We start from the raw sequence: 288358 nt of genomic DNA on the forward strand, positions 1-288358 counted from the left end.
GTCCTGGTTTTTCTAGACACAATGCGCTGAAAAAGCATATATTTCTGTTGCATCTACAATGTCTTGAAGAAACATGGCATATGCGATACTGATTAACTATCACCAACAACATTTACAAAATCGCAACTGGCTTTTATCTACAATTCTACTTCCTTCTTCAACACCAGAGCATTGAACTGAATATGAATTACCCAGCTTCTGGGGAAATGAGTACTCTGGATTTTCCTTGATTATTCAACTACTTGTACTTAACAGAACATGGTACTGTGAAGTAAAGTACTGATAAAAAATTATCAAATACCATAATATACCATATAGCACTATCAAATTTGTGATTCTACTGTTTATAAAAATACTGTAATCAAAATTTTTAAATACTGTTACTAAATTGTGACCAGCACAAGCTTGAACAAAAAAGGTTGCTCCAAGAATACAAATAAAGAATACAAATATCACATCAGACACAACAATCTACAGTATAAGAACACTGGGATTAAGAGCCCTATTATTAAAACTTTGAGAGGGACATGGGAAAGAAAGACCTTATATACATGACATTTTTGAAGCACATACCAGAGCCAGAAAATGTGTGGCTTTTCATTATCACAACTAATTGCACTTGCAATAAGGAATGCAGGCTAATCAGATCTAATGATCATTTGCATCCTTAAAATGGGGGATTTTTGCACACCTTCATCCTCTCAGTTTTAATGAAGTGGCCCTAAAAGTACATTGGTGGCAAAAAAAATTATCAGTTATCCAGAATCTCCATCATCAACAGCCAGTAACTCCAACTTCATGTAGACACTTGGTTAGTCAAAGATTGTACTAGTCTGAAGCTCTGTTCAATCCCTGTAACAGCTGATCAAAGGGAAGTCAAAGATTGTACTATAATGAAGCTCTGTTCTGTATCTGTAGCATCTGAAAATAACTGACCCACTCCTTGATCCCCATCAGTCCAACATATTTTCTGTTTTACTCTTGCCAGCTAATGATGACTTAATGCAACTTATGGGATATTTTTGTGGTCAGATATAGCTTTGATTAATCACTTCTGTACCAGACCTCTTTCCATAATTGAGTAAAGTCATCAAGAAGCAGCAAGAATAAACCAACTTATGACAACTTGATTCAATGAGTTAATCCTCTCATCACAACTGATGCACTTGGGTGTTTCAGTCACATTAACACAAGAAGATTTTGATCAACTGATAGACAGCATTGCAGTCAATAGTTTAAACACAGCCTATCCTGGGTAACCTTTTCCTTGCTGTTGTTACACCAAAGAATTACTTAGGCTAACACTGGACTGATCTGTTTAGCTGAGTGAAATCTTAGCAGTCAAAGAATTGAAATAATCGAGGAGTGGGAGAGATGGAAACTGTAGCATCTGAAAATAATTAGCCCACTTCTCTGGAATACAGAATGTCTTCATTATATACAGTATTATCGTTTGCCATTCTGATTTGCTATGAAGTCCACAGCTATTTATGGAAAAATACCCATTGAAATTTTGGTGCTATCTGTACAACCAATTTGTCAGTTTCCACCAGTTCAAAGTCTTGGTTGTACAGATAGAGTCTTGATAACTTGGAACACATCCCAAGCATATAACCGTTAATGTGGATATACAGTAATGGGAATGTATGAGTAATATCTGCAGCATCTGAACCTACCCCTTTCAAAACAATAGAAAAGTGGGAAAGTTGCAGCCAGATCAACTTTATTGGTAACAATGGAGCTTAAACAGGCAATTTTTCTATTAATCAACTTTGGGTTTACTAGCAAAAAAGAATATAAAATAGATAATTTATAACCAGAATCTTCTGAAAATAACTAATCCAAGTGACCCACTCCTTTAAAAAGTAAATCCTCACTTTTTTTTTTCCCTCCCCCCATATAACTGGTACTGTACTATACACTCAGGGAAATTAGTAAATCTGCTTTATACAATGCACAAGATTTTTACAAGGCAATCTCTTTTACTTCCTGCATAATTAACTCCAAAAACAGGACATTAAAAAAATACAACATGAAATGAGGGTTTACTGTAATGAGAAGGTGGGAGACGGTGATAACATATGATGATGATGACAACTATGGCAACTCCAAGAACCCCCCAGTCATATATTTAGCACTGAAACATCTCAACTTTTTACACTATCATTATGTATTTTATTCGGACACGTTAACTGAACTGAGAAAAATTCCAGCAGCCAGATGGAAAAAAAATATCCATGATTAACCCTTAGTAGCTATGGATACAATAGATATATTATTCTGGCAAACAAAAGCAGGTTTTTATCTGCAAGGAGTATATCTAGCGGCTGGTTTAGGTATTTCAAACTGTCATCTTCTTTTCAGTTTATTCTTGTTAGTCCCAGACAATCTTATTCAACCTGGGATGGTTGATAAAGTAGGGTGTTGATGAAGCCGTATCTACCTTGCCAATTCAATTAAGCTGAACAAAAGTTTGGAAAGAGCAAAAACAAAACATATGCATCACTACAGTCAGAAGGTTATGAAGAGAGGCAGATATAAAAACTGTCCAAGAAGATACTACACAGACAATACTCACAGCTCTGGGAATTGTCTGCTGTACAGTATACTACTAGCTTGGGTACATTTGCCATTGATTTTCTTCCCTCTTTTATCTTCGATTAGCTCTTCAACATACTCATTTACTTCTTTCTACATTTTTGCTTCATCAACTAGTATGAATTCACCTCAATATTTCACTCATCTCACTTGACTCCTTTCCAAAGCTATGGATCACCTATCAAGCTTAATTCACCTAAATATTTAACTCATTTCCATAGTTTCGGCTTTGGCTTACTAACCTAAATTCACCTAAATACTGTATTTCACTCATCTCATTTACTCTTTTCCATAGTTTTGGCTCACCTACCACGCTTTCATCTACATCCTTCGCCCACTCTCTCACTCCTTTTTACAGCTTTGGTTAACCTATCAATCTTAAATTACCTACAGACTTCACTTGTCTCATTTAAACATGTTCAAACCTTTGATTCCCCTATCAGATTTAATTCCTTTATTTATTCTCATGCTTTTGGCTCAACTACTAATCTAACTCCTCAACACATTTCACTCACCTCATTTACTCCTTTCCACAGCTTTCGCTCACCTACTAGCCCTAATCTACGTACAAATGCTGTATTTACGTACCGTACTTCACCCCAAACTCCAGGCTCAGTAACTTATGTATATTTACAGTAAGTCCTCAGTTAAAGTTCTGGATGTGCATAGCAAAAAAGCTATTTCAATTTTTTGAAAATGTCTTAAAATGTCTTTAAGTGAAAAATACTTCTGCTTCATCACTGAGGAGTTCGATGCACACACAAAAAACATTAATTCCTGACTTCAGCTTTATGACGAGTAATGGTCAACTTATAAGTGAAGAAAAAGAGTAAATTACATCCACAAAACAATTCTATGCAGTCACAAGCAACTTTAAGTAAAGAAAAGAAATTAATTCATCCATAACATTATACCTGAAATACAGTACCTTTAAGTGAAGCACCTTTAAATGAGGACAATCTGTATATACCTTTCTTTGTGGGAGTTGACAGGCACAACATGGACCCCCCTCCCTAAACTAAACAAGAAGAATGCTGAGGTAGACAAAGGTGCATGGAGGGTAAAAGGGCTGTACCATATGCACTGAATACAAATAAATATAGAGTTGATCCACAGGTATACATGGCGAGTGATGAGAAGGGTGGGTGGTGAACTGAATGAAAGGAAGGCAATGATTGATTATGTGTGTGTCGATGAAAGGATGCGAAGATGTGTAATGGATGCAAGAGTTTATAGAAGTTGGGGAAGTGGACTTTCTGACCACTACTTGGTGGTGGCCAGAATTAGGATCCAAGTAAGATGGAGGAATAGAAGAAGGGAAAGACGAAAGGAAGGAGTAGTTGCAAGGAGAGTGGAAAGGTTTCAAGAGGATGAGGAAAAGGCAGAGTATAAGAGAGAAGTGGAGGAACGATTGGGCAAATATGAATTGGAGCAGATGGGAGACGTGGAAGGTGTGTGTAGAATATTTACAGAAGAAATATGTGCAGCATGTGATGTGGTGTGTGGAAGGAAGAGAAGACAGAGGGGGGTGCAAGGAACAGCGTTGTGGACTGAAGAGGTGAAACAGGCTGTGGCACAAAAGAAGAAAGCATACAATGAATGGATGAGAAATAGGGGCGTGGAAGAAGTTGAGAGGCGGAAGAAAGAGTTATATGTAGAAAGAAAGAGAGGTGTGAAAACATTAGTAAGAGAGAGTAAGAAGAGAGTGGATGAGGAATTTGGAAGGAATTTGAGTGTAAAGTGGAGGGACTGTAAGAAAATGTTCTGGAGAGAGGTGAAAAGAGTAAGACAGGGTGGAAGTGAAGTTAGCAGGGAAGTGAAAGATAAAAATGGTAGATTACTAGTGGAGAAGGGAGAAAAAGTGAGCAGATGGAGAGAACACTTTAAGGAATTGTTGAACGTAGATGGAAGTAATGCGAGTATAAGTGGCTGGGGAATGGCTGGGAGAAGGAGGGAGGTGAGAAGACAGGAAGAAATCAGTAGGATAGAAGCAGAGGATGCAATGAAGAAAGTTAAATCGGGGAAAGCCCCAGGAATTGATGGAGTGTGTGGTGAAATGCTGAAGCATGGGGGAGAGATAGTAGTAGAATGGATGTGGAAGATGTGCAGATTGGCCTGGGAGGAAGGTAGAGTCCCGGAGGATTGGAAGTCAGGTATAATTATTCGTTTTTACAAAGGAAAAGGGGAAAAAGAAGTGTGTGGTAATCATAGGGGCATTTGTCTTCTTAGTATAATAGGAGAAGTGTATGGCAGGATACTTATTGACAGAGTTAGAGAAAGAACAGAGAAATTAGTTGGAGAAGAACAGGGAGGCTTTAGGAAGGGAAGAGGTTGTGTAGATCAGATATTCATTCTTAGATCTTTAGTGGAAAAGTTTCTAGAGAAGGGAAAGAAGTTGTATGCGGCTTTCATGGATTTGGAGAAAGCATATGACAGGGTGGATAGACAAGGATTGTGGAAAGTGTTAAGAATATATGGAGTAGATGGGAAGTTGCCGAATGCTGTGAAGAGTATGTACGATGGTGCGAAGGCTGCAGTGCGTGTGGATGGTGAACTAAGTGAATTTTTCTCTTTGAAAGTTGGGTTGAAACAGGGATGTGCCATGTCTCCATGGTTGTTCAATCTGAACATGGATGGGGTAATAAAAGAGGTACAAGGTAGGGTAGTGGATGTTGGAGTGGTCCTGGTGAGAGAGGATAGTGTTTGGAAACTCCCTGTCCTGTTGTTTGCAGATGATACTGTGTTGTTGAGTGAAGACGAAGGGGAGCTGCAAGGCTTGGTGGATGAGTTTGAGAGAGTGTGTAAGAAACGGAATCTAAAGGTGAATGTAGGGAAGAGTAAAGTGATGGTCTTTGAGAGAGGTGAAGTCAGTGAATGTACAGTGAGGTTGGATGGTGAGGAATTGGAAAATGTGAGTACGTTTAAGTACTTGGGTAGTGTGATGAGTAAGGATGGAGGTTTGGAGGGAGAAGTGCTTGAAAGGGTACAGCAGGGAAGAAAGGTTGCTGGTTCTTTGAAAGCAGTGATAAGAAACAGGGAAGTGAGCATGGAAGTGAAAAAGTTACTACATGACAGTATTGTGATACCAACTCTAACGTATGGAAGTGAAGCTTGGACGATGTTGGAAGGACACAAGTCAAGAGTGAGAGCAGTGGAAATGAGTTATTTAAGAGGAGCCTGTGGAGTCACATGGAGAGACAGGCTAACGAATGAGGATATAAAGAAGTGTTGTGGTGTTGATGTGGATATGATAGGAAGCGTTATGAGGAACACACTGAGGTGGTTTGGCCATGTGGAGAGGATGGAGGGTGAAAGACTGACGAAGAGAGTGTATGTGAGTGAGGTGGAGGGGGGAAGAGGGAGGGGGAGGCCGAGGATGAGATGGAGGGATGGGGTGGAGAGGTATATGAGAGAGGGGGGTGTGAGTTGGGAGCAGGGCAGTGAAATGGCGGGGGACAGGGCGACTTGGAGGCGATTTGTTTGTGGCCACCCCAAACGGGATTGAGGCGTCTGGCAATAGATAGATAGACAGATAGAGTACATCACATTAGCATGACACAAGATAAGCCTCCAGCTCAATGAACATACAGCAAACAGGGGAGATGCAAATAATATACAGCAATTATTAATTATTTAGACTACATATAATTATATAGTCTGATGAAAATTATACAGTATTGTATCTACCTTAATAACCAGAGTTTACATTATCTTTAGTCAGGTGAATAATTTACTAAACAGTATTTTAAAAACTTGACCACACTGTCTCAGGTTACTTCACAGTTGGAACCTCAATAAAAATTATGATGAAATATGGTACAAGCATAAATAACACTTTAGCCAACAAGTTGCACTTCATGAGAAGGATAATTTTTTCAAATGAGATTTTCATTAAACAGTGCAGTACACATTACTATTTCATCTGCTGTAATTAGTAACAATAGTGCAAAATTTCTTACAGGCAATGATTCCAGTTCATAACACTTCTGCACCATGTAAACAGATTTGACTAATATAGTATTATAGTGGTCAATCAAGCAAGAACTGTACTATAAAATGATGCTAAATAAAATACAAAAAGCAAATGATACATATAAACTATAATAATAACACTCCACTGCTTCAACATTTCAACTTGCACTGGGTGATGGCTAAACGTCAGGCATGCACATCACACAAAAGCTCTGACACAGACACAGAGGATTATGAGCACTGGGGTCATGATGGGTATGATGTTTTGTGTTACTACACAGTGATCATACAAATTAAAGAAGCTGTACTGGACTTCAACACACAAAGACTCACAATAAGCTAAGCCACAATACCCCACCTGAATCATTGTCAATAGTTAAAGTGTTTCAAAAAACATACTACTGCAGGTGTGATCAGTAATTTTTCTTTTGGTTGTATAATATGAAGGATAGACAAGTCAGCTAAACGAAGACATTAAAGGCAACACACAGGTGCAACCTGAGGGAAATATTACTCTGCAGTTATCATTGCATGTACCTTCAGCAATGACAGTAAAAATCCATTAATCCAGACACTGATAATCCAAAAATCCTGACAATCTGATTTTATGAAGAAGGTTGACAAAAACTCCAAAAGTAAAAAAAAATCAAAATTTAAAAATTCAAACTGGGTGCCAAATGCATCAAAGTGCAGAGCGGTCTGGTCATGGTAGTTTCATGTAACGAAGCTTCTGTATACTTTGATAACTGGTACATTCGTTGAACAAAATAATCATTACAATGGGGCTGAGGTGATCAATTTCCATATCTTGTGAAACGAATTCTACAAGAAACGCGCGCATGCTGTCAGGCAGGCTGATATCTGTGACCAGCTGAAGTGCATGAGCAACCAGGCAGATAAATCCACTGATGGTTTCAGGACAGTTCGATGTCAAGTCAATTCGCCGTCACAACAATAACTAGACAAATCACTGTCAGGACAATTCGGACCCTGGACGATTCCTCGTCATTCTATAAACATACTTATTATTGATTAAATGATACTTTAATAACTAATTTTCAGGGGAATCTACCAAAGTCCATGTTCATTCATTAGCACAGGCTTTGGATATCATTTATAAGTTGCACTTTTAGACAATAATTAACTTGCTTCTACCTCACTGTAGTTGACTTTGAATTATATTCTAGCGTCACTCATAGCTGACTTCATTAATTTCCATTGCCACTACAACATCCTGGGCATAATTCAAAATGACTTTGAAGAGGTACAAGTATTCAAAAACTAGTGTACTTACTAAATAAACTGATATGTAAATAAACAATGGGGAATTATCCTGACAGGGAATTGTCCATATTTTGACAGCAAACTGTGCTTTTATATTACATGCATATTATTATTAACCCTGGACTTACTCTCTCTCATTGGATCTACCTGCCTACAACTGCTGTTTTCAACACAACGCATTACTGGTGAGTTAAACAACCCATAACATCTCTTAATTTACCAATTACAGTTCGTGTCTTCAGTAATATATTAAGTAAAAAATTTGTGTAATACGTAATGTTAATCCGAATGATCTGATAATCCAAATGATTCGCAGTCCACTGCCATTCGGATTAATGGACTTTTACTGTACATCAACAACATTCAACTGAATATTGTGCCAATTCTTCAGTAAGCAATAAGCACATATACAGGATATCTTTTTAAAGGAGATCTAGTGATATACATAAAGAGAAAATCTATACAAATATCCACAAGCCTCATCATGAAAGACTGATTCAGCACAATCAGCACTGGAAACAACTGGATTAGAAATGTTCATTGTTGCAAACCAGGATCCAAGATTATATCAGGCCACCTCCTAGTGGACAGGTGATAGAGTATTTGAGAGAACTCCTGACTGAAAGGACCCAAGACAGAACTCAGGCTAGAGCAGAGAACAGTTTGGGGATGTGAATATCATTAAAAGTCTTAACTGATCTTCCACAAAACTCACCAGTGTCATAACCTCCCCACCACCACCATGAAAGTAGCCCTGAATAAGGCAGCCCTTGCCTACTGCCAATATGGACAGAGGATATTTACACTGAAGCCATGTGAAAGCGTATGGCACCATCTGTTACTTGTAGGACTACTGAGATTCAGGAAATGGACTGTTTGGTCTAGGCCAAAAGTTGGGGAGGGGGGGGGGGGAATCCATCTAGATCCAACAAAATGCAGATGAAAATTAACTGGCACTAGTATAATAACCTTGCATCATGATTTGCAACACAACTTCATCAGGACTGAGTTGTGGGTAATCTTCAAGGCAGGGTGAGGAGTATCACACTACTTTCAGATTCAGATGATTTCAATAGAAGGAGGGACATAAACTCTGCCAGGTGCTGCATCAAATCTTCTTAAATGTATCACCGTTTACTGGTCCTCAAAGCCTAAGTTCAGGAAATCTACATTCATTATGCAAGTGCAATTAGGATTTATTTATACTCTATTTATGCTGGAATCCTCCATCAAAAGTCTAAAGGGTAGTCTATAGAATCAGGATCACCAAAAATCTTGTGCAGTGTGATAACACCTGTAGCAATGCATGTGATCACATAAAAGTGCTCTCTGGTATTCAGGTACTGTTCAAGTTTACTGGTTTTACTGCTGCTATTTATCTGGCAACAAACAGTTTTGATCAAGGGTAATATAAAAGGAAGACAATCTCAATCTCATTTTTATGATTAATTCAATATCTTAAAAATATCCCATATTCATTCACTTTTCACTTTATACCATAATCCATCAAATTCTATCTTAAAATAAAACATTCTGACCTCAATTCTAAGATCAACTGCAAGGGCACAATATATCCTCCAACATCCAATACATACATACATATATATATATATATATATATATATATATATATATATATATATATGAATAAATAGCAGTATTGCAAAATACCTGAGTTTAAAGTTGAATTTTGGTTAGCAGCTAAACTGCATTCTGCAGACGAATATTAATTAACTTTTCCTTATAACTCCAAGACGCAAAGGAGGGTGCTACAGTAACTCAAACCATCTTCCTACATGACTCACAGCCACAGGAGGAGGTGCTTTTACTTTGCATTACAATATTTTTTACCCAGTAATGCTAGTCACCTGCCTCAAAAAGTATGCATATTTCTCTTTTTAACATCATTTCTCATGGGAGAGGATTACAAGTCTTGTATGGCATACTGTCATCAGAGTTACCATAATACTGAAGAATTTAATATAAGTTCGTAATACCTACTAATCCTTGACTATTTTCTTAACTTCCAACACACTTAGCAATACAGTGAAAGTCCTCATATCTACCATGCTTTGAATAAGTTGCAGGGAGTGCTAAATAACAAAATGTATCCAGTACATTTACTTACTGTTGTTAAGGTTTCTTATTCCCAGAGTTTATGGTCAAATTACCATGAAATTACATCTAATGGAATAATAATAATTATAATAATAATAATAATAATAATAATAATAATATAATAACAATAATAATAATAGGTGGTAGGTGGGGGCACTCACCAACTCACTCGATGTAGTGCTTTGGGTGTCTGACTTTTCCTCTCTTCCTTCCTTCCTCTTCTTGTCTTTCTTTCCTTCATTCTTTCCTCTTCCTTCTCCCTATGAGTGACTCTACACTGAGTGACAAGCCAAATGGTTTCCTGTACACCAGGAAACCATTTACTACACTGGGTGTTAACCTTATAGTCAAATTATGGCAAGTGGTGGTTTAGTGGGTAATTATGACACTCCAATTGGATTGAGCCTGTGTAGGTTTATATCCAAGGAGTGGTTGGGGTTTATTGCTCACATAATGCCACTCAGAGATGAGTGAGGCTGGTCACTCTCATCTTAAATGTCAGGACCAACCTGCCTAGCCCTGGGCTCCTACGCTCCTCCTGGGGGCAACATAGTATTGGATGATGGATGCATGGATGGATGGGTGATAAAAATAATAATAATAATTTGTGGTAGATGGGGGCACTCACCACCCACTCATTTGATGTAGTGCTGCTCTCAGGTTTCTGCTCTTTCCTCTCCTCCATCCTTCTTTCCGTCCATTCCCTTCTGACTTCCTTTCCTTCATGCTTTCCTCGTCTTTCTACCTACGAGTGACTTTACACTCCCTCTTCCATTTTTCTTGCCTTCACTCTTTCCTCTTCATTCTGTCTGTGGGTACCTGTACACCGAGTGACAAGCCAAATGATTTCCTGGTGTACAGGAAACCATTTACCACACTGGGCGGTAACCATATAATCAAATTTTCGCGCCTGGTGGTTTAGTGGGTAATTATGGCACTCCAATCAGACTGAGCCAGTGAAGGTTTATATCCAAGGGATGGTTGGGGTTTATTGTTCACGAAATGCCACTCAGGGATGAGTGAAGCTTGTCACTCTCATCTTAAATGTCAGGACCATCTTGCCTAGCCCCAGGCTCCTACGCTCCTCATGGGACAATGTAGGATTGGATGATGGATGGATGGATGGATGAATAATAATAATAATAATAATAATAAATATTAATAATAATAATAATAATAATGTAATAATAATGTAAAAAAAAAAATTGAGCAAGAAAAGCAATCTAGCCAGAAGTAAGATACAAGGATTTTCAGTGTGCTTGTACAGTATACCAAATTAGATTAGCATCTTTAGGGAGAACTGTTACAAAAGCCTGCATTTATTCATATAATAGATTTACTTTATATTCATACATTTTTAACCTATACAATGGTTGCTATTATCAGCTAATTCACTGACTATGTCTGATACAAGACTTCAAGACAAAGTATATCCCTCATGACCAACTATTGCTGGGCAAGAAGTGGTGCTTCATGTCACTGGATTTTTGCCATTAATACAAAGAACTTCAGCATTAATACACCTTTTCCTGATTCCAATACTTTCATGTATCTATATGATACTTCACAGCTTAATACATTACAAGCCAGGTCACAGTGGGAAGCATGATCACCACTACAGCAGTACAGTCATAGCAAACAGATCCTTAAAAATCCACTAAATAAGTTTTCATCTCTTTAGTATGGCTACTTCCACACAATTTTATTCAGGGTGGGAAGGCTCTCTTCAACTGTCATATTAGAAACAAATATTATTAATCCCTTCACTACATGAGGTCTCCCCAAAGTGAATAAAGCTGTTGGCAGTAGCTGATTGAATAAAAAGAAATTTATTCAAGTATCAAAGGGACTATACTGGAATAAGGGTGCCAACTCATTCCTTTACTGTTCAGATAAAACCAATAATTATGTCTGTCCCCTTATGTCTTCTCCCACCATCTCAGTGTTAACACATCCACACTCTTACTCTACGTTTGGCAATGTTTTACCTTAAAGAGAGAATGGGCTAATAACTAGTTCCAGTTTTGTCTGCTTGGAGTTACCAATTATTTCTTTCAAAGTTACACTGGCATTACAAGTAGATGGAGGAATTATTGACTATGACTGTACAACAGAGAGCAGCTGCAAATGACAAATCTGCACTCATGTCTTCAAACAGCACACTTCTGTATGTGTGCCTGTGTTAAGAGATCTCACACAATCGCTGTCATTTTCATTAAATGTGAGTAAACAAAGTTTCACATGCTATGAGTTACACAAACAGGTACTTATTGGGTCCTTCTAAACAAAAAATTACATCATCATCATCATCATCATCATCCAGACCTCCTTTCCCACCCTATGGCAGGGTGAGGAGTAGCAACGTCCAGACACCCCAGATCTGACCAATCCAATGGACCATGCTTCCATTCACTCATCATTCGAGCCCCCGGAATCCTGGCTCCATCAGATACACCAAAAACATTCACCACGTTCTGTAGCTTCACATAAACGTATCCAATAGAGTCAATCTGGATGCTGCCATGTTAAAAAAAAGGGGTGCCAAATCCATGATCATGCACTTCTCACAACATTCATCCAACCAGCTTGATCTCTTGTCAGTTCCCTAGCCTCACCAACTTCCAAACCTCTCTTCCTCACACACTCATCCACCATATCTTTCCACCTTCAGCTTGGCCTACCTCACCTCCTCCCTCCTCCAAATTCACTCAGCTATACCTTTTTCACCATCCTAATGCTATCCATTCTCTCCATGACCATACCATCTCAGTACACTCTCTTCAATTCTGGTGTCCATCGACTTCCTCAATCCACACCTTTCATGAATTACATTATTTCGTATCCTGTCCACCCTCTGTACTCCACATACATTCCTCAGCAGACCCATCTCCACTGCTCTTACTCTTGATTTTTCATTTTCGTGCCACACCATAGTGTCACATCCATATGTTAAAGTTGGCACTAACACTCCCTCATGTAAGCCATATGCAGTTGCAACACTCAAGCCTCTGTTTCTTATCAAGGCTTTCATTGCACCAGCTACTTTTCTTTCTTGTGTCACTCTACTTTCCATTTCTTTTGCACATTTTCCTCTCTCATCTGTCACTGTGCCCAGGTATTTGAACTCACTCTCACCAATTCCAGTCTCTCTCCATTCACTGGAACATCGCACTGGGAGTCACCTTCTCTCTCAATAACCATCACTTTACTTTTTTCTACATTACTCTCAAGGCACGACGCTCACAGACATCAGCAAAACTCTGCACAAGCCTACCAAGTTCTTCTCTGGTATTTGCAAGTAGTATTGCATCATCAGCATACAACAAATTTGGGATATTCCATCCATCACCATTCATTACCAATGCCATCCCCCTCTTCATCACTTGTGTTTTTACTTCTCTCATAACCCCTTCCATAAATATATTGAACAACCATGGGGACATCACACAACTCTGTTGCATGCTCACACCGATCATGAACCATTCACTTAGATGCCCATTAACCCTTACACATGCTTCACTACCATCATAAAAACTTCTGACGGCACCTAGCAGCTTACCATCTACACCATACATATGCAAAACTTTCCACAATCCTACTCTGTCAACTTTGTTGTATGCTTTTTCCAGATCCATGAATGCCATAAACACCTTATTGTCCTTCTCACAACCCTTCTCTGCTCTCTGTCTTACTGCAAATATTTGATCCACACATCCACTGCCACTCCTAAAGCCACCCTGCTCATCACTCACTAGGACTTCTGATCTCTCTCGTACTTTCTCCATAATAATTCTTCCATACACCTTCCCTACTACACTCAGTAAACTTATGCCACGACAACTCTTGCACTCACTTCTCTCATCTTTATTTTTGTACAGGGGGTACAATCACAGCCTTTTTCCACTCTGCTGACACAGTTTCACTCATCCATGCCTTCTTACATGCCTCCAACAAGCACTTCATTCCACTCACTCCATTACACTTAAGCATCTCTGCATACACCTCATCAACCCCAGCTGCTTTCCCATTTTTCAGCCGCTTCACAGCACTCTTCACCTGTGCGAGTGTCACATCTCCTGGCACTGCATTCCTTCTCTGCTCACCCCCCAAACCAGTCATGTTTACAGCCACGTGCTCTCTCTGTTCCCATTCATCAGGCTTTCAAGATATTTTTTCCATCTGGTCCTTACTTCATCCCCATGGGTTAATAATCTACCACATACATCCTTCACACCATCACATTTCTTTCCGCTTTCACTTCTACATTTCCGTACCTCTTTCCAGAATAACTTCCTATTTCCAACGTAATTTGCATTCATTTTTCTTCCTAGATCATCATTTACCTCCTTCTTTTTCCTCTTCACTAGTTTCTTTATGTGTTTCTTGCTCTCATTATATTCAGTTCTTATTTCAACTGAACCTCTGTCCTGTAACCACTTTAACCATTTCTTCCTCTTTTCCTCCACTGCTCTCTTAACCTCATCATTCCACCATGCTGTACCTTTCTTCTTTGTTGTTACTCTTGCCACACCAAACACCGCTTTAGCATTCTAACTAAGCAATCCCTATATGCATTCCACAGGCTGTCCAGATCCATTTCATTCCAATTCACTGATTCTAACTCCTCCCCTACTTTGGTCCTGTGTTCATCTACCATTTCTTTGATCCTCACCTTCTCAATTTCAATCTTTCGCCCTGACTGCTCCTTTCTCTCCTAATCCACCTCACTCCTCTCAGCTTAATCTTGTATACCACAATCATGTGATCTGACAGACCTCCACATCGTCCTCTCACGGCCCTCATATCAGCAACCATTTTCAGCATCGACCTCTCTATGAGCACATTATCAATCAGGCTTCTTTCAACATGATCCCCGTTTCCTCTATACCATGTATATTTATGTGCATCTTTGTGTTTGAAATGAGTTGCAAATGCACAACCTCCTCTCCTGACACAAAAAATTATAGTACATGCAACAAAATGCTACTATGAAAATTATAACATCCCAGTGTTTCCTGTACAGTAATTATCAAATCACTAACATATGACTACTGTGACTCTGATAGGTATATCTTAACTATCTATAATTTAATACTATGTTGTGAGAGTATCACCTGTCATAATTAATGTAACATAAATGTAAAAATATGTAATTCCATTGTCATTTGAAGATACTGAAGCAGTTTTGTAATTAGCATAATAACTTTCTCCTTAGCAAATATGACCAGAACTAACACCACTTTATTTACAAATAAACATTGTTGGCAAAGAGTCTGCAAATGAAAAAAATAATTTCAGGTATCTGCAAGCAGCCTCATGCACTAACAATTAGATGACAATGAGTAATGACCAACACATTAATTAAAGAACTACAAAAAAGAATTGCATGAACATGCTCTTTTATGAAAATGCAGTAGCCAGTGAGATACTTCATAAACCTTATTTCACTCTTATCTTTGGTTTCAAATACTACAAAAATAATTATCACGAGTATCGAAATCACCAACTGATAACACACTCAGTATCCAAGAATACCTGCAGCAATGAATCATACTAAAAATATTTTAAAAACAAAAATTAAATTTCCAAAATTAAAAATATAGATTAGATCCCAGGTTACAGAGCACAACCACTAAAGAAACCTTTTCCCAGTTTAACACATCTCTTCAGGCATTAATAAAACTTTACCCCAACAACAAGTATGAAAAAAGAAAAAGTGATGCAGGACTTCTCTCCTTGTATGGCAGACACCTGTACAGCTAGCTGCTTACTAACCAAACCTAAGAGCATCAGTTCCATATAACATCACTCATGACGAGCCCTTGGTCATCACAGTGGGAAACTAAAGTCGCAAATAAGCTGGCCTCCTTCCTACTAGCAGTACACAATGAACAATATTCTTGTCAGCTTGGAAGGATTTCTAGTACAGTACCACTTCTTTAGCAATTTATTTTGCATACATCTAACTGCCTTCTTGCATCTTCATGGTATGTGTTTTGAATACTCAAACAATTAATCATTATCATCATCATCCTGACTTCATTTCCCACCTAACAATGGAGTAATAAATTATATAAATTATTAAATTACATAAATAAATTAATTACATAAATTATTGATATGGAAAAAATAACCTGGTAGGAAAAGATGTTACGGAATCTCTTTATCTGACAAGAATAAGGGCCTACAACTTTAACTCTGGCTAGAACAAAATGTTGTCAGCTTGGTTGTAACTCTTACTGCAGTATCCTAAGTGACTTTTGGAGATTATGCAACACCTCCACAGAGGTTTTATTTTACACATTACAATCAATTATCTCCTGCATGTCACTGATAAAAATGTCACTATTAAAATAATATAAATAACATATGGGAATGATAAGATTTAACACACACACACAAAAAACAACTTTCCTCAGGAAGAAGTGATACCGTACAAAGCCTCCCATGCCATTCCAAGTACAGCCCTGAATGTCTGCGACTGACTGTGGTCAGTTCAGAAGAGGTCTCTATTCAGTCAACTGAATGTGGGTGCTGTCCTTTTTAGTTTCTTGTTGCTACTTCCAACCCTTTTATTACACTTCGTAAAGGCCTCCTGTACTGAAGGAGCTTGAAAAGTCTGTTGTAAGCTGAATAAAACCTTTACAAGATGGCATGAATGAAATGAAAAATATATCCCTATGTTCAATGGGTTAATTGAAAAGAAAATGGTAAAAGCCAGTCCCATATTATCACATGTAAAACACATCTGTGGCCTGGCTACCACAGCACTGAACATTACCCAGTAGGTGACAAGCCTATGCCCCTAGTGAGATTACTGCCCAGTTTAAATCAGTAAAACTCTTTTTTTCTTTCTTTTTCTTTTTTTTTTTTTTTTGCCATCTTCAGACAAGACTTCAGCTTTAAGGAGACTTTCCGAAATGAAAGGGTAAGATATAACATTCATTAACCCCATCATAACTAAAGGTTCTTCTTTAGTAAAACTGTTTGTGGTTGCAAGAATATATTACAAAAATCATCACTGTAGCTAAGCGGTTAAAATATTATGACAAGAGATCTGCTCACGTGTACAAAACTGCTGACGTAATATGGAAGGTACATACTGGGAAGTATATGGAAGAGATTATATATCAACAATTAACAGAAGCAAAAACACAAGTCTTTAAATACTGCAATAACAATAAAAAATTACTGCTTGAATGTACAGTATAATTTATATATACTTAAAATCATATCTGAACCTCAACAATACTCATAATATGCCATTTCAGTGCTAAATCTACCAAAAAATGTGGTATGGAGAAATAATGGAAATATTAATAAACCTATTTATTCTGTCATGCATTTGTCATTGTTTTCATCTCTGGGCACACTTTACCCAAATATGTAATATCTGATTATCTGATCATACATTATGAAATGTATATCAGACTTTGATCACACAATAACCATCTACATCCCTGTAAAGATATAAGACCATATATTAACAGTTCCCACCTCTCCCTTCAGGATATACAGTAGAGGAATATTTTTGTGCAAAATAATATATTGTACACCTATTTCACACAACCTCATATTCTAAATAACCATGAATCAAAAAATAGTTACTCTATTCCATGAAAGATCACATAGTGATGAAAACAGCCAGGGTTCATCATCTTCCTAATAATGGCACACACAATATTCAACATGGGACAATACATCAGTTTGTCACGGCATGTAATCCATAGTTTTGATGAACTCTATTGCTGCACAAAACTGTGTCCACCAGTACTGATCCTCCCCCTTGAGCCGCTTCTCAAAAAAGAGATTCACATACTGCACAGTTGACAGCAATGCTGGTGGATTAGCCTGTGTAAAAAAAAAAATATATATATACAGTATATATATATATATATATATATATATATATATATATATATATATATATGTACATAAAAATATATATCTATATCTATATCTATCTATCTATATTCATTCAGTCATTGCCAGACGCCATATATCCCTAACGGGGTGGCCAAGGGCTTAGAGTTAATTGTTTTACAGGGAGGGGCACTAATCCTCCACCAACCCCACTTGACACGTGGGGATGCCAACAGCATCTGGTGTTCCCAGGCGGTCACCCATCCAAGTATATACTGTATATATATATATATATACAGTCAGGTTGCTTATGCCGCGGACTTCCACGCCGCAGTTTTCTATGACATGGCAAGGTGCCAGAACCAAAAAAAACGAACCACACGCATAAAATACTTTTGGCGCGGTGGCGAGGCAAGGTTTGAAACACCTGGGCAAATTCCCCTGGCGATCGGCACGCTCCCGTTTGTAAACAAAGAAGGTGGCGACCACTTCGTCTCCATACTACAACTGCTCCAACTGTGGACTTTTTTCTCTCTTATGAAGAGGTTAAACTTCACCAAATTCATTGTGTTAAGTAATGAAACATTAAAGATTCTTTGGGTATAGTGACTAGTTTATAGGTTTGTTCATAAAACCGCTATGAACGAGTTAGTGACAAAACACCTATCTCTGAGCTAAAATGAAGTATAATGCCTCCCATCATCATCATCACGTATATAAAAATGATTATTAATGTGTTAAATGTGAGTTTTGTTGACACCTGAGCATACAAACTTTATCAAATAAACTTCTTCAATCAGTGCTTAACCAGGCAGCCTCTGCCATCTTTAATGTTTTGGTCAGTCAGCTGATCAGCTGGGTAAGAGAGTAAGCTCTACCTTTGGGGGCTACTTTGATATAAGCTAATCTGCCATCTTATTCCCTGGGAGGTACTACCATGAGTGAAAAGTGGCTAAAAGCTTGGTAACTAGCCACACAATCACTACTCTTAAACAAGAAACATTCAATCAAAAGTACAGGGATTTGGTGATCTTCCTTCAGACTGACCGTACAGAGAGTTAAAGTCCAAGCTGAGACTCTCAGGTTGTTACAAATCTTATTAAATATTTCAAATATCCTTTGTCCAAACAGCTTCCAGCAACTGTTAGGAAGTAACTGGCTGGTTTTGGCAATTGATTTAGCTTCCAAGTCCATAGAAAACATCAGCCGTACCACGGCCAACCCCAATATGAGGATTCCCTCAAAAACAATCGAGACTCATGGCTCATACAAGAGCTCCCTCAAATAAGAGCTCATTCTTGTTATGAGGAATATATTTATTTTACATATACAGTATGATATGGAATGTAACCACTGTTATTGTAATTTTGATGTTAGGTGACAGCAATTAATTTGTAACCTATTTAAGATGTTCAACATATAGTGAAGAAGACTGAAGCTGCCAAGTTCATGATACTGTCCCAAACTTATTACATGATAATTTCTGGCAGCCCTATCTTCATTCTGCAGTGTGGCTTTATGTTATACAAACACTTAATTAATTAATTAATTAATGTTTTCATTTGATATGCAAGAAAATTTTGAAGTATGTTTCCTTAGCCCATGGCGTCCGGGTGTCATTTATAGATGACCGCCTGGAGACGTCTGGGTAGCATGTACACATGTTCTAGTGTTCTGTGGCATTGTTTGAATACTTCACTGGTAACTACCACCACAGGCAAACACCGGCAACCCTGCTGCACACATCCCAGTCATGTTCCAGTTACCTGTGTACCTCCGACATGGATAGCCCTACGCAAAAAGTTTTCCCTGTATCTGGTGAGATGGTCAGCCACCCTGCATCAAGGTCGTTGCCATAGTGACCGCACTTCACTGGTCACACCACCACACACTCACACGACACTTATCAAAGTCTACACGGAAATGGTGTTTGTGGTTGACTGCGGAATTCTGAAAGTGTTTTTTTACTGTGGAGGGCTAATAAAAGCCTTACTTGTGCCACGCATATGGACACAGCCACAAAAAAACATGAAAAGTTACCCCACTTCCAACTGTCCAACTGTGGACTTTTTTCTCTCTTATGAAGAGGTTAAACTTCACCAAATTCATTGTGTTAAGTAATGAAACATTAAAGATTCTTTGGGTATAGTGACTAGTTTATAGGTTTGTTCATAAAACCGCTATGAACGAGTTAGTGACAAAACACCTATCTCTGAGCTAAAATGAAGTATAATGCCTCCCATCATCATCATCACGTATATAAAAATGATTATTAATGTGTTAAATGTGAGTTTTGTTGACACCTGAGCATACAAACTTTATCAAATAAACTTCTTCAATCAGTGCTTAACCAGGCAGCCTCTGCCATCTTTAATGTTTTGGTCAGTCAGCTGATCAGCTGGGTAAGAGAGTAAGCTCTACCTTTGGGGGCTACTTTGATATAAGCTAATCTGCCATCTTATTCCCTGGGAGGTACTACCATGAGTGAAAAGTGGCTAAAAGCTTGGTAACTAGCCACACAATCACTACTCTTAAACAAGAAACATTCAATCAAAAGTAGAGGGATTTGGTGATCTTCCTTCAGACTGACCGTACAGAGAGTTAAAGTCCAAGCTGAGACTCTCAGGTTGTTACAAATCTTATTAAATATTTCAAATATCCTTTGTCCAAACAGCTTCCAGCAACTGTTAGGAAGTAACTGGCTGGTTTTGGCAATTGATTTAGCTTCCAAGTCCATAGAAAACATCAGCCGTACCACGGCCAACCCCAATATGAGGATTCCCTCTAAAACAATCGAGACTCATGGCTCATACAAGAGCTCCCTCAAATAAGAGCTCATTCTTGTTATGAGGAATATATTTATTTTACATATACAGTATGATATGGAATGTAACCACTGTTATTGTAATTTTGATGTTAGGTGACAGCAATTAATTTGTAACCTATTTAAGATGTTCAACATATAGTGAAGAAGACTGAAGCTGCCAAGTTCATGATACTGTCCCAAACTTATTACATGATAATTTCTGGCAGCCCTATCTTCATTCTGCAGTGTGGCTTTATGTTATACAAACACTTAATTAATTAATTAATTAATGTTTTCATTTGATATGCAAGAAAATTTTGAAGTATGTTTCCTTAGCCCATGGCGTCCGGGTGTCATTTATAGATGACCGCCTGGAGACGTCTGGGTAGCATGTACACATGTTCTAGTGTTCTGTGGCATTGTTTGAATACTTCACTGGTAACTACCACCACAGGCAAACACCGGCAACCCTGCTGCACACATCCCAGTCATGTTCCAGTTACCTGTGTACCTCCGACATGGATAGCCCTACGCAAAAAGTTTTCCCTGTATCTGGTGAGATGGTCAGCCACCCTGCATCAAGGTCGTTGCCATAGTGACCGCACTTCACTGGTCACACCACCACACACTCACACGACACTTATCAAAGTCTACACGGAAATGGTGTTTGTGGTTGACTGCGGAATTCTGAAAGTGTTTTTTTACTGTGGAGGGCTAATAAAAGCCTTACTTGTGCCACGCATATGGACACAGCCACAAAAAAACATGAAAAGTTACCCCACTTCCAAGGGCTCCCTCTCTGACTCTAAGCACTACCAGGACAGTCTGAAGCCATCAGCTTGAAGTCAAAGGATTGATGAGTATTATGGCACTCAGTTTTTTATTTTTGGCTATGTATTAGCCGAGATATGGGAAAAAAAAAAAAAAAAAAAAAAAAAAAAAAAAAAAAAGGTGATTTTTCAGAAATTCCCGGCTGTGGGAAGGGTCGATGGAAGTAAACGCCAGTTGCCATGGGTTAGAGCTCAAGATTCAGTGGAGACTTAAAAGATGACACACCATACACATTTAGCTTTAAAAAGTGTCACTGATATTGGGAATACTGTACCCTGAATCCTTGATTAGTGTTCTGGTATTCATTACCCATTGTATAATGGCCACCTACTGACCTGATTTAGAAAATATTTAATGTTCATGAGCTTACAACTCCCAGTTATAAAAGATCCCCCCCCCTTCCCCCACTCCTTGGAGGGCCACCACTATCAAAGGTGATGACTCCATCCAAACACACTGACTTATTTTGTACACTGGATTAGATTTTTATATTTGCTGGTTTACCAAAGATGGAAGACCTGGGCCAGTAAAGGTATGAGTTCAAAATTAATGTTAGGTAAGTGTTGTGTTGCTGTACATTATGTTATGTCTGACACTTGTGCAGGATTTTGTGTAGGTTTAGGTAGTTACCATATTACTTTTAATGCAGGTGCTATGCTACTCTAAGTGTGTAATGAGTATATTATTACTTGATATTTATTTGGTGGGAGGTTGACATAAGTCACCCCAGAGTAAACCTCTATGGTTACTTAACCCCATACAGTACAACCCTTGTTCTATCAACCCTGACATCTGAAAAATTACTAAGTTGCTTTTATTTAAGCTAACCCTCTATGGACACTGGAGATTGCCTGTATGTATGTAGTGTAGCAGCTGACTTGCACATGCTTTGCTAGCTCAGTCCTAAGTCTCTTAATTATACAATATAGCTAGTAATTGGGTCTCATTACACTATGTTTGTTTGCTATGCAATAAATCGCTACAACGACGAGCATAATGTTACACCCATTTTCGGAACAATGATGGCAAATTGTTCATGAATTCACTAGAATGATGCCTCCAAGTGAGTTGATTGGGCCAAGATGGCCACCCAGCGTTTAAATATCTTGTGATTATCTGCCTCATTCTATTTTGTGCATGAAAGGTGACTGAAACACCACTGCTATCACCAAATAACAGTGCAAGTGCATAACAAATGGTGAATTGTGTGATATTAGGTGAAGTGATAACTTTTTTGTGTGTGAAACACTGAAATCTGTGACTTGGAAATCATGTTTCCTGTGCATATAAAGCTCTTAGTCAGCTAATAACAGTGCCTCCAGTCAGATGATTGAGTCAAGATGGCTGCTCCATGTTTACATTCGTTGTGATTGTCAGCCTTTTGTTCCATTTTATGCATCAAAGGCCACTGAAACACCACTGCTTTTGCCAACTGACAGTGCAAGTGCACAACAAAGAGTGCAGTGTGCAATATTAAGTGACATGATAACTCTGTATGTGAAATACTGCAACCTGTGATTTGGAAACTGTGTTTGGCAAGGATGTTACTCCTAGTGGAAGATGTGGTGCTACTGAGGGGTGCTGAGGGTAAGTCTAAAAGTGAAAGGTTTTTTAGATTTTAGGTTTTGTGGTCAAAGGCACCCTCCCTACCCACTGAACCCATGTTGTAGTTACCTTATTTTATGATAAAACGTTATATGATGGGTTTTCACCAGACAATTCCCATCGTACAGCAAATCGTGACTTTTTTTATGCAAGGAAGAAGGAACCAAAGGCTGAGCTCACAAAACAGTTCCTTTAAAAAAAAAAAAAAAAAAAAAAAACGAACGAGAGCCAAATTCAAGATCCGTTCATTTTGAGATGACTGGACACACTGCATTTGAAAGACTGGATATCATAGGAAATACAGACAGAGGGAGGCAGTTCCAGAGATGACCTGTTGCATAAATGAAGGACTGGCAGTAACGGTTAACTCTTGCATTAAAGAGTTGGACAGAAAAGGGATGAGAGTTTGTTGCTTGACGGGTGCTACGCACTCGTCGTAGAGGTGAAGGGATGCAAGCAGACAGTTCAGAGGAGCAGTGACCATTGAAATATTGATAAAAAAGAGATAAAGAGGCAACAGTGCAGCAAAGAGACAGAGGTTGAGGGAAGCCAGTACGAGGAGGAGAGTTGATGAGACGAAATGCCTTTGACTCCACCCTATTGAGAAGAGCTGTATGTGGGGAGCCTCCCCACACATGAGAGTTGTACTCTAAACAGGGACGAATAAAACTGTACTAAGTTATAAAAAAAAAACTTCAGGGATCGTGCTGCCGATTGCCTATTGCACTTTGCAATAAAAAATAATTTTAGGCAAAAGTTTTTAGAGAATTTGTGACATTTTACAAGTTAACGATGAAACCAGCCGAAGTACACTAATAGCACCCATACCCATACTGCTCAGCTGTGTGAACTAATCAGAGCGTGTGTCATAAGAATACTGTTGATCCAGCCAACCAGAGCAAAGATAACACTTGCACGAGAGACTGCATGGAATCCAGTGATGGCGAGGCACCTCCCACTGCCTTCCTACCACACCATGCCATGGGAAACACCAGATTCTGATGAAAAAGCATCTGGAAAGCAAAACATATTAGACCAATCCTTTCGGCTGCAAAAGGATGCCGCAAGTGACAGGGAAACAGGTCCTGTGTCAGAGGCGAGTACAGCAACTGAGAATGTTGACAAATTTGACTCTGACATCAAGAACTCGGAAAAAATGGCAACTGTTGTTGATATTGTTGCCGATTCTCAAACCGAATCTGACAAAATGACTAAGGATCTGTGCATGTAGAAAACAGCCTTGCCAGTTCCACCGAGACTTCAGGCCTACACCAGCTCAACAGACATCTGGGAAGCAAAACAACCAAAAACACAGGCGTCAATTCCTGAACTTTTGGTGCTACAATCATCCTTAGAGCCAGTATAATGCAAAAATATGTGTGATGCTTTATTGAGTGTCAGGACATCAGTGTATCTGTGCAATATGATACAGAATGAAAAACAAGAACTGAAAATAGAAAGAGTAGTTTCTATCTATCTATCTACTGCCAGACGCCTTAATCCCATAAGGGGTGACCACAAACAAATTGCCTCCATGTCACCCTGTCTCCTGCCATTTCACTGCCCTGCTCCCAGCTCACACCCCCCTCTCTCATATACCTATCCATTCCATCCCTCCATCTCATCCTTGGCCTCCCCCTCTCTCTTCCCCCCCTAAACCTCACTCACATACACTTTCCTTGTCAGTCTCTCAATCTCCATCCTCTACACATGGCCAAACCACCTCAGTGTGTTTCTCCTAACGCTTCTATCACATCCACATCCACACCACAATGCTCTTTCACTTCATCATTTGTCAGTCTGTCTCTCCATATGACTCCACAGGCTTCTCTCAAATAACTCATTTCCACTGCACTCACTCTTGACTTCTGTCCCTTCAACAAGGTCCAAGCTTCACTTCCACACATTAGAGTTGGTATCACAATACTGTCATGTAACAACTTTTTCACTTCCATGCTCACTTCCCTGTTTCTTATCACTGTTTTCAAGGAACTAGCAGCCTTTCTTCCTCGCTGCACTCTTTCAAGCACTTCACCCTCCAAACGTCCATCCTTACTCATCACACTACCCAAGTACTTAAACGCACTCACATTTTCCACTTCCTCCTCATCCAACCTCACTGTACATTCACTGACTTCATTTCTCTCGAAGCCCATAACTTTACTCTTCCCTACATTCACCTTTAGATTCCATTTCTTAAACACAATCCCAAACTCATCCACCAAGCCTTGTAGTTCCATTCTGTCTTCACTTAACAACACAGTATCCATCCATCATCCAATCCTACGTTGCCCCATGAGGAGCGTAGGAGCCCGGGGCTAGGCAGTTGGTCCTGACATTTAAGATGAGAGTGACCAACCTCACTCATCCCTGAATGGCATTATGTGAGCAATAAACCCCAACCACCCCTTGGATATAAACCTTCACCGGCTCAATCCGATTGGAGCACAATAATTACCCACTAAACCACCAGGCGCCAAAATTTGGTTATATGGTTACCACCCAGCATAGTAAATAGTTTCCTGCTGTACAGGAAACCATTTGGCTTGTCACTCAGTGTAGAGTTACCCATAGGCAGAAGGAAGAGGAAAGAATGAAGAAATGAAAGACAGAAGAAGGAGTGTAAAGTCACCCATAGGCAGAAGGACAAGGAAAGAATGAAGGAAGGAATGATCCAAGAAGATGGAAGAAGATACAAGAAGAGCAGCACTACACTGAGTGAGTGGATGGTTAGTGCCCCCACCTACCACAACATCATCTGCAAAAAACAGTACAGGGAGTTTCCACACACTGCCCTCTCTCACTAGGGCTGTTCCAACATCCACTGCCCTACCTTGTATCTTTTATAACCCCATCCATATACAGACTGAACAACCATGGAGACATAACACGTCCCTGTTTCAATCAAACAGTCAAATAGAAAAATTAACTCAGTTCACCATCCACATGCACTGCAGCCTTAACACCCTAATAAATACTCCCCATGGCATTCAACAACTTGCCATCTATTCCATATTTTCTTAATACAGACATACCTCAACTTACGAGCATTCAAGATCTGAGCATTTCAAAGATGCGAACATGAAAAAAATAATTAACATTTCACAAGCACGAACGTAACCACACAAAACTAATTTAGCTCATAGTGACCCGCTGCAACCGCTTTTGAATGTGGCAGGTGACAGTAGTTGCAAGGCAGGTTGTTAGGCAGCAGTGTCGGTGCTAGGGGGCTAGCCCGCCATCTTCTGTTTTTGTTTTGTTCATGTGGAGGAGAGAGGATTGCTGCTCATTGTGTTTTTAGTACTTTCACTCCATTTACAAGATTTTTCCCAAGGATGGAAACGATATTAGACGAACCACAGCATTCAACCTCCTGTGCTGAGCCTTCAACTTCCTATGCTGAGCCTTCAACCTCCTTTGCTGAGCCTTCAGCCACATCCATTTAGCCTGCTTCTCCCGAAAATCCCGACTTGCACACTGGACTCTCCTCATCTGCATCTTCCAACTAACTCCACTCCTCCACCTGCCTCCTCTCACTTCCTGCAAGTCCTGCTATGTCTGCCCTTAGGCGAGCTACAATAATGTTTATAAAATAACTCTGTTATCGCTTATGTCCAACGTATATTTACAGCTAGCAAAACTAAATGAAATGCTTGCCACATCCACATCTTCAAAGGTGGCAAACATTCCATTATCTTTTGTCAGTAGTAAACAGGCACCAGACAATAGCAGGAACAGAGATGTGTCTTATACTGTATGTTTTTCTTGTGTATTTCGTGTGTTAATTTATGCATTTATATTTCATAATACAATACAGTAATCAACGTACTATCTGGACGCCCACTTTCCGGACACCCCACTTACCGAACATTGTGGGTCTGGACCTTTGGAACCCAAAAATGGCCAAAAAAAAAAATTAAAAATCCCCCAAAATCTGAATTTTTCCCCACCCATAATTTGAAATTGCCGCATGGCACCGAACAGCTGTTTACACCACGGCCCCTTCACCCCTTCCTTCCTCCCCTCTCCCTCCTCTCCTGTCAGGGTTGCCATTTGGTATTTTTCATTACCAAATGTGGGCCAATTTGGTAATGAAAAATTCGTTTGGTAATGAATCAGAATAATGCATTACCAAACGGATATTTCACATGTATGAGGATACACAGGATGGAGATGGTGGATTGTTTGCATACTCTGATTAATCTGCTAGCCTACGTAGTGTGAAAATAAACATGCTGTTAATTATAAGAAGAGTGATTACATATATTTCAACTTGTACAGTATATATAATTAGTGAAGAATAAATGCTAGCTTTACGAATTTGGTAATGAAAAGTTAAATTTGATAATGAAAACTGAGGAGCTTGGTAATGTGGCCGAGTTGCGATCCGGCAACCCTGCTTCCACCTCACCAACAGTTACTGCCTAACTTCGATCGCGAGTAGATGCTTATCGCAATGGATGCCACACGTGCTCATTTTTTGTGAATAAACTGCAATACCTCACCACTAGACCACACGGGAATTTACAGTCTTGTGCAATGTTAAGAAATTAGAATTTAGAGTGCAAAGGATTAAGTGTGGAGTGCAAACTGGCAGTTGAAACTGGCGTGATGCAATTAACAGAATGTGCAGTGTGAAACGATTATAACTCACAGTGCAAAGAATTACTGTAAGTGCAGCACAACACTGGATTACTGTATGTTCTTCAAGAGCATTTTCACCACTGCCAAAGCCTTAGAGAAGGCAGCCACAGACATGCTGTAAGTACCCTGGCTGAGGTACAGTCACTTCTAATTCCTCATTCTTTGGTTCCTTTTCATTTATTTCATGCTTTATGTCCATTATTGGTGTGAATAGGGTCTTAAATAGGTTTAAATAGGTGCTATGCATGTCCGGTAGGGAGTTAGTTAGGTGGCTTTCAAAGTTAGGCTGGGTTAGGGTCCTTAAGTGCAAGTCCAGGAGGCTGGGGCCAACTATTTGGACAGGACCACTTTCCGGACATGCCTTTGGGTCTATTACGTCGGATGGTAGAGGGATTACTGTACAAACTGCTTAAGAATATTTAAAACCCTACCGACAGATCAGTGAAGAGTACACTGTTTTTTATGTTGTATATGTAGTACTGTAAGGGATTTTCGTAATGCGAACAAAATCATCTTGCGAACGGCCTCTTGAAACCAATTATGTTCGTAAATTGAGGTATTTCTATACTTTCCACAATCCTTGTCTATCCACCCTATCATATGCTTTCTCCAAATCCATGAAGGCTACATACAACTTCTTTCCCTTCTCTAGAAACTTTTCCACTGAAGATCTAAGAATGAATATCTGATCTACACAACCTTTTCCCCTCCTACAACCTCCCTGTTCTTCTCCAACTAATTCCTCTGTTATTTCCCTAACTCTGTCAATAAGTATCCCACCATATACATTTCCTATTACACTGGGAAGACAAATGCCCCAGTGGTCAACACATACTTCTTTTTCCCCTATTCCTTTGTGCAGGGGAATGATTATACCTGATTTCCAATCCTCTGGGACTCCACCTTCCTCCCAGGCCAATTTGCACATCTTCCACATCCATCTTACCACTATTTCTCCCCCATGCTTCGGCATTTCACCACACACTTCATCAATTCCTGGGGCTTTCCCCATTTTAACATTCTTCGTTGCTTCCACAACTTCCATCCTACTGATTTCTTCCTCTCTTCTCACATCCCTCCTCCTCCCAGCCATTCCCCAGCCACTTATACTCACATTACTTTCAATTCTCAAAGTTCAACAATTCCTTAAAGTGTTCTCTCCATCTGCTCACTTTTTCTCCCTTCTCCACTAGTAATCCACCATTTCTATCTTTCACTCCCCAACTAACTTCTTTGGCACCCTGTCTAACTCTCTTTACCTCTTTCCAGAACATTTTCTTACATTCCCTCCACTTTACATTCAAATTCCTTCCAAATTCCTCATCCACTCTCTACTTTCTCTTACTAATCTTTTCACCTGTCTCTTCCTCTCTACATATAACTCTCTCTTCCGTCTCTCAACTTCTTCCATGCTCCTGTTTTTCATCCACTCACTAAATGCTTTCTTTCTTTGTGTCACAGCCTCTCTCACCTCTTCACTCCACCATGCTGTTCCCTGCACCCCCTTTCGTCTTCTTTTCACCCCACATGTCACGAGTCGGCTAGTGACATTGGCTTTTGTGGGAAACCACGAACTCAAGTGGAATCCCAGTTTATCATTCAGTAACCGCTCATTCGGTTGGGAGCCTTGTCAAATCAATTTTTCGGTGTCATAAGTGATCGTCCTTGTGTGAGACATTAGCGCTTCCGCTGAGCGATTTGTTTTGGGCGCGTTTCGCTCGCTCGACCATTAAAAAAATGCGGCCTTGCGCTCCTTTTTTCCCACGAGTTTACTCAGTCCAGTGTCTGTTGTGACGGAGAGAGGTTCTGTGCTCCAGCAGTGTGAGAGATGAGAGGTCAGCTAGCACCCAGACTCCACTAGACTACAGTTCTCCAGACTCCCACCCTTCGTTGGTGATACACAGCATTCATTGACCAGTATTTCTTTTCGTTTTCCTAGACTTAAGAGTTTAGTTAAGGTGTTTTTCCTAGGCGTGAGAATTTAGCTCTTGAGTGAGTGAGTGAGTGCGATCTCATTAATTTGATTTTGAAATGTAACGTTAAATTTATTTTGTAACCAATAAATTTAACAGTTCTTTTTCTTGAGCTTAATGTAATGTAAACTCTTGTTTCATTTCTCCGCAAATAAGCTTATTTCTCTTATAGCTCCTAGCTTGCATAAACGTTTACCATTCATAACTGGTACTTAGGCCAGTCTTGTGTATTAAGCTTAAAATCCGTTGTGCCTCCTAGGAGTTAAGCATCAGCAAGAACCTGATACTGTTATTAGTATTAGTTATTTATTGTCAGGGGTGAAGTAACTTTCTCCAGAGGCTAACAGTACTAATAAACAGCAATTGATTAATTAGTCTCTGCTGTGTACTGTTGAGAAAGTTTATAAATTCTCGTTCTTAGAGAATCGTGCGAAGCAAGCCAGCGTAAAGTAATTGTTGCTTGATTTAGTAAGACAATCATTGTCCCTGCTCTTCAATATTATTGAACATTATCATTTAAATAATTTTGCATTTATTTTAAAAACCCCATGACAATTGGCGACCTCATTCCAGGATATTAACTCCTAGCTCTAAAGCTATTCACGAGATAATACTCACTCGTTCATGTTTAGGTATTTATCATTAAAGTTTATAGGCACAAGTTTACTGGTGTTTACCATTAATTTAGCAAGTGAATTTTTGCTTTATTAATCCATAGAGTACTTAACTCTAGTACTTTATTTTTGGTAACGCCAGACGATTTTATTCGCTCCTGGGTAGCCGCCGTACCCATTGTGTTAATTATTGAGTCTTCTCAGTTATTTGCATTTTTGCTTTATTCTTTTCCAGTTAACTAGATAAGACTAGTCACCACTAACTTGTGTCTGTATTCTTTACTTGTGTTATTAGCATTCGTTTGCGAAGCAGTCAGTACTCAGTTTCGGTTTGCTTAGTAAATTAGCGCCATGGCTGCCAGTGTCTATGTACAGGAAGCTAAAGAAATGGGCCTCACTGACCCAGAAAAAATACAAACCTACGTTCTCTCACGGTTTAATTATGAGCAGGAACGTGAGAAAGATGCTCATGATGAGTGTAGAATCCAGCGCCAACACGAGCGAGAACAGCGTGAATACGAGCAAGAACAGTGCGAACACGAGCGAAAACAGCGCGAACTCGACTTAGAACACGAGCGGGAACAACGTGAATATGAACGTGCCGAACGTGAGGCACGAGAAAAACATGAACTTGAAGTGCTGAAGCTCAAGCGAGATTCCTTGGCTTCAGACACATCCGGTGCAGTTGGTCCAAGCTCCACGAGCGTTCTCCCTGCACATGTCCCAGCGACCCCATGCATCAAGCTTCCTTCATACAAGGAAAGCGAGCGAATCGAGCCGTACATAGCTCGTTTTGAGGACATGGCAGACATGTATCAACTGGATGAGGCAGCCAAGCGGATCCAATTTCTTAGTTTATTTGAGGGCCCTGCCCTCGATATTCTCCACAGAATTCGTGGAGACAATCTCACATATGAGATGATGAAAGCTGCACTCATTAAGGCGTATGGTCTCACAGTAGACGACGCCAAAGTTCAGTTCATGCGAGCTCGTCTCCAAGACAAGGAGACAGCTGTTCAGTTCCTCGATCGTCTCACTGCTTACTTAAATGAGTGGATGGAGAAAGATGAAACTCCTTCCACGCGTGAGGGGATAACTGACCTTATGCTGCGTACACAGCTAGAGAGGTCGTGGCCTGCTGAGCTCATAGCACAGCTTAAGATCTGCCAGGTGAAAGATGCCAGCCAAATGGTAGAAAAGGCTGATGCATTCTTTACTGCATACGGGTATCAAACTCGTAAGCAAAACACCTGGAACAGCAGAAAAGATACTGCCAAGTCTGGGAAGCCGTCTCAGACTGAACCCCAGCAACAAGGCCATTCTCAGAATAATGGCCAAGGTCCAAAACCGCAGTGGAAGGACCAGGGGCAAAACACTCAGAAACCTGAGTGGAAGAGGTACAACAAGTACCCTAACCAGCAGCAATATCAGCCACGCAACCGACCTTCGGGACAAACTTTTTCACCACCAGCTCAAAAGAGGCAGGAAGCGAACGCAGCCTTCATTCCTCAGCAGCAGCACGGTGGTCACGTCCCTACCAGTATGGGCACTCCCCCACAGTTCACTAGTCCCACAGTGACAGTGAACCCCCCTCCACAGATGGCCAATGTTCCATCTTCACAGGCAGTGAGTACGACCCCTCAAGTATATAATTCTCAAGGCACAATGTTTGCTGCATCAATTCAGCAGCCTCATGAGTGGCTAGCTGCTTCCTCCACAGGCCCTCCCGCAGGTGACAGTACCTTCCTTGTTCAGCCAGGGTTTGTGGGAGGCATTCCTGTGAAGGTCCTGAGAGATAATGGTTCCTCAGGTTGCTCTGTCAAGCAGAGTCTAGTTCGGCCTGAGCAGTATACAGGTCGACAGATCCATGCAAACCTTGTTGATGGATCAGTGAGATTGGTCCCTGATGCATGTATCCAGGTGGTATCTCCATTTTATACTGGTACGACACTTGCAGTTGTCATGCCAGAACCCTTATTTGACCTTATTATAGGCAACATTTGCGGTGTCAAGGATAGTTGCACCGAACATGACGCTACTCAGACTTCGGCTGCTGCGGTAACACGAGCCATGACTGAGGCTCCAGACTGTGTCACCCCAGTGATCACTGAATCGCCGCAAGATCTGATGTGTAGCCAACTTGTTGTACAAGAACAACATTCTGACCCGACACTTGCTGCCGTGCGGAACAAACAAAAGGGTCGAGTGATTAAGTATTCACGGGGAGGTCAAGCTAAGTTCCTTCGCAAACAAGGACGGCTCTACCGTGAGTCACGAACACCCAAGGGCGAGGTTCGACTGCAGTTTGTCGTTCCCGCCAAGTACCGCCTAGCAGTGTTACAATGGGGTCATTGTTCAGCCTCAGGAGGTCGCATGGGCAGAAGGAAGACCCAGAGCCGGATCCGAGCTGACTTTTTCTGGCCAGGGATGGGACGAAACATAGATAGTTTTGTCCGTTCCTGCAGTATGTGTCAAAGTAACACCACTAATCAAGGATATGTCCTTCCTGTGCCGTTCGTAACCACACCTGTAATCTCTGAGTCAGTTGAGAGACAGGGTAGTGGTGAAGTGGGTGCAGACCTGACGTCTCGCCCATTGGCCCCACAGGACACAGTATGTCCAGGGCCTGTACATACACGTGTTCCGTAGTTTAAGGGGGAAGTTCAAGAGAGAACTCCACAGAGGTGACTCGAGGCTATGGAAGCCCGAGTTTGCACACGGATTCTCAGCTCCCCGATATTAATATAAGTACTGTAGGTTAAGGGGGATGAGAGAACTCCACAGAGGCGACTCAAGGCTACGGAAGCCCGAGTTTGCACAAGGATTCTCAGCTCCCCGATATTAACATAAGTACTGTAGGTTAAGGCACAGGTTGAGGACCCGTGTGCAGTTCGAGGCTACGGAAGCCCGAGTTTGCACAAGGATTCTCAACTTGTCGACACTAATCGTGTGCTGTAATTAATGGCGACCTCGAATGTACGAAGCTTAGGCTGTCACTCGTATTTTTCAGCCAGAGCGTACTTTTCGTAGCATGTACTGATTGCTAGGCAGAGAGAGTAATTGTAACTTAATAAGAGTTTTTGTCTCACTGACACTTTTGATGCTCCACCTTAATTGATTTTGCAGGTACAGCAATGGGTGTAGCAGTTTTGCTGTGCGGGCCAGCTGATCGTTTGCCGCACGCTGACGCCTCTTCTCCTCTGCCTTCGTCGTCGTCACATGTAAAATGACATACCATGTCATTTTACATGTAGGTACAGTTACACTACAACTGTCACACCTACACCGTGTATTACATACACCACGCTACACAACAATTAGTTGTCAGTGAAAATGTAGCGAACTTTTCGCTCAGTTTGACCTGAGTACAGGATTTTCACCGTCGTCACGGAGTTTTTTCCCTCAAGCTTGCTTCTATTAACGTAAATACGAGGTTTTTACGCTCATTGGCGAGTGATTTTCTCCTGTAGCAGGATAGCACACACACCACAGTGTGAATCTTGTGTGACTGAGTTAGGATGTGTACATATATGTGTGTATATATATATATATATATATATATATATATATACACACAAATTTTTTCCCATAAGGAAAAAATTCATTTTGTAGGGGCGTAATGTCACGAGTCGGCTAGTAACATTGGCTTTTGTGGGAAACCACGAACTCAAGTGGAATCCCAGTTTATTGTTCAGTAACCGCTCATTCGGTTGGGAACCTTGTCAAATCAATTTTTCCGTGTCATAAGTGATCGTCCTTGTGTGAGACATTAGCGCTTCCGATGAGCGATTTGTCTTGGGCGCGTTTCGCTCGCTCGACCGTTAAAAAAATGCGGCCTAGCGCTCCTTTTTTCCCACGAGTTTACTCAGTCCAGTGTCTGTTGTGACGGAGAGAGGTTCTGTGCTCCAGCAGTGTGAGAGATGAGAGGTCAGCTAGCACCCAGACTCCACTAGACTACAGTTCTCCAGACTCCCACCCTTCATTGGTGATACACAGCATTCATTGACCAGTATTTCTTTTCGTTTTCCTAGACTTAAGAGTTTAGTTAAGGTGTTTTTCCTAGGCATAAGAATTTAGCTCTTGAGTGAGTGAGTGAGTGCAATCTCATTAATTTGATTTTGAAATGTAACGTTAAATTTATTTTGTAACCAATAAATTTAACAGTTCTTTATCTTGAGCTTAATGTAATGTAAACTCTTGTTTCATTTCTCCGCAAATAAGCTTATTTCTCTTATAGCTCCTAGCTTGCATAAACGTTTGCCATTCATAACTGGTACTTAGGCCAGTCTTGTGTATTAAGCTTAAAATCCGTTGTGCCTGCCTCCTAGGAGTTAAGCATCAGCAAGAACCTGATACTGTTATTAGTATTAGTTATTTATTGTCAGGGGTGAAGTAACTTTCTCCAGAGGCTAACAGTACTAATAAACAGCAATTGATTAATTAGTCTCTGCTGTGTACCGTTGAGAAAGTTTATAAATTCTCGTTCTTAGAGAATTGTGCGAAGCAAGCCAGCGTAAAGTAATCGTTGCTTGATTCAGTAAGACAATCATTGTCCCTGCTCTTCAATATTATTGAACATTATCATTTAAATAGTTTTGCATTTATTTTAAAAACCCCGTGACACCACACACCACCTCACATGCTGCACATATTTCTTCTGTGAATATCTTGCACACACCTTCCACGTCCCTCATCTGCTCCAATCCATATTTACCCAATCACTTCTCCACTTCCCTCTTATATTCTGCCTTTTTTCCAACCTCTTGTAACCTTTCCACCCTCCTTGTATGCACTACTTCCTCCTGTCCTTCCCTTCTACTATTTCTCCATATTATTTGGACCTTGATTCTGACCATCACCAAGTGGTGGTCAGAAAGTCCACTCCCCCAACCTCTATATACTCTTGCATCCATTACACTCCCTTTCATCCTGTCATCTACACACACATAATCAATCACCACCTTCCGTTCATTCAGCTCACCTCCCACCCTTCTCATCACTCACCACGTATACCTATGGATCATTTTGTGCCTGAAGAGGGTATTGGCTATCACCAACCCCCTCCTGGCACAAATGTCCAATAAAGCACTGCCATTCTCATCCATCTCTGCAGCCACACACCCCCTCACCAACTACTCCATCCACCTTCACATTCCCTACTTTTCTATTCATATCTCCAATCAACAACACTCTCTCATTCCTTTCAAACTTTTCCATGCATGCTTCCATATTTGTCCAGAACTCTTCTCTCACTCTACTAGAACGATGTTGCGTTGGCACATACATGCACACAACTGCCCACATTTGTAGTCCAACTTTCAATCTTACCCACACATTCCTTGAGCCAAGTGATCCATACTCTTTTATATTTTCCTTCTGTTACAACAGTACAAACTTTCTTGCTCACCTACACCTCTGTGCTCCTAATTTCACTTTTATTTTCCTTTCCTCACTATTAAAATAATACAACAAATATTGCACGTTGTTACATAAAATAGTTGGAAATAAAAAAAACTGGTTCATCGTTCAGGTATGGAATCTTTTGAAAAAATTGGCTACACTTTTTGTGAGGCCAGGGCTAACCCTGAAACTTGACATATCCATCTGCAATGCTGACTGCAGATTTACCCAATATCATTTCATGACAAACTAGCCTTAATCAGTATGGTGCTAAAGGTATATCCTATACTGGGCAGAAAGGGGGCTCTAAAAACAAAAGCCAGTCTCGCCAACTCCTTACCTCTGGCTGGAAACTCTCTGACCGAGAATCGCCAGTTCATTTTTCCAGAGTATGAAAGTTTTAGTTCTGATGTACGGTAATAAGTACTGTATATTTTTCTTAGTCTCTCCATTCTAAGGAGTCTCTTCTGCATTACAAAATCATCAGTCAGTGACCAAAAGTAAACACTCAAGCCACAAGTCCTGAAGAAGTTAAGAAAGACTTTTCCTAAACTCTTTGGTCTAAGGGGTTCCTATCAACAGAATCATTCGACATAAGTCACTATAAAAAAAAAAGGTTATCATTGTACTGAAACAATTCATGAACATATTTTCTAATTCCTTCGGTCCAAGGGAGCTATCTGAATCTGATTGCAGTCAACTCACAATAGTCGGGAAAAAGTGCTAATGAATTTTTAACACCTGCGTAACCATCAGTGCAATGACAAAACAATCTTTACATTGTATTGTGCACACTGGGCAAATTGCAGATGCAGGCAATAGATCTGCATCATATTTATACTAACTGTTGCTGTTCTCACCCCAAAACATCTGAACATGAACCAAGTGCTGCTGGCTATCGCTGCCCCTCTGTTGTCCACTATCACAGAGGTGAGGGATATTTGTATTGGCACCACTAGATGAAGGAATCCCTCTCCAGCACTACATTTACATATATCTAAGTTATCTTAGTAAGAGAAACTTTTGAAAAAAAAAAAAAAAAAGTTGATGAGTTCTTTCATCTGCCATCCTGTGAGACACCAAAACCTTCTTACTGTTGCCCTAAAATCTTTAACATCATCTGATAATACTGTACACAAACCATCACTAACCTTGATAAGCACATAGACCAGGACGGGCATGAAGTCATCAGCAGCGGGGACGGACTGTCTGTGTGCAAGTGAGAGGAGGTTCATGATCGTCTGAGAGGCACGCACCACACACTGCAACTTGTCCCCTGGGGTCTTGTATGCGCTGATGCACACTACCTCTGCTTGCGCACTTGGCCATGGGCACTCATACTGGTACAACTGTGGCAAGGGCAATTAGTACAAAGGAAATACAAGGGAGAGCAAACAGCAACAGACCTAACTGCCTTTTCAAGGCTGTTTGTTTTGGAGCGGAAGTTGTCTGCTGTTGTGTGGTTTCTTTCTCAAGTTCGGTCTGTTTCTTCTTCTAACCAACACTAGTAAAACAGTACACCAGTGAGAAAGAAACAGGAATGACTGAGTGTGAGCAAAATCACACTTTTTTTTCCCTTTGTGCTGCTGATTCCTCAATAAACTACTGTACAGAAAAACTGCCTATTAAAATTTCAATGTTACCTGCAAAGCTGATTTGCTGGACTACCCTACTTTACAGTATCCAATGTATGGAAAATATTGATGCATATTTTGCTGGCACCTGGAAATTTAGTGGGTAATTACTGCGCTCCAATCAGATGGAGCCGGTGAAGGTTTATATCCAAGGGGTGGTTGGGATTGATTGATTGCTCATGTAATGCCACCCAGGGATGAGTGAGGCTGGAAACTCTCATGTTAAATGTCAGGACCAACTGCCTAGCCCCAGGCTCATATGCTCCTCTTGGGGCAATGTAGGATTGGATGATGGATGGATGGATGGATATTCTGAACACAGGGCCAACATACTGTGTAATGGGGACCTACTGTATAAATAAAAGTAGGCAATTCTGTAACAGAATCTCCAGTTCAGGCTCCCATGAGGTAACAAACTACAGGAAATGATGAAGTACAGCATACTCAACAATCACAGGGTTCATCTGTGGTACCCCCCCACCCCCCCCCAAAAAAAAGGGGGAGGGAGGAGAGGCTCTAAACTACATAACACAGTATATCAATAACAAATCATCATTCCATGGATGGCATTCTTACCACTACTACATTCATTTCTATATACTGAATGCTTGTGTCCTAAACTGAGCTTCTCTACTCACACATTATTTTTCCATCACTTCATAAGTTGAGCTTTGGCCTATCCAAACTATCATGTTCACTAAGTTCTATGTATCATTACAACTTTATGATGCTTTTAACTGTTGCAAATAATGTGTTGTTACACAGAATAAAGATCTTGTGTCTGGAAAATCACAGTACAGTAATTGCATATTAACCCCTTAACTGCAGGGCATCACTTTCGTGATGCTTGGGAGCAAGGAATCATACCAGGGGGCGTCACTTTTGTGATTCTGTGTTATTTTGAATTCGCCCGGGCTTTCAAGTGGTGGCTTGTATCATCTATCAGTACTATCAGTGTCCAGCTATACTCAGTTCTGCTAATGTCATCTATACTCCCATCCACTGTTGACAATTTAGCCATTTTTCCCCCTGTCCTTGACTCCCCTCCATTACCCTTTCATGCACTTCATCCCCAGAAGTTCCATCCTTACTCATCACACTACCCAAGTACTTGAACGCACTCACATTCTCCATATCCTCACCATCTAAACTCATTGAGCCTTCTGTGACTTCAATCCTCTCAAACACCATAACTTTACTCTTGTTTACATTAACTTTCAGATTCCTCTTCTTACACACTGTCCCAATTCATTCACCAAACCTTGCAACTCCCATTCATCTTCACTCAACAATACTGTATCATCAGCAAACAGCAACATCGGAATCTTCCACATCTCCCCCTCACTCATTAGAGCCACCCCAACACCCACTGCCCTACCTTGCACCTCCTTTACAACCCCATCCATGAAACATCCATGGAGACATCACACATCCCTGTTTCACTCCCACATTTAGATCAAAGAACTCACTCAGCTCAGCATCCACTCGCACCATATACTCTGTATACATTATGGTTATTTCTGCATCTTCTTATGCAGTACAACAAAAGGAAAAAGATGCACAATTTTTTACGAGTCTCGGCCGCATATTTGCTTCGCCATCTTTTTCTTTGATCGGTCAGTGTAAATACACTTTTTATGATAGGATGCTGGTTGTGGTGTTATTTTAAAGCTGAATAGTTGTACTTTACTGCAGTATGTTCAAAAAATGGAAAACAAAAAAATAAAAATAAAAAGCAAAAATGACGAGTTGAAGTTAGGCAAAAATCAAAAACTTTATACCCTGCCACAGAAAAATACCTGTACTGTATTTAGAAAAAAATAAATAAATAAATAATAGATATATAAATCTAGTTTAAACCATGCAAAACTACAAAACAACTGCCTGCCAGGCACAGAGCAAGCATTCTATGACATCATGCTCAAGTCTCTTTGTTATGACACGTAAATGCAATTTATGGTGAATATTTACAAAATTATCTTTAAATGACGCATAAATGCGTCATCGGAATCTGTGAGGTTGGATTTGAAATTATGCGAAAACATTTCATAAAAATCTATCTATCTATCTATTGCCAGATGCCTTAATCCCGTATGGGGTGGCCACAAACAAACTGTCTCCACATCACCCTGTCCCCCGCCATTTCACTGCCCTGCTCCCAACTCACACCCCCCTCACTCATATACATCTCCATTCCATCCCTCCATCTCATCCTCGGCCTCCCCCTCCCTCTCCCCCCCTCCAGCTCACTCACATACTCTCCTCATCAGTTTCTCACCCTCCATCCTCTCCACATGGCCAAACCACCTCAGTGTGTTTCTCCTAATGCTTACTATCATATCCACATCCAGACCACAATGCTCCTTTATATCTTCATTTGTCAACCTGTCTCTCCGTGTAACTCCACAGGCTCCTCTTAAATAACTCATTTCCACTGCTCTCACTCTTGACTTGTGTCCTTCCAACAACGTCCAAGCTTCACATCCATACGTTAGAGTTGGTATCACAATACTGTCATGTAGTAACTTTTTCACTTCCATGCTCACTTCCCTGTTTCTTATCACTGCTTTAGGGAAGTCATAAGAATCTCAATGGGTTACAGTTACCACTGTACTCATATCCTCTGATGTACCTGAATCAACATTTAATAACTCTCCTAACTCTACTAGGATCACTACAAATATTCCTACTCATTTCCATTATGAACTATCCCTCATCTAAATAAAGACAGAAAATGGAGGTGAGAACATAACCTCCATCCATCATTAGTGGTTTACCTTAGGTATCCTGAGATCCTTGTGGTTTGGTGTGATGACTGCAGCCAGCTTCTTCATGTGTTCATGAAGAACCCTGCAACACAAGATAATTTTCACATTGTCATTATTCCAAACAACCACTAATTACACTACCAGCATACAGTGAACTCTAAATTATCCGGCATATGGCAGCCAAATAGGTGTCAGATGATGGCAAACTGGCAGAAATTGATATACAACAATACCCTCCCTAAATCCCCCAAAGGAAGTCTAATCCCCTATAAAACCTTATACAGTAACTGTACTGTATAACTATTCAAACATGGATAAACACCCTTGAATATTACAATAAACATGATAAAATGTCCGTGTACTGTACTGCGCTGTATAATGTAAAGTACACAAACTATACACCGATACCTGGAGGCAAAGTTAGGCAAGGCAAGGTAGGTTAGCAAGGCAGACAAAAAAAGGACAAGAAGACCTAACCAAGCTTGAGGAGAGACAGAATGGCGGGCAAAGGCATGAGTGAATGAAATAAAACAAAATATGTCAGGGGGAATAAACTCATCAAAGAGTAGCAAAATTTCTTGATACACTAAATCCCATGGGGTTAGTGGCAGTTATGGCCAAGTATTGAACAAACTTCGCCACTGCATCCTTGAGCTCCACTGCCCACACCATGACACCACTGCTCAGTGGTGGCAGGAGAGGCAGCACCCATCCACTCACTTGATGTAGTGCCATCTACTTCTTCTTTCATGTCAATCATTTTTTTTCTGTGCCTGCCATCTTCTCTTTCTAACATCCTTCCTCTCACTACTTATTACTCTTCTTCCCATTTCAGGTGACTACACCGAGTGACAAGCCAAGTGGTTTCCTGTAACTCAGAAACCAATTTCAACATTGGATAGTGACCATATGGTTAAAAAATGGGGTGATTTGGAGCCTACTATGGTGCTCATGTTAACTGGGTGGAGATGCAAATGCGGTGTCCACTCAGGAACCAAACCTACACACTAATCCCTATGCCTCACTGCAGCGTGTCACTGTCAGCTGCATGGGAATATCGGTTTACTGCATAAGACGGCACTCCTGGGGTGGTTGCTTGCTTGCAGTTGATGGGTCTGCTCAATCAGACAACCTGAGATAGCACAACAAAAACAATGACTGCACTATTGCTGTCAGTAACACTTTAACAATGCCTGGTTTAAATCCTGGTGCTTGAGTCTGGCTATTACTTCCCATTCAAAATATCAGGATGTCTGTCTATATTCAGTTCCATACTGCAAGATTTGTTCTTGAGCCTTCTTGATGTCCTGCAGGGTCCTATGAGGGACACCAAAAAACTCAACTGCCCGATTCACTGTCCGTCCCTCGTCCAGTTTCCCAATAATCTCCCACTTCTTTTCAAGAGATAAGACCCTCCTGGGGCACTTGGCAGGTGGGGGTGCCATAATGACATATGCCAGCACAAGGCATGAGACCAGCATGGCATGTAGAAAGACAGGGATGATGAAAAACACACCAAACTCCATTGTAAACACTGCTGCCACGTGGCATAACAATACCGAAGAGAGAAAGTGCATAGCAGCAGTCTTGGGGGAATGGGGGAGAGGGGGGAACCAACAATTTTGGGATGCAATACTTGAGGAAAGAGTATGAAATGTACTGAGGATGTGGGATATACATACAGTACATGTACTGTATTTAATACTGAACATGGGAAGAAAACAAAAGACAGGAACATACAGGTAATATCAGAAATAAACACGCCAAATTTGGCAACACCAATAGCAGTGTTTTGGTGACGAGTTTCACTGCAATGCTTTCATGGAGAGACACAGCACTGCATTGTTTTGGTGGTGGGATTCCTGACGGTTTGTGAAGATTTCAATCTGGGGGCTTTCCACGGAATTTTTAAAATTCAGCAACATTTGCTGTGACGGATACATACAGTATGTATCTTGTTTATAGATATACATATACATACATATACAGTATATATATATATATATATATATAATCTATACATTAAATCCTTGTTTTTCACGCCGCGGATGTTCGGCCAAAACTGCGCGAAACGTCGAAATGTGAAGTTAAGAATCAATGGGAAAAATAAAGGAGCATTCTGGTGGGACATGTACCTACTCAATCATAAAGTACTATAACACCAAACTGGCCCTACCAAAAATTTAATGCAGAGTGTTTACTAGTGCTAAAACAGTAGAACACAATACACATGTACCTGAAAAGACATTAAATCTGTTATAAAGAGCTGCAACACCAAAAATCCTTACCAGAAATAAAGTGAAGGCTGACTTGAGTGGCAGGTGAAGGTGTGTTGAGGGTAGATGGGCTAGTTACTAGGTGACATGGGCCTCTCTGGGGAAGCCCCATCACTTATGCCAAAGCCCTCAAAGTTGAACTCAGGCTCCAGCACCTCCACTTCCTCTCTGTCCACTTCTCCTCCTTCATCCACCCCTGCTGGCACGTCCAAGTCTTGCAGAATAGCAGCCACATTCTGTCTCTCGTGAATATATCATGTGATCCGGGCTTGTCTCTGCTCCTTTATGTTTCTGTTGTAGACGGCCATCACTTGAGACTTCAGATCATTCAAGGTCGACAAGATATTGATGGCCTCAGGCATAGTCCTGGTGTATGCACCGAAGGAGGTTGCCATGTCGGTTATGGTGGACAGGGTGGTTGCAAGATGGCCGCCAACAAATGAGCATCGGTATGCATCGTCGGCTGCCGGCTGGGGGCATCGAAATGTACGGAAATTCGCAAATTGTGAGACAACTCGAAAACTTTTTTCTTGCACGAAAAATGAGGCGTCGAAGTAAAATGCATCGAAATAAGACGAGTTACTGTATATATATATATATATATATATATATAGTGCACCCTCACACAATGCAAGTTTAAGGGCGGTAGAAACCCTTGCATTCTACGATTTCGCATTGTATACACCAAAGAACTTATGGGAAAAATGGTATATGGTGGACAGCCCACCCAGAGCTTGGTCTTTGGGTCCCCTTCCAGCCTAACTACCCTGCTAATACTTTGTCTAATAGTACTTCTAGTTGGACCAACAAATAAAACAACAAACAGAACACCATGTACCTTTATTTAAGTGACTTCTGGGCTTGTTAAAAAGGGAGGGGGTGGGTACCCGACGCTCTACTCTTGCCCTGCAGGGCGGGGCGCCCCATTGTCACTCTCACTGTCACTTCTGAGGTCCCCTGATGGTGCCATAAAGCCTTCAAAGTCAACAGCTAAGACCATGATGAACAGGTGGGTACTACTATGATGCTAAAACGGACCGCAGGATGCAAGGTACAACGTGTGTTCTCGCTGCAATATGTAGAAGTTTTTGTTTACCCAAGAAAGTCAGTTGATGGCATGCAGATAGCTGGCCAGCCACCAGCCATTTTGAATTTGGCTCATTTTCAGTCACCTGCCTTCGTGTGACTTGCTTGCATTGTCCAGCCCAACCCTTGTAGTAATGGCAGGAAGTCCATTTTTTGCATGGTCATACAGCTGATTCGCACGTTGGGAAGTCTGATTCACAGAGTTCGTATTCGATAAAAATAAGCATTTTCTGGACTGACCTCACATTGTAAGTACCGTACTTTGCATCGTGTGAGTTCGCATTGTGTGGGGGTGCACTGTGCATATATATATATACAGTATATATATATATATATATATATATATATATATATATACTGTATATACAGTGGGCTCGCACAGTGTGCGTCACCACAGTGCGCGATTCGCCTTGTGCACAAGTGACCAAAAATCATAACCAAAAACCCTTTAATGCGCGAGTTTACCGCACAGAACGCGAGGCAGAGGCAAGGAGTGGCTCAAAAATGCCATTTTCTACTAGTGCGCGACCACCCCTCACAGAGCGCGTCACGTGTCAAGGTGGTGAAATAGCAGAACCATCGACATCGTCTGCTCCTGATCCTGTTGAGGATGAAGAGGATGCAATGTCAGAAGTGTCAGCATTGGACTTTGAAGGGTTTATGGCCGAAGTGAGTGACTTGGATACTCCTGGGGAAGGTGATCAAGAGGAGTCTGCGGAGGGAAGTGTTGGTGCGATGGGAGGTGCGGTGGGGAGTGCGGCGCTGTAAGTGTTGCTGCGCCTCGGAACCCCTGTTATTTAAGGTCATTAGGCCTGTTGTCTACTGTTGTTAAGGTGACTACCCATATTTTTGTTATTGTAGCTACAGCTTTAGTACAATGTCTGAAACATACGACCTTTATTATGTCTCTAAGGGCCAAAAAATGTCCAAGTATGAGGGGGTACCACCCATAGGTAATTATTCCCATAAGATTATGTATTCCTAGTACGCGAATTCCCAGTGCGCGAGCTCGTGCACCACCCAATCTCTCGCGCACTATGCGAGCCCATATATATATATATATATATATATACAGTAAAACCTCACTATAACGGACTAATTGTGGCCCAAACCATTCTGAAAAATGCAAAAATTCCGATAAAAGCAACATCTGGACTTCCCCCTGCTAAGCCGGACTTTTACCGATATATCAGACTTTAGTCCGGATCACATGAACGGTTTTTAAACTGTTTTGACTACCATTGTGGTACTGTACTGTGTTATAACTTCACTATCTTAATCAAATGGTATAATATATATAATACTGTAATAATGTACTGTACACTGAAAAACATGTCTTTTATTTACATTATTGCAGTGAACACAGCTTAAGTGGTCAGGCAGTCCGGAAGATTATGGCTTTATAGGACTTTTTCCGATATACAGGAATTTAGTCCAGTAGCTCCTCGAGTCCGATAAAAGCGAATTCCGGTCTACTGAAGTCCGTTATATCGAGGTTTTACTGTATATGGATGTAAGACTATTGTGTGGCATGAAAATGAAAAGTCAATAATGATGGCAATGGAGATGGGACTGCTGAGGAATGTATGTGGAGTACAGAAAGTGGATGGGATACGGAATCCTATACTGTGATTCGTGAAAGATGCAGAGTGAGGAAGTCTGTGGACACCAGAATCAAAAGGAGTGTACTGAGATGATATGGTTATGAGGAGAGAATGGATAACAACAGAGTGGTGAAAAATGTATACCTGAGTGAATTTTGAAGGAAAGTGGAGGTAAGGTAGGCCAAGAAGAAGGTGGCTGGATATGGGGGATGAGTGTGTGAGGAAAAGAGAGATATGGAAGTCAGTGAGGCTAGGTGACTGACAAGAGAATGAGCTGGCTGGATGAATGCTGTGAGAAGAATTGTACGATCAGGGATTTGGCACCCTTTTTTAATGTGACAGGATTTGGATTGACTCTATCAGATACGTTTATGTGAACAGTCAGAATGTGGGGAAAGCTTTTGGTGTAGCAGATAGAGCCAGGATTCCGAGGGCTTGGGTGGTGAGTGAGTTGAAGCCTGGCCCATTGGAGTGGGAAAACCTGGGCTGGCTGGACACTGCTGCTCCTCACAGGGGTGGGAGAGCTTGCAGGGGGAAAAGTTTCATCACTTTCTCAAGGCATCTCATTTTTTCCCGTAAGTTATTTACTCCTATGCATTAACTGCAAATATTGTGCTTGAACCATTTCTCATTCATGTACCATTATGGATATGGAACGCTGAATTGGCTACGCAAATAGTGACTTACCTCACCACAAAATCAAACACACTTTCTACTATCTTCAGTCTTATGCATGGTTTTATATGAGAAAATTTTTCATGCCAGAACACAGCCTTCACTTAAGCCTTCAGCGATGACTGAAGACTTACATAAATATACAGTACAGTACTATATTATGGCTACTGTCAAATGATATAAAATGTAATTGCATAGGGAAATCTGAGGACAATGATATTAATCAAATGCGGAGGGAGGTAAAAGAGGTTTTGCATGAGAGTGCTAAGGTTACTCTTAATAAAAAGGGAAAAGTGAGAAGGAAAAAGTAGGTGTCAGATGAAACATGGAATGCAATTCAGAAAAGGAAAGAGGCGAAGTTAAGAAGTGAAGAACAACATGTTGATGGCCAGGCAGCTGAAGTACTCAGAGCAATGTATTGGAGTTTATGTTCTGAAGTAAAAAGACTCGTTAGAAGTGATAAGAGGAGGCTATATGATGAAAAGGCAAAAGAGACAGAAATTAGGTAAAAATGACGGTCAGAGCATAAAAGCAGCGTATCAGGCCACAAAGGAGTTAACTGGGACTGAAAAGAGAAGGAAAGAAATACCTGTATAAGACAGAAATGGTAACTTGTTGACTAAAGATCTGGATATAAAAGAAAGGTGGAAAGAGCATTTTGAATCTGTTCTAAATAGAACAACCCCTGCTGATGAGAACATTTTGCCAGATGAGAGTGATTTGCAGAGAGAAACAGGGGATATAACCTTGGAAGAGGTAGCAAAATCTATAAAGGAATTAAAGAATTTTAAGGCCCCAAGAGAGGATGGAATATTTCCTGAAATGCTTAAAGTGGAAAATGATGAGTTGATGAATGCGCATTTGAAACTTTTTAATGTGGCTTGGGATAATGGTGAAATTCCAGAAGAGTGGAAAAATTGAGTGATTATAAAAATACCAAAAAAGGGAGATTTAAGAGTGTGTGGAAATTGGAGGGGGATAACTTTGACACCTGTAGTTGCAAAAGTCTTTTCCAAAATCTTGTTGAACAGAACAGAGCCAGTAATAGATAAAATTTTAAGAGAAGAACAAGCGGGATTTAGAAAGGGTCGAGGTTGTAATGATCAGATTTTTATTGTAAGGCACCTAATGCAACAAACTAATGAGACGAAAATGCCACTTAGTATGTGTTTTGTGGATTCTGAAAAGGCGTTTGAAAGTGTTTCACGTGGAACTACGTTGAAAATTATGAGATTCTATGGTATACCAGAAAAGTTAGTAAATACTATTAGAAGCCTGCATGAAGGTACTTTTTGTAAAGTAATGGTGGGTGGTTCTTTGAGTGATTCATTTGAAATTAGGTCAGGAGTGATTCAGGGAGGAGTTCTTTCACCTTTGCTGTTTGTTTTGGCTAGGGATTATGTTATGAGAAAGGTTGTAAGGAGAACATGTGCAGGAATTAACTGAAAAGAAAATAAGAGACATGGATTCAAACTATGCTGAAGATATTGTACTGATTTGTGGAAGTATTTATGAGATGCAGAGGGTACTCGATTGTCTGGTGGAGGAAGGAGAAAAAGTGGGATTGGTAATAAACTATGGAAAGACTGAAATTATTAATATCAATGTGGAGAACCAAATCGATTGTGTAATTGGGAATAAACTATGGAAAGACTGAAATTATTAATATGAACGTGGAGAACCAAATCGATTGTGTAATTGGGAATAATGTGGTGAAGAATGTAGAAAATTTTAAAAATCTGGGAACAACTGTATCATCTAAAGGATCATTAAACAATGAAATTGAGGAGAGGATTAGACAGGCTTGGTGAGCTGTTGGAATGTTGAAATCTGTTTGGAATACAGTGAGTCTTTGATATACGAAAAGGATAGGGACCAAAAAAAAACTTTCGTAATTCGAAATTTCATATATCGGAACGATTTTCCCCTTTGAAATATACATATAAATGGGGGAATGCGTCCCAGGACCACCTTGGACCCCCCACCTAAACTTTACCCCCCCCCCCATTTTGAAGTATGCAATACCCGTATACAATTGTAGAGAAGGAGGTGGCCATATTCTTGTACATCTCCTTTTTCTTTGTCACAGTCCCAACGGTGGAAGCTGCAAAGCCTAAAGCACGCCCAATCTCTGAGACTCCCTGCCCCTTCCTCATCTATATACCTAGGCTGCTTCCCCCAAGGAAAGGGAGGTAGCCGAGACAGGACGACACACTCCTCATTTACTCATCCATTCAAACACATTCATTCGCATCTTAGCCCCAAAGGGGAGAACGGACAGATCCTCACCGCACCACACCGCACAAGGGTCAACTGCGCAATGCAATCATGGGGTCTTATAATTTCCAATTTCCTTTCCAGAGTTAGAGTACGGTGCTGCTGCTTCTTTGCATTGGGCTCCTCCGATGATGGAGATGATGCAGGGCGCTTGGGAGGCATGGCGAAACAATACGAAAAGGTGAAGAGGAGCGTAAATATCCTCACGTACAGCGAAGCTGCGAAGAGAGGAGGGACGTGGGCTCAACTGGGAATACGTGAAAATTTGTTTACCAGAGAGGGGTTAGTTCATTTTCTCTCAACAGGCGAGTGCGGCACTGTGCACCACACCCATTTTGAATTTTTCATACAGTATTCCATTAACCCCTTCATAGTGCTGGCCTTGTACAACACTTTACTGTTTCAGTGTCAGTGACGTTGAGTTAAGGCGTCCTATAAAAAACTGTGAACAATTATGGGAAGAGAACGACGGTCACTGGTGTGTTTACACGACTCTACCAGCCCAAGCAGTCAAGCATTCTCTTCACTCCAGATGTATTCGACGATGTTTACATGCTTATGTTACATGTGCCCTAATTTTGAATAAGTTTCTTTCAGCAAGAAAACATAATTTACCACCTTCAAAATGGTTAGGAAAAATATAGAAGACAAACTAGAGGAATATGAACTGAATTGGTAAGGTCTTTAGGCTGTATGCTTACACAAAAGATTATGGGTTTTACAATTTTAAGAGATGATATGAAACAAAAATGCTTGCCAATCAGAAAAAAAATTACTCTTCGTCCCACATGTTCTCGTAGGTTAGAATTCAGATCCACATTCTTCGTTCGGTATCACTTTTCCCGATGTATTTCGGACCGACTGAGTACAGTTATTTCTGCTCCTTAAAGTTAGTGTACATTTACTGCTCATTCTTTTGTTCGTTCTTAGGAGTATGTGTGAAAGAGAGAGGACTGATACAAACAATAATGTATTCCATTATCGCTTTCATAGCTGCTGGGCTTGAACAACTCCTTACTGTATGGGTGTCAGTGATGTTGAGTTAGGGTGAGCTATAAAAAACTGTGAGCAATTATGGGAAGGGAATGAAGGTCACTGGTGTGTTAACACGACCCTACTCTACCACCCCATGCAGTCAGGCATTCACAGTTCACTTCATCCCAGATGTTTTCACCGATGTTTGCATGCTAATGTAACACGCATCCTAATTTTATTCCTTCTTACACAAATCATAGCAAATAACAGGATAGGTTTAGTGGAAAAAAAAAAAAAAAAAAGCCAGGTGTGCCAGACGAGTCTTTTCACACATGTAAGAAAAAGAAATTGATTTTAGAACTTTGAAAAAAATGGTCCCAAGGCTGACCACGGGAGCATGCAAATTTCTGAACCCACAGCCACTGAGGGGGCTAAATATACACTTTATTTAAAACAGTAAATGTACCTTATCAAATCAGTTCTTCCTGGTCTGTTATATTTTTCAGATTATTTCTGGGTTAGTAAATACAATAAACGTTTCTTGTTAAATCTGTTTCCCCATCATTTTTAGCTGTTCTGGTGTGACAATTCTTGTTTATTTCGTTAACATAATGGCGGAAAGGACTGTTCTTCCCTAAGTGTTTAACTAAACCTGGCCTAACTGAGCTTATATGTACTTAATAATAATACCTAACCTCCAGTTGGGAAACTGGGAAACGATATCCACCTTTGAGCATGTTGAGTTTCTTCCACCGCGCTGGAAATGAGCTTAGGGGAAAGTGACGATAATAACAGGGAGGAGATTTGTCAGCAAGAAAAAGTAATTTGCCAAAATGAAAGTTGTCAGAAAATTACAGAAACAAGCTGGAGGATTATCAACTGAATTGGTAAGGTCTTTCTGCTGCTTCAAGTGTAAAATGAAAGACAAGCATCTTCCCAAAGTGGAAAAATCGAACCATTTGAAACACGCACTAGTAGAAACAGGATTTTCACTGCATTTCACCTAGTGTAAATTTTCTTCAGACGGAACCGGGAAGACAGTTGTGTCTTTCATTGTACATTTACCGGTAAACAAATCAATCTAACAGTACTTGTGTTTTGTTTCCCCTGGATTAATCGTGATTTCAGACTATTCACACACCTCTTCACACCATACAGTCTGGATAATCAGGCTATCTCTGTATTTCCTTTCGTATCGATTTTCGTATCATTGAGACATTTTCGTACTGTGGAATTTGTCCTATATTCATCGCTTTCGTACCAGCGAAAATTCATACTTCGGGTTTTCATATTTCGAAGACTCACTGTAATAATATGCTTTCGGTAAATACTAAAGTAAAAATTTACAAGTCCATGGTTAGACCAATTTTAATTTATGAGCATGAGTCATGGTACAGTACAATTGCAACAGATCAGAAAGCACTGGGATTAGAGAATAAAATACTGAGAAGGATTCTTGCGGTAAAGTGACAAGACAGAGTTACAAATGAAAGAGTTAGGGATATTACAAGAGTGAAACCAGCTGATGAATATGTGAGACTGTCTCGCTGGAAATGGCTGGGGCACATATATAGAGAAGAAGGCAGTTTAATACAGGATGAGCCAGAGTGGACCGCTAGAGGCAGAGGTAGGGCGAGGGAAACCTGGTTGAGGACAATGAAAAGAGAAGCAGGAGAGGAGAGTTGATGGGACCTGAAGGAGATAGCAAGAGAAAAATACTGGTGAAGTTCACCGAGGCCCTATGCATCCCGTGGGGTGCCACAGGAAATGATTGATTGATTGATAGGGAAATCTCTCACTGTCCAAGGATTAATCAAAACAGATGGAAATCTTTGACAACAGGAGGTTTCCCTGTGGTGTGTCAAATCATCTGGTATTAGCCAGTATTATTGTTGCTGTGGTCCTAGGCTTTTCTGGAAGTGAACCTGGTTATATCAGTACTATCATAAGATGATGTCCCTCACAAGCAATTTAAGCCAGAGTAAAGAGATATATAAGTAGTCACCTATTGCTTAGGGTTTAAGGTGATTTTTGCTAACAAGATACACTACCTAGTAAATCAGATAATACAATCGTAAGTGACTTGTACAGTAAAAGTGAGTGAAATGCAGGAGGACTGCTGCACTTCAGAGAGTGAACTCTCAAGTCTATTCCCACAACTGGACAACATATATGTAAATTCATACATATATAAATAGAAATACAAATGAATAAACATTTATTTATTAATTTATATTAGTAAATAAAAAAGAGTTGGCAGAATACTCACTGGTCTCTGGACACATCTCCGTCACCATTAGGATACAAGGCATGAATGTAAGTGTGAGACATGACCCCTCGCTCTAGTGCTAACTGAGCAGCCACCAGCTGTTCATTTGTGCTACCTGTAGAACAAAGGAAACAGTACTGGTATTAGTATATGGCTCCATCAGTCAGATACCTTAACAACATTCCCACTGCATTCCAACAAAATCATAAGAAAACCTTTTGACCACATTGTATTGCATTTATTAATCCATGGATTGTGAGCCACAGCTCAAGCTGTGCTAACCTTCCAGTGGCTGTGCATCACCACTACCTACTCCACCCCTACGCAAACTTATGCATAGCGCTACGCTAAGACAGCAAGAAAGAGATCTTCCTTATTCTTCACCAGATGAAGCCTTGGATGTTTATCTTCAAGTTCATAATAAATAAAAACTAAAAAAAAAAAAATTTTCTTCATTTTTTCACTACAGCCCTATGCAAACTTATGCATGGCATTACGCAAAAGAGAGAGAGAGAGATTTTTTTTTTTTTTCACCAGATGATGCCCTGGATGTTTATCTTCAAGTTTATAATGAAAACTTTTTTTTTTTTTTTTTTTTAACACAATGGGGTAGGATAACAAAAGGTAACTGTGCAATCCATAGGTTAAAATCATTACCAACACCCATCCATCATCCAATCCTATGTTGCCCCATGAGGAGCAAAAGAGCTTGGGGCCAGGCAAGTTGGTCCTGACGTTTAAGATGATAGTGACCAGCCTCACTCATCCCTGAGTGGTATTACATGAGCAATAAACCCTAACCACCTCTTGGATATAAACCTGCACATGCTCAAACTGATTGGAGCACCTTAATTACCCACTAAACCACCACTTGCCATAATTTGACTATATGGTTACCACCCAGCATAGCAAATGGTTTCCTGGTGTACAGGAAACCATTTGGCTTGTCACTCAGTGTAGAGACATCCATAGGCAGAGGGAAAAGGAAAGAGTGAAGGGAAGAAAGACAGAAGGGGAAGTATAAAGTCACCTGTAGGCAAAGGGAAGTAGAAAGAATGAAGGAAAGAAAGACAGAAGAGAAATGAAGGAAGAGAGGAAAGGGTAGACACCCAAAGCAGCAATACATCGAGTGAGTGGATGGTGAATGCCCCCACCTACCACCATTATACAGAGTATACAACAAGTTAATGGGAAACTCTCTCTCTCTATTTATCTACTTACTTATCCACACAGGATCTCGCTCCAAATCAGCATAGAGCTGTGAAAGGAAGCTTTCTACAAGTTGGACCTTCTCATCAGGAGCTGTGAGCTGCATGAAGTCATGGGTAAAGCGGCTCAAAGTCTGTTCCCGCCGCTCAAGGAACAATCGCACACACTCCCCAACAATGGAGGACATCACTACCAAAGTGTCTGCATTTATTCTTGCTAACAGCCTGAAAGATTGGAATGTCATTATCATCATCATTGTCCTTAACAATAAAGGACACCAATACCAAGGAGTCAAAATTTGCTGCATTCTTAACATTAGCTGAAGGAATGGAACTTATCAGCATCACTACCATTCCTCTGTCTCAAGCCAAGCAGTCTCCTGGGTAACAGGAAATTACCTGGCTTGTCACTCACCGTAATAACACAATGCTGTACTACACTGAGTGAGTAGATTGTAAGTGTCCCCATCTACAACCATACAGTATTAGCATTATAAAATTCATATAACCTGAATACTGCATTTACTAAGACAAAAGGCACTTAGCGCTGAAGGGGCAGTCACCAAAATTAAGAGCTGAGATAATGAGGTCAGTAATGTCTCAGCTTTATTTAATTGTTGTAATTGACAATATTGGCTTGTTTTCAACATATGGGATATAAAAATGTTTCTCCAGATCTTCACATACTGAATGAAAAAATAAGAGTTCAGAAAATTCTGCTGAGTCATCTATTTTCCAAACAGCCTGCAGTTTCACCTGTCAGTCAGTAATATCATACATACCACTACATAATTTTGTTTTTCCATAAGGTAGTACTAAATCTATCTATCTATCTATTGCCAGATGCCTTATTCCCGTAAAGGGTGACCATAAACAAATCATCTCCATGTCGCCCTGTCCCCCGCCATTTCACTGCCCCGCTCCCAGCTCACACCCCCCTCTCTCCACTCCGTCCCTCCATCTCATCCTTGCCTCCCCCTTCCTCTTTCCCTCTCCACCTCACTCACATACACTCTCCTCATCAGTCTCTCACTCTCCATCCTCTCCACATGGCCAAACCACCTCAATATCCTTCTCCTAATGCTTCCTATCACATCCACATCCACGCCACAATGCTCCTTCACTTCCTCATTTGTCAGTCTGTCTTTCCATGTGACTCAACATGCTCCTCTCAAATAACTCATTTCCACTGCTCTCACTCTTTACTTCTGTCCCTCCAGCATGCCCCAGGGTTCACTTCCATACGTTAGCAGTGGTATCACAATACTGTCATGTAGTAACTTTTTCACTTCCATGCCCACTTCCCTGTTTCTTATCACTGTTTTCAAAGAACCAGCAACCTTTCTTCCTTGCTGTACCCTTTCAAGCACTTCACCCTCCAATCTTCCATCCTTACTCATCACACTTCCCAAGTACTTAAACATACTCACATCTTCCATTTCCTCCTCATCCAACCTCACTGTACATTCACTGATTTCACTTCTCTCGAAGACCATAACTCTACTCCTCCCTACATTCACCTTTAGATTCCGTTTCTTACACACTCTCCCAAACTCATCCACCAAGCCTTGCAGCTCCCCTTCGTCTTCACTTAACAACACAGTATCATCTGCAAACAACAGTACAAAGAGTTTCCAAACACTGCCCTCTCTCAGTAGGGCCATTCCAACATCCACTACTTTACCTTGTATCTATTTTATAAACCCCATCCATGTACAAATGGAACAACCATGGAGATATAACACATCCCTGTTTCAATCCAACTGTCAAATAGAAAAATTTACTCAGTTCACTGTCCACATGCACCACAGCCTCATCACCCTCATACATACTCTTCACGGCATTCAGCAACTTCCCATCTACTCCAAATATTCTTAATTCTTTCCACAATCCTTGTCTATCTACCCTGTCATATGCTTTCTCCAAATCCATGAAGGTTGCATACAATTTCTTTCTCATCTCTAGAAACGTTTCCATTAAAGATCTACGAATGAATATCTGATCTACACAACCTCTTCCCTTCCTAGAACATCCCTGATCTTCTCCAACTAATTCCTCTGTTATTTCCCTAACTCTGTCAATAAATATCCTACCATATACTTTTCCTACTACACTATGAAGACAAATGTCCCTGTGATCATCACATACTTCTTTTCCTCCTTTTCCTTTGTACATGGGAATAATTATACCTGACATCCAATTTTCCGGGATTCTACCTTCCTCCCAGGCCAATCTGCACATCTTCCACATCCATTCTACTACTATCTCTCCCCCATACTTCAGCATTTCACCACACACTCCTATTCCTGGGGCTTTCCCCATTTTAACTTTCCTCACTGCTTCCACAACTTCCATCCTACTGATTTCTTCCTCTCTTCTCACATTCCTCATCTCCTAGCCATTCCCCAGCCACTTACACTTGCATTACTTTCATTCTCTATATTCAACAATTCCTTAAAGTGTTCTCTCCATCTGCTCATTTTTTCTCCCTTCTCCACTAGTAATCTACCATTTTTATCTTTCACTCCCCAACTAACTTCTTTGGCACCCTGTCTAACTCTCTTTACCTCACTTTAGAACATTTTCTTACATTCCCTCCACTTTACACTCAAATTCCTTCCAAATTCCTCATTCACTCTCTTCTTACTCTCTCCTACTAATCTTTTCACCTCTCTCTTCCTTTGTACATATAGCTCTCTCTCCTGTCTCTCAATTTCTTCCACACCCCTGTTTCTCATCCACTCACTATATACTTTCTTCTTTTGTGCCACAACCTCTCTCTTCATTCCACCATGCTGTTCCCTGCACTCCCTTTCGCCTTCTCTTCACCCCACCTCTCATGGTGCCAGATTTCTTCTGTGAATATCTTGCACATACCTTCCATGTCCCCCATCTGCTCCAATCCATGTTTACCCAATCGCTCCTCCACTTCCCAAGTGAAGTACCAGTTAATACTAAATACCACTTAGGTACCAAATACCTAAGAAAAAATATAGCCATTATCAGAAGAAAGCAATTAAATATTTTATCCTATTTATCTGAATTTAATATACTGTACTGTAATGTTATTTTTTTATTATTACCGGTATTAATTTAATTTAATGGATGGTTGCTTCTGTCTTTACCACTTATACCATTCAACAATGACCATAATTCAGTTCTACTAAACTGGCACCTTCATCCCTTCAATACCGTACTAAAAGCCTTAAATGACAAGACTCACTTTTCAAGGTGTGCTATGGTAGTGAGCAATCCCTGTCTACTCCGGACAAGGTAGGCAACATAAGGTGATCTGCTACGGTAGTCATCTGTTAAGCTTCTGACCAGTTGCTCTCTTCCCTGTAATGGATTTATTTTCTGCATTATTTAAACTTGTATGCATGATCTTTTGTCCACATACTGAATTTATCACAGCCACTTTTTTTTTTGAGAAACTGCTGAAAGAGAGAGGATATACAGCAGACCCTCATTATTCGATGGATTGGTATGCAATAAATCACTTATACGAAGATGAAAATGTTAGGACCTTTTTTCGATGTAGTAAAACAGATTCTCACTTACATGATGAAGAAAATCTCGTACAACCCCTCACTTGTTGATACACGATCATTACTTTAGGTTATTTTAGTGCCCTCCTGGATGTGTAAGATTTCATGTTTGTTCCAAGATGGCATTTGTACTCATCGTTATCGAGTGTGTTAGTGTCAGTGATTGAACAATGGTGTGACATCAGAGTTAATGAACTTCATGCTGCATGCAAAGTACAGTGATGTGAAATAACTATCAGTTTAGGTGAGTTGAAAACTTGTTTTTAACCTTATTTTTGGAAGTAAGCAGAGAGTGATGTGCAGTGGGGTGAAATCATAGCCAGTTCAAGTGAGCTGGAAACTTGTATTTAGACTTTTAGGTGGCTGATCCTTATCCAAAAACATACACCACTAAACATAAATAACTCAATATACAATAAGTCATTATGCAACAAACTTTTTCAAAAGCACCCTCGCTGTAAAACATGGGTATACTGTACACAGAAAGGCTAACTTACATGATACCATATCTCTCTCTTTCTCTCTCTCTTCTACAGTGAGGAATGATACTATACACATTCTGACTACCTGTTATTATACCATGTATCTCTCTCTTCTACCATAATGCCAGAAAATCAACATCCACTCCATTACCTGAGCATCAAAGAGGTGGACGCAGCGGAGGGTCTCATGAAGCTGAGCTACTAAGGAACGGTCATGGAGATTGGTCGCTTCAGCAAGTTGACACCTCAGCCATGTCAACACATCACCCTCTAGGCTGTTGCCACTGTAAGACATTTACCAGTAATATTCTGTACATGAACCTGTATATTTATTGTACAACAGTTGAGTTCATTAAAGTAATTAACCAAATGTTAGCTGCTTTACAAGAACTGAAGAAAATGTGATTGACATTCTAATGTTAAGTAAAAAGATGGGCCCTTAACAAGTACCGGTACATTTACCGTTGAACAGAAGTCTAAATATTAACACCTCACCTATGTGCGAGGAAGCCAAGAAAGTCTAAACATCCTCTGTTTAGCTGGATACTTCAAGTCCACCCAGTGCCTACCCTAAAATATGTTAATAAATGGGAAATGAGGTAGTACAGTCCTACCTCAAACTGAATACCACACAATGTACACTGAATCTGTCAACATTACATAAATACATTTTCAAAGGCAGTGTTTCATTCTTCAATGGGTCAGCTTTTTTTACATGATGGCTACTTTCCAAGCTGTAACATCTCCTGCAGCACTCTGGTTGAGTCTTGTTCATGAAGAGGTCCTCCCTTCCACAGTCAGGCCTATACAGTGCTTCAACCAGTCGCCCTCGTGTGTTTTCTCCACACGTTTACCATCTCAGCTGAGCTGTATGCATCATCTCACTAACACTCACTATCCCAAGTGCCATTTTAAATCTGCATATATTGTTTCCTTCCTCTGTGCGGCATTACACAACCAGATCACCAGTTTCATTTCAGTGCACTCAAACTTGTCCACATTTCTTTGGTTTACAGCCTTTGCTTCACTGTCACAGAACATTACACTTGAAACTTCTTATATGTACAGAAAGTTCACTGTCAGCTGAAACAATGGCTCTTTAAACTTGTTCTTAAGATCTTTAGTTCTCACAACTCAGCCTACTTGTGTACTGCCCTCCATGTTAATTATATCCTCTAAGTATCACATCTCATCAATACACTCAAAAGCTACATCCCTCCCCTCTGGTAACATTCCCAAGTCCTGGCTAAAGGACACAAAACCACTCTTGCATATGGCACTCTCATAAATGGTTATATCTTTACAATCATATCTTTTACAACACATCTCTTAAGTATCTAATCTTTACAAACAAAACAATACAGACAACCAATCTCTTTCTTGCATTTGACACAAACACATTGGCCATTCTCCAACAACAAGCCTATCCATCCAACTCAACATTAACCTTCATCTTTTCCCAGTTTACTCTCAAACCCCTCCACTTTCTAAATTTCTCCACAACTCCTTTGCTGCTGTCAGTCTGAACCAAACTATCTGAGTACATTTTTTTTTTTTTTTAACAGAACATAGGAACAAAAGCAAATGAATAAAAAAATAATCCATACACCAGATTACTGGTGCCCTCCATTCATTAAAAAATCTGTAACTGTTGGACTTGAACTGCTGTAGGTTGAAGTTTGGGGGGAAACAACTCCAGGGAAGCAAGTTCCAGAGAGATGCAGTTTGGGGAATAAAAGAATTCTGATAGACAGAAGTTCTACAATAAGGCCATGTGACATTCTAGTTATGAGCACTACCAGATGCCTGGGACAGTACGACAGAAGGCACAGAGAGGTGGTACAATGGATGCAACTTCATCTGAGCATTTGCCATAAAAGTATCTGTAAAATAATGCAAGGGAGGCAACATTCCTTCTTACTTGTAAGGGAAGTAGTTTACTTGTAATAGCAGGGTTAATAATAATTCCAGCAGCTTTGTTCTGAATTTTGTCTAGTTGTTTTGGTGCAACCTCTCCATATCCATTCCATATGGGTGAGCAATATTCTAGCTGAAAGCACACATGACTCTTATAAAATATAGCTACAGTAACTACTCGTTAGTGAAGAAGTTATGGACTCTGAACAATAATCCAAGTTTCTTTGATGCGGTTTTAGCAAGTGATCTGACATGAAATGTCCAGCTGAGGGAACTGTTGAGTGAAACACTGAAAATTTCAATATTTCTGGAGATGGGAATAATAGTAGCACTGAGGGTAATATACGAATCTGGCAATATCTGTCTATTAGTAAATTGTATATACAGTATTTGGTTTTACCAGCATTAAATGAGACAAGGTTATTTTGTCCCCATTCAGTGATCTTAGATAAGTCTTGATTTACGGAGACGGCTGCACTGAGTTGAGAGTCAGAGATATTAAACTTTGTGAATGGGTGTCTGAGTGTGAATGAACTTTGAAGTGTTCAGTCATCTGCATATGAATGGATGGGATTCTGGGTGACAGATAGAGATTATTAATATGAACTAGGAATAGGGTTGGTGCCTGAAATGATCCTTGTGATACGCCGATGTTAACTGAGTGGAAATTAGAATATACATCATCTACTTTTATTTTTCTGTCGCTGAGATATGAGGAAAGCAGAGGAACAAAAGACGTTAGTCCATAGCAAGAGAGTTTGAATAGCAAGGAATGGTGCCACACACTGTTGAAAGCTTTAGAAATATCAAGGGCTACTACATGAGTTTCTCCATGTTGGTCAATTGACTAATGGATGGTATGAGTCAGGAGACTGAGCATATCAACGGTGGATCTTTCATGGCAAAAACCATCCTGTCTATCACTAATTACGTTGTTGGATTCAAGGTGTTTAACTATGTGCTTATTAATTACAATTTCAAATACTTAACCAAAGAGAAGATGGGATGGCCATTGGTCTGTAATCAGAGGGGTCAGAGGAACTTCCTTTCTTTGGAACTGGATGGATATTGGCTTCTTTCCATGAATCAGGGAATGAAGAAGTACATATGCATGGTCTGAATTATTGGGCTAGAACAAAGGCAAGTTCTGGGGAGCACTTTTTATAACAACTGGAGGAATTCCATCTGGGCATGGAGCTTTGTTGTTTGGTAAACTGTCTAGGATGGATTTTACGTATTTAGTCTGTATTTTAAGTGGAACAATTGCAGAAGAGTCAAGTTCTATACTCAGTTTTTTTTTATCGAGGCAAAGATGCACTTGACAGGTTGGTGATGATTGGCTGAATGCAACATTACTTCATAATTGTTTTACTCGTTACATTATCAATTGACAACATATACCTGTATCTGAGGGGGAAATTTGGGTTAGTAAATGATATTCAAACATGTTGCATTCAGCCAATCATCATCAACCTATCAAGTGAATTTTTGCCTCAATAAAAAACACTGAGTATCTGGTTGACATCCTCTAAGGTAGAATTTCTGGCAAATGTACTGGCAAGGATATTCGCTTTACCACGCGGGTCATTTGTAATGTTACCGTCTGAAGATATTAGTGGGGGAATGGGTGATGACTTGTTAAAGTTATTACTGAAAGAATTGAGAGTTGATGAATACTCTATTGTCATTATGATTGTTAATTAGTTTTGATGCTTGGTTTTGAAGAAAGTTTGATTTAGTGAGATTTTTTGCTGCTTTTGCATGGTTTCTAGCAATTTTAAATTGACAGAGTGATTCAAATGTTTCTGATTCTAAGTAAGAGTTACATGCTATATGTATATACTGTACATATTCAACTCCCATGACAACCCATATCTGAAACTTCATAACATTACTTCAAGCTCCAAGAAAAACAAGGGAGTTCAAGACAGATACCTGATGCATATCTGCCTTTAATGTTATCTTTTCAATCTCTACACCATCAATTCTTACATGTTCTTGAACCACCATACTCATTTATTAACGTACGTGCCTGCCACTCTACCAATCTCAATTTTCTCAACGTCAATTGTACAACTTCAGAGGGCACCACATCATATCCCAAACCCACAAAATTCTCCACAGTTATATGATCACAAAATACTAGATATTACTAAACACTCACTCTGCTCCGGCAGGGGATCCAAACTCTGGCAATGATGGAGACATGGAGAAATCTGCAATGCTTAACACAAGGCGCAACTTTCTCTTCGCATCAGCAAAGGCATAACTCAGCTCTACATTGTTGGGGTCGATGTACAGGCGCTCATCTTCTTCAGTCTTCGGCATTTCACTGATTTGGCTGCCAAGTCACACATACACATAAGACATTAATTTATGCATTAATAATATACGAGTATATATATATATATATAGTATCTATCTATCTATCTATTGCCAGGTCCCCTAATCCCGTACGGGGTGGCCATTTGACTTTGAGTTATTTGTTTTACGGGGAGGGGCACTAACCCTCCACCAATCCACTTGTTGACACGTAGGGAGCACGTATGGGTTGGTTATATAATATACATATATAAATATATACAATACCATCACGTCCAACACGGTAATACTGTCATGCACGGGTCCCGTGTTGGACCAAAAACATGTTCGACAAACAACAGAGCTCATGGGGAAAAATGAATTATGTCAGCAACCCTAGGAAAAGTCACCCTACATACCTACCATATACCTATACATATATTGGTACTACTGTAATTATAATAAATGGTACTGTGCTACGAATGATAACTAACCTTTTAGGCTCGCCTCCATAAGCCTTCACTGCCGCCAGAATCTTGTCTTGGTTTTTTATTATGGTCCTCATGCTGGCTTCAATCACGTTGTAGGCCTTGGCGATGTCCACATTCCTCTCCTCTTTCTTCTTCCTCTTGATGATTTCTAGCTTGGTGGCCTGAGGGAGGTGCTGCCGCTTCTTTGGGTTCTCAGAAGGCTTCCTAGGCATCGTAAGCAGGGTAAAATGCAGTAGCAAGGGCAGAAAATGCAGTAAGAAAAAAGCACCGTCCAATGTGAATTATGCTACTGAGTGGCGCTGTGACAGGAGAAATTTAAACAAAACCACGTGAGAGCAGAAGCGTTTTTAATTGGGCGACATCATGATCACGTCACGATAGCAGGCTGGGGAGGCTACTTGATTGGAAGTTTTGATTGGCTGTCAGCGTCAAGGGAACGTCCAGTACGACCGTGTTGGACCAGGGATGATCGTGCTGGAGGCGAACTCTGCGGATTTTGCCTACTTCTTGGAGTTTCGTCTGTGTTATGCTAACGCACCTGTGTTACAGTAATTAAACTGTATTAAATCATACTAATTTTTTGCTATCTGTGCTGGACGCAAATCGTGCTGGACAAATGCGTGTTGGACGTGAGGGTACTGTGTATATATATACAGTCGGCGCAATGGAAGTCTGGACCCTCTAATTCGCACCATATATTTGGTAGGGTCCAAGAAATATTGTAGGAAAATTTGGTGGATTTTTTTCTGGTGGCTTCTAGCAACTTTATAGGCTTACCACCAAATGCTGAGATTATGAGCTCAGTGCCTGCCTGACTTTGGATGGGAAAGCACGTCAAATTTTCTTGTCCTGCCTGGCACTTGTTAATTTCAAAGCTCTCGTTTTCACACCCTCCTCTGCCTTAGTGAATCATTGGAGATGGGTCCCAAGCCATTAACTGATGTAGAAAAAGCCCGAATTTTAACTATGAGAGAGGAAAATATAAAAATTAAGGATATTTGTATTTGAAATGGGTGAGGAAAATCTACCGTTATGGCACTCCTCGCTCCTGCCCGCCACCTGCCAAAAAACACAATTCCCCAACATAAAGACAGGCTAGGACCTAAAAGGAAGACATCACCAACTACAGACAGGTTATTGAAGCAAGCTGTGATAAAAGATCCATGTTTGACTGCTAGACAGCTGAAAGATATGTTCCCAGAATTGCTGAAAGATGTGTCTGAAAGAACCATACAGCATCGACTTCAGAAAGACTTCAAGATCCCCAGCCGTACTGCTGCACTGAAGCCTCTCCTTAATTTTTACATTTTCCTCTCTCATAGTTAAAATTCGGGCTTTTCCTACATCAGTTAGTGGCTTCGGACCCAACTCCAATGATTCACTAAGGCAGAGGAGGGTGTGAAAACGAGAGCTTTGAAATTAACAAGGGCCAGGCAGGACAAGAAAATCTGACGTGCTCTCCCACCCAAAGTCAGGCAGGCACTGAGCTAATAATCTCACAGCATGTGGTGGTAAGCCTGTAAAGTTGCTAGAAGCCACCAGAAAAAAATCCACTGACTACAGGAATTTTCCTACAATATTTCTTGGACCCTACCAAATATATGGTGCGAATTAGAGGGTCCAGACTTCCATTGTGCCGGCTGTATATATATATATATATATATATATATATATATATATATATATACTGAATATACATGCTGTAAGAGATGCTAACCTAAGCCTAACACCTGTAAATCACTCACTAAAACCGACAAAAAAAATTTGAAAATCATCAAATATATGTCTGGAAAAAATAAAGCTTAGTAAACTGTACCCCAAAATGACAATGTTCACCCTAACTTAAACACACAATTTGTCTTAAATATTATCAAAATTGGTAAAAAAAAAAAAATCAAAACCCATCGTTAAACCGAGGTCTGCCCATCGTTAGGTGGGGTATGGTGGTATTTTTACCCCCATCGTTAAGGGGTATCGTATATCAAGATATTGTATACCTGTACGTACACACACACACACACACACACACATATATATATATATATATATATATATATGAAGCCTTTGTGGTACAGTGGTAAGTGTGTGTTTTCGTACACTGAAGAATGAAGGTTCATGCCCCACCAGGGTAATAAACTTTGGGAGTGTTCTTCTGGCCACATACTACTTTGGCGGACACAAGGGGTGCTGTGGTTGAACCAGTGTCGCATACAATAAAATATGCTTGCACCCAGTTGGCTCGCGCGGGGCGAATACACTTGGTTCACAGACTACACACACATCCAAAGCCACTCCAACACTACCATTAAACATACATGCACTTCTCACCATACATAAAATCTCTACCAGACAGCCTAAGCCACTAGGTAGAGATACATTGGCTGTATTGTCCCCACTTCGGTCGGGATAGGCCGGTCCTGCAGTGGATATCCAAACGGCTAATGAGATGAGATATGATATATATACAGTATACAGTATTTATATACAGTAACTACTCGTTTTTGCAGCTTGGATGTTCCGCCAAAACCTCACGAATGGTGAAACATCAAATTGTGAAGTTAAGAATCAATGGGAAAAATAAAGGAGCATTCCGGTGGGACATGTACCTACCCTATCAGAAAGTACTATAACACCAAACAGGCCCTACCCAAAATTAAATGAAGAGTGTTTGGTAGTGCTAAAACAGCATAACACAATAAACATGTGCTTGAGAAGACATTTCAAACTGTTATAAAGAGCTGCAACACCAAAAATCCTTACCAGAAATAAAGTGAAGACTGGCTTGAGTGCCAAGTGAAGGTATGTTAAGAGTGGGTGGACTAGTTCCCGATGTCACTAACCAAGGAAAAGTTGCCACTTTTCACCAGATTATTTAATTTTCGACATCAAAGTAGGTCAATTAAACCCTGGTCATTTTATGTGCCCTCTTTGTCACTAAAAGGAAGGAAGAAATTATAACAACATTATTTTACTCACTGATACATGGAAGAGAGGCTGTAATATAGTCAAATAGAATAAAAAATTGGTGGGCTGAGTCTACCATCTCTGTACTCGGTCACTTATTATTCTTTCCTTCCTTAAATATCGATAAGCTTTATTTTACATCCATTTCAGGTATTTGTCCATCAAAGCAAAAATAAATAGTGTTACGAGAAACATGTAATGATTCTTTGTTAAAAAATAGTAGCACGACACAGCTGAAGATCATACGTTACAATCACAAACAATAACAAACTTGCATGTGTCTACTGCCCAGTTGGACCTGCTGTGTATTCACGACACGGCTGAAGATCGTATATTACGATCATAAACAACAACAAACCCACGTGTGTCTACTGTCCCACTGGACCTGCTGTATAAAGATCATGGAAAACTATTGCACAGAAAAATGGACAGTGCCTAGACTGAGCATCGGTATGCATCATCTGCTGAGTGTCAGCTGCTAGCTGGGAGCATTGAATTGTGGGGATATTAGCGAATTGTCAGACAACTCGGAAACTTTTTTTCTTGTGCAAAAAACGAGGCGTCGAAGTAAAATGCGTCCACACACGAGGACTTACTGTATGTAAATTTTGTATATATGTATATATATATATATATATATATATATATACAGTATATATATATATATATATATATATATATACAGTAGGCGCGAATGAAAGTGTCACCACCACTTTCATTCGCGCAATTTCACAACCCCCGCAAGTTCACATGATACCCAGCTGATCGTACGTCTGGCAACAGTGTCCGGACAATGACAACCCACAACTCAGGCAAGACCAGCTCAGTGCCCTCCTTGCCTCTGTAAGGGTTATACGTACATGCATGAGAGGGCCGAGTTGGACCACGTTTCAGCCTGCATTGCTGGCCTTTCCTGCCCGCCCACATACCCACTATGCCTGCCGAGCCTAATTTGACACCTGCACAGATATCAGTGGTGTGTGCACTTCATAAGGAGGACAAAACAACGAAGGAGTTCGCTCAAAACGTTGGGATATCAGTTAGGACTGCCCAACGTTGGGTGAAGAAAATCAGGGAGGGTGTTGCTAGCTAGCAACCCTCGCACAAGCCACGGCCTGGGAAGAAGCGAAAAGTGTCTGATCGTACCCTGCATGTTTTGAAGCGGGAGCTGGAGGCCAATCCCACCCTTACCGCCCGTGAACTGAAGGTTCGGAATCCCAGATTCTTATCAGGAGTGGCCATACGAACTATTCAGGATAATGTACACAAGAGACTGGGTTTCAGGCGTTGCTGCGTGCTGCCTAAACTGAGGGTAACTAAGCTCCATCGTCATAACAGGGTTAAATTTGCTCTGAAACACAAAGGTTGGACTCTTAACCAGTGGAGAAAAGTATTGTGGAGTGATGAGTCAACCATTTTTGTAACTGACAACCAGTGCAAGTATGTGTATAGGCCGGGGCAGTGATCCTCTGGACCCAAGGTACATGTGGCACATCATCAAGCACCCTGACTCTGTGATGGTTTGGGGAACATTTTCTTACCATGGGATGGGAGAACTTGTGTTCTTGCCTAAGAATACGCAAATGAACCAAGCAAATTATTTGGAGCTGCTGTGTGATAAGCTACCAGGGTGCATGAGAAAGTGTAAGGCCAATATTTTCATGCAGGATGGTGCGCCATGTCATAGTACTAAGTCAGTTGTGCAGTGGTTGAATAATTGCTTAGTGCCTTATTTTAATCCGTGGCCTGGAAATAGCCCAGATCTCAATCCTATTGAGAACATTTGGTCCAAAATTAAGAGTGAACTGCGTGACTGTGACACATTGTCCGTGCCCAAGCTTCAGGACGCCATTAGGAAGATTTGGAACAATATTGACCCAAGATTCATCCATAGAGTTGTGGACTCGATGCCGAGGAGACTACTTAAGGTTCACAAGAGCCGAGGCTACCCAATAAAGTACTAAAAAATAGGAGAGTATTCACTTTTTTATTGTTTCCTCATACTTTTGTATTTACAGGCATGACGCAACAGGTGGAGGCGGGGCAGTGACATTTTCATTCGCGCATACTGTATATGCAGTATACAGTAATCCCTCCACTATCCGACGTAACAGAGCCAAAGGCATGTCTGGATAGTGGACCCATCCAGATAGTGGGCCCCTGCCTCCTGGACTGGTACTTATGGACCCTAACCCAGCCTAACATTGAAAGCCACCTAAATAGCTCCCTACCGGACATGAATAGCACCTATTTAAACCTATTTAAGACCCTATTCACACCAATAATGGACATAAAGCATGATATAAATGAAAAGGGACCAAAGAATGAGGATTTAGAAGTGACTGTACCTCAGCCAGGGTACTTACAGCACATTTGTGGCCGCCTTTTGCAAGGTTTTGGCAGTGGTGAAAATGTTCTTGAAGCATGTACAGTAATCCAGTGTTGTGCTGGACTTACAGTAATTCTTTGCACTGTAAGTTATAACTGTTTAACACTACACATTGTTAATTGCATCAGGCCAGTTTCAACCGCCAGGTTTGCACTCCACAGTTAATCCTTTGCACTCTAAATTCTAATTTCTTAATACTGCACATCACTGTAAATTCCCGTGTGGTCTAGTGGCGAGGTATTGCAGTTTATTCACTGTTTATTCACAAAAAAATGAGCACGTGTGGCTTCCATTACGATATGCTACCACTCGTGATCGAAGTTAGGCAATAACTGTTTGGGTGTTGGTGAGGGGGAAACAGAGTTGCCAGACTGCAATGGCCACATTACCAAAGTCCTCAGTTTCATTACAAAATCTAACTCTTCATTACCAAATTCATAAAGCTAACATTTATTCTTCACTAATTATATATACAAGTGGAAATACATGTAATCACTCTTATAATTAACAGTATGATGATTATTTTCATGCTATGTACGTTAGCAGATTAATCAGAGAAAGCAAACAATCCACCATCTCCATCCTGTGTATCCTCATACATGTGAAAAATCCGTTTGGTAATGCATTACTCTGATTCATTACCAAACAAATATTTCATGACCAAATTGGCCCACATTTACCAAATTGCAACCCTGATGGAGGGGGAGGGGGCAGGAAGGAAGGGGTGAGGGTCCGTGGTGTAACAGCTGTTCGGCGCCACGCAGCAATTTCAAATTATGGGTGGGAAAAAACTTGGATTTTGGGGGGATTTTTTTTCTTTTTTGGCCATTTTTGGGTTCCAAAGGTCCAGGCCCACAATATCTGGTAAGTGGGGATGTCCGGAAAGTGGGCGTCCGGTAAGTACAGGGATTACTGTGGATATATATATATACGGTATATATATATATATATATATATATATATATATATATATATATATATACGGTATATATATATATATATATATATATATATATATATATATATATATATATATATATATACACACAGAGTAGGCTCGCACAGTGCGTGAGAGATTGGGCAGTCCATGACCTCGCGCACTGGGAATTTGCGTACCGGGAATACATAATCTTATGGGAATAATTACATATGGGCGGTACCCCCTCATACCAGGACATTTTTTGGCCCTTAGAGACATAATAAAGGTTATATTTTTCAGACATTGTACTAAAGCTATAACTACAATAACAAAAATATGGGTAGTCACCTTAACAACAGTAGATAACAGGCCTGATGACCTTAAATAACAGGGGTTCTGAGGCGCGGCAACACTTACAGCGCCGCACTCCCCACCGCACCAACACTTCCCTCCACAGACTCCTCTTGAGCACCTTCCCCAGGAGTATCCAAGTCACTCACTTTGGCCATAAACCCTTCAAAGTCCAATGCTGACACTTCTGACATTGCATCCTCTTCATCCTCAACAGGAACAGGAGCAGATGATGTCGCTGGTTCCGCAATTTCACCACCTTGAGCCCGCTGTGTCTAGCTTGTTATGAGCGTCTGTCTTCTCCTGTTTATTTCTTCCCTGTGCCTGTCTGTGTAGAAACGGAAGAGTTTGTCAATACCAACCAGAAGTTCCTCTATTCTTAGGTTGCTCACTTCCTGTTCCTTCACCTCTTCCTTGAGCTTATCCACGGCAGCAAGGATCTTGCTAATGTTTGACATATACAGCTCAGTCCTGCCTTCCATCACGCTAGGCTGCTCAACTTGACTCTGCCTGGCGTCGGGCTCTGCGTCAGCCTCGTCTATCCGTTGCAACACTTCCTCGGGAGGCTGTTCCTCAGTAGCAGTGTGCACTTCTTGTATGTCCGCCAATGTAACGTCCTCGAAACCTGGTACAGCTTGTGCTGCTGTCAATGTTGTTGCCTCAGCCTCAGCCAGTGGTTGAATGGCCATCTCCTGGGTCGTGCATAAGTGAGGCACAAGCATTTGCCACGCATGGTTCACCGTTGCAGGTGTAATCTGGTGCCAGGCTTATAGGAGAAATTCAACTGTGTCCTTCACCGTAAAATTACGCCAAAATGCCTCAACAGTCATGGCATCTGTGACAGATCGGGATACAGGTGCTGGTGGAGATGGAACGGGAGCAGATGCCTCATCAAGGTCTTTGTCGTGATCTTGTAGGGCATGATGCTCCTCTTGTGTGTCGGTCTTCCTGCGTAGGTAGTCGTACACTTGCTTATGGTAGAAGTGCTTCACAGTGGCGATTAGTTCTTGATCAAGTGGCTGCACTAGTGACATCGTGCAGGGCGGCAGAAGCACGACACGACAATCCTTATGCAGATCTTCAAGGTATGGAGGGTGACTTGGTGCATTATCAAGCACAAGGAGCATCTTAAATGGAATGCCCAGTTCCCAACACTTGGCCCTGGCATCAGGGACACACTGCCTTGTTAATCAGTCTGCCATAATGTTTCCGGTCATCCAACCATTTGCGGACTTGTACCAATACACGCCACTTGCATCCATGTTCATGAGGTTTTTGTAGCACCTTGGGTGTGAAGCTGTGTGTACAACAACTGGCCTCATCTTGTGGCTCCCAGACAGGTTTACAGTGAACATTACCGTCATCTTACATTTCTGGAGCTTGCGACCAGGGGCTTGTTTCTGTCTTTTAGCGATGTAAGTTGATTTGGGCATGGCCTTGTAATATAACGACGTTTCATCAATGTTATAGATCTGGTCCTTGGTGTACTGTCCCTCTTCAATAATTGCTCTAAATATCGCAGGATAGTCTCTCGCGGCCAGCTTGTCGGCAGAGGCACGTTCACCAGACACTTTCACGTAACGGAGTTCCTTGCGCTTGAGAAAACGGTCCAGCCATCCAACCGATGCCCTGAAAGGTTTTTCCACTTTTAACCTGCGAGATGCTGCCTTGTAAAAGAGCTGGGCTTGGTTCCGAATAAATCTTCCATTCAGTGGAACACCTTCCTTTTCCTTCTTCATTATGAAGGTGGCAAGATAGCGCTCCATTAGTATCATAGCACGATTTCCCACCCGCGAACGGCCGTCTAGGTCAGAGGCACCATACGTCTTCACTAAAGCCTTTATGGCTTCACAGTTCTTCCACACAGTTCACACTGTAGATTCAGCCAGTCCCAGGGCTCTCCCGATGGCAGTGTTTCCTTGACCCTCCTCCTTCATTTTAATGATCTTTAACTTGGTGGCATGCATCAGAAGTTTCTTAACTCTTGGGGTTGGAGCCATGGTGTGGCGAAGCAAAGGCAAGGATGGAGGAGCACAAAAAACACCACATGTTGTACACGACAGGTTAGCTGTAGAGAGCAGATCCACACAGTGCACGAGCCAGGACTGTAATGGCGCGCCCGCTCCCTTGTACCCCAAGCTGCGCAGTAGAATGCCCGGGAATTTCTGCACATCAACATGACGACACGTGATGCGCTGTGTGAGGGGTGGTCGCGCACTAATAGAAAATGGCATTTTTGAGCCACTCCTTGCCTCTGCCTTGCGTTCTGTGCGATAAACTCGCGCATTCAAGGGTTTTTGGTTATGATTTTTGGTCACTCACGAACAATGCAAATCGCGCACTGTGATGACGCACACTGTGCGAACCTATTGTATATATATATATATATATATATATATAGTAACCTCTCAAATAATGCGAGGGTTAGGTTCCTGGAGAGGTCGCGTTAGTTAAAAACACGTTAGTTAAACATAATTTTCCCATAAGAAACAATGGTAATATTGGGGGTTACGTTCCTGGACTCTGGGAAAGTCTACCCATTTGGGGAGTTATGCTACTCTAAACTTAAAAGCAACAATATTAATTTGAAAGAAAATCCACGTAAAAAACAAACACAGTATATTTGGGGAGAAATACTGTAAACAACATTTCAGCCCTGACTGGGCCAAAGCGCTGTTTAATCTCCCCAAATACATATACTGTTTTTGTTTCTTACGTGGATTTTCTTTCAATTCTGCTTCATTCATGACATTGTGAAAGTTCCTCAACATTATTAATGCATTAGTAAGTCATAAAAACACTACAGTAAAAGCAACATCTTCATTACATTAAGTAGGTCACAAACAATAACAACACACAGCCTCATTTCATCTATGCATCACTCGTCGTCTGCTGCTGTCCCTCCTCACCCCGCTCCCCCACCTCCCGCCGCTCCCCACCCTAAATTTGTTGTCCCTCCTCAATCTGCTGTCCTTCCTCTTCCTCTTCCTCTTCCTCTGACTCCAGTGCTACTGGTGATGAAGATAACTCCCTTAAGTTTTCTGTCTTCTTCATAAAGAACTGCTCTATATTGGTTTGAGTGGTTTTCTTCTTTCTGTTCTGCAGCATCAAGCTGTAACAATTTAGATGTGCCATCACTTTCCTGGCCAAATTTTGTCCGAAAGTGAGCCAAATTGCTCAGAATGAGGCCAAACGTCATTATCGAATATTATAGTTCGAATAAAACCAGTTTAAGCAACAGGCAAATCAAAAATTGTATTTATGGATAAACTGCCACACATGGTCTATCAGCTCGGGACAGTCCAAGGCGCGCATGGCTAATTTGAAACCATCATGTACATGTAAAGCCGCGTTAACTCGAGAAACCCTTGTTAGTTAAACATATCTCCTTAAATATTTGCTCCTGTTAAAACAAGAACGCGTTCTTTAAACTCACGTTAGTTGAGAGGTTACTATATATATATATATATATATATATATATATATATATATATATATACCTACGCTACTCATGGTGCAATGTAGGATTAGATGATGGATATATATATATATATATATATATATATATATATATATACTGTATATATATATATATATATAAAAACATAAAAGATATATATATATATATATATATATATATACACACACACACACTATATATATATATATATATATATATATATATACACACATTACGTATATATATATATATATATATATATATATATATATATATATATATATATATATAATGGTATCAGAGGTAGACTGCAAGATAATGTTGATTTTATGTGTGCGGCGTGCCGGGGTAAGCAGGTGAAGATTGTCAGACGTGAAAGGATTGAACTTGCTGGTGAATCTCTTGAGTGTGTGGAAGAGTTTTGTTATTTGGGAGACATGTTGTGTGCTGGAGGTGGGGCTGGAGCTAGCTCTGTGGCTAGGGTGAGAAGTGGTTGGAAGAAGTTCAGGGAGCTCTTGCCTCTCCTGACATTGAGAGGGCTCTCCCTACGTGCTAAGGGGTCTTTGTATGCAGCATGTGTTAGGAGTGTAATCCTGTATGGCAGTGAGACCTGGGCAGTGAAGAAGGAAGATATTCGCCGGCTCAGACGTACAGAAATGACAATGATTAGGTGGATGTGCAGTGCGTCCCTGCGTCCAAGGCCTGGAGGGGCTGGGTTTCCAATGGAAGAGTTGAGAGGTAGGATGGGACTGGAGTGTATTGGTGTTGTGATGAGGAGAGGTAGATTGAGGTGGTTTGGACATGTGGAGAAGATGGGGGATGATAATTGGGTGAGGAAGGTGAGAAGTGTTAATATTGGGGGTGGGGTTATGAGGGGTAGACCGAGAAAGACATGGGATGAGGTCATTAAGTGTGACCTTAGGGTTAAGGGACTGAACAGGGAGGCTGCAATGGATCGTGCAGTGTGGAGAGCCGCCATTAGGTGACCAAGGTCGACACATGCAAGCATGTTGGAGCCTTTAAAAACGAAACGAAACGAAAAAAATGTACATATATAAGGTGCTACACTTTAAGGAATTGTTGAACATACAGGATGGAAGTAATGCGAGTATAAGTGGCTGGGGAATGGCTGGGAGAAGGAGGGAGGTGAGAAGACAGGACGAAATCAGTAGGATAGAAGTTGTGGAAGCAATGAAGAGTGTTAAATTGGGGAAAGCCCCAGGAATTGATGGAGTGTGTGGTGAAATGCTGATGCATGGGGAAGAGATAGTAGTAGAATGGATGTGGAAGATGTGTATATTGGCCTGGGAGGAAGGTAGAGTCCCAGAGGATTGGAAGTCAGGTATAATTATTCCCTTGTACAAAGAGAAAGGGGAAAAAGAAGTGTGTGGTAATCATAGGGGCATTTGTCTTCTTAGTATAACAGGAAAAATGTATGGTAGGATACTTATTGACAGAGTTAGAGAAAGAACAGAGGAATTAGTTGGAGAAGAACAGGGAGGCTTTAGGAAGGGAAGAGGTTGTGTAGATCAGATATTCATTCTTAGATCTTTAATGGAAAAGTTTCTAGAGAAAGGAAAGAAGTTGTATGCGGCTTTCATGGATTTGGAGAAAGCATATGACAGGGTGGATAGACAAGGATTGTGGAAAGTGTTAAGAATATATGGAGTAGATGGGAAGTTCTTGAATGTGTGAAGAGTATGTATGATGGTGCGAAGGCTGCAGTGCGTGTGGATGGTGAACTAAGTGAATTTTTCTCTTTGAAAGTTGGGTTGAAACAGGGATGTGTCATGTCTCCATGGTTGCTCAATCTGTCCATGGATGAGGTAATAAAAGAGGTACAAGGTAGGGTAGTGGATGTTGGAGTGGCCCTGGTGAGAGAGGATAGTGTTTGGAAACTCCCTGTACTGTTGTTTGCAGATGATACTGTGTTGTTGAATGAAGATGAAGGGGAGCTGCAAGGTTTGGTGGATGAGTTTGGGAGAGTGTGTAAGAAACGGAATCTAAAGGTGAATGTCGGGAAGAGTAAAGTGATGGTCTTTGAGAGAGGTGAAGTCAGTGAATGTACAGCGAGGTTGGATGGTGAGGAATTGGAAAATGTGAGTACGTTTAAGTACTTGGGTAGTGTGATGAGTAAGGATGGAGGTTTGGAGGATGAAGTGCTTGAAAGGGTACAGCAGGGAAGAAAGGCTGCTCGTTCTTTGAAAGCAGTGATAAGAAACAGGGAAGTGAGCATGGAAGTGAAAAAGTTACTACATGACAGTATTGTGATACCAACTCTAACGTATGGAAGTGAAGCTTGGACGCTGTTGGAAGGACACAAGTCAAGAGTGAGAGCAGTGGAAATGAGTTATTTAAGAGAAGCCTGTGGAGTCACATGGAGAGACAGGCTGATGAATGAGGATATAAAGGAGCGTTGTGGTGTGGATGTGGATGTGATAGGATGCATTATGAGGAACACACTGAGGTGGTTTGGCCATGTGGAGAGGATGGAGGGTGAAAGACTGACGAAGAGAGTGTATGTGAGTGACGTGGAGGGGGGAAGAGGGAGGGGGAGGCCGAGGATGAGATGGAGGGATGGGGTGGAGAGGTATATGAGAGAGGGGGGTGTGAGTTGGGAGCAGGGGAGTGAAATGGCGGGGGACAGGGCGACGTGGAGGCGATTTGTTTGTGGCCACCCCAAACGGGATTGAGGCTTCTGGCAATTGTTAGACAGATAGATACCCAAAAGTTCCACTAATTTGAACAGAGGGAGCCAACCATTTGCAGTTTAGCCTTTTGCCACTAGGATGAGTTAGCAGCACCCCTTGTGCATCAGTGTGGCCCCAGCCGCGTCTGTGAGCAGATGTGTTTTGTGCTACGCATACTATTGTAACATGGTATGCAGGTGGTTTGGCGGTTTTGCAATGGCAGACCTCACAGAACAAAGAACCTGCATCAAGTTTTGCTTCAAGAACAACCTGACGGCTGCAGAAACTCACCGGTTGCTTCAGCAAGCCTTTGGTGACAATGCCATCTCCAAAAGCAGAGCATTTTTCTGGTAGAAGTGGTTCAAAGAAGGACGAACATCTGTCGAAGACGATGACCGTTCTGGACGACCGTCAACGGCAACAATACCAAAAAACGTAGGAAATTTTCGCCGGGCTATCCTTGAAGATCATACACGAACTATCCATGATGTTTGTGATATTGTTGGACTGTCGTAAGGGAGCGTGCAACGCATTCTGTGGGACAAGGGAGCGTGCAACGCATTCTGTGGGACATGTTGTGCATGAGACGCATCGCTGAAAAATTTGTTAAGACTGCTGAGTGACGAGCAGAAGGCACATCGCGTTGCAGTTTATAGGGAGCTCAAGAATCAGGTCAGAGATGATGCTACCTTCATCTCCAAGGTCATAACTGGTGATGAATCATGGGTTTATGGTTATGACCCGAAGATAAAGCAGCAGCCATCACAATGGAAGTCTCCCAATTCACTGAGGCCAAAAAAAAAAGAGCGTCATGTTCGCAACAATGTCAAGTCGATGTTGATCATTTTCTTCAATATCCAAGGGATTGTTCACACGGAATTCGTCCCACCCAGTCAATATTCAGCGGAATTTTATTGTGAAGTTTTGCAGTGTCTGAGGGTGAACATCCACTGCAAAAGTCCAGAACAGTGGAAGAACAAGGACATACATCAATTGCTGTCTGGCAGTTCCTGCTTTCCACTAACACGGTAGTCATTCCCCACCCACCCTATTCGCTTGACCTTGCCCCCTGCGACATCTTCCTGTTTCCCAAGCTGAAATTATGACTGAAAGGGTGTCGATTTGACTCGATTGAGGAGATCCAGACAGAATCACAGGAGGTGCTCAAGACCATCAAGTCTGAAGCCTTCCAGGGATGCATGGCCTCATGGAAAAAATTCTGGGACCACTGTATACATGCCCAAAGGGACTACCTCGAAGGTGACAGTGAGAACTAGGAGGTAAGATAACTTATTTTCCGACAATATTCAAATTACTGAAACTATCGGGTAGCACCTTGTATATGTATGTATGTATGTGTGTATATATATATATATATATATATATATATATATATATATATCGTTTCGTTTTTAAAGGCTCCAACATGCTTGCATGTGTCGGCCTTGGTCACCTAATGGCGGCTCTCCACGCTGCACGATCCATTGCAGCCTCCCTGTTCAGTCCCTTAACCCTAAGGTCACACTTAATGACCTCGTCCCATGTCTTTCTTGGTCTACCCCTCATAACCCCACCCCCAATATTAACACTTCTCACCTTCCTCACCCAATTATCATCCCCCATCTTCTCCACATGTCCAAACCACCTCAATCTACCTCTCCTCATCACAACACCAATACACTCCAGTCCCATCCTACCTCTCAACTCTTCCATTGGAAACCCAGCCCCTCCAGGCCTTGGACGCAGGGACGCACTGCACATCCACCTAATCATTGTCATTTCTGTACGTCTGAGCCGGCGAATATCTTCCTCCTTCACTGCCCAGGTCTCACTGCCATACAGCATTACACTCCTAACACATGCTGCATACAAAGACCCCTTAGCACGTAGGGAGAGCCCTCTCAATGTCAGGAGAGGCAAGAGCTCCCTGAACTTCTTCCAAACACTTCTCACCCTATCCACTAGCTCCAGCCCCACCTCCAGCACACAACATGTCTCCCAAATAACAAAACTCTTCCACACACTCAAGAGATTCACCAGCAAGTTCAATCCTTTCACGTCTGACAATCTCCACCTGCTCACCCCGGCACGCTGTACACATAAAATCAGCATTATCTCGCAGTCTACCTCTGATACCACTACATCTCTTATGCACCCATTTATCACACACACCACACAAGATGGAATTACTTCCCACGCCCTTGTGGCAAACTGCACATGGCCACTCTCCCTCGTCTTTGACAGTACCGCCACCAACCCTAGATATCATCACTTTTGTTTTATCTGCATTTACCCTTAAACCCTTTTGCCCCATACCATCTCTCCACTTCCTAAACCTTTCCTCCGCCTCCCTTTCATTCTCTGCAATCAACACCAAATCATCAGCATACAACAACTCCCACGGGAGTCCGTTTCTAAAGTCATGTGAAAGGGCTTCAAGTATCATGATAAACAACATGGGACTCAAGACTGACCCCTGATGCACACCAACATTCACGGAAAACTCATCACTCAAATCTCCATTCACTCTCACCTGGGTGTGAGCACCCACATACATGGCCATAACCACCCTAACCAGCCACTCCTCCAAGCCAAGCTTTCTCACTGCCCACTTCACCACCTCTCTAGGGACTCTGTCAAAGGCCTTTTCCAAATCAACAAAAACAAAATAAAGATCCCTTCTCCTACCAATATATTTTTCCTGAAGCTGCGAACAATGAATATGGCATCAGTGGTCCCCCTACCTGGCATGAACCCAAACTGCATCTCATCAATATTCACTCTTTCTCTAATCATACCTTCTAAAACTCTCTCCATTACCTTCATTATCTGATCTAAAAGCTTTATACCTCTATAATTTCCTCTTTCCAGGGCATCACCCTTCCCTTTATACACATTTACAATTACACTCTTCAGCCAATCATCTGGGACAACACACTCATAAATAATCCTATTTATCAGGTCAGTGACTAAACTCACCCCTATATCGCCTGAGGCCTTCAACATTTCGGCAGTCAACCCCAACAAACCTGCTGCCTTCCCCACCCTCATCCTGCCTATTGCCTCACTCACAGTAGCAGTATCAATCAAAGGCCAAGGGCCAGACACTGGATCTGCTGGCTCCAAACCTTCCCTGTCCCAGTCAAACTCCTCATTCAACAACCGGTTATAATACTCTCTCCATGCATCTTTAATATCCTAACTGTTCACCACTACCCTTCCTTCATCATTCTTCACACACTGCTCACCTATGATATCCCGATTATCCCTCTTCACCTGACCTGCCACCCTAAATATATTTTTCCTTTCCCCATGATTTAGATTATCAAGTAATTGTCTCTGTGACTCAGACTTTGCCCTGTATACCTCTCTTCCAGCCCTACGCTTGGCAGCCAAATATTCCTCTTTGCTACCACCCTTCTTCCATTCCCGGAAAAGCCTTCTTTTCTCCTTAATTGCAGCTTCTACACCCTCATCCCACCACCAAGTTACTTTATGTCTTGGTGGTCCTCTTGTCCAGCCGCATGTTACATCAGTAACTCTCAAGAAATTGTTCTTCAGGGCTCTGTACTGTTCATTAACGCCTCTGTCTACAGCTCCCTGTTCAGCCACCTCTCTCCTCAACTCGCTATAGAAGGCATCCCTTACTACTTGGTTTTTCAGCTTCCATATTTTCCTCCTAGGTACATAAGTCCTCTTTTTCATCACTTGTTCCTTAAGCACCATATCGCAAATCAATAGTTTGTGCTGCTGCACACACTCCTCACTTCCTATAACTTTAACATCCCTCACTAACCTCCTATCGGCCCTCCTAACCAGAAAATATATATAGTATATATAGTATATATATATATATATATATATATATATATATATATATATATATATATATACATATATATATATATATATATACATATATATATATATATATATATATATATATATATATATATATATATACATATATATTTATATATATATACATATATATACATATATATATATATATATATATATATATATATATATATATATATATATGCAGTACCCTTGCATCCAACACAGTAATACTGTCATGCACGGGTCCCGTGTTGGACCAAAAACGTGTTCGACAAACAACAGAGCTTAAGGGGAAAAATTAATTATGTCAGCAACCCTAGGAAAACTCACCCTAAATACCTACCATATACCTATACATATATTGGTACTACTGTAATTATAATAAATGGTACTGTATTATGAATGATAACTAACCGTTTAGGATAGTGTTGGTGGGCTTGCTGAGAATGGAAGGTGGTATCAGAGGCTGTAGGTAGTCCTACTGGGTCCCCGGAGAATGGCTGCTGGCGTCACTACCGGGTAATGGCTGCTGCTCCCCCTCAACTTCCCTCATGAATCCTTCAAAATTCCTCTCCCCTTTCTTCTTCCTCTCAATGATTTCTAGTTTGGTGGCCTGAGGGAGATGCCACCACTTCATGGGGTTCCTTGAAGGATTCCTAGGCATCGTGAGCAGGGTAAAAGGCAGTAGCATGGGCAGAAAATGCAGCGAGAAAAAAGCACCGTCCAATGCAAATTATGTGACTGAGTGACGCTGTGACGGAAGAAATTTAAACAAAACATCACGTGGGAGCAGAAGCCTTTTTAAGTGGGCGACATCATGATCACGTCACAATAGCGGGTGGGGGAGGCTACTTGATGGGAAGTTTTGATTGGCTGTCAGCGTCGCGGGAACATCCAGTATGACCGTGTTGGTCCGGGGGTGATCGTGCTAGAGGCGAACTCTGCGAATTTCGCCCACTTCTCGGAGCTCCGTCCGTGTTATGCTAATGCACCCATGATGTAGTATTTAAATTGTATTAAATCGGACTAATTTTTTGCTCTCCGTGCTGGACACGAATCGTGCTGGACAAACGCGTGTTGGACGTGAGGGTACTGTACATATATATACAGTATATATATAAATCTATCCATCCATCATCCAATCGTACGTTGCCCCATGAGAAGCCTAGGAGCCCGGGGCTAGGCAGTTGGTCCTGACATTTAAGATAAGAGAGACCAGCCTCACTCTTCCCTGAGTGGCATTACATGAGCAATAAACCCCAACCACCCCTTAGATATAAACCTTCACCGGCTCAATCCGATTGGAGCACAATAATTACCCACCAAACCACCAGGTGCCAAAATTTGGTTATATGGTTACCACCCAGCATAGTAAATGGTTTCCTGGTGTACAGGAAACCACCTGGTGTACAGGAAACCATTTGGCTTGTCACTCAGTGTAGAGTCACCCACGGGCAGAAGGAAGAGGAAAGAATGAAGGAATGAAAGACAGAAGAGGGAGTGTAAAGTCACCCGCAGGCAGAAAGACGAGGAAACAATGAAGGAAAGAAAGACAGAAGAAGATGGAAGGAAAGAAGGATGGAGGAGAGGACAGGGCAGACACCCGAGAGTAGCACTACATTGAGTGAGTGGATGGTAGGTGCCCCCACCTACCACAAATATATATATATATATATATATATATATATATAGTAATCCCTCCACTATCCGATGTAATAGAGCTGAAGGCATGTCCGGAAAGTGGTCCCATCCGGATAGTGGGCCCTAGCCTACTGGACTTGTACTTATGGACCCTAACCTACCCTGACTCAGAAAAACACCTATACAACTCCCAACTGGACATGAATAGCACCTATTTAAGATCCAATTCACACCAATGAGGGACATACAAGAATGAAATAAATGCAAAAGAACCAGAGAATGAGGTTTTAGAGGTGAGTATATACAATATTAAACATTCTGGGTACTTACAACAAGTCCCTGGCTCCTGGACTGGTACTTAGGACCCTAACCTAGCCTAACTCAGAAAAACACCTCCCTACTGGACATGCATAGCACCTATGACCCAATTCACACCAAGAAGGGACATAAAAGAGTGAAATGAGGTTTGAGGGGTAAGTATGGAAAATACAGTACAGTATGAAACATTCTGGGTACTTACAACAAGTCCCTTGCCTTCTTGATGAATAACCCTCCTCCTCTCAGGTTCTGACAGTAAAAGGGAGTACCTGAAGCACCTGCAGTACACTGTACATGAAGTCTTGCACTGAACTTAGTCATTTGCAATCAGAAATCCATTTTCTAAACACTACACACTCTAGTCTAATTTGCGCTCCATTGTACCTTAATGAAATCAGTGTTGCACTCTTCACTTAAGTCTTTGCACTCAGAATTCTAATTTCTTAACACTGCCCACTGTTTTTTTCACTGCAAAACGCTGCAAAATTCCCGTGTGGTCTAGTGGCGAGTTCTTGCTGTTTATTCACTGTCAGAGTCTGACAGTAGCTGATGCAGGTGGCCTAGGGATGCGTCGCTGGGATGTGGTGATGGACTACCCACTGCAGACGACTCTGAAGAGAGGCGCAAACTCACGTCCAGTGGCGACTCCACCGTGCCTGATGTGCTGGGCTGTGGCTCGGAGGATGAGGGTCTGTCTTGGGGAGGCAATGGTGTGGAGCCAGGGCTGGGCACAGCAGGGGTCATGGGTCTGAAAAAGCTGTCAATGGTTGATTGACACAAGGAACGATGATTTTGACGTGAAAGCGCGCACTTCCTCCACAAGTCCCAAGGACCCCATCTCCCTGTCGCAGTCTGGGTGTTCCAGGATGTCAAGAACAAACTCTATGTGTTCCCGGAGTGAGCTCAGCTTGGGGATGGATGGAGTAATGTCACGTTGAGAGGAGTCCGCATCATCGTCGCCGTCCTCGTCAGAATCGTCAAGTTGGGTACTGACACCTGCAACTGAAGATGCGATCTCGATATCAGACATGGTCTGCTACCCAGGATCGCCCTCGTCGTCATCCAACCACTCAAGCATTTCGTCCACATCAACATCGTCGCCATGCACACGTAGACGTGCATGGAAATTGTCCACGTCAAAACCTAGGAAATCATGCACCACATCTGTTCCAAGAAGCAGACGAGACCAACCATTTTCTAGAGTCTTGACAGGTCGTCATCCAACCACTTACGCACTTCGTCCAAATCAACATCGTCGCCATGCACACGTAAACGTGCATGGAAATCGTCCACGTCAAAACCTAGGAAATCATGCACCACATCTGTTCCAAGAAGCAGACGAGACCAACCATTTTCTAGAGTCTTGACAGGGACTTCCTTCCATGCACTGGCCCGGTTGTAGACTGTAGACGATGTTGTAGCGGCGAAGGTTTTCCAAAGTCCGCTGGCCCCGCGTGTCCCGTCCCTCCCTGCGCTCGTCCTCGTCCTTGAGAACAACCATCTACTCGTCCAGGAACTTCCATCAGTACAGCCTCTTCGTTGCCACAATCACTCCTTGGTCCATTGGTTGGATGAGAGCAGTCGTATTAGGTGGCATAAACATGCACTTAATGCGCCCATTCTCAGCCACCAAGTCCTTGTTGCTCGGGTGGGCAGGTGCATTATCCAAGAGAAGGAGGGCCTTTACCTGGTTGCATGGGATTCCCAGTGTCTTCGTCTGGTAATGGATGACCTCCTTGACAAAATGGCAGTGGAATTAGTCTTTGAAGTTCTGGGCAGTGAACCATGCCTTCACAGAATGGTGCCAAATGACAGGAGGGACATCCATCACCCCACGAAGACACCGAGGCTGCTTTGCACGGGCAACAATAACGGGCTTGAGCTGGTGCATGCTGTTAGCATTGGCACAACACAAAGCAGATATCCGTTGCTTGCAGAGCTTGCAGCCAGGCACAGGCTTCTCCATCTCCTCGGCTAGAATGTTCGTTGGCAAAGAGCGACAGAATAAACCAGTTTCGTCAGCGTTGTGGACTTGACCGAGAGTGAGGCCCTCCCTGTCGATCAAGCCCTTCACCTTGTGCCGAAACTCCTCTACTCCATCCTCGTTGGCGTCCAAAGTTTCGCCATGAGACTTACAGTTGGTAAGGCCATGTCGTAAGTTGAACGCGAAGAGCCAACCCCGGATGTCTTGAAGTCTGGAGCGTCGTGAAGCCTTGCGAACTTCTCAGCAGCAGCCTTCAGCTCCGTGCCACACACCAGCACACCAGCAGCACGTTGCCGTCGATACCAAATCAACGTGGAGCGGTCGACTTCAGAATACCAGGGAGTAAACACCATCTTCCTCTCCTTGTTGCGTTTGTTCTTTGACGAGAAGTCAGCCATGTACTGCATGAGTTTGTCACGGGATCTCTTGATATCAAACAAAGTAGATCAGGCCAGGTTGAATTCACGGAGAATGTATGAGGTTGACCATCCCACGTCCACCTTGTCCAATATCTCCCTCTTCTTCTCCAGAGTCAAAACCACTCTCTTCCTCTTCTCAGGCAGCGGGGCCATCATCACACACATGAAGAAGTGGCAGGAGAGCAGCAGGAAAGCCTGCAGAAGGTAGGGCACCACCACAAAAGGGAGCACGTGGGCGGCCATGATGACGAGCGTGCACTCACAACAAGAGACGTGCGGTAAGTGAGGAGGATGCAGGGGTGCTCTAGTGGATTGCGGCGAAACTGCGCACCAAAACACAGCTGGTCTGCGCCGCGGGTGCCGAGTTCAAATTCTGGGGGGAAAAAAGTCGGATTTTAAAAAAAATTTTTGTGCTTTTTGGGCAATTTTGGAAATATTGAATCCCGGGACCAAAATATCCGGTAAGTTGGGTGTCCGGAAAGTGGGCGTCCGGAAAGTGGGCGTCCGGATAGTACAGGAATTACTATATATATATATATATATATATATATATATATATATATATATATATATATATAAATACAGTAATCCCTCATTCATCAGGACAACACAGAGCCAAAGGCATGTCCGGGTACTGGCAACATCTGGAAAATGAACACTACTGTATTCCCGTTCCATACCCAGACTATCTATACCCACCTCCAACCTATACCTAACCTATCTGTACAGTTCCGATGCTTAACCCCTTAACCGCAGGGCGTCACTTTCATGACGCCGGGAGCAAGAGGTCATACCAAGGGGTGTCACTTTTGTGATTCTGTGTTATTTTGAATTCGCCCGGGCTTTCAAGTGGTGGCTTGTATCATCTATCAGTACTATCAGTGTCCAGCTATACTCAGTTCTGCTAATGTCATCTGCACTCCCATCCACTGTTGACAATTTAGCCATTTTTCCCCCTGTCCTTGACTCCCCTCCTTACCTCCCCTCCATTACCCTTTCCTCCCGCCTGCACAGCTGCGCTACGCTACACAAATCCTGGATGGATTTTTCCACTCATTTTATCCACTGAAATGTGCCCTATGCCCTATTCTTATACACAATAATATAAAAAGGAAAGAGAAAAGGTAATTGATACTGCCATATGTCTGGAATGGGATAATTATCACCTGGCAACACCCCACGTTCACACGCTCGCTAATTTTCCCTTTTTATTTTCTTTGAATAATGCCATATGACATATTCTCGTAACGAAAATATGTATAAGAAAGGAAGGGAGAAGCCTAAGTGATATTTACATTCACCTGGAACTACCTAATTTAATATATATTGTCTAGATTTCCTGCCAATCATTTCATAGCATATAAATTAGCAGCTGTCACTACGTTGACATTGTCAACCCTTCCCTGCCCCTAGGCCACATCATTCAGTTTACTTTCATCTTTCAAGGCGAAACCACGTCCGATACGTGCCTGTCCTTTGCCTCCTGCAAAGGGCCCTGCGACCTCTACCCCTACTAAACCTTGTGTGGGAAGGGGTAAAAGGCTAAGTGACTCTGCTGTGGAACATAAACTGGCTAATTTATCAATGATAATGATGGACAGTGACTAGTCTTTCTGGTGACTCTAAAGACAGTGCATGTGGAAATGTAAATAATGTGTAAAGAGCAAATGAAAGTAATGAATGTAAATATAACTGAACAGTGGAAAATAGTTTTAGAAGTTACTGCAAGTGACAGTGCATACCATGGTGTAGATAAAATAGAAATGTAAATAATGTAAATAAAATAGAGAATGTAAATAGAAATGTAAATAGCTAGTAATATAAGACTACGAGTATAAATACTTGGAGTAATGAAAGTGAAAGTGAAAGCTTTGCTCTTGCGTGTAAAAATACTTGGAGTAATGAAAGTGAAAGTGAAAACTTCGCTCTCTACGCTAGTTTACTGAACAAGAAAGTGAATGCCTGAAGTGAAAATAAACTACTAGTACTGAAAGAAACGTATGGATAAATATTGTATATATAAATAAGAGTACTAAAGTACTAGGAATGAAAAGTGTGAGTGTGTTTATGAATAATAAATGACAGCTCCGCCTCAGAATACCATCAGGGAACGAGCATGGATGGAAAGCTCGTATGCGCTCGTAATTAACGTTGCTTTCACGGTGGTTTTTTTTTTTTTTTTTTTTTTTGAATGTGGATTCCAAACTACTTGAATTCATAGAACAGTGTTTGTAGTTATAATATCAGGCAGTGGTAACCATATTACGTGGTATCGGGAAGTGGATGTGGAGACTTTGTTACCCAACTTCAGAAGTCTCCAAAAGTCCTACGGTAGTCGATGAAGGCTCAACAAGCATCCCAGGAGAAAGCTGAAGGTATGTGCCATAGGCTTATTCAATTATAATATTTTTGGACTAATAACTGATGTTTTTTGGCAAATATTTTTTAAAGGTCAGTCGGAGCGCGATTATCCTCGTGGGACACACATGGCACACTCCCGACATCCCCGCGGTTAAGGGGTTAATAGGAATATCCAAAGTAATGCTAAACACCAAGAAAACCATGAAAACAAAAACTGAAAACCAAAAAACACCTGACCTATACTGTACACAACCATATGTACAGTACCCCTCCTAATTTTGTCACTGTTTCCAGGCCAATCTTCCATATTTAGACATTAAAAGACACATAGTAATATCCAAAGTAATGCTAAACACCATGAGAATTATGAAAAAAAAAAACACTGGAAACCAAAAAAACAACTGATCCATACACAACTATATGTACGGTACCCCTCCTAATTATGGCAGTTTTCCGGTCATTCTGCCATACTGAGACATCACAACACAAACAGGACTATCCATATTAATGCTAGACATAAAAAATGCTTGAATAAAGAATCCACACAAAAAAATGATGACGGTTTGAAAATCTGTTGTCTATGATGAGTGATTGCTCCCAGGGCTCAAAAAAAAAAAAAATTCCACAGCCAAATATGCCACCAGAAATTGGTTATATTGGTACAACGGTATCTTCGCTGATCTTTATACTATAAGATGAGCTAATAAAAACACATAAAACTGACAAGTAAAAGTACAGAAACATAATAAGAATAAAGTGTCCAGGAGTAAAAACTTACCTTCATACAAGAGAATAAAATGTCCAGGAGCAAAACTTACCTTCATACAAGAGAATAAAGTGTCCAGGAGTAACACTTACCTTCATACAAGAGAATAAAGTGTCCAGGAGTAAAACTTACCTTCATACAAGAGAATAAAGTGTCCAGGAGTAAAACTTACCTTCATACAAGAGAATAAAGTGTCCAGGAGTAAAACTTACTTTCATACAAGAGAATAAAGTGTCCAGGAGTAAAACTTACCTTCATACAAGAGAATACAGTGTCCAGGAGTAAAACTTACCTTCATACAAGAGAATAAAGTGTCCAGGAGTAAAACTTACCTTCATACAAGAGAATAAAGTGTCCAGGAGTAAAACTTATCTTCACACAAGTTCCCACCATCCTAGTGCAAAATTTTGCCAGCACCTTCCAAAAGTTACGCACATGTCTAGATGTAAAATTTCATGAGCATTTTTGTGATCACTTCGGAATTTCAATACGACCAATGGTAGTAGAATAAATAGCAAAAAACTCTGAAAACTCAAGAGTCAGTGTAATCACCACGGAGGAGGGTAGGGACTGAGGGAGTGAGGGAGGGGAAGCTGGAAGTGTATGGAGGAGGGACAGGAGGGGAGGAGAAGCGAGGCTGTGGGCAGGATTCTCCCTCTTCTGTCAACAGGCGGACGGGCACTTTTACCGTACATTTACTCATGGCTTGCAGTCTGTTAGACACCGAAAGGCCATGCAGAAACACAGCTCATCGTGACCGGGGGAATTTCAACGTTCGGTAGACAGGCAGACGGCCACTGTCGCTGACCACGTACTTGTGGATTGTGGTCTGTGTTCAGTGGAGGTGGTGGGTGGGAAAGGCTTAGCACCATGGCCACGTGATACTGGACATTCGGTTAGGGAAAGAATACAGACATTTTTACCCTGCTTGTGAGTTAGAGTCATATTAATTGGATGCTGGAGGTTCGCTGGGAGTGATAGGACGAACACGCAACTTTGACTATTAAGTACAAGGGCGGACAGACATTTTAGCTCTGGTTGTGGGTTATGGACAACTTCCCACTCACAACTCGAGCCCAGCGGCCATGTTACCAAATGTATGCTGGCCAGCCAAAGTTACTAGGGACTTTCACATTCAAATAATAGCAAGTAAATTCGGAGAATTTTATATATATACACCCATCCCCATGCTATCACGCGTTCTGCTATCGTCGTCTACTGCCATCACGCACCCCCCAAAAGCTGTCATCCTCATGCTAACACACACCTGAATATGTTATCGCACAAACAAAACCTGGGTGCATTGGTGGATTTGAATCCCCCATGCTGTGCGACACGCCGCAGCTGATTGGTGCTATGTCATCGACCATCCTTGCTCTGTGATTGGCCCACTTTCCCACCAGTTCAGTCAAGTACACATCCCTGCATGGATAGCAGTGAAAGTGGTGTGCTGTAGACCACAAACTTTTTTTTGTGAGAACAATAGCCGACAAACCCAGCAAGTAATCCCAGACCATTGTTCAGTGTAAAGCAGCGGGACTTTCAAGAGAGGTGAAGAAGAGAAAGAACCTTACATATGCTCAAAAACTAGAGATTTGCAAGTTGACTGATGGTGGTGAGACAAAAAGAAGCGCTGAAAAGAAATCTGAAGTGAATGAGTTGACAGTGCGAGGCATTTATATGAACAAGGAACATATCGAGAAACACAAGAGCCTTGCCTCCTCTGTACTGTAGCTGCCTCTGATGCTAAGAGAAGTGCTAACCAGCTGCTGCTCAAGACAGAACAGCTATTAACCCGATATTTGGAGAGACAGGCAAAATGAAATTTGGCTGTTGACACGAAAGAAACCATGAAGACAGTGAAGGAAATTTACCATGGAGTTGCTGCCAAGGCAAGTGCTGAAAATCCACCAGTGTTTTTAGTTTCTAAAGGGTGGGTAGACAGATTTATGGCCATGCACAAAGTGAAAAGCATGATGATATCAGGGGAGGCTGCTAGTGGTAATAAATCAGCCATCCATGTGTACCCAGAAACGCTCAAAAAGATTATAGAATCAGGCCAATATACTCCAGATCAGATATTTAATATAGATGAAACAAACCTCTACTGGAAAATTATGCCTCAGTGCACATTTATCACAACCAAGTCTGCTAAAATCCGTGGGAGGAAGGCTATTAAGGAACAGTTCACTGTACTTTTTGCCACGAATGCATCGGGAGTATGCAGATTAAAGCCCACAGTTGTCCACTGAGCAAAGATGCCCAGGCCCTACGCAGGTTATAATATGAAGAAACTGAATGTGCACTGGCTGACCTCGAAGAAAGGTTATATGTCTGCTAAGTTATCCCTTGACTGGTTTAAGGAGTGCTTTGTGGAGGACGTGGAAACTTTTTGTAAGGAGAACAACATCCGCTTTCACATTCTCTTCCTCTTGGATAATGCCCCAGGCTATTCACCCCTCTTATGATCTGAAAATCTTATTGTGAAAGTGGAGTTCTTGTCGCCCAACACAACCTCACTCATTCAGCCCCTTGACCAGGAGGCTATTTCTGTGGTTAAGGCAGCGTATTCTCGTCATCAGTTCAGGATGATGCGTCAAGCCACCAAGGACACCACTCTCATACAACATTTGGTGGACAGTGAAATGAAGGCGATGAAGAACAGGCAAAAGCGGACACAGACTCTGAGCAGCAAGTCTTGAAATACTGGAACAACTTTAATATAAAACAGGCGGTTGATCTGATGGTGGATTGTTGGAATAACATCACCCCAGCAACAACCCATCATGCATGGCACAACATTTTAGGTGGGCTACCTGAGGACAGATTGGTGCGGGTGCCTGGCAAGCCACAGTCAGTTGATGCCAAGATAAAGGCAGCGGCAGAGGAAGCAAGGGGAATTGTTGGCCGTGGTTTTGAGGACACAATGGGAGACGAAATAAGAGAAATGTTACGACCAGAACCAGTTTCTGCACAAGATATTCTGCAAGAGGATGCTGAGGATAACCCAGGAGAAGAAGACGAGGGTGACAAAGTTAAGGATGGACTGAGCATAAATGATATCAAGTGTCTCATTGAGCTGGGTGGCCGCATATGACACATTCTTGAGCAAGATACCAAAATTAACAGTGAAACTTGCATATCCCACATCAATATGGCTCTATCAGGTTATGAGGATAAGTACCATGCACACATTAATGCCTTACGTCAGTGACAGATCACGGACTATTTTCGCCAACACCCTCAGCCACAGCCGAATGCTGAACCTCTCCCACAGCCAGACCCTGAAAATCACCCTCAGCCACACCAAGATCCTCAACCTGGTCCTTCAATACAACCGGAGCCACAGCCAGGGACCTCTTCACAATTTGAGGGCTTTGACTACGATGCCTTCTTGGATGATCTAGACCAACGGAGGCAGAATATTTTGCTATGCGAGGGGCAGGTAGGTGAGACGTCTGGTGGCCATTAACCCACCCACAAGCCTCGGAACCCTTCAAACCACTCAAGTCTCCATTCATCCTCATAAAGGTAACTGGGATGGCATTGTATGTTGACTATTTATTGTTTATAATGATGTGGATGTTATGTATTATCATGTTGGAGCAGTGTTTGTAAGAAAATATATGCAAAGAGAGGTATACAGGCAAGTCTTGGTTAACGAGCAATCACTTAACGAGAATTTGCTAATACAAGGTCTTGAAATTTGCACCATCGCCTGTTTAACAAGCAGGTAAAATCCCACCAATTCCCAACATATGAAAATCAAGATGACATTCACGCTGCAGCTGTTCATTTTCTAATGCTGTTTTTTGTATTTCATGTGTATTAATCCTTTATTCCTGTTTAAAACTGTCTGTCACAGGTGTTCGTGGTCAGTGGAGGTTACTTGGCTGGTTGTTCACCCCATCCCTATTTTACCTATAAATTATGTTATTCTGTTTTTTTTTTTTTTTTTTATTTTTTTTATTTCAGGTGTATTACTCTTTTGTATTAACCCATTATTCCTGCTTAAAATCATCAGAAAGTCAGATCTGGTGGTTTGGGGGGAGGTTGCTCAGAGGCCTTGCTCCCTAACCCTATATTTCCCACAAGTCCTTCATTTCGTTTAACGAGAATTTGGCTAACGAGCAAAATCCATGCTCGCAATTAGCTCGTAAGATTAGGACATGCCTGTAATAGGCGAAAAATGTATGTAGACTGGCCACCCAATAACCAATTAGAATCATTCCCATTGATTCTTCAATTCAGCTATCACGCATTTCTGCTATCTAGCACAATTGCGTAAGCAATTAGGCATGATAGCAGGGGGATGGGTGTATATGTACTGTGTACAGTAATCCCTTTAAGACCTGGACCGGACCTTTTAGGCTCGGGTCCTTGGACACCAAAAATGGACAAAAACATAAAAATGAAAAAAAAAATCCGATGTGTTCATCCTTACTTTAAATTTGCCGCACAGTGACAAACAGCTGTGTTTTGGCACGTAGTACAGTGCCCCTGCATCGTCCCCTCCCCAGTTCCTGCCTACCTACTGTCGTGACTGCACACTCATCACCATGGCTGCGCCACGTGCTCATTTTTGTGAATAAAGTGAATAAACTGCAATACCTCACCACTAGACCACTTGGGAATTTACAGTATTGTGCAGTGTTAAGAAATTAGAATCCAGAATGCAAAAGGATTAAGTGCAAAGTGCAACACTGGCATGTTGCAAGTAAGAACAGAAAGTGCAGTGTTATTATAATTCATACTGCAAACGCTTAAGTGCAGCACAATTCTGGACTACTGTACATGCTTCAAGTGCACCTTCACCACTGTCAGAGCCTTTGATGAGGCAGGTTAATCTTTGTGATGGCCTCAGATGTGTCATAAGTACCCTGTACACTGCTAAATATTTTCCATACTCACTTCTAATTTCTCATTCTCTGCTTCCTTTACATTTATTTCATGGTTTCTGTCCCTTATTTGTGTGCACAGTGTCTTAAACAGGTGCAGTGCATGTCCAGTAGGGAGTTATTTAGGCAGCTTTCAAAGTTAGGTTGGGATGGGGTCTATATGTAACTGTCCAGGGGCATTTCTCCCAAGTCCTGGACAAAACCAAGCCCCGGACATGACTTTGGCTCTATTACATCGGATCTTGGAGAGATTACTGCATACTGTATATACTGTATGCATATGTATATATACAGTATATATGTATATGTATATATACAGTATATATATATATATATATATATATATATATATATATATATATATATACAGTGATCCCTCAATTGTCCGGATGCTCATTATCCAGACATGTTCAGTATCTGGATGCTGGACCCTGGTTCTACTAAACCATTTTCTGAATTTACTTGCTATTATCCGGACATAAAAGTGCCCGAGAACTCCAGCCAGCCAGCAGACATGTCCAAATATTCGGCATCGTGGCTGCTGGGCTTGAGCTGTGAACGGGAAGTAGTCCGTAACTCAGAACCAGAGCTAAAATGTCTGTCTGCCCCTGTACTGAATGGTCAAAGTCACGTGCTCGTCCAATCACTCCCAGTGAACCTCCAGCACCCAAGCAATATGAATGTAATCCGCAAGCGGTATTAAAACGTCCGTACGCATCCTCACCCATGTCTAGTATCGCGCAGCTACCTGGCTAGCTCTTTCCTCGCTGCCACCACGTGTGTAACAGACCACAAGCCATGAGTACACGTATGGTGACAGCGCCCGTCCGCCTCTCCATCGAACGTCGAAAGTTGCACGACTACAAGGCTAAGTCTTGCCCAACCGCCACCACCACTGAACAGAGACCACAAGTCACAAGCACATGTTCGGTGACAGTGCCCGTCCGCCTCTCTACTGAAGGTCGAAAATTGCACGGCCAACGGGAGGCACTCGTACCACACACACACACACACACACACACACACACACACACACACACAAAGAGAGAGAGAGAGAGAGAGAGATTCCTTACCATGCTGAGTACAATATCAGTAAAGTAATTTCTGTGCCAGTGCACACGATAGTACTGTACTGTACACAGCACAGTACTGTATATGTGTATGTACAGTACAATACTGTACAATACACTTCCACTCGGTATGAGTATTCATTTAAATACCACACTCAGCCACTTTCAACAAGCAGCCCTATCGGGACAGGTTAGGTTTGGTCAGGTCACGTAAAGTTAACCTATGCAATACTGCCTGGGAAACACACTAAGCATATCTTCAAGAAAATCTTATGGTTATTTTTGAAAGGATGAGGCAAACGTGGTTCCTGACTAAGGGGTACAGGTGGCCACCTAGCGTGTAACACAGACCACGAGCCATGAGTATGTGTTCGGTGACAGCACCCATCCACCTCCCCATTGAAGGTCGAAAATTGTGTGGCCACCAGGAGACACACACAAACTATACAGAGAGAGAGAGAGAGATTCCTTCTCATGTTATGATTACAATGAAAGTATCAGTACAATAATTACAGAGTCCCTAGAGAGGTGGTGAAGTGGGCAATGAGAAAGCTTGGCTTGGAGGAGTGGCTGGTTAGGGTGGTTATGGCCATGTATGTGGGTGCTCACACCCAGGTGAGAGTGAATGGAGATTTGAGTGATGAGTTTTCCGTGAATGTTGGTGTGCATCAGGGGTCAGTCTTGAGTCCCATGTTGTTTATCATGGTACTTGAAGCCCTTTCACGTGACTTTAGAAACGGACTCCCGTGGGAGTTGTTGTATGCTGATGATTTGGTGTTGATTGCAGAGAATGAAAGGGAGGCGGAGGAAAGGTTTAGGAAGTGGAGAGATGGTATGGGGCAAAAGGGTTTAAGGGTAAATGCAGATAAAACAAAAGTGATGATATCTAGGGTTGGTGGCGGTACTGTCAAAGACGAGGGAGAGTGGCCATGTGCAGTTTGCCACAAGGGCGTGGGAAGTAATTCCATCTTGTGCAGTGTGTGTGATAAATGGGTGCATAAGAGATGTAGTGGTATCAGAGGTAGACTGCGAGATAATGCTGATTTTATGTGTACGGCGTGCCGGGGTGAGCAGGTGGAGATCGTCAGACGTGAAAGAATTGAACTTGCTGGTGAATCTCTTGAGTGTGTGGAAGAGTTTTGTTATTTGGGAGACATGTTGTGTGCTGGAGGTGGGGCTGGAGCTAGCTCTGTGGCTAGGGTGAGAAGTGGTTGGAAGAAGTTCAGGGAGCTCTTGCCTCTCCTGACATTGAGGGGGCTCTCCCTACGTGCTAAGGGGTCTTTGTATGCAGCGTGTGTTAGGAGTGTAATGCTGTATGGCAGTGAGACCTGGGCAGTGAAGGAGGAAGACATTCGCCGGCTCAGACGTACAGAAATGACAATGATTAGGTGGATGTGCAGTGCGTCCCTGCGTCCAAGGCCTGGAGGGGCTGGGTTTACAATGGAAGAGTTGAGAGGTAGGATGGGACTGGAGTGTATTGGTGTTGTGATGAGGAGAGGTAGATTGAGGTGGTTTGGACATGTGGAGAGGATGGGGGATGATAGTTGGGTGAGGAAGGTGAGAAGTGTTAATATTGGGGGTGGGGTTATGAGGGGTAGACCGAGAAAGACATGGGACGAGGTCATTAAGTGTGACCTTAGGGTTAAGGGACTGAACAGGGAGGCTGCAATGGATCGTGCAGCATGGAGAGCCGCCATTAGGTGACCAAGGCCGACACATGCAAGCATGTTGGAGCCTTTAAAAATGAAAACGGAAACGAAATGTATATGATAGTACAGTACTGTATGTATGTATAGTACAGTGCCTTCGCACAGTCAACGTATTCAGAGTAAACGATTCGCCTAGTGAACAAGCAGAGGGTAATCAAGTCCACAAAACCATAACCAGTGAGTTGAACCCTAGGTGAATGAAACTGGGGTAAAAAGTAGGCCATAACCACCATCTCTCATACTGAACGACCCCCCCCCCCCCGTAGATGCCACACAAGAGGCAAGATCTGAGCAACCCACTGAGCAGAAACCAATGGAGGATGAAAATTTGCCTATGTTGATGATCAGTAAAATTCTAGCGGCAGTGGACATTCTGAGAGAAGAGGTCAAGGCAAATGAAACCAACTACCATAGGACACTGGAAGTGCTCAGTGGAGCAGAAACCACTTTTTGTTATTACAATGAAAGGCACAATATGGAAGCCAACATTAGAAAACAAATGCTCATCACATGCTACTACCGAATTCAAGAACAACTGGAGCCAGTTGCCTCCACAGCGTCCGCTACACTTCCAGGGGAAGACGATGATGATGTGATGTCAGTGGTGTCATCTTTGGACTTTGAAGGCTTTATAGCAGAGGCAAATGGGACAGAGGCACAAGGGAAAATGGTTCAGTCAGGTTATGAGGGCGAGACTGGTGACGGGAATGATGGAATGGAAGGTGGTGTGGCAGGGACACCCTAAGTGTATCTCCCCGTCTAGGAAACACCTGCATTCAAGTGAATCAAGACTGCCATCTGCTTCATTTAATGTATATAACCATGTGTTTTATATTTTTATATATCTATCAATCTATTGCCAGACGCCTCAATCCTGTTTGGGGTGGCCACAAACAAATCGACTCCAAGTCGCCTTGTCCCCCGCCATTTCACTACCCTGCTCCCAACTCACACCCCCTTCTCTCATATACCTCTCCACCCCATCCCTCCATCTCATCTTCAGCCTCCCCCCCCCTCTTCCCCCCTCCACCTCACTCACATACACTCTCTTCGTCAGTCTTTCACCCTCCATCCTCTCCACATGGCCAAACCACCTCAGTGTGTTCCTCATAACGCTCCCTATCACATCCACATCAACACCACAACGTTCCTTTATATCCTCATTCGTCAGCCTATCTCTCCATGTGACTCCACAGGCTCCTCTTAAATAACTCATTTCCACTGCTCTCACTCTTGACTTGTGTCCTTCCAACAACGTACAAGCTTCACTTCCATACGTTAGAGTTGGTATCACAATACTGTCATGTAGTAACTTTTTCACTTCCATGCTCACTTCCCTGTTTCTTATCACTGCTTTCAAAGAACCAGCAACCTTTCTTCCCTGCTGTACCCTTTCAAGCACTTCACCCTCCAAACCTCCATCCTTACTCATCACACTACCCAAGTATTTAAACGTACTCACATTTTCCAATTCCTCACCATCCAACCTCGCTGTACATTCACTGACTTCACCTCTCTCAAAGACCATTACTTTACTCTTCCCTACATTGACCTTCAGATTCCGTTTCTTACACACTCTCCCAAACTCATCCACCAAGCCTTGCAGCTCCCCTTCGTCTTCACTCAACAACACAGTATCATCTGCAAACAACAGTACAGGGAGTTTCCAAACACTATCCTCTCTCACCAGGGCCACTCCAACATCCACTACCCTACCTTGTACCTCTTTTATTACCCCATCCATGTACAGATTGAACAACCATGGAGACATGACACATCCCTGTTTCAACCCAACTTTCAAAGAGAAAAATTCGCTTAGTTCACCATCCACACGCAGTGCAGCCTTCGCACCATCGTACATACTCTTCATGGCATTCAACAACTTCCCATCTACTCCATATATTCTTAACACTTTCCACAATCCTTGTCTATCCACCCTGTCATATGCTTTCTCCAAATCCATGAAAGCCGCATACAACTTCTTTCCCTTCTCTAGAAACTTTTCCACTAAAGATCTAAGAATGAATATCTGATCTACACAACCTCTTCCCTTCCTAAAGCCTCCCTGTTCTTCTCCAACTAATTTCTCTGTTCTTTCTCTAACTCTGTCAATAAGTATCCTACCATACACTTTTCCTGTTATACTAAGAAGACAAATGCCCCTATGATTACCACACACTTCTTTTTCCCCTTTTCCTTTGTACAAGGGAATAATTATACCTGACTTCCAATCCTCTGGGACTCTACCTTCCTCCCAGGCTAATCTGCACATCTTCCACATCCATTCTACTACTATCTCTCCCCCATGCTTCAGCATTTCACCACACACTCCATCAATTCCTGGGGCTTTCCCCGATTTAACTTTCTTCATTGCTTCCACAACTTCTATCCTACTGATTTCTTCCTGTCTTCTCACCCCCCTCCTTCTCCCAGCCATTCCCCAGCCACTTATACTCGCATTACTTCCATCCTCTACGTTCAACAATTCCTTAAAGTGTTCTCTCCATCTGCTCACTTTTTCTCCCTTCTCCACTAGTAATCTACCACTTTTATCTTTCACTCCCCTGCTAACTTCACTTCCACCCTGTCTTACTCTTTTCACCTCTTTCCAGAACATTTTCTTAGTCCCTCCACTTTACACTCAAATTCCTACCAAATTCCTCATCCACTCTCTTCTTACTCTCTCTTACTAATCTTTTCACCTCTCTCTTTCTTTCTACATATAACTCTCTCTTCTGCCTCTCAACTTCTTCCACGCCCCTATTTCTCATCCATTCATTGTATGCTTTCTTCTTTTGTGCCACAGCCTGTTTCACCTCTTCAGTCCACCACGCTGTTCCTTGCACACCCCTCCGTCGTCTCTTCCTTCCACACACCACATCACATGCTGCACATATTTCTTCTGTAAATATGATACACACACCTTCCACGTCTCCCATCTGCTCCAATTCATATTTGCACAATCGTTCCTCCACTTCTCTCTTATACTCTGCCTTTTTCTCATCCTCTTGTAACCTTTCCACTCTCCTTGCAACTACTCCTTCCTCTCGTCTTTCCCTTCTTCTATTTCTCCATTCTAATTGGACCTTGATTCTGGCCACCACCAAGTAGTGGTCAGAAAGTCCACTCCCCCAACCTCTATAAACTCTTGCATCCATTACACATCTTCGCATCCTTTCATCCACACACACATAATCAATAATTGCCTTCCTTTCATTCAATTCACCACCCACCCTTCTCATCACTCGCCATATATACCTGTGGATCATTTTATGCCTGAAGAAGGTATTGGCTACCACCAACCCCCTCCCAGCACAAATGTCCACTAACGTACTCCCATTCTCATCTATCTCAGCAGGCACACCCCACTCACCAACTATTCCATCCACCTTCGCATTCCCAACTTTACCATTCATATCACCAATCAAAAACACTCTCTCATTCCTTCCAAACTTTTCCATGCACACTTCTACATTTGTCCAGAACTCTTCTCTCACTCTTCTAGCACGATCTTGTGTTGGCGCATACACACACACAATCGCTCACATTTGTATTCCAACTTTCAACTTTACCCACACAATCCTTGACCCAACTGATCCATACTGTCTTATGCTCTTCTTCCATCTTTTACTCACAACTATACATACTCCTTCCTTCGCCCTCTCATTCTCACCTACTCCTGCACATATACCCCATCCATACTCCCATTCTCTCACACTTCCTCCTCTCCATTTTGTTTCAGTTATTCCACATACATCCACTTTCGCACCCTCAAGCACCTGGACAATCTCTCTCTCTTTCACCTCATCATTCGCTCCTCTTACATTCCATGTACTCATTACCAAGTCCTTTGTCCGGTCCTGGGTCGTCATCGTTTGGTCAGTCCTTGTCCGAGGCTTCTTGTTTGTTTTTTTAGTTAGTTGTCTTCCGGGGAGGGGCACTAACCCTCTGCCAACCCTTTTAGTCGCCTTTTACGACAAGCAGGGATACTGGGGGAGTATTCTTGAAAACCCCCCCTACCCCCAGGGGGTATATGTTTGAAATGTGCGATTTAGTACATCTCCATGGCTCAAAACGTGGACTTTGAGGGAGCGGTGCCACCCATATGCTATTTTTCCCATAAGATAGTTTGTTCACAGTGAACAAATTCAGAGTGAACGAGCTCTTCTGCCGCCCATCAACTCATTTACTGTGAGAGGGCACTGTACAATACTGTACTGTACAATACACTTCTATTTGGTATAGGTATTTGTTTCAATATCACAGTCAGCCACCTTAGCCAAGCAGCCCTATTGGGACAGGTTAGGTCAGGTAACATTAGGTAAAGATAACCTATGTAATTTTGCCTGGGAAACACATTGAGCAAATCTTTAAGAAAATTCTATGGTTATTTTTTAATGGAGGAGGCGAGCGTTGTTCCTGGCTGAGGGGTACCAGTGGCCACCACGCATGTAACACGGCCACCACGCATGTAACACAGACCACAAGCCACGAGTAACTGTAAGGTAAAACCACCCGTCTGCCTCCACACTGAATGGTGGGAGTTCCCTGGCCTCCGAGATTAGTGCCGAAACCCCCCATCACGTGTGTCTGTCCACTTCCCTACCGAATGGTCAGAGTCGCCTGGCAGGCTGCATTAGTCATACACTGCCTGAGGTGGTGGTCTACTGGTCATCCGCTGTTGCCATCACATACTAACCCTTGCCTGGGCAAAACAGAAGTGGACCTTCTGCGTGTTACTTCCTCTGTGCTCGAAAACAACCGTTGGGTGCAACATGACAGCACAGAACTGTATTGCTTGCCGGCAAACAGAAGCCCACACCTCAGTTCCTGCCTTTCTGCCCCTTGTGAGTGGTTCTGCTTGCAACGATGGCTGTGACTGCGGTTACATTTGTTGTGGTTCCCTACCTTCTTCAGGTTGTGGCCCTGCTCTGCTGTGTTCTTGTGTGTCTAGTGATGGCTCCTCCACCACCTGAGAAGCGGAATAGGATGGTTCTGAGTCTGGAGAAGTGTGAGATACTGGGCAAGGTTGATGCGGACTGGACCACAGGATGCATTCTTCGCAAATATGATCTAGCCCATTCAACATTGTATGAAATCAAGAAGTCATGCAACATGCTTACACACTACGGACAGGACTCTGCCAAAAGCACACCCGAAGGTAATGGCCCAGGTCTGGTATGCCATTATCGACCAGTCGACATTGATGTGGTTTCGTCAGCAACGCAATGCCAGGGTACTAGGGTGTGGGACCAAGGTGAAGGCTGCTGCTGAGAAGTTTGCATGCCTGCACAAAGTGCAGGACTTCAAGGTGTCCGAGGGATGGCTTTTTCACTTCAAGCTCTGCCATGGACTTACTGGCCATAAGGCACATGGTGAGGCCTTGGATGTGTCAGCAGAGGAAGTAGACCTCCATCGCCAGAAAGTGCAGTGCCTGATCAAGGACTAGGGCCTTGCCCTTGGTCAAGTCTATAATGCTGACGAAACTGGTCTGCTCTATAGCTCCTTGCCCACCAACACCCTGGCTGAGGAAAGGGAGAAGTTTGTGCCTGGTCAGAAGTTGTCCAAACAGAGTGTTTCTGTTTTGTGCTGTGCCAGTGCTATTGGGACGCACTGCCTCAAACCTGTTGTTGTTGGGCGTGCAAAACAACCACATTGTCTCCGTGGGTTGATGGATAACTTGCCTGTTGTGAGGAACCATTCTGCGAAGGCCTGGTTCACCACTAAGATTGTCAGAGATTGGTTCCACAGACTTTTCATCAAGGAGGTTATCTCTTATCAAATAGAGGTCCTTGGAATTGCTTGCGACCAGGTGAAGGCACTCCTGCTCCTGGACAATGCTCCCAAGCATCCGTCTGAGAAGGATTTGACTGCTTTTGACTGGTGGATTTGGTGCATGTTTCTGCCACCTAATACGACTGCTCTGATGCAACCGACAGACCAAAGCGTTATCGTGGCTGCTAAGAGACTGTATCACTGGAGGTCCCTGAATGAGGTGACAGTGGTGCTGGAGGGCGAGGATGCCGTCGAGGACACACGCGGGCAGCAGACCTTGCAGAATCTTCAGTGTTATGACCTGAAGTCTGCCGTGTTCAACTGGGCGATTGCATGGATGGAAGTCTCCGTCAAAACCCTTGAAAGCAGTTGGTCTCATCTGCAGGGAATCGATGCCAAGCACGACTTCAAGGGGTTTGACGTGGATGATTCCCACAGTCCCCTTAGACAAGCAGGAGAGCAGGTGGATGTCGATGACGTGCGGGATTGGTTGAACGACGATCCTGTACCAGACCATGTCTGATGAGGAGATCGCTACTGCTGCCTCTGCGAGCATGGAAGAGGCCAGCGGGACTGACGAGGATGAGGATGAGGACCCTGACACGCAGCCCTCCACAACTCCTTCAGTTCCTCGTCTTAGTTGTCCTCTGTGGTTATCTCGAGGGGGTGCTGGAGTATGCTGAGCACCAACACTGTGACAGGGAGTTGGTGCCACTCCACCTGGCAATGGAGCTGCAGGCAGTTCAGGACACTGTCATCCTCCGGCAGAATCGTCAGTCCTATCGTCAGACCAGGATCGACTCATTCTTCAAGCCTGCGACCTCCATGAGTGCCAGCCCATTCTCACCACCACCACCACTACCAGCTAGTTTCCCGTCTTCACCTTCGGACTCGAAACTAAGCACGTCAACAGACAATGAGTTTCCACTGGACAAAAGTTTGCACATGTCTTTGAAGTCTCCTGAGGTGGGTAGGCCACCATCACCCCACTGCACATCACCAGTCATCGCCCAGCTCCAGCAGGTTGAGGCTGATGATGGGGAGTTTATTGAACTCTGCTAGGTGCTACTGTTTGCCACTAGACCACATAGGACAACTCTACACCTGCTGGAGGTGGCGGGTTACAAAGGCCGGCAGCGGTGCACTGGGAGGTACACCCACCGCAAATTGACTTAGGACCTACACACAGAATTGCTATGGGTGAGTTGTCTGTCTCTGCTTTGTGTTTCCACCTCTACCAAGTGAATTTTGGGGGCAAAAAGTAACTGGCAACTCCTCTGGTGTTGGCAGGAGGTGGTGAAACACTCAGCATGTCAATGCTTGCCCAGAAGCGAGAGTGGAAGTATATGTTCCCGTTGCTCCGAGCTTGCACTTTCCTTTTTTTCGTATGCATTACTGTTTGCCCTGTTATTTTCCTAAAGCTGATTGACATGTCTGGAAAGTACTGCTCAAGGGATGAGATTGTCCGTATCATTTCATGCAAGCAGGATAATGTCCCTATCAATACGATTTGTGAACATACTGGAAGCGCAAAGTCGACTGTCATGAAGATTCTTGCTGCAGTGCATGGCCTGCAACCTGATGTCGTACCAGAGCACAAGCATGGCAGTGGAAAGATAAGGACGACTTCCAGAGTTACAGATATGCTTCTGAAGAGGGAAGTAATCAAGAATCCTCGACTGACAGCAGCAGAATTGAAGAGAATACATCCCCAGCTGTTACAAGACGTCTCAATTCGAACTATCCGACACCACTTGCAGAAGGAGCTGGGTTTGCCAAGATGCACCACAGCGAAGAAACTGCTTCTCACTGACCGCATGAAGAAGCAGAGCATTCAGTTTGCTAAGAAGTATGCACACTGGACACTGGATGAGTGGTGAAAAGTTATGTTTTCCAATGAAAGCACATTTCAAGTGCTCCAGGTGCATTCTGCCAAGGTTTGTCGCCCTGCCTCCCGTAGTCGATATGACCCTGCTTACATGGTGCTGACTATTAAGTAACCACAATCAGTACTGGTATGTGGATGTTTCTCAGGTGAAATGGGAAGGGGAGGCCTCTACTTTCTTCCTAAGAACTTGATGATCAATGGTGGCCGGTATATTCAAGATCTGAAAGATCATTGTTAAACTTTTTTTTCTATTCATGGGTGCAACTATTTCACACATGATTCAGCTCCATGTCACAAGTCAAGAAAGGTGACAAAATGGCTTCAGGATAATCGGATTGAGGTCCTTGACCGGCCTGGCAACAGTCCAGATCTAAATCCGATAGAAAACTGCTGGGCAAAGATGAAGAAAATCATGGCAGAGAAGAAGACACCCAGTCTGGACAACCTCAAGACTGAACAGACAAATGTTTGGTGCAAAGAAATGTCCTTAGATTACTTTAGAGATCCAAGTGATTCCATGCCAAAATGCATCCAACTGGTCCGAAAAACAGGGGAAACATGATTTCATGTTAAGGAATAGCATTTCATGAACAAACATTGTGATATACTATGATTTCTGTGTTTTTTAATACCTTGTGGGGGGGAGGTCCTAAGTCAATTTGCGGTAGCTGTAAGTACCCCAACCGAATGTTTTTCGGCAGGTAGCTTTAGGTTTCTTTCATAGTTTCTTTGGTGCTAAAATTTACTTAGGATATTCCTGTGTGTGTTTTGAGGTCACAATGTGGCAGAATGACCCAAAAACAGTGACAAAAATAGGAGAGGTCCTGCACATACAGTAGCGATTAGGTAGGGTGTTTTTTGGTCATCATTGTTTTTTTTGCATAGTTTTCTTGGTGTTGAAAATTATTTTGCATTATCTTATATGTGTTTTGAGGTCACAGTACGGAAGAATGACCTGAAAATTGTGCCAAAAATAGGAAGAGTACTGTACATACAGTAGTGTTTAGGCAAGGTGTTTTTTGGTTTTTAGTGTTTTTTTTTTTTGCATGGTTTTCTTGATGTTCAAAATTATTTAGGATATTCCTATGTATGTTCTGAGGTCAAAATATGCCAGAGTTACCTGAAAACACTACCAAAATAAGGAGGGGTACTGTACATACAGTAGTGTATAGATGGGGTGTTTTATTTTGGAGGGGAAATTTTTCAGTGCTGTGAAGAGTATGTACGAAGGAGCTAGGGCTAGAGTGCGAGTGGATGGTAAGCTGAGTGAGTTCTTTGATCTCAATGTGGGACTGAAACAGGGTTGTGTGATGTCTCCATGGCTGTTTAATATATACATGGATGGGGTTGTAAAGGAGGTGCAAGGTAGGGCAGTGGATGTAGGGGTGGCTCTAATGAATGAGGGTGAGAATTTGGAAGATTCCGGTGTTGCTGTTTGCTGATGATACAGTATTGTTGAGTGAAGATGAATGGGAGTTGCAAGGTTTGGTGAATTAATTTGGGACAGTGTGTAGGAAGAGGAATATGAAAGTTAATGTAAACAAAAGTAAAGTTATTGTGTTTAAGAGGAATGAAGTCACAGAATGTACAGTGAGGTTGGATGGTGAGGAAATGGAGAAAGTGAGTGCATTCATGTACTTGGGTAGTGTGATGAGTAAGGATGGAACGTTGGGGGATGAAGTGCGTGAAAGGGTACAGCAGGGAAGAAAGGTTGTTGGTTCACTGAAAGCAGTGATAAGAATAGGGAGGTGAGTATGGAAGTTAAGAAGTAACTGCATGATAGTATTGTAATCCCTACCCTGACGTATGGAAGCGAGGCGTGGACCTTGCAAGAGGGGAACAAGTCAAGAGTGAGAGCAGTGGAAATGAGATACCTGAGAGGAGCATGTGGAGTGACATAGAGGGGCAGGTTGACGAATGAAGAAGTGAAGGAATGTTGTGGGGTGGATGTGGATGTGGTTGAGAAGATTAAGAGAAATACACTGAGGTGGTTTGGACATGTGGAGAGAATGCAGAATGAAAGACTGACTAAGAGGGTGTATGTAGGTGAGGTGGAGGGAGGGAGAGGGAGGGGAAGATCGAGGATGAGGTGGAGGGATGGAGTTGAGAGGTATATAAGGGAGGGTAGTCAAATGGTGGGTGACACAGCGACTTGGAGGCGTTTTGTCTGCGACCACCCTTTGTGGGATTAGGGCGTCGGGCTATAGATAGATAGATAGTTTTTTTTTTTTTTTTTTTTTTTTTTTTCAGTTGTTTTCCTGCATGGTTTTCTTGGTGTTTACTATTACTTTTGATATGCCTATGTGTGTTTTGATGTCTAAATATGCCTGAATGACTGGAAAACACTGCCAAATTAAGCACAGGTACTGTACAAATAAGTTAGGTATATATTTTCCTCAAAGCTTTTATATACCAGATGCTATAGCTCTGCATATAGCTGATATACTGTACAACATTGTCATTACACCTAACAACTTAGAAATTTTCCTCCTTCAGAGAATGATGACCTTTTACTTATTTTTTTTTTAAATCTCCAAATGATTTTATTCAGCTTCAGAGTTTTAAAACTGAATGGTTAGATACGCCATTCATTATCCCTTCATTATGAAAGGCCTATCCAAAGCTGAATAAAACTGTCTGGAGAAAGAAAGTATCAACCAAAAGAATGCTGGGCATCATCTGATTCAAACAGTTACCCTGTTTAATACAGGGGAATCTTTTTATTCTATTCTGGCTCATCAAAGAATGATGATTATACACTTGTCAGTCAAAGTGCTGATGGAGATCAATTATTTCTTCTTCATTTTTGGTTTGTCTTTGCTATCTTGAACCAATTTCAGCAAGCCTATGAAAGCCCTGTCATGCTGAAAGGGTAAATGTAGGTTACAGGTAATCCCTCCCAAATGAAAAGTCCTCCCCTGCCTGCATGATTATGTCTAAGGCAAGAATAAAATACAAATGACCTGATGTCCTCCAGCTGAAAAAATTAAAATGCTGTAAAGAGAACATGGTGAAATTTATGTAATGTATAAACCTCTGGTTGTAACTACTGTATATACTGAGAATATCATCACATTAGGTGAGGTGAGGTGGTAAATTCAAAGTTTCCCCCTGTCTACCCACAAAATCAGCCCCTTCAATAACAGATTTTTTTATAACAGTTTTGCAACCACTTAATGATTTTGATGAATTCAGGGCTCATCTGTCATACTGAAATGGTTAGGGGAAATCTCTATCAACCCCTTCAGCACACCAGCTTGCATTTTATTCCTATTACTATATTGCCACATGCGGTGGTGATCTGAAAGGTTCTTACTACAATAGCAACTAATATATGTAGCTACATACAGTTCGATACTTACAGAGTACTTTCTTGGTTTGGCAGCATACTACTATCTGGTTCTGAAGTGTCCACTTCAGGCTTTTTTCTGTATTTTGCAAGAATATCATCGCTTGACTCTTCAATGGTTGGAGGCCGGTTTTCTTCTGAGAGTGCCCGTCTGATACTAACATCCTGGCTATTCAATCCCACACGCATATACATTGCATCATCACCTGAGCGACTTCCTGGAAGCTTGCGTCTACCCTTAAATCCTGGTAACTTGAAATTCTTGAAAAAGCCCCGCTTATGCTTTGCATCCCCATCCAATGTATCCCTGTCACCTCGCTCAGCAGTTTTATCAAAGCTGATACTCTTTGGAATGGCTCCAGTGGCAGCCATGCTGGAGGGAAGAGCATTGGGTTCTGGAGTATCAACAGAATCTGTAGTTGGACCAGAGCTGGCATTAGATGCAGATCTTAACTTCCCTGATCCCCCCACAACATCTGATCCAGAACTGCTGGATGAGGCTAAACTTGTGGTACTAAGATGGAGACTGCTGTCTTCACCAGAGCCCCGGTCACTGGAAACAAGCTTGTGATGGGCTGCCACAACTGCATGCCCACTCTCTCCACTGCTTCCTAGATCCATCAGACCACTATTCCTTCCACTATCACCAATAAATGTGTTGAGCAAGAGATGCTGATCACCTGACACAATCCCATTATTTGGAAGAGTTGACAGATTTAGACTTAATCGACCAAGAGACTGTGTTGCTGATGCTATTTCCTGTTCTGCTTGTGAGATTTCTTCCTCTCTCTCCCTGTCTGACTCTACTCTGTCCATGATGCACTCATTTTCGTCAGTTTGGCGAATCGGCTGAAATTCAACTCTGGGTGGTGTGGCTGGTCTACCTATTCTACTATGCAGCACTGGGATGGGCTTGAGAATTCCACTGGGGATATTGCTGCTGGAGTCTGAGCTAAGGGGTACAGGCATCATTGGCATGGGTTTCAGTATCCCCCCACTACTGCCTCCCCCAACAGCACCATCCACAGGAGAACGTGAACCTTGAGCCCTTGGGGTCACATTTTCTTCCTGGTGAGGTTCTGGCCGCAACAAATCACTGCCAGTTAATTCTACCTCCACCTCCGATCGTCCCGTATCATCTGAACGGGCCACACTCTGAGCATCGTCAGTGTCAAACTCAGTCATCCTTTCAGAATCAGAGGCTAAAACATCCGTGCTCCATGCCTCAGAGGCAGTTTCAAAGGTCTCACCAGTTGCATCTCCACTCAAATAATCACCCTGCATCCTGTCCAACTCAGCCAGGTGTCGATTGAGCAACTGGTCATGAAACTGGTCTCCTCGGTCTGCTCTGTCTGCTGCTTCGATTGTTTCTGAATCACTGGCCAAGACATCAGTACTCCAGGTGTCAGACACCAAGGATATGGTCTCATCACCACCAATCAATGGCTTAATCTCAAACCTGCCAAATTTTTCCTCAATATCAGCTCTAGCAGGCTTGGGAACAGTAACAGGAACATTTGGAGGTGCAGGCTGGTTCTCTTCTCCACTCCTGAGCCCTGGTTCTTCACCTTCAGTCACCTGAGAGGAAGGTGTGTCACGCCCAGACACATTAGGAGTTCCTCGCCCAGATACATTTGCTGACACCATGTCTGACAAGTTGTCAGGTTGGTCCTCCTGAAATGAATGAATATCTTAATGCACTGACATAATGCATGTGTGAAATATTAATAACGCTGTAAAAATAATTATAATAATGATAATAATAATCCATCCATCCATCATCCAATCCTACGTTGCCCCATGAGGAGCGTAGGAGCCCGGGGCTAGGCAGTTGGTCCTGACATTTAAGATGAGAGTGACCAACCTCACTCATCCCTGAGTGGCATTATGTGAGCAATAAACCCCAACCACCCCTTGGATATAAACCTTCACCAGCTCAATCCGACTGGAGCACAGTAATTACCCACCAAATCACCAGGCGCCAAAATTTGGTTATATGGTTACCACCCAGCGTAGTAAATAGTTTTCTGGTGTACAGGAAACCATTTGGCTTGTCACTCAGTGTAGAGTCACCCATAGGCAGAAGAAAGAGGAAAGAATGAAGGAATAAAAGACAGAAGAGGGAGTGTAAAGTCACCCGTAGGCAGAAGGACGAGGAAATAATGAAGGAAAGAATACATATCGTAATAATAATAATAATAATGTGAATGAGGTGTAAAACTAAAAACAAATAAAAAATAACAACAATAATATACATGTATCATCATCACCATCATCAACTAATACTGTGCTGCTCCATGAGGAGCGTAGGAGCCTAGGGCTTGGCAAGTTGGTCCTGACATTTAAGATAACAGTGACCAGCCTCACTCATCCCTGAGTGACATTATATGAACAATAAGCCCCAACCACCCCTTGGATATAAACCTGCACAGGCTCAATCCAACTGTAGTGCCTTAATTACCCACTAAACCACCACCTGCCTTAATTTGGTTACATGGTTACCTCCCAGTATAGTAATGGTTTCCTGGTGTACAGGAAACATTGGCAAAGCTTGTCAAACAGTGTACTGTCACCCACAGGCAGAAGGACGTGGAAAGAAAGAAGGGAAAAAAGACAGAAAGAGGGAGTGTAGAGTCACCTGTAGGCACAAGGAAGAGGAAAGAATGAAGGAAAGAAAGACAGAAAAGTACAGAAGGATAGAAGGAAGGAAGAAAGGAAAAGGCAGTCATCCGAGAGCAGCACTATATCGGGTGAGTGGATGGTGAGTGCCCCCACCTAACACCAGACATATATACATCATCCAATCCAATTCTGTGTTTCCCCATATGTGTAGGAGCCAGGGGTCAGGCAAGTTGGTCCTGAAAATTAAGATGAGAGTGACCAGTGTCACCCATCCCTGACTGGCATTACGTGAGCAGTAAACCCCAACCACCCCTTCAATATAAACTGAAATGGGTTCAATCCAGCTGGAGTGCCATAAATACCCACTAAACTACCAGGTGCCATAGTTTGGTTATATGGTTATCACCCACCATAGTAAAAGGTTTTCAGGTGTACAGGAAACCATTTGGCTTGTCACTCAATGTTGAGTCACCTGTAGACAGAAAGATGAGGAAAGAAAGATGGAAAGAAGAACATAAGAGGAAGCAAAGAAGGAAAGAAGGAAGGAAGAGAAGCAAGGGCAGCCACCCACGAGCTGCACTACATCGAGTGAGTGGATGATGAGCGCCTCCACCTGCCACTATAATAATAATAAAACTAATAATAACAACAATAACCAACATCATCATCATTATCATCATCACCATTATCCAATCCCTTTTCCTACTTGCATGGGGTGGGAGGATTCAACAAACAGGAAAAGTGATGCACAAAAGTACAAAAGCTATCTTCAACTGTCAGACATCTATCTACACATCATTCAAGCCTTCAAAGTTCTTGGTTCCATGCAAATGCTGAACAATCCACATAAAACTGTGCTTCACAATGCCCATAACGTGCACCTCTGTACATACTTCATTTATCCACCTGTCTTCAGCCAATTCTTTTGTTTCAACTTCCACATCTAGTTCACCCATACATTCATGTCCATTACCCATCTACAGTTTTCTCCGCTTTCATACCTCCTCCTGCCCATATACTCACACTTATGCAGTATAACTTTTTCAGTACACTGTTTGCATCCATTCTCTCCATGTGACTGCTAATGATCCCAGCTACATTCATATTGAGTACCCATGGGGATATCACACACACACTTGCACACTGATAATGAACCACCCACTATGGTATTATGGTGCCCTAGATAAATTATGTGAAAACTGTTAATGTCAATGCAGAAAAAAATCAATGGTGCACTTGTGCTGAGTCTCCTGTCTCTGAATACTCCTGTATGTATGAAGAACATACTAGAACCATAGCAACTATGTATGTATATGATAAGGTTGCAAATTAAAATACTGAATGTATTTTACTTAGAGACAAACAGAAGATCACTTACATTTAACCCTACCAGGCAAAATCATATTTGTCTAGTGTACAAAGGAAAAGGGGAAAAAGAAGTGTGTGGTAATCATAGGGGCATTTGTCTTAGTATAATAGGAAAAGTGTATGGTAGGATACTTATTGACAGAGTTAGAGAAAGAACAGAGAAATTAGTTGGAGAAGAACAGGGAGGCTTTAGGAAGGGAAGAGGTTGTGTAGATCAGATATTCATTCTCAGATCTTTAGTGGAAAAGTTTCTAGAGAAGGGAAAGAAGTTGTATGCAGCTTTCATGGATTTGGAGAAAGCATATGACAGGGTGGATAGACAAGGATTGTGGAAAGTGTTAAGAATATATGGAGTAGATGGGAAGTTGTTGAATGCTGTGAAGAGTATGTACGATGGTGCGAAGGCTGCAGTGCGTGTGGATGGTGAACTAAGTGAATTTTTCTCTTTGAAGGTTGGGTTGAAACAGGGATGTGTCATGTCTCCATGGCTGTTCAATCTGTACATGGATGGGGTAATAAAAGAGGTACAAGGTAGGGTAGTGGATGTTGGAGTGGCCCTGGTGAGAGAGGATAGTGTCTGGAAACTCCCTGTACTGTTGTTTGCAGATGATACTGTGTTGTTGAGTGAAGACGAAGGGGAGCTGCAAGGCTTGGTGGATGAGTTTAAGAGAGTTTGTAAGAAACAGAATCTAAAGGTGAATGTAGGGAAGAGTAAAGTGATGGTCTTTGAGAGAGGTGAAGTCAGTGAATGTACAGCGAGGTTGGATGGTGAGGAATTGGAAAATGTGAGTACGTTTAAGTACTTGGGTAGTGTGATGAGTAAGGATGGAGGTTTGGAGGGTGAAGTGCTTGAAAGGGTACAGCAGGGAAGAAAGGTTGCTGGTTCCTTGAAAGCAGTGATAAGAAACAGGGAAGTGAGCATGGAAGTGAAAAAGTTACTACATGACAGTATTGTGATACCAACTCTAACGTACGGAAGTGAAGCTTGGACGTTGCTGGAAGGACACAAGTCAAGAGTGAGAGCAGTGGAAATGAGTTATTTAAGAGGAGCCTGTGGAGTCACATGGAGAGACAGGCTGACGAATGAGGATATAAAGAAGCGTTGTGGTGTTGATGTGGATGTGATAGGAAGCGTTATGAGGAACACACTGAGGTGGTTTGGCCATGAGGAGAGGATGGAGGGTGAAAGACTGACGAAGAGAGTGTATGTGAGTGAGGTGGAGGGGGAAAGAGGGAGGGGGAGGCCGAGGATGAGATGGAGGGATGGGGTAGAGAGGTATATGAGAGAGGAGGGTGTGAGTTGGGAGCAGGGGAGTGAAATGGCAGGGGACAGGGCGACTTGGAGGCGATTTGTTTGTGGCCACCCCAAACGGGATTGAGGTGTCTGGCAATAGATAGATAGATAGACAATAATCTACAAAGACAAAAAATTACACTACAAATTGCATCAGAGAGATGACGGGATTTGAAGGCCACACTCACAGTACACAGTTCAGATCTCAAACTTGTTTAATTACACAGTGTTCTCATTACAGATCATTAAGTTTTCAACAGATCAAAAATCATTCTTAAAAGTCTGCAAACAATGCATATCACATCCTTAATACTACATGAAAATTTGACACAAAATGCATCAAAATCCCATAAGGGGTTTAATTTTTATTTTGTATACTTGTATTCTATACTGTATCATGGTACCTGTTCAACATCATCCAGACTGGAGGCAACACTATGATTGCTGGCAGCTTCACTTATTGCCTCCAGGTTGTCAGAGGTATTGCCAATGGATCCCTCATCATGGGAGAGAGAGAACCTAGTTCGTTTCTCAGTGGTTGCTTCACCCCCTCCACCATCACCTTCCTCTTCAACATTCATACGTACACGAGATGTTGGCTTGCTTGCCTATATGCAGACAATAACAGAGAAATATAATGCCAAAGTTTTGCATATTTTACATCAAATGCACATAAAGTTCTCATACTGAATATTAAGAACAAATAAAAATTTTGCATATTAACCCCTACACCGCGGCGATGTTTTTGCGCTCCTTGCATATCCCGTGAGGATATTCATGCTCCAACTGACTTTTTAAAAATATTTGCCAAAAATCAGTTATTACTCCTAGCATATTATAATTAAATGTGCATATGGCACATACCTTCAGCTTTCTCCTGGGATGTTTGTTGAGCCTTCATCGAGTACTGTAGGACTTGTGAAGACTTCTGAATTTGGGTAACGAATTCTCCACTTTACACTTCCCGACACCCCGTAATATGATTACCACAGCCTGATATTATCACTAGAAACACTATTCTATGATTTTCAAGTAGTTTGGAATAAAAAAAAAAAAAAAAAAAAAAAAAAAAAAAACCGTGAAAGCAATGAAAATTATAAGCGCATACGAGCTTCCCACTTGCGCTCGTTCCCCGGCGGTATTCTGTCATTTATTATTCATAAACACACTCACACTTTATATTCCTATTACTTTATTACACTTATATATATATATATATATATATATACATACAGTATTTATCCATAAGTTTCCTTCAGTAATAGTAGTTTATTTTCACTCCAGGCATTAACTTTCTCGTTCAGTAAACTAGTGTATAGAGCAAAGCTTTGACTGTCATTACTCCAAGTATTTGTACTCATATTCTTATATTAGTAATTATTTACACTTCCAGCAAATAAGGGCTCCTTTCCCTTGGAGCCAGGATGAACTTGGGACACTGAAGCACTCGTAGCTTATCATCATTTCCTCCACTGGCTCATCACACGATTCACCAGAAAGATTGTAGTCACTGTCCATCATTATCGTGGATAAATTAGCCAGTTCACGCTCCACAGCAGTCATTTCGTCCTTTACCCCTTCCCACACGAGGTTTAGTAGGGATGGAGGTCACAGGGCCCTCTAGAAGCGGCGGAAATGGAGGGGTGCGAGTGCTACAAGCTTTCATCTCAAGAAACAACACTGAACTAAATGACGAGGCGGATATGGGGCCGCCAAGGGTTGACAACGTCAGCGAGGTGACAGCTGCTAATTTATATGCTGTGAAATGATTGGCAGGAAATTAGGTAGTTCCAGGTGAATGTAAATATCACTTAGGCTTCTCCCTTCCTTCCTTATGTATATTTTTATTACGAGAATAGATTATATGGCATATTTCAAGGGGGAATTACCAGGGAAAATTAGTGAACAAGTGCATGTGGGGTGCTGCTAGGTGATAATTAGCCAACTCCAGGTGTATGGTACTATCAGTTACTTTATTATTTTTTTTTTTTTTTGTATATATTATTTTGTATAAGAATAAGGCATAGGGCTTATTTCAATGGATGAAATCAGTGGAAAATTCACGGGGAAGATTTGCTTAACGCAGCGCGGCCGGGCAGGCGAGAGGATAGGGTAACGGAGGGGAGGTAGGGTGGGGAGTCAAGAATGGGGATAAATGGCTAAATAGTCAAGAATGGATGGGAGTACAGATGACATTACCAGTGCTGACTATTGTTGGACACTGGCAGTACTGATAGATGAAAACAACACAGAATCGCAAAAGTGACGCCCCGCAGTATGATCCACTGTGCCCGAGCGTCACAAAAGTGACGCCCCGCGGTTAAGGGGTTAAATATCAAGTGAATATTCACTATCATGTACAAATAAAGTTTTGCATAATCAATATTAAGTACAAATAAAGTTTTGAATAATCAACATCACGTACAAATAAAGCTCTGCAAAATCAATTTCAAGTAGAAACAAAGCTTTGCATAATATCAAGTAGAAATAAAGTGCTGCAGAATCAAGTACAAATAAAGTACATTACAAAAATCTTGCATCGAGGAATCTAACAATATTAAAACTGTTAAAAAACTGAATTATTCCCTCTGGTATTTATTACAGTACTCACCTGGACGGTAGATAAAACTTGTTCCTCAGACATCAGTCCTGGGCACTCAGGGGGTCCAGAGGTGGTTAGTGAAATCACCAGGACTGTATCATAGTCAAGGGGTGGAGGTGAACTGTCTCCATCCTCTGTGCTGCTACTCTGCCCTGGAAGCTGTGAGGAGCCCCCAGTACCCGACTCCTGGAGTGACCCTACTGAATCTGAGTCACCACTACCTTCACTCTGGCTCTTGGCAGTTTTGATTCTATGTGAAAGGGGGCAAAGGTATGGACACATATATTATCATCATTGTCTGACATTTATGTGGAGAGGATGGAGGATGACAACTGGATGCAGAAAGTGAGAAAGTGAACGACCGGGGTAGGATTGCAAGAAGCGGACCAAAAAAGACATGGGACGAGGTCAGAGAGAGACCTCAAGGATAGGGGACTGAATAGGGAGGCTGCTGGAGATCAAGCAACATGAAGAGCTGCCATTAGGTGACCTGGGCTGATGCATGCATGTCTGAGGCAGAGGGTGAATTGGTAGAGAGGCGGCCTGCAGTCCACAGGGACCCAGGTTTGAATCCCAGCTGGGGCAGGGAACAGTTTATGGATTCGAATTTCATGAAAAGCAGACTTTTCTGATCTACAATATGACCCGCCAACATGTTGTACAAGTACCTCCTGCAATATCAGTTCATCAGTCCTGTATGAGACAGCCTTAGCATGTATTCAATATGGATGGTGAAGGTTGGCACTGAAGTGGTGACATATGGAGGTGTAGGAGGACTACTGGGCCCCAAGGAGGACTACTGGGCCTAGGAGATAGGCCCTGAAGCCTTTGTCCAGAGTTGGACATGCAAAAAAACACACAGTATGAGTCATTTTCAATATCAAACTTTCCTTGTTTCACATTTGCTAACCATACCCCTACATAAAGAAAGGTCATTGAGGGTTTAATCCATCAACTAAATTCTCCAGGTAATGCTCAACTACTGGTCAAATAACAAAAAAATGCACAGAAAACACAGCAAGAATTCTACTAGAAATGAGTACGTATGAATGTCTTAGTTAATAACAGGGATGTATAAGTTTATTTGCTGATACCATAAGTAATACTGGTAATCATAATGAAATATCCCATATTGATGCCTCTGAGATGGAGAAGCCCAAGGACAGGCTATCACAGTCCAAAGCTGTTAAGGATAAGAAGTGACCTGAGCCCTTAATAACATTATATGACTGAAAGACCTCCCATGACTCTGAGATACGGGAGTATATGGATGCTGAAAAACCAAAATACATAATCACTATCCTAATCAACTTTCCTGCATTTGCATGGGGTGAGGAGATCTGAGAACAGTTACCATATCAGACTGGCAGCCCATAAAACATGAATGGAGAGGATGTCTTGGGCACTGTTTCCCCTCCTCTCAAGCCACAGATGGTACAATGCTGTTTGTACCTTTAGTGTTGGCTGGCGAGTTCAATACATCCCTATGCTCGTATTAAGAGTTGAGATACACATTTCCAATCTCCTGGCCCTTTTAGCTACCTGCTTCAACACACAGGGAATTATGAATGTGGAATTCTTTTCCCATTACCCCTAATAATGCAATTTAAAAAAATCAATTAGAATATTCCTGCATCAATTACCACCTCTCAGATGACACATGACTTAATGACAAAGGTCATGCTGAACAAGAGGTGCATTACCTGTTGCTCTTGACCCTCCCCAGCAGGTTCTTCTTGGATGTGTTAGGTGTGGAAGGGGCAGGGGTGGAGGTGGGAGCGGGTGAGAAGTTTGAAGGCTTAAGGCGTCCTATGGCTGCCTCCAGGTCCTTACGCATCACATCATCCTCGGGCAGTTCAATAAGCACCTACAATACATTTTATATTATCTATACCTGCACACATATATACAACATAATGAGTTCATACAGTAAGTAGAGAGGACTGAGTGTAGCAGACAGGAGTGATTTTTTTTTTTTTTTTTTTTTTTTTTTTTTTTTTGTACAATTAATCAGTATCACTGCTCCACTTAGAGCATGAAATATTAAATCATGATATGTGTTCCAACTTCATCAATAATATTCATCATCTATCTATCTACCTACTGACAGATGTCTTAATTCGTAAGGGATGGCCACAAACAACCTTCAAGTCGGCCTGTCCCCCGCCATTTCACCGCCCTGCTCCTAGCTCACACTCCCTCTCTCATACACCTCTCCACTCCATCCTTCCATCTTATCCTCAGCCTCCCTCTCCCTCTCCCCCCTTCCACCTCATTCACACACACTCTCCTCATTAGTCTCTTGATCTCCATCCTCTCTACATGGCCAAACCACCTCATTGTGTTTCTCCTAATGTTTCTTATCACACCCACATCCACACCACAATGCTCCTTCACTTCCTATTTGTCAGTCTGTCTCTCCATGTGACTCCACATGTTCCTCTTAAATAACTCATTTCCACTGCTCTCACTCTTGATTTGCGTCCCTCCAACAAGGTCCAAGCTTCACTTCCATACGTTAGGGTTGGTATCACAATAAGGTCATGCAGTAACTTTTTCATTTCCATGCTCACTTCCCTGCTTCTTATCAATGCTTTCAAAGAACCAGCAACTTTTCTTCCTTGTTGTACCCTTTCAAGCACTTCACCCTCTAAACTTCCATCCTTACTCATCAGACTATCCTCATACTCAAAAGCACTCACATTTTCAATTTCCTTCTCATCCAAACTCACTGTACATTCACTGACTTCATTTCTCTGAAAGACCATAACTTTCCTCTTCCCTACATTCACCTTTAGATTCTATATCTTACAAATAGATTAGATTAGATTCTATTTCTTTGTGAGGAGTAGACTGTAGCACCAGTCGAGCAGGGCAGTACTCCCAAGGTGGATGGAAAGCTGATGATAGGGAGAGCTAGAGCTCTCGTTTCATCAGCCCTCGGGACTAAGTCCTGACCATCCCCCTTTGCTGAACTTTTTCGGTGTCTCAGTAACACAGAGAGTAGGCCAGCATGCTCTCCAATACAAGTTTCTCTAACTATCAACACCAAACTACATGCACAGTACACACTACACTTCCATTCCCAAAATTAAAAAATCATGGCAGCATTACATGTGGCCTCTGATTCCCGGGGGGGAGGGACCATAAATGCCCCCACCTTCCGCCCCTCTCCCGGTGACAACTCGAGCTGCCTGGAACCAATGTCTGACTCTCTTCTTCTTCATTTCTGCAACATTTGCGGCCATTTCTCTAACTTTTGCTATGTTGAGCACAACCTCTCCTCCTCTAAACCTCACCTTCTTTTTGTAACTGAGACTCAGCTGTCTGAGGCAACAAACAGCAAACCCTTTTCTGTATCCTCCTACTTTCTCTATACTCATTTCAAAGCCAAAGGTGGATGTTGCGTATATGTACGCATCGACCTATCTTGTTCTCGTGTTCATGTACACGATTCTTCTGAATTCTCTGCACTCTGGCTTCAGCTTTCCTGTCTGACTAAATATATCTGCACTGCTTACTTATCTCCTAATTCTACTGACTATCAAAAATTCTTTGACTACCTTTCTTCTACGATGGAACACATTCTATCCATTTCTCCTTTCTCTGAAATCTCCATTCTAGGAGATTTCAATGTTCACCACCACCTCTGGCTCTCCTCTCCTTTCAATGATCCACCTGGTGAACTAGCCTACACCTTTTCTATCCTTAATGACCTAGAGTAGCTTGTACAGCACCCTACCTGCATCCCTGACCGCCTTGGAAAGAGCTCCAACATACTTGACCTCTTCCTTACTACTAATCCTTCTGCTTACACTGTTAATCTTTTCTCTCCGTTGGGCTCCTCCGATCACAACCTTATCACCTTAACCTCTCCTATCACTCCAGTACGGCCTGTGGACCCTCCAAAGAAATGTCGTCTGTGGCACTTTGGAGCTGCGGATTGGGAGGCCCTCAGACAGTACAGTAACCCCTCCAATATCCGGATCAATAGAGCCATAGGCAGGTCCGGATAGTGGTCCTGTCCGGATATTGGGCCCCAGCTTATGGACTAGTACTTATGGACCCTAACTCTGAAAAACACCTATACAACTCCCTCTGGACATGCATTGCACCTATTTAAGACCCAAATCACACCAATAAGGGACATAAAAGACTAAAATAAATGCAAAAGAACCATAAAATGAGGTTTTAGAGGTGAGTTTATACAATATTAAACATTCTGGGTACTTACAAGTCCCTTGGTCTTGGACTGGTTTGAACCGCCAGTTTGCAGTCCACAGTTAATCCTCTGCACTCTAAATTCTAATTTCTTAACACTGCACACCACTGTAAATTCCTGTGTGTTCTAGTGGCAAGGTATTGCAGTTTATTCACTGTTTATTCACAAAAAACAAGCACCTGTGGCTTGCACTGTTATGAGTATCTGCTCTCCATCAGAGTTAAGTTGTGACTGTTGATGTTGGTGGGGTAACAGAGTTGCCAGATCGCAACAGCCACATTACCAATCTCCTCAACTTTCATTGTCAAATATAACTTTTCATTACCAAATTCGTAAAGCTAGCATATATTCTTCACTAATTATATATACAAGTGGAAATACATGTAATCACTCTCCTTATAACTAACACCATGTTGATTATTTTCACACTATGTAGGGTAGCAGATTAATCAGAGAGAGCAAACAATCCACCATCTCCATCCTGTGTATCCTCATACATGTGAAAAATCCATTTGGTAATGCATTATTCTAATGCATTACCAAACGAATTTTTCATTACCAAATTGGCCCACACTTGGTAATGAAAAATACCAAATGGCAACCTGACAGGGGAGGGGGGAGGGGGAGGAAGGAAGGGGTGAAGGGACCATGGTGTAACAGCTGTTTGGCGCCAGGCGGGAATTTCAAATTATGGGAGGGAAAAAAGGCAGATTTTTTTCGAATTTTTTGCAGTTTTTGGCCCATTTTGGGAATGTTGGATCCCAGGAGGATTATGTCCGGTTAGTGGGGATGTTCGGATATTGGGCGTTCGGATATTAGAGGGATTACTGTACTTCTTTGATTTTCCCTGGAATGATTATTGCTTCTATGGCTGAGAGTCATCTGAGTGTGCCTTGCGCATTACGGACGTTATTCTCTCGGGCATGGAAGCATACATTCCTTTCCCATATCCTCTGACTAATGCAAGAAAGCCTTGGTTTACTCACGTTTGTTCTAATGCTGTCCGCAACAAGGAGAGGGCCTTTAAAAGATACCGGAACCAACCCACCCCTGAATCACATCTTTTATATGTTTCTGCCCGGAATCGTGCCAAGTCTGTTCTTCGCTCTGCTAAAAATAATTTCATCCGTACTAAATGCTCTCAACTCTCCAACTTGAATTCTTCCCGCTCCTTCTGGCACCTTGCCAAAAACCTTTCTAACAACTTTATCTCATCATCCTTCCCTCCTTTTTTCTACTCTGATGGCTCTGTAGCTATTTCTTCTACTAATAAAGCAGATCTCTTCGCTCAAACTTTCTCCTCCAATTCCACCTTAGACAATTCCGGTGCTGTTCCTCCATCACTTACCCCCACTGACTTCCTCAAGGCTGACATTAAAATTTCTTCAGCTGATGTATTTTCTGCCATCACTGGCTTCAATACTAATAAGGCATATGGGCCTGATGAAGTCTCTCCTGTCGTTCTCAAGAACTGTGCTTCTGTGCTTGCACCCTGCCTTGGCAAGCTCTATCGCCTTTGTCTATCAACTTGTACCTTTCCTTCTTGCTGGAAATTTGCTCTCATTCAGCCAGTCCCAAAGAAGGGTGACCATTTCCAGCCCTCTAACTATCGTCCAATTGCTTTAACATCCTGTATCTCAAAAGTTTTCGAGTCAATTCTTAATCTATCTATATATATATACCTAGGCTGCTTCCCCCAAGGCAAGGGAGGTAGCCGAGACAGGACAACACACTTCCCATTTACTCATCCATTCAAACACATTCATTCGCATCTTAGCCCCAAAGGGGAGAAGGGACAGATCCTCACTGCACCACACCGCACAAGGGTCAACTGTGCAGTGCAATCAGTGACATCCGCAGCAGGGCCCAAAAGCAGAGCTGGTTTACCCCTGCCACATCATAATAGATCCATCCCCTTACCCATACCTGACCTGACTACCTGATCAGACCAAATGCGGGAAAATATCTCCTCAGGGCTGCGTCATCATTTATCCAATCACAATTTCTCTCCATTTATTTCTGTCACACACAGCCACTCTTCCTTCCTCAACAGACATCCCTCTCACATCCAGAGCTCTCTTCACACTGTCCATCCATCCTATTTGTGGTCTCCCTCTCAGCCTTACACCTCTGACATCAAATCTAGTTATCTTTTTCACTAATCGCTCATTATCCATTCTCTCCATATGCCCAAACTGTCGCAACACCCTCTGCTCAACTCTATCAGCCATCTCCCGAACAACTCCAGTTCTCCTTCGCACTTTGTCATTTCGCACTCGATCCATACATGCCACTCCACACATACTCCTCAGACACCTCATCCCCATTACATTCAAACTTTTCCTCTCTGCTACACCCATATTCCGTGTTTCAGCCCCGTAAAATGCAATCGGTACCACAACACCCTCATACAGCCTTCTCTTTACATCCATTCTAAGCAAACGACATCTAAACACCTTTTTCATTCCTCCCAGCACTTTTCCTACTTCATTCATTCTAAACTTCACTTCTGCATCTACTTTTCCATCAACAGCAACATGTGACCCTAAATATTTAAAACACTCTACCTCCTCAAGCAACTAACCATTCAAAACTATATTCATCCCCCTACCATCTATCAACCTCGCACACTTCATCACTTTACTCTTATTCTCATTTACTTTCAATTTCCTCCTTTCACACACTCTTCCAAACTCCTCTACCAACTGTCTCAATCTCTCCTCTGAATCAGCCACCAGTGCAGTATCATCTGCAAACAGCAGCTGCTTCAGATTCCACTCTCCACCATCAACATTCACCAGACTCAGACCTCCACCTAAAACTCTTGCATTCACCTCCCTTACAACACTATCCATATAAATATTAAACAACCAAGGCGACATCACACATCCCTGTCGCAGCCCCACTCTCACAGGAAACTAATCACTCACAGCATTTCCCACTCTTACACATGCTCTGCTATTTACATAAAAACTCTTCACCCCTTTTAGTAACCTACCATCAAGTCCATATAATCTTAAAACAGTCCACAAAGCATCCCTATCAATTCTATCATGCGCTATCTCTAAATCCATGAATGCCCAAAACACATCCTTGCCTTTCGTAAAATACTTTTCACACACTTGACTCACAGCAAACACCTGATCCATGCATCTTCTCCCTCTCCTAAAGCCACACTGCTCTGTAACCTCTCTAACTCTCATAATTAACATCTTTCCTGTCACAACCTTCTTTCTGATAGTCAGATAGGTTCCGTCAGGGACGCTCCACTGGCGAACTTCTCACCTACATTTCAGACTCCTGGTCATCCTCCTTTCAGGACTTTAGCAAAAGCTTCGCCCTTGCACTTGACATCTCTAAGGCTTTCGATCGAGTCTGGCATAAGTCTTTAATTTCCAAACTGCCCTCTTACGGTTTCTATCCTTCTATCTGTGCCTTCATCTATAGCTTCCTTTCTGGTCATCCTATAGCCGCTGTTGTAGACGGCCATCGTTCTTCTAGATCTATCAACAGTGGTGTTCCTCAGGGCTCTGTCCTATCATCAACTCTCTTCCTTTTATCCATCAAAGACCTTCTAAGCTGTATATCTAATCCTATCCACTCTTATGTTGATGACTCCACCCTTCACCTTTCCATTCGGTTCCTGCAACGTCCATCTCAGCAGTTACTTCAATAAACAAGGGATGAGGCTATGGCACACCTAATGTCTGACTTGGCTTGTATTTCTGACTGGGGTAAAAATAATCTGGTTGTTTTTAATGCATCAAAGACTCAGTTTTTACACCTATAAACCTGACAAAATCTTCCACAGGTATACCCACTAATGTTTAGTATTATTCAGCTTAACCCTGCATCATCCTTGAACATGCTTGGGGTTTCATTTACTTGGGACTTATCTTGGAAAGATCATATTGCATCTCTTGTAAAATCTGCTTCCAAGAGATTAGGTGTGCTAAGCCAACTCCATTCCCTCTTTACCCCTGCACAATTGTTGACTCTATACAGGGGTATTATCTGCCCCTGTGTGGAGTATAACTCTCATGTGTGGGGAGGCTCCCAACATACAGCTCTCCTCAATAGGGTGGAGTCAGAGGCTTTTCGTCTCATTAATTCTCCTCCTCTTACTGAGTCCCTTCAACCTCTGTCTCTTCGTTGCACTGTTGCATCTTTATCTCTTTCCTATCGCTACTTCAATGGTCACTGTTCTTCTTAACTGTCTGCATGCATTCCTCCACCTCTACAACAGGCGCGTAGCACCCGTCTAGCAGAAAACTCTCATTCCTTTTCTGTCCAACTCTCTAATGCAAGAGTCCCATTACTTCCAGTCCTTCATTTAAGCAACAGGTCAACTCTGGAACTGTCTCCCTCTGTCTGTATTTCCTACCTCCTATGATCTCAAAATGATCAGATCTTGAATTTGGCTCTCTCTTATATTTTTGTTTTTCTCTTGGATGGAACAACAACTGCTGGCTCGCGGCCTTTGGTTCCTTCATCCTCACATAAAAAAAAAAACCTCTCCCAAACTCATTCACCAAGCCTTGCAGCTCCCCTTCATCTTCACTTAACAATGCAATATCATCTGCAAACAACACTACAGGGAGTTTCCACACACTGTCCTCTCTCACTAGGGCCACTCCAACATTCACTGCCCTACCTTGTATCTCCATAACCCCATCCATATACAGAGTGAACAACCATGGATACCTGATACATCCCTGCTTCAATCCAACTTTCAAATAAAAGAATTCACTCAGCTCGCTGTCCACACGCACTGCTGCCTCAGCACCCTTATACACGCTCTTAACGGCATTCAACAACTTCACATTTACTTCATATATTCTTAATACTTTCCACAGTCCTTCTCTATCTACCCTGTCATATGTTTTCACCAAATCCATGAAGGCCACATACAACTTCTTTCCCTTCTCTACAAACTATTCCTCTAAAGGCCTAAGAATGAATATCTGATCTACACAACCTCTTCCCTTCCTAAAACCTCCCTGTTCTTCTCCATCTGATTTCTCTGTTATTTCCCTTTGTCAATAAATATCCTACCATATACTTCTCCTATTACATTAAGAAGACAAATGCCCCTAAGATTCACAAGCACTTCTTTTTCCCATTTTCTTTTGTCTATCTATTGCCAAATGCCTTAATCCCATAAGGGGTGGCCACAAACAAATTGCCTCCATGTCGTCCTCTCCCCTGCCATTTCACTGCCCTGCTCCCAGCTCACACCCCCCTCTCTCATATACCTCTCCACTCCATCCCTCCATCTCATCCTTGGTCTCCCCCTCCCTCTCCCCCCCCTCCACTTCACTCACATACACTCTCCTCATCAGTCGCTCACTCCCCATCCTCTCCACATGCCCAAAGCACCTCAATGTCCTTCTCCTAACACTTCCCATCACATCCACATCCACACCACAACGCTTCTTCACTTCCTCATTTGTCAGTCTGTCTCTCCATGTGACTCCACATGCTCCTCTCAAATAACTCATTTCCACTGCTCTCACTTGTGACTTGTGTCCCTCCAACAACGTCCAAGCTTCACTTCCATACATTAGAGTTGGTATCACAATTCTGTCATGTACTAACTTGTTCACTTCCATGCCCACTTCCCTGTTTCTTATCACTGCTTTCAAGGAACCAGCACCCTGTCTTCCTTGTTGTACCCTTTCAAGCACGTCACCCTCCAAACTTCCATCCTTACTCTTCACACTACCCAAATACTTAAATGCACTCACATTTTCCATTTCCTCCTCATCCAACCTCACTGTACATTCACTAACTTCACGTCTCTCGAAGACCATAATTTTACTCTTCCCTACATTCACATTTAGATTCCGTTTCTTACATACTCTCCCAAACTCATCCACCAAACCTTGCAGCTCCCCTTCGTCTTCACTTAACAACACAGTATCATCTGCAAACAACAGTACAGGGAGTTTCCAAACACTGTCCTCTCTCATTAGAGCCACTCCAACATCCACTGCCCTATCTTGTATCTCTTTTATAACCCCATCTATATACATATTGAACAACCATGGGGACATGACACATCCTTGTCTCAATCCAACCTTCAAACAGAAAAATTCACTCAGTTCACTATCCACATGCATTGCAGCCTTAGCACCCTCATACATACTCTTCACAGGATTCAACAACTTCCTATCAACTCCATATATTCTTACTTTCCACAATCCTTGTCTATCCACCCTGTCATATGCTTTCTCCAAATCCATGAAAGCCGCATACAACTTCTCTCTAGAAACTATTCCACTAAAGATCTAAGAATGAATATCTGACATACTGATCCTAAAACCTCCCTGTTCTTCTCCAACTAATTTCTGTTATTTCCCTAACTCTGTCAATAAGTATCCTACCATATACTTTTTCTATTACACTATGAAGACAAATGCCCCTATGATTACCACACACTTCTTTTTCTCCTTTTCCTTTGTACAAGGGAATAATTGTACCTGACTTCCAATCCTCCAGGACTCTACCTTCCTTCCAGGCCAATCTGCACATCTTCCAGATCCATTCTACTACTATCTCTCCCCCATGCTTCAGTATTTCATCACATACTCCATCAATTCCTGGGGCTTCCCACATTTTGACTTACTTCCATCCTACTGATTTCTTCCTCTCTTCTCCCCTCCCTCCTTCTCCCAGCCATTCCCCAGCCACTTATACTCGCATTACTTTCATTCTCTATGTTCAACAATTCCTTAAAGTGTTCTCTCCATCTGCTCACTTTTTCTCCCTTCTCTACTATGGTGGTACCATTCTTAAGTGGCAGTTTGGGTGGGGCACGAACCTCTGTACAGTGTTGCCACATGTTCCATACACGCTATGTGAACGGCTCTGATATATGTAAAAGGCATCACAATAAGATAAACACATAAGAATATAATGGTAACGTGTATTATAATATATGAAAGAACAGTAAACTTTTTATGCGTAAAATATTTATACGGCAAAACAGAAACGTGGCATAAATATTTTACAGTGTTGCTTAAAAAAAAGTAGTCACTTTTATTGGCTGTTACCGTATTTCTGGGGTTGGTAATAATGTCACAATTATGATTATAAGATACTGTGCAGGAATATAAGTAAAAATATGTCAATTTCTTAGTAAACAAAAAATAATACATTAAACCCTCGTGAGCGGCAACATTCACACACACCCAGTCCCACCTGGCCAGAGTTTCCTCTATCCTAGGCCTGTCTGGGAACATCTCTTAAAAAAAAGACGCGCCAAGACTTTTACCTCCTGGGTGGTGTGGAAATAAAGTCAAATTTACAATGTGTAAGTTATAACGTAAAAGAAAATAACCAAAATGTATCCTAAAATACCACAGACAAGAGAGAGAGAGAGAGAGAGAAAGAGAGAGAGGGGGGGGGGGAAGGCAGACCAGGGGCAGTGTTGAGTGCAGCTGAGTGAGAGATGGAGGAAGGGAGGGAACGAAGGAGGGAGAGAGTGATTGAATGAAAACAAATCATGGCACCACAATAGTGAGGTCATCTGGCACCATATGTAAAACAATAATATTTTTAAATATAATTAGATATAATAAAAACAAAATAAAGAAATGAAAGCACAAGTTTATGTCACTCATAAAAGAAACAAAATTCCCAAGGGTGATGCACATCTCCCCCCAGGAGAGAGAGAGAGAGAGAAAGGCAGGCCAGAGGCAGTGTTGAGTGCATTGTCAAGCTGAGGGAAAGATGAAGGGAGGGAAGGAAGGAGGGCGAGAATGATTCAATGAAAACAAATCAAGGCGCCACAACACCAAAGTCATCTGGCGCCATATGTAAAACAATAATATAATAAAAAACAAAATAAAGAAATGAAAGCACAAGTTTATAAGACATAAAAGAAACAAAATTCCCTAGGGTGATGCACATCTCCCCCCAGGAGAGAGAGAGAGAGAGAGAGAGAGGCATCGCGTGTATGGAAAACGTGGCAACACTGTACAGAGGTTTGTGCCCCACCCAAACCGCCAGTTAAGAATGGTACCACCATAGTAGTCAACCATTTATATCTTTCACTCCCCGACTAACTTCACTGCCACCCTGTCTGACTCTCTTTAACTCTTTCCAGAACATTTTCTTACATTCCCTCCACTTGACACTCAAATTCCTTCCAAATTCCTCAACCACTCTCTTCTTACTCTCTCTTACTAATCTTTTCACCTCTCTCTTCCTCTCTACATACAACTCTCTCTTCTGTCTCTCAACTTCTTCCACGCCCCTGTTTCTCATCCACTCATTATATGCATTCTTCTTTTGTGTTACAGCTTGTCTCACCTCTTCATTCCACCATGCTGTTCCCTGCACTCCCTTTCATCTTCTCTTCATCCCACACACCACCTCACATGCTGCACATATTTCTTCTCTGAATATCTTGCACACACCTTTCACGTCCCTCATCTGCTCCAATCTATATCTACGCAATCGCTCCTCCACTTCCATCTTATATTCTACCTCTTTCTCATCCTCTTGTAACCTTTTCACTCTCCTTGCATATACTACTTCCTCCTGTCCTTCCCTTCTTCTATTTCTCCATTTCAGTTGTACCTTGATGGCAGTCAGAAATTCCACCCCCCCAACCTTTATACGCTCTTGCAACCATTACACACCTTCACATCCTTTCATCCACACACACATAATCGATCATTGCCTTCTGTTCATTGATTCAGTTCACCACCCACCCTTCTCAACACTCGCCACGTATACCTATGTATCATTTTGTGTCTGAAAAGGGTATTGGCTATCTCCAACCCCCTTCCGGCACAAATGCCCACTAAAGCACTGCCATTCTCATCAATCTCAGCAGGCACACCCCACTCACCAACTACTCCATCCACCTCCACATTCCCTACTTTACCATTCATAACGCCAATCAAAAACACTCTCTCATTTCTTTCAAACTTTTCCATGCACACTTCCACATTTGACCAGAACTCTTCTCTCACTCTGCTTGTACGATCTTGTGTTGGTGCATACACACAAACAATCGCCCACATTTGCAATTCAACTTTCAATCTTACCCACACAATCCTTGATCCAACTGATCCACACTCTCTTATATTCTCCTTCCATCTGTTACTCACCCAATACACACTCCTTCTTTTGCCATCTCACTATCACCTACTCCCGCACATGTACCCCATCCACACTCCCATTCTCTCGCACTCTCACCTCTCCATTTCGTTTCAGTTAATCCACATACATCCACTTTCACACCCTCAAGCACCTGGACAATCTCTCTCTCTCTTTCACCTCATCATTTGCACCCCTTACAATCCAAGTCGCCATCTGCATTGTGTCTTTTGTTCGGTCATTAGTCATCACCTTCTGGTCAGTCCTGGTCCGAGGCTTCTTGTTCATATTTTTAGTCAGTTGTTCTCCGGGGAGAGGCACTAACCCTCTGCCAAACCACTTGTTGTCACATTGGGAACACGTGTTGGTTGGTTATAAGGTTGCCATCCAGCATTGTAAATGCTCCCGGTTTACAGGAAATAATTTGGCTTGCCACTCAATGTATATCTACCCTAAAAACAGAGCACCACTACACTAGGGTGGATGGTGAGCACCCCCACCTACCACCCCTTTTCCTCTGTACAGGGAAATAATTAAAACCTGAATTCCAATCCTCCGGGACTCTACCTTCCTCCCAGGCCAATCTGCACATCTTCCACATCCATTCTACTATTATCTCTCCCCCATGCTTCAGCATTTCACCACACACTCTATCAATTCCTGGGGCTTTTCCAATTTTGACTTTCTTCTTTGCTTCCACAACTTCCATCCTACTGATTTCTTCCTCTCTTTTCACTTCCCTTCTTCTTCCAGCCATTCCCCAGCCATTTATACTCACATTACTTTTATTCTCTATGTTCAACAATACCTTAAAGTATTATCTTCATCTGGTCACTTTTTCTCCCTTCTCCACTAGTAATCTACAGTTTTTATCTTTCACTCCCCGACTAACTTCTTTAACATCACTGAGAACTCTTTTTCCCACCTATGGATGAGATGAGGTAGGGTCCATACAGAGAGGAAAGACAAAGCTTAGGAGGGGTTACTTAAACTGGAAAGATTAAATAGACAGTACAGAGGCCCTTCAATTCCAGAAAGCTCTCCTAAGCTAAATAAAATCATGTGGTAGCACACACACACACACACACACACACACACACACACACACAAATCGGTGCTTAAATGTTTCACTAATTTTGCTCTCACTTCTGACTTTTCTGACAAGTCATACCAATATGTCACCACTATACATTAATGTGGTAGATGGGGGCACTCACCATCCACTCACTCAATGTAATGCTGCTCTTGGGTGACTGACCTTTCCTCCCTTTCTTCCACTTTTATCTTTCCTTCCTTCATTCTTTCCCCTTCCTTCTGTCTACAGGTGACTCTACACTTAGTGACATGCCATATGGTTTCCTGTACAGTACACCAAGAAACGATTTTCTATGCTGGGTGGTAAACCATACAACTAAATTATGGCGACTGGTGGTTTAGTTGGTAATTAAGGCTCTCCAATCAGATTGAGCCTGAGCAGATTTATATCCAAGGGATGATTGGGGTTTATTGTTCACGTAATGCCACTCAGGGATGTGTGACGCTGGTCACTCCCACCTTAAAATGTCAGGACCAAATTACCTAGCCCTGGGCTTCAACGCTTCTCTTGGGGCAACACACGATTTGATAATGATAATGACGATTAACACATCTTAATGCAGTCTTCCTGCAGTTTCAGTATTCCTTATATAGTATACTATATGCAAACAGACACACAATTATGCAGTCACACAAGTACTCATGGACACATGCACCATTTGGCAAACGGTATTAAAAAATGTAGAGTAATTACAGCCCAGTACTCTATTACAATTGTCATCTGTATTATAGGTGTGGTATGATCACTAAGGTGACTTACCGTGTGGAGAAAAGTGAGGAAAGCATGGAGGCGTGGCTCTGGAATAAGGCATGAGGCACGAACAAGGGTGCTGAGAGGGTTGTTGAGGCAGGAAGATCCAGGTGGAGGGGCCTCTGTCCCTCCACCTTCAAGGATGCCCTCAACCACACTTGATATCACCTGACAAAACACAACATACAATAAAACCTTACTTAATTAACAACTTAATTAAACTTTTGCAATTGGTCTATAATCTAACTTCAACTTTGCCATCATCATAGCCTGATCTCTCAGTTATAAAAGGTGTGGGCAGGGTCTCAAAACAGGAAAGGAAATACATAAAATGGTAATGATAAAGGGGCCATACATCCATTCACTACCATTTAAGTCTTAAAAATTAGCAGAATCATCAAATACACATGCCTCTTCAACTAGTGATTTCACATACAGTATTAATAAGTCACTCTCACATAGCTTCTGCAGGGAAAACACAGTAGACAAATTAATAAAAGCATATGACTGCTGCCATGTTTGTCTCCAAACATACTCTTTCCACTCTTTTCTATCTTTAACTGATTCTTTTCTTTCATAAACTTCTAAATCTTGACATAATAACACTTCCGCTTTCCGTATCAGATCATCATCTTGGCCATCCATACTTCCTCCTTCCCTCAAACTTACTCACATACAAGCCTACCTCTTTCCACCATACTGGTATTGTCCATTCTCTTTATTTGACCATACCATCCCATCCAAGAACAATGTCCTGAACCTAAACTTTCTCCATGCTTTTCAACAATTTCTATAATAATTTCCTACTTCAGTCCAAATATACATACAGTACAGTGAAAGCTTGATTATCCGTGTTTGGAATATCCAGATTTCGGCATATCCGGGTCATGACCAAATGGTACAGTGGTACGGCAAAACATAAAATTATCCATATGATTGCTCCCATTTAAACATTGAGCATCTAATTGTTAGCAATCGAGCCAAGACATGAAAGGCGACACTCTGAAGGTATTGTTTACTGCTAGCTCTATGGACAGTGTTGCCAAAGAGTACGTTTCAAAAGTGCTAAGCTCAACTTTAAAACACACTAAACAATAATGCTACACTTCTACACCCATATCAGTCAGGAAATTCGTCTCCTAAACGGATTTGTCTGTTAAACTTAATCATCATCATCATCTGGACCTCCTTTCCCACCCTAGGGCAAGGTGAGGAGTAGCAATGTCCAGACACCCCAAATCTGCCCAATCCAATGGGCCATGCTTCCATTCACTCATCATTCAAGCCCCCGGAATCCTTGCTCGATCGGATACGCCAAAAACATTCACCATGTTATGTAGCTTCATATGAACCTATCCCATAAAGTCAATCCGGACGCTGCCACGTTAAAAAGGGGTGCCAAATCCCTGATCATGCACTTCTCACAACATTCATCCAGCCAGTTCGATCTCTTGTCAGTTCCCAAGACTCACCGACTTCCAAACCTCTCTTCCTCACACACTCATCCACCATATCTCTCCACCTTCTCCTTGGCCTAGCTCGCCTCTTCCCTTCTTCAAGTTCGCTCAGATATACCTTTTTCACCACTCTATTGTTATCCATTCTCTCCACATGACCATACCATCTCAGTACACTCTCTTCAATTCTGGTGTCCACCGATTTCCCCACTCCACACCTTTCTCTAATCACATTATTTCGTATTCTATCCACCCTCCGTACTCCACATACATTCCTCAGCAGTCCCATCTCCACTGCTCTTACTCCTGACTTTTCATTTTCATGCCACACCATAGTCTCACATCCATATGTTAAAGTTGGCACTAACACTCCCTCACGTAAGCCTCGTCCAGCTGCAACACTCAAGCCTCTGTTTCTTATCAAGGCCTTCATTGCACCAGCTACTTTTCTTCCTTGTGTTGCTACTTTTAACTTCTTTTGCACATTCTCCTCTCTTTTCTCTCACTGTACCCAAATATTTGAACTCTCTCACCAATTCCAGTCTCTCTTAATTCACTATAACATCGCACTGGGAGTCACCTTCTCTCTCAATAACCATCACCTTACTCTCTTCTACATTTACTCTCAAAGTACAACACTCACAGACATCAGCAAAACTCTGCAGTAGCCTACCAAGCTCTTGTCTGGTACTTGCAAGCAGTACTGCATCATCAGCATACAACAAATTTGAGATGTTCCATCCATCACCATTCATCATCGACGCCATCCTTCTCACCATTACTCGTGTTTTTACTTCTCTCATCACCCCATCCATATACAGTATATATTGAACAACCTTGGGGACATCACACAACCTTGTCGCATGCCCACACCGATCGTGAACAATTCACTTAGATGCCCATTAACTCTTACACAATGCCTCACTACCATCATAAAAACTCTTGATGGCACCTAGCAGCTTATCATCTACATTGTACAAACGCAAAACTTTCCACAATCCTTCTCTGTCCACTTTGTCGTATGCTTTTTCCAGATCCATGAATGCCATAAACACCTTATGGTCCTTCTCACAAGCCTTCTCTGCTATCTGTCTAACTGCAAATATATGATCAATACATCCTCTGCCACTCATAAAGCCACCCTGTTCATCACTCACTAGGACTTCTGATATATCTCTTACTTTCTCTACAATAATTCTTCCATATACTTTCCCTACCACACTCAATAAACTTATGCCACGATAATTCTTGCACTCACTTCGCTCACCTTTATTTTTGTACAGGGGTACAATCACAGCCTTTCTCCACTCTGCTGGCACAGTTTCACTAATCCATGCCTTCTTACATATCTCCAACAAGCACTTCATTCCACTCTCTCCACTACACTTAATCATCACTGCATACACCTCATCAACCCCAGTTGCTTTTCCATTTTCAGCTGCTTCACAGCACTACTCACCTGTGCGAGTTTCATGTCTCCTGGCACTGCATTCCTTCTCTGCACACCCCCAGAAACAATCATGTTTACAGCTACTCTGCTCACTCTATTCCCATTCATCAGGCTTTCAAAATATTCTTTAGATCTGGTCCTTACTTCACCCCCATGGGTTAATAATCAACCACCTACATCCTCCACACCATCATATTTCTTTCTGCTATTGCTTCTACATCTCTGGACATCTTTCCATAATAACTTCCTGTTTTCAGAGTTGTTTCCATTCATTTTTCTTCCTAGAAAAATGAATGCAAACTACTCTGAAAACATGCAAGTGATGAGAAGGGTGGAGAATGAAAGGAAGGCAATGATTGATTGTGTGTGTGGATGAAAGGATGCGAAGATGTGTGTAATGGATGCAAGAGCATATAGAGGTTGGGGGAGTGGACTTTCTGACCACCACTTGGTGATGGTCAGAATCAAGGTCCAAGTAAAATGGAGAAATAGAAGAAGGGAAGGACGGGAGGAAGGAGTAGGTAAGGAGAGTGGAAAGGTTACAAGAGGATGAGAAAAAGGCAGACTATAAGAGAGATGTGGAGGAACGGTTGAGTAAATATGAATTGGAGCAGATGGGGGACGTGGAAGGTGTGTGCAAGATATTCAGAGAAGAAATATGTGCAGCATGTGAGGTGGTGTGTGGGGTGATGAGAAGACGAAAGGGGGTGTAAGGAACAGCATGGTGGAATGAAGAGGTGAGACAGGCTGTGGCACAAAAGAAAAAAACATATTATGAATGGATGAGAAATAGGGGTGTGGAAGGAGTTGAGAGATGGAAGAGAGAGCTATAAACAGAGAGGAAGAGAAAGGTGAAAAGATTGGTAAGAGAGTAAGAAGAGAGTGGATGATGAATTTGGAAGGAATTTGAGTGTCAAGTGGATAGAATGTAAGAAAATGTTCTGGAAAGAGGTAAAGAGAGTCAGACAGCGTGGCAATGAAGTTAGTAGGGAAGAGAAAGATAAAAATGGTAGATTACTATGAGTAGAGGAGAAGGGAGAAAAAGTGAGCAGATGGAGAGAACACTTTAAGGAAATGTTGAACATAGAGAATGAAAGTAATGCGAGCATAAGTGGCTGGAGAACGGCTGGGAGAAGGAGGGAGGTGTGAAGACAGGAAGGAATCAGTAGGATGGAAGTTGTGGAAGCAATGAAGAAAGTCAAAATGAAGAAGGCCCCAGGAATTGATGGCGTGTGTGGTGAAATTCTGAAGCATGGGGGAGAGACAGCAGTAGAATGGATGTGGAAGATGTGTAGATTGGCCTGGGAGGAAGGTAAAGTCCCAGAGGACTGGAAGTCAGGTAAAATTATTCCCTTGTACAAAGGGAAAGAGGAAAAAGAAATGTGTGATAATCATAGGGGCATCTGTCTACGTAGTGTAATAGGAAATGTATATTGTAGGATACTTATTGACAGAGTTAGGAAAATAACAGAGGAATTAGTTGGGGAAGAACAGGGAGATTTTAGGAAGGGAAGAGGCTGTGTAGATCAGATATTCATTCTCAGATCTTTAGTGGAAACGTTTCTAGAGAAGGGAAAGAAGTTGTATGCAGCCTTCATGGATTTGGAGAAAGCATATGACAGGGTGGATAGACAAGGATTGTGGAAAATACTAAGAATATATGGAGTAGATGGGACGTTGCTGAATGCTGTGAAGAGTATGTATGAGGGTGCTATGGCTGCGGTGTGTGTGGACAGTGAACTGAGTGAGATTTTCTACCTGAAGGTTGCGTTGAAACAGTGACATGTCATGTCTCCATAGTTGTTTAATCTGTATATGAATGGGGTTATAAAAGAGATACAAGGTAGGGTAGTGGATGTTGGAGTGGCCCTAATGAAAGAGAACAGTGTTTGGAAACTCCCTGTACTGTTCTTTGCAGGTGATATTGCGTTGTTAAGTGAAGACGAAGGGGAGCTGCAAGGCTTGGTGGATGAGTTTGGGAGAGTATGTAAGAAATGGAATCTAAAGGTGAATGTAGGGAAGAGTAAAGTGATGGTCTTCGAGAGAGGTGAAGTCAGCGAATGTACAGTGAGGTTGGATGAGGAGGAAATGGAAAATGTGAGTAAGTTTAAGTACTTGGGTAATGTGATGAGTAAGGATGGAAGTTTGGAGGGTGAAGTGCTTGAAAAGGTACAACAAGGAAGAAAGGTTGCTGGTTTCTTGAAGGCGGTGATAAGAAACAGGGAAGTGAGCATGGAAGTTAAAAAGTTATTACATGACAGTGTTGTGATACCAGCTCTAATGTTTGGAAGTGAAGCTTGGACGTTGTTGGAGGGACACAAGTCACGAGTGAGAGCAGTGGAAATGAGTTATTTGAGAGAAGCCTGTGGAGTTACATGGAGAGACAGACTGACAAGTGAAGAAGTGAAAAAGCATTGTGGTGCAGATGTGGATGTGATAGGAAGCATTAGGAGAAACACACTGAGGTGGTTTGGCCATGTGGAGAGGATGGAGAGTGAGAGACTGATGAGGAGTGTATGTGAGTGAGGTGGAGGGGAAGAGAGGGAGGGGAAGGCCAAGGATGAGATGGAGGGATGGAGTGGAGGTATATGAGAGAGGGGGGTGTGAACAGGGAGCAGGGCAGTGAAATGGCGGGGGACAGGGTGACGTGGAGGCGATTTGTTTGTGGCCACCCCATATAAGATTAAGGTGTCTGACAGTAGATAGATAGATAGATAGACAGATCATCATTTATCTCCTTCTTTTTCCTCTTCATTAGCCTCTTTATGTGCTTCTTGCTCTCAACATATTCAGTTCTTATTTCAACTGAACCACTGTCCTATAACCACTTTCGCCACTTATTCCTCTTTTCCTCCACAGCTCTCTTAACCTCTTCATTCCACCATGCCGTACCTTTCTTCTTTGTTGTTAGTCTTGCCACGCCACACACCGCTTCAGCATTCCTAACTAAGCAAACCCTATATGCATTCCACAGGCTGTCCAGATTCATTTCATTCCAATTCACTGATTCTAACTCCTCCTCTACTCTGGCCCTGTAATCATCTGCAACTTCTTTGATCCTCAGCTTCTCAACTTTCAGTCTTTCTCCCTGACTGCTCCTCTCCCTCCTGATCCACCTCACTCCTCTCAGATTGATCTTGCATAGCACAATCATATGATCTGACAGACCTCCACATTGTCCTCTCACCACCCTCTTATCAGCAACCATTCCCATCACTGACCTCTCTACAATCAATCAAGCGTCTTTCAACACGATCCCCGTTCTCTCTATACCATGTATATTTATTTTTTATTTATTTATTTTTTTTGTGAGGAAGAAGGAACCAAGGGCCACGAGCTGGAAAAACTGCCCCTTCCAAGAGAAAAACAAAATACAAGAGAGAGCCAAATTCAAGATCCGATCATTTGTGTTTGAAATACAAGTAACAAATCCAGAACTTCCTCTCCTGACACATATCCTTTAGTCGCTTCCCATTATCATTTTCTCCTGGTACTCCTTAACAACCCATTATGTCATCCTCAGGACCAGTGCCTACTCTTCCATTCATATTCCTCATAACGATCATTTTATAGCTCCTGGGCATTTCTCCCAATACTTCATCCAGCTCATCCCAAAACCTGTCTTTCTCTCTCTCACTCCTGTCCTCACAGGTGCATACACTACAATCACTGCCACTTTCACTTTCTCAAACTTGAACTTAACATTACATACATCTCAAGCTGATACATTTCTAGTCTCTCATTCCACTCTACCACACCTCGCTCATCAGCAATGCAACTCCTTCCTTGCACCTTTCTCACCCATTCATGCCCAATCTTACACATTTCACATCCTCCCACTCCTCCACTTCACACCCATTTATCTTCGTTTCACACAATGCCATCACGGCATATCCTGCACTCTTGAACACATTCACCACTTCCACCCTCTTGTTCTCCTCCTTGACACCTCTCAAATTGCACATGGCCATGCAAATCTGCCCATTTGGTTGGGGCCCTGGGCAGGCATTGGGCCCTCCGAGGCTCTCTGAAACAACTTTTTTTTTTTTTTTTTTTTAATACAAGAAAGAAGGGACCAAAGGCCAGGGGCTGGCAAACCATTCCTTCCAAGAAAAAAAACAAAAACAATACAAAAGACAGCCAAATTCAAGATGCATTCATTTTGAGATGCCTGGACACACTGCATTTGAAAGAGTGGAGATCATAGGAAGCAGGAAATACAAACAGAGGGAGACAGTTCCAGAGTTGACCTGTTGCATAAATGAAGGACTGGGAGTAACGGATAACTCTTGCATTAAAGAGTTGGACAGAAAAGGGATGAGAGATTGTTGCTAGATGGGTGATGGAGGGATGCAAACAGACAGTTCAGAGGAGCAGTGACCATTGAAGCAGCGACAGAAAAGACATAAAGATGCAACAGTGCAGCGAAGAGACAGAGGTTGGAGGAAGCCAGTAAGAGAAGGAGAGTTGATGAGATGAAAGGCCTTTGACTCCACCCTACTGAGAAGAGCTGTATGTGGAAAGCCTCCCCACACGAGAGTTGTACTCTAAACAGAGGCAAATAAATCCCGTGTATAAAGTCAACAACTGGTGCAGGGGTAAAGAAGGTATGGAGTTGGCTTAGGACACCCAATCTCTTGGAAGATTTTTCAAGATATGCAATATGATCTTTCCAAGATAAGCTCCAAGTGCATGAAACCCCAAGAATGTTCAAGGATGATGCAGGATTAAGCTGGATATTATGAAGTGATTTTGGATAGGGGAATCTAGGGGACACTTAACCCTGTCAGAAACCCCAGTTATATTAGTACCACCTAGTGTAGTAAATGGTTTCCTGGGCACAGGAAACCATTTGCATACATGAGTATCCGTAAGGAAGTAGCAATATCTTTTGCTTTTAGGCAAAGAGAACGGCAGAATATGACATCACAGTTACAACGGAATATTCGCAACCCTTGGTAGCACTGCAGTTTGGTAGCTGGTGTGTCAGGCCAAAACAAATGCCATAAGGCAGTTGTTTTGAAAAATAATTTTCTTTGGGATTTCATTCTCCAAAGATACAGCATGAAACAATACAGGTACCAGTACATTTGAAATTAGAGTGCTATTGTTTGTAAAGAAATAAACTTAAGAGCAGCACAGCAAGTATCCAATGAAACACTGTGGTAAGGTAGATGAAAGTCCAGCAACCTCATGTTCATGTTAGGCTAGGCCTAGACCTAGATGTTTTCCAAACTTTCTCTTGAAAACTAGGGTGCATGTTATGCACCAGAGCACACTATACACTGGGAAATACGGTAGATGATGATAATGATGATGATGTGAAGAAAGTCTCAAATTCATATACTAATGTGAGGACTAATGAAATGAAGTCTTCTTGCATCCTCTGTTCTATAACAAGGGTTCTCTTCATTAAGCCAATCTGTTCCCCCCTGCTTTTTCACACAGACTTATTCTGAGCACTGTACAGGCATACCAAAATTTTCTGTAAAATCAGGTCTCTCTCTCTCCACACATTACTTTATTCTTGTAAAAGCAGTTGCACCCCTTTATTAGTCAGTCATTTGCTTGAATGTTTACTTCTCCAAAAGAGAGCAAACAAAAGTAAAGGATATAATAATCACAATAATCATTCATTTTGTGGTAGGTGGGGGCACTCACCATCCACTCACTCGATGTAGTGCTACTCTCAGGTGTCTGCCCTTTCCTCTCCATCCTTCTTTCCTTCCATTCTCTTCTGTCTTTCTTTCCTTCCATTCTCTTCTGTCTTTCTTTCCTTCATTCTTTCCTTGTCCTTCTGCCTATGGGTAACTTTACACTCCCTATTCTGTCTTTCTTTCCTTCATTCTTTCCTCTTCCTTCAGCCTGTGGGTGACTCTACACTGTGTGACAAGCCAAATGGTTTCCTGTACACCAGGAAACCATTTACTACGCTGGGTGGTAACCATATAACCAGATTTTGGCGCCTGGTGGTTTTAGTGGGTAGTTATTGCGCTCCAACCGGATTGAGCCGGTGAAGGTTTATATCCAAGGGATGGTTGGGGTTGATTGCTCATGTAACACCACTCAGGGATGAGTGAGGCTGGTCACTCTCATCTTAAATGTCGGGACCAACTGCCTAGCCCTGGGCTCCTATGCTTCTCATGGGGCAATGTAGGATTGGATGATGGATGGATGGATGGTCATTCATTCACTTTTCATTCATTCATCATTCAATCCTACGAAGCCCCATGAGAAGCATAGGAGCCCGGAGCTAGACAAGTTGGTCCTGGATGAAAGTGACCAGCCTCACTCATCCCTGAGTGGCAGTACATGAGCAATAAACCCCAGCCATCCCTTGGATATAAACCTACACAGGCTCAATCTGATTGGAGCGCTGTAATTACCCACTAGACCACCAGCCACCAAAATTAGGTTATATGGTTACCACCCAGCATAGTAAATGGTTTCCTGGTGTACAGGCAGAAGGAAGAGGAAAGAATGAAGGAAAAAAAAACAGAAGAGGGAGTGTAAAGTCACCCGTAGGCCGAAGGACGAGGAAAGAATGAAGGAAAGAAAGACAGAAGAGGATGGAAGGAAAGATGGGTGGAGGAGAGGAAAGGGTAGACACCCAAGAGCTGTACTACATCGAGTGAGTGGATGGTAAGCGCCCCCACCTATCACATTACAGTATTACAATAAAGAAGCATAAATGGATGTGGGCAGGTCACATCCTTTGCAGAACAGATGAAAAATAGACAACCAGGGTAAATTAGACCAGATATGGAGTGGGAGGACACAGCAGAAAGATGACGAGATGGCGAGATAAGATTCAGATTTGCTTGGACTGAACGGAACAGGCTAATGGCCAACCAGTTAGAGTGGAGAAACATGGAGGAGACCAACATCCAGTAGAAGACAGACTCAGGCTGATGATGATGACTGAAGTCTCTCTTCATTGTGCCATGACAATCATCAATTTACTATTCCCTACATTAAGACCTCCTTACACTTAGGCAATCACAAAACTCTAAACCAATCAGCAAGATCCTCTCCAGCAGTAGCATGCAGCATATCAATATCTTCATCCCCCACCACCTTCAGTCTCATTCCCATAATAATAAAAAATCATCATCTCTCAAACATGATGCATGAACTAATCAAGAGTATGCCCAATGAAATGGGCTACACACTTATTCACTAACCATTCAAGCCTCTTGTTTTTATTTCATCCGTAACCACAACCATAAACATACTGAAAAACCATAGGGACATCACTCAGCCTTGTATCACTCCAACACATTAGTTTCACACAATCAAATGTACATCTACCTTTACATGTTCAACTTTCTGCAGCACTCAGGTTTCCCTCACACATCATACATACGTACCAACTTTTCATACTTTTTCCTCTTCACCTTTTCATATCATCATAATCCAGACCTCCTTTCTCACCCTAATGGTGGAATGAGGTACGACCCAGAGAGCCAGAAAATACCGAACAGAATGAGATACTAACCAAAGTCTACCCAACTGCAGGAGCCACACTCCCAGTCACTTATTTTTCAAGCTCCCAGGTTCATGGCTCCAACTGATAGAGCAAAAAAAACATTCTGCACACAGCTTTCTCCTCACCTATCTGACAGAGACAATCTGATGACCGCAAAGTTAAAATAGGGTGCTAAACCCTGGTCATCATTTTTTTTTTAAATCAGCAATACTTCAACAGATTAAAATAATTTCAAAGAATAACAACAGTGCTGGAATTCCAAGGGGGGGAGGGGAGTGCTTTAGCCTCACCTCCTTATCGAAGTGTGAGTAGAGATCTGACTGGCGTGGGTCGGGCGACTCCCATCTGCTCATTGCCAGTGCCTGGAGAATCTGAGCAACCTGAACAAAGAATACAGTTATTGAATTCAAGCCCACAGAAAAGTTACAACTGCAAGATCTAAAAATACGACAGATACTGAAGCTGCTTGTCTTCAATATATTTTAGCCATTTATATAACAATTTAAATTCCTTCAGCCTGATGATGTCCATTATTTTAAAATTAATCTAGTTAACTTCAGATGATTTTTTTCAACTTAGTGAAAAAAATCAGGTTATGAATGGGTTAATGACAACAACAAATTATTTCTCTACAGTTAACAAAATAGTATGAAGGTACAAAATAAAGAAAAAAAAAAGGGAAAGATTAAACGAAAAATGTTTACGATAATGCTTACACAGAAGACATACAGAATTATACTGTATACACAAGTTGTTTGGCATGTTGATGATGAACATGACAGCAGTGAGAATAAAGGAATTTGATGAAGATGATGAATGATGATGATGATGAACAAGATATGAAAGCAATGGTGGTTGTGTATAAGGGAAAATCATAAACAACATATCTCTAGGAGTACTAAGCAGTTAGACCACTAAAGTATACAAGGATCCAACAGAGAAAGTAAAATAATATCTAATTTAATACACTTTCACTTAATCTGCTTTTCATTATGAAGCTGTTAATCAGCACAGAAGCTATTCACATAACACCCCATGGTTCATTATCCATCACCATCATTCTGACTTCTTTCTCCCAACTAAGGATGGGATGAGGCAGAATCCAGAAAGCAGAGAGAGAAAACAAGATAGAGGTAGAACTAAATGGCAGCATGCCCGTTGAGCTAGGCCACACAGTCATTCACTTACTATTCAAGCCCCTGGAGTCCTGACTCCATCTCAAAAGCATGATCATCTGCTTGAGACTGGGGAACTGACAAAGGATCATCCTGGTTCGGTAAATTTTGTACAGGGTAGTGTATGACCAGGGTCTTGCACTCCCTTTTAATCTGACAGTTGTTGGACTGTCTCTACTGGATAAGTAAATGTGAGGTTACATGTGGAATATGTGTACCTACCAGGAGAAGCCAAGATTCCAAGGGCTTGAATGGTGAATGACCACATGTGTGGCCCATTTCACTGGGCATGCTATTGAGTAGTTATCCTACTATCATATTCTTTCCCTTTTCTGACTTTCTGTACCCAACCTCACCTCACCTACATGTGGGAAATAAGACAGGATGACAACAACAACAATGATGACAATGATGCTGATAATGATGATGGTGATGATGATGTGTTTTTCTTAATACATGCACTTCATATTACCTATCAGTGTCAATTCATTGATTATCAAGTTAAAAAAGGGGTGCCAAATCCTGTTATATTCCCCTCTATACCTGGTTCAACCCACCAACTCAGTGCCCTGTCAGTCCCTTAGCCTTACAATGTCTCGCTTTCTTACACACCCATTTACTATATCTGTTCACCTTCTTGATCTATCATGCTCCGTCCCAACTTCTAACACTGACATTTACCTTTTTTACCACCCTTACATCCACTCTCGCCATATGGCCATACCATCTAATTGCCAAAGACCTGCTTAAAAAAGGTCTGTTGTTTATCTGTGAAATACAGAAAAAAATCTGACTTTACAATCATAGGAAAGTAACTTCTGGTGAATGTTCTGCATGTTGTATCATCCACTCACAATGTAGTGCTGCCTACTTCTTTTTTCAAATTTATCAATCTATTTCTCTGTCTGCCCTCCTCTCTTCCTATTTCTACCTTTCCTGTCTGTTTCTTTTTATTACCTTTCTTTCAACTTCTGGTGGCTGCACACCAAGTGACAAGCCCATTGAAGACATTCTTTGTTTGTAAACAAGTCATGCATTTGACAGTGTGCAGTTCCCAGGTTGGCAAAACGTTGGTCGCATGATGGAAGGTTCAGTGCGTGAAGTGGTATTGCACATGGCTTACTCTACAATTAGTGATATCTTCCTGAAGGGAAAAGAAAGGTGTACAGCTTATTGTAGATCAACAGAGAGACTGCTGAATAATATGCATTTTAAAAATTTCCCATTTGTACAGTTATTTCTACACCACATGAAAACAGCTTATGTTATGACTGTGATGGTGTTTACCTGGCACTAGAAGTTCATTATCTTCATCCTTACGACTGTGATGAGTGTCCACAGCAAAACTTTACCAAGTACTATAAACTGTCAAACAATTTTCACTAGTTACAGAGATCGGTTTATCATCCATCATAAAGGCCTCTGCAAAGACTGTCATTCATGGATGCATTATGGTAATAAAACCAAAGTTAAATGATCACTGTTAAAAGATTGACTGGAATGGAAGTGATACTGCCTTCGCATTATGCACAGAACTTGTTATATCTGAGGCATTACTTCAGAATGAAGCAAAAAGGTGGTGGTTTGTATCTGTATGTGTACAGCAAAGCCCCAGATTTCACGACTAATTGGTTCCGTGAAAGGTACTGTGAACCATGAAACCACTAAACTTGGGCACTGATCCTATGGGAACTTGGATAATTGGTTCTGGGTACCATGTTAACTCCTTCTAAAACACATTTACGCAATGTAAAATTTACTGATCACTCCTAAAATGAAACTAGTATTAATACAAAGTATTGTACATAATAGGCAAAGAAACTTATTTGGAAGGCTGGAGTGAGGTGCTTAATGGATGGGATGGGGATGTAATTTCCGAGGCAGGTGGTGAGGCTATCACGCTGTGCATCTTCCTCATGCTTCTCACAGCTGACTCAGGAATTTTAACCCTTAATCACCGGGTGTCGGTTAGAACTGTCATGAAATAGGTGGCCAGGTGGCACCAGGTGTTGGTCGGAATCGCACTAGTTTTTGCACCACAGTTTGAAGTGACCACCACTTTATCTCAACAATAAAAGCTAGGGGGGTACTCCTGCCAGACAAGCCAACCATACCCTAGTCATCTCTGTGACTCTGCCAGGTGTAGAACAATCTTTTCTTAACCGTTCGCATGCAATTTTGTTCCTGCATCAGATGGACTTTTGCCTCATCCACCCCTGCTAAGCCTCTTTCCAAGGCTAATAGGAGAGGACTCATTGATAGTGCCATAGGGCATACCTTGGACACCACTGTGTCAAGTTTATCTAGTAATGGAGAAGTTATCATGTCAACAGCAAAGCCACAGTCAGGGCCACGGGCAGACGCATGAACACATCCTGTTCTCGCGGCAAAAATGAGTCCTCTTCCTCACGTCATTACTCATCGTCGCAATGGCCTACAGACCTGAGGATACTTTCATTCACAAGACGAGTTGTTGAGTAACATCATCATCATCATCATCATCATCATCTGGACCTACTTTCCCACCCTAGGGCAGGGTGAGGAGTAGCAATGTCCAGACACATGGTCTTTAATTTGTTCCCTAACTACTACAGTTTTCGAGATATTAAGGTTTGAAAACTGGCAAGTTTTGGGAAAATTCCCACAGTGAGTGAACAATGGTGCTATAAATAGCCCGATGTGAAGGTGTTGAACATTTTATACATTTCAGAATTCTTAGCACCTTGCTCCATCTGCACCACAATTTTGCTCTTCAAATCATTGTCATACACACACTTAACACAGCAAGGTGGTCATGTTTCACTTTCCCTTTACCTTTCTAACTTGGTGGTTCCGACCTTTTCCCGTCACTTCTCTCACCCCCAGGATCACCTCCCAAACCTCCAAAGCAGCAGAAGCCATAGCATGAGAGCAAAACCAGGAACAGAAGCAGCAAGGCACAGAGAAGGAAAGACACTGGGAGCAGGTTTAAATACACAGTGCATGGAGCACAGCAGGTCTGCGACAATAGTGGCAAACAATTGTCGATCACTTTCCGTCCGCGTGATTCATTTATGTTTTCTCGCAACGAACAGAGGGGTTCGTGCCCAGAGTTTGGGAATATTTGTAGGTGACCGCTAACCATGGAACCGCGAATGAAGTGTCGCTAAACTTGGGACTTTACTGTACAGTATTTCTATGCACAAGATAAATGATGAGTCAATACAAATACAACAGGACAAACATGAAGCACTTGGAACAAAATGTAGGCCATCAAATGTTACCATCAGATGCAAATACTAAACAACTGTAGGCCTATCTAGAACAGGATATCTAAGTAATGCAGACTAACAACCTAATCTAGCCACAAACTTAATTTTGACCAGTAGAAATGTCATTCTACACACCAATTTCTCATAAGCTGCAACAGCACCCAACTCAGACCCTTTCATCCAGTGTTAGTCCTGCAGTATCTAGCAGTATATTTTAGGCTGGTGTGTTAAAGAGTTTATGGCTGCTCACCCTTTCATTTCATCTTCCTCTCTCCCCATGATCAAGCAATAAGGGGTAGCCAACCATGTGAGTAAACTTGGCTCAAGTTATGTAAAAAACTCAACTCAATGGGTATTATTATCAGGAATAACTATTAATCATGGTGCTGTGGTCACTGACTGGGCATGGTGGAGAACACCCTGCAGTGGCAAATACCACTCAATTCAATTACAGTATACATGTGCTACATCTCAGCTATTATTAATTATCACTAGAGGATGTGTTACAGGCTAAGAGAAAAGATGCTTGAAAAAGTGAGATGGATCTTTAACTTAGAAAAAAAAAAAAAAAAAAAAAAAAAAAAAAAAAAGAACAGGAGAAAAGGCCAACTTCCCACAGTCCTTGGCAAACAATACTGTACGTAACTCAGCCGATTTGGCATAAGTAAAGAGAAAACTGCTTCATTGACTACAAGCTAACTAAACCCCCATTCACACATACACGGTACACGCTACGGATGATGCTGGTAAGGCCTACCAGGGTCTTCCCTGGTCTTCTGTAAGTCCATCGGGAGAGGTACCGGGAACATCTGTAGCCATCTGTGATCATCCATCGTCAACCATAGAAATGTCTAACATTTGATATTTTTTACAGTGAGCTATGGTAAATTTTCTAACGCAGGACCACTGTAGGCCACAGTTGTTAACCGTAGGCCACCGTAGGTCTTCCAGGACCATCCGCCATCATTACAGGTGGGCCTCCACATTCGCAGATTCAACTTTCACGGGTCTTGCAGATTCACGGATTGCCCCTCTGTGGAGCCAAGATTCCATTCGTGGCTGCAAAGTGTAGCAGTGTGGACAATCATGGGTCATTTTGCACCAAACCAGGCCCACACCAAACCACTGCGCTCCCGCGCTCCTCTGTCTGTCCCTCAATCTGTCCTGCCACTGTCACAGTCACTTTGCTGCCTCTACGCTGCCACGCCAGATCTCCCATGGTTTTGTTATTGTGCCCAATAATTGTCCTATCACGTGTTCAAAGGTAACAAGTGCACTGCTGTGCTATTAGGTGAGTGAATTAGCGTCCAGACCGTGCAATTTACTTGTGATAACTTTGTCCCACATGTGTCATGTTCATCATCATCATCATCACAAGTCGTCAGAGTTCATCCACCAAAACTTCAGGGACAGTGGTGAGTTAACTCTGAATATAATGGGTATGGTTGTAAGATGGGGTAAATATGTAGCTGATGACTTGCCCATACTCATGTAGATGTAAGCGAGACGCACTCAGTCGCAGGAGTCTATGGAAGTCACAAGGTACATATTTACCCTAACTTAGTATGGCCATACCCAATCAAAACTTATTTGTTTTTAAACTTTTTTTATACAGTTGGTCTGTTACTATCTGTGATATTTTATGCTGCTTTCAGGTCCCAGATGTGGTTTATTAGGTACAGTATGGGCACACTTGCTCACAGGGAGTGATTTGTGGCTGCAGAGGCATTAACAGGAAGGCGCACCAAACATTCATGTAACGTATTTGCCGGTGTATAGGGCGACTCTTGAACCTCATAAAAAAATGCCCAAAATTGTGGGGGGGGGGGGGGTCATCCTAAATACCGGGTACAAAATCCTAACATCTATATCCTGTGGTTCTGGGATCCATAGGCGTGATAGGGAACAACGCCAAACACTCACCTTGACCCTTGTTTCCCTGAATATAATACATACCGTCAAACTGTTGAAAATACAGTACTAACATCATCATCAAACACAACTTGTCTTCTATATGAAAGCAAACTTTTATAAAAAATATCTCCATGGATATGGCCATGAGGACATAAGAAAGATGAGTAACCTGTTGAGCCCACGCCATGAGCACCATCGTGTGTCTCGGTAACTACTGGCTGGGTTGTTTACAAATCACCACCGAGCACAGGGTTGCCAGACATGAAGCAGGGCTTATTACCAGCAGCGATAAATAACAGTGACATTGCCGTTATTCCTGGTGGATTAACTTCAGTCCTACAGCCATTTGATGTCTGTCTGAATAAACCATTCAAAGACCGCATCCGTGAGCAATGGAACGAGTGAATGATCAGAAGTAAAAAGTCGTATACAAGTGGTCGGAATATGCGTGCTTCAGGTCTGGTTGAGCTGTGATTTTATCATCAAGGCATGGAATGATATTTCTGTGGAAACAGTCATCAACTCATTCAAGAAATATGGAATATCCAGTTCAGTGGATGGCCTAGAAGATGACATTTTGTGGGCAGATGAAGAAGAGGAAGCCGATGCCGAAGCTACACATCTGAATTCAGAGTTTGATCCTTATGACGAAGAACTGCAAACTTTTACCCAGGATGAAGTTTATGAACTGATGATGTCAATGTGGATGATACTGATTTTGAATGTACTGTATTTAATTACCGACAGTTGATGTGATGACATTAATAAAATGTAACTTTCGTTTAACATATTTTAGAAAATTCACGGTCACATAATTCTAAGTTTTTAATACAGTATGAGTTTGTAGTGGTAGGTGAGGGTGCTCACCATCCACTCACTTGATGTATTGCTGCTGTCGGGTGTCTGCCCTTTCCTCTCCTCCATCCTTCTTTCCTTCCATCCTCTTCTGTCTTCCTTTCCTTCATTCTTTCCTTGTCCTTCTGCCTATGGGTAACTTTACACTCCCTCGTCTGTCTTTCTTTCCTTCATTCTTTCCACTTCCTTCTGCCTGTGGGTGACTCTACACTGAGTGACAAGCCAAATGGTTTCCTGTACACCAGGAAACCATTTACTATGCTGGGTGGTAACCATATAACCAAATTTTGGCGCCTGGTGGTTTAGTGGGTAATTATTGTGCTTCAATCGGACTGAGCAGGTGAAGGTTTATATCCAAGGGATGGTTGGGGTTGATTGCCTATGTAATGCCACTTAGGGATGAGTGAGGCTGGTCACTCTCATCTTAAATGTTGGGACCAACAGCCTAGCCACGGGCTCCTAAGCTCCTCATGGGGCAATGTAGGATTGGATGATGGATGGATGGATGAGTTTGTACTTGAATATTAAATGCATAACCCATTTTGATATCGGAGGTGGCACATGCAACCTAGATAGCCTGTAAGACCCATAGAAGCTGGTTTAAAGTAAAACCTAAACAAAGGCTGTGTTGCTTAGCAACGTGTCAATAGTATCATTTCACTGATCAGTGGGAAGTGTGATAAAGGACTGGGGTTACTGGGGCAGCAAGCTCCTATTGTCTAAAGAGTTGGTGATCATCTTATGCACAGGGTATATCTCTAAACTCACATTTTGTATGGAAATATTGGGAGTAGTCTTATACACAGGTCGGCCTTATACACCGGCAAATACAGTAAATTCCACATTCGTGGGGGTCTGTGTCCCCTAACCCCGACGAATGTGGTAGGCCGCCTGTACAAATACATTGTAAATACATGTAAACTGTGAAATATTGCCACTGTAGGTCTTCCAGAGCCTTCCGTCATCAATACAAACACTGTATAATGTAAATATTGTACATGTAAATTGTGAAATATTATTGATTTTGTATATTGCATGCGAGTTTTTTTGAGACATATTTAATAAAGTGCTCAAACTTTTAACTTTACTTGAGTTTGTTAGAAATTGACATAAATGAATTGTTAACTTTCAAATCACTACTAGTGGTAGGTGGGGGCGCCCATCATCCATCCACTTAGTATAGTGATACTCTGTATTTTGGGTAGCTCCACAATGAGTGGCAAGCCAAAAGTTTTCCTGTAAACCAGGAAAACATTTGCAACGCAGGGTGGTAACCTTATAACCAACCAACACGAATTCCCTACGTGACAGCAAGTGGGTTGGCGGAGGGTTAGTGCCCCTCCCCGGAAAACAACCAACTAAAAATACAAACAAGAAGCCTCAGACCAGGAATGACCAAAAGTTTACGATTAGGGACCGAAACAAGGACTTGGTACGGATAGCTACATGGAAGGTAAGGGGTGCAAATGATCAGGTGAAGAAAGAGAGATTGTCCAGGTGCCTGAGGGTGCAAAAGTGGATGTATGTGGGTTAACTGAAACTAAATGGAGAGGTGAGCGTGTGAGAGAATGGGAGAATAGATGGGGTATATGAAAGGAAGTAGGTGAGAATGAGAGGACAAAAGAAGGAGTGTGTGTTGTTGTAAGTAACAGATGGAATGAGAACATACGAGAGTATGGATCAGTTGGCTCAAGGATTGTGTGGGTAAGATTGAAAGTTGGACTACAATTGTGGGCGATTGTGTGCATGTATAAGATCATGCAGGCAAAGTGAGGGAAGAGTTTTGGACAACTGTGGAAGCGTGCATGGAAAAGTTTGAAAGGAATGAGAGAATGTTTTTGATTGGATATATCAATGGAAAAGCAGGGAATGCGAAGGTGGATGGAGTATTTGGTGAGTGGGGTGTGCCTGCAGAGATGGATGAGAATGGTAGTGCTTTAGTGGACATTTGTGCCAGGAGGGAGTTGGTGTTAGCCAATACCCTCTTCAGGCACAAAATGATCCACAGGTACACGAGGCAAGTGATGAGAAGGGTGGGTAGTGAACTAAATAAAAGGAAGGCAATGATTATGTGTGTGTGGATGAAAGAATGAGAAGGTGTGTAATGGATGCAAAAGTATATATAGGTTGGGAGAGTGGACTTTCAGACCACCACTTGGTGGTGGTCAGAATTGATGTCCAAATAAAATGGAGAAATAGAAGATGGGAAGGACAGGAGGAAGTAATACATACAAGGAGGGTGTAAAAGTAACAAGAAGATGGAAAAAAGGCAGACTACAAGAGGGAAGTGGAAGAGCGATTGGGTAAATATGGATTGCAGCAGACGGGGGACATGGAAGGTGTGTGCACGATTTTCAAAGAAGAAATCTGTGCAACATGTGAGGTGGTGTGTGGGGTGAAGAGAAGATGAAATAGGATGCATGGAACAGCATGGCGAAATGACGATCTGAGAGAGACTGTGGCACAAAAGAAGAAAGCATATAGTAAGTGGATGAGAAACAAGGACGTAGAAGAAGTTGAGAGACAGGAGAGAGAGCTATATGTACAAAGGAAGAGAGAGGTGAGATTAGTAAGAGAGAGTAAGAAGAGAGTGGATGACAAATTTGGAAGGAATTTGAGTGAAAAATGAAGGGAACATCAGAAAATGTTCCGGAAAGAGGTAAAGAGAGTTAGACAGGGTGCCAAAGAAATTAGCTGGACAGTGAAAGATAAAAATGGTAGATTACTAGTGGAGAAGGGAGAAAAAGTGAGCAGATGGAGAGAACACTTTAAGGAATTGTTGAACTAAGAGAATGAAAGTAATGCAAGTGTATGTGGCTGGGGAATGGCTGGGAGAAGGAGGGATGTGAGAAGAGAGGAAGAAATCAGTAGGATGGAAGTTGTGGAAGCAATGAAGAAAGTTAAAATGGGAAATGCCGCAGGAACTGATGGAGTGTGTGGTGAAATGCTGAAGCATGGGGGAGAGACAGTAGTAGAATGGATGTGGAAGATGTACAGATTGGCCTGGGAGGAAGGCAGAGTCCCGGAGGATTGGAAGTCAGGTATAATTATTCCCCTGTACAAAGGAAAATGGGAAAAAGAAGTGTGTGGTAATCATAGGGGCATTTGTCTTCTTAGTGTAATAGGAAAAGTATATGGTAGAATACTTATTGACAGAGTTCAGGAAATAACACAGGAATTAGTAAGAGAAGAACAGGGAGGCTTTAGGAGGGGAAGAGATTATGCAGATCAGATATTCATTCTTGGATCTTCAGTGGAAAAGTTTCTAGAAAGGGGAGAGAAGTTGTATGCAACCTTCATGGATTTAGAGAAAGCATATGACAGGGTGGATAGGCAAGGATTGTGGAAAGTATTAAGAATATATGGAGTACATGGGAAGTTGTTGAAGGCCGTAGAGTATATATGAGGGTGCTAAGGCTGCAGTGCGTGTGGATAGTGAACTGAGTGAATTTTTCTGTTTACAAGTTGGATTGAAACAAGGATGTGTGATGTCTCCATGGTTGTTCACTCTGTATATGGAAGGGGTTATAAAAGAGATAGAAAGTAGAGAAGCGGATGTTGGAGTGTCTTTAGTGAGAGAGGGCAAAGTTTGGAAACTCCCTATATTGTTCTTTGCAGATGATATCGTGTTGTTAAGTGAAGACGAAGGGAAGCTGCAAGGCTTGGTGGATGAGTTTGGGAGAGAGTGTGAGAAACGGAATCTAAAGGTGAATGTAGGGAACAGTAAAGTTAAGGGCTTCGAGAGAAGTGAAGTCAGTGAATGTACAGCAAAGCTGGATGAGGAGGAAATGGAAAATGTGTGTATAAGTACTTGGGCAGTGTGATGAATAAGGATGGAAGTTTAGAGGGTAAAGTGCCTGAAAGTGTGCAACAGGGAAGACAAGTTGCTGGTTCCTTAAAAGCAGTAATAAGAAACAGGGAAGTGAGCATGGAAGTGAAAAAGCTAATACATGACAGTATTGTGATACCAACTCTAACGTATGGAAGTGAAGCTTGGACCTTGTTGGAGGGACAGAGGTCAAGAGTGAAGGCAGTGGAAATGAGTTATTTGAAAGGAGCATGTGGAGTCACATTGAGAGACAGACAGACAAATGAGGAAGTGAAGGAGCAGCATAGTGGTGTGGATGTGGATGTGATAGGAAGCATTAGGAACAACACACTGAGGTGGTTTGGCCATGTGCAGAGGATGGAGAGTGAGAGACTGATGAGGAGGGTGTATGTGAGTGAGGTGGAAGAGGGGAGAGGGAGGGGAAGGCCAAGGATGAGATGGAGGAATGGAGTGGAGAGGTATATGAGAGAAGGGGGGGATGAGCTTGGAATAGGACAATGAAATGGCGGAGGACAGGGAAACAAGGAGGCGATTTGTTTGCGGCCACCCCTTACAGGACTAAGGCATCTGGCAATAGATAGATAGAACTTTAAATGTTGTCTCGCTGCCATGGGACGCTCTACTTGTATGTTGTTAGAACTTAATAAAATGGGTTTTTACCTTTCGAATCTTGTCTTGTTGCCATGGAACCCAAAATGCCAAAGGCATTCTCGACAACATGTCTGGCTCTTGATAACCATTGAGGCACCATGAGCATCCATACAGATTGTGGAGAATTGTAGGTCCACCATGACTCCGTCGTAGTTTCGCTGTGATCATCTGTGGTGCGACCATCGTTTTCCGTCGTCAACCGTAGCCTTGCCGGGGACAATCGTGAGCTCTTCCGTAGCCTTCCAGAGAGTTACCTTGGCGTTCTGTAAGTCCACCATAACTCCACTCTTGTTAACCATTGGTTAATCATAGAGGCACCATAGTGGATCATGTCACATTGTCATGCTCTCGGAGAGGACCATGGATGGCCATGGTAGGACAAATTTTCTCTACCAGCATCACCCATAACATGTTCCATGAATGTGTGAAAGGAATTTCAGCCTACACAGCAGGTGAGGAAACTGAGCCTGAGGTTAAAAACAAAAACAACGGCTGTTTCAAACACCCATCCTTTCCAGCTGATTGCTACAAGCCACATTCCCTGTCATTTTGAGTCCTTCTCACTGGTTATCCTATGCAACAATATAGCATCTGACTTGTTGATCTGTGCAGCCAATGACTATGAACAATGGTACCACAGTGAAAGTGATCGGGCTCCTTGGATAGCAACTGCTCTGAGAGTGGCTAATGTCTTGCCAACAAGGTGCTTTGTTTGTGCCACATGATTCATGGCTGTGACGTCAATGTCTCTTATTAACTTCCTGTAACCTAGGAAACCATTTACAGTGGTGGGTGGTAACTATATAACCAGAAAAAAGGGTGGCGTGGAGCCTGCTATGGTGACCCAGCTAACTGGGTGGAGCGCCGCAAGTGTGCGGTCCATCCAGACATTAAACCTCCGCACTTTTCCCCACACCTTACTGTTGCAAGGCATTGTCAACCACAAGGAAGCAACAGCTGATTGCAAGGATGGCCCTGCAAGGAATGTACTTACCTGTGGTTGATGGGTTTGTTCGGCCAGACAGACCAGGGTTGGGCAACAACAAACAACTTCTTGTATATTTTACTTATTCCACAGGGATGCACTATTACAGCATTAATTTACACCTACAGCCAAGCCATTCAGACAATAGCTATTCATAGACAACACAGCCCATAATACCCTCCAGCACAGGTTAATGCATATCACAGCATGAGTGAGAGTGATAGCATTTACCGTATTTCCTGCTACAGACTGTACTGTAATGTGCTTTTTCCTGAAAATATTTGCATCAAAAATTACCCTGCACATTATACCACAGAAGTCATGAACTGGGATAGGTCTATGGATTAAGGTGACTGGTACTTTCAAAATGGTGTTTGCCAGAATCGAGAAAGTAATGACGAAATACGAGAGTCAAGGCCACCAACAGTCGGATGCAAATCACGAGATGGCCTTAAGACTTTGAGTATGCATTACCATAAATACATCATATACAATCAGTAAATTAAGTATTCTGCCAGTTAGATATGCACATGCATGGAGCGACTGCACCAGGCCAAACACATCGATTACAGAGAGAGAGAGAGAGGTTCGCCTCTTAGCAAACAAAGGGCAGCGGTGAAATAGCTGCATATTCCTGTATTTCTACCTTAATAAATAATTCAAAGCAAAATTAATTTCCTTCACACTTACTGGTGGCTGCTGAATATGCATTACCTGTCTATCTAACTATCTACCTATAACCAGATGCCATAATCCTGTAAAGAGTGGCTGTTTGACTTTGAGTGGGTTGTTTTACAGGAAGGGGCACTAACCCTCCACCAACCCACTTGTTGACACGCAGGGAACATTTGGGTTGGTTATATGGTTACCATCCAGCACAGTAAATGGCTTCCTGACTAAAAGGAAATCATCAGCCTTGTCACTCAATGTAAAGCCACCTGAAATGGAAAGAAGAGTACTAAAAAGTGACAAGAAAGATGGGAGAAATAGAAAGAGAGGAAAGCAGACACAGAAAAAGAATGATACAGGTGATGGATGAAGTAGGCAGCACTACATCATGTGAGTGGATGATGGTTGCCACCATCTACCTTGCCATCCTGACAAATCACGAGTTTGCATCATACACTCGTGCACATTATATGGTGGGAAAAACAGTACATTATAGAGTCTAGAGTACCATACCTGTATAAGATTAAACCTGGAGATGTGAGATATGGGTGCATCACAGATTCCATGTGGCTCTGGCGTGACGAGGGCAGGACAGAGGAAGAAGACAAACACCACATCAACACATATTGTGCTGACCTCCCTAGTGTCAGCTGTTTTAGCAGTCAAGAGTACATCATACAGCACACGGACTAACCATGACAGCTGCGGTGGGAAGCAGTTCATAGCCTCCTTAATGCTCTCCATGAACCTGCAATGGGACAGTTTCAGCAAAAAGCTATGTATAGCAATGCATCACTGGATGATTTCTTTGGGAAAAAAGAAACAAACAAACAAAACTTTCAATTTCTAGTTAATCATATGACATGCATCATTACAGATGACACATGATGTATTGTTATCTGAGGGAATTATAAAATCTCTTTACAAACTATGTATCACCACCTTCATCATCACCATCAAAGAGACCATAATTACAGTATTACAGGTTTTGCTTTATCCCCTTAAATCTAAAGGTATAAGTAACTCTTCTGGCTACTACCAGAAAATTTTATTCTGGTAATAAAGGCATCATATCCTTAAAATCTTTAAACCTATCTCAGTTCACCCACTGCAGGGTTTTATTTAGACTAATGCTTGATGATATTACCAAGCTGAGAACAGCAACTTGTCTTTACAGGGTTATTCATCATAAACTGACTATGAAAAAGTTACTGGATGAAATCACCTCTCAGTAATTTTGACAAGCTTTGCAATGGTCCAGGCACGGTACTTGGCAAGAGCAGCATTGTACTCCGGGGTACCCTCCTTGCCGAACCTCCTGAGGCGTTCCTCAGCAGGAAAGCGGACGGCAGCTTTGGCGGGGTCAATGTCAAGGAAGAGTTCATCCTCCATTAGCAGCTGCATAATGGGCTGATGCAATGCTGCCGTCAGGAACACCTGAAAACAAATAACTCCTCACAATACAATTTTTTCAGCTGTGCTCAAACATTTACTCAAACATTTGTTACCTCCACAAAGAAAAATAAGTTCTACCAAAATGTACTAGAACATTCTCCACTGGTTACTGCCTGATTTGAACTAAGTCTATGGCCCACTCCTTCAAATACCAGTGGCATATTTTTATTTATTTGTAAGAGTATCAAGTTCCCTTAAAATGAATGTTTATTACAAAATAATTTTCAAGTTACACATTATTAAAACTTACAAAAAGTAAACTTTTAACTTATAAAATGATCTAATAAAATGCAATTATACTTCTCTTATCAGTGCTTTTTTGTATAACCACTAATCACCCTCAGTGAAAACCTTCTTTACTGTATAAAACCATCCTATACTATGAGTATATTCCTAAAAATTAATGATTACCAATCAAGGAATCTTGAGGGTCATCTAATACATTCCATCACCTTGTAGCCATTACAGACAGTACATTCTTTAACCAATCAACTGCTCATTGTGGTTTTCATACTTACCGTGGTGCACAACATACACTGTTTTTTCAGTTTTGTTTTAAGCCAGTATTACATTTTTGGTATAAAAGAGAACATGAAGAAACACGACTATGTCTAATATAATGTCAGTATCTCTTACATTTTGTGAGTAAAAGATGGAAGAAGAGGATAAGAGAGTATGGATCAGTTGGGTCAAGGATTGTGTGGGTAAGATTGAAAGTTGGAATACAAATGTGGGCGAGTGTGTGTGTGTATGCACCAATGCAAGATCGTGAAAGCAGAGTGAGAGAAGAGTTCTGGACAAATGTAGAAGTGTGCATGGAAAAGTTTGGAAGGAATGAGAGAGTGTTTTTGATCGGTGATATGAATGGTAAAGTTGGGAATGTGAAGGTGGATGGAATAGTTGGTGAGTGGGGTGTGCCTGCTGAGATAGATGAGAATGGCATTGCGTTAGTGGACATTTTGTGCTAGGAGGGGGTTGGTGATAGCCAATACCCTCTTCAGGCACAAGATGGTCCACAGGTATACATGGTGAGTGATGAGAAGGGTGGGTGGTGAACTGAATGAAAGGAAGGCAATGACTGATTATGTGTGTGTGGATGAAAGGATGCGAAAATGTGTAATGGATGCAAGAGCTTATAGAGGTTGGGGGAGTGGACTTTGTGACCAATACTTGGTGGTGACCAGAATCAAGGTCTAATTAGGATGGAGAAATAGAAGAAGGGAGGGACAGGAGGAAGGAGTATTTGTAAGGAGAGTGGAAAGATTACAAGGGGATGAGAAAAAGGCAGAATATAAGAGAGAAATGGAGGAACGATTGGGCAAATATGAATTGGAGTAGATGGGGGACGTGGAAGGTGTGTGCAGGATATTTACAGAAGAAATAGGTGCAGCAAGTGATGTGGTGTGTGGGATGAAGAGAAGACGGAGGGGTGTGCAAGGAACAGCGTGGTGGAATGAAGAGGTGAGACAGGCTGTGGCACAAAAGAAGAAAGCATACAATGAATGGATGAGAAATAGGGGCGTGGAAGAAGCTGAGAGGCGGAAGAGAGAGTTATATGTAGAAAGAAAGAGAGAGGTGAAAAGATTAGTAAGAGAGAGTAAGAAGAGAGCAGATGAGGAATTTGGAAGGAACTTGATGTAAAGTGGAGGGACTGTAAGAAAATGTTCTGGAAAGAGGTGAAAAGAGTAAGACAAGGTGGAAGTGAAGTTAGCAGGGGAGTGAAAAATAAAAATGGTAGATTACTAGTGGAGAAGGAAGAAAAAGTGAGCAGATGGAGAGAACACTTTAAGGAATTGTTGAACATAGAGGATGGAAGTAATGCGAGTATAAGTGGCTGGGGAATGGCTGGGAGGAAGAGGGAGGTGAGAAGAGAGGAAGAAATCAGTAGGATAAAAGTTGTGGAAGCAATGAAGAAAGTTAAATTGGGGAAAGCCCCAGGAATTGATGGAGTGTGTGGTGAAATGCTGAAGTATGGGGGAGAGATAGTAGTAGAATGGATGTGGAAGATGTACAGATTGGCCTGGGAGGAAGGTAGAGTCCCAGAGGATTGGAAGTCAGGTATAATTATTTCCTTGTACAAAGGAAAAGAGGAAAAAGAAGTGTGTGGTAATCATAGGGGCATCTGTCTTCTTAGTATAATAGGAAAAGAGTATGGTAGGATACTTATTGACAGAGTTAGAGAAAGAACAGAGAAATTAGTTGGAGAAGAACAGGGAGGCTTTAGGAAGGGAAGAGGTTGTGTAGATCAGATATTCATTCTTAGATCTTTAGTGGAAAAGTTTCTAGAGAAGGGAAAGAAGTTGTGTGCGGCTTTCATGGATTTGGAGAAAGCATATGACAGGGTGGATAGACAATGATTGTGGAAAGTATTAAGAATATATGGAGTAGATGGGAAGTTGTTGAATGCTGTGAAGAGTATGTATGATGGTGCTAAGGTTGCAGTGCGTGTGGTTGGTGAACTGCGTGAATTTTTCTCTTTGAAGGTTGGGTTGAAACAGGGATGTGTCATGTCTCCATGGTTGTTCAATCTGTACATGGATGGGGTAATAAAAGAGGTACAAGGCAGGGTAGTGGATGTTGGCGTGGCCCTGGTGAGAGAGGGTAGTGTTTGGAAACTCCCTTTACTGTTTGCAGATGACACTGTGTTGTTGTGTGAAGACGAGGGAGAGCTGCAAGGCTTGGTGGATGAGTCTGGGAGAGTGTGTAAGAAACGAAATCTAAAGGTGAATGTAGGGAAGAGTAAAGTGATGGTCTCTGAGAGAGGTGAAGTCAGTGAATGTACAGTACAGTGAGGTTGGATGGTGAGGAATTGGAAAATGTGAGTACGTTTAAGTACTTAGGTAGTGTGATGAGTAAGGATGGAGGTTTGGAGGGTGAAGTGCTTGAAAGGGTACAGCAGGGAAGAAAGGTTGCTGGTTCTTTGAAAGCAGTGATAAGAAACAGGGAAGTGAGCATGGAAGTGAAAAAGTTAGTACATGACAGTACTGTATTGTGATACCAACTCTAACGTATGGAGGTGAAGCTTGGACGTTGCTGGAAGGACACAAGTCAAGAGTGAGAGCAGTGGAAATAAGTTATTTAAGAGAAGCATGTGGAGTCACAGGGAGAGACAGGCTGACAAATGAGAATATAAAGGAGCGTTGTGGTGTGGATGTGGATGTGATACGAAGCGTTAGGAGGAATACACTGAGGTGGTTTGGCCATGTGGACAGGATGGAGGGTGAAAGACTGACAAAGAGAGTGTATGTGAGTGAGGTGGAGGGGGGAAGAGGGAGGGGGAGGCCGAGGATGAGATGGAGGGATGGGGTGGAGAGGTATATGAGAGAGGGGGGGGGTGAGCTGGGAGCGGGGCAGTGAAATGGCGGGGGACAGGACGACGTGGAGGCGATTTGTTTGTGGCCACCCCGAACGGGACTGAGGTGTCTGGCAATATATAGATAGGTCTCTTACGTTTTAATCATAATGGATTTAATCATCACCATCATCACTGCCAACACCTTGCTCCCTCCTACAAAACCCCTGACTGGCAAAAGCCATGACAGAAGTGCCTCCAGGTTTCTTTGTCCTCACTTAGCTCTTTCACCATCTCAAACAGTTCTCTTCCTATTCTTTCTCTCTCTCAGCAATGTTCTCCGCCATTCTCTTCTTCCATACCATTTATGATCTGCCTCTTCCAACATTACCTGCAATTTTACTTTCAACTTGGTACCCTGTGTGCAGTCTGAATAAGTTCATACCACATCAATAGAATTTTTTTTTTCCCCATCTAAAATTCAACACATCACTGTTCTAGTCCTCTCTTCTCTGCCAAAAGACACAAATTGTTCTACTTTTACACTATACATCCTGCACATACTTTCAGCTGTTCTGAAAAAGGTCATGTCAACAGCCTATAATCTACAAAGTCTACTGTCACTCACTATACAGGTTTTATTTCCATACAGGAGTATCACAAGTAATGTACAGTAACTTCATGAAGGATCCTATACAGGCAATCCCCAAATTGCGAAAATACTTGGTTTTAAAAGGTCTTTCTTAAGTCATTTTTTTTTCGTAAGTCCATCTTTCATTCCTATACTCTCTCTCTCTCTCCCCTCTCCAACCCAACCCTAATCCCATAATTACTAAGGACACAAAGTTCTTTCCCTCTACCCTATCTCCTTTAAACTCCATACCCACTTCTGTGCTATCCTCTCTCTCTCTCTCTCTCTCTCTCCTCCAACCCAACCCTAATCCCACAATTTCTAAGGACACAAAGTTCTTTCTCTCTATCCCATCTCCTTTCTACACCAAGCCTACTTGTGCTACCCTCTCTCTCTCTCTCTCTCTCCTCCCACCCAGATTAAAGCCCATTACTGTCTCCACTCTTCCATTTATCCCCTACTCTTCCCTGAACTGCAATTACCACCTCACCTCCTTGTCAATGTCTTCACCTGAACCCCAACCTTCCTTGCTATGACTGACCTGCCACACGTATGCACACATGCACACATGCATGCACACGCGTGCCTCGGGGGAGGCAGTGGCTCAATCGGTAGAGAGGTGGCCTGCAGTCCTAACGGACCCAGGTTCAAATCCCGGCTGGGACAGGGAACTGTTTAAGGATTTGAATTTCATAAATATCAGACTTTACTGATCCACCAGAAGACCCGCCAACACGTCGTTAAAATACCCCCGCTAATAACAATACACCAGTCCTCTATGAGACAGCCCTAGCATGTATTCAATATGGATGGTGGGTGTTAGCGCTGAAGTGGTGACATGTAAAGGTGTATGGTACATAGGAGGACTACTGGGCCTTGAAAGCAGGCTTTGAAGCCTATGTCCAGAGTTGGTCACATAAAATACATACACACACACACATTTCTTCATATCCGCAGATTTTTGGTAAGTTGATCATTCGTAATTAGGGGTCTGACTGTACATCCTCATATCATTCTATCCTTCAAAATAACACAGGTGTACCAAGTTCTTCAATTACTGTAGTGTACTCTTCTGCAATAAGGTGATCCCATTTTACCCTCCAGGAATTAAGTTCCAAGATTTATGTCACAAATAGAATATACACAAATTGATGGGAATTTCCTGCAAAAGGTGGTATATACTCTGTGTGTGTGTGTGTATGTGTGTGTGTGTGTGTGTGTGTTTATATATGAAAGGTAGTATATATTGTGTGTGTGTATATATACTGTATTGGAGATAGTCTATACTGTGTATAAAAGGTTATATAAAAAGTATTATATACTGACTGTGTATTTATATATAAAAGGTTGTATAAACTGTGTGTGTGTGTGTGTGTGTGTGTGTGTGTGTGTGTATATAAAAGGCAGTACTGTATATACTCTGTGTGTGTGTGTGTGTGTATATAAAAGGCAGTACTGTATATACTCTGTGTGTGTGTGTGTGTGTGTGTGTGTGTGTGTGTGTGTGTGTGTGTGTGTGTGTGTGTGTGTGTGTGTGTGTTCATTCATTTTTGAAGGCTCCAACATGCTTGCATGTGTCAGCCTTGGTCATGTAATGGCAGCTCTCCACGCTGCTCTATCTCTGGCAGCTTCCCTGTTCAGCCCCTTAACCCTGAGGTCATGGTTAATGACATCGTCCCATGTGTTTTTCAGTCTAACCCTCGCAACCCCACCCAGAATATGAACGCTTCTCACTTTCTGCACCCAATTATCATCCCCCATCCTCTCCACATGCCCAAACCACCTCAATCTACCTCTCCTCATCACAACACCAATACACTCCAGTCCCATCCTACCTCTCAAGTCTTCCATTGTAAACCCAGCTCCCCCAGGCCTTGCATGCAGGGACGCACTGCACATCCACCTAATCACTGTCATTTCTGTATGTTTGAGCCTGCAAATATCCTCTTCCTTTATTGCCTAGGTCTCACACAACCATACAGTATTACACTCCTAACACATGCTGCAAACAAAGACCCCTTAGCACACAGGAAGAGCCCTCTCAGTGTCAGGAGAGGCAACAGCTTCCTGAAGTTCTTCAAACCACTTCTCACCCTGGCCACAGAGCTAGCTCCAGCTCCACCTCCAGCACATAACGTGTCTCGCAAATAACAAAACTCCTCCACGCACTCAGGAGACTCACCAGCAAGTTCAATCCTTTCACGCCTGACAATCTCCACCTGCTCTCCCTGACGCGCCGCACATATAAAATCAGCATTATCTCACAGTCTGCCTCTAACACCACTACATCTCTTACGCACCCACTTATCACAAACACTGCACAAGATGGCATTACTTCCCATGCTCTTGTGGCAAATTGCACATGGCCACTCCCCCTCTTCTCTGACAGTATCGCCACCAACCCTAAATATCATCACTTTTGCTTTATCTGCATTTACTCTTAAGCCCTTATGCCCCATACCATCTCTCCACTTCCTAAATCTTTCCTCTGCCTCCCTTTCATTCTCTGCAGTCAACACCAAATCATCAGCATACAACATCTCCCACAGGAGTCCATTTCTTAAGTCACATGAGAGGGCTTCAACTACCATGATAAACAAGGTACTCAAAACTGACCCATGATGCACACCAATATTCATGGATAACTCATCACTGAAATCTCCATTCACTCTTACTTGGGTGCAAGCACCCACATTCATGGCCATAACCACCCTAACCAGCCACTCCTCCATCCCAGGCTTTCTCATTGCCCACCTCACCACCTCTCTAAGGACTCTGTCAAAGGCCTTCTCCAAATCAACAGAAACTAAGTACAGTTCCCTATTTCTTCCTATATATTTTTCCCGAAGCTGTCAAACAATGAATATAGCATCAGTGGTCCCCCTGCCTGGCATGAACCCAAACTGCATCTCATCAATATTCACTATTTCTCTAAGCATACCTTCTAGAACTCTCTCCATTACCTTCATTATCTGATCTGAAAGCTTTATACCTATAATTTCCTCTTTCCAAGGCATCACCCTTCCCCTTGTACAAATTTACAATTACACTCTTCAGCCAATCGTCTGGGACAACACATCATCATCATCATCACCCAATCATATGTCGTCCCACAGAGGAGCATAGGAATCCGGGGCTAGGCAAGTTGGTCCTGACATTTAAGATGAGAGTGACAAGCCTCACTCACCCCTGAGTGGCATTACATGAGCAATCAACCCCAACCACCCCTTGGATATAAACCTTCACCAGCTCAATCCAATTGGAGTGCAATAATTACCCACTAAACCACCAGGCGCCAAAATTTGGTTATATGATTACCACTCAGTGCAGGAAATGGTTTCCTGGTGTACAGGAAACCATTTGGCTTGTCACTCAGTGTAGAGTCACCCACAGGCAGAAGGAAGAGGAAGGAATGAAAGAACGAAAGACCGAAGAGGGAGTGTAAAGTTACCCGTAGGCAGAAAGACAAGGAAAGAATGAAGGAAAGGAAAACAGAAGAGGATGGAAGGAGAGAAGGATGGAGGAGAGGAAAGGGCAGACACCCGACAGCAGCACTACATCGAGTGAGTGGATGGTGAGCGTCCCCACCTACCACAACTGGGACAACACATTCATATATAATCATATTTATCAGGTCATTGACTAACCCCACTCCTATATCTCCTGAGGCCTTCAACACTTCAGCAGTCAACCCAGACTCACCTGCTGCCTTCCCCACCTGCATCCTGCCTATTGCCTCACTCACAGTAGCAGCGTCAATCGAATTTATCAGGTCAGTGATTAACCTCACTTCTATATCTCCCGAGGCTTTCAATACTTCAGCAGTCAACCCAGACACACCTGCTGCCTTCCCCACCTGCATCCTGCCTATTGCCCCACTCACAGTAGCAGTGTCAATCAAAGGCCAAGGGCTAAACACTGGATCTACTGGCTCCAAACCTTCCCTGTCTCAGTCAAACTCCTCATTCAACAACCGGCTCTAATGCTCTCTCCATGTGTCTTTAATATCCCCACTGTTCACCACTACTCTTACATCATGATTATTCACACACTGCTCACCAATGACATCCCTGTTCTCCTTCTTCATCTGATTTGCCACCTTAAATACCATATTCTTCCTTTCCCCACTATTTAGGTTATCGAGTAAGTCTCTGTGACTCAGACTTTGCCCTAGAAACCTCTTTTCTAGCCCTACACTTGGCAGCCTAGTACTCCTCTTTGTTACCACCTCTCTTCCATTTCCAAAAAAGCCTTCCGTTTTCCTTAACTGCAGCTTCTACACCCTCATCCCACCAGAAAGTTACTTTATGTCTTGGTGGGCCTCTTGTCAATCCACATACTGAATCAGTAACTCTGAAGAAGTTGCTCTTGAGGACTCTGTACTGTTCATTAACACTTCTGCCAATGTCTCCCTATGTGTATATATACACAAACACACATACATATACCATACGCACATATATATATACACACCGTATATCATCATCATCATCATCATCATCCGGACCTCCTTTCCCAAACTAGGGCAGGGTGAGGGGCGCCCAGACAGCCAAAGTTTGCCCAGTTCAGTAGATCACGCTTCCATTCACACATCATTCAGGCCCATGGAATCCTTGCCCCATCTTATAGCCCAAAAGGCTTCATCAGGTACTGTAGCTTCACATATACCTGTCCAACAGAGTCAACCTGAATGCTGTCACATTAAAAAAGGGTGCCAAATCCCTGGTCATGCACTTCTCACAACATTCATTCAGCTAGTTCAATCTCTTGTCAGTTCCCTAGACTCACCGACTTCCAAACCTCTCTTCCTCACACACTCATCCACCATATCTCTCCACCTTCTTGGCCTACCTTGCCTCCTCCCTCCTTCAAATTTGCTTAGATATATCTTTTTCACCACCCTATTGTCATCCATTCTCTCATGACTATACCATCTCCGTACATTCTCTCCGATTCTGGTGTCCACAGACTTCCTCACTCCACAACTTTCATGAATCATATTATTCCACATCCTATCCACACTCTGTACTCCACATACAGTACATCCCTCAATAGTTCCATCTCCACTGCTCTTACTCTTGACTTTTCATTTGCATGCCACACCATAGTCTCACACCCGAACGATAAAGTTGGCACTAACATTCCTTTATGTAAGCCTCGTGCAGCTGCAACACTCAAGCTTCTGTTTCTTATCAAGGCCTTCACAGCACCAGCTACTTTCCATCCTCGTGTCACTTTACTTGGCACTTCTTTTGCACATTTTCCTCTCTTTTCTATCACTGTACCCAAGTATTTGAACTCTCTCACCAATTCCAGTCTCTCTCCATTCACTGTAACATCACACTGGGAGTCACCTTCTCTCTCAGTAACCACCACTTTACCCTTTTCTACATTTACTCCCAAGGCACGATGCTCACAGAAAACTACAAAACTCTACACTAGTCTTTCAAGCTCTTGTCTGGTATTTGCAAGTAGTACTGCATCATCAGCATACGACAAATTTGAGATATTTCATCCATCACCATTCATTACCGATGCCATCCCTCTGTCCTTAACTCGTGTTTTTACTTCTCTCATCATCCCATCCATATATATAGTATACTGAATAACCATGGGGACATCACACAACCTTGTCACACCCCCACACCGATTGTGAACCATTTATTTAAATGCCCATTTACCCTTAAACATGCATCACTACTATCATAAACTCTTAATGGCACCTATCAGCTTACCAACTACACCATTCACTTGTAACACCTTCCACAATCCTTCTCTGTCTACTTTGTTGTAGACAGATCCATAAATGCCACAAGCACTTTATAGTCTATCTATCTAACTATCCATAGCCCGACGTCCTAATCCCACAAAGGGTAGCCGCGGACAAAATGCCTCCAAGTCGCTCTGTCACCCACCATATGACTACCCTCCCCCCAACTTACTCCCCCCTCCCTCATATACCTCTCAACTCCATCCCTCCACCTCATCCTCGGTCTTCCCCTCCCTCTCCCTCCCTCCACCTCACCTATATACACCCTCTTAGTCAGTCTTTCATTCTCCATTCTCTCCACATATCCAAACCACCTCAGTGTATTTCTCCTAATCTTCTCAACCACATCCAAACCCACCCCACAATGTTCCTTCACTTCTTCATTTGTCAACCTGTCCCTCCATGTCACTCAACATGCTCCTCTCAAGTAACTCATTTCCACTGCTCTCACTCTTGACTTGTTCCCCTCTTGAAAGGTCCATGCCTTGCTTCCATACGTCAGGGTAGGGATCACAATATTATCATGCAGTGACTTCTTAACGTCCATACTCACCTCCCTATTTCTCATCACTGCTTTCAGTGAACCAACAACCTTCCTTCCCTGCTGTACCCTTTCATGCACTTCATACCCCAAAGTTCCATCCTTACTCATCACACTACCCAAGTACCTGAATGCACTCACATTCTCCATTTCCTTGCCATCCAACCTCACCGTGCATTCTGTGACTTCACTCCTCTCAAACACCATAACTTTACTCTTGTTTACTTTAACCCCTAGGCTGCTGAAAGCTCTGAGCTAATTCATGCCCTGGTGCTGCTGTTTTCCGTTAACATTCGTTAAGTGCCTTCTGAGAGGTTATTAGCAATCTGTCGGCTGGTCCTTCTCAGATGCTTGCAGCAAGCAAGGGGTTAAAGTTCATATTCCTCTTCCTACACACTGTTCCAAATTAATTCACCAAACCTTACAACTCCCATTCATCTTCACTCAACAATACTGTATCATCAGCAAACAACAACACCGGAATCTTCCAAATCTCACCCTCATTCATTAGAGCCACCCCGACATCCACTGCCCTACCTTGTACCTCCTTTACAATCCCATCCATGTATCTATTAAACAGCCATGGAGACATCACACAACCCTGTTTCAGTCCATATTGAGATCAAAGAACTCACTCAGCTCACCATCCACTCACACCATAACCCTAGCTCCTTCGTACATACTCTTCACAGCACTCAACAATTTCCCCTCCACTCAATACATTTTCAATACCTTCCACATACCTTGTCTATCTATTCTATCATAAGCTTTCTCCAAGTCCATGAAGGCAGCATACACTTTCTTCTCCTTCTCTAGATACTTCTCCACTAAACATCTTAGAAGAAATATCTGATCTACACACCCTTTTCCCTTCCTAAATCCCCCTTGTTCTTCAACTAGCTCCTCTGTTATATGCCTAACCCTATCAATGAGAATTCTACCATATATTTTACCAGTCACACTAAGAAGGCAAGTACCCCTATGGTTACCAAATACTTCTCTCTCCCCTTTTCTTTTGTATAAAGGAACAATTATACCTGATTTCCAGTCCTCCGGAACCCGTCCCTCTTCCCAAGCCAATCTATATAACTTCCATATCCACTGCACTACAATCTCACCCCCATACCCCAGCATTTCACCACACACTCCATCAATTCCTGGGGTCTTTCCCATCTTGATTTTCTTCATTGCTTCCACTTTATAGTCCTTCTCATAAACCTTCTCCACTATCTGTCTCACTGACAAATATTTGGTTCATACATCCTTGGCCACTCATATAAAACAAAAGTGATGATATCTAGGGTTGATGGCAGTACTGTCAAAGCAGAGGGAGAATAGCCATGTGCAGTTTGCCACAAGGATGAGTGGCCATGCGCGGTTTGCCACAGGGGTGAGTGGCCATGTGCGGCTTGCCACAAAGGTGAGTGGCCATATGCAGTTTGCCACAAGGGTGAGTGGCCATGTGTGGTTTGCCACAAGGGTGTGGGAAGCAACTCCATCTGATGTACTTGTGATAAGTGGGTGCATAAGAGATTCTTCCTTCCTTCCTTCTTCGTCTGTCTTTAAATCCTTCATTCTTTCCTCTTCATTCTGCCTATGGGTGACTTTACCCTCCATCTTCTGTCTTTCTTTCCTTCATTCTTTCTTCTTCCTTCTGCCTATGGGTGACTCTACATTGAGTGGTAAGCCATATGGTTTCCTGTACACCAGGAAACCATTTACAACGCTGGATGGTAACCTTATAACCAAATTATGGCACCTAGTGGTTTAGTGAGTAATTAAGGAGCTCTAATCATACTGAGACGGTGCAGGTTAATATCCAAGGGATGGTTGGAGTTTATTGCTCAGGCAATGCCACTCAGGGATGTATGAGGCTGGTCACTTTTATCTTAAATGTCAGAATCAACTTGCCTAGCCCCAGGCTCCTACGCTCCACATGGGACAACACAGAACTGGGTAATCAATGGATGGATACGAGATGTAGATGTATTAGAGGAAGACTTCAAGATAATGCTGATTTCAAGTGTCTAGTGTGTCGAGGGGAATATGTAGAGATTGTAAGGAGTGAAAGGACTGATCTTTCTGGTGAGTCTCTTGAGTGTGTGGAAGTTTTGTTATTTGGGGGACATGTTATGTGCTGGAGATGGGGCTACAGCTAGCTCTGTGGCTAGCGTAAGGAGCAGTAGGAGAAAGTTCAGGGAGCTGCTCCCTCTCCTGACACTGAGAGGGTTCTCCTTCCATGCTAATGAATCTTTGTATATGACATGTGTTAGGAGTGTAATGCTATATGGTAGTGAGACCTGGGCAGTAAAAGAAGAGGATATTCTTGGGCTCAAAAGAAGAGAAATGACAATGATTATTTGGATGTGTCATGTGTCCTTGTATGCAGGGCATGGGGGGTTAGGCTAGGTTTACTTTTGAAATGCTGAGAGGAAGGTTGGGACTGGAGTGTACTAATACTGTGATAAGATGGAACAGACTGAGACAGTTTGGTCATCACGCACTTGGTTATAGCAGTTTTTGTTACCACTGCAAGACGAAAATCTGTAATCCTGTGGTTATTGCATATTTTTCAGCTAAAAGGCATCATTATTGCACGCCTGAGCTGGCCTCTGCCGACAATAATGATGCAGCACAGGCACACCCAAATATCCAACAGGTATGCATACCTATGACAATTGTCAGATATCGAGTTTGTCGGATTTGAAAGCATCCGTCCCCATAAGTTTCTTAACAAATAGTGAAAATGCATTCCAGCCCCCTCCCAAAACTCAAAAATATGTAATCTACTAACAAAGGACATAAAATAAAACTACTGATGCTTATAACAAGTACAATGAGTGTCTAAAGGATTTGTTTATTCTAAAAGTACCATGCTTGTGTGCTCGTACAGCAACTAGTTTGGGAAGACGATTGTTAAACTCAGGGTACCGAGCCAACCAGTACAGTACACAGTCAATCCTGTGTACAATGGGATATACGTTTTCTAAGATACAACCTCACACTGACGGACCATGCATATATTCAACTCTCTTCTCTCCCCTTCTATTTTTCTCTTCCTCTTTTCTCCTTTCCTAATCCCTTTCCTCCTCCTGATACTTCTATTCCTCTCTCTTATTCATTTTTGAGTCACATCTAAAGGTTATAAAAGAAACAATGAAAGAAAATTCAGTATAAGAGGATGTACACAAGATATTTGCATATCTCACTCTCTTACCATTTGCCATGACAATGTTTACACAAAGTCTATGCAGGTGAGTTAGGGCTCTGGGGGGCTGTCAGAAGGGATACATACTTTTGTTCTCTTTCTCGTTCTCTCCCCTTTCTTGCTCCAGTTACTTCTATCCCTCTCTCTTACTCATTTTTGAGTCACATCAGTTACTTCTATCCCTCTCTCTTACTCATTTTTGAGTCACATCCAAAAGTTATAAAAGAAAACAAAGAGAGAAAACTCAATAAATGATGAAATACACACGAAACTGGCATCCCTCACCCACTTTCTGAGAGTTCTTTACCTAACCTGGGCTGGAGATGCCTCTTTGTCTAGCTTTTCAAGGATTTTCAGTTTTTCTTGGATAAACCGATACCTCTGTGAATGTCTACAGGCAAGCTTAGGCCTAAGGCCAAAAGTATTTTTAAATGACATCTTTCCTGTATACCTTTATCTTGCCTGGAGAGAAAAATAAATAAATAAAAATCACTTTACACAAGTATCTGCAATCAGGACCATAACTGTTTGAGTCACACACTGGTGATTTCATATACCTCGTACTCGTTTGAATTACATCGAATTTGTCCGCCCAGACTGTTTGTCCACATAACATGGGATCCAAATTAGAGGAGTTCTACAGTATAAATAAATGTTTTAATATAAGGTATCCATTTTGAAATTTTTTACCGATCTATATTGTACATTACCTCAAATTTCAACATGTTTCACAATTACTGCATGATGTTGCCTAAGACCTCTAGTCAATTCGAAGAAAGGATTTTCCAGTTTATAAGGGAGAGGGTTGGGATAAAACAAGATGAGGTCTGCAAAATTAAGGATTTATGTAATGACTGGGCAACCTGGAGACTATTTTCATGGTCATAAGCTGTGGGGTTAGGAAAGACAATCTGTCAGCAAGACACACAGATAGACACCTGACTTATGAGATCTACCAACAGAAATAAAGACTTGTTTGCAAAACCAGAAAATCAATATTTCTGTAATTATAAACCCTCACATACCACTCCGTACAGGTATACCTTGGCCTCAAAGGCACTCAACATCCATTTATCAGTCATCAAAAATACTGGTAAATTCCCTTATTCACATGCAGTGGGGCAGATCCCAAGCTAAACTCTCTATCTCTTTGAGAACATGACTTACATGAGTAAGTAAGGCATACATCTCTTTCACTCTTCTCTCACCCACCCCCTGTCTCTGAGAAGTAACATGACTCAGATGAGAAAACAAGACATCCAACCCTTTCACTGCTTCTCTCACCCACCCACTGTCTCAGAGAACTGTACTTTGGCCTGTGGGAGGGAGTCAACATAGGCACGGTAGATCTGGCTGAAGGCACACGACCCGTGGCGCAGGAGCCGCCGGGGTGTCTCTGAGGTTGCCAGCTGGAGTTCCATCAGGTGTCTGTCATGGAGCATGAATACAAGTTAACCCCTTCCTTACAATTATGTACTTTCTATTTCATTATTTCAACCTCCAGACTATTTTCTTTAGCTTCAGGGAACCCATATGCAGTGCAGGCTTGGAAACAGTCTCCATTAACCCTTTCAAAACATGATGTATCTCCCTAAGCTGAATAATATCATATGTGTGCATCAAGAATTTAACAAATAATATGTCACTGGTTTATAAGTAGGAGTTGTAGCCCATGGTTCATCTGAATGAGAGTCCAGTAGACTGCAGGCTGAAACTGCCCTTCTTTCTTGGTCCACCATCCCATTTTTGGGGGATTAGGAGGGAGCTGAGGAACATTCGTATAACTGGACAACAGAGATGCCTATTTATATCGTGCCACCACAAGAAGGTACCCCTCTCCAGGATCTTCAATGGACTGAAAGAGTTAAATAAAAGAATGCAAAGAAATGTAGCCTACTATATTTCCTAATTGCCCGAATCCAAGTGACCTCCTTTTTACTGTAGTTCATTTCTGTTGCTACCAGACAATTTTATTCACCTTATGGAAACTTGAACTGAAGGGCTTACTGAAAACTGCAAAAAAAAAAAAAAAAAATGTAATACACCCCTCTAATTTGAAAACTCTATCCAAGGTGAAAAATATAATCATGTGATATAAAAAATGAAGACATCATTTCTGGGCAGAATGTGGTAATACTGTAACCAACACCAGACACTTGGTGGATTCATAAATAAGGTGCCAGTTAGGGTCACTGAATTCATAAAAGGCAGCAGCAGCTCTTTAACCCATAGGCTGAGGTGACCCTGAATGCTTCCAATGTCCGTGGTGCAGGAAAACTGGTTTAAAAAATTATTTTCATCATACATTTTGACCCACTTACACCTAAATAAACATGATAACATTTTAGTCAAAGTTTACACCCCGCACTGATGATTCGCAGCCCACTCATCAAGCAGAAGCATGCAGTGGGTGCAAAAAATGACCGAAAAATTCACAATACAGGTACAGTAATCCCCGTACTATCCGGATGCCCACTTTCCAGTCACCCCACTTACCGGACATTTTGGTCCCGGGATTTAATATTCCCAAAACTGCCCCAAAATCGCAAGAAATTAGAACAAATCCGACTTTTTCCCCCCCCGTAATTTGACCTTGGCGCGCGCAGCACGGACCAGCTGTGTTTTGGTGCATAGTGCCGCCGCTGTCCACTAGACTGCCCCTGCATCCTCCCCACTTACTGCACGTCTCTTGTTGTGAGTGCACGCTCGTCATCATGGCCGCCCACGTGCTCGCTTTTGTGGTGGTACCTTACCTGCTGCAGGCTCTCCTGCTGCTCTCTTGCCTCTTGTTAGTGTGTGTGATGATGGCCCCACCGCCTGAGAAGAGGAAGAGAGTGGTTTTGACCCTGGAGAAGAAGAGGGAGATACTGGACAAGGTGGATGCGGGATGGTCAACCTCAGCATCCTCCATGAATTCAACCTGCCCCGATCTACTTTGTTTGATATCAACAGATCCCACGACAAACTCATGCAGTACACGGCTGACTTCTCGTCAAAGAGCAAACGCAATGTGGAGAGGAAGATGGTGTTTACTCCCCGGTATGCTGAAGACGACCGCTCCACATTGATTTAGCATCGACAACAACATGCTGCTGGTGTGCTGGTGCGTGGAATGGAGCTGAAGACTGCTGCTGAGAAGTTCACAAGGCTTCATGACGCCCTAGACTTCAAGACATCCAAGGGTTGGCTCTTCGCGTTCAAGTTACGACATGGCCTTAACAACCGTAAGTCTCATGGCAAAGCTTTGGATGCCAACAAGGATGGAGTAGAGGAGTTTCGGCACGAGGTGAAGGGCTTGATTGACAGGGAGGGCCTCACTCTCGATCAAGTCTACAACGCTGACAAAACTGGTTTATTCTACCGCTCTTTGCCAACGAACACTCTAGCCGAGGAGACGGAGAAGCATGTACTTGGCCATAAGCTCTTCAAACAACGGATATCTGCTTTGTGTTGTGCCAATGCTAATGGCATGCACTGGCTCAAGCCTGTTATTGTTGGCCGTGCAAAGCAGCCTCGGTGTCTTCGTAGAGTGATGGATGTCCTTCCTGTCATTTGGTACCATTCTTTGAAGGCTTGGTTCACTGCCCAGATCTTCAAAGAATGGTTCCACCGCCATTGCGTCAAGGAGGTCATCCATTACCAGACGAAGACACTGGGAATCCCACGTAACCAGCTAAAGGTCTTCCTGCCCACCTGTGCAACAAAGATTGGTGGCTGAGAATGGCCTCATTAGGTGCATGTTTATGCCACCTAATACGACTGCTCTCATCCAACCAATGGACCAAGGATTGATCGTGGCAATGAAGAGGCTGTACCGAAAGAAGTTCCTGGACAAGGTGATGGTTGTTCTTGAGGATGAGAACGAGCACAGGCAGGGACGGGACACGCGAGGCCAGTGGACTTTGGAAAACATTCGCCACTACAACATCAAGTCTGCAATCTATAACTGGGCCAGTGCATGGAAGGAAGTCCCTGTCAAGACTCTAGAAAATGGTTGGTCTTGTCTGCTTCTCGGAACAGATGTGGAGCACGATTTCCTAGGTTTCAAAGTGGATGACTTCCACGCACGTCTACATGCGCATGGCGATGATGTTGATGTGGACGAAGTGCATGAGTGGTTGGATGACGACGAGGGCGATCCTGGGTATCAGACCATGTCTGATATCGAGATCGCATCGTCAGTTGCAGGTGTCAGTACCCAGCTTGAAGATTTCGACCATCCCCATGCTGAGCACACTCTGGGAACAAGTAGAGTTCATTCTCGACTATCTGGAACACCCAGAGTGCGACAGGGAGATGGGGTCCTTGGGACTTGTGGAGGAAGTGCGCACTTTCAGGCAGCGCATCATTAATCTCCAAAATTGTCGTTCCTTGCGTCAATCAACCATTGACAGCTTTTTCAGACCCATGAACCCCGCTGTGCTCAGCCCTGGCTCCACACCATTGCCTCCCCAAGACAGGCCCTCATCCTCCGAGCCACAGCCCAGCACGTCAAGCACGGTGGAGTCACCACTTGACGTGAGTTTGCGTCTCTCTTCAGAGTTGTCTGCAGTGGGTAGTCCATCACCACATCCCAGCGACGCACCCCTAGGCCCTGCATCAGCTACTCTCAGACTCTGACAGTGAATAAACAGCAAAAACTCGCCACTAGACCACACGGGAATTTACAGTGTTGTGCAGTGAAAAAAACAGTGCGCAGTGTTAAGAAATTAGAATTCTGAGTGCAAAGACTTAAGTGCAGAGTGCAACACTGATTTTATTGACATACAATGGAGCGCAAGTTAGACTAGAGCGTGCAGTGTTAAGAAAATGGAATTATGAGTGCAAAGACTTAAGTGCAGAGTGCAACACTGATTTCATTAAGGTTCAATGGAGTGCAAGACTAGAGTGCGCAGTGTTAAGGAATTGGAATTATGAGTGCAAATGACTAAGTTCAGTGCAAGACTTCAGTCCAGTGTACTGCAGGTGCTTCAGGTACTCCTTTTTACTGTCAGAGTCTGAGAGGAGGTGGGTTATTCATCGAGATGGCCAGCGACTTGTTGTAAGTACCCATTATGTTTCATATTGTACTGTATTTTCCATACTTACCTCTAAAACCCCATTTCATTCTTTTATGTCCCTTATTGGTGTGAATAGGGTCTTAGGTGCTATGCATGTCCTGTAGGGAGGTGTTTTTCTTAGGCTAGGTTAGGGTCCATAAGTACCAGTCCAGGAGCCAGGGACTTGTTGTAAGTACCCAGAATGTTTAATATTGTATATAATCACCTCTAAAATCTCATTCTCTGGTTCCCTTGCATTTATTTCAGTCTTTTATGTCCCTTATCTCTCCCTACGTGTCAAGTGGGGTTGGTGGAGGATTAGTGGCCCTCCCTGTAAAACAATTAACTCTAAGCCCTTGGCCACCCCGTTTGGGATATATGGCGTCTGGCAATGAATGAATGAATGAATGTCCCTTATTGGTGTGAACTGGGTCTTAAATAGGTGCTATGCATGTCCAGTAGGGAGTTGTATAGGTGTTTTTCTGAGTCAGGCTAGGTTAGGATCCATAAGTACAAGTCTACGAGGTTGGGGCCCAATATCTGGATGGGACCACTTTCCAGACATGCCTTCAGCTCTATTACGTCGGATAGTAGAGGGATTGCTGTATTCCATACGGTTCTTCCAGAATGTACGACGCACTCTACTGATCGGCATTTCTAGAATCCCATACGCACCTGAGGGGTTAAAAGCTTCAGTAGGATAAATGACTGGAAACTCCAAAAACTTCTGAGAGCTGTTGGAACCCTACTGCTTAATAATGAATAATGATGGGTTATGTAAAATATGTCTAATGCTGATTAGCAGTTTTATACTGATAAATCTGTCAAGTGAAAATATGTTAAATGAGAAATTAAATGCAACAGGTGGCTACAGTATTACGACATGCAATGCACACCATGTAGTGCTGATCTAATGCTGCTATATCCTATTATCAGGATACTGCTTTAAACAACAAACAACCTAATGCTAAATTATCATCATTTCATGTGACAATAATTCTCATTTTATCTATCAACAGTCAGTATTATGTACAATATACTCACTTCAGTAAATTAAGGACATATGATTCATCATCAGGGAGAAGACAGTTGCCATATATGGAGGAGAAAACTGTTCGAGCAGCCATCTGCATTGCCTCTTGGCTCTGGCTCTCCCCAACAACGAGGCATCTTGCAACCAGGCGTGGGTTCTCTCTGATGCTGGAGAACAGATCTCCGTACAGTGATTCCTGGAAACACAAACAGGTTAACAACTGAAATGATAAGCTTATGACATTTTACCAAATTATCCTAGAGCATTAGTCACCATGGCAATCAAGTTTTGTGTGTAATAAGCCATAAAACTCATAATAAACAAATGGCTAGCAGAGAGAGTATGAAAAATAATTATTGGACTGAAACATCAGAAACCATGAAATAACGATACAAATCATGACTGAACTGATAATGGATGTAAATTAGGCATTCCCTAAAGGTCTTAAGGTAATGACATTTATGCTTTTTTCCAAGGGAACTTCCTCTGCATTATCATTAATCCAGACGCTACAAATGGGAATGAGTAAATTGCAAACACAAACAGTATCAAGAGTGTCCAGTGAAATAGGCCATATATCAATTCATTCATCATTCAAGTCTTTAAATCCATGATTCCTAACACTGCTTTAGACTAATAATATCATTTGTTCACCACCTTGACCTTTTTTTCTTTTTTCCTCACCTAAAGATGAACTCAGGTAGGGTTCAGAAAACAAGGAAAGACTGTATGAAAGTGGGAGAACTAGCAACATCATGCCCAGTGAAAAGGCTCAGATGCATTCAAACCTCTGGAACTTCAGACTTTTTTTTTATTAAACAATAACCCAACCCATCCAGGTTTTATTTAGATTTTCTTCTACGCATTTTAATGGGCAAACTGGGAATTTTTTTAAAATTCAATCACATTTTTTAAAAATTAGTGTAAGTGGTCCATGAAGCTTTCTTATAATCATACATTAGTTTCTGTATGACGTGTGGCATCACTTCGAGATATCTCATTTTATGACCCTATTTTGATGGGGATGGGTCTGTTATGATGTGGCAGGGGTAAACCAGTTCTGCTGTCGGGCCCTGCTGTGGATGTCACTGCTTGCATTGCGCAGTTGACCCTTGTGCGGTGTGATGCGGTGAGGATCTGTCCGTTCTCCCCTTTGGGGCTAAGATGCGAATGAATGTGTTTGAATGGATGAGTAAATGGAGAGTGAGTCGTCCTGTCTCGGCTACCTCCCTTTCCTTGGGGGAAGCAGCCTAGGTATATAGATAGATAGATAGATTTTGATGTTTTGTACACAGTACCAGCAGTAAATCACAAATTTCTCTTCTCACTTCTGCAGCAATTTTGGAGTATAACAAGAACTCCCTCTACTGTTTTTTGCAGATGATACTGTATTGTTAAGCAAGGACGAAGGGGAACTGCATGGCTTGGTGACTGAGTTTCGAAAAGTGTGTACAAAATGGAATCTAAAGGTGAATGTAGGGAAGAGTAAAGGTATGTCTTGTACCCCTCCATAGCCACCGGTGTCGAATGACATTAAGCCGATAAATGGCTGCAGGCGTCAATTGAGTGTGGCCTTTAAAAAACTGCAAAAATTTTTGGAAAGTAAACGAACATTCTGAATGTCATCAGACTGACCTACACTACACTCCCATACACCCAATCAGGCAGTTCAGAGCCTGCTGCCGTGATGAGTGGATTTTCGATTTTTTAGCTCCTGGCCATGCCTAAACAAGCACAACTACACCCATTATCTTGACCCAGGCAGAAAATATCATCTTTGTCCTCTCTTGCAAAACACACATAACCACCTATTCATGATTATGAATTAATACAGGCACAAACAAAAAAGACATGATAACTGGGGAAAAATACATTTTTGTCTTAGTATCTCTACCTATTTGCTCTGGTTTGTTGTAATGGTTTGGATCATTCGACGTAGTGCGACTTGTAGAAAACTGTGAAAACTTTCGGGAAGGGAATGAACATCTAGGACATCAGAACTTACCCTCTCACATAATCATCTGTCAGTTCACCACCTGCTGCCATGACGAGTGGATGTACGATTTTTTCGATCGTGGCCATGCCTAAAAACACATAGTTACACCCATTATCTCGACCCAGACAGAAAATATAATCTTTTTCCTCCTTTGCAAAACACACACAAATACCCTGTTTACATGACAGCGACATATATTGCGAAAACAACAAGGTAAAATGATAGAGAAAGGTGAACATGTTGTTAAGGAAAAATATGTTTTCCCCCGCCTGTAAACGTATTTATTTCCGCTTTGTCTCTGTATTTGTAATAATTAGACTTATTCGAAGTTTTGAAACTGCATTACGATTCTATTTTCAGCCATGCAAGTGGCATGGGGGCTGGGGGCTGGAAGTTGCAACTCAACTTCTGTATTGGTAATCAGATCTGACCCTCCACTTTCATGCCCCCTGGGATGGCCTAGCCCCGGGGGACGGTCAATTTTCTCGTTTAGGACTGAAAATTAAACCCTTTCACTCCATTTTCCAAGCATGGGCACAATGCTAACATAAAAAATAACTCAGAACTACCATAAACATATTTTATACCAAAAAGGTGAAAGAAGATTCATAATAATTTTTGTTCCAGCCATTCCTAACATATTATATACTGAAATAATTCGATATCATCATATCTCATATATGCGCAACATTTCAGCACCATTCGCATTGTTTTGGGGGGTAAAAATAAAAAATAACAACACCTGTGAGACTGCACTACGGCAGCGCTCTGGCCGGCGGATATCAGTTGGCGATATTTCTGCAACTTCCACGCTCCATTGCAAGTCACATAATGGGTCTAGGAAGCTGGGATTTGCACTGTTAGGTGCGTCTTAACTTTCTCTTCAATATGGCAAGAAAAAAAAAAAAATCAATTTTTGAAACTTCAAAAAAATGGCCCTGGCATCAGAGTGGCGTGCACAGAAAATTCTGGGCCCTTGGCCACAGAGGGGTTAAGAGAAATGAAGTCACTGGATGTACAGTGATGTTGGATGATGTGGAAATGGAAAATATAAGTACATTTAAGTATGTGGGTAATGTGATGAGCAAGGATGGAAGTTTGGAGGGTGAAATGCTTGAAAGGGTACAACAAGGGTGAAAGGTTGCTGGTTCTCTGCAAGCAGTGATAGGAAACAGAGTAGTGTGCATGGAAGTCAAAAGCCACTGCATGACAGTATTGTGATACCAACTCTAACATATGGAAGTGAAACCTGGACCTTGTTGGAAGTACACAAGTTAAGAATAAGAGCAGTGGAAAAGAGTTATCTAAGAGGAGCATGTGCAGTTACATGGAGAGGCAGACTGACAAATGAGGAAGTGATGGAGCATTGTGGTGTGGATGTGGATGTGATAGGATGCATTAGGAGAAACACAATGAGGTGGTTTGGCCATGCGGAGAGGATGGGATGCGAAAGACTAAGAATGAAAGTATATGTGAATGACGAGGAGGAGGGGAGAGGGAGGGGGAGCCCCAAGGATAAGGTCAAGGGATGGAGTGCAGAGGTATATGAGAGATGGGGGTGTGAGCTGGGAGCAGGACAGTGAAATGGCGGGAGACTGGATGACAGGGAGGTGATCTGTTTGTGGCCACCCTTTATGGGATTAAAGCATCTGGCAACAGATAGATAGATAGGCAGAACACGAGATTCTATTGATACTAAAATTAAAATGCTTTCATTTACAGTACTGGGCAAAGCAATCATTATGAACAGTATTTGTCTGATCCTATGACCAATTCATGTAAGACCAAATAACAAAAATTCTTTACCTCAATTTCATATTTCTCTCTCTCTCTCTCTCTCTCTCATTAATTCATTTGTGACGACTGATAACGGTACTTTTGCTGTGAAAAGTTGATAATATCCATACTAACTCTCTCCCTCTCTCTCTCTCTCTTTATTAATTCATCTGTGATGACTGATACAGGTACTTTTGCTGTGAAGAGTTGATAATTTCCATATTAACACTCTCTCTCTCTCTCTCTCTCTCTCTCTAAACATATGGGTTTGGGTTTATGCCAAGCAAAGAGATCAATGATGCCATATTCACTGTCCATCAGCAATACTGACTCTTTCTCTTATCATACCTTCTAGGACTCTCTCCATTACCATCATAACCTGGTCCAAAAGTTTTATGCCTCTATAATCTCCTCCTTCTAGGGCATCACCCTTCCCTTTGCACATAATTAAAATTACACACTTCTGCCAGTCCTCTGGGTAAAAAAAAAATTATATATAATCATACATATCAAATCAGTAACTAAACCCACTCCCATATCTCCTACGGCCTTCAGCATTTCAGCAGTCAGCTCAAACATACCAGCCACCTTTCCCAACTGCATCCTGTCTTTTACCCAGCTCACAGCAGCAGCATCAATCAAAGGTCATGGGTCAAACACCAACTAAAATCTCAGTACTGTACTGTAAATACAGTATTCATTAATGGAGTTGACCAAATAACCAAAGCTCAAAGATTTAAAGCTAAATAAGTTGTAGCTACCTTTTAAAATTTCCTATTACTGGAATATACAAAACATTAAAAAACATTAAATGCTTTGACCTAAGATACCAAATAACTTCGGGTTACAGGCAGCAACATTACTCACACTGAATCCAAGAACTTTGTATCCATCAACAAATTTAAGCTGGTTAAGGAGGTTGGCTCGCTGGCAGCACATGGGAGGTGAGGAGTGAGGGCGCAGCACGAGGTCATCATAGTTTTTCTGCTGCTCTCCTCGTACCCAAGATGCATGGTAGGCTCGCTCTATCGTCTTACGCACCTGCATCATTTCATAAATGCATTATATACAATATTTCAGCATCAGGAAACATAGTAACTAAACTTACAAGAAAAAATTAAATACTGTACACTGTATCGTATGTCTACAGGTAGCTATACAAGTGGGTCCCACTATATAACTGGGATATGTTAATGAAGGACTGCTGATCTTGTTGAAACTTCATAAGTGCTTGTAGTGAAGTTTTGTAGCTCAGTTATACATATATCAGACTCGTGGACGAGCAGTTGTCATACGTGAGTAGTTTTGTAAGTAGATAATCCTCGTTCCCTTTTGTCATGCAAAGACAGGAGAGGTAGAGATTAGTATGGGACTACTTTTATTTGCCTTGGGAATATTAACAAAGTCTCTCACACATGAGTGAAGTATAGAGTCCCGCTAGCTACCTCCCTGTCTCCCTCTATCTCTCTCTGCCACACTCTCTCCCCTGTTGCTAGCCTCCTTCTCCCTACTACCTGCCAGTTCTATGGCCAGTCCCTTTCTGAGCTCTGATTCCTACATTCACGTTTAGCAGGGGTCGTGTCACGTGTGCCATACTGTCGTGAAATGTTCTAGAAGCCTGTGTGTGTGTATGTGTGTGTATGATCACGAGGCGCTATTTGTGGGCTGTTGTGCTGGTGTGTTCATTCTGGAGAGGTGCTAATGTCACTTCCTTTTGGCCCCTAGGTTTGACATTGACCTGACCTCTAGACTATATATGTATGTTGCTAGCTATTATGTATTAAGATATTTTTGAGTCCTGACACTGAAATGGAGGAAATTTGCATAATGAAGTGAAAAAAAAAAGATAGAGAAAACTCACATAACAGAGTAATTTGTGGGAAAAACAGGGATAAGTTAACTAACCTTGCTTGCATCAACAAATCTTGGCCTAAATTGCCCATTCTCAAATCAATGATTTCTTGTACAATGGGATCAACCTGTATATTAAATACAGTACAATTAAAAGATTTCAAGGATTTATCACTCAAAAATGATGTTTTCAAAGTGAAGTACAGGCCTGACATCTAACCTAAAATATAATAACTACAATATAGTACTGTACTAGGCATTGTCTTAAGACCTCCCCTGAGCTGATTACAGCCACAAATAAAATACTGTACACAAGTTTCATAGCTTCACATACCTTCCTCACCGATAAATTTTAATACCTATATACTGTAGTAGGCAGAGTTTGTGTTATTTCTTACTAATGAAAACCATCCCTTCAAAAGTTCTGAATCTGTCACTATAGCTCAGCATTTTGCTTCTAAAGTGTACTATCTGAACTAGTAAAGATTTCTCCTATACTGTATAATACATACATCTTTTCTTCTTTCATTCCCAGAGCCAATTTTCCATGTCGCTCTATCTACTTAAAAGAGCAGCCATAAATCTGGGTTATACTGAAGAGTTTATGTATTAAGATTCTGCTGGCATTCAAAAAGATCATCAGAAGCCCTCACCTTCTCATTCAGCAGCTGTATCTGATGTTTTTCAGCCTCAAGAAAAAGTCGTTCTTGCTTCAAATGATGAGCCAACTCTCCTATGTCTGTCTGAAGACTTCCCATGCTGTTGTAGCCTCTATCAATCTGAAAAACAAGTACCGATACTTGTTAATGCTAGGAAAAAATTAAAGATTTCTGCATAACTGTCAACTGGCATTCAATATACTGTACTGTGCTATGTTGTTACAATTAACTACCATATACTGCACTGTACTGTAATGTATACAGTGCTACATCACTCTGCCAGTCATAACTGAAATAAAAATCATATTTTACTTTAAAAAATTAATTAAAATCAAACTAAAATCAAAGGATGAGAAACATGTAAATCTACTCAACTGTTTATTCTTTACTGGGAGTTTTGGCTCTGGCAAGTTGCAAAGTAGTAGCTACGTTAAAAAGCAGCATTAGTATAACCATAGTAATCACTTAAATGCATATGATTTAGTGAGGTAATGGTGTGACCCAAGTTCATCTGAACATGAACCTAGTGGACTGCAGGGTGGAGTTGCTTCTGAAGTTTACCCTGCTTATCTGTGGGGATAAGAGAGGGATGTGAGCTATGTTTATACAGTATAACTTGTCATTCAAGCTCCCTGGTTACAGTACAGGAGACCCCCAATCTAACGAACCTCAATAGACCAGATATTGGATTTAATGGACACTACGAAGGCCACTGGACTTCTATCAGCCATAACAAACAATATCCATTAACCCGCCGCGTGCAAGTGCCGTTTTAAAACGGTCTAACAAAAATCTGCGGTCAGTGCCAGAGCCATTTTAAAACGATTTAAAATTAAAACATTCACTGTGACCACATTTTTCAAGATTTGCGGGTAAAAATTGACAGGCATGTATGTTAACTGTTCCTCTATCATACCCCAGGCAGTCAAGGCCATACACCCACTCACTTCCCCCATCACACTTGCTCTGCCTCACTCTGCCTGTGTGCCTTACCCAGTGCTGTACATTGTGAAGGAATGTTGTAAATGTTTTCACGTAAGTGAAGGGACTATACATAGTGAAATCAAGTTGCAAATATTTTCTTGTAAGTGTAAGAACTGTACATAGTGATGTCAAGCTGTAAACACCTTCTTGTAAGAGCCAGGACTGTTCATAGTGAAGTCAGGTTGTACCTATCTTCAAGTGTAAGACAATGCATTCTCTTTGAGACAGACACACAAACTGCGACAGATGTTGATGTAATAAGTAATCAGAAAAGTGTACTGAACATTGCTATACCTTTCCAACATAAATATCTGACTCTACCTTACATAGAAAACGGCTTTCTCTCACCTACGTGGCGAGCATGAGAGAACGGGAATGCCTGTGTACGAGTATGCAGGACTCAATAAAACCCATTTCTGAGCTTTGGTGAGTATTTTAATGGTGAAATTCATTGTTTTCACATCAAAATCTATCATTTTAGCCAATTAAAAAAAAGGTCAAAAAATGGCAAGCATGGGGGTGAGCAGTAAGGCCAAAAATAGCTGGCATGCGGCAGGTTAAACAGGATGTGGTGGGTCGCAATACAGTATATGTGTTTCCTAGCCTTTTTACTCCAACCTGGTCTGATTTTGCCCTCTCCTCATCACGACTTAAGTTATAACAAGAGACTTTAGTAATACTGTACAGTACTAGTCATGAAGAAGTGCCATGACAAGTGAAATAGCCACAAAAGAGTAAAATTATGGGCTAAGTTAGTGTCAAATGCGTATGGTTTTCTATTTTAACACTAGAATATGCTACTGTACGCATTTACATCCAAACATGTACTTGAAATCCCACTTCAGAGGGGACCTTCAGATATAACAGATGACTAGCTTTATTCGTTCAGAACCCAGTCAGTCCATTATAGCGACAGTCTACTGTACAGTACAGTAATCCCCGTCGTATCCAGATGCCCACTTTCCGGACATCCCCACTTACCGGACATTATCGTCCTGGGATCCAATATTCCCAAAATGGGCCAAAACTGCAAAAAATTTGAAAAAAATCCAACTTTTTCCCGCCCGTAATTTGAACTTGGTGCGCGCGGCGCGGGACAGCTTTGTTTTGGTGCGTCATTCTTCTGACGTCCGCTAGAGCGCCCCTGCATCCTCTCCACTTGCTGCCTATCTCTTGTCGCGAGTGCACGATCGTCGTCATGGCTGCCCACGTCCTCGCTTTTGTGGTGGTGCCTTACCTGCTGCAGGCTCTCCTCCTGCTCTCGTGCCTTTCCTTTGTGTGTGTGACGTTGGCTCCGCTGCCTGAGAAGAGGAAGAGAGTGGTTTTGACTCTGGAGAAGAAGAGGGAGATATTGGAGAAAGTGGATGCGGGATGGTCTTCATCACGCATCCTTCGTGAGTTCAACCTGGCCCGATCTACACTGTTTGATATTAAGAGATCCTAAGACAAACTCATGCAGTACACGGCTGACTTCTCGTCAAAAAGCAAACGCAACGTAGAGAGGAAGATGATGTTTACTCCCAAGTGTGATGAAGTCGACCGCTCCACATTGATTTGGTATCGACAGCAACGTGCTTCTGGTGTGATGGTGCGTGGGACAGAGCTGAAGGCTGCTGCTGAGAAGTTCACAAGGCTTCACGACGCCCTAGACATCAAGGCATCCGAGGATTGGCTCTTCACGTTCAAGTTACGGCATGGCCTTACCAACCGTAAGTCTCATGGTGAAGCTTTGGACGCTAACGAGGATGGAGTAGAGGAGTTTCGGCACAAGGTGAAGGGCTTGATCGACAGGGAGGGCCTCACTCTCGGTCAAGTCTACAACGCTGATGAAACTGGTTTATTCTATCACTCTGCCTACGAACACTCTAGCTGAGGAGACGGAGAAGCGTGTACCTGGCCGCAAGCTCTTGAAGCAAAGGATATCTGCTTTGTGTTGTGCTAATGCTAACGGCATGCACCGGCTTAACCCGCCCCGTCCCGTTGACGTATGGGTACGTTGCAACGATTTGCATTTGCCAGTCCTGGCGACGTACCGGTACGTCGTGCAATTGCAAGGTCCCTAATTTGCACAATTTTCAATTTTCGCGCGTGATTTTTCGTATGTATACACGGGACACCTTCCTCTATTCCTCTACAAGATGCCAAGCAGGGACAATGCCTTACACCGCATAACCTCCCCCCTCCCCCCCTCACGCCATTGTCTCGGCAATTCACCTGTTACCGGTGACCTGGCCAGTAAAGATATCCAGGGCCAGAGTGATTCCCCAATCGATGACAATGTGGAGGACAATGTTTACACAGCATTAGAAGAAGAAACAGTCAGAAATAATGATCAGGTAATGTGGCAAAAAAAGGTCAGAAATGGTGATTAGTTAGTGAGTGAAACAATGCTTATAATACCTTTATTACTGCTTGAAAACCAATATACTCTCATATCACATATACATTCGTACTAAGTAAATAAATAAATACCGTTTATGAGTGGATAAAATAGTTACCCTCCCATAGAACTCGTTTTCTTTGGTGCCAGCATGTTAGAAAATGCAGTCACGTAAAGCGGAACTCCTACCTGGATTGAGTATTTTAAACCTCAGGTGAGCAATTTCTCTATGAATTTTCGATGTTTCTCACCAAAAGCGAAGGTTTTAGCCAAAAAAAATTTTTTCAAAAATACCTCGGGACTGGGGGATGTCGGAGGTGCGGAAAACCTCGGGATGTGACAGGTTAAGCCCGTTATTGTTGGCGGTGCAAAGCAGCCTCGGTGTCTTTGTAGGGTGATAGTTATCCTTCCTGTCATCTGGTACCATTCCTTGAAGGCATGGTTCACAGGCCACATCTTCAAAGACTGGTTCCACCGCCATTTCGTCAAGGAGGTCATACATTACCAGATGGAGAAACTGGGAATCCCATGCGACCAGGTAAAGGCCCTCCTTCTCCTCGACAATGCACCTGCCCACCCGTGCGACAAGGACTTGGTAGCTGAGAATGGCCGCATTAGGTGCATATTTCTGCCACCTAATACTACTGCTCTCATCCAACCAATGGACCAAGGAGTGATCGTGGCAACGAAGCGGCTATACCAATGGAAGTTCTTGGATGAGGTGATGGTTGTTCTCGAGGACGAGGATGAGCACAGGGAGGGACGGGACACGTGAGGCCAGCGGACTTTGGAAAACATTCGCCGCTACATCAAGTCTGCCATTTACAACTGGGCCAGTGCATGGAAGGAAGTCCCTGTCAAGACTCTAGAAAATGGTTGGTCTCCTCTGCTTCTCGGAACGGATGTGGAGCATGATTTCCTAGGTTTCGACGTGGATGACGTCTACGTGCGCATGGGGACGATGTTGATGTGGACGAAGTGCGTGAGTGGTTGGATGACAACGAGGGCGATCCTGGGTATCAGACCCTGTCTGATATCGAGATCGCATCTTCAGTTGCAGGTGTCAGTACCCAGCTCTAAGATGCTGACAAGGACAGCGATGATGATGTGGACTCCTCTCAGCATGACACTACTCCAGCCATCCCCAAGCTAAGCACACTCCAGGAACACCTAGAGTTCGTTCTCGACTACCTGGAACACCCAGACTGTGACAGGGAGATGGGGCCCTTGGGACTTGTGGAGGAAGTGCATGCTTTCAGGCAGCGCATCATTAATTGCCAAAATCGTCATTCCTTGCGTCAATCAACGATTGACAGCTTTTTCAGGCCCGTGACCCGCGCTGTGCCCAGCCCTGGCTCCACTTCGTTGCCTCCCCAAGACAGGCCCTCATGCTCTGAGCCACAGCCCAGCACATCAGCCACGGTGGAGTCACCACTCGACGTGAGTTTGCGCCTATCTTCAGAGTCGTCTGCAGTGGGTACGCCATCACTACGACCCAGTTTCACCCCTAGGTCACCTGCATGTGGTACTCTCAGACTCTGACAGTGATTAGACGCCAAGAACTTCTCCACTAGACCACATGGGAATTTACAGTGTTGTGCAGTGAAAAAAACAGTGCATATTGTTAAGGAATTTGAGTTCTGAGTGAAAAGACAAAGATTTAACGGACTGTAAATTTAACGTAAATTAACTTAAAGGTGTTTTGTTTAGAAAATGGTTTCAAGAGTGGAAAGACTTAACATGCAGATTGCAACACTTATTTCATTAAGATACAATGGAGCGCAAGTAAGACAAGAGTGCGCAGTGTCAAGAGAATGGAATTCTGAGTGCAAATGACTAAGTTCTGTGCAAGACTTCATGAACAGTGTACTGCAAGTGCTTCAGGAAATCCTTCTTACTGTCAGAGTCTGAGAGGAGGCGGTTATTCATCGAGATGGCCAGGGACTTGCTGTAAGTACCCAGAATGTTTCATATTGTACTGTACTGTATTTTCCATACTGTACTTACCTCTAACACCTCATTTCACTCTTTTATATCTCTTATTGGTGTGAATAGGGTATTAGGTGCTATGCATGCGCAGTAGGGAGGTATTTCTCTGAGTTAGGGTCCATAAATACCAGTCCAGGAGCCAGGGACTTGTTCTAAGTACCCTGAATGTTCAATATTGTATAAACTCACCTCTAAACCCAATTTTATGGTTCTTTTGCATTTATTTCAGTCTTTTATGTCCCTTATTGGTGTGATTTGGGTCTTAACCCGCCCCGTCCCGTCGACGTATGGGTACGTTGCAACATTTTCCATTTGCCAGTCCCGGCAACGTACTGGTACATCGTGCAATTGCAAGGTCCCTAACTTGCACAATTTTCAAGCGTGATTTTTCGTACGTATACATGGGACACCTTCCTCTATTCCTCTACAAGGTGCCAAGCAGGGACAATGCCTTACACCGCATAACCTCCCCCCTCCCCCCCTCACGCCATTGTCTCGGCAATTCACCTGTTACCAGTGATCTGGCCAGTAAAGATATTCAGGGCCAGAGTGATTCCCCAATCGATGACAATGTGGAGGACAAAGTTTACATAGCATTAGAAGAAACAGTCAGAAATAATGATCAGGTAATGTGGAAAAAGAAGGTCAGGTATGGTGATGAGTTAGTGAGTGAAACAATGCTTATAATGCCTATATTACTGCTTGAAAACCAATATACTCTCATACTACATATAAATTCGTACCAAGTAAATAAATAAATACTGTTTATGAGTTGTGTGAAATAGTTACCCTCCCATAGAACTCGTTTTCTTTGGTGCCAGCCTGTTAGAAAACCCAGTCAGGTAAGGAGGTACTCCTACCTGGATCGAGTATTTTAAACCTCAGGTGAGCGATTTCTCTATTAATTTTCGATGTTTCTCACCAAAAGCGAAGGTTTTAGCCAAAAAAAAAAAAAAAAAAAAAAATCGAAAATACCTCGGGATTGGGGGATGTCGGAGGTGCGGAAAACCGACGTGACGGGTTAAATAGGTGCTATGCATGTCCAGAGGGAGATGTATAGGTGTTTTCTGAGTTAGGGTCCATAAGTACAAGTCCAGGAGGCTGGTGCCCACTATGCAGACAGGACCACTTTCCGGACATGCCTTTGGCTCTATTACGTCGGATAGTGGAGGGATTACTATATATCAGTGACACTGTGTGAAGACATCCCACTCTAACACCAGTGGTGGGTAATAATTATGAATAATGAAACTGAAAACAAAAATAACTACAGGACAATATTAGCCCAGTATGTGGAATGACAAAAATAAATACAGGTATACCTTGCTGTATGATCCCCCTTTACGCAATATCCCGCCTTAGCGATGTAAAAAAATTAACATCCTTCCCTCCCTAACGATGGCCCGTCCCCGGTTATGCGATGAGTTTTGTTTTTTAAAACCAATTTTGATGATATTGTAGACTTAAATTTTGTGTTTAGACTGATTTATAAATCATTTTTTGACTTGAACTAATGTGTTTTAGTCATAGGTGGTGTGAACACTGCCATTTTGGGGTAAAGTTTACTATAGTAAGTTTGATTTTTGCAAGACTTATTTTTGATGATTTTCAGATTTTATTTTTAGGTTTTGGTGAGTTATAAACTGCTTTTAAGCTTAGTTTAGCATCTAAAAGCTATATGGGGGCATAGGTGAACTCTAAACATGTTTTTGGACTCATTTGGGTGGGTTTTGGACTTAGTTTGAGGGAGAGGCTCCCAAGGCTCCCAAATGCACTCCTATACTTTCTATGTGCTGTAATAATGTCCCTGCTTAACGATACCCTGGCTCAACGATGGGTTTTCCCAAATGCATCTCATCATTATAGCAGAGACGACCTGTGCAGTAAATACTGTAAATAGCTCAATAAACAAATAACACAAAAAAATTCACACAGTCATTTAACCAAGCTGATATTCCTAACTGAGCACCAAGCTCTGGGACAGGCCCAGTACCACGGTACAAGTCATATCTGAAACAGAAAGAACAAATCATGAGCCACTGCTGTGATGAGACTTTGTCTATCTGTGTGCTGTTAACAGATTTTTGGATGAACACAGTAGTGTCTGAGTAATCAATGCTGTGAAAAATCTATTTTTTTTTTTTTTTTTTTTTTTTTTTACCACAACTAATATGATTTGCTGCAAAAATAATTCTGGTTTTAGTTAATCAAAGAAAATTTTCCCCTTACCATAATTTATTTCAATCACCTGATTAAACTGTTTGATTCTCATCATGTCAACCATGCTGTTAACTAACTTAGCTTACCATACCAAACTTTCTTATGACAGAAAAAGAAACCATATAAGAAACTATGAATGGTCAGGATCAAAACCTAACCCCTTCACCCCAGTGATACCTGTGGTAAGTGGGGGCACCTATCATCCACTCACTAGATGTACTGTAGTGCTCCCTACTTCTTCCTTCATGTCTCATCATTCTTCTTCAGTGTCTGTCCTCCACTTTTCCTATTTCACCCATCCTTCCTGCCACTACTGACTACTAATCTTTCCACTTGAGGTGGCTCTACACTGAGTGACAAGCCAAACTGTTTCTTGTAACTCAGGGATCCATTTACAATGTTAGATGGTAACCACATAACCAAGAAATGGGGTGACATGGAGGCTGCTATAGTGCCCCTGTTAAATGGGTGATGTAGAAACGCAGCATCCACACAGGAACCAAACCTTCACACTAATCCCTACACCTCTGTATGGTGAGGTGCTGTCAACTGCATGGAAACATTAGTTCACTGCATGGCCCTGCAGGGATAGTTGCGTGCCTGCAGTTGATGAGCCTGCCCGATCAGATCGACTGCAGTACGGTGCAGTACTACCACTATTACAGTACCACTACCACTACAACTACAATCATAATGACAAATTTCTTAGTGTAGCTACAGTACTCTTGTTATCTACACTCTCCAGATGACTTTTACTCTGCCAAGTAGAGGCATTTTGTATTGAAGAAAGTCTATCTATATATCTTTTGCCAGATGCCATAATCCCGTAAGGGGAGGCCATTTGACTTTATTTGATTTACAGGGAGGGGCACTAACCCTCCACCAACCCACTTGCTGACACGTAGGGAGCATGTACGGTTTGGTTATATGGTTACCACCCAGCGCTGTCAATGGTTTCTTGGCTTACATGAAACCATTTGGCTTGTCAATCAATGTAAAGCCACCTGTAAAGGAAAGAAAAGCATTAAGAAGTGACAGGAAAGATGGGAAAAATAGGAAGAGAGGAGGGCAGGCACAGAAAAAGAATGATTAATGAAAGCAATAGCCTACCTAGCAGACAACCTTAGCAGCAGCATTCCAACATCACAGAGTGCATGTACAGTAGCCTAACTGGGAGCATAAATATCTACCTGGGAGACCCCCCCCCCCACCCCAAATGTATATAATTCACCTCATAGTGTACATAGCCTACACACCAGGGGATACTTGATCATGACTGGTGAAAACTGAGCATGAAATTCAAAATTTTTATATGGATAATATGTTGGTGCATGAGCCGAAGTAGATGGGAATGGCAGTGCTATGGTGGACATCTGTGCTGGTAGGGGGTTGGCAATAGCCAACACCTACTTTGAACATAAGATGATCCACCGGTATACATGGAGAGTAATGAGGAGGATGGATGGTGAACTTGTTGAACAAAAGGCAATGATAGACTACATGTGTGTGGATGAGCGAATGAGAAGACAAGTGTTGGATGCACAAGTGTGGAGAGGGCGGGGGAATGGAGTCTCGGACCATCACTTAGTGATGGCCAAGATAAAACTGCAAAGAAAATGGTTAAGGAGATGAAGGGGAAGACAGGAGGAAACAGCTCCTGTGAGAAGAGTGGAGAATTTGCAAGATAATGAGAAAATGGCAAAGTATAAGAGCATAGTGGAAGAAAGATTGGGAAGATATGAGCTAGAGCACATGGAAGGGGTGGAAGACGTATGTAAGATATTCACGGAAGAGATAGGTGCAGCGTGTGAGGTGGTTTGTGGAGTGAGGAGGAGATGCAAGGGTGTGCAAGGGACAGCATGGTGGAATGATGAGGTGAAACGAGCTGTGGAACAAAAGAAGAAGGCATATAGTGAATGGTTAGCGAGTAGAGGTAGGGGAGAAGATGAGAGAGAGAAGAGAGAGGTACATGTGAGCAGGATAAGGGAGGTGAAGAGACTGGTGAAAGAGAGTAACAAGAAAGTGGATGAAGAGTTTGGGAGGAGTCTGAGCGTGAAATGGAGGGAGAGTAAGAAATTGTTTTGGAAGGAGGTAAAGAAAGTAAGGCAGTGTGAAAGGGAAAATAGCAGGGGAAAGATAGGAATAATAGATTGTTGGTGGAGAAGAGAGAGAAATTGAGGAGATGGAAGGAGCACTTTGAGGATTTGTTGAATGTAGAGAGTGAGAGCAGTGTGAGTATAAGTGGTTGGGGAATGGCTGGGAGAAGAAGAGATGAGAGGAGGGAGGAAGAAATCAGTAGGGCAGAAATAGTGGAAGCAATGAAGAAGATCAAGATGGGAAAGACCCCAGGAACTGATGGAGTGTGTGGTGAAATGCTGAGGTATGGGGGTGAGATTGTTGTGGAGTGGATATGGAAGATGTGTATATTGGCTTGGAAAGAGGGAAGGGTTCCAGAAGACTGGATTTCAGGTATAATTGTTCCTTTATACAAAGGAAAAGGGGAGAGAGAAGTATGTGGTAACCATAGGGGTATTTGCCTTCTTAGTGTGACTGGTAAAATATATGGTAGAATACCAGTACTCATTGATAGGGTTAGGCATATGACAGAGGAGCTAGTTGGAGAAGAACAAGGGGGATTTAGGAAGGGAAAAGGGTGTGTAGATCAGATATTTGTTCTAAGATGTTTAGTGGAGAGGTATCTAGGGAAAGAAAGTGTATGCTGCCTTCATGGACTTGGAGAAAGCTTATGACAGAATAGATAGGCAAGGTATGTGGAAGGTATTAAGAATATATGGAGTGGAGGGGAAATCGCTGAGTGCTGTGAAGAGTACGTACGAAGGAGCTAGGGCTACGGTGAGAGTGGATGGTCAGCTGAGTGAGTTCTTTGATCTCAATGTGGGACTGAAACAGAGTTGTGTAATGACTCCATGCCTGTTTAATATATACATGGATGGGGTTGTAAAGGAGGTGCAAGGGAAGGCAGTGGATGTGGGGGTGGCTCTAATGAATGAGGGTGAGATTTGGAAGACTCCAATGTTGCTGTTTGCTGATGATACAGTATTGTTGAGTGAAGATGCATGGGAGTTGCAAGGTTTGGTGAATGAATTTGGGACAGTGTGTAGGAGGAGGAAGGTGAAAGTTAATGTAAACAAAAACAAAGTTATGATGTTTGAGAGGAATGAAGTCACAGAATGTACAGTGAGGTTCGATGGTAAGGATATGGAGAATGTGAGTGCATTCAAGTACTTGGGTAGTGTGATGAGTAAGGATGGAACTTTGGGGGATGAAGTGCGTGAAAGGGTACAGCAGGGAAGGAAGGTTGTTGGTTCACTGAAAGCAGTGATGAGAAATAGGAAAGTGTGTATGGAAGTTAAGAAGTCACTGCATGATAGTATTGTAATCTCTACCCTGACGTATGGAAGTGAGGCGTGGACCTTGCAAGAGGGGAACAAGTCAAGAGTGAGAGCAGTGGAAATGAGTTACTTGAGAGGAGCATGTGGAGTGACATGGAAGGACAGGCTGATGAATAAAAAAGTGAAGGAACGTTGTGGGATGGATGTGGTTAAGAAGATTAGGAGAAATACACTGAGGTGGTTTGGACATGTGAAGAGAATGGAGAATGAAAGACTGACTAAGAGGATGTATGCAGGTGAGGTGGAGGGAGGGAGAGGGAGAGGTAGACTGAGGATTAGGTGGAGGGATGGAGTTGAGAGGTATATGAGGGAGGGGGGGTGAGTTGGGGGGAGGATAGTCAAATGGTGGGTGACTGAGTGACTTGGAGGCGTTTTGTCTGCGGCCACCCTTTGCAGGATTAGGGCGTCAGGCTATAGATAGATACAGTATATAGATGAGCATGTTAAAGTCAGACAATGTGACTATGAGCTTTTATACATTGCTAACCCCTCCAGTTTACCTCATACATAGTATACCACTTGGTTTTAAGTGATACAAGTTACTGCCTGGCTCGACAATAAAGAACACCTCAAGACCATTTTGAGCCTACCAGCGAAGTAAACACTCAATGCAGTTTATATAGTACAGTAATTCCAACCTAAATTTACAAGGTACGGTACCACTATACATAGCTAACAGTAGCAGAGTAAAATACCAGTACCACCATACAAGTTCATCAGACAGGTCTATGGTAAAAAGTGTAAATCCTTCAATAATACCTATAGTACTGCACAGTACATATAAGACTACTTTAACTCTCTCTCTCTCTTTACCCCCTCAATACAATGTTGCTTTATTATTATATTCCTGTCACTAATATCCAATTTCACTCAACTTCAGGGAGACCTCCAGTGGGGAATGGGTTAGAAACTGTCTAATTAGCTCCAACTCTATGAAGACTTCACCATATGGTGAATAAAATTATATGGCTGCAAACATATAATTTTAAAAAGCTTCGTTGTGCTTCAAGAGAAATGAAGCCACTGAATGTATGGTGAGGCTGGATGAGGAGGAAATGGAAAATATGAGCGTGTTTAGGTACTTGGGTAGCATAATGAGTAAGGATGGAAGTCTGGAGGGTGAAGTGCTTGAAAAGGTACAACAAGGAAGAAAGGTTGCTGGTTCCACGAAAGCAGTGATAAGGAACGGCAAAGTGAGAATAGAAGTAAAAAGGTTGCTGCATGACAGTATTGTGATACCAACCCTAATGTATGGAAGTGAAGCTTGGACCTTGTTGGATGGACACAAGTCAAGAATGAGAGCAGTGGAAATGAGTTATCTGAGAAGAGCATGTGGACTTATGTGAAGAAACAGACTGACAAATGAGGAATCAAAAGAGCGTTGTGGTGTGCATGTGGATGTGATAGAAAATGTTAGGAGAAATGGAGTGAGGTGGTTTGGCCATGTGGAGAGGATGAGGAGCGAGAAAATAATGAGGATAGTGTAGGTGAATGAGATGGAGGGGGATGCCGAGGATGAGATGGAAGGATAGAGTGGAGAGGTATATGCGAGAGGGGGGTGTGTGAGCTGGGGGGGGGAAGCGAAATCGTAGAGGACAGGGTAACATGGAGGCAATTTGTTTGTGGTCACTCCTTATGGGATGGCAATAGATAGATAGACAGATGACAGATTAGATTACATTTTGTAAGTTAGGACTCAGGCTGGGATTTGGTCTTGTAGGTATTCAGGCTCTCTAGGTTAAGTGGCAATCCTAGGTGGTTAATACTAAAAGGGGTCTGGAGGACAAAGACCTCCAAGCAGGGAAAGTTAGATTAGGCTATGTTAGGTCAGGCTTGATAAGTTAGGTTTCCTATAGATATGAATGGCTGATGCACTGACACATCCCGCTGATGAGATCACCAGTAACTAATCAGCATGCCCAGTCAGCAGTCAATTACAGACTGCTACGTGAACTGGTGGTTCCCTTAAATACCCAAGAATGGGTATATATATTTTGTCTTTTCCAATCACTTTCTGCAGTAAAAATTCGATACTTAACTATCTGTGTTGCATATGAACCAAAATTAGTTTCCTTCAGATCATGAGTTTGTAATAATATTGTCAGAATTACCATACCTATTTGGTTAAAAAAATAAATAAATATAAAATAAGGTGGTCCCATGTTTCCTTAAGATTACCACTCCATGAACAACCTCTCCTCTTCCTGTGACCTACGAGGAATGAGAAACTCTGCAACTCAAGACCCAAGTGGTAAATTATCCTCATCCATACCTGGAAATCATGACCTAACTGTAACCTAGGGGAAAATGTACAACACAATACTAGATTTTTCAAGTATTATCCCTTACTGTTTTATGTACTTGTGTTGTATCTATCTATCTATAGCCAGATGCCACAATCCTGTAAGGTGTGACTGATTTTGAGTGTTGCTTTACAGGGAAGAGCACTAGTCCTCAGCCACACCACTTGTTTACATGTAGAAAACATGTATGGGCTGGTTATGTGGTTACTACCAGCATTGTAAATGGTTTCCTGGCTTACAGGAAACCATTAGACTTGTCACTCAATGTAAAGCCACCTTAAAAGGAACAAAGAATAATGAAAAGTGACAAGAATGATGGGAAATACAGGGAGATAGGAGGGCTGACACAGAAAAAGAATGATAAAGATGAAGCAAGAAGTGGGCAGTACTACCTGTGTGTGGATGATGGTAAATTTCACAAAACCAGTGTGCAGTTAAAAGCCACAAAATTGTCGTCTTTCTTTTAAATAATACACTATACTTTATGATGATGTACAGCAGATATCTGATGCATGTAACCATAAAATAAAAAATGAAAGCTACGGATTGCTGTAAATGGAGCATTGCTACTTGTCAAGAACCTTGGGTCCAAAGTGACAAGCGAATCGGAACAAGCCAAAGTTCCACCCCATTAACTTCATCCTTTCACAACTTGCAAACCATTTTCTCATGGATGTATGTGATTGTCTCTTTACCTGAATGTTTGGTCCCACCTTCAGAGGAATGATGTCTTGTAATGCTGCCCTCGTCAAACTTCTCAGATTACAACCCTATTACCACCCACCACTGACACTGGTACCATATTTGTTTACGATTATGAACTTTTAGATACTACAATAACTAGGTATAATTAGAGCATCATACTATAAGCCCAGATTCAATACCGATGACATTAGCAAAAACTTAAACATATTGAATAGTACTTATAAGGAATCAAAACAGCGTAATGGCGGCGTTTGAATCGCTTATTGTTTACAGCGGCAGACGACCTGGGAGGTGAGGGGATAGTGACCAGCCATTCAGGAAATAAACTTCCGGACTACCCCCACTCTACCAATTAAAGTGTAGAGAGTTGTCCTCATACATATGAATACCAGCCATATTGCAGAAGAGCCCGTGAACCTTGTGTTGTTGATGTGGACGTTGATAATGATAATTACGTGTGGGCAATCTGGAGTCAGAGTGCCTCCAACTGCATTCATTTGAACCATATTTAAGGTTGGATTTGTAAAGTTATTTACTTGCTCTGATCGCAGTTATCGTGATATTGGAACATCAGTTATCTGTAATACGAAATTTCATTGTCTTCGGTCTTTACTCAATTCTTAATGTCACCCCTGATAGAAAACAGAGGAAGTATGATTTGTACCTCTGTAAGTCCAGTTAATAAGTACTGTACTTGAATAAGCTGTCAGACACTATTTGATTGTTTAAAAGAATTCTAAAGATGTCAGACTGGGCTATAGACGTTCCCTATATTTAATGTATAAGGTTGCTTTACTGTTGGTGCCTTACAGTATGTGTAGTCAAGAAATTGTTTTTGCTAATGGACAAAATGATGTATTTCTTCATGTAGAAAACGAGTACAATTGACGTACCTTAACTGAAGTTAAATGTGTTTGATTTTGTTTGTTAAATGTTCTCATTGAATGTTTTCATGTATAGACATAATAGTACAGCATTTTGTCAGAAGCAGCAGCAGAATTGTTATACATTCTGATGAAAATCTCCAATTCACAAACAGTGGTGGTGTGTGGAAGATGCAGTTTTTAATACACAGATTTCCCAATCACTAAGTAGCCTACAACCAATCACCTAATCCATACAAACCATAATTTAACAGCCTCCTTATTCAGCCCCTTATCTCTGAGATCACACCCAGTGACCTTATCCCAGGTCTTATTCAGTCTGCCTCTCGCAACCCTACCCCTAATGTTAACACTTCTCACTTTCTGCACCCAGTTGTCATCCCCCAGCCTCTCCATATGCCCAAACCACTGCAATCTACCCCACATCACAACACAAATACACTCCAGTCCCATCCTGCCTCGTAACTCATCCATCGTAAACCTAGCCTCCCCTCGCGTCGCACTCAAGGATGCACTGCACATCCACCTAATCATTTTCATTTCTGTGTACATCTGAGCCTGCAAATATCCTCATCCGTTACTGCCAGTGTCCCGCTGCCATACAGCATTACATTCCTAACACACACACACACACACACACACACACACACACACACACACAGATGAGGACAGTAATAAAGGATAAGATGTCTGGATGGAGGGAAGTAACAAGTGGAGTCCCTCAAGGCTCAGTGTTGGCGCCAGTAATGTTCCTGATTTACGTAAATGATATGGTAGATGGAGTGAACAGTTATGCAAGTCTGTTTGCTGATGATGTAAAGATCTTGAGGAAGGTAGAGGTTGAGGAGGATTGTAAAATACTGCAGGAGGATTTGAATAGGATACACAATTGGAGCCGGACGTGGGAAATGAAATTTTATGTAAAGAAATGTAAAATATTGGAAATGGGTAAAAGTACCAGGAGGCCATCACTGAATAATTTGTTGGGTAATGAATTAATCACAAAAAGGAGATTAGAGAAAGATTTGGGAGTGCTGGTCCAAGATAGTTTGCCACCAGAAAAGCACATTAACAAGATAGTTGGAGAGACTTATAAAGTCTTGACTAACCTAAGAGTAGCATTTCATTATATGGATGAGGAGATGATGAAAAAATTGATAGTGGCCATGATCCGCCCCAGGTTAGAATATGCAGCGGTAGTGTGGTGCCCACACAAAAAGAAAGATATAAACAAGATTGAGAGAATACAAAGAACAGCAACCAAGATGGTCCCCAGTCTGACAGACCTGTCATACAGAGAGAGGCTGGAAAAACTGGATTTGCCATCCTTAGAGGAAAGGAGAAAGAGGGGAGACATGATTGCAGTGTTCAGGACCATGGTGGGAGTAGATAAAATTGACAAAGAAGTTCTGTTTGTATGGGATAAGAGAGCAACAAGAGGACACGGAATGAAATTGAAAAAGTCGAGCTGCTTGAAGGATATCAAGAAATATAGCTTTCCTTACAGAAGTATAGACCTATGGAATAGCCTGGACAAAGAGATCGTCCAGTCTAAAAACTTAAACGAGTTTAAAGCTAAATTCGACATATTGAGAAACAGCGACGGAAACCCATGAGCATAGTACATTCCGTGTATATCACAATTAGGTATATCAGGTAAATACTTAAATATTTGGAACGACTTAGAGAAAGAGGTGGTGCTTGAGAAAAACATTCATGTGTGTAAAGGTAGACTTGATAAATGTGGATATGGAGACAGGACAACACAAGCATTGCTCAATTCCTGTATACTACAAATAGGTAAATACAAATAGGCAAATAGGTAAATACACACACACACACACACACACACACACACACACACACACACACACACACACGAACGAACAGCCGAAGAGAGCAGACGTCCCAGCCATCGCTGCTAACCTTAAGTAGTTTCAGGAATTTTGTCTGTCCTGTCTCCTAAGGTCTTGTTTTAAATTTAAAATAATAAAAGTTAATAGACTACCAAAAATGTAAAGATTTATTGGCTAGAGTATACATGAATGTTTAGTTTTTTTCGGTAACAGCTGTTTTGGTACTTTAACCAACATCAAATATGGCTGAAAATGTAAACAATGAAGGACTCGAATTTCAAGGATTTGATACAAATACCAATGTCATGGACCTTGTTAAAACATTAATTATGAGGATTAGTGAACTTGAAAAGAAAGTAGAGAATCTAGTGATAAAGGATGTGTCTGAAAATACGGATACTACCATACAGAGTCTGATCCAGTCCAATGAGATAGCAAATGAAGAGATTAGAAATTTGAAGCATGAAAATGTCGAATTGAGGAGGAAACTAGAAGCGAGTACTAATAAAACGGAGAAGGTGAGTAGTGTAGTAGAAGAACATAAGGCAAAGTGGGCACACGTAGAAGAAGAACAGAAAGAAGTGGTCAGCTTAAGAGAGATCATCCAGGAAGAAAGGGAAATGAACAAGAAAAAAATGGAAGAAAATGTAGTGAAAATACTGAAGAAAAAAGAGAAAATAGTGAGAGAAACTTTAGAAAGGAACAGATGTGTGGTAATATTTGGAAACAGGGAAGAGGAAGAAAAGGTTAGGTTCGTGAGACTCGAGACAGACACGAACCTGGTGAGAGGAATATTAGGCAAGATTGACCCCGAAGGAGATAAGTGGGTAAAAGAAATTGAGGAAGTATGAAGGATAGGGCCTTATAAGAAAGGGGAAACAAGACTAATGAGAGTCAAGTTTACATCAGAAAGTGTAATAAATGAGAGACTTAAAGTGACCTGGAAATTAAGCAAAGAGGCGGGGATGGAAAATATTATAATAAGAAAAGATCTGAATGAAGAAGAAAGAGAAGTTTTAAAATCATTAAAGGAAAAAAAATGATAAGAGGACAGAGGAAGAATGTAATACTTTTTTTTGGAGAGTAATGGATATGAAAGTAAGGAAGTGGTATTTAAGGAAATAGAAGTGAAGGAAACTAAGGGGGATAGCTGTGAAAGATCAGAAGTTGAGGAAGTGGTATGGACAGAGAGTAGGAGAGAAGAGGGTATTAAAAACGTCAAAAATAATTTGAAGGAGATATATACTAATGTTGATGGTTTCATATCGACAAGGATCGAAATTAACGATTTCTTGAGAGAACGTGAACCTGATGTCATGTGCTTTGTAGAGACCAAATTAAGAGAAGATATTGATGTTCATTTGGGAGATGGTAAATACAAACTGTGGAGAAAAGACAGAAAAGAAAAAAAGGGAGGAGGAGTGATGATAGCAGTGAAGAACAACATAAATGTAGATACTGTGGAAATGGGAGAAGACAGGACTGAAGTGATGTATATGAAATTAGAAACTGGAGAGAATGTTAAGAGAGATATGGCGGTAGTGTATGTTCCCCCAAAGACGACAGCATGGAAGGATGACGAATACCATGAGATGTCAGATATGGCTAGCTATTTGCAAAAAATAATTGAGAAAAGCAATAATATAATTTTGGTGGGTGCCTTTAACTGTAAAGAGGTGAACTGGGAGGAATGGTACTCAGGAGGTGGCGAGGATTCGTGGGGCACTATGTTATTAAATATAATAATGAATAATGTGGATGAGTTTGAGAGAGTGTGTAAGAAACGGAATCTAAAGGTGAATGTAGGGAAGAGTAAAGTGATGGTCTTTGAGAGAGGTGAAGTCAGTGAATGTACAGCGAGGTTGGATGGTGAGGAATTGGAAAATGTGAGTACGTTTAAGTACTTGGGTAGTGTGATGAGTAAGGATGGAGGTTTGGAGGGTGAAGTGCTTGAAAGGGTACAGCAGGGAAGAAAGGTTGCTGGTTCTTTGAAAGCAGTGATAAGAAACAGGGAAGTGAGCATGGAAGTGAAAAAGTTACTACATGACAGTATTGTGATACCAACTCTAACGTATGGAAGTGAAGCTTGGACATTGTTGGAAGGACACAAGTCAAGAGTGAGAGCCGTGGAAATGAGTTATTTAAGAGGAGCCTGTGGAGCCACATGGAGAGACAGGCTGACGAATGAGGATATAAAGGAGCGTTGTGGTGTTGATGTGGATGTGATAGGAAGCGTTATGAGGAACACACTGAGGTGGTTTGGCCATGTGGAGAGGATGGAGGGTCAAAGACTGACGAAGAGAGTGTATGTGAGTGAGGTGGATGGGGAAAGAGGGAGGGGGAGGCCGAGGATGAGATGGAGAGATGGGGTGGAGAGGTATATGAGAGAGGGGGGTGTGAGTTGGGAGCAGGGGAGTGAAATGGCGGGGGACAGGGCGACTTGGAGGCGATTTGTTTGTGGCCACCCCAAACGGGATTGAGGCGTCTGGCAATAGATAGATAGATAGATAGAATAATGTGATGACGCAGTGGGTCAAAGAAGAGACACGGTTTCGAGGTGAGGACACACCAGCAAGGTTAGATTTACTGTTCACCAAAGAACCCGATGTAATAGAATCATTGAAATATCTCTGTCCCTTAGGAAAAAGTGATCATGTGGTCATTGAGTTCCAGATGTTAATAGGGAACGTCGAGCCAGGAGACGAGCTTCATAGGCAGGGAAGATACAACTTTGGGAAAGCAAATTTTACAGGATTGAGAAACTTTTTTGAAAATGTGGATTGGAGAAAATTCAGAGAAACAAGAGAGATACAGAGGAAGTGGGATATCTTTCTAGACCTCTATAATTTGGGAGTGGAAAAATTTGTACCAAGAGTAAGAGGGAAAAAAAACAGGAAAAAAGAGTGGTTTAATAGAAGGTGTATGATAGCAAAAAAAGAGAGAGATAAGGCGTGGAACAACTGGAGAAAGAGAGATAACAACAGAACAAAGGAAGAATATAAAATAACAAGAAATGAATACACAAGAATACATAGAGAAGAAGAAAGGAAATTTGAGAAAGGTATAATAGACAAATGCAAGGATGAACCCAAACTGTTTTATAGATTTGTTAATGGCAAACTGAAACAAAAGGAAGGACTCACCAAATTGAAAGTAGAAGGAGAGGTCTTTAAGGATGCGGCAATGCAAGCAGAAATAATGAACAAACGTTTCCAGTCAGTTTTCACTAAAGAAAAGGAACTTGTGGAAGGGGAGGGAGTGATTAGAAATGTTCCGGTGATAAAAGATATAAAAGTGGAGGTACAGGAAGTGTATAAATTACTGGAAACTCAAGATGTAAGGAAAGCCCCAGGACCTGATGGAATTTCTAATTGGGTACTGAAGGAATGCAGAGAACAACTGGCGGATAAAATTCACAGTTTAATCATATGCTCACTGGAAGAGGGGAAAGTGCCACAAGAATGGAAGAGGGCAAATGTGGTACCAATTTATAAGGGAGGAAACAGGGAAGAACCCCTGAATTATAGACCAGTGTCTCTAACCAGCATGGTCGCAAAATTGTGTGAGAGAATCCTGAAAGACAGATGGATAAAATATCTGGAAAAGATGAATATTTTGGCTGAATATCAGTTTGGATTCAGAAGTGGAAGGTCATGTGTTTCTAACTTGTTGAGCTTTTACTCAAGAGCGATTGACGTGGTACAGGAGAGAGATGGTTGGGTGGATTGTGTGTACTTAGACTTAGAGAAGGCCTTTGACAAGGTACCTCATAGGAGACTAATGTGGAAACTAGAATATATAGGAGGACTGAAGGGGAAACTTCTGGAATGGATGAGAGACTTTTTGAGAGACAGACAAATGAGGACAGTAATAAAGGATAGGATGTCTGGATGGAGGGAAGTAACGAGTGGAGTCCCTCAAGGCTCGGTGTTGCCGCCAGTAATGTTCCTGATTTACGTAAATGATATGGTAGATGGAGTGAACAGTTATGCAAGTCTTTTTGCTGATGATATAAAGATCTTGAGGAAGGTAGAGGTTGAGGAGGATTGTAAAATACTGTGGGAGGATTTGGATAGGATACACGATTGGAGCCGGACGTGGGAAATGAAATTTAATATAAAGAAATGTAAAATATTGGAAATGGGTGAAAGTACCAGGAGGCCATCACTGAATTATTTGTTGGGTAATGAATTAATCACAAAAAGGAGAGAAGAGAAAGATTTGGGAGTGCTGGTCCAAGATAGTTTGTCACCAGAAAAGCACATTAACCCTTACACTGCGGGCATGTTTCCCAATGTTTTGCTTCTCCAGCGGGGTTATTCGGGCTCCGACAGACTCTCAAAAAATATTTGCCAAAAATCAGTTATTAGTCCTAGAATATTAAAATTACATATGCATATGGCACATACCTTCAGCTTTCTCCTGGGATGTTTGCTGAGCCTTCGTCTATTACCGTAGGACTTGTGGAGACTTCTGAAGTTGGGTAACGAAGTCTCCTCTTTACACTTCCCGACAACCTGTAATATGATTACCACAGCCAGATATTAACACTATAAACACTACTCTATGATTATCAAGTAGTTTGGGATCCATACTCCAAATAAAAACCACTGTGAAAGCAATGAAAATTACGAGCGCGTATGACCTTCCCACTTGCGCTAGTTCGCTGTTGGTATTCTGTCATTTATTATTCATAAAACCCCTCACACTTTATATTTCTATTACTATATAACACTTATATATCTCTACAGTCTTTATCCATAAGTTTCCTTCAGTAGTATTAGTTTATTGTCACTGTAGGGATTCAATTTCTTTTAGTAAAATACATAGCATTCACTTTCTCGTCCTGTATACTAGCATTGAGAGTGAATGTCACTTTCACCTTCATTCTCATAACTCATAGTACTCAGACATGCTAGAGTGAAACTCACTTTCATTACTCCTAGGGTATATACTTGTATTCTTATAATACTACTCATTTACATTTCTATTTACGTTCTCTATTTTATTTACGTTATTTACATTTCTATTTTATTTACACTGTGTTATGCACTGTCACTTGAAGTAACTTATAAAACTATTTTCCACTGTTCACGTATAATTACATTCATTACTTTCACTTGCTGTTTACATGTTATTTACACATTATTTACAATTCCACTTGCACTGTTTTACTAAATAGAAAGATCGTAGTCACTCTTTTATCAATTGTCAGCCCTTTACCTCTTTCCACATGAGGTTTAGTAGGGGGTAAAGATCACAGGGCCCTTTGCATGGGGGTGAAAAGTCCCTGAAGTCAGCAAGAGCAAACAGACGTACCTCCACATTGGAAGATGAGAGTGAACTGATAAGGGTGGGCCGGGGTGGTGGCCTACCTAGGGAAATGCATTACTGCCAATGTTAGTCTCTTGACAGAGCTAATATATAGCAGTGAAATGATTGGCAGGAAATCTAGACAATACATTATAAATTAGGTAGTTCCAGGTGAATGTAAATATCACTTAGGCTTCTCCCTTCCCTCCTTATATGTATATTTATTACGAAAATAGATTATACGGCATATTTCAAGGGGAAATAAACAGCGAAAATTAGCGAACGAGTGCACGTGAGGTGTTGTTAGTTGATAATTAGCCAATTCCAGGTGTATGGCACTCTCACTTACCTTATTTCTTTCTTGTATATATTATTTGGTATAAGAATAGGGCATAGGGCTTATTTCAATGGATGAAATCAGTGAAAAATTCCAGGGAAGATTTACTTAGCGTAGCACGGCCGGGCAGGCGAGAGGATAGGGTAATGGAGGGGGGGGTAGGGAGGGGAGTCAAGAACGGGGAGAAATGGTTAAATTGTCAACAATGGATGGGAGTACAGATGAGATTAGGAGTGCTGACTAGTGTTGGACATTGGCAGTACTGATAGATGATACAAGCCACCACTTGGAAGCCCGGGTGAATTCAAAATAACACAGAATCACAAAAGCAACGCCCCGCGGTATGATCCCTTGCTCCCAAGCGTCACGAAAGTGACGCCCCGCGGTTAAGGAGTTAACAAGATAGTTGGAGAGACTTATAAACTCTTGACTAACCTAAGAGTAGCATTTCATTATATGGATGAGGAGATGATGAAAAAATTGATAGTGGCCATGATCCGCCCCAGGTTAGAATATGCAGCGGTAGTGTGGTCCCCACACAAAAAGAAAGATATAAACAAGATTGAGAGAATACAAAGAGCAGCAACCAAGATGGTCCCCAGTCTGACAGACCTGTCATACAGAGAGAGGCTGGAAAAACTGGATCTGCCTTCCTTAGAGGAAAGGAGAAAGAGGGGAGACATGATTGCAGTGTTCAGGACCATGGTGGGAGTAGATAAAATTGACAAAGAAGATCTGTTTGTATGGGATAAGAGAGCAACAAGAGGACACGGAATGAAATTGAAAAAGTCAAGCTGCTTGAAGGATATCAAGAAATATAGCTTTCCTTACGGAAGTGTAGACTTATGGAATAGCCTGGACAAAGAGATCGTCCAGTCTAAAAACTTAAACGAGTTTAAAGCTAAATTTGACTTATTGAGAAACAGCGACGGAAACCCACGAGCATAGTACATTCCGTGTATATCACAATTAGGTATATTAGGTAAATACTTAAATATTTGGAACGACATAGACAAAGAGGTGGTGCATGAGAAAAATATTCATGTGTGTAAAGGTAGACTTGATAAATGTGGATATGGAGACAGGACAACACGAGCATTGCTCAATTCCTTTATACTACAAATAGGTAAATACACGCACATACCAGTCCTGTATGTGACAGCCCTAGCTTGTATTCAATATGAACGGTGGGAGTTAGCTCTGAAGTGGTGACATGTGGAGGTGTACGGTATGTAGGAGGACTACTGGGCCTTGGGAGCAAGCAGTGAAGCCTATGCCCGGAGTCGGACACATAAAAACACACGCGCCCGTGCGCGCACACACAGGTTGCTGACAGAGATGGAGCTCTTCCTGGATCGTGGGGAAATAATCGCTGAATCAGCGACGAAAAGGAGACCAGCCTATTTGTGATTGTGTAAATGAGTGCATGAGTGGTGGTTCCGTGGGACAGTTGTTAAGAAAAACCACGGTTTCAGTCATAAAACGAACAAGACACAGTGGAAATTGAAAGTCTCCATATGGTTGAATCATGACGGAAAGGGACGGTGCTTTGTTTACGACCGGCGAGAGAGAGTTTAAGGGTTGCACTGAAGAGGATGTGGGAAATGGAAGTATTAAGTTGAACCAAACAAGAGTAGCAGAAGTAGAGAAAACAGTGGAGAGGAATGTCCAGGAGATAAAAAAGGTCTATCTATCTATCTATCTATAGCCCGATGCCCTAATCCCGCAAAGGGTGGCCACAGACAAAACGCCTCCAAGTCACTCTGTCACCCACCATTTGACTACCCTCCCCCCAACTCCCCCCCCTCCCTCATATACCTCTCAACTCCATTCCTCCACCTCATCCTCGGTCTACCCCTCCCTCTCCCTCCCTCCACCTCACCTACATACACCCTCTTAGTCAGTTTTTCATTCTCCATTCTCTCCACATGTCCAAACCACCTCAGTGTATTTCTCCTAATCTTCTCAACCACATCCACATCTACCCCACAACGTTCCTTCACTTCTTCATTCGTCAGTAATTAGAGAGTTACAGGAACAGATCACAGAACAGGAAAACGAGATCAAAATTCTACGAAATAAACTGGAAAAAGTTTGTACATGCAGTGACGAATAAGAAAGAGAAGTTACGGAATTAAAAGTGAGCAATGAATCTGCCCCTAATGAAATGAAACAGCTTAAGAGGGAGAATAAGAGGTTGGAAGAAGAAAGGGACATGATGAAAAGCAAACTAGAGTATGAATCCAAATCAAGAATACAGGATGAGCACATTAAAGAAATCAAGGAGCAACATAAGGCGTGGAAGAAAATTCAGGAAGAAGAAATGTAAATTTGAAAGAGATTATAGGACAACAAAGCAATGAATAGGTAAAGATGGAAGCGGTTAGGGCACTAAGAAGTAGAGAATTTTTAGTTAGGGATGTAGCAGATAAGAAAAAATGTGTAACAATTTCAGGAGTTAAAGAAAAACGTATGACAGTAAGATCAGAAAGAGAAAGCGAAGAACTGAATAAGGTTAAAGAAATAATATCAGTAGTCATGGAGGAAAACAACGAAGCTCAAGAAGACTGAAGAGGTGTTTAGGTTAGGAAAGTACGAGGAAGGAGGGACAAAGCCATTGAAGGTAAAGTCCCAGGCAATAGTAAACGAAATTATCAGTAGAACATGAAAATTATCAGACAAGGAAGGGTTCAAAAATGTTTGGATAAGGAGAGATGCAATGAGGAAGAAAGAGCTAAAATAAAGGAGTTAGTAAAGGAAGCAAAGGTAAAAAACAAACAGAGAACGAAGCAAGAGAAGACAGTGTTTTATTGGAAAGTCATGGATCAGAAATTAAGGAAGTGGTACCAACGGAAAGAAGGATAGAAGAGGGTATAAAAAACATCAAAAATAATGTGAAGGTGGCATATACTAATGTTGATAGTTTAATATTGGCAAGGCTAGAAATCAACGATTTTTTGAGGGTACATGAACCTGATGTTCTGTGCTTTGTAGAGACCAAGTGAAGGGAAGATATTGATGTTCATATGGGAGATCGTAAATACAAACTGTGGAGAAGAGACAGAAAAGAAATAATGGGAGGAGGAGTGATGATAGCAGTGAAGAACAACATAAATGTAGATACCATGGAAATGGGAGAAGGCAGGGTAGAAGTGATAAAAATGAAATTAGAAACTGGAGAGAATATTAAGAGAAATATGGCAGTAATGTATGTTCCTCCTAAGACAAGAGCATGTAGTGATGATGAATACCAGGAGATGTTGTCTGACATGGCTTGTTATTTACAGAAAAAGATCAAGAAAAGCAACAATATAATTTTAATGGGTGACTTCAGTTGTAAAGAGGTGAACTGGGAGGAATGGGACTCAGGAGGCAGCGAAGATTTGTGGGGCACTATATTATTAAATGTAACAATGAACAATGTGATGATGCAATGGGTCAAAGAAGAGACACCGTTCCGAGGTGAGGACACACCAGCAAGACTAGATTTGCTATTTACCAAAGAACCTGATGTAATAGAATCCTTGAAATATCTGTGTCCTATTGGAAAAAGTGATCATGTGGTCATTGAGTACCAGATAATAACAGGGAATGTGGAGCCGAGAGACGAGCTTTATACGAAGGGAAGATACAACTTTGGGAAAGCAAACTTTACAGGATTGAGAAAATTTTTTGAAAATGCAGATTGGAGAAAATTAAGAGAAACAAGAGAGATACAGAGGAAGTGGGATATCTTTAGACCTCTATAATTCGGGAGTGGAATAATATGTGCCAAGAGTAAGGGGGAAAGAAAACAGGAAGAAGGAGTGGTGTAATAGAAGGTGTATGATAGCAAAAAAAAGAGAGAGATACGGCGTGGAACAATTGGAGAAAGAGAGGTAACAACAAAACAAAGGAAGAATATAAAAGAACTAGAAATGAATACACAAGAATACGTAGAGAGGAAGAAAGGAACTTTGAAAAAGGTATAATAGACAAACATAAGGATGAACCCAAACTGTTTTAAAGATTTGTCAATGGCAAATTGAAACAAAAGGAAGGACTCACCAAACTGAAAGTAGAAGGAGAGGTCTATAGAGATGCGGCAATGCAAGCAGAAATAATGAACAAATGTTTCCAATCAGTTTTCACTAAAGAAAAGGAGTTTGTGGAAGGAGAGGGAGTGACTAGAAATGTAGTGATAAAAGATATAAGTGGAAGTACAGGAAGTGTATAAATTACTGGAAACTCAAGATGTAAGGAAAGCCCCAGGACCAGATGGAATCTCTAATTGAGTACTGAAGGAATGCAGAGAACAACTGGCGGATAAGATTCACAGTTTAATTGTGTGTTGTCTGGAAGAGGGGAAGTGCCTCAAGAATGCAAGAAGGCAAATGTGGTACCAATTTATAAGGAAGGAAACATGGAAGAACCCCTGAACCAGTGTCCCTAACCAGCATGGTTGCAAAAGTGTGCGAGAGAATTCTGAAAGATAGATGGGTAAAATATCTGGAAGAGATGAATATTTTGGCTGATAGTCAGTTTGGATTCAGAAGTGGAAGGTCATATGTTTCCAACTTGTTGAGTTTTTACTCGAGTGATTGATGTGCTTCAGGAGAGAGATGGTTGGGTGGATTGTGTGTATGTAGATTTGGAGAAAGCCTTCGACAAGGTACCCGATAACAGACTAATGTGGAAACTAGAACATATAGGACTGAAGGTTCCCCTCCTGGAATGGATGAGAGACTTTTTGAGAGGCAGACTAATGAGGACAATAATAAAGGATAGGATGTCTGGATGGAGGGAAGTAACAAGTGGAGTCCCACAGGGCTCGGTGTTGGTGCCAGTAATGTTTTTTTTTTTTTTCTTTCTTTTTTTTTTTTTTTGCCAGACATCATAATCCCATAAGGTATGGCCATTTGACTTTGAGTTATTTGTTTTATGGGGAGGAGCACTAACCCTCCACCAACCCACTTGTTGACATGTAGGGAGCACGTATGGTTTGGTTATATGGTTACCACCCAGTGTTGTAAATGGTTTCTTGGCTTCCAGGAATCCATTTGGCTTGTCACTCAATGTAAAGCCACCTGTAAAGGAAAGAAAAGTAATAAGAAGTGACAGGAAAGATGGGAGAAATAGGAAGAGAGGAGGGCAGGGACACAAAAAGAATGACAAAGGCTAAGGAAGAAGTAGGCAGCACTACATCAAGTGAGTGGATGATGGTCGCCACCACCTACCACATGTGATTTACATAAATGATATGGTAGATGGAGTGAACAGTTATGCACGTCTGTTTGCTGATGATGCAAAGCGCTTGAGGAAGGTAGAGGTTGAGGAGGACTGTAAAATGCTGCAGGAGGATCTGGATAGGATACACGAATGGAGCCAGATGTGGGAAATGAAATTCCATACTAAGAAATGTAAAATATTGGAAATGGGTAAAAGTACCAAGAGGCCATCACTGAATTATTTGATGGGTAATGAACCAGTCACAAAAGTGAGAGAAGAGAAAGATTTGGGAGTGCTGGTCCAGGACAGTTTGTCACCTGAAAAACACATTAACAAGACAGTTAGAGAAACGTATAAACTCCTGACTAATATAAGAGTGGCTTTTCATTATATGGATGAGGAGATGATGAAAAAATTTATAGTGGCCATGATTCGCCCCAGGTTAGAATATGCAGCAGTAGTGTGGTCCCCACACAGAAAGAAAGATATAAACATGATTGAGAGAATACAAAGAACAGCAACGAAAATGGTCCCCAGTCTGGCAGATCTGTTGTACAGAGAGAGGCTGGAAAAGCTGGATTTGCCTTCCATAGAAGAAAGGAGAAAGGCAACATGATTGCAGTGTTCAGGACCATGATGGGAGTAGATAAAATTGACAAAGAATATCTGTTTTTATGGGATAAGAGGGTAACAAGAGGACATGGAATGAAATTGAAGAAGCCAAGCTTCTTGAAGGATATCAAGAAATATAGTTTTCCTTATAGAAGTATAGACCTGTGGAATAGCCTGGACAAAGAAATCGTCCAGTCTGAAAACTTTAAAGCTAAATTTGACTTACTGAGAAACAGAGACGGGACCCCACGAGTGTAGCTCATTTCCTGTATAATTATCACAATTAGGTAAATACACGGCTATGCCACGTTGAGTACACCGCTTCCCGTCCGATCAGCGAAGTTAAGCAACGTTGGGTCTGGTTAGTACTTGGATGGGTGACCGCCTGGGAACACCAGATGCTGTTGGCATCCCTACGTGTCAAGTGGGGTTGGTGGAGGATTAGTGCCCCTCCCTGTAAAACAATTAACTCTAAGCCCTTGGCCACCCGGTTTGGGATACATGGCGTCTGGCAATGGATGGATGGATGGAGGTAAATACAATTGGGTACACACACACACACACACACACACACACACACACACACACACACACACACACACACACACACACACACACCAGGTTAGACTAAATGGTTTTCTATTATTAAAAAAAAAATTATATAAGTTTAAACAAGACTTATTCAAACAGAAAAGAGACTCGAGTAGTGAAAGAATGTGTTCAATCTGCGGATGTTTGTTTAGACTACAACTGCCCCAGGGAATGTAAGTACTCTGTGCTTTTAGTATTGCAAAATGGCCACATACTTTAGTAAAGTAAATTTGGAAAAGAAAAGGGATAAAGGTAGAAAGCAGGATGATGATTTCTACCAAGAACTGGTTAAAATGGAGACTCACAGTAAACTGGTAGAGCATGTACACAGACTGGAGATGGCTTTTCAAAATGAGATTGATGAAATAAAGAAACAGATGCACTTCCAAAAGGAAGAAATAGAAAAACTAGGAAGGGAGGTCAACAAGAAAGACACAACCATATGTGAACTAACAGTGGAAGTGAGTACACTTAGGAGGAAAATGAGTGAAATAGCAAGTACAGTAGTCAACCACGAGAGTATTATGGAAGAGTTCAAAAATGATAGAGACAATTAGGCAAGTAAGCAGTCTGATAGACCAGAGCAGTGATATTGAGGAGAAGATAACACAGGTGAATGAAGCTGTGCAAAGCTACAAAAATGATGTGGAAACCACGTATGCCGAAATGGTGAAAGTAAAGAAAGACTTAGAAACAAGGGTGGAAGAAAAAAGCATTAAAAAGGAAGTGAAAAGAATAATCCAAAACAATCCAAAGTTAGTCAAAGATTCAGTAGATATCAACAAATCTATAGTAATCACTGGTATAGAAGAGGAAGAAGTAAAAAACAAGACCTCAAGAGACAAAAAGGAGATGGCAAATGTAATGAGCTTATTGAAAGAAGTATCAGAGGAAATCTGTTGTAAAGACATAGAGGAACACAAAAGGTTAGGGAAATATGAGAAAAGCAAGTCAAAACCTCTAAAGGTAACCTTCCAGAGTGTAAACGCTGTGGAGGAGATACCAAAAAAATGCAAAGAATCTTATGGAAAAAGAGTTCAAAAATGTATGGATAAAAAGATGCCTAACACAAGAGGAACTGGAATTACTGAAAGAGAAGAGGGAGGAAGCAAAAACAAAAAATGAGGGAAGATCAGAAGAGGAGAAGAATACATTTTTTTACAAAGTAATAGGATTGCAGGTATGAAAGTGGTACATAAACAGGAGGGAATAAAAAGGAGGAAGGTAGTAGAACCAAGTCATGACAAGTATATAAACAAGATGATTAAGTTGATGTACTCAAATGTGGATGGAATGGTATCTAAATTATTAGAGATAAATGATTATGTCAGAGAAAATGAACCACATATAATATGCCTAACTGAAACAAAATTAACACCAAGGATATCAAATGACATACTAAACTTAGAGGAGTATAATATATAGAGAAGAGATAGAAACTTAAGAAAAGGAGGAGAAATTATAATATTAACTAAGAAAAATCTAAGTCAAAGAAATAGAACTAGATATACCCTCACAATCAGAACTGATTGCAGTAGAGATCAACACATCTGAAGGGAAAGTAATTGTAGCCAATTTGTACATGCCACCCAGATCAAACACATGGGAAAGAGACGAATATGAGGACCTGGCAGAGAGTACAATTCAGAGTTTAAGATCATTGCTACATAAAATGGAAGAGAAATCGGAAAGAATTATACTAACTGGAGATTTTAATACAAATATAAATTGGAATACTCTAGATATAATAAGCCAAGAAAGCTGTTGGGACCAAAAGCTCCTGGATCTTGTGCAAGAGTTTTTCCTAATGCAACATGTGAGGGAAACCACCAGAAAAAGAGGACTCGATGTACCTTCAATGCTATATCTCATATTTACTAGGCAAGAAAATGATGTTGACAGTTTAATATATCACCCTCCACTCGGCAAAAGCAACCATGCAGTACTAAATTGCAACTTCAGGATAGCATATGACATAGTTAACAGCAATGAAAGTTACAAAAAGAGCCTAAACCATAAAAAGGGAAATTATCATGACCTAAAGAAGTATTTCTTAGAAGTTGATTGGGAAAATGAGCTTAAAGGACAAGATTTAAATGCTGTATATAAAAAATTCTGTGAATTTTATGAAATAGGAGTCCAGAAGTACATCCCACAGCACAAAGAAGCAGAAAATAAAATAAAGAAATGGTTCAATACAGAATGTAAAAAATCAAAAGAAAGAAGAGATTTGTTGTGGAATAGATACAGAAGAGACAATAGTGAAAGGGCGTATAATAATTACAAACAGGCAAGAAACGATTATACAAGAATAAGGAGGGAAGCCCAAAAGCAGTTTGAGGAGGATATCATAAATAAAAGTAGTGATCAACCGAAGCTATTTAACAGCTACATCAGAAGCAAAACCAAAGTAAAAGATAGAATACAATCCATTACGGACGAGGGAATCACCTATACACAAGAGAAAGATATTTGTGAAGCACTAAATAAGAATTTCCAATCAGTTTTTACAGAAGAAAAAAATTTTGAGAGGGACTATGTGGAACAAGCATGCCCACACATACTACAAGATATACAAATATCAGAAAAATTAATACAGGAGGAGTTAAATAAACTAGACAGAGGAAAAGCAAATGGTCCTGATGAAATTTCATGTTGGGTGCTACGAGAATGTGCAAAGGAGTTAAGTAAACCATTATTTTTAATTTTCAAGAAATCCTTGAGTCAAGGTAAACTACCTGATATTTGGAAGAAAGCAAATATTGTCCGCTTATTCAAGAAAGGGAATAGACAAAATCCACTTAACTACCGACCAGTATCACTGACCAGTGTTGTAAGCAAGGTATTAGAAAAGCTTATAAGAAAAGCTTGGGTAAATCATCTAGAAGAACACAGTATGCTAACAGAAAGACAGTTTGGTTTCAGAAAAGGAAAATCATGTGTTACTAATCTGTTGAGCTACTATGACAAAGTAAGAGAGACAATACAGGAAAGAGAAGGATGGGTGGACAGTATCTATTGAGATTTCAAGAAAGCATTTGACACAGTACCACACCAAAGACTTTTATGGAAACTGTACCATCAAGGAGGAATTCGAGGAAAACTGTTTTGTTGGATGCAAGATTTTCTCATAAAAAGAGAAATGAGAACAGTACTAAGGGGAAACTACTCATCATGGAAAGAAGTGACTAGTGGAGTACCACAGGGCTCAGTGCTGACACCAATCATGTTTTTAGTGTATATAAATGATATAGACAGTAACACTGGAAATGAAAGCTATTTAAATATGTTTGCAGATGATGCAAAAATACAAAGGAGAATTACTAACACAGACTCTTGTAAAGAGCTACAAGAAGAATTAAATAAACTTCATGAATGGAATAATACATGGCAAATGGAATTCAGTGTGGACAAGTGTCATGTAATCAAGTTTGGTAAAAGTGGAAAACGACCTGATTGGGATTATACGTTAGGAAATAAAACCCTACACACATCAGAAAGAGAGAAAGACCTAGGTGTGATTATCAATAACAGACTATCTCCGGCTGACCACATCAGTGAGAAGGTACGGAACATGTATACACTGCTTGCAAATTTGAGAATAGCATTCACATACATAAATGAAGACATGCTAAGAAGGATAATAACATCATTCATCAGACCAACCCTGGAGTATGCATCAGTAGTCTGGAGTCCTCATCTCAAAAAACACATAGACAAGATTGAAAAAGTTCAAAGGGCTGCTACAAGATGGATACCAAGCTTAAGGGATCTAAGCTACGAAGAAAGACTAAATAAACTGAATCTACCAACACTACAGGAGAGAAGGAAAAGAGGTGACCTGATAATGCTTTATAAATGCATATCAGGGAAGGAGAAAATAGACATACATGATTACTTAACGTATGGGGAAGCATCAGCAAGAGGACACTGCAAAAAACTGCATAAGAAGAGAGGTGATAAAGACGTAAGGAAATTCAGTTTCCCAAACAGAGCAATTGATCAGTGGAATGCACTGCCGAATGAAATAGTGTGTGCCAAAACAATTCACAAATTTAAGGATATGTACGATAAATGTGGTGTAAGACACGGGACAGTATGAGCTTGACTCATTCCTGTAAAGATACAATTAGGTAAGAACACACACACACACACACACACACAAGTCGCCGACAGAGATGGAGCTCTTCCTGGATCATGGGGAAATAATGACTGAATCAGTGACAAAAAGGAGACCAGCCTATTGTGATTATGTGAATGAATGCGTGAGTGGTGGTCCCATTGGACGGTAACTTAAAAAAAAAAAAAAAAAAAAAAAAAGCAGTTTCGGTCATAAAGAGTACAAGATATAGTGAAAATAGTCTCTATCTGGTTGCATCATGGCAGAAAGGGACGGTGCATTGTTTACAATTGGCGAGAGGGATTTTGTGGGCTTCCCTGAAGATGTTGTGAGAAATGGAAGTACTAAGCTGAACCAAACAAGAGTAGCAGGAGTAGAAAAAACAGCGGAGAGGAATGTCCAGAGTTAAAAAAGGTATGGGCAGTAATTAGAGAGTTACAGGAACGGACCTTAGAGCCGGAGAAAGAGATCAAAATTCTACTGAATAATCTGGAAAAAGTTTGTACACGCAGTGATGAACAAGAAAGAGAAGTCACAGAATTAAAAGTGAGTAATGAATCTGCCTCTAATGAAATAAAATAGCTCAAGAGGGAGAATAAGATGTAGGAAGTATTTTCCCACAGAGCAGTTGCTCTCTTTACTTTTTAAAATAGTCGTCCCTGGTTAGAAGCAGAGGAAAACTTGGAGAGCATTAATAACTATTCAAGTGGTTTCTACAACCCAGAGATTGTGTTCTCTTTAACCCCTACACCGCGGGCTTGTTTACCAATGACTTGCGTGTGCCGCGGGGTTATTTGGGCTCCGACAGACTCTCAAAAAATATTTGCCAAAAATCAGTTATTAGTCCTAGAATAATAAAATTACATATGCTTATGGCACATACCTTCAGCTTTCTCCTGGAATGATTGTTGAGCCTTCGTCAGTTACCGTAGGACTTGTGGAGACCTCTGAAGTAGGGTAACGAAGTCTCCACTTTACACTTCCCGACAACCCGTAATATGATTACCACAGCCAGATACAAACACTATAAACACTATTCTACAATTTTCAAGTAGTTTGGGATCCATACTAAAAAAAAAAAAACACTGTGAAAGCAATGGAAATTACGAGCGCATCTGATCGTCGCACTGGCACTAGTTCGCTCTTAGTAGTCTGTCATTTATAATTCATAAAACCCCTCACACTTTATATTTCTATTACTATATAACACTTATATATATCTACAGTCTTTATTCATAAGTTTCCTTCAGTAGTATTAGTTTATTGTCACTGAAGGGATTCAATTTCTTTCAGTAAAATACGTAGCATTCACTTTCTCGTCCTGTATACTGGCATTGAGAGTGAATGTCACTTTCATCTTCACTCTCATAACTCATAGCATTCAGACATGCTAGAGTGAAACTTTCACTTTCATTACTTCTAGGGTATATACTCGTATTCTTATAATACTACTTATTTACATTTCTATTTACGTTCTCTATTTTATTTACGTTATTTACATTTCTATTTTATTTACACTGTGTTGTGCACTGTCACTTGAAATAACTTATAAAACTATTTTCCATTGTTCACGTATATTTACATTCATTACTTTCACTTGCTGTTTACACATTATTTACAATTCCACTTGCACTGTTTTACTCAATAGAAAGATCGTAGTCACTCTTTTATCAATTGTCAGCCCTTTACCTCTTTCCACACGAGGTTTAGTAGGGGGTAAAGGTCACAGGGCCATTTGCATGGGGGTGAAAAAAGGCCTTGAAGTCAGCAAGAAGAAACATACGTACTCTCACTTCGGAAGTTGAGAGTAACCTGATAACGGAGGGCTAGCGTGGAGGCCTGCTAAGGGGTTATTCAGGGTTACCAATATTACTTCTTGAAACAGCTAAGTCTAGCACTGATATGATTGGCAGGAAATCTTGACAATACATTATAAATTTGGTAGTTCCAGGTGAATGTAAATATCACTTAGGCTTCTCCCTTCCCTCCTTACATGTATATTTATTTCGAAAATAGATTAGAGGCCTACTTAGGAGATATATTTTCAGAGCTACCAATGTTAGATCTTGAAACATCTTTGTTTAGCACTGATATGATTGGCAGGAAATCTAGACAATACATTATAAATTAGGTAGTTCCAGGTGAATGTAAATATCACTTAGGCTTCTCCCTTCCCTCCTTACATGTATATTTATTACGAAAATAGATTATAGGGCATATTTCAAGGGTAAAAAAACAGCGAAAATTAGCGAACGAGTGCACGTGAGGTGTTGTCAGGTGATAATTAGCCAATTCCAGGTGTTTGGCACTCTCACTTACCTTATTTCTTTCTTGTATATATTATTTGGTATAAGAATAGGACATAGGGCTTATTTCAATGGATGAAATCAGTGAAAAATTCCAGGGAAGATTTACTTAGCGTAGCACGGCCGGGCAGGCGAGAGGATAGGGTAATGGAGGGGGGGTAGGGAGGGGAGTCAAGAACAGGGAGAAATGGCTAAATTGTCAACAATGGATGGGAGTACAGATGAGATTAGGAGTGCTGACTAGTGTTGGACATTGGCAGTACTGATAGATGATACAAGCCCCCACTTGGAAGTCTGGGTGAATTAAAAATAACACAGAATCACAAAAGCGACGCCCCGCGGTATGATCCCTTGCTCCCAAGCGTCACGAAAGTGACGCCCCGCGGTTAAGGGGTTAATAATTCTTATTAATAAATTAAATGCCGTAGCATTTAACCCTTGTGGACAACTACTATATATTATAAATACATGTACTGTAATTGCTTTGGAAAGTTCCATTGACCTAAACTGCGTCTGCGCTGTACATGACGTGTCCTGAGGATGAAAAGCCCTCACATACAGTATAAAGCAGATGTGGATTTAACATATTTACATAGATAAAAGGAAAATTTGGCTTGGCTTTGGTTTAATTAAACTAAGATTAATTTTAGTTAGATTCGCCTTGTTTATATCATGAAGTAATCAAACGGTATTTAGCTTTGTAATTAATAAATAGTTGGCATCTCTTCAAATCCTGTGAGGGACTAGAGGCACACCATGTTCAGTCACTTCTGCTCCTAGACCTGGTTGAAGTAACACATTGTAAATAGGCACCTCAAGGATTCTTGGCAGCCCAGGCAGCCGGCCTAAACATCAGGCTCATCGTCATCTGTTGTCCGACTCCTTCTAGCTAAGTAACCTTTACAAATTGGCCAGTTCAGTGGGGAATTAGCTAGGAGATAGGAGAATAGTAACTAGATGAGTTGGAGTATCAGTTACACCAAATCCTCCTAAGAGACTTATGTGAATTTACATGAGGTCATGTTAGACAAACGGTCATCAGACAAAGGAGTGTATGAATAATTTTCTGACATAAGAGGTTGGAAGAAGAAAGGGACAGGATGAAAAGTAAAATAGATGAGTATGAAACCAAATCAAGGATGCAAGATGAGCACACTAAGATAATCAAGGAGCAACATAAGGGGTGGAAGAAAACTCTGGAGGAAGAAATGTAAATTTGAAAGACATTATAGAACAACAAAGCAAGGAAAAGGTGGAGAAGGAAGTGTTTAGGGTACTGAGAAGTAGAAAATCTTCAGTCAGGGATGTAGCAGATAACAAAAAATGTGCAGTAATTTCAGGAGTAAGAGAAAAATGTATGATAGTAAGATCAGAAAGAGAAAGAGAACAATTGAGTAAGGTTAAAGAAATAATATCAGTAGTTATGGAGAGTAACAACGAAGCTCAAGAAGGGATTGAAGTGTTTAGGTTAGGAAAGTACGAGGAAGGGGGGGTGAGGCCATTGAAGGTAAAGTTTAAGTCCCAGGTAATGGTAAACAAAATCATCAATAGAACATGGAAATTATCAGACAAGGAAGGGTTAAAAAATGTTTGGATAAGGAGAGATGCAAATGAGGAAGAAAGAGCTAAAATAAAGAAGTTAGTAAAGGAAGCAAAGGCAAAAAATGAACAGAGAACGGAGGAAGAGAAGGCAGTGTTTTATTGGAGAGTTATAGATCAGAAATTGAGGAAGTGGTACCGACGGAGAGAAGAGGGTATAAAGAGCATCAAGAATAATTTGAAGGTGGCATATACTGTACTAATGTTGATGGTTTAATATCGGCAAGGTTAGAAATAAACGATTTTTCGAGGGTACATGAACCTGATGTTATGTGCTTTGTAGAGACCAAGTTAAGAGAAGATGTTGATGTCCATATGGGAGATGGTAAATAAAAACTGGAGAAGAGACAGAAAAGAAAAAATGGGAGGAGTGATGATAGCAGTGGAGAACAACGTAAATGTAGATAGCATGGAAATGGGAGAAGGCAGGACTGAAATGATAAAGATGAAATTGGAATCTGGAGAGAATAGACATGGCAGTAGTGTATGTTCCCCATAAGACAATAGCATGGAGTGATGATGACTACTAGGAGATGTTGTCGGATATGGCCAGTTATCTGCAGAAAATGACTGAGAAAACTCCATCCATCCATCATCCAATCCTACATTTCCTCATGAGGAGCGTTGGAGCCCGGGGCTAGGCAGTTGGTCCTGACATTAAAGATGACAGTGACCAGCCTCACTCATCCCTGAGTGGCATTACATGAGGAATCAACCCCAACCACCCCTTGGATATAAATTTTCATCAGCTTAGTCCGACTGGAGCGCAATAATTGCCCATTAAACCACCAAGTGCCAAAATTTGGTTATATGGTTACCACCCAGTGTAGTAAATAGTTTCCTGGTGTACAGGAAACCATTTGGCTTGTCACTCAGTGTAAAGTCACCCACAGGCAGAAGGAAGAGGAAAGAATGAAGGAAAGACAGAAGAGGGAGTGTAAAGTTACCCACTGGCAGAAGGACAAGGAAATAATGAAGGAAAGGAAGACAGAAGAGGATGGAAGGAAAGAAGGATGGAGGAGAGGAAAGGGCAGACACCTGGCAGCGGCACTACATCGAGTGAGTGGATGGTGAGTGCCCCCACCTACCACGAACTGAGAAAAGCAATAATACCAGTATATTTTTAATGGGTAACTTTAACTCTGAAGAGGTGAACTGGGAGGAATGGGACTCAGGAGGCAGCGAAGATTCGTGGGGCACTATATTATTAAATATAACAATGAACAATGTGATGACGCAATGGATCCAAGAAGAGACACGGTTCCGAGGTGAGGACACACCAGCAAGACTAGATTTACTGTTTACCAAAGAACCTGATGTAATACAGTAGAATCTTATGAAATATCTTTGTCCTATAGGAAAAAGTGATCATGTGGTCATTGAGTTCCAGATGATGATAAGGAACGTGGTGCCAAGAGATGAGCTTTATAGGCAGAGGCGGTGGCTCAACTGGTAGAGAGTTGGCCTGCAGTCCTAACGGATCCGGGTTCAAACCCCACTGGGACAGGGAACAGTTTAAGGATTTGAATTTCATAAATATTTACCAGGAGACCCGCCGACATTTCATAAAAATACCCCCGCTAATACCAATACACCAGTCTTGTATGAGACAGCCCTGGCATATATTCAGTATGGACAGTGGGTGTTAGTGCTGAAGTGGTGACACGTAGAGGAGTATGGTACGTAGGAGGACTACTGGGCCTTGAAAGCAAGCTGTGAAGCCTATGCCCAGAGTCGTCGATCACACAAAAAAAAAGCTTTGGAAAAGCAAACTTTACAGGATTGAGAAAATTTTTCGAAAATGGGGATTGGAGAAAATTCAGAGAAACAAGAGAGATACAGAGGAAGTGGGATATCTTTAGACCTCTATATTTCGGGAGTGGAAAAATTTGTGCCAAGAGTAAGGGGGAAAGAAAACAGGAAGAAGGAGTGGTGTAATAGAAGGTGTATGATAGCAAAAAAAGAGAGAAACACAGTGTGGAACAACTGGAGAAAGAGAGGTAATAACAGAACAAAGGAAGAATATAAAAGAACTAGAAATGAATACACAAGAATGCATTGAGAGAAAGAAAGGAATTTTGAAAAAGGTATAATACACAAATGTAAGGATGAACCCAGACTGTTTTATAGATTTGTCAATGGCAAACTGAAACAAAAGGATGGAATCACCAGACTGAAAGAAGCAGAGGTCTATAAAGAAGCAGCACTACAAGCTGAAATAATGAACAAATGTTTCCAATCGGTTTTCAGTGATGAAAAGGCGTTTGTGGAAAGGGAGGGAGTGAATAGAAATGTAGTGATAAAAGATATAAAAGTGGAAGTTCAAGAAGTGTATAAATTACTGGAAACTCAAGATGTAAGGAAAGCCCCAGGACCAGATGGAATCTCTAATATGGTCCTGAAGGAATGCAGAGAACAACTGGCGGATAAGATTCACAGTTTAATTGTGTGTTTTGTGGAAAAGGGGAAAGTGCCTTATGAATGCAAGAGGGCAAATATGGTACCAATTTATGAAGGAGGTAACAGGGAAGAACCCCTGAATTATAGACCAGTGTCCCTAACCAGCATGATCACAAAAGTATGCGAAACAATCCTGAAAGATGGATGAATAAAATCTCTGGAAGAGATGAATATTTTGGCTGAAAGTCAGTTTGGATTCAGAAGTGGAAGGTCATGTGTTTCCAGCTTGTTGAGCTTTTACTCAAGGGCGATTGACATACTACAGGAGAGAGACAGTTGGGTGGATTGTGTGTATTTAGATTTGGAGAAGGCCTTCGACAAGGTACCCCATAACAGACTAATATGGAAACTAGAGCATATAAGACTGAAGGGAAACCTCCTTAAATGGATGAGTCTTTTTGAGAGAGAGACAAATGAGGACAGTAATAAAGGATAGGATGTCTGGATGGAGGGAAGTAACAAGTGGAGTCCCACAGGGCTCGGTGTTGGTGCCAGTAGTGTTCCTGATTTACATGAATGATATGGTAGATGGAGTGAACAGTTATGCAAGTCTGTTTGCTGATGATCCAAAGATCTTGAGAAAGGTAGAGGTTGAGGAGGATTGTAAAATGCTGGAAGAGGATCTGACTAGGATACATGATTGGAGCTGGATGTGGGAAATGAAATTCAACATAAAGAAATTTAAAATATTGGAAATAGGTAAAAGTACCAAGAGGCCATCACTGAATTATTTGATGGGTAATGAACCAGTCACAAAAGCGAGAGAAGAGAAAGATTTGGGAGTGCTGGTCTAGGATAGTTTGTTACCTGAAAAACACATTAACAAGACAGTTAGAGAGATGCTTAAACTCTTGACTAACATAAGAGTAGCATTTCATTATATGGATGAGGAGATGATGAAGAAATTGATAGTGGCCATGATTCGCCCCAGGTCAGAATATGCAGCAGTAGTGTGGTCCCCACACAAAAAGAAGTATATAAACAATATTGAGAGGATACAAAGAACAGCAATCAAGATGGTCCCCAGTCTGGCAGATCTGTTGTACAGAGAGAAAAGCTGGATTTGTCTTCCTTAAAAGAAAGGAGAAAGAGGGGCGACATGATTGCAGTGTTCAGGACCATGATGGGAGTAGATAAAACTGACAGAGAAGATCTGTTTGTATGGGATAAGAGAGTGACAAGAGGACACGGAATGAAACTGAAGAAGCCAAGCTGCTTGAAGGACATCAAGAAATATAGCTTTCCTTTTAGACGTATAAACCTGTGGAATAGCCTGGCCAAAGAGATCATCCAGTCTAAAAACTTAAATGAGTTTAAAGCTAAATTTGTCTTATTGAGAAAAAAAGTTGGTGGAGGATTAGTGCCCCTCCCTGTAAAACAATTAACTCTAAGCCCTTGACCACCCCGTTTGGGATACATGGCATCTGGCAATGGATGGATGGATGGAGAAAAAGGGACGGGACCCCACGAGCGTAGCTCATTTCCTGTATATCACAATTAGGTAAATACACACACTCACACATACACACACACACACACACACACACACACACACACACACACACACACACACGAACCGCCGGAGAGAGAGGTCGTCCCAGGCATCGCTCCTAACCTTGAGTAGTTCCAGGAATTTTGTCTGTCCTGTCTCCTAGGGTCTTTCTTTAAATTTAAAATAATGAAAGTTGGTAGACTACCAAAAATGTAAAGATTTGTTGGCAATAGTATACATGAATGTTTGTGGCTTATTCGGTAACAGCTGTTTAGGTACTTTACCGGTACGTTAAAGATGGCCGAAAATGTAAACAATGAGGGAATGGAATTTCAAGGATTTGATGCTAATACTAATGTCATGGACCTGGTGAAAACATTAATTATGAGGATTAGTGAACTCGAAAAAAAAGTAGAGAATCTAGTGATAAAGGATGTGTCAGGAAATACGGAAACCACCATACAGAGTCTAATCCAGTCCAACGAAACAGCCAATGAAGAGATTAAGAATTTGAAGAGGGAAAATGTTGAACTGAGGAGGAAACTTGAAGAGAGTACTAATAAAACGGAGAAGGTGAGTAATGTACTAGAAGAACACAAGGCAAAGTGGGCACACGTAGAAGAAGAACAGAAAGAAGTGGTCAGCTTAAGAGAGATCATCCATGAAGAAAGGGAAATGAACAAGAAAGAAATGGAAGAAAATGTAGTGAGAATACTAAAGAAAAAAGAGAAAATAGTGAGAGAAACTGTAGAAAGGAACAGATGTGTGGTAGTATTTGGAAACAGGGAAGAGGAAGAAAAGGTTAGGTTCGCAAGACTCGAGAGAGACACGAACATGGTGAGAGGAATATTAGGCAAGATTGACCCCGAAGGAGACAAGTGGGTAAAAGAAATTGAGGAAGTAAGGAGGATAGGGCCTTATAAGAAAGGGGAAACAAGACCAATGAGAGTCAAGTTTACATCAGAAAGTGTAATAAATGAGATACTTAAAGTGACCTGGAAATTAAGCAAAGAGGCGGGGATGGAAAATATTATAATAAGAAAAGATCTGAATGAAGAAGAAAGAGAAGTTTTAAAATCATTAAAGGAAGAAGTAAAGGAAAAAAATAATAAGAGGACAGAGGAAGAACGTAATACTTTTTTTTGGAGAGTATTGGATATGAAAGTAAGGAAATGGTATTTAAGGAAATAGAAGTGAAGGAAACTAGGGGGGATGGTTGTGAAAGATCAGAAGTTGAGGAAGTGGTACGGACAGAGAGTAGGAGAGAAGAGGGTATTAATAATATCAAAAATAATTTGAAGGTGATATATACTAATGTTGATGGTTTCATATCGACAAGGATCGAAATTAATGATTTCTTGAGAGAACATGAACCTGATGTCATGTGCTTTGTAGAGACCAAATTAAGAGAAGATATTGATGTTCATTTGGGAGATGGTAAATACAAACTGTGGAGAAAAGACAGAAAAGAAAAAAGGGAGGAGGAGTGATGATAGCAGTGAAGAACAACATAAATGTAGATACTGTGGAAATGGGAGAAGGCAGGGCTGAAGTGATATATATGAAATTAGAAACTGGAGAGAATGTTAAGAGAGATATGGCGGTAGTGTATGTTCCCCCAAAGACGAGAGCATGGAAGGATGACGAATACCATGAGATGTTGTCAGATATGGCTAGCTACTTGCAAAAAATAATTGAGAAAAGTAATAATATAATTTTGGTGGGTGACTTTAATTGTAAAGAGGTGAACTGGGAGGAATGGTACTCGGGAGGCAGCGAGGATTCGTGGGGTACTATGTTATTAAATATAATAATGAATAATGTGATGACGCAGTGGGTCAAAGAAGAGACACGGTTTCGAGGTGAGGACACACCAGCAAGGTTAGATTTACTGTTCACCAAAGAACCCGATGTAATAGAATCATTGGAATATCTCTGTCCTTTGGGAAAAAGTGATCACGTGGTCATTGAGTTCCAGATGTTAATAGGAAACGTTGAGCCAAGAGACGAGCTTCATAGACAGGGAAGATACAACTTTGGCAAAGCAAATTTTACAGGATTGAGAAACTTTTTTGAAAATGCGGATTGGAGAAAATTCAGAGAAACAAGAGAGATACAGAGGAAGTGGGATATCTTTCTAGACCTCTATAATTTGGGAGTGGAAAAATTTGTACCAAGAGTAAGAGGGAAAGAAAACAGGAAAAAGGAGTGGTTTAATAGAAGGTGTATGATAGCCAAAAAAAAGAGAGATAAGGCGTGGAACAATTGGAGAAAGAGAGGTAACGACAGAACAAAGGAAGAATATAAAAGAACAAGAAATGAATACACAAGAATATGTAGGGAAGAAGAAAGGAATTTTGAAAAAGGTATAATTGACAAATGCAAGGATGAACCCAAACTGTTTTATAGATTTGTTAATGGCAAACTGAAACAAAAGGAAGGAATCACCAAGCTGAAAGTAGATGGAGAGGTCTTTAAGGATGCGGCAATGCAAGCAGAAATAATGAACAAACGTTTCCAGTCAGTTTTCACTAAAGAAAAGGAGCTTGTGGAAGGGGAGTGAGTGATTAGAAATGTTCCGGTGATGAAAGATATAAAAGTGGAGGTGCAGGAAGTGTATAAATTACTGGAAACTCAAGATGTAAGGAAAGCCCCAGGACCTGATGGAATTTCTAATTGGGTACTGAAGGAATGCAGAGAACAACTGGCGGATAAAATTCACAGCTTAATTGTATGCTCACTGGAAGAGGGGAAAGTGCCAAAAGAATGGAAGAGGGCAAATGTGGTACCAATTTACAAGGGAGGAAACAGGGAAGAACCCCTGAATTATAGACCAGTGTCTCTAACTAGCATGGTCGCAAAATTGTGTGAGAGAATCCTGAAAGACAGATGGATAAAATATCTGGAAGAGATGAATATTTTGGCTGAATGTCAGTTTGGATTCAGAAGTGGAAGGTCATGTGTTTCAAACTTGTTGAGCTTTTACTCAAGAGCCATTGATGTGGTACAGGAGAGAGATGGTTGGGTGGATTGTGTGTACTTAGACTTAGAGAAGGCCTTTGACAAGGTACCTCATAAGAGACTAATGTGGAAACTAGAATATATAGGAGGACTAAAGGGGAAACTTCTGGAATGGATGAGAGACTTTTTGAGAGACAGACAAATGAGGACAGTAATAAAGGAAAAGATGTCTGGATGGAGGGAAGTAACAAGTGGAGTCCCTCAAGGCTCAGTGTTGGCGTCAGTAATGTTCCTGATTTACGTAAATGATATGGTAGATGGAGTGAACAGTTATGCGAGTCTGTTTGCTGATGATGTAAAGATCTTGAGGAAGATAGAGGTTGAGGAGGATTGTAAAATACTGCAGGAGGATTTGGATAGGATACACAATTGGAGCCGGACGTGGGAAATGAAATTTAATGTAAAGAAATGTAAAATATTGGAAATGGGTAAAAGTAGCAGGAGACCATCACTGAATTATTTTTTGGGTAATGAATTAATCACAAAAAGGAGAGAAGAGAAAGATTTGGGAGTGCTGGTCCAAGATAGTTTGTCACCAGAAAAGCACATTAACAAGATAGTTGGAGAGACTTATAAGCTCTTGACTAACATAAGAGTAGCATTTCATTATATGGATGAGGAAATGATGAAAAAATTGATAGTGGCCATGATCCGCCCCAGGTTAGAATATGCAGCGGTAGTGTGGTCCCCACACAAAAAGAAAGATATAAACAAGATTGAGAGAATACAAAGAACAGCAACCAAGATGGTCCCCAGTCTGACAGACCTGTCATACAGAGAGAGGCTGGAAAAACTGGATTTGCCTTCATTAGAGGAAAGGAGAAAGAGGGGAGACATGATTGCGGTGTTCAGGACCATGGTGGGAGTAGATAAAATTGACAAAGAAGATCTGTTTGTATGGGATAAGAGAGCAACAAGAGGACATGGAATGAAATTGAAAAAGTCAAGCTGCTTGAAGGATATCAAGAAATATAGCTTTCCTTACAGAAGTATAGACTTATGGAATAGCCTGGACAAAGAGATCGTCCAGTCTAAAAACTTAAACGAGTTTAAAGTTAAATTCGACTTATTGAGAAACAGCGACGGAAACCCACGAGCATAGTACATTCCGTGTATATCACAATTAGGTATATTCTTAAATATTTAGAACGACTCAGACAAAGAGGTGGTGCATGAGAAAAACATTCATGTGTGTAAAGGTAGACTTGATAAATGTGGATATGGAGACAGGACAACACGAGCATTGCTCAATTCCTGTATACTACAAATAGGTAAATACAAATAGGTAAATACACACACACACACACACACACACACACACACACACACAGTTTAGTATTCGAGTAGTTTTATTTATTTTCTATGTGCCCAGTTACAATGAACATAAAATGGAAGGCTTACTTATTTCAGACTGGTATATGGTACCATACAAAATACAATATTAATGATGTTCTGTACATTCTCAGTGCACCAGTATGATGGAACTTTGTAAAGATGGTGGACAACTTGTCTACTGAAGCTAGAATACAGACTTTGTTGGAGGAGGCCCGTAAATATTCCTACCCTGAAGATACACCGGGCATCAAGAAGCGATATAAAGACACTTCTCTGGTACTGTTCAAGGTAAGTCTTGTGTATATATAAGTCTTTTATTAAACACTGTAATGTTTAAGGTAGGTTTTATACATTAAACTCCTAAGTAAAATACTGGACAGTAAGACTTCAGCACAGACAAGGATTTGGGTAGGAGACTCCTGCATAAATGTAATAATTAAAATACCTTATATCAAAATAATTTATTTTGGTTTATGTGTATGGTTTGGTGTATGTGACTAAGGTGGGGGGGGGAGGGAGAAATAGGGGATGATATGGAAGGATGGGATGAGAGGTGGGAGGTGACAGAGGATCAGATGGAGGGATGGGATGGATAGGTGTATGAGAGAGGGAGTATGAGTTGGAGAGACAGCAGCTTGATGGCAGAGGACAAAGTGATGTGGAGGTGATTTGTTTGCGGCCCCATTTCTGAGATTGAGGCATCTGGCTCTAGACTGATAGAAACAGTGGGTAGGTTTCGATCTTGTGGTCAAAGTCCACCATTTCCCCACTAGTCCCATTACCCAACGCACTCTGATTTACCAGACATATATGCTGCCTTGTAACTAGACACTAACAGTGCTTCTTACAGATACTGTACAAGTGTCCAGTGCTTCATAAATGATTCTATGCTCATTGCAAAATACCTGTATAACTAGATACAGACTGTGCTCCCCTCAGTCACTCTCAATAACGGTTTTAGCCTTTAGAAACCACTCTCCTTCTAGTACAGTATATAACTGCCCATATTCACACGATATGTTTCTCTTGCACACTTGTTCGAGAACTCGGTTCTTTGGATATGGCTCTTGCACAGAGCAAAGCCAATGGCTTTTCATGTAATCAAATCCCCTCCTCTTTCTGACCCAATGCATCAGTGTTGGATCACCTTCCCATTTCTTTCATTGTTTCGGTTATTGCTGGTATTCTGAGCTGTATGCTTGCATGCCTCCCCTAATAAAGCAGGAGTTCACCACATGCACTGCCTATCTGACAACAATCATACCCTGTTTTTATTCTGTTCTCTACTACAAGAGTTAATTGGTACACGTAGTTCCATGTGTATGCTGTCGTTAAACTCTAGAACCGTCTTCCTCAGTCTGTATTTTCCCCTGTCCATAACCTTCAGTCTTATATGTAGATATCATTGGGAGGAGTGTTAGTGCCAACATTTAACATATGGATGTGAGACTATGGTGTGGTATGAAAATGAAAAGTCAAAAGTAAGTGCAGTGGAGCTGGGACTGCAGAGGAATGTGTGTGGAGTACAGAGGGTGGATAGGATAGGAAATAATGTGATTCGTGAAAGATGTAGAGTGAGGAAGTCTGCGGACACCAAAATCAAAGAGAGTGTACGGTGATGGTATGGTCATGTGGAGAGAATGGATAACAATAGAATGGTGAAAAAGGTATATCTGAGTGAATTTGACTGTTGTCAAATTTACGGGTAGCCCCGGAGTGACTGCCCGGGTTCTTTTAGAGCCAACTGGACCTGGATGCGGTGCCATCTCTGCTGTAGGGTCCTGGGTGGAGAAGCCTGGCTGCCTTGCCTTCTCTGCTGTACCGGTACAGTTTTAGGTAGAGATGCCTGGCTGAGCTGGCTCTGATGTCACCGCTCTTCTACAGAACTGAATAAAGGTGCCAGGATGTGGAGGCCTCTTCTGTTGTGGGGTCTTGGATGGAGGAATTAGGCTGTAGTTCTTGTGGTTCATCCACATCATGTTCCTCACCTTTGTCTTCGGTGTCCTCAGTTTGTAGGGATTATGTAGATATGCTTCAATCAGGTGCAACATTCAGCCCCTTCCGCTTCTGTGTGGACCTGGGTCTATAGTCAAACCAGAATGAGCTCTGGGGTGGAGAGGGGGATTAAGTACAATGCTGCCACATAGGCTATTTACCAAAACAAAACCACTCGGTATCCATTTTCTATAATATTTTGAATGGGATAACTCCGCCAAAAGTATGCTACCACACTTTTGTTACGTTTAGTCTTTTTTATTCCATTAAGGCTATTATCGACTATTATAGTACAAAAATACAAGCTATGGTGGGTGGTAGGTGAGTGGCCGTGACTGACCCAAACACATGCGTCACCGCAGACGTGGCATCGTGGTCTAAACAATGTTGTCACATGTTGTATAGAGTTGTTGTTTATATTCTTATAAAGAAAATAAATCATTACCATGAATTTTTTTGTTAATATATTATATATGGAGTATTTCAAGCTAATATAAAGTTGGTAATATCTTAACATTTGACAATGTAAAGTTGAAGGTTTAAATGTTCGGCATATATGCTTTTCTTACCTGTCCTACCTCAGAGCTCATCATATTCTGGTTTGACTATAGTTGTGCTTGAACTTGTCTCCCCTGGGCCATGCCTCATTTCCTTCAGAATGACTATAACTGAGCTATCTAGGGCATAGGCAGATGCTGCTCTGTCAGTATCACTAGTGGGTTCCTGTGAAAGTCAGGGTATTGCTTGACCTATATCAAGGGGTCGTATGCCACATTTTCTAAACCCATTTTGGAGGTTACCTTTAATAGACCCCACAGTTTTGTCCATCAGCTCATTCAGAAGAACTGGGAAGCACTCTTCTGGTAAGGCATTATGTAGTCTGCCTACAGTAGTTTTCTTGAAGTCTTCCAACACCTGATGCCAGTGTCTATTTAATGGTCTAAATACTGCAACATCATGGGGCTGGGTTAAATGGGTGGAATTAGGGGCTAACAGAACAAAGGAATTGTTATTCTGTTCACATGTTTCTGCTACACTTGCACTGACATGACGTGCTAGATTATCACCTATTAAAACAACTCTACCTGTTCTGTCTTTGGCATAGGGCAAGATCATTTTGTTTTGTTTCATTTTTTAAGGCTTCAACATGCTTGCATGTGTTGGCCATGATCACCTAATGGCAGCTGTCCATGGTGCTGTCTCTGGCAGGTTCCCTATTCAGTCCTTTATCCCTAAGGTTGCACTCAGTGACCGTGTCCCAGGTCTTTTTCGGGCTGCATTTCGCAACCGTACTTCTAACATTAACACTTGTTACTTTCTACACCTAATTACCATCCCCCATCCTCTTCACATACACAGACCATCTCAGTCTACCTCTCCTCATCACATTACCAATATACTCCAGTCCCATTCTACCTCTCAACTCTTCCATCATAAACCTAGTCCTGCACACCTTGCACTCAGATGCTCTGCACATCCACCTAATCATAGTTATTTCTGTATGTTTTAGCCTTCGAATAACCCATTCCTTTACTGCCCAGGTCTCACTACCATACAGCATTACACTCCTAACACATGCCACATACAAAGATCCCTTAGTACAAAGGGAGAGCCCTCTCAGTGTCAGGAGAGGCAACAGCTCCCTGAACTACTTCCAACTACTCCTCACTCTAGTCACAGAACTAGCTCCAGCCCAACCTCCAGCACATAACTACCTGTATCTATTTATGTATCTATTGCCAGACGCCTTAATCCCCTCAGGGGTGGCCACAATCAAATCGCCTCCATGTCACCCAGTCCCCCACCATATCACTGCTCTGCTCCCAGCCTACACCCCCCCTCTCTCAGATCTCCACTCCTTCCCTCCATCTCTTCCTTGACCTCCCCTCCCACCATCTCATCCTTGGCCTCCCCCTCCCTGTCCTCCCCCCCTCAACCTCACTCATATATACTATCCTCATTAGTCTCGCACTCTCCATCCTCTCATCATGGCCAAACCACAATAATGTGTTTTTCTTAACACCATCTATCATATCCACATCCACACCACAATGCTTCCTCGCTTTCTCATTTGCAGTCTGTATTGAGCCCCTTGTTTATCATGGTACTTGAAGCCCTCTCACGTGACTTCTCCTGTGGGAGATGTTCTGTGGTGGGCATTAACGCATTAATCGTTAATCCGTTAATAACGGAGCTAATTTTTTTGTAGTTAACGGATTATCGTTAAGTTCTGTTAAAATTTCTGTTGATTTCCACTAATCCGTTATTTATTTTCTGTTACAGGTCACTTTAGGTCAGAAGCATTTTAAATCATCATTTAAATGTCAACAAGTGGGTTGGTGGAGGGTTAGTGCCCCTCCCTGTAAAACAGGTAACTCAAAGTTAAGTGGCCACCCCTTGCGGGATTATGGCGTCTGGCAATAGATAGATAGATAGATAAATTTAATTTGTCAGATCGATAGTCATAGTTACTCCAAGCCTACAGAACTTTGGACTGTGGAGTAATCATAAACTCATAGTGATGGCGTGTCAATAAAGTACATCGCAAGAGTCTGTCCCCTTGTCTCAGTTGTCTAAGTGAGACTGAAGTCGGCCAAGGCAGACTGAACAGTCAGGAAACTGACTGTCCAGTCTGTCCTGGCTGAAGGACATCATCAGAACCAAGAGTTCCAAGCTGTCTGATGAGAACTTCAGCTTGTTGATGTTTATGAAGGGGAACGAGCACCTGCCTGTGAGGAAGGACTCAAAGAAGTAGAGGAGGAGTAGTGATAACCTGAGTGATTGTGTCATTTGCATTTGTTAATTTTGAATTCTAACTGTATTTTTTAAATACAGTAATCCCTCCAATATCCGACGTAATAGAGCCATAGGCAGGTCCGGATAGTGGTCCTGTCCGGATATTGGGCCCCAGCTTATGGACTTGTACTTATGGACCCTAACTCAGAAAAACACCTATACAACTCCCTCTGGACATGCATTGCACCTATTTAAGACCCAAATCACACCAATAAGGGACATAAAAAACTGAAATAAATGCAAAAGAACCATAAAATTAGGTTTTAGAGGTGAGTTTATACAATACTAAACATTCTGGGTACTTACAAGTCCCTTGCTCCTGGACTGGTTTGAACTGCCAGTTTGCAGTCCACAGTTAATCCTCTGCACTCTAAATTCTAATTTCTTAACACTGCACAACACTGTAAATTCCTGTGTGTTCTGGTGGCGAGGTATTGCAGTTTATTTACTGTTTATTCTCAAAAAACAAGCACCTGTGGCTTGCACTGCTATGAGCATCTGCTCTCGATCGGAGTTAGACTGTGACTGTTGATGTTGGTGTGGTAATAGATGTTGATTATTTTCACACTGTGTAGGGTAGCAGATTAATCAGAGAGAGCAAACAATCCACCATCTCCATCCTGTGTATCCTCCTACATGTGAAAAATCCATTTGGTAATGCATTATTTTGATTCATTACCAAACGAATTTTTCATTACCAAATTGGCCCACACTTGGTAATGAAAAATACCAAATGGCAACCCTGACAGAGGAGGGGGGAAGGGGAGGAAGGAAGGGGTGAAGGGACCATGGTGTAACAGCTGTTCGGCGCCAGGCGGGAATTTCAAATTACGGGAGGGAAAAAAGTCAGATTTTTTTCTAATTTTTTGCAGTTTTTGGCCCATTTTGGGAATATTGGATCCCAGGAGGATTATGTCCGGTTAGTGGGGATGTTCGGATATTGGGCGTTCGGATATTAGAGGGATTACTGTATGAGTAATTTGGGGTATTAATAAAACTTTTCTGTCTTTAAGAGTGTCTTTTAGAAAGGAAGACTGTGTTTCATATGCAAAAAACAAAAATTAGCAAGTAGCAGATTAGCAGACCATCAAATTAGTAATTAGCCAAGTTAACTTTAAAAAAAAACTAGCGGATTAATGGATTAACTGTTAATTTCCGTTAATTTAGTGGCAGAATTAATGGATTAATGGAGCTACTTGACAGATTAACGGTTAAAGAAGCTAACGTTTTTCATTAACTTGCCCACCACTGGAGGTGTTGTATCCTGATGATTTGTTGTTGATTGCAGAGAATGAAAGGGAAGTGGAGGAAAGATTTAGGAAATGGAGAGATAGTATGGGGCACAAGGGCTTAAGAATAAATGCAGATAAAACAGAAGTGATGGTATCTAGGGCTGGGGGTTGTACCGTCAAAGAAGAGGGAAAGTGGTCATGTGCAAGCAGTCACAAGGGTGTGGGAAGTAATTCCCTCTTGTGCAGTGTTTGTGATAAGTGGTTGCTTAAGAGATTTAGTGGTATTAGAGGTAAAGTGTGAGATAATGCTGATATCATGTGTGCGGTGTGTTGAGGAGAGCATGTGGATATTGTCAGGCATGAAAGGATTGAATTTGCTAGTGAGTCTCTTGAGTGTGTAGAATATTTTAGTTATTTGGGAGACATGTTATGTGCTGGAGAAGGGGCAGGAGCTAGCTCTGTGGCTAGAGTGAGGAGTGGTTGGAAGAAATTCAGGATGCTGTTCCCTCTCCTGACATTGAGAGGGTTCTCCCTCTGTGCTAAGGGATCTTTGTATGCAACATGTGTTCATAGTGTAATGCTGTACAGTAGTGAGACCTGGGCAGTAAAGGAAGAGGATATTCGCAGGCTCAGACGTACAGAAATGAGAATGATTAGGTGGATATGTAGTGCATCCTTGAATGCAAGGCCAGGGGGGGGCTAGGTTTATAATGGAAGAGTTGAGATGTAGGATGGGACTGGAGTATTTTGGTGTTGTGATGAGGAGAGGTAGATTGAGACGGCTTGGGCATGAGAAGAAGATGGTTGATGATAATTGGGTGCAGAAAGTGAGAAGTGTTAATGTTGAGGGTACGGTAGCGAGAGGTAGACCAAAAAAAGACCTGGGATGATGTCATTGATTGTGACCTCAGGGTTAAGGGACTAAATATGGAAGCTGCCAGAGATTGAGCAGCATGGAGAGCTGCCATTAGGTGACCGAGGCTGATGCATGCAAGCATGTTGGAGCCTTAAAAACTGAAAACGAAACACGAAAACGTCTCTTCATGTAACTCAATATGCTTCTCTCAAATAACTAATTTTCACTGCTCTCACACTTGACTTCCAACAAGGTCCAAGCTTCTCTTCCATACGTTAGAGTTGCAAAAATGATACTGTCATGCAGCGACTTTTTTTTTACTTCTATGCTCACTTCCCTGTTTCTTATCACTGCTTTCAAAGAACCAGCTATCCTTCTTTACCTTATTGTACCCGCGTAGGCACTTCAGCCTCCAAACTTTCATCCATACTCATCACACTACCCAAGTACTTAATTGCACTCACATTTTCCATTTTGTCATCATCCAGCATCACCGTACATCCAGTGACTTTGTTTCTCTCGAAGACCATAGCTTTGCTCTTCCCTACATTCATCTTTAGATCTTACACACACTTCCAGACTCATTCACCAAGCCTTGCAGTTCCCCTTCATCTTCACTTAATAATGCAGTATCATCTGCGAACAACAGTTACAGGGAGTTCCCAAACTTTGCCTTCTCTCATTAAAGCCATTCCAACATCCACTGCCCTAGCTTGTATCTGTCTTATAACCCCATCCATATACAGATCATACTGTACAACAAGTGTATGGAGACATAACACATCCCTGTTTTAATCCAACGTTGAAATAGAAAACTTCACTCAATTCACCATCCACTCGCACTGCAGCCTTTTCACAGCATTCATCAACTTCCCGTTTACTCCATATATTCTTAGTGTTTTCCACATTCCTGGTCTATCCACCCTTTCTCCAAATCCATGAAGGCCGCATACAGTTTCTTTCCCTTCTCTAGAAACTTTTCCACTGAAGATGTAAGAATGGATATCTGATCTGCACAACCTCTTCCCTTCCTAAATCCTACATGTTCTTCACCAACCAATTCCTCTTATTTCTCAAACTCTGTTAATAAGTATCCTACGATACCTTTTCCTATTACAGTAAGAATACAAATGCCCCTATGATTACTACACAATTTTTTTTTTTTCCTTTTCCCTTGTACAAGGGAATAATTATACCTGACTTCCAATCCTCCAGGACTCTGCCCTCCTTCTAGGCCAATCTGCACATCTTCCATATCCGTTCTACTACTGTCTCTCCCCTATGCTTTAGCATTTCATCACCCACTCCATCAGTTCCTTGGGCTTCCCCCATTTTGACTTTCGTCATTGCTTCCACTACTTCCATCCTACTGATTTCTTCCTCTCTTCTCACCTCCCTTCTTCTCCCAGCCATTTCCCAGCCACTTATCCTCACATCACTTTCATTCTTTGTGTTTAACAGTTCCCGAAAGTGTTCTCTCCATCTGCTCACTTTTTCTCCCTTCTCCTCTAGCAGTCTGCCATTGCAGTTTGGGTTTATGCCAGGCACGGGGACCACTGATGCCATATTCATTGTTCATTGTTCAACAGCTTCAGGAAAAACATATTGAAAAGAAAGGGGGACTGTACTTTGTAGATTTGGAAAAGGCCTTTGACAAAGTCCCTAGAGAGGTGGTTAAATGGGCAATGAGAAAGCTTTGGATCAAGGAGTGATTGGTTAGGGTGGTTATGGCCATGTATGTGGGTGCTCTCACCCAGGTAAGGGTGAATGGACATTTGAGTGATGAGTTTTCCGCGAATGTTGGTGTGCACCGGGAGTCAGTCTTGATCCCCTTGTTGTTCATCATGGTACTTGAAGCCCTTTCACATGACTTCAGAAATGGACTCCCGTGGGAGATGTTGTATGCTGATAATTTGGTGATGATTGCAGAGAATGAAAAGGATGTGAGATTTAGGGGAGGCAGTGGCAGAATTGGTAGAGAGGTGGCCTGCAGTCCAACGGACCCAGGTTCAGATCCCGGGAGGGGCAGGGAACAGTTTAAGGATTTGAGTGTCTTCAAAAGCAGACTTTTCTGATCTATCAGATGACCGCCGACATGTCATAAAAGTATCCTCGCTAATACCAGTACACCAGTCCTGTATGAGACAGCCCTATCATGTATTCAATATGGATGGTGGGTGTTAGCGCCGAAGAGGTGACATGTGGAGATGTAGGAGGACTACTGGGCCCCAAGGAGGACTACTGGGACTTGGGAATAGGCCCTGAAGCCTTTGCCCAGAGTCGGACACTTAAAAAAAAAAAAAAAAAAAAAAAATGGAGAGATGGTATGGGACACAAGGGCTTAAGAGTAAATGCAGATAAAAAAAAAGTGATGGTATCTAGGGCTGGTGACAGTACTGTCAAAGAAGGGGAAGAGTGGCCATGTGTAATTTGCCCCAGGGGGGTAGGAAGTAATTCCTCGTTGTGTACTGTCTGTGATAAGTGGGTGAATATGAGATGTAATGGTATTAGAGGTAGACTGTGAGATGATGCTGATTTCATGTGTGTGTTGTGTCGGGGAGACCAGGTGGAGATTGTCAGGCATGAAAGGACTGAACTTGCTGATGAGTCTCTTGAGTGTGTGGAAGGGTTTTGTTATTTGGGAGACACGTTATGGGCCTATATGTTTTGCATCATTTGGGTTCGCAAATTTACCTTTCACAGAAAAGCTCAAAATTTCCAAGAACTTGTGTTGTGCGATCAAGAAATCACCTTTCGCATTGATATATGGGACACCGGTGGGCAAGGCAATCGTCAGCTGTTGTCTGCCATGTTGTTTTCACAATTCCCACCAGCTGTCGGACTGTTTATGTGGTGCTCTGATAGTGATTGCGCCGTGGTCACTTTTTTTGCCTTTCCCTTCGTTCAGCTGTTGTTCTTGTATGGCCTGCCAGTACTGTATTGTGGCTTCCTCTTCATTCATTGGAGGACCAGATAATGGTGATGACAGTGAAATACCAGGATGTTCAAAGGATGGAAGCAAGAAGAGAAAAGAACATCACAAGTATCGAGTCATTTTGAAGAAGGAAAAGTATATGGAAGTGGATAAGACGAAGACTTTTCAGGCTGGTGATCCATTTATTTAATGTTTCTTAACATTTTTATCATATTCATATGTTTGTCAGTTATTCTGGTATCTTGTTTTATGAGAAATATATCTCAAAAGTGAAAAAAAGAATGACTTTGGGAGGGGCTATGGAACCAATTAGATTTTTTACCATTGAATTAATACTTCTCTTCGCGAAATTCAGGTTTGTGCCAACCTCACGGTACCAGTTGGACGCGAAACTTAGGGGCTCACTGTATACTGACTTTCTGCACTGCTTTTGCACAGTAGTTTCACTGTTCATAGTTATACATGTTTCTCCATGTGTCTGAAGTTATAAATTTTTTTCTGGGAAAGAAAGATATTGCTATTGTTACTGTTGTCAGACGATTATTTAGGAACATTCTGTAAAATGAGTTTGCATATGATATCTACAATAAATTTACTTTAAAATCATCATATTCATGTTCATACAGCTATCCCTGTTTGTCCTGCAAAAAGTTTTCCAGGGTTAAAAAAAAAAAAAAAAAAAAAAAAAAAAAAAAAAAAAAAACCAGTTTTGCAAATATTTTTCATGCACATATATTCATGTCAGTTCCATGGAAGCTATATATAACATGCTTTAAGGATTATCTTAACTGCCTGTGTTTTTATTTTTCCATGATACAGAGCAATATTCCCATAACTCTGGCTCATTCCATTTTATCCCAAAATGTCCGATGTTACTCCTCTGTCTGAAGTTACGTCATTTTACGGTAGGTACAGCAATGGTTAGTGGTGATTGTTTCAAATCCTCTCACTATCAGAAGTCCCATAAGGTGAAAAAGAGCATCTGATGGTAGCAAGATTAACCGGCTGCATCCCGGCAAATTTTTCACCAATGCCCCCCCCCCCCCATCCTGGCAGATTTTTTATTTATTTATTTATTTATTTATTTATTTTGGCTAAAACCTCCGTTTTTTATGAGAAACATCGAAAATTCAGAGAGAAAGTGCTCAGCTGAGTTTAGAAATATCAGTACAGGGAACAGTACCTTCACCTTGGTATCGTGTTCTCTCAGGTCAGGCTCCAGAGAAGACGTTTTCTTGGGAGAGGTAACTATTCCAAACCAGTCATTATATGTAAATATTTATTTAGTTGGTACAAATTTATATGTAGTACAAGAGTACTGTATATTGGTTTTCACACAATATATAGGCGATATAAGCATTGTTCACGCACCAAACACATCGACATATGGCACCTTCTTTTACGACATTACCGCCTCATCACTTCTGCTTGTTTCTTTCTCTGGCTTGTTTCTTTCTTTGCCCTCCACCTCGGGAATCACTTTCGCCGTGAATTTTGCCATTGGAGAGACCGTGGTGCGACATGTATTTACAGGCCAGGTCTCTGCTAACAGGGGAGTTGCCGAGAAAATGGCATGTGGGGGGGGAGGGGGAGGTCAGGTGGGGCGAGGCATTATCCCTGCCTGGCATTGGGTAGAGGAAGGTGTCCCACATATGCCTACTAAAAATAGCCTGTGAAACTTGAAAAATGTGTAAATGACGGACCTCACAATTGCAAAACGTATGGATATGTTGTCGGGTGTCACCGTGACAAAACGTGGCAACGTATCCATAGGTTGTTGGGATGCCTTAGGTTAAAATACTGTATAAAACATCATACTGAAAGAGCTAATCCCTTAACTAGGATTATCTGTACTATTCTGTACACTGCAGCATGATATAATTCAGCATTATAAGAATCTTCCAATATGTAAGGGTTAGAAACAATCCACAGTGAGCCCCCAGTCTGCTGGTGGCATTTATTTTATTCATGCCACTGTTTTATGAGTATCAGCATAAGACAGGCCTTTCACTGTAAAAGGAGTAATGGATTTTTTTTTTTCTAACCCTTTCACTGTGATAAGAATAAAATAGTCTGATTGCTGCATAAATTAACAAACTGTATCCTCCTCAGTATAAGAGATTTCATAAAGCAAAATAAATAAACAAAAACAAAATAATTGGTGGTAGTAAAAATGTTTGAGTTGTTGAAGACAGCAGCGAACTGCGAGTTATCATGTGATATTCATTTTCAGATACAGCAACATGTGATATTCATTTTCAGATACTGCGACAAGTTGAATGCACATTGCGGTGGCATACCCCAGAGGGTAGCCACCACTCCTGGATGAGAGTCCATATATATGAAGGATCCAAAATAACAGCTGGTAGGCTATATGCTAATTAGTGTTAGCCAGAAATTGATAACTAGGGGCATCGTTAATAATGTAGCCCTAGTGAATCATTTCATATGCTGGGTGATAACCATAGAAACAGTCCATATGGGTTGGGGAAGGGTTAGTGCCCCTCCCAGTAAAACAACTGCTGAGAGACATGCTGGCCACCCCTTACGGCAATAAGATGGCTGGCTGTTGATTGACTGATTGAAGAATGTTTGTCAGTTATTTTCCCCACTTTCAAGAGCATAAGGTCCATGGACTATCCTACTCATTCTTGACAATTCAAGAGGAGGGTGACCTCCCTCATTCACGTAGGTAGAATTAATTATGCGAGCCATAAACTCAACCATTCCTTAGATGTAAACCATTATGGTCTCCATCCGGCCCATTCTGCTTGAGTGCCCATTTGAGGTGTCATTTGGTTATATGGTTACTACACAATGTTGTAAATGGGTTTGGCACTCACTGTAGTCACTGAAAGGCAGCACTGCATTGATTGAGTGAATAGTGGCCACCCCACCTTCCATCTATAGCCTAAGTGGTAATAAAATGTCATCATACTAAAGTTGTTAAAAGGTAGCACGGTTGGAATGATGGATAAATTCTATATTATTTCAGGAGTCACAGGAGGATGATACCTCTAGAAACTACCTCACGTTCGGGTCACGGCGGTCTTCCACTGTCAGCCAGTATGGCAACACTCCTATTGTCATCCGACGATCCCGCAGCTCAAATGGTGGACTGGCAATGGTAGCAGAACAAGTGCCATCTCTGAGAGGTAGATCATCCAGAAGTGACTATGCCCTTGTGGAGGCAAAGGAAAAGGAGGAAGAGAGTGAGAGTGATGATGAATATAATGTTAGTCAGAGCAGGAGTCATATAGATGAAAATTCAACTTTGGATGAAGATCAGTCTGTAACAGTGGACACTGGAAGCATCAGCCCATCATCTCAGATTCAGGACTTGTGCTGTGATGATCACCACACACAAGGTGGTGAGAACAAAAAGAGTTTCAGCCATTATGACCTCCCTCTTCAGCATCACTTAGAGGACATTGCAGAGGCGACTAACAGACATGCAGATGATCCAGGAAAGAAGCACAACAAAACATCAGCAAGTTCACTTGATAATGATCCTGGAGATACTGAAAAGTCCAGTGTTGAAATTAACAATACTGATAACAGCATAGCACAAAATATACTAAGTTCTAATACGAAAACTTCCACTGGGGAAAAGGCAGTTAGTCAGGGAATTACCACTCACTTTTTTAATAATAATGAAGAACTCGAGAAAAAAAGAAATCTGGTCTTCACTGAGAGTACACCAACAGACATTTCTGATACAGATCATGAGGCTGTTCTTAGGGATTATGTTAAAGGGACATCTTCAACTAGTAAATTGATAACCCAGGAGGAAGGAACATTAGATACCACAAAAAAACAGGAAGAAAAGCCCCAACTAAGCTCCTCTAATGGATGCAAATATATTGAGCTAAGAATTGTGGAACCTTCAGACGTCTCTTACGATGAAAATAGCAGAAAAGAAGTTTGTTCTGTTAATGCAGAGAGAACCCTCACAGTAAATGATGTCGTGAAATCTGATGATGATGATGATGTGGTATTTATAGATGCAAACTCTCCCCCTTTACCTAGATCAAAGTTCAGTTGTAGTTCACCAACTGGATCTGTTCAAGCTCCACAAATACATGATGAACTTGGGTGCTCGAGAGAAACTATAGCCACTCCTCCAAAGCATCGAAGCAAAAGTTATGGTGAGTCATCATCAGACTTATATGACTTTGGAAAGGATGAAGACACATGTCCATCTGATGACAATTTTGAGGATAAAGACATACCTGAAGAACAAGAAGAACCAAATGCCCTGCATCGCCTGCCACTCCGAAGTCCTACACCACCTAAGAAAAGCCCCATGAGATCACCACGGGTCCCAAAAGTCAAAAAGAAAAACAAGGATCACACATCATCAGATGAGGAAACACAAGAGCTTCATAATGGAACCAGGTCTGCCTCACCTGTCTCAAAGGAAAAAGATTCTAGATTCTTTTCATTTTCCCTCAAGCGGGAGAAAAGTAAGAGTTCGTCATTCTTACATTCTAAAAAAGGAAAGGAAAGAAAGAAGCTGTCATTTGTTAGTGTTCAGCAAGAAGATTCTGTGATAATGAAGCCAGCAAATAATTGTGGCCCTGAGACAAAAAATGAAGATGAAGCAAGTGGAAAGAGGGTTGGCATACGTAGCATGGCTATTGATGGCACAATAAAACGAAACTTCATAGTAATTCACCCGTCAGATGAATCTGATACTATTGGACTTGCTCCTGTAACCCAACCCACGAGTAACAAAGAGGTAGTGTTGGGCAGTACACCTCGAGCATTGTCCAGTGTTAAATCTCATATCGCTGATATTAAACTTGATAAACTTGAAGCTCTTAAGAAAATTTCCTGCCAGGGAGATATCAAAGAAGAGCTCTCTTTGTGTCCAGGATATTCAGATTCCGATGGAAATTCCAAAAATTATTCAAGATTTGACAGGATTTCAAGAAGCTTAAGGCTTAAAGATAAATCTGTGGACCATAAAACATTAGGAAGTTCAAAAAGCTTATCCTCTGAGCCATCAATGTCTGGGATCTCAGAATTTCCCTCAAAGTCTCCATGTGTTCTGTCAGAGGTAGACTGTGACTCAGTTAATATTCCTACACAAAAAGTGCATGTAAAATCCAACACAACTGTGTCCACACTTTGTGTATTACAGTAATGTAGACAGCAAGGGATAGATAAACAGTTACTATAAATAACGTAGCAGATATATATATATATATATATATATATATATATGAAGTGGTGGAGTCTGCAAACATTTTAATGAGAATATACATTATCATTTATTTAGTAAAGAACAGTATGGTGTTGTACCATACGTCAAGGATAGGCACTGATTGATGATTGTCACAAGTAGTCTTGTCTGTGATTTTATGGGTGCCATGGGTATCACTGTTTCATTTTCCAGTTTTGATTTTGTTAGCTTTTTATAATATTTTATAACTAAAGATATTTCGGTAAATGTGATGGATTTTCAACTATCCAGGTTGCCAAAAGGCAAGAACCACAGTTGTGTTCTTGTGCTGTGACTTAATGTGATTATTTGGTGTTACAATTGTTACATTTATAATACCAAATGCTTATTCATATATTCTCAGTGCTGGTAGGCTATGTCTTAATTTCGTATTGGTTGGAATATAACAGATACCAAACAAAATTTAAATATGGTTTGAATGTAGATTATAAATGACTAGCATGAGTGGAAGATGGGCAGCTGAGTATGTCTTTATGGTGTGTTTGCATAAGCATACCAAAAGTTCAGTACTGATGTGTGTTTGTACTTGCACAGTTTATGCCAGTGTATTTCATGTAGATTTAAGGATGAAAAAAAGTTATGAAATCATGCTTTTTGTTGCTGTAAAATGTTAAAATTTTTATACACTACAGTATATATATTTTTAAAAACATCTTTGCTGTAAGGCATTATAACTAGATCGTAGCATATTAAGCAGTCCTGCATATCTTAATGTGGGAGCATAATGACAAAACTGCCTGTACATGTAAATGTTACAGCATAGATATGTTGTGGTTGTGAAATCAGATAATTTCAAGTGAGAATGGAACTTGGAAGTTAACATACTAAAAAGAATTTATTTTATTATAGAAATGTGAGACTTTGCTACCTTGTGATAAAACTGATGTACATTTTGTAACTTTACAGATGCCTAAAAAAAAAAAAAAAAAAAAAAAAAAAAAAAAGTCATTGTAGCTCTTAAATATGGTAGGCATGATGATACTGGGTGAACCTCAGAACTACTGAGGATTTGTATATTGATTCATCCCATGACATCCTTCTCCTCTAGTCTTCATTATTTTAACGCCTTCACTACGATGTTTCCCCTCAGCTGAGCGTAAACACCTGGCAGTAATAACAATAAATATAGCATTGAAGGAGACTTTTGTAACTCCTTCTGTGTAAGAAATTTTGGTAAACATATACTTTATTTGAGGCAGTTGAAGCACCTTAGCAATTCAATTCAGTTTCCTCCAATTTGTTTTCTGTATTTTTATGACTGTTTTCGGGGCGGTGTATTACCTTTTCCTGCTGAAAAATTTCCCAATGTTTTTATCATCAAGTACCTTAAACCGTACATACGATTGTTTGTTTATGGCATAATGGAAGAAATGTTACTCAGTGTACTGAAAAGTGGATTTCGTTTCTCAACTTCCCAACTGGATGCCAGGTTAGGTTAGGTTAGCTTATTAGGTACAGTTAAGCTACGTTAGGTTGGATTTAATTAAAACACATAGTTAGGACAGCCCTTCCGTCATTAAAGTCAACCAGTCAAGCAAGTTGACACAGCGGGACATAGCTAAAAACAGGGGGGGGACACAAATTTCACATGAAATGTTTATATGCCATCCCAGAAATGTTCAGGAAAATATAACAGACTATCATGAAGAAGAAGAATTTATTTGGTATGGTGCTTCTACTGCTTTTGGTAAAGCATATGTTTACCAAAATTTATCTTTAGCTTTTAAAATTCATGCAGGGTTCACAAGAACATACCAAAAGTACTGTATATACATCATCGTACCAAAGGCGTTCAACAATGCATGCATGTTTTCTTAGATTGCATACAGTATCATTATTTTGATACAGTATAAGGCGACAGCTGTAATTTCCATCCATATATCATTGGTATTGTCTTCTTCACTGATTATTGTGCTCAAACATCACTTTCCAGACATCTGTAATGTCACCATGCAGTTTATTGTTATTGTACAGTATTTACTTCTGTGTTCACCTTCATATACCATTTATCACAGTATTTTTGGTGTTTTGTATAACGGAGTTAGATTAAGTTTTCATAAATGTTCATAGTTGTGCAATACTCCCAAACACTTCACTAATAGCTGTTATGAGCATTACAGTCCAGAATATTTGAGATATAAGTAAAATAGTTTGAATATTCATGTGATGTTGTCAGGTCCACTTTGATTTTTCAGTATTCACATCGGCATTACATTCACCATTTTCCTATTAGAAGTTCTATTTATGTATGTAATTATCTGATGGTAGCCAGGATAAAATCTTTAAATGTGTCCTTTCTGTAGGATAATGTTAAAGAGATAAATCCATGAACCCTTCAACTTGGGAATACCTTACACTGAGTTGCAGCTGACAAAGTTAACATAGCTCTTACCCTTGTGAAGTGAATTTCAGTATTTCAGTAGGTTTAGCAAAGTACCTAGTTACATAAAAGACTTAAAATTATTATACAGGTACTGGTATTAGTGCTGTACTATAATGTGTGGTAGTTTCAGCATTATATGAAAAGATGCATCTTTAAAGTCCAGGTTATTAGTGTTGTCATGTTTACAAGGTACTTTAATCTTGTAATCATAAATCATACGAGGGTGCTTGTAGACCAACCTTATCTCCCATAATTTAACTGTCCAGGTTGTGACAAAACATTTTTTTGACTTGTACACATCTTTAATGATGTACAATAAGGCATTGGTAACAAAAACCATGTGTAGGTAGAAATATCAGAATTGTCTTGGACTTCTGAGAAAGCAAACTGTGAAGTTATTGTATTTCCATAGTTATCTATTACTCTCATCTTAAATGTCTGGACCAACTTACCTAGCTCCGGGCTCCTATGCTCCTCATGAGGCAACGTAGCATTGGATGTTGGATGGATGGCTGGATCATTCTCTCTCTCTCTCTCTCTCTCTCTCTCATCTAATTTTTTTTTTCTGTTATATATTTTTGCAACTATGGTGAGACTGAAATGGTGATATACAGTATACAGTGCGATTTGTGTTCAAAAATTGTAAAATGCAAACTGATTTAATATACCAGCCTATTTATTACTTAAGAAAGACAGTAAACCAGTGCACAGGAAGAGACATTGTATTTATTTATCTTGCAAATACCATGATTACACATGGGAACTCCCAGTGAAGAGGTGAATTTGTCAGAAATATCTCGAAGTTTTGTGTTTTCTTTGTGTATTTGCTACCTTTCTTTGCATTCCAACTTTATCCCTGTTTTCATGTGGCATTGAGTGCCTTTTACTACTACAGTTTTAATATCACACACTTGTTAGTTTATCTTCCTGAATCTGTTCAGCTTAACTAACCACTGCACTGCTTTTCATTCATAACACCATGTTACACTGCAAGATCATCTGTGTTATAATGATCCGATTTCTGTATGTTTGTTAGTTTGTCCATTTGTTACCGTAACACAGCAAAAACAGTACATTGTAGTGCAATTTCTGTCAGAGCAAAGTACCACTTAGAATGCTCTAACTTGAAGAAAAAAACAAATTCCAGTCCAATTGAGCCACAGGTTCCTAAGTTATGACTCATTTCTTGAATTTGCAAAATGACTGAATACACATCTGTGAAAATTAAGCAAAGGCATCACACTAAGAAGTACAGTATCCATTTTTCGCTGATGTCGGGACCATTTTTTCAGGTTTCGATTCCCCCCCCCCCCCATAACAACGTGAAGAGAATTGTCTGGCACACCTGGCAATTAATATTTAGCTTCCTAAACCCACCCTGTAATTTGTAACAAATTGCAAAAAAATTCGCAAAATGTGTACACGCCTGCGGCGACTGTGCAAATGCACCGCGCTAAAAAATATCCATGTTTTCGGAAAAGAAAACAAACTTCAGTGTTGCCAAACTGGCTTGGAATGACTACTAATATGTAATACGAACAAAATTAGTACAGTAAAACCTCAATAAGTCAACCCTGCAGAAAGCGGACTTTCCGGTCTAAGTCGAAGTCAGACAGTGTGTACAGGTATTCAAAGGGTTTAATTTTAGTTTCTTATCTTCCAAGTGGTACATTTTAGTTTATTATATTCCAGTTGTTACATTTTAGTTTAACCGATTGTAAAGCAAAGTAAATGAGTGCAGAACTTTACGTAATTAAGTGACTCTTGCACCCCTTCACCTATGTAACCTCCTATCCTGGCCTAGCCTATGACATCCACTAAATTGTTTTTATTGTTTATTTTTATTACTTTATAAATGCTTTTTTAGTTTAGTGTTAATGAATAAGTAATCACATATAATTTGTGACTATTGTGGAGGGGATAATATAGTTTTTATGCAATTATTTCCAGTTAGTTGGAAAATTTGGTAAGTTGAATGACCCTAAAGCCCCATATAGTTTGACTTATGAAGGGTTTGCTGTGCATATTATAAGAAATTTTATTTAAAAAAAAAAAAAAGTGATTATGATGGTGCAATGTAGCACATTTTTTGTTAGAGCAAGGTACTGTTAAAATGCTCTAATTTGAAGAATAAAAATATTTCCAGTGCAATCGAGCCACTGGTTCCCAAATTATAACTCATTTCTGAAGATGGGAAGTGACGACATCGCGTGGATGCCGCCAAAGGCAGCCTCTCAGCGAGTACCACTAAGTCACATTTCCTAATACAGCTTTTGTTTGCCAGCCCATCTACATGTATTACAAAAGTTATTTACCGCTCTGAAAATAACTAATAATAATGAATATAATAATAATAATGATAATAATTATTCATTTGTCATCATCATCATCTGGACCTCCTTTCCCACCCTAGGGCAGGGTGAGGAGTAGCACATCCAGACAGCCTAAATTTGCCCAGTCCAATGTGCCACACTTCCATTCACTCAGCATTCAAACCCCCAGAATCCTGGCTGTATCTGATACACCTAAAACATTCACCACATTCTGTAGCTTCACATAAACGTATCTGATAGAGTCAGTCCGGATGCTGTCATGTAAAAAAGGGGCGCCAAATAACAACAATAATGGTAGTCATAAAAAATAAATATAATTCATCCATCATTCAATCCTGTTTTTGCCCCAATATGAGTGCAGGGGCCAAGGGCGATGCTACTCATTCTCAACATTTAACTCTTACAGAGCTGCAGACCTCGTATGAGACACAATCAATGTCTGCATGGGCCAAGCTGCAAGCCCCATATGAGGTACAGTTTACATTGGTTATAAAACAGTGACTGAGTGAAGTTACACTACCATACAAAGAATCAGCCTAGGGCTAGGGTGACCAGCCTCACTATCTCCTGAGTAGTATTATAAAAGCAATAAACCCCAGCCATCCCTGAGATGGAAACTCTTACAGCTCCATCCGGTTGGAATGCCTTAACCCACTAAGCCACAAGGCATCCTTTGGTTACATGGTTACCACCCAGCACAGTACTTTTCCTGGGTGACAGGACACCATTTGGCTTGTCACTCATTGTAGTCACCTGGAGAGAGAGAGAGAGAGAGAGAGAGAGAGAGAGAGAGAGAGTTACAGGGAAACTTTAGTATCTGAAAGACCTTGCAAACCATACCAAGGATATATTTTGTATTGCTTGGGAACTCATACCCACTACATGTTCTAGTGTGAGTAAGATCTTATCAGGGTTTCATTTAAATTTCTCTACTGTAGTGCTGTTAACACAATCCATGGGGAACCTGTTCCAGGTGGAGCAGATTTTGTACGTGAAAATTTTTTCATATACTGTATGCTGGTGTGAAATCTTTTCAACTCTAGCTTCCAATGATGGTTGTGTGTTGAGTTCATGTTGAAACTTAACAACTGCTTATGGTCAGGACTGTCAAACCCATTCAGTGTTTTAAACACTTCAGTGAGCTGACCTTGTATTCCATGAGTTTCTAATGAAAACAGCCCCAGACCCCTGAGTTAATCCTGAAGCAGCCATATTAATGAGTTACAGAGTTTATGAACAGTCTGTTTATTCCTGTTACAAAACTGCCTTTGGACATAGCCTAGCAATTTCTGGGCCTTGTGTCTACCTCAGTGCACTGTTTGGAACACTTTAGGTTACTACTGATCAGTACACCTAAGTCCTTTTCCAGATCAGTCATCCTCAGAGTTCTCTTGTAAAGTAAATAGTCTGACATGGGATTAGCATGGCCAGTATGCACCACCTTGCATTTCTCCACATTAAAGGGCACTAACCATGTCATAGACCATTCCCCTACTCTACACAAGTCTGCCTGTTTTTTTTTTTTTTTTTTTTTTTTTTTTTTTTTTTTTTACAGCTCACATGGGCTCCAAGTTTCATAGAGAGAGAGAGAGAGAGAGAGAGAGACCGACCCTATAAAATACCAAAGCCATTCCTTTATGGGATGAAACTTTGGTCATGCATTATATAGAAACAGATACTGAACCCTCAGATGCATATTTATAGTGACCAGTATGAGGAAAAAACATATAACACTTGTCAGAATTAATGTACACATTGGCCGCAGATGAGTTCAGTAATGATTACAGGTCAAGGATGCAGATGCAGATCACACTGGGCAGGCCATGTGTGCTTATTCTAACTCTGAGGGAGAGCTTTGTAAACAAAAGGCAATTTGATGCCAAGCAGCATTTACTCTAGAATAATAAACATCTCTTTAAAATGCTGCAAGTGTAAGTTAAAGGGTCTGTTATTTACAGCATCCATTGTATAAAGGGTCCATTTTCTGTACAATATGCTGTCTCTGTATCACATGGTGATGTGATGATGGTGTTGTGCCATCCTTGCAATGTGGAATCCTGGGCCTTAAGAATGGCTCCAAATCTGGGGAGTGGGTAGTTTATCTCCCCGAGTCATTGTTTTATAACCAGTAGGAACTGTGACTCATATGAGGCTTGCAGCTTAACCCATATAGATTATTGTGTTTCATATCTGCAGCTCAGCAATGGTTAATGCTGTCACGAATTCGCACGATTGTATATTTATACAAATTCGTGACATTGTACTTTGGTGAGAAAACCACAAACTCTAGTGGAATTCCCACTGGGCATCACTCAGTTCAACTGTCCTCGTATGCACTTCGATCGGGATGGTTTTCAGAACATTTGTCACTGTTTCATAAGTGACCATTCTTATGCACGACATTAGTGCTTTCACTGAGTGATTTTATTGCGTGTGTATATTGTTCGCCCTCTCTCCATTGACTGTTGAAGTTAGGCCACGCCTACTTCCGGTGAGCACGGCCATCTCTTACCCCCCTTCCCAGTTTGAACTTAGCTTTGGACTGCCTCGAGTGTAGGATCATTTGTGCCCAGCATAGAGATCAGTGTCTCCGTTGTACAGCGATTTCCTGGATCTCCACCTAGACGGTGATCGGCGAAGTGGGCTTGCAGTGAATAGCAGTGCTTGGTGTTTCAACACGCAGATGCCCAGTCTTTCGTAGCTTCAGCCTCGTTCCCTACACTGACCAGTATTTCTGTTCGTTATTTCTAGGCTTAAGTTCAATTAGCTTTGGAATGAGCAAGTGAGTGTATTTCCTTTGTTATTTGAATTCATGAGTCCCTCTGTGACCATGAATTCCCTTTTTGAATTCATTTTGAGATTCATATAATGTAAATTTATTTTATTGTAATTAATAAATTTACAGTTCTTTTCTTTGAGCTTAATGTAATTAGAATCGTGTTTTATTTCTCCACATTAAGCTTGCTTTAGTTTGCCGCTCCTAATTTGCACAAACTCCTTACATTATTCATAACTGGTACTTAGGCCAGTTCTTTTGTATCAAACTTAAATCTGTTGTGCCTGCCAGGAGTTAAGCACTGGCAAGAACCTGTCCATTGTTATTATTATTATTAGTTATTGATTGTCAGGGGTGGAGTCACTTTCTCAAGAGGCTAACAGTACTAAGAATCAGCATTTGTGAGCGATTAGTCTCTGCTGTGTACTGTTGAGAAAGTTTATAACTTCTCGTCCTTAGAGAATCGGCAAAATAAGCCAGCATAAAGTAAAACTCACTACTTGATTTTCACAAGTCAATTCCTTGTCTCTACCTTCAAGTAATATCAAGCATTTATTTTTAATTCTTAAATTCACATCCCTCCGTGGCATCTGGTGATCTCGCCAGGATATTAATTAACTCCTAGTTCTAAATTTATTAACGAAGTAATACTCACTCACACCTAGGTATTTGTTATCATTAAAGTCTATAGGCACTATCTTACTGGTGGTTATTGACTCATCTCTATTAATTTTACCTAACAGTTTTCCCAGTCAGCTTTGGACTGTCTTGAGAATAGGATCGTTTGTGCCCAGTCTTTCGTTTCGGCTCCGTCCCTCCACTGACCAGTATTTCTGTTCGTTTTTCTAGGCTTAAGTTTGATTAGCTTTTGAATGAGCGAGTGAGTGTATTTCCTTTGTTATTTGAATTAATGAGTCCCTCTGTGACCGTGAATTCCCCTTTTGAGTTCATTTTGAGACTCATATAATGTAAATTTATTTTATTGTAATCAATAACTTTAGTTCTTTTCTTTGAGCTTAATGTAATTAGAATCGTCTTTTATTTATTCACATTAAGCTTACTTTAGTTTGTCGCTCCTAGTTTGCACAAACTCCTTACATTATTCACAACTGGTACTTAGGCCAGTTCTTTTGTATCAAACTTAAATCCGTTGTGCCAGCCAGCAGTTAAGAACCGGCAAGAACCTGTCCATTATTATTAGTATTAGTTATTGTTAGGGGTGGAGTCACTTTCTCAAGAGGCTAACAGTACTAACAATTAGCACTCGTGAGTAATTAGTCCCTGCTGTGTACTGTTGAGAAAGTTTATAAATTCTCATCCTTAGAGAATCGACGAAGTAAGCCGGCATAAAGTAAAACTTACCACTTGATTTTCACAAGTCAATTCCTTGTCTCTGCTTTCAAGTAATATGTGCAATTTTTAATTCTCTAAATTCACATCCCCCCCCCGTGACATCTGGCGACCTCACCAGGGTCAGATGTCAAGGGGGGATGTGAATTTAAGAATCAAAAATATATGCTTGATATTACTTGATGGTTGAGACAAGGAATTGACTTGTGAAAATCAAGTAGTGAGTTTTACTTTATGCTGGCTTATTTCACCGATTCTCTAAGGACGAGAATTTATAAACTTTCCCAGCAGTACATAGCAGAGACTAATCGCTCACCAATGCTGATTTTTAGTACTGTTAGCTCCTTGAGAAAGTGACTCCTCCCCTGACAATCAATAACTAATACTAATAATAATGGACAGGTTCTTGCTGGTGTTTAACTGTTGGCTGGCACAACAGATTTAAGTTTGATACAAAAGAACTGGCCTAAGTACCAGTTATGAATAATGTAAAGAGTTTGAGCAAACTAGGAGCGGCAAACTAAAGTAAGCTTAATGTGGAGAAATAAAACACGATTCTACTTACATTAAGCTCAAAGAAAAGTACTGTAATTTATTAATTACAATAAAATAAATTTACATTATATGAATCTCAAAATGAATTCAAAAGGGGAATTCACGGTCACAGAGGGACTCATGAATTCAAATAACAAAGGAAAGACACTCACCCGCTCATTCCAAAGCTAACTGAACTTAAGCCTAGAAAAAATGAACAGAAATACTGGTCAGTGGAGGGAACGAGGCTGAAGCTACAAAAGACTGGGCGTCTGCGTGTTGAAACACAAAGCGCTGCTATTCGCTGCAAGCCCACTTCGCCAATCACTGTCTAGGTGGAGATCCAGGAAATCACTGTACAATGGAGACGCTGCTCTCTACGCTGGGCACAAACGATCCTACACTCGAGGCAGTCCAAAGCTGACTAAGTTCAAAATGGGAAGGGGGGTAAGAGATGGCCATGTTCGCCGGAAGTAGGTGTGGCCTAACTTCAACGGTCAACGGGGAGAGGGCGAACGATATACACACACAATAAAATCACTCAGTGAAAGCACTAATGTCATGCATAAGAATGGTCACTTATGAAACAGTGACAAATGTTCTGAAAACCACCCTGATCGAAGTGCATACGAGGACAGTTGAACTGAGTGATGACCAGTGGGAATTCCACTAGAGTTTGTGGTTTTCTCACCAATGTACAATGTCATGAATTTGTATAAATACACATTCGCGCGAATGCGTGACAAATGTTCCTGTTAATGCACTTCCCAGGCCAGGAGTGGGTTCAAAGAAATCTATACAGAACAAAGTTGATAAAAACTAGCTTCTTAATGTCCATCATACAGTTTGTTTTTGTCTGATTGCGAGGGCATTCATTTATTCAACTGTGGAACCATATTTTGGTAGCAGTAAGTGCCACCGTTGCACATTGATAGAGAAGACTGCCAAATCAAGTGCTTTTCTGAATCCACTTCTAATCTCTGCTGTCATGCAATGTACTCAAGGAGAAAACCTGTGCAGTCCATAAAACTCCTTTCAGTTTCAGTACTGTAATTCAAATACAGGGTGACCTCCTCCCCTGACCTGCCAAAAATTAGTTCTTAATTTATTTACTATTCTAATGAAATGGTACTTAATAATTCCAAAGACATATTTGGCACAGATATACAGGACTTTATCTATAGCCAGACACCATAATCCCATAAGGTACATGGAAGAAAATAAGTTTTAGCACAATACCTTCGTTGTCAGTCATTTGATAGTTGTTTAGATGATACTCCAACTCCTGGCCTCTGCACTGGGAGCACTCTGACTCATCTGGTGAAATGGTTATCATTCTGACACTTTACTGAAGAGATTGTACAGACATCATCACCACCTATTTTGAGATCCCCAGTGGACTGCAGTCTGTAAAAAGGTGTTTTCATTACTGAGACAGATGACAGTGGAGAAAAGGAGGATTCCATTTTGGGGGTTACCATATACTGTACATGACTCAAGTTTCTATTTCTCACAAATTACCAGCTCATGCAACAATCTGTTTCTTACTCCAAATGCTCTTTTCTGTACTGTACTAAATTTAAAATATGCACCTTCATTTCTAAATCACTATTCTGTTCTTGTTGTAATTGTTTTTTGCGCTGTCATCATCATCATCATCATCATCATCAGAGTATCTGATGGCAAGGTGTATTTAAATTGTGTTAAATTTTATGTAAGAAACTTAAAAGAGTAAAATTTAAATCACTATTACAGTCCATTTGCTTAATATGTGAGAATTTGGGCAGTAGAAGACCTCGCTTTCTACAAATTTTACACTTTACAAATAACATACCTAATGGGGAAAATTTTAATTGGTGGGGTGGCTGCCTCAAAAGTCACCCCTTTGGCCCCTAGTCTGTCATTTTGTCAGTGTATTATAGGATGTTAAACACACGTATACCCCCTCCACCTCGCTCACATACACTCTTCTCGTTTGTCTCTTGCTCTTCATCCTCTCCACATTGCAAAACCACATCAGTGTATTTCTCCGAATGCTTTCTATCGCATCCACATCCACACCACAATGCTCCTTCACCTCCTTATTTGTCAGTTTGTTTCTCCAGGTAACTCCACATGCTTCGCTCAAGTAATTCGCTTCCACTGTTCTCACTTTTGACTTGTGTCCTTCCAACAAGGTCCAAACTTCACTTCCATGCATTAGAGTTGGTATCACAGTACACAGCATAACAGTATTGTGATACCAACTCTAATGTATGGAAGTGAAACTTGGACCTTGTTGGAAGGATGCAAGTCAAGAGTGAGAGCAGTGGAAATAAGTTCTTTGAGAGATGCATGTAGAGTTACATGGAGAGACTGACAAATAAGGAAGTGAAGGAGCATTGTGGTGTGGATGTGGATGTGACAGAAAGCATTAGAAGAAACACGTTGACGTGGTTTGGTTATGTGGAGGGGATGGAGAACAGGAGACTAACGAGGAAAGTGTATGTGAGCAAGGTGGGGGGGGGAGAGGGAGGGGGAGGCCAAGGATGAGATGGAGGGATGGAGTGGAGGGGTATGTGAGAGAGGGGGGTGTGGGCTGGGAGCTGGGCAGTGAAATGCCGAGGTACAGGATGACATGAGATGATTTGTTTGTGGCCACCCCTTATGGGATTAAGGTGTCTGACAGTAGATAGATAGATAGACACAGTAAGTATAACCCACACAATAGCAAAAAAAAATATATATAAAAAATAAATAAATAAATCATGGCTTTGTGTTGAGGGGACTATACACCGTGTGAGGTTGCCTAGGCTCAGCTGAGGGAAATGAAGCTGCGTGGACACTCACTGCATTATGCGGCGTACTGACATCATGACCCGCGTCACTTCCTTGCATGTGCTTTACAAGGGTAGGTCGTGCTTTGTGCTGCAACACCAGTTTCAGCTCACTTTGCAATCCCGATTTCACGTTTTCAAAACCTCCTCATGCATTATCAATTACAGTAATCCCCCGTTTATCCAGACGCTGTGATCTGGTTGTTCAGAACCATTATTCATACATTTTTCCATTTTATCCAGACAAAATGCTTGCATCCAGGTGGACATTAGGCTGAGCAAACACTTTTGCCTGGGAGGGCCTATTTATTCTTTTTTTTTAATTTTTTTTCATGTCACTGCAGGCCATTGCCCCATTGTGGTGATTGCTTGTCATTGGTTGATGAGTCTGCTTGACCATGGTAATAGTTTTGCTGTGGTTTATGGGTCTGCTTGACCACACAGAGTAGTGTTAAACAACAGGAACAAGTGTAGTAGTAGTACTAGTTGTTCCCTAGGCAATCTGGCCGAACAGCCCTGAGTCCCAGTGTTGTACGATGTACTGTAGTGGTCTTTTACAGTGGCTTTCAGAATTAAGGTATGTACAAAGGGGAACCAGAGGAAAAGTCCATTATCCAGACAGATCCACTATCCAGACATGCCTTTGGCTATATTGCATCGGATAACTGAGGGATTATTGTTTTTAATTTTTTCACCTCCTGCCCCATTGCACTCTAGAAACTCATGTATTATGCAAATGGACTGTACCATAATTCCAGCAGTTTTAGCTAAAGCTTATCACAGTACAGCACGCATGCTGTATGAAAAGTTTGTCTATTTACCAGTGCCTTTTTCATCATCATCATCATCCTGACCTGCTTTCCCACCCTAAGGCAGGGTGAGGAGTAGCAATGTCCAGACAGCCAAAGTTTGCCCAATTCACTGGACCACGCATCAAAATTCTGGCTTCATCTGATAGGCCTAGGAAATTTCACCATGTTCTGTAGCTTCACATATACCTATCTGATAGAGCCAATCTGAATGCTGTCACATTAAAAAGAGATGCCAAATCCCTGGTTATGCACTTCTCTGCACAAAATTCATCCAGCCAGCTTGATCTCTTGTCAATCCCTTAGCCTCACCATCTTCCATACCTCTCTTCCTTACACACTCATCCACCATATGCCTCTGCCTTCCTCTTGGCCTACCTCGCCTCCTCCCTTCTTCAGATTTGCTCAGATATACTTGTTTCACCACTACTGTCATCCATACTCTCCACATGACCATATCATTTCAATACACTGTCTTCAATTCTAGCGTCCACAGACTACCTCACTTCGCACCTTTCACAAATCACATTATTCCATATCCCATCCACTGTCTACTCCACATACATTCCTCAGCAGTCCCATATCCACTGCTTCTACTCTTGACCTTTCATTTTCATGCCATACCATAGTCTTACATCTGTTTGTTAAAGTTGGCACTAACACTCCTTCACGCAAGCCACATGCAGCTGCAACACTCAAGCCTCTGTTTCTTATCAAGGTCTTCAGAGCAACATGTGTCACTTCCATGTGTCACTCTGCTTTCCACTTCTTACATATTTTCCTCTCTTTTCTATCACTGTACCCTGGGGAGCGCTGTAGCTCAGTGGTAGGGTGTCGGGCTGGTAATCGTGAGGTTGCGAGTTCGCGCCCTGCCTGGTGGCTGCTGTGCTGGGAGGGGTAGCGCTCTCCTGTAACCCTAGCAGGGCTATATGATCTGATGAGGTCTAGCTCGGGGATTTATTTAAAAATTTTTTATCAATGTACCCAGGTATTTGAACTCTCTCACCAATTCCAGTTTTTCTTCATTCACTGTAACATCACAGTGGGAGTCACTTTCTCCCTCAATAACCATCACTTTACTCTTTTCTACATTTACTCTTAAGGCATGACACTCACAGACATCTACAAAACTCTCCACTAGTCTACCAAACTCTAGTCCAGTATTTACAAGTAGCATTGCATCATCAGCATACAACAAATTTGAGATATTCCATCCATTACCAGCGCCATCCCTCTCTCCATTACACATGCTTTTACTTCTCTCATCATCCCAACCATTGAACAACCATGTGGACATCACACAACCTTGTCGGACACCCACACTGATCATGAACCATTCGCTAGATGCCCATATACCCTTACACATGCCTCACTACCATCATAAAAACTCTCGATGGCACCTAGCAGCTTACTATCCACACCATACGTGCACAAAACCTTCCACAATCCTTCTCTGTCTACTTTGTCATAAGATTTTTCCAGATCCATAAATGCTGTAAACACATAGTCTGTCTCACAAGCCTTCTCCACCATCTGTCTCACTGCAAATAACTGATCCACACATCCTCTGCTACTGCTAGAGCTACCCTATTTGTCACTGACTAGGACTTCTGATATCTCACTTACTTTCTCTATAATAATTCTTCCATATCCTTTTCCTACAACATTCAGTAGACTTATGCCACGATAATTCATGCACTCACATCACTTACCCTTATTTTTGTACAGGGGTACAATCACTGCCTTTTTCCACTCTACCCTACCTGCACAGTTTCACTCATGCATGCCTTTTTACATATCTCCAACAAGTACTTCATTCTGCCCTATCCACTACACGTAGTCATTTCTGCATACACCTTTTCAGTCCCAGCTGCTTTCCCATTTTTCAGCCGCATTATAGCTTTCTTCACCTGTGCAAGTGTCACGTTTCCTGGCACTGCATTCCTTCTCTTTACACCCCTAAAACCAATCATATTAACAGTCGCTTTGCTCTCTTCATTCCTATTCATCAGACTTTGAAAATATTCTTTCCATCTGGTCCTTACTTCATCCCTATAGATTAATTATCTACCACTTACATTCTTCACACTTACACATCTCTCTCTTCTGTCACTTCAACATTTCTGCACCTCTTTCCAGAATAACTTCCTATTTTCAGAGCAATATGCATTCACTTTTCTTCCTTGATCATCCTTTACCTCTTTTTTTTTTTTCCTCTTCACTAGTCTCTTTATGTGCTTCTTGCTCACAACATATTCAGGTCTTACTTCACCTGAACCCGTAGTGTATCCACTCTAGCCACTTCCTCTTTTCCTCCACTACTTTCTTAACCTCTTTATCCCACCATGCTGTATCTTTCTTCTTTGTTGTTACTCTTGTCACAACTCACACTCCTTTAGCATTCCTAACTAAACAATCTCAATATGCATTCCCTAAGCTGTCCAGATCTGTTTCATTCCAGTTCACTGATTCTAACTCCTCCCCTGCTTTGGCCCTGTATTCATCTACCATTTCTTTGATCCTCAGCTTCTTGACTTTCAGTCTGTCTCCCTGACTGCTCCTCTCTCTCTTGGTCCTCCTCTCACTCCTCACTCCTCTCAGCTTGAGCTTGCACACCACAATCATATGATCTGACAAACCTCCATGTCATCTTCTCACTGCCCTAGTATCAGCAAAACTTCCCAGCATCGACTTTTCTGCGAGCACGTAATCAGTCAGGCTCCTTTCAACATGATCTCCTTTCTCTCTGTACCATGTATATTTATGTGCATCTTTGTGTATGAAATAAGAATTACAAATACACAACCTCCAATCCTGATGCATGTCCTTGAGTCACTTCCCATTACCACTCCAGGTACTCCATTATATCATTCACGGGACCAGTGCCTACTCTCCCCTGCATGTTGCCCACTACAAACACTTTATAACTCTTGGGCATTTCTCCTACCACTTCATCCAGCTCATCCCAAGACCTGCCTTTCTGTCTCATGTCATCACACGGTGTATACGCTACAGTCACTGCCACTTTCGCTTTCTCAGACTTGAACTTGACATACATACATCTAGAGCTGACACATTTGTAGTCTCTCATTCCACTCTGCCACACTTCATTCATCAACAAAGCAACTTCTTCCTTGCATCTTCCTCACCCATTCATGCCTGACCTTACACATTTTACGCCCTCCCACTCCTCCACTTCGCACCCTTTTATCTTAGTTTCACACACTGCTGTCACAGCATATCCCATACTCTTGAACACATTCACTACTTCCACCCTCTTGCTTTCCTCATTCACACCTCTCACATTCCATTGTTCAGTTCACTACTTCCACCCTCTTGCTTTCCTCTCACACTTCTCACATTCCGCCTGGGCAGGTATTGGGCCCTCCAAGGCTCTCCAAAACGTCTGCCATGATTCAGTAATTTTAGATATGGGAAGCTGGGGGACACTTAACCTGGCCAAAAACTCTGATTATATGGTTACCACCCAGCATAGTAAATGGTTTCCTGGGTGCAGGAAACCATTTAGCTTGTCACTTAGTGTAAAGACAATAAGGCAACACTACATTGAGTGAGTGGATGATGGGCATCCTCATTGACCACTTTTTCCCTCCAGGAAACTACCTCACAGTGGTTGGCTATCAAAGTGTCTTCAGGCAACCATGTCCTTACACATGTCTTTTGCTGTGAACCATGTTTCCTTCACTAAGTGAAGTGAGAGATGTTCCCAGTGTTACACATTACACTGCCTTTTGTGGAATCCATACAACTGAATAAATACTGTGAGGAAATCCCGTACTTCCTTTCATATCACTTGGTTTATACATCCTTTCATACCACTTTGTTCATTCATTGTTATTATTCACTATTATTATTATTATTAGTCTCTACTTACTACATAAGTGGAGACTGTTGTTTTTGCTGGTACAATAAACTCTCAATTATCCAGCTTAATTCTTCCAAGCCCTACGCCGGTTAAAGTAAAAGGCTGGATATTGCATGGTACCCCCCATCGGCTCAATATTCAGCATTGAGCCAGATATTGCAGTACTATCCAACCTTTGTTCTAAAATATTTCACTTGAGTAAAAGATCAAAATAAGACATGAAATACAACAAAGTAATGAAACAATAGAGTAATACAGTGCCGGTTGGCTGCTGTTTACGAGCCGATTGATACACCTCAACACCGGATATTGCAATGAACCACTGATTACATTCTGTTTCAGCACCAGATATTGCATAACTTCACTGGATAATGCTTTATTAGAGCTGAGCCATGAGCACCGGATATTGCATTGGGCTGGATATTGCAATGACATATAATTGGGAGTTTACTGTATCATTATCATTCCTGCCTCAGAGTCTTCCTACGATTCCAGGAAAACTGGAGATTGCGAAAGGAATCTGAATGGCCCAGGTTGTGTGTCCTGTCATGTGCCATTGCTGATAGAAAACAAAAAGTCCAAATCCTTCATGTGTAGTGGAAGGGCATGGCAGAGTCATATCAGTATTATAAGTGAACAAGTTAAGTTGGTTGTATATCTATTGAAGATTTCAGTCCGGTCTGCACAAGGAACCTGAAGGGTGAAATTGGACCAATTTCCACTAAATTATTACAGAATGTACCCTGCCATGACCTATGAACACTAAGGAGGTGTCCTGTTCATATCTTAGTGACCATTAGTCAAGGATCTCCATCGTGAACAGTAAGTGGAGACTGGTGGCTGTCTACAGGCCAGAGTTCTAGTTATTGTTGTTATTTAACTGCTGTGACTTAGGCTCCCTGGAACCTGAAAGATTATATAGATTAATTGTCTTCACCCATTCATATCCAGGGAATAAAAAAAAAATGGTGATGCAGTTTTACTGCACTTGGTGGTCTAGTGGTTAATGGGCACTAGCTGGGATCATTACATTTTGTGCACAGGTTTGAATCCACAAAAGGTAGCTTGATTTCTGTAAATCACATTATGCCACCTTCAAAGATTCTGGATTACAGTACTGTGTTTCTGATTCCCAGCACCTCAAAGAAGGTAATAGATAGTGACTGTCACCTTGTATTTGTCTATTAACTTACATCCACCAATACAATAAGGACTGTACTGTAGTATATGCAGCACCTATAGTTTCAATATTCCCTTCACCTCTTACAGCATAGATATAAAGTTTATCTTTATTTACCCATATTTTCATCTTGTAATCCCTTTTGTGAGAGCAGTGGAAATGAGTTATTTGAGAGGAGCATGTGGAGTCACGTGGAGAGAGAGACTGACAACTGAGGAAGTGAAGGAGCATTGTGGTGTGGATGTGGATGTCATAGGAAGCGTTAGGAAAAACACATTGAGGTGGTGTTGCCATGTGGAGAGGATGGAGATTGAGAGATTGGCGAGAAGAGTGTATGTGAGTGAGGTGGAGGGGGGGAGAGGGAGGGGGAGGCCAAGGATGAGATGGAGGGATGGAGTGGAGAGGTACTGTATATGAGAGAGGGGGGTGTGAGCTGGGAGCAGGGGAATGAAATGGTGGGGGACAGGCCGACATGGAGGCAATTTATTTTTGGCCACCCCTTACTGGATTAAGGCATCTGGCAATAGATAGATAGATAAAATCCCTTTTGGTGTAGACTGGCCTGATGTTAGTTCAGGTCACTTCACCATCATACTGTTGGTACATTCCTGGCATCATTGACATGATTGAAAACCTTCTGGGTACTCTTTGAATTTCAATAGAAGCCTTTATATACTGCATATAACATGCAGGGTGACCCGAAAGTTGATGTAATAACTTCAGGAGGTGGTTCTTGAGGAACACAAATGTTCTGTAAACACATATCCAATTTGTAACAGTTGTGGAGTGGAGGACATTGAAATTTGATTGGTGGTAGTGGAAAGAATTATCCATCTCCACCTCATGTTACTGCCCTCCCTGTTCTGTTGCATCGTTTCACTGAGGATCACCAAAAAATTTTCATCAAATACAATATGAGTATCCTAACCCCATCCACCATCCCCACCTGCACCCTCCCAAAAAAAAACATGGGGTAGAAATGCATAATTTCTCCCATTACTGTCATTCAGATTTATATGTCCTTTACTGCATATCCACTGCAAATTGGAAATATAATTTCATACAACATTTATGTCAAAATGGCTTCAGAAATCACTTCCTGAAGTTAGTATGCCAACTCTTGGGACACCTTGTTTACATATATGTACAGTATATATAGTGTATATAAATATTGTACAGTACTGTATATATATATATATATATATATATGTATGTATACAGAAAAAGTCTTGTAATCTGAATGGCAGGGGACCGAGGGTCTTTCAGACTATTGGATTTTTCTGGCTGTTGGGAGGGACCTCAGAAAACATTAGATGTATGTGCACATGATCATGAAAGAAACACTTAAAATGATAAGGGTTATTGTTTTACTCACCGGAAATGCATAGAAGAGTAGATGATTAGTTACAAGCAGGTACATCCAAGTCCAAGAGCAAGTCCAGGCCAGGTAAATCCATAGATAAAGCCTAGAAAAATTCGAAAAAAGCCCAGAAAAATTAAATTTTGTCTTGAAAATTTTCGAGTATTGGGTTTTTCAGATTATTGGTGGCCGGATTAGAGGACTTTTACTATACAGTAAGACCTCACTATAAAGGACTAATTGGGGTCCAAACCATTCTGAAAAATGCAAAATTCCGATAAAAGCAACATCTGGACTTCCCCCTGCTAATCCAGACTTTTTCCGATATATCAGACATTAGTCCGGATCACGTGAATGGTTTTTAAACTGTTTTGACTACCACTGTGGTACTGTACTGTGTTATAACTTCAGTACATTAATCAAATGGTATAATATATATAACAATACTGTACTGTACACTGATAAACATGTCTTTTATTTACCTTATTGTGGTGAACATAGCTGAAGTGGTCAGGCAGGCCAGACTGCTTCTGGCTTTATCGGACTTTTTCCGATATATAGGAATTTAGTCCGGTAGCCCCTCGAGTCCGATAAAAGCGAATTCTGGTCTGCTGAAGTCCGTTATATCGAGGTTTTACTGTATATGTATATATATATATATATATATACATACATACATACAATACATCCCCCTAGTACGCGCTTATATGGGCGGCAGAGGACTTCGTGTACTAGGAATTCGCGTACTGTGAATACATAAACTTATGGGAAAAATTACATATGGGCGGCACCCCCCTTCATGGGCAACCCTTGAGATGCCTTTCAGACCTATGTATTGTACTATACAGTACAGGGAAACTATATCTATCTATCTATTGCCAGACGCCTCAATCCCATTTGGGGTGGCCACAAACAAGTCACCTCCACGTCGCCCTGTCCCCCACCATTTCACTGCCCTGCTCCCAACTCACACCCCCCTCTCTCATATACCTCTCCACCCCATCCCTCCATCTCATCCTCGGCCTCCCCTTCCCTCTCTCCCCTTCCACCTCACTGACATACACTCTTTTCGTCAGTCTTTCACCCTCCATCCTCTCCACATGGCCAAACCACCTCAGTGTATTCCTCCTAACGCTTCCTATCACATCCACATCCACACCACAACGCTCCTTTATATCCTCATTCGTCAGCCTGTCTCTCCATGTGACTCCACAGGTTCCTCTTAACTCATTTCCACTGCTCTCACTCTTGACTTGTGCCTTTCCAACAACGTCCAAGCTTCACTTCCATACGTTCAAGTTGGTATCACAATACCTTCATGTAGTAACTTTTTCACTTCCATGCTCACTTCCCTGTTTTTTATCACTGCTTTCAGGGAACCAGCAACCTTTCTTCCCTGCTGTACCCTTTCAAGCACTTCACCCTCCAAACCTCCATCCTTACTCATCACACTACCCAAGTACTTAAACGTAGTCACATTTTCCAGTTCCTCACCATCCAACCTCGCTGTACATTCACTGACTTCACCCCTCTCAGAGACTATCACTTTACTCTTCCCTACATTCACCTTTAGAATCCGTTTCTTACACACTCTCCCAAACGCATCCACCACGCCTTGCAGCTCCCCTTCGTCTTCAGTCAACAACACAGTATCATCTGCAAACAACAGTACAGGGAGTTTCCAAACACTACCCTCTCTTATCCGGGCCACTCCAACATCCACTACCCTACCTTGTACCTTTTATTACCCCATCCATGTACAGATTGAACAACCATGGGGACATGACACATCCCTGTTTCAACCCAACCTTCAAAGAGAAAAATTCACTCAGTTCACCATCCACACACACTGCAGCCTTAGCACCATCATACATACTCTTCACAGCATTCAACAACTTCCCATCTACTCCATATATTCTTAATACTTTCCACAATCCTCATCTATCCACTCTGTCATATGCTTTCTCCAAATCCATGAAAGCCGCATACAACTTCTTTCCCTTCTCTAGAAACTTTTCCACTTAAGATCTAAGAATGAATATCTGATCCACACAACCTCTTCCCTTCCTAAAGTCTCTCTGTTCTTCTCCAACTAATTCCTCTGTTATTTCCCTAACTCTGTCAATAGGTATCCTACCATACACTTTTCCTATTATACTAAGAAGACAAATGCCCCTATGATTACCACACACTTCTTCTTCCCCTTTTCCTTTGTACAAGGGAATAATTATATCTGACTTCCAATCCTCCGGAACTCTACCTTCCTCCCAGGCCAATCTGCACATCTTCCACATCCATTCAACTACTATCTCTCCCCCATGCTTCTGCATTTCACCACACACTCCATCAATTCCTGGGTCTTTCCCCAATTTAACTTTCTTCATTGCTTCCACAACTTCTGTCCTACTGATTTCTTCCTGTCTGCTCACCTCCCTCCTTCTCCCAGCCATTCCCCAGCCGCTTATACTCGCATCACTTCCATCCTCTATGTTCAACAATCCCTTAAAGTGTTCTCTCCCTCTGCTCACTTTTTCTCCCTTCTCCACTACTAATCTACCATTTTTAACTTTCACTCCCCTGCTAACTTCACTTCCACCCTGTCTTACTCTCTTCACCTCTTTCCAGAACATTTTCTTACAGTCCCTCCACTTTACACTCAAATTCCTTCCAAATTCGTCATCCACTCTCTTCTTACTCTCTCTTACTAATCTTTTTACCTCTCTTTTTTTTTCTACATATAACTCTCTCTTCTGCCTCTCAACTTCTTCCATGCCCCTATTTCTCATCCATTCATTGTATGCTTTCTTCTTTTGTGCCACAGCCTGTCTCACCTCTTCATTCCACCACGCTGTTCCTTGCACCCCCCTCCATCTTCTCTTCATCCCACACACCACATCACATGCTGCACATATTTCTTCTGTGACTATCCTGCACACACCTTCCACATCCCCCATCTGCTCCAATTCATGTTTGCCCAATCGTTCCTCCACTTCTCTCTTATATTCTGTCTTTTTCTCATCTCCTTGTAACCTTTCCACTTTCCTTGCAACTACTACTTCCTGTCCTTCCCTTCTTCTATTACTCCATCTTATTTGGGTCTTGATTCTGGCCACCACCAAGTAGTGGTCAGAAAGTCCACTTCCCCAACCTCTATAGGCTCTTGCATCCATTACACATCTTTGCATCCTTTCATCCACACACACATAATCAGTCATTGCCTTCCTTTCATTCAGTTCACCACCCACCCTTCTCATCACTCGCCATGTATACCTGTGGATCATTTTATACCTGAAGAGGGTATTGGCTATCACCAACCCCCTCCCAGCACAAATGTCCACTAACGCACTACCATTCTCATCTATCTCAGCAGGTACACCCCACTCACCAACTATTCCATCCACCTTCACATTCCCTACTTTACCATTCATCTAAGACATATTACCTAATATAAAGTACACCAAAAAGATTATGGCTTTACTAGGTAAATCAACAAGGACATGGCTTAACTATACCAACAACAATATGGCTGCTCACCTTTACCCAAAGGGACAACAGGCGTGATGGAGGTAAGAAGAGGATTCGAGGCAGGATGAGGCACCTAGCGTGCATCTCCTGCATCACCCACCACACCACCCAACACACCACATTCCTCACGTCGACACATTCACTACCTAATGCACTTACTTCGTTCATAAACCCTTCAGAGTCTATTTCTGACACCTCAGACGTCGAATCAGCTGGATTTGGGCCACTCTTCACTGTCCGTCTCGCTTACAAGGAGTTCAATTTGTGTACTAATAAAAAATACACTAAAAAAAAAAAAAAATTGGTCCTCACGTACAAGGAGGATCGCGTACTCGGAACTCGCGTACTGTGGGGATGTACTGTATATATAATATTTATATTTATATACACACATATACTGTATATTGTTTCATTTCATATATATATGTTCCAACATGCTTGCATGTGTTGGCCTTCATGCTGCTCGATCTCTGGCAACCTCCCTTTATGTGTATATGTATATGTATATAAATATATATATATATATATATATATATATATATATATATATATATGTATGTATGTATGTATAATGAAGTCAAGTGGGTTGGCAGAGGCTTAGTGCCTCTCCCTGTAAACAACTAACTCAGAGACAAATGGCCACTCCTTACAGGAACATGGCATCTGGCTATTGATAGATAGATTGATCACTGATTAATTTCAGTTCAGTATTCCTTATGCTGTTAATAAATTTATGTGGCTGTTCTAAGCAGTTATTAATTTTTGTACCATGATGTGTACTGTGCTCTGTTGGACTTTGTTTTTTGTGTTGTTTAGTAACTATTTATTAGCAGTGCATTCTGTGTTGGAGTAATGTGACTTAAACTTCAAAAATATTATCCTAAGAGTTATTTTACATAGTGAAATACAGTATCTCTTCAGTACCCTTACTGCACACAATCTGACCTCTATTCAATATATGTATTGGGGTTATTTAGAGGGATGATTAAAGGAATAATACGATTGATTTAAGTCTTCCAGTAATGTGATGTAAATAAACAAATTATCAATTCTGCCACAGAACAGTACATGCTGTATCTTCTCAATACAATATATATACAGTAGCTAGCTATCATGTCTGTAGTACAGCATGTACAGTGCAATATATTCATTATTATCAATGCTTCTGGAAATGTTTTAAGTAAAAGACTTAAAGCATTTGACCAGTTTCCACAAATCATATTTAATACTGCACTGTCACTCTATAATGTTATGAAGTTAGTCAAAGCTTTTAGTTCTTATGAACATTACCTTGTATACTGTGATGTGACTGCATTTTCTTTACACACTTGTCTACTTTATATTTGTTTTGTATTTAATGTTGTTTTTTATATTTGTAGCCATATAATGATGTGTAAACAATGCATGTGTCAGACGTACATATACTGTATAATTAACTTACGTGATGTATTTAAATATTTTTGTCTTAAATTTGCACACTGCAAATCCCTGTACTGTAGTTATGACATATTACTGGATACATGTTATTTTCACTGTACCTGTTCAGTACATAAAAATACAGTATGTAGTTTTTTGTTCAAAAGTAATATAAGTTATTTAATGCTCAAATATAGTTCAGTATTACTTTTGTTATATTAAATGATATATACACCAACAAAAATCACAACACTTTTTTTAGGACTATTTGAAACTAAGGTATTGTGCCAGAAATGCATAGAATTTAAGTATCAGTACATTCATTGAAACTGTTATGATATAACTTTATCCATTACCATTACTTAGCCTTTTTTTCTCTCTCTCTCTCTCTCTCATCACGATTGAGTACGTTAGCAGTCTTATTTACTGACCAGACATAAATAATATTCTCTCATACAGTCCTAAATTGTGGGCTGCTGATCATGCCACTAAGGTGCCACCTTCACATTAATGGTTTTCAGCAAAGCTAGATTCCACAACAGAAAATGTAATACAGTACAGTATAATTAAGCTCTGTATCCACTTCATGAGTATGGTAGCATCAGACTGCTCCTGTCTCACAGCTTTTCAAGTGAAGTGACTTCTGATTCAAGAGTAAAGCACACTACCTTTACTCTGTTTGTATATCTTGAACTTACAAATTATTGTAGTAATAATTTTCAAAGCTCAGATTGTGTTCAAGTGCACTGGATGGACTACATGTATTTAAAGTTAAATTCTTCTTGGTATCATACTGTATTGAAGTAAGTGGTCTGAAGGTTAGAATGTCCCCACTGGTATGACAGCTTTACCATGTGAAAAGGTTCATCTCCATGACGTGATGGGAGGTGTTTTGATTCACTAGACTATGGCAACCTAGTCTTCGACACCTACACCTCCTGGATGGTAATATGGGATTGGTTTTTGGTCATATTCATGCAGTGTCTTTGGTATAAACTGGCAGTGGAGCTGCCACATTTTACAAAACCTCCCTCATCCCTGACCCTATGCCCCAAAAAGGGAATGGCAAAATATAGAAGGGCAGCTTCAGCCAGCAGTCCACCAAGTTCACATCCAGATGAGTCCAGGGTTGTAGCAACAATAACAGACCTAAGCATTACGTATGTGATACTTCATGACTACATTGATGCATACAGTGCTGAAAAGCATACATACAGTAAGTGTATCTGTAGAGTATCTACAGTAAGTGTATCTGTAGAGTATCTAACAGAAGTTAACCAATATATAAAATTAGCAAATGGTTTGTAGTACACTCACCAACAGTAAGTAGTTGTTGTTGTTGTTGTTGTGTCCCAAGGCTCACTGAGATTTGAACCCAGTGGACCTACAAGAAAATGGTCACTTCATTTGGGTGCTTCCATAAGGTGCTCGATTATATATGTTGAAAGACTGTCCATGCTATGAGAGTAAGGTGCATGAAGTGAGTGTGTTGTGTGGTGGGTTGCATTACATTGAGGGCATAGTGGACTATTTGTGACCTACATATTGTGGTGGTACTGAAGTATGGCCTTCATGCAGTGGCACAAATATACCTGGACAGTGAAGCAGCTTGGATATACAAATGCCCCTATACTCCCTGCCCATCCCCCAGGAGGAGGATGGTAGGCTGCAGCACTGAAAATATCTCACTTCTGGAAACTGTAAATAGGTAGTAAAATGATACTACAGTATAACATTGATATGTGACATTCAAAATCTGTCTCCCAATTCTGAACCTGTAAGTTCTGAAAAAATCAAAGAAAATTAAACTGCATACTGTACCCGTAATTATGTTGTAGTGACTCATTGATATTAATGACATCAACTTTTCAAGTACTGTAGTTTTTAAGAGTAGTGGACTTCTGCACTGTATACTGTAATGTTTATAAGGTGCTGCATTGCTGTTTAACTCTTTGACTGGTAGGACTTTTCCTGTAGCTGAAGAACACCAAGATCAGCCAGAGTAAACAACTCAAGTACTGTACTGTAACAACAATACCAGTGAGAGGGTTAAATATTCATATAGGTAAGCAACAACTATCATGATTATTAGGGACATGAGAGAACTGATATTGGTGCAGATGCAATGACTTAAGAATATAGGGAGTGACCTTGGTGCATTTGCAGTAATTACCTGTAATACAGTGCTTAGAAGTGCTTGCAGTTATATTTTCATCAGTCGGAAAACTCAGACTTCGGTATTTTTATGCTGACCTCACTGAAAAATACTTTTTTTTACAAGCCAGGATTTCATGCCTGTATCACTGAGTGATACTGGAATTCTTTTATTAGTAACTGGCAGTTTTTATGAATTAACAGATTTTTTTTTTTTCCCATATTTTCTTTCCAAGAATGCTGTACTTTGAAAACCCATTCTCATGGTCTTTTACAATATCCAGATAAAATAATATTACAGTTTACTACATCCACTTCTCCAGGATAGGAAGTTAATAGCCTTATATGTCATGCCTTTAAAATATTGTGTATATTCACCATACTGGTACTGTAATTGTCATCATTGTAGTAAGAACACTTTGCATAAGAACATATTTCTCAAGCATTCTTTGATTCATCCTTCCCATGTAATATATGATACTCATTTACTGTGAGTCAGTTTCATGGTATGATGGATAACTATTTGTCAAAAAAAAAGAAAGAAAGAAAAAAAAAAGGCTTAGCACAGAATCTTCCTTCTCCTTAGTGTCAAGGTGGAAGTGACACTACGTTTGGAAGACAGCTCAGAGGCTGTATGTATGAACTTTTTTTATTTTACATTATGTAGTAGACACAGTAGGTTATATGTTTTATCCTAACTCATATGGTTACCAATCACTTCACAACCAAAGTGAGTAAATACTGAAGTGAAAATTACCACCAAATCATTCCAGACAATAACAGCTATAAAGACTTTTTCATAGTATCAGAAACTGGTTGAGATCCTTTATAATTATGCTGTGAAATTATCAGTAAGGACTCTGGTGTTTGGGGGACTTCTCCAGCCAATCACTATTATGCATTATGTCAAACTTGATAAAGAGCCTGTACCCCTTGAAGGCTGATGTCCAAGTGTAGTTACACTGGAGGATCGCTTAGACTACCATAACAGTCAAGGAGGATCATTCCTGCCTTACAGTTAAAGCCCATTAAATTTCATACAACTACAATTTATTATTCAGGTTGTGGGAGTGGCACAGTTTCATTATTTCATTAAAAAAATCAAGAACAGCTCAGGCAGGGGTGAGCTACAGTTTCACTGTGTAAAATATCATGTGAAATCCCTATTAACCCACTTAGCCATAAATTTGGTTTAGAACCGCCAGTCCACTTCTGGGATTAATCTCACACCTGCTACAGGCTGGGACTTTTGGGATTAATCTCACACCTGCTACAGGTTGAGTGCAATGTTTCCATACCTAAGTCCAGATCAGGTACACCAAGTGCTTGACAAACTTACTTTCACTGATGAAGTCAAACAAATACAAATTAACAGCAGTTTCAGTTAAGGTAACCAAATATTTTCCCCTTAACCCATTGTCCAAAAGACAGGAGCAGAGTCAAGAGAGAACTGAACAATTTCCTTTCTGAAGTTGCACACAAACAAATACTGTAGTGTGTTTAAACTCTAACCAGGTACCTTTTCATGGGTTCATTATCACATGAATATTGGAAAACAGTAAAAATAATACTAAACATTATGGTAAATGTGGGGGCAGCTGCCATGAGGTGCTCATCATCACAACATAGCTAGACCTTTAAGCTTGTGGTGGGTTATTCACTAAGACACTGAATCAACCAGGTCACCATAGTTACCTCCTCTAGGTGTTACTGTAGGTAATACACCAGGCATGCAGGTGATGCCTTGCCTAAAGACTAGGCTTTTAACTAACCGTAATGTCAAGGATGACCTTTTTTAAAAGGCTACAAGGGTTAGAGTGACGCCTTTCCAGGGGAGGTGTCTGCATACATACATAAAAAAAAATGTTATGCTACCAATCACCTGGTTTCTCTGGAAGGAACACACAAAACACACATGATACACTCTAATGGTACAAGCCGAGAACAGAAACTCAGGGTGCTGATACAACAGGCTTATTATTAATATCCTTAAACCCTAGTTACAACACTGGCAGCCCTAAGTCAAAGACATATAGGTCATATAAAGTAAGTGGTCAATCCGAGCTATGGGGTCTTAATCCGAGGACCTGAAGGAACCTCTACTCCGGGTGCGGTAGGGAGTCACCAAGTCTATACACAGGAAAAGGGGAGGGGGGAGATTTGGGAGGTGAGTTTACGTCTATATTGTAGGATGTTAAGAGTATATCGGGAAGGCAAAGGCCAGACGTGAGAAACTGTGACTCTAGTTCCGAAAGGGGAAACCAGATCTAGTTCTCACCAACGACCTACAGGACAGATGTTAGGGGACTGTTCCCAAAGTGGGCACACAGGGAGGTTACAAGGGACCCGAGAAAGAAGGGTCATACAGCTGTGCCTCCGGGATCTCTTTTCCAGGTGTAGAGGTGAGGGGACTGTTGGGGCGTGGAAGGGATAGCACAGGAGAGAGGTCACTCCAGGGTTCATGGTATCTTGCAGTGGTCGACCCAGAATAGGGAGATGTCAATGCTTCTTCGGAGCTGAACTGCGTCGAGCCAGTTCAATTAGGGAAGGAAAACATCGTGGCTTCTTTGGAGCTGAACCGCATCGAGCCGTTTCAGTTGGGGAGTGCTCGTTGTGTCGGTCCAACTCCCTTGGGATGTCGCGTTGAACCAACATCTGTGGTTCATGTCGAGCTAAGCTGGAATCAGAGAAACATCGAGCCTTCTCTGTAGTACTGCACTGAGCCAGTACTGGACTGAAGAGCTCTGACCGTTTGCAGTACTTGAGGCTCTGGTTGTGACAGTGGGTGGGCTGCTGCCCGGGACAAGAGGGGAAGCTAGTGGTGGCGTGTGTGCGGTTCTGTGTCGCCTTTGCTTGGAAGCTCATAGCAATCCTGGCGGTGGGGCGAGGCTGGTTCCCTTCTCCTCGGCGGTGGTTTTCCATGGTAGCTGCAGCAGGGACTTTAATGGTTGGCTTCATTCCCCCCCCCCCCCCCCACCACCACCCCCCAAAAAAAAAAAAAAAAAAAAAAAAACACAAGCCCCAGCTACCTCATTAGGAATCTCTGTACTTAGAATGGCCATGATACTGTACTGCTGACGTTTTCTGTGGAGTGGAGGCTAAATCAAGTGCCAAAAACAGCTAATTAATTCCCAACAGTTTCTGGGAAAAAAGATACTTGAGATGTGCAACACAATCTGCAACAATGTGAGACTCTTATCCTGGACTTTGATTCTATGTACAGTCACTCAGAAAAGATATCACGAAATGACTACTTGTACCTGAACATTCCCTGCCTGTTTTTTTTTTTTTTTTTTTTTTTTTTATGCGAGGAAGAAGGAACCAAAGGCCATGAGCCCGCAGTAACAGTTCCCTCCAAGAGAAAAACAAAATACAATATAGAGCCAAATTCAAGATCCGATCATTTTGAGATGCCTGGACACACTGCGTTTGAAAGACTGGAGATCATAGGCAGCAGGAAATACAGACAGAGGGAGACAGTTCCAGAGCTGACCTGTTGCATAAATGAAAGACTGGGAGTAACGGTTAACTCTTGCATTAGAGAGTTGGACAGAAAAGGGATGAGAGTTTGCTGCCAGACGGGTGCTACGCGCCCGTCGTAGAGGTGGAGGAATGCAAGCAGACAGTTCAGAGGAGCAGCGACCATTAAAGTAGCGATAGAAAAGAGATAAAGATGTTGTGTGGCTGGTTGCCAAGCTAGTAAACACACCTAACTCAAATGGTGGTACCTTCCATGGCCAGTGGTAGCCACCCATCTACTACATAAGTGATCAAATAAAAAATAATAATAATAATAATAATTTTGTAATTTCAGGTTTATGTTGTGAGAAATTTAACCAATACATTAGCTCATGATTTAAGTTCCTTTAAGAAGAGGGTAAAAATGCTTTTTAGAAATCTTTCCAGTAATAAAAATGAATAGACTTATTTCAAAAGTTGTTTTACATCTCTCTCTCTCTCTCTCTCTCTCACTAATATGTATGTGATGTACTCTGCCCTCACACAGTGAACGAGTTTATGGGCGGCAGACTGTGAATTCGTTCGCTGTGAACAACATATCTTATGGGATATATAGTATATGGGCAGCACCACTCCCTCAAAGTCCACTTTTGGGGCCATATAGATGTACTAAAAGGCATATTTCAAATACATACAATACAGATATATAAAATGTAAAACACATGAGTATTTACCCTAAATGGAGCAGATGGCAATCCTGATTGGCTTAAAAACAGGTGGTTCCGAGGCAGGGAGATACATTTAGGGTGTCCCTGCCACATCACCTTCCAATGCCTTGTTCCTGTCACCAGTCTCTCCCTCAACACTTGACTGAAGCATTTTCCCATGTGCCTCTACCTCATTCACCTCTCCCATAAAACCTTCAAAGTCTAAAGATGACACCACTGACATCACATCATCATTGTCTTCCCCAGGAAGTGTAGCAGACGATGTAGAGGCAACTGGCTCCTGTTGTTCTTGAGTTCAGTAGTAGCAGGTGGTGAATGAATGATTTCTTCTGTTGACTTCCATATTGTGCCTTTCAATGTAATAATGAAAAGTGCACAACTGAGCACTTCCTGTGTTCTAAGGTAACTGGTTTCATTTGCCTTGACCTTTTCTCTAAGAACAACCACTGCTGCTAGAATGTTACTGATATTCAGTATAGGCAAATCTTCGTCCTCCATTGGATTCTGCTCAACAGGTTGCTCAGATCTGGCCTCTTGTGCAGCATCTACTGGGGGGGGGGAGGGGTCATTCAGTATGGGAGATGGTGGTTATGGCCTACTCTTTCCCCCAATTTCATTCACTCAGGGTTCAACTCGTTCATTATGGTTTTGTGGACCTGATTATACCCTGCTCGTTCACTAGGTGAATCGTTTACTAAGAATATGTTCGCTGTGCTAGGGCAATGTATATATTGTGTACTGTACATATACCTATATATATATATACAGTATATATATATATATATATGGCCATGCCACGTTGAGTACACCGCTTCCCGTCCGATCAGCGAAGTTAAGCAACGTTGGGTCTGGTTAGTACTTGGATGGGTGACCGCCTGGGAACACCAGATGCTGTTGGCATCCCTACGTGTCAAGTGGGGTTGGTGGAGGATTAGTGCCCCTCCCTGTAAAACATTTAACTCTAAGCCCTTGACCACCCCGTTTGGGATACATGGCGTCTGGCAATGAATGAATGAAAAATATATATATATATGGGAGAACGAGGGTTCGCGCTCCGCCTGGGTGATAAATTTTGGGAGCGTTCTTCCGGCCATGTACTGCTTTGGCGGACATAAGGGGTGCTGTGGTTGAACCAGTGTCGCATACTATAAAGTATGCTTCCACCCAGTCGGCTTGCGTGGACCGATAATACTTGGTTCACAGACTACACACACATCCAAAGCCACTACAACACTACAGTCACACTTACAAGCACTTCTCACCCTACGTACTATATCTAACAGACAGCCTAAGCCACTAGGTAGAGATTTACGGGCTGTATCCTCCCCATTTCGGTCGGGATAGGTCGGTCCTGCAGTGGACACTCAAACAGCTGATGATGATGATATATATATATATCTCATCTCATCTCATCAGCTGTTTGAGTGTCCACTGCAGGACCGGCATATCCTGACCGAAGTGGGGATGATACAGCCAATGTATCTCTACCAAGTGGCTTAGGCTGTCTAGTAGAGATTGTATGTAGGGTGAGAAGTGCTTGTAAGTGTAATTGTTGTGTTGTAGTGGCTTTGGATGTGTGTGTAGTCTGTGAACCAAGTGTAATCGGTCCACGCAAGCCAACTGGGTGCAAGCATACTTTATAGTATGCGACACTGGCTCAACCACAGCACCCCTTGTGTTCGCCAATGCAGTATGTGGCCTGAAGAACGCTCCTAAAGATTATTACCCTGGTGGGGCGCGAACCCTCGTTCTTCAGTATACGAAATCTCACACTTTACCACTGTACCACAGAGGCTCCAATATATATATTTATATATTTCATATTATATACAGTAATTCCTCGATATACAATACCCCTAGATGCAATACCCCGGCTAAACGATGGGGGTAGAAATACCACCATACCCCGCCAAACGATGGCCAAACCCTGGTTTAACTATGGGTTTTGATTTTTTTTACTGATTTTGATGATATTTTAGACTAATACTGTATGTTTACATTGATTTATAAACTGTTTTTAGACTTAGATTAATGTGTTTAGCCATAGGTGGAGTGAACACCATCATTTTGGGGTACAGTTTACTAAGCTTGATTTTTTCAGACTTATATTTGGCGATTTTCAGATTTTGTTTGTTGGTTTTAGTGAGTTATTTACAGGTGTTGGGCTTAGGTTAGCTTCCTTGACAGCTGTTAGGCCATTCTGATTGGCTTTAAACTTGTTTTTGGGCTCATTTGTGTGGGTTTTGGGCTTAGTTTGGGGGGAAACCCAAGGCTGGTAAACGCTTCACATTACTTTACATGTTAAAAGTATCCCGATATAAGATACCCCGCCTAACGATGAGGTTTTACCTAACCAGCTACATTGTTAAACTGAGGTATGCCTCTCTCTCTCTCTCTACAAATATATATATACTGTATATATATATATATATATATATATATATATATATATATATATATACTGAATATACGAGTATATACAGTATATGGTAATCCCTAAATTATCTGGATGGCCACTATCTGGACCATCCATTGTCTGGACGCTGTGATCTGGATGTTCAAAACCATTATTCATACATTTTTCCATTTTATCTAGACAAAATGCAGGCAAGTCCCGGTTAATGAACAATCGCTTAACGAGTATTCACTACTACGAGGTCTTGAAATCTGCACCACTGCCTGTTTAACGAGCAGGTAAAATCCCCCCAAATCTCAACTTATGAGAATTGAGATGAGGGTTGCACCGCAGCTGTCCATTTTCTACTGCTGTTTTTTGTATTTCATGTGTATTAACCTGGAGAAAATGCCTATAGAAAGTGGAGAGAGTTGGCCAGTCTGTTGGTGAACCAGGGGATACCGCTGGTTCACCGTTCAAGGATCTACTGTGCCTGCATCAGACCTGCACTGTTGTATGCTGCACAGACATGGGCAATAGCAGCAAATTTGAAGTGGCTCCTGTTAACTTGTGATCACTGGATGCTGAGGTATTTGGCAAGAATTAAGTGGAGAGACAGAGTGTCAAATGAGGAGGTGAGAAGATGTGGAGTTGAGAGCACAGAGGATAGGATTCGGACAATGAGGTTAAGATGGTTTGGTCATGTGCACAGAAGAGAGCAAAATAACATTTTGAGAAGGGCTATGGAGGTGGAAGTTGTAGGAAGGAGACCAGCGGGAAGACCAAAAAGAACTTGGAGGAAAGCGGCTATGGAAGATATGAGACGTTTAAATATAACAGAAGAACGCGGAAGACAGAGATAGATGGAGATGACTCATATCACGTCCATCCCCAGCACTGAGAAGAGAAGGATGCTAAATGAAGATGATGGTGAAACTGATGATGATAATAACCCCTTATTCCTGCTTAAAACTCTGTCACACGTGTTGGTGGTCAGTGGAGGTTACTTGGCTGGTTGTTCACCCCATCCCTATTTTACCTATATCATTATGCTTATATTAATGCTGTTTTTATATTTCAGGTGTATTACCCTCTTGTATTAACCCCTTATTCCAGCTTAAAATGATCAGAAAGTCAGTTTTGGAGGTTTGGGGGGAGGTTGCTCGGAGGCCTTGCTCCCTAATAACCCTATTTTTCCCATAAGTTCTTCACTTCGTTTAATGAGAATTCGGCTAACGAGAAAAATCCTTGCTCCCAATTAGCTCTTAAGATCGGGACCCGCCTGTCCTTGCATCCGGGTGGAAATTATGACCACATGAACATTTTTGCCTGGCATTTTTTTTTTTTTATTTTTTTTAAAGGCTGTGGTGATTGCCTGCCTGTCGCTGATGGATCTGGTTGACCATAATTATTGCTTGACTGTAGTTTATAGGTATGCCTGACCAGACAGAGTAGTGTAAAACACCAGGAATAAGTGTTATACAATGTCCTGCAATGCCTTTTACAATGGCTTTCAAAGTTAGGGTATGTACAAAAGGGGGGCTTTCAAAGTTTGGGTATGTACAAAGGGAAGCCACTATCCGAACATGCCTTTGGCCCCATTACGTCAGATAATCGAGGGAGTACTATACTGTATATATATATATATATATATATTCATTCATTCATTGCCAGACGCCATGTATCCCAAACAGGGTGGCCAAGGGCTTAGAGTTAATTGTTTTACAGGGAGGGGCACTAATCCTCCACCAACCCCACTTGACACGTAGGGATGCCAACAGCATCTGGTGTTCCCAGGCGGTCACCCATCCAAGTACTAACCAGACCCAACGTTGCTTAACTTCGCTGATCGGACAGGAAGCGGTGTACTCAACGTGGTATGGCCGTTGTATATATATATATATATATACAGTATATATATAGTACAGTATACAGTAAACTCTCAATTATATCTCATCACTATATGTTGCCCAATGCAGTACCTGCCATGCTGGCTCAGCTCTATTAAAGCAATATCCTGTGAAATTATGCAATATCCAGTGCCGAGACAGACATAACCGGTGGTTCAGTGCAATATCTGGCATTGAAGTATATCAACTGGCTCATAAATGATAGCCAACCTGTGCTGTATTATTGTATTACTGTACTGTATCATTATTTTATGGTTAATTTTCATCATTTACTCATGGGAAAGTTTTTAGGATAGAGTTTCGAGACGGATAGTAACGCAATATCCAGCTCGATGCTGAATATTAAGCTGATGGGGGGTCTATCTATCTATCTATTGCCAGACGCCTTAATTCCATACGGGGTGGCCACAGACAAATCACCTCCACGTCACCCTGTCCACTGCCATTCACTGCCCTGCTCCCAACTCACACTCCTCTCACTCATATACCTCTCCACTCCGTCCCTCCATTTCATCCTTGGCCTTCCCCTCCCTCTCTCCCCCTCCACCTCACTCATAAACACTCCTCATCAGTCTCTCACTCTCCATGCTCTCTACATGGCCAAACCACCTCAGTATGTTTCTCCTAACGCTTCCTATCACATCCACATCCACACCACAATGCTCCTGCACATCCTCATTTGTCAGTCTGTCTCTCCATGTGACTCCACAAGCTCCTCTCAAATAACTCATTTCTACTGCTCTCACTCTTGACTTGTGTCCCTCCAACAACGTCCAAGCTTCACTTCCATAAGTTAGAGTTGGTATCACAATACTGTCATATACTAACTTTTTAACTTCCATGCTCACTTCCCTGTTTCTTATCACTGCTTTCAAGGAACGAGCAACCTTTCTTCATAGTTGTACTCTTTCAAGCACTTCACCCTCCAAACTTCCATCCTGACTCATCACACTACCCAAGTACTTAAACGTACTCACATTTTCCATTCCTTCCTCATCCAACCTCACTGTACATTCACTGACTTCACTTGTCTCGAAGACCATAACTTTACACTTCCCTACATTCATCCCTAGATTCCATTTCTTACACACACTCCCAAACTCATCAACCAAGCCTTGCAGCTCCCCTTCGTCTTCACTTAACAACACAGTATCATCTGCAAACAAAAGTACAGGGAGTTTCCAAACACTGCCCTCTCTCATTAGGGCCACTCCAACATCCACTGCCCTACCTTGTATCTCTTTTATAACCCCATCCATATACCGATTGAACAACCATGGAGACATGACACATCCCTGTTTCAACCCAACCTTCAAATAGAAAAATTCACTTAGTTCACTGTCCACATGCACCCTCATACATACTCTTAACAGCATTCAACAACTTCCCATCTACTCTATATATTCTTAATACTTTCTACAATCCTTGTCTATCCATCCTGTCATATGCTTTCTCCAAATCCATGAAGGCCGCATACAACTTTTTTCCCTTCTCTAGAAATTTTTCCACTTAAGATCTAAGAATGAATATCTAATCTACACAACCTCTTCCCCTCCTAAAACCTCCCTGTTCTTCTCCAACTAATTCCTCTGTTATTTCCCTAACTCTGTCAATATGTATCCTACCATATACGTTTCCTATTACACTAAGAAGACAAATGCCCCTATGATTGCCACACACTTCTTTTTCCCCTTTCCCTTTGTACAAGGGAATAATTATACCTGACTTCCAATCCTCCAGGACTCTACCTTCCTCCCAGGCCAATCTGCACTTCTTCCACATCCATTCTACTACTATCTCTCCCCCATGCTTCAGCATTTCACCATACACTCCATCAATTCCTAGGGCTTTCCCCATTTGAACTTTCTTCATTGCTTCCACAACTTCCATCCTACCGATTTCTTCTTGTCTTCTTACCTCCCTCCTTCTCCCAGCCATTCCCCAATCGGTAGAGGTGGCCTGAAGTCCTAATGGACCCAGGTTCGAATCCCGGCTGGGGCAGGGAACAGTTTAACCCCTTAACCGCGGGGTGTCACTTTCGTGATGCTCAGCCACAATGGATCATACCGCGGGGCGTCACTTTTGTGATTCTGTGTTATTTTGAATTATCCCGGGCTCTCAAGTAGTGGCTTGTATCATCTATCAGTACTGCCAATGTCCAACACTAGTCAGCACTCCAAATCTCATCTGTACTCCCATCCATTGTTGACAGTTTAGCGATTTGACCCCCTTCGTGACTCCCCTCCCTACCTGCCCTCCATTAACCTGTCCTCTCACCTCCCATGCCGCGCTGCGCTACGCAAATTTCCCCCGGATTTTTCCACAGATTTCATCCATTGAAATAAGCCATATGCCCTATACTTATACAAAATAATATATACCAAAAAAAAAACAGGTAAGTGATAGTGTTATATAACAGAAATTGGCTAATTATCACCTGACAAAACCTCACGTGCATTCATTCGCTACATTACCACGGTAATTTCCCCTTTGAATTATGCCTTGTAATCGATGTCTGTAATAAAAATATATATCAGAAAGGAAGGAGAATCCTAATTGACAATTACATTCACCTGGAACTACCTATTTCTTTATGTATTGCCGAGATTTTCTACCTATCAAAAATTAGCATGTAAGTTAGCATCAGTCAGCCAAAAGTGTCATTGTCAACCCTTCCCTCCTCAGATAAGCCGCGGCATTTAGTTCCTTGTCCTCCGCTGTAGAGAAACGATGTCGCACTCGCGCCCCACCATTCCTGCCGCTTCTGTGCCCATTGCAAAGGGCCCCGTGACCTCTACTCCTAAGAAAAGTAGTGAGGCAAGCAGGAAAGGCCTTAGTGACTCTGCAGTGGCACGTGAACTGGCAGAATTGTCCATGATTATGATGGACAGTGACTATGACGATTCGGGTGAATCTTGTGATGAGCCGGGTGAGGTTATCGTGCCAGAAACAGCAACAACGAGTGCTACAGTGTGTGAATCAGTGTCTAGCTCCAAGGGAAAGGAGCCTTTAGTGCAGCAAGGACAGGAATTTGGGAAGGGAGTGAAAAGGCGGCATGTTAGCTCCAGAACAATGCCCCCACGTGACCCAGCCCGCCATGAGTCACGAGTGCATTCACCTCCCCGTTCCCCAAGCCCCACTTCACTCATTTCTTCATCATCGTCGGCTGAGTTATCTCCAGAGTCTTCATTGTCAGAGTCACCACCAGCATCAACAGTGAAGGCAGGCCGTAGAGGTAGAGGTAAATCAAGGAGAGTGAAAAGTAGTGTAGCTAGTAGGGTAAGGGCTGCTAGTGCTGTACGGCAACCTAGGGTCAGTGCGAGTGACCTTGACCGAGATAAACCTCCCTCACAGCCAACCTCCACCACCACCACCACCACCCACCCTACACCGCCACGACAGGGAATCCTGGACGCCTTCGCATGGACGGAAGGGTCAGATTTTGTGCCAGAAAATCTAGTTTTTGATGACAGCTCCTCAGGAGTTCATCCTGCCTTCACTATGGACGAAAATGCTGAGTGTGTCGACTACCTTTTGGCCTTCCTAGATGACGAAGTCATGCAGCACATATGTGATGAGACCAACAGGTATGAATCACAACGTGCTTTAAGTGGTACAGGTGCAGCCAAGATGCAACAGTGGTCCATGCTGGGAATGCAGGAGCTGTATGTGTTCTTTGCCCTAATGCTTCTCATGCCACACTCCAAGAAGCATGAGTTGGAAGAATACTGGTCCATGGACCCCTTACTACCCTCACCCACCTTCAATAAGTACATGGCCAGAGATCGCTTCCGGAACATCATGGGAAACCTGCACTTTGCCGACAACGATGTACCTTCCCAAACCAACCCACTCTGGAAGATCCGGGAGATTCTGAACAGAATGAAGGATAAGTTTATGTCATTCTTCCACCCCTTTCAGAAGGTTGTCATTGACGAATCCTTGGTTTTGTTCAGAGGACGTCTTCAGTTAGTTCAGTACATTCCAAGCAAACGCCATTGCTTTGGAATTAAGTTCTTTGTACTGTGCGACTGTAAGACGGGGTACATCCTTGACTTCGTCATATATTCAGCCAGCACTGTCGATCTGGATAAAACACACCCCCTTGGCTTCTCAGGCTGTGTAGTGAAAATGCTCCTAGAAAAGTATTTTGGTGGGAATCATGTGCTGTATACAGACAACTACTATACAGCACCGAAACTTGCCTAATACCTTTCTGAGCATGGCACTGGCTCCTGCGGCACTGTGAAAAGTAATCGTGCCCACTTCCCCAAATTCCCAGAGGCGGGAACCTCGCAGTGAGGAGACGTGAACCTATGCAAGTCTGAGAAGATGCTGCCAATACGGTGGCATGACAAGAGGGTCGTGCACATGCTCACCACCGTACATAAGGGGGAGATGAGAGACAGTGGGAAGGTCGACCGTAGGACAGGCGAACCTGTGATGAAACCTGATGCTGTGTTGGACTATAATATCAACTTGCGGCTGGTGGACAAGTCCGACATGATGATTGGTGAGATCGACTGCCTCAGGAAGAATACTAGGTGGTACAGGAAAGTTTTTCTGCATCTGATAGATATGACAATGCTGAACGCCTTCATCCTGTACAAGATGAACGTCAAGCCACCCAAGTCCTTCTCCCTGAGGTTGTTCGCCAGGACTTGTGTCCAGCAGCTGCTGGAAAGATATGGTAGGGTGACAGCAGCAACTCCAAGGCGCCATCCAGTAACACTTCCCGACCGACTTGCAGAAGGCGTATATGGATTGGCACAGTCTTGAGCTTATGCCTGCCACATGGAAAAGGAAGGCTGCGATTCGCAGGTGTCAGGTATGTGCGCATACCACCCGCCGCACACCTGAGCACAAACGCACCTCTTGGCAGTGCGCTGAGTGCCAGGTTCCCCTCTGTGTTACCTGCTTCTTCAATTACCACAGCCAGAAGCAGTTCTAACAGTGCAAGTGTGGAAGCAGAATAATGTGTAAATAATGTGTAAATAGCAGGTGAAAGCAATGGATGTTCAGTACATATGATTGAACAGTGTATTATAGTTTTATCTTACTGAAAGTGACAGTGAATAACATAGTGTAAGTAAAATAGAAGGGTAAATATTGAAAATAGAATAGAGAATGTAAATAGTAATGTAAATAATTAGTAATATAAGAATATGAGTACAAATAATTTACGTTATAACAGTGAAAGTGAATCCGTGGCTCTCTACGTATTTTACTGAATGGAAAATTGAATGACTTCAGTGACAATAAACTAATACGACTGAAGGAAACTTATGGATAAAGACTCCAGATATATATAAGTGTGATATAGTAATAGAAATATAAAGTGTGAAGGGTTTTATGAATAATATGTGACAGAGTACCAAGAGCGAACTAGCGCAAGTGCGACGATCAGACGCGCTCGTAATTTCCATTGCTTTCACAGTGTTTTTTTTTCGGAATATGGATCCCAAACTACTTGAAAATTATAGAATAGTGTTTATAGTGTTTATATCTGGCTGTGGTAATCATATTACGGGTTGTCGGGAAGTGTAAAGTGGAGACTTCGTTACCCTACTTCAGAGGTCTCCACAAGTCCTACGGTAACTGACGAAGGCTCAACAAACATTCCAGGAGAAAGCTGAAGGTATGTGCCATAAGCATATGTAATTTTATTATTCTAGGACTATTAACTGATTTTTGGCAAATATTTTTTGAAAGTCTGTTGGAGCCTGAATAACCCCGCAGAACACGCAAAACATTGGTAAACAAGACCGCGGTGTAGGGGTTAAGGATTGAATTTCATTAAATCAGACTTCACTGATCTACCAGAAGACCCGCCGACATGTCGTAAAATACCCCCGCTAATACCAATACACCAGTCCTGTATGAGACAGCCCTAGCATGTATCCAATATGGACGGTGGGTGTTAGTGCCGAAGTGGTGACATGTGGAGGTGTATGGTATGCAGGAGGACTGCTGGGCCTTGATAGTAGACTGTGAAGCCTATGCCCAGAGTCGAGCACATAAAAAAAAAAAAAAAAAAAAAAAAAATCTATGTTCAACAATTCTTTAAAATGTTCTCTCCATCTGCTCACTTTTTCTCCATTCTCCACTAGTAATCTACCATTTTTATCTTTCACTCCCCTGCTAACTTCATTACCACCATGTCTAACTCTCTCTACCTGTTTCCAGAACATTTTCTAACAGTTCCTCCACTTTACACTCAAATTCCTTCCAAATTCATCATCCTCTCTCTTCCTACTCTCTCTTACTAATCTTTTCACCTCTCTCTTTCTTTCTACAAATAACTCTCTCTTCCATCTCTCAATTTCTTCCATGCCCCTATTTCTCATCCATTCATTATATGCTTTCTTCTTTTCTGCCACAGCCTGTCTCACCTCTTCATTCCACCATGCTGTTCCTTGCACCCCCTTTCATCTTCTCTTCACTCCACACACCACCTCACATGCTGCACATATTTCTTCTGTGAATATCTTGCACACACCTTCCACGTATCCCATCTGCTCCAATCCATATTTACCCAATCGTTCCTGCACTTCTCTTTTATATTCCGCATTTTTCTCATCCTCTTGTAACCTTTCCACTCTCCTTGCATCTACTCCTTCTTCCTGTCCTTTCCTTCTTCTATTTCTCCATTTTGCTTGGACTTTGATTCTGAGGGGGGAGGGGTACTATGCAATATCTGGCGTTTTGCTTTAACAGCATAGGGCTTGACTTAATTATGCCGGATAATTGAGAATTTCCTGCATGTATACTGTGTGTGCGCGTGTGTGCATGTGTGTGTGTGTTCTTACCTAATTGTATCTTTACAGGAATGAGTCAAGCTCGTACTGTCCCGTGTCTTAAACCATATTTATAGTACATATCCCTAAGGGATATGTACTATTTAATAATTAAATTTGTGAATTGTTTTAGCACACACTATTTCATTAGGTAGTGCATTTCATTGATCAATTGCTCTGTTTGGGAAACTGAATTTCCTTACGTCTTTATCACCTCTCTTCTTATGCAGTTTTTTGCAGTGTCCTCTTGCTGATGCTTCTCCATATGTTAAGTAATCATTTATGTCTATTTTCTCCTTTCCTGATATGCACTTGTATAGCATTATCATGTCACCTCTTTTCCTTCTCTCTTGTAGTGTTGGTAGATTCAGTTTATTTAGTCTCTCTTCGTAGCTTAGGTCCCTTAAGCTTGGTATCCATCTTGTAGCGGCCCTTTAAACTTTTTCAATCTTGTCTATATGCTTTTTGAGATGAGGACTCCAGACTACTGATGCATATTCCAGGGTTGGTCTAATGAATGATGTTATTATCCTTCTTAGCATGTCTTCATTTATGTATGTGAATGCTATTCTCATATTTGCAAGCAGTGTATACATGTTCCGTACCTTCTCGCTGATGTGGTCAGCCGGAGATAGTCTGTTATTGATAATCACACCTAGGTCTTTCTCTCTTTCTGATGTGTATAGGGTTTTATTTCCTAACTTATAATCCCAATCAAGTCTTTTCCAACTTTTACCAAACTTGATCACATGACACTTGTCCACATTGAATTCCATTTGCCATGTACCACTCCATTCATGAAGTTTATTTAATTCTTCTTGTAGCTCTTTACAAGAGTCTGTGTTAGTAATTCTCCTTTGTATTTTTGCATCATCTGCAAACATATTCAGATAGCTCTCATTTCCAGTGTTACTGTTTATATCATTTATATACACTAAAAACATGATTGGTGCCAGCACTGAACCCTGTGGTACTCCACTAGTCACTTCTTTCCATGATGAGTAGTTTCCTCTTAGTACTGTCCTCATTTCTCTTTTTATGAGAAAGTCTTGCATCCAACAAAACAGTTTGCCTCGAATTCCTCCTTGATGGTACAGTTTCCATAAAAGTCTTTGGTGTGGTACTGTGTCAAAAGCTTTCTTGAAATCTAAATAGATACTGTCCACCCATCCTTCCCTTTCCTGTATTGTGTTTGTTACTCTGTCATAGTAGCTCAACAGATTCGTAACACATGATTTTCCTTTTCTGAAACCAAACTGTCTTTCTGTTATCATACTGTGTTCTTCTAGATGATTTACCCAAGCTTTTCTTATAAGTTTTTCTAATACCTTGCTTACAACACTGGTCAGTGATACTGGTCGGTAGTTGAGTGCATTTTGTCTATTTCCTTTCTTGAATAAGGGGACAATATTTCCTTTTTTCCAAATATCAGGTAGTTTACCTTGACTCAAGGATTTCTTGAAAATTAAAAATAATGGTTTACTTAACTCCTTTGCACATTCTCGTAATACCCAACATGAAATTTCATCAGGACCACTTGCTTTTCCTCTGTCTAATCTACTTAACTCCTCCTGTATTACTTTTGCTGCTATTTGTATATCTGGTAATATGTGTGGACATGCGTGTTCCACATAGTCCCTCTCAAAATTTTTTTCTTCTGTAAAAACTAATTGGAAATTCTAATTTAGTGCCTCACAAATATCTTTCTCTTGTGTATAAGTGATTCCCTTGTCCATAATGGATTGTATTATATCTTTTACTTTGGTTTTGCTTCTGATATAGCTGTAAAACAGCTTTGGTTGATTACTACTTTTATTTATTATATCCTCCTCAAACCGTTTTTGGGCTTCCCTCCTTATTCTTGTATAGTCATTTCTTGCCTGTTTGTAATTATTATACGCCCTTTCACTATTGTCTCTTCTGTATCTATTCCACAACAAATCTCTTCTTTCTTTTGATTTTTTACATTCTGTATTGAACCATTTCTGTATTTTCTTATCTGCTTCTTTGTGCTGTGGGATGTACTTCTGGACTCCTATTTCATAAAATTCACAATATTTTTTATATATAGCATTTAAATCTTGTCCTCTAAGCTCATTTTCCCAATCAACTTCTAAGAAATACTTCTTTAGGTCTTGATAATTTCCCTTTTTATAGTTTAGGCTCTTTTTGTAACTGTCATTGCTGTTTACTATGTCATATGCTATCCTGAAGTTATAATTTAGTACTGCATGATCGCTTTTGCCGAGTGGAGGGTGATATATTAAACTGTCAATATCATTTTCTTGCCTAGTGAATATTAGATCTAGCACTGAAGGTACATCAAGTCCTCTTTTTCTGGTGGTTTCCCTCACATGTTGTGTTAAGAAAAACTCTTGTACGAGAGCCAGGAGCTTTTGGTCCCAACAGCTTTCTTGGTTATTTATATCTAGAGTATTCCAATTTATATTTGTATTGAAGTCCCCAGTTAGTATAATTCTTTCCAATTTCTCTTCCATTTTTTGTAGTAATGATCTTATACTCTGAATTGTACTCTCTGCCAGGTCCTCATATTCGTCTCTTTCCCATGTGTTTGATCTGGGTGGCATGTACAAATTGGTTACAATTACTTTATCTTCAGATGTGTCGATCTGTACTGCAATCAGTTCTACTTGTGATGGTATATCTAGTTTTATTTCCTTGACTTTTAGATTTTTCTTAGTTAATATTATAATTCCTCCTCCTTTTTTTAAATTTCTGTCTCTTCTCCATATATTGTATTCCTCTAAGTTTAGTATGTCATTGGATATCCTTGGTGTTAATATTGTTTCAGTTAGGCATATTATTTGTGGTTCATTTTCTCTGACATAATCATTCATCTCTAGTAATTTAGATACCATTCCAAGCACATTTGAGTACATCAACTTTATCATGTTGTTTATATATTTGTCATGACATGGTTCTACTACCTTCCTCCTTTTTCTTCCATCCTGTTTGTGTACCACTTTCGTACCTGCAATCCTATTACTTTGTAAAAAAATTTCTTCTTCTCCTCTTCTGATCTTCCCTCATTTTTTGTTTTTGCTTCCTCCCTTTTCTCTTTCAGTAATTCCAGTTCCTCTTGTGTTAGGCATCTTTTTATCCATACATTTTTGAACTCCTCTTTTTCCATAAGATTCTTTGCATTTTTTAGTATCTCTTCCACAGTGTTTACACTCTGGAAAGTCACCTTTAGAGGTCTTGTCTTGCTTTTCTCGTATTTCCCTAACCTTTTGTGTTCCTCTATGTCTTTACTACAGATTTCCTCTGATACTTCTTTCAGTAAGCTCATTACATTTGCCATCTCCTTTTTGTCTCTTGTGATCTTGTTTTTTACTTCTTCCTCTTCTATACCAGTGATTACTATAGACTTGTTTATCTTTACTGAATCTCTGACTAACTTTGGATTGTTTTGGATTATTCTTTTCACTTCCTTTTTAATGCTTTTTTCCTCCACCCTTGTTTCTAAGTCTTTCTTTACTTTCACCATTTCAGCATACGTGGTTTCTACATCATTTTTGTAGCTTTGCACAGCTTCATTCACCTGTGTTATCTTCTCCTCAATATCACTGCTCTGGTCCATAAGACTGCTTGCTTGCCTAATTGTCTCTGTGTCATTTTTGAACTCTTCCATAACACTCTCGTGATTGACTACTGTACTTGCCATTTCACTCACTTTCTTCCTAAGCGTACTCAATTCCACTGTTAGTTCACTGATGGTTGTGTCTTTCTTATTGGCCTCCCTTCCTAGTTTTTCTATCTCTTCCTTTTGCAAGTGCATTTGCTTCTTTATTTCATCAATTTCATTTTTGAAAGCCATTTCTAGTTTGTGTACACGTTCAACCAGTCTATTGTGAGTCTCCACTTTGACCAGTTCTTGGTAGAAATCATCATTTTGCTTTTTACTTTTATCCCTTTTCTTTTCCAAATTTGTTTTACTGAAGTATGTATCCATTTTGCAATACTGAAAGAACAGAATATGTACTTACAGAGTATGTACACTTTCCCCGTGTTGTTGTAGTCTAAACAAACCCAGCTGACGCAGCGCATTTTTCTTTTTCCTCGTGATTCTGTTTTTTTTTCTGTTTGAACAAGTCTTGTTTAAACTTATTTTTTTTTTCCTTTTAATAATGAAAAATCATTTAGTCTAACCTGGTACAGAGCTTGACTCATTCAAAGATACTAATTTAGGTAATGCCACTGGCCGTGTTGGTCCGGTACGGAGCCCCGATGTCGCACGTCTGCCTCCTTTGACTGCCTCTCTGTGTGCATGTGTGCATGTATATATATATATATATATATACATATATATATATATACAGTAGGCTCGCCCAGTGCGCGTCATCACGGTGCGCGAATTACATTGTGCGCGAGTGACCAAAAATCATAACAAAAAACCTTGACTGCGTGAGTTTACCCCACAAAACACGAGACAGAGGAAAGAAGTGACTTAAAAACGCCATTTTCCATCAGTATGCGACCCCCCCCCACACACAACGCACCAATAGTGACCTAGAGGCTCATGGGGAAGGTGGTCAAGAGGAGTCTACAATAAGATATCGCCAATAACAGCTTCAATAATAACGTTTTCGGCAATAACAGTAAGTTAGAATAGATACCCAGTTTCTATAATAATGATGTTTATTTCGTGAATACCACGTTGTTATACTGCCAATACGTCCATAAAAAGATGAGGAATGAAACAAACAAGCAAGAAGAGATGAAGGAAATTGCCGAAAATGTGAGCAGTAGCGAGGAGGAGAGGGAGGATCCTCCCCTCATCACCTCCCCTGACTCGCCCACCGCCCTCCTCCACTGCCCCACCTGACTCACCAGCCGCCTCCCTCTCCACCTTCACAGCCCCACCTGACTCACCTGCTTCACCTGGCATACTTGCAACCCCCACCGTAATGACTGTTGCTGTATTCTGGAAGAAATGTAACATTCAACAGGCCATAAATTTCTTCGTCAAAGCCTGGAATAATACAACATTGGCAACCGTTAAACAAGCGTGGTGCGTCCGGGGTGGTGGCGGGGGCACTGTAAGCATTGGCGCGCCTCAGAACTCTTGTTGTTTAAATCCATCAGGCCTGTTGTCTACTGTTGTTAAGGTGATTGCCCATATTTTTGTTATTGCAGCTAAAATGTCTGAAAAATTTGACCTTTTTTATGTCTCTAAGGGCCAAAAAATGTCCAGGTATTAGGGGGTACCACCCATATGTAATTTTTCCCATAAGATTATGTATTCTCAGTGCACGAATTCCCAGTGCACCAGGTCGTGGACCGCCCAATCTCTTGCGCACTGTGTGAGCCTACTGTATATATATATATATATATATATATATATATATATATATATATATATTAGGGTTATAACCTTTTAACAACCTTATGTTCCTGTTCCTCAAGTCAATGAAATTTTGTTTAAAAACAAAGAAAAAAGCCCATATTCCTCACCTCGAAATAAAAACTTTGATTTTTGCAAGTGTACAAAGGCTTTTCGTCTCATTAACTCTCCCCTTCTTACTGACTCCCTTCAACCTCTGTCTCTTCGCCGCAGTGTTGCATCTTTATCTCTTTTCTATCGCTACTTCAATGGTCACTGTTCCTCTGAACTGTCTGCATGCATTCCTCCACTTCTACGACAGGCGCGTAGCACCCGTCTAGCAGCAAACTCTCACCCCTTTTCTGTCCAACTCTCTAATGCAAGAGTCAACCGTTACTCCCAGTCCTTCATTTATGCAACAGGTCAACTCTGGAACTACATGTATCTCCCTCTGTTTGTATTTCCTGCTTCCTATGATCTCCAGTCCTTCAAACGCAGTGTGTCCAGGCATCTCGAAATGAATGGATCTTGAATTTGGCTGTCTCTTGTATTTTGTTTTTCTCTTGGAGGGAACAGTATTGCGGGCTCATTGCCTTTGGTTCCTTCTTCCTCACATTAAAAAAAAAAAAAGTATAATAATGATAAAAAAAAAGAGCTTGTACAAATGTATTAATGCTTAAAATCACTGCTTATTACCTAGAATAAATCTAAGTTGCAGTTTGGCTTTCCTGCATCACTTTGATTGCATGTTCTGCACACTGATTACTGTACTTCTTTGTATCTTGAGTAAGGATGGCTCCTGCTTCCAGTGATTCTGCAATGAGTTTTGTGCTTTTTTGTAAGGTCTCAATATTTCTGACAAGTTCTTGAAGTCATTTTCATTGTACATCTGATTAGTAAACCAGTACCCTGCCCATTCGTATGAAATGAATCTGCAGTATCAGTTACTTTTGCAACTCCTTCAGCAATAGTTTCAGCCTTGCCATTTTCCAAACGCAATGCATCCAATTTTATTTTGGTTCTTTCATTTTTAAGTAGTACTACCTGGTACTCATTTTCATCAATCCGCTTTCCATCGAAATGTAAAAACAATGTTTCCAACTGTAACTTTTCAATCATTTCTTCCTTCAGTGTAGCAGTCTCTTTGTATATTGACTTGTAAATTGCTGCTTGACTTGGAGCTGGAATGTCAATACCATCATGTAACAACTGTTTGCATATTTTAGCAGCTTTATTTGTTGATACTCCAGCAGAGGTCACCAAGTTAGTTGCAACTTTACTTCTGTTTTCTGGTTGGTGGGTGGTTAGTCTCATCTTCATCCTTATATTCGTTGTCATCGGATTCAGTGCAACTACCACTAAATGAAAGATCGTAAGATGTTGATTGTGAAATCAGTTCATCAGGCAGTTTTTGTCTTTTTGAAGGGTGAATGGTTTCTTACTTGCAAACTGACCTGTTGGGTACCCCACTTCTCCTTTGCTTTGCACTTGTAGCTGGTAGAGTTGTTTATCTTCAGTGGATAATTGTTGACCATTTACTTTTGCGATATCAAAAAGATTATTTAGGGCATCATATTTTCCCCTCTTGACACATTCATTGTAAGATCTTAGCACCCTGTCAAGCTTTGCTTGTATTGCTTGATCTGACACATGTGGAAAGTTCACTTTATTCTCCCACAATTTTGTAACTTCTTTGGAAATTTCGACTATTCGTTCTTTACTTAATTTGGTTTTTGCTCCAAGAAACTGATAACGCCTAACAATTTGCATTTGGTTTGGCATTCTGCATTTTTCTTCTAATGAAGATTCTTCTAAAGGCACAATTCCTCTTCTTCTGACTGCAGGAACTGCACCAAATTACTGGTCCAGACATCCCTGTTCTTCAGTATGCTAGTATTCTTCTGTGCGACATCAATTCTTACTGTATCTGAGAAACAAAAATTTTTAATATATAACAGTAACACACTAAGCAATTATTTTGCTGACTGTTCACCTGCAAACTGCGAAGATAACTGTTAGATGCTGAAAACTGCATCCCATTTTATAATATTTAGTTTATTCTAGAATGTTCTAAACAATGTTAAACCATACTAGAACATTACAAACTGTTCTAGAAGGTTCTAAACAGTTCTAAAATTTTCTGTGCAAGTCTATAAAGTTATAAAATAATCTTTATAAAGGTTAAGAAAGCAATAAAACTTGCGTGTGGTAACGTCAAATATATGGTAATCCGTTTTTTGATTAGGGGGTGACCTTTTTTTAAAGCTGAGAGGAATAAGGGCTTTTTTCTTTGTTTTTAAACAAACATCAATTTATGATACAGGCTACCTTTTATTTCAATAAAAAAAAAAAAAGAACGTTATAACCCGTCCAATCAGCGAAGTTAAGCAACGTTGGGTCTGGTTAGTACTTGGATGGGTGACCGCTTGGGAACACCAGATGCTGTTGGCATAACGTTCTCCCTACGTGTCAAGTGGGGTTGGTGGAGGATTAGTGCCCCTCCCTGTAAAACAATTAACTCTAAGCCCTTGGCCACCCCGTTTGGGATACATGGTGTCTGGCAATGAATGAATGAATGAATGAATGAATATTACAGAAGAAATATGTGCAGCATGTGATGTGGTGTGTGGAAGGAAGAGAAGATGGAGGGGGGTGCAAAGAACAGCGTGGTGGACAGAAGAGGCGAGACAGGCTGTGGCACAAAAGAAGAAAGCATACAATGAATGGATGAGAAATAGGGGCGTGGAAGAAGTTGAGGGGCGGAAGAGAGAGTTATATGTAGAAAGAAAGAGAGAGGTGAAAAGATTAGTAAGAGAGAGTAAGAAGAGAGTGGATGAGGAATTTGGAAGGAATTTGAATGTAAAAAGTGGAGGGACTGTAAGAAAATGTTCTGGAAAGAGGTGAAAAGAGCAAGACAGGGTGCAAGTAAAGTTAGCAGGGGAGTGAAAGATAAAAATGG

The 288358-nt window shown here is 41.5% G+C and overlaps 2 protein-coding genes and 3 non-coding genes across 5 annotated transcripts; 3 read left to right on the plus strand and 2 right to left on the minus strand.

Moving 5' to 3' along the window:
* Positions 1 to 17682: 17682 nt before the first annotated feature.
* Gapvd1 (GTPase activating protein and VPS9 domains 1) lies at positions 17683 to 178153 on the minus strand. The gene is made up of 21 exons (XM_080272171.1): positions 178049 to 178153; positions 176412 to 176585; positions 171784 to 171968; positions 167011 to 167128; positions 152029 to 152240; positions 151317 to 151551; positions 137765 to 137854; positions 127088 to 127246; positions 113603 to 113766; positions 111909 to 112149; positions 109702 to 109905; positions 104051 to 105687; positions 88004 to 88021; positions 60592 to 60768; positions 56662 to 56794; positions 55704 to 55819; positions 52494 to 52705; positions 51273 to 51387; positions 40120 to 40192; positions 36860 to 37057; positions 17683 to 17823 (listed from the first exon to the last, which is right to left on the minus strand). The coding sequence occupies exons 1-21, from the start codon at positions 178151 to 178153 to the stop codon at positions 17683 to 17685; spliced, it is 4707 nt and encodes a 1568-aa protein (XP_080128297.1).
* A 28396-nt stretch (positions 178154 to 206549) lies between these two features.
* Positions 206550 to 206668, plus strand: LOC145399946 (5S ribosomal RNA). Its single transcript, XR_013897391.1, has one exon. It is a non-coding gene; the product is annotated as a 5S ribosomal RNA (ribosomal RNA).
* A 16673-nt stretch (positions 206669 to 223341) lies between these two features.
* Positions 223342 to 238350, plus strand: LOC145399741 (uncharacterized). Its single transcript, XM_080272288.1, has 2 exons — positions 223342 to 223470; positions 235992 to 238350. The coding sequence occupies exons 1-2, from the start codon at positions 223342 to 223344 to the stop codon at positions 238143 to 238145; spliced, it is 2283 nt and encodes a 760-aa protein (XP_080128414.1). The 3' UTR covers positions 238146 to 238350.
* A 31384-nt stretch (positions 238351 to 269734) lies between these two features.
* On the plus strand, positions 269735 to 269853 carry LOC145399943 (5S ribosomal RNA). The gene has a single exon (XR_013897388.1). It is a non-coding gene; the product is annotated as a 5S ribosomal RNA (ribosomal RNA).
* A 3267-nt stretch (positions 269854 to 273120) lies between these two features.
* LOC145399925 (5S ribosomal RNA) lies at positions 273121 to 273239 on the minus strand. Its single transcript, XR_013897371.1, has one exon. It is a non-coding gene; the product is annotated as a 5S ribosomal RNA (ribosomal RNA).
* Between the last annotated feature and the right edge of the window lie 15119 nt (positions 273240 to 288358).

The sequence above is a fragment of the Coenobita brevimanus genome, chromosome 50 (genome assembly GCF_032717465.1).
Source record: "Coenobita brevimanus isolate Jiangsu-jjx chromosome 50, ASM3271746v2, whole genome shotgun sequence".
NCBI lineage: Eukaryota > Metazoa > Arthropoda > Malacostraca > Decapoda > Coenobitidae > Coenobita > Coenobita brevimanus.

Bases quoted from the DNA above. Each gene is read 5' to 3' on its own strand.
- Gapvd1 (XM_080272171.1), bottom strand. From the start codon at position 178,153: ATGGGAAGTCTTCAGACAGACATAGGAGAGTTGGCTCATCATTTGAAG. The intron at 55,820-56,661 runs GTAATGGAGTGG...AATCCATTACAG, and splicing joins TCCACCTCTTTGATGCTCAG to GGAAGAGAGCAACTGGTCAG. The intron at 51,388-52,493 runs GTAAGTAGATAA...TTTGTTCTACAG, and splicing joins GCGAGATCCTGTGTGGATAA to GTAGCACAAATGAACAGCTG.
- LOC145399741 (XM_080272288.1), top strand. From the start codon at position 223,342: ATGGTGGACAACTTGTCTACTGAAGCTAGAATACAGACTTTGTTGGAG. The intron at 223,471-235,991 runs GTAAGTCTTGTG...ATATTATTTCAG, and splicing joins CTTCTCTGGTACTGTTCAAG to GAGTCACAGGAGGATGATAC.